Genomic DNA, 279046 nt, shown 5'->3' on the forward strand with positions numbered 1-279046 from the left:
TTTCTCATGGTTAGAAGGAGGTCATATACTGGGGGAAGAATGTCACTGAGTTGATGTGCCCTTCTCAGATCATATCAGGAGACACACACATCATATATCCCATTACCTGCCATGTTAATCTTGATCCCCTGAGAAAGGTGGTGTCTACTAGGTTTCTCCACTGTAAAGTCACTGTCTTCCCTTTATAAGCAACAATATTTGGGAAGAGACACTTTTATGCTATGCAAATATGCCATTTTCCCTTAAACCTTGATTCATTCACTTTAGCATTCATTGCCAGCAGCTGTTATTACTGTGATGTTCTAATGGAGACTTTTTATTTTCCTTATCACTTCTACATTTATTAATTGGAATTCTTTTGTACAGAAAAGTTCTCCCTTCTTCCCCACTTATTTACTTATTCGATCATTTATTTATAACAGTATTGACTCACAGATACTAATTTTTTTCTTTCACTTAAAAGTCAGTATTATTATTTATTTTCTTTCTCAAATTGTTCTATATTTTGCCATTGAGTGTTCTTTCAGGTTGACTTCTGTGTTTTTTTTCTTTCAGGGTGGAATTTGTGTATAATTTATTAATTTCAGCAGAATTTAAAATGTATAAACAGGATAATTTTGCCATGAACTTTGCCAACATATCTGCTAAAATCAATTCTCTCATTAGTTGCTTCATAAACTCATTTTTTTAATTGTGGTAAAAAATATAAAATTTACGATTTTAGCCGTTTTAATTGTATAATTCCATAGCATGAGTACATTCACACTTTTTGTACAACCATCACCACCATCCACCTCTAGGACAATTTTATCTTCCCAAACTATGTACACATTAAACAGTAACTCCCATCTTTCCCCTCCCCGCAGCCCCTGGGAACCATCATTCTACTTTCTCCATGAATGTAACTACTCTATATACCTCATATAAGTGGAATCATACAGTATTTGTCCTTTTGTGTCTGGCTTAGTTCACTTAGCATGTCTTCAAGGTTCATCCATGTTGTAGCATGTGTCAGAAATTTTTTAAGGCTGAATAACGTTTCATTGTATGTATATACCACATTTAAAAAAATTTCAGTGTCTCTTTGACATGCTTTATTTATTTATTTATTTAGGAGCTTTGGCATCACAGGTTGCTCCAGGTGCATCTTATATATTGCCTGCCCCAACACTAGGATCAACTCCTTCTCCAAGGAGCTCTGGTTCTTTTCATTGGATGATGGTATTGAGAAACCACGTGACTGCATTCATTATAATTAGGATATCACTGCTTCTAGGCCCTATCAGTGGACAGAATAGGAAATGTATGTATGTATACTAACCCATTTAAACATATATATCTAAGGAATTCCCTGGCAGTCAGTGGTTAGGACTTGGTGCTTTCAATGCCATGGGCCCGGGTTCAATCCCTGGTCAGGAAACTAGGATCCCACAAGCTGAGTGGCACAGCCCCCAAAAATAAAATAATAAAATAAAATAAACACACATATCTATATTTCTGTACCTATCTAACTGTATATATGCTTAAAAATAAAATAAAATGTGAATTCATACTGATACCTCCAACTCCAATCCAGCATCATGGGATGCATTCTAGCATTCCCCCTTTGCTTATTTATAACTTTTTTCTACCAGTGAGAAATCTGATTTTCATTGTCTACAATATATTTACTTATTTGTTCAAACTCAGTATACATCTCAAAGTAGTTTCAGAGTTGCTCACTAATGCCCCTATGAGAAATAAATTTACCAACTGGACTGCGGTGTTTTGGAAATTTTTTTTTTTAGCCCTACTCTATCCAGTGAAAACACTGTTTTCCAAAGCTACTTAGGTCAAGCTCCTTTCTTACCCAACCCTTTAATGTGGTCACTGATGTGTAATGCAGTAATTTGTAATGCAATTAGAGTCATTTGCCAAAACTCTGCATTTTATCTTGAGTCCCCCTCCTATATCCTGTTTTTAATTTGCACACAATAAAAAACAGTGGATTTCATATATTGTTCTGTGGGTTTTAAAAAATTCATAGTCATGTTTCTACCATCACAGTAACATGAAGACCTGTTCTATCACCTAAAAAATTCTCTTGTGCTATGCCCCTTTGTAGTTAACTCTCACCATCCCCAACTCCTGGCAACTACTTATCAGTTATCTGTACCTATAGTTTGCCTTTTCCAGAATGTCATAAAAATGGAATCATACAAAATATAGCCTCTTAGATCTGACTTCTTTCACTTAGCAATAACTATGTAAGGTCCACTGACATTGTTGTATGAATCAATAGTTCATTCCTTTTTATTGCTGAACAGTATTCCATTGTAGGGACATAGCACAATTTTTTATCCATTCACTGATTGAAAGGTGTCTGGGTTATTTCTGGTTATTGGTTATTATTAATAAAGCTTCTATAAACATTTGTATACAGGTTTCGAGTGGCAAAATTTTTAATTTACTTGTGTAAATACCGTGGGATTGCTGGGGCACATGGTAAATGTATGTTTAACTTTATAAGAAACAGCCAAACTGTTTTCAATGTAGCTATAACATTTTGCATTCCCACCAGCAATATATGGCAACACTTTGTCAACACTTGCTATTTACTGTGTTTTAATTTCAGCCCCTCTAAAGGTACTGTATTCAGTGGTAGATCATTGTGGTTTTCATTTGCCTTTCCCTAATAACTAAAAATATTTAGCATCTTTATATATGCTTATTTGACATGTATCTCTTCTTTGGTAAAGTGTCTGTTTAGATCCTTTGCCCATTTTTATTGGGTTGTTTGTATTCTTATTGTTGGCTTTTGAGGGTTCCTTATATATTCTGGATACAAGTTGCCTACAAGATATGTGAATTGCAAATGTTACTCTAGGTTCATGGCTTGTCTTTCATTCTCTTAACAACGCGTTTTTGCAGGGCAAAGATGTTTCATTTTCATAAAATCAAACTTATCAACTTTTTTATTTTATAGGTTATATTTTTGATGTCATATCTAAAAACCTTTGCCAAATCAATAAAATTAAAGGTTGGTTCTTTGAAAAGATCAATAAAATTGTTAAACTTCTAGCCAGATTGAGCAGGTTATAAAGAGAGAATATAGGAGTTCCCTGGCAGTCCAGTGGTTAGGACTTGGCGCTTTCACTGCTGTGGCCTGGGTTCAATCCCTGGTCAGGGAACTAAGACCCCACAAGGTGGGTGGCCCAGCCAGAAAAAAAAAAAAAAAGAGAGAGAGAGAGAGAAAGAGAAAATATACAAATTACCAGTACAAAGAGAGAGAGAGAGGGCAGGAGGGAAGGAGGGAAAAAGAGAGACAGAGAGAGAGAGGATCACTACCAATCCTATTAAAAGGATAAGAAGAAAATGTTATGAATAATTACATGCTAATAATTTGTCAACTTTGATGAAATACACAAATTCCTTTGAACATAAACTATGGAAGCTACTTCAATAGAAATAGATAACATGAATAGCCAAGTATCTATTAAAGAAACTGAATTTGTAGTTTAAGACTTTTCCACAGTGAAAACTCTAGACCTAGGTGTCTTCATTGGTAAGTTCTACCAAACATTTAATAACACCACTTCTATACAAACACTTCCAGAGACTGAAGAGGAGGGAACTCTTCCCAGCTCAATTTATGAGGCCAGCATTACTCTGATCCCCAAACCAGACAAAGATATTAAAAGAAGAGAAAACTACAGACCAATATCCCTAGCATGGGTGCAAAAATTCTTAATGAAATTTTAGCAAACTGAATCCAGCAATATATTAAAAACTGTAGTACACCATGACCCACTGGAATTTATGTCAGAAAGGTAAGGTTGGTTCAATACTTAAAATTTAACCAATATAATTCATTATACCAACATAATAAAAAGGAAACATGATTATCTCAATAGCTACAGAACAAATATTTGACAAAATCCAATGTCTATTCAACATTGCACTAGAAGTTCTATTTAATGCAATAAGGCAAATAAATAAATAAATAAAAAGCATCCAGATTGGAAAAGGAAAAAAGTAAAACTGCCTTTATTCACAGATTACATGGTTGTCTATGTGGAAAATTCTAAACAATTTATGATAAAAGCTGCTAGAAAAAATAGAACTAATAAGTGAACTATCAAGTTTGCAGGATACAGAAATCAATTTAAAAATCAATTGTATCTCTCTGAACAAGCAGTGAAAAGCAAGCAATTCAAATTTATAAGACATTACCATTTACATGACATCAAAAATATAAAATACTTATTTTTGACCTATTAAAAACTTTTAGTTAAAAAACTCTTTCATGTTAAAAATTACAAAACATTACTGAGAGATATTAAAGAAAGCCTAAATAAATGGAAGTGATCCACCATAATACTGGACTACAAGGCTCAGTATTGTTAAAATGTCAATTCTCCCCTAATCTACAGATTAAACACAATCCCAGTCAAAAAATCTCAGGAGGCTTTTTGTAGGAATTGACAAACAGATTCTAAAACTTACATAGAAATGCAAAGGATCTAGCATGCAGACCAACGTTGAAAAAGAACAAAAGGGTGTACACCATCCAATTGCAACACTTATATAAGCCTATGGTAATCAAGACACTGTGGTATTGGTATAAAGACAGATATAGAGACCAACTGAACAGAATGGAGAGTCCAGAAATAAACTCACACACCTATACAACTGATTTTCAACAAAGCTACCAAGGCAAATCAGTAGAGAAAGAATAATCTTTTCAACATAGGTGCTGGAACAACTGGATCTCCATATTTAAAAAGTGAAACTTGGGGCTTCCCTGGTAGCACAGTGGTTGAGAATCTGCTTGCCAATGAAGGGGACACGGGTTTGAGCCCTGGTCCGGGAAGATCCCACATGCCGTGGAGCAACTAAGCCCATGTGCCACAACTACTGAGCACATGCGCCACAACTACTGAGCCCACACGACACAACGACTGAAGCCCACGTGCCTAGAACACGTGCTCCACAACAAGAGAAGCCACCGCAATGAGAAGCCCACGCACCACAACGAAGAGTAGCCCCTGCTCGCCGCAACTAGAGAAAGCCTGCACTCAGCAATGAAGATCCAACTCAGCCAAATAATAAATAAATAACATAAATAAATTTATTTTTTTTAAATGGACAAAAGATTTCAAAAGACACTTTACCAAAGAAAGTATATCAATGGCAAATAAGCCCATGAAAAGATGGCCAGCATCATTAGTCATTATAGCAATGTTTTCAACTGGGTGCAATTTTGCTCCTATACCCCAGAGACATTTGGTAATATCTGGAGACATTTTTGATTGCCACAACTGAGGTGGAGAGTACTACTGGCATGTAGTGAGTAGATGCCAGGGATGCACATAAACTTCCTACAAAGAATAGAACAGCCGCACACATAAAGAATTATTTGGTCCAAAATGTCATTCGTAATAAGGTTGAAAAATCCTGCATTAGAGAAATGCAAATAAAAAACACCAGTACACATGTAGTTGAATAGGTAAATAAGTAAGTAACGACAACAACAAACAAAAACAAAAACGAGCATACCAACTGTTGTAGAGAATGTGGAGCAACTGGAACCTCATACAAAGCTGGTGGGATTATAAAATCATTATAATACTTTGGAAAATAATTTGGCAGTTTCTTAAAAAGTCAATCATAAACTTACCCCCAGCTATTCCACTCCTAGGTATTTCACCAAGAGGAATTAAGGTGCATGTTCACATAAAGTCTTATACATGAATATACACAGCAGCTTTATTTGTAATAGCCAAGAACTGGAAACAGCCTAAATGTCCATCGAATTGTGAATGGATAAACAAATTGTGGTTTTTGCATCCAATGCAATACTACTCAGCAATTAAAAGAAACAAACTACTAATACATACATTAACGAATATATAAACACACATGGATGAATATCAAAAATAATTATCTTGAGTGAAAGAAGCCAGACACCCTCCTGCAAAAAAAGAGTCCAGTATAATTCCATTTACAAAACTCTTAAAAATGCAAACAGATTTATAGGAACTGAAAGCAGATGGCTGGCTGCGTGGGAATGGAGGTGGCTGGGGAAGGAAGAGGAGAGACGGGATAATTATAAAGGAGTGTAAGGAAATTTTGGCGGATGATGGATATGTTTATTACCTTGATTGTCGTGATGGTTTCAAGAGTAGTTTATAAAAACTTATCAAATTATACACTTTAAATATGTGCAGCTTATTGTATGTCAATTATCACTCAGCAAAGCTGGGGAGGCATGGAGGTTGCAGCTCATGTTCTGTGTCAGTGAGTGAAATCACCCCTTCCCTCCCGGACCACATCTTATTCATAAGCCAAACACAACTCTGCAGTACTGGACTGAAAGGCAGTCAGTAACTCAGAGTATTCTTGCCTTAAAACTCTGCCTAGTAGGAGTTCCCCTTTATTGGATGCTACCAAAGGACGCAAGATATTGTATAGCAAATTAGTAAATTTCCCTCCCTTGCTATGTAAAGTTACTGTTTATTTTTATAATAAACTCTCATTACTAAGGAAAACCCATGCATGTTAAGGAGCCCGAAAAGTACACCCACTTACACCCATCTTCCACATGCTTGCTGAAGCATTCTTCCAGAACTTATAATCAATGCAATAAGAAAATAAAAGGTTGGTTATACATGTTAGAAAGGAAGAAATAAAATCATAATGTTTATGCCATTTGATTGTATACCTGGAAAGTTTGGGAGAATCAAACTGAAGAATTATTAGAATTAATAATAGGTTTATGTAATATGACAAGGTACAAAATTAATATACAGAATTCAGTATTTCCCAAATATCACTTAAAATACCAGCAATGTAGGATGGGGAAAAAAATGACTCCATTCAGACAAGAAAGTCTTCACTATCCTGGTCACTTCCTCTGAATATTTTCTAATTCTTCTGTATCCTTTTTAAAGTGTTATCTTGGGAATCAACTAAAATGTATTTATGGTCATTATGCCTTTCTGGAGAAGCTACCACTGTAGTATCCAAAGTGTCATCATTTCCCCTTGATTCAGTGTAATGCCTTGGTTTCCACTTCATTCAGTGTTCTGCCCTCCACAAGCCATGGCAGGATCCATCTTACCATTTTGTTGTCTGGGAATTTGAGTTGATTTACACAAAGTGTAAATACTGGATATTTTTTATACTGGACATTTTTCTATATGATGATAGACTCATTTAATTCAGGAGAGCTGTGTAGGTAAAACAACATATTTGTAATTATAGATTTAAGTTAAATAAACAAGAAAGCAAATATTTGTGTACTCAGCAACTTGTACAAATAGAATTTAAAACTTGCTGTATGGTATTTTTAAATATATCTCAAAATAAAAGTATGAAACAATTAAAATATTTTTGATTATTTAAAGCCAAATACTGTTTATTATTATAAACATCACAACTGTTTACTGTGGGACCCTGAGTCCTGAGGGCACTGAGTTCCCTCACTGTGTGTAGATTACTGAAACTTTCTAGATATGAGAGTCTCTTTTATAAAATTAATGAACTGAGAATTGGTTATCTTTGGCCTCTTTAGCTAAAAATTTTTGTAATTGCATGTAATCTGTACATCTCAAGTGTTTTCATCTTCTTCTTCCTTTTAAATAGTATGCAGTAAATGTTTCCCTTTAAAGCCAAAAGCCCTGTGCTTTTCCTGTGTGTTGGTATTGTTGAAAATTTGTTTGTAATATCAATATTCTTCTATGTAACCTATTTTTAAAATGTTATTACACGGCACACAGAGAATGTAAAAAGAACCATAATTCTATCTATCTTCACTCAACTAGATTCAAAGTCGAGTCTCTAGTAAATTAATATTGCCAAAATAAAATAGGGATGATGTTTATATCCTTAAATACCAGGTTATTATTTTTATCATTGATGATATGTAAGTAATTAAAGATCAATAATTTAGCAATTATTCAAGTAATATTTATTAGGCACTCAAAGTTCTGGTAAAGTCCTTATTGAAATGGAATGATACAGATCATAGAAAGAACAGGCCATGATATTAAGAATCTGGCAGTCTCAACAGAGAAGAAAATCCATTTACAGCATATTTCAAGAGTGTATGTCACAGTTGACCCTTGAACAGCATAAGTTTGGACTGTTTATGCAGGATCATGCTAATGCAGGACATTCCCAAAGGTAGCTATTACCCTCTTTTCGAAGATTAGGTTCCCAGGGAAGCAGACTCTGAGATATCCATAAGTTGGGACCACTATTTGTGGGAGGGAGGAGAAGAAAAGGGGTGGGGGGGTAGAGAGGAAAAGGAGGCAAGGGAAGGAAACATGATTGGGCAGAGGTAGAAGTTGGGCTAAATTACAATCTCAACAAAGTCTTCAGCTAACTCTGCAGAGAGCTCTGAAGCTGGCATAGCTCTACAGAGTTCTCCGAAATTGGGGTGAGGGCCTTTATACCCAGCCCAACAGTTAGAGATACAGTCTCAGTCCAGGCAGCCCTCTTCAGCTGAGGCACTTCCTAAGAAGACCATTCCTGAAGGGGGATCTTGATGGCACATTCCACGAGTTCTGCTTGGTTTTGAATATTATATAAATGTTATCATATAGTATATACTTTTTGGGTGTTGCTTCTTTCATTCAACATTATGTATGTGAGATTAATACATGTTGTTTCATTCCATTTCTTTGTACCATAAAATATTTACTCATTCTACTGTAGTTGAACATTTGCTTAGTTTTCAGGTCTTGGCTATTATGAATACTGTTGATATGGATATTCTTGCACACGTCTTTTGATGTATATTTGCATGCCTTTCTGTTGGGTATATACCTAGAAAAGGGTCATAGAATAAGTATATGTTTAGCTTTATTAAGTATTGCCAAATATTTTCTAAGGTAGTCATACAAATTATACTCCCACCAATGAGTATATGTAAGAGATTTAGTTGTTCCAAATTCTCACTAATACTTAACACTGATTATTAAGTTTTAGTTATTCTGGCGCATGTAGTGGCTCTATGGTGTTGTAATGCATTTTCCTGATGATTAGTTATGTTTACAATTTTTCACATGCTTATTGGCCATTTAAATACTCTCTTTTGTAAAGGGGTCTTGTGGCCATTTTTTAAATTGGGCTTTCTGTCTTTTTCTTGCTGATTTATAGGTGTCCTTTATATCCTTGGGATACAGGTCCTTTGCTTGATATATATTACAAATATCTCTCCCACTCTGTGGCTCATGTTTTCATTCTTTTATGCACAGAAGGAAAACAACTCTAGGAAAGTTGACTAAGATGTCAACAGTAGTCTTGTCTGGATGTTGTTTTTTCCTTCTTTTTACTTTTTCATATTTTCTAGTTCTTTAAGAAGCATGTAATGAGGAGATAATTTAAAACACAGTAAAAGGAATGAGTTGCCTAAGAAAAATGGCATATTTAAAACATGATGATGTAGCTTAAAGGCGACCCATTGGAAATGGTTAGCAAAGACAAGAACTTTGCTACAATTTTCCTTCACTGTTACCTATGTGCCTACACAAATCTGCTAGAGACACCTGGTGGAGAGTGTTGAGAAGTTTACAGCAAATGTTCGAATATGCTGAAATGTGCTTAGAATGTTATAGCATAAAAGGCCAGCTTACTTACCATGTGAGAAATGTATGTAAAACACACTCTGGTTCTCTTATCACCTCAGTTTCCAAATAACTGGAAAGACCCTTCAACTCCCAGATAGGGGTAGACCTAGTTCACCAGTGGGCTGGGTTTGACCTTGACCAGCAAACATGACAAAAATTCAGAGAGAACAAAAGACAGTGAGGTTAGGAGTAGAAATGGGACCAATTCAGGGCTGGCTACATAGTTGGTAGCACCTGGGCAAGATGAAAATATGTAGCCCCCTGTACAGAAAACAGGAGAAAGGCTTCCATTAAAGATATTAAAGTAAAAAGATGTTCCTTCCTTCTACCATCTCTCTCTCTCGACCTGTTGTGATATTGTTTATTTGCTATTTAATGTCATTCTGGGTAAAGAAAAAATTTTAATTTAAATTATTACTGTGAATTTTACCATTCATATTTATATTGCACAATGCCAGGTTTCAGTGTAAGTATAAGAGTATTTAACTCTTATGTGGAATCACCAAATTACACAATTCATTTTTTACAGCTCATACACAGATACATATCTTACTCTTACCAGAAGAGTGGAAAGAGTGCACAAAAGTAACTCAACTGGGTTTTTTTTTAAACATCTTTATTGGGGTATAATTGCTTTACAGTGTTCGCCATGGTTTACAGCTTTTGCCATGGTTCTCTGCTAAACACATTCTCTCCTTCAGTTCTAAGGAAAATGTACATGGAATGCCTTTTTGCCCCTATAATTCTAGATACATAAATGAAATATTAAAATAACTGTCTGTGAAGTAGTCAAACAGGATTTTAAGTGTAGGATTTCTTACAGGTTAGTCACAGGTGTTCTTTTTTTTAACATCCTTATTGGAGTATAATTGCTTTACAATGTTGTGTTAATTTCTGCTGTATAATAAAGTGAATCAGCTATATGTATACATATATCCCCATATTCCCTCCCTCTTGAGCCTCCCTCCCACCCTGCCTATCCCACCCCTCTAGGTGGTCACAAAGCACCGAGCTGATCTCCCTGTGCTATGCGGCTGCTTCCCACTAGCTATCTGTTTTACATTTTGTAGTGTATATATGTCAATGCTACTCTCTCACTTCGTCCCAGCTTACCCTTCCCCCTCCCCGTGTCCTCAAGTCCATTCTCTACGTCTGCATCTTTATTCCTATCCTGCTCCTAGGTTCATCAGAACGATTTTTTTTTTAAGCTTCCATATATAAGTGTTAGCATACAGTATTGCTAACACTTATATTTCACTTCTCGACATCACACATCCTGCCAATCCTCTCTACCTTCAGCTTTCTGGCAAGGAAGGACAGGAAGAGAAGGAACTATGGGTGGCCCTATCTTTCCCTTTCTTTCCATGCCATCATTTTCAGCCTATGCGATTTGCTGTAATTATACAGGAAAAAAGCCAAACAAACACAAATAAGAAAGGGCATGATAGATTTCGTTGGACCTTTATGTTTCTTTGAATGCCATTGTCATCTATTGGCATTCCAAGGAAATCCTGGTTCTTGGGGGCTGTCATCCCCCTCCCAGTTAGTCATAAATGTAATACACTTACCTTGTGCTTGCTTTAAGTCTCATTGAACCCCCATACATCATGAGTCCACAGGAATTCTGTGCTCACTGGGCACCGTGAACACTATGTGAGTGGAATGGCGCTGCAGGGAAAGAGGGTGAATACATGTTGTACGTCGTACCTCTGTTCACACGTGTGCTTCACTGTCCTTTCAACTTAACTTACAAGTTCAAAGATAAAATTTTTGAGAATTTCAAGATGGCAATAGCAGAACCAAGCATGGTGCCCTTCTGAGTGAGAAGCCTTCCGCACCTGCAGAAGTCACAAGCCCATGAAGCCAGCCTAAGAATGGTTCTTTTCTCTTTTTCGTTTTAATAGGTAAGAAATTAAGAAAGCTCTTAATCCTATATGATCATGGCTCCTTCAGGATCAGGAGCATTGAAAATACAGCTTAGAAAAGAAAGATCACATTTAGAATTGCAGGCATTTTGTACAGAGTCAGAATATAAAACATTTTAAGAAAGATGTCAATGCTAAAAACAGCTACTTCCCCTGGTCGAGTTTCAAAGATCTTTTTGTGTACATACCAGGCTTTAATTGAGTCCCCTGCCACGGAGGGGGCATGCACAGTTCTTTAGGCTTGCTTTATGAACATGTGTTACCACCTAAGTACCAAGCCAGGTACAATTAAAGTGTTAACTATGGATGTGAAAGGTTATAACTTACTGTTTCTACTCTGTCTTTGCATTTAGCACTTACAGAAAAAATAAAAATAAGAACAAAAACAAAACTGGGGGACAAGAAGGAAACTGTTGGAAAATTTTGTTTGCTTTTTCCCCCTTTTGGGAAAACAGCAGATGTGTGCAAATGTGTGGAGTGGGCTCTTGTCCGGTAGCTGTGTTTAAGGCTGATGACGGTAACATGCTCTGGGCTATGGATACAGGACGAGGGGTTACGAGCAGCTGCTGTGTACTGGGCTGAGCGGACTCTTTCAGTGGATGGCTAAGCAACGTATTGAAAGTTGAAAGCAGAGACCTGACAAAGCTTGTCTGCATGCTGAGCACTCAACAGAGGCAGAAGGTGTGGTCTGATAAGAGGGGGCTGTAGGCTTCTAGGCAAAGTGCCAGGATCAAGAATCCCAGAGATTTCTCACAGGTCTTAAGACAAGAATAACTGTGTTTATGTTTGTCTTATATTTTCATCCGTGCTTTTACTGGCAGAAAGTTCCCTTTCTTTATCATCTTGATGAATGTATGTATTTATGGCACTTTTCATTCTTTGGGGGATGAAGTAGATAAGTACATCGTAAGTAGATAAGTGAGTGTAGCTAAGGGTTGGAAAAATCTGGCTATAAATGTCATGAGACCTTAGTAAATAGAACGAGAGATGTGTGATCAGAGGTCAGATGACGGCAGAAGCCTGGACAGCTCATTTGGACTGGGCAATAGAGATTGCTAGATATCCTCTAATACCTGTTTCCCATCTTCCAGGGTGATAAAATGCCTGTTCTTCAGCTGCGTACACGGTTGCCCAAAATGGAGACTATACGTGTAGTCATGTGACTAGGTTCTGGTCAATGATGTGAAAAATCACCTACCCTTCCCTTCTCCTTTTGCCTTCTCCTCTATCTTGCTGCCCAAAATGCAGATCCTGTTGTCCTAGACCTAAGAAGAAGGGCCGTGGTCTGGGGCTGGGGGAGCAGCGAGATGGAGGGAGTGTGACTCCTTGAGGCCTTTGGGGTCGAGCCTCCTTTCAGCTCTGGACTGCACACCAAACAGCTTTTATCTTATTTAAGCCATTGTTATTTTGGCATTTTGCCAATCAGGGTTAAACCTAATGCTACTGATACAAAGTATTACTGCAAAGTTATCCCGGCTGCACTTCCTCCAGACAGAAGGGCTATCTTATGGACTTTACACACAGGTGCAAAGTTCTGTTTTTTCGTATTCCCATCATTATAACATAGCAGAAAGCCCTTTATAGAATACTTATCCCTTGGCACGTCAAAATCTCATGCAGGGAGCCTATAACTAGGGAGTCAGAAGCCAGGGCAAAAGATTGGCAACAAACAAAGGGCATTAAAAGGCAGGACCCTACTCAACATGGGTGCCAATCCTTAGGAACAGTTGGATTGAGACTGAGGTGACGGTAAGTGGAAGCACGTGGCTGGCGTACAGAGTATCAGGTAAAAGGAATCTGTAGAAAATGTTTTAAAAAACAGATCTTGAAAAATTATTTTATTAATTAATTTAGATTTTTTTTTAATGCAAGCAAAACATGTAGTCAGGAGGAAAAGACAGTGTTATGCCATGGCAGCTGGGAATACACAAATTTTACTCATTAAATAAATTAATGCAAGTAAGTATCTAACACAGTGCTTGGAGTACCGTGCTCAGTATATGTTAGCTGTTACATGATATTATGTTATTATATTACAGTATAAGAATTAAGCCTATTAACAAATTGTCTGAATGACTGACTGAATAAAGTGAAGTCTCTCTTTTAACTTATTTTGTCATGGTTTTGTTCCCCGATGATGTTTAGGTTGACTACGTTATACGTGAATAATAAAAGTATTAGTAGCTATGTTTCATTGAGCATCTACTATGTAAGAGATGTTTTACACACACTATTTCATTTCCTTCTTACAGTAGTCCTGAGAGATGACATAAGTCATTTACCAGATGAAGAAACTGGGATTCAAAGAGGTTACATGGCTTAGTACCTAACTTAAGATCACATTGTAGGTGGCATTGAACCCAGGTGTGTTAATCCAAAACCCATGCTCTTTCCCTAATACCAATTCTTACTCTTTCCTTGGTAGTAAGGTATGTGTCAAGTTTCACTTGTGGTTCACTTTGGACTATTGAAACAAAATGGTGGATCAGAATTTTTCCATAGTCATGTTATTTTTAACAGATTTTAAATCAGTGAAGATACAGTACTATATGATTGCATGAGAGGAGGAATACATCAGCAGTTATAACATGGGAAATATGAGAAAGAAAACAAAATGTAAATTAGTAACACAGATAGGACCTAGAGACTCAGTTCTGACACTGTCTACCTGAGTTAGTGGCTCAGTCCCACAAGACTGCTGCTCCACTGCAGATGCCAGTCACACGTCAGGTTGTCACCAGTGCTCTGACCAACTGACCATAAATCAGAGGTTCGCACAGCCCCTTTTCAGGTTTGATTAATTTGCTAGAGTGGCTCACAGAACTCAGGGAAGCTCATAGTTTACCAGTTTATTAAAGGATATGATAAAGGATACAAGAGAACAGCCAGATGAAGCGATACATAGGGCAATGTCTGGGAGGGTACTGAGCTCAGGAGCTTCTGTCCCCGTGGAGTTGTGGTGCATCACCCTCCTAGTAGGTGGATGTGTTCACCCACCTGGAAGCTCTCCAAACCTCCCACTATTGGGATTTTATGGAGGCTTCCTCACATAGGCATGATCAATTATTAACTGCATTTCTAGTCCCTCTAGCCTCTCTAGAAAAGTTGGGGGCAGGGAGGTGGGGGAATCAGGGCTGAAAATTCCAAGCTCCTGATTACAGCTTGATCCTTCTGGTGACGTCCCCACCTAGAAGCCATCCAGGAGGCTACCCATTAGAACAAAATATGCTCCTAGCGCTCTTATCGCTTAGGAGATTACAAGGGCTTTAGGAGCTCTGTGCCAGATCCATACATATTTTTTTCTTTTTTTTTTTCTATTATCTCACATAGGCTGTGCAAGGACTTTGGCTTTTACCCTGAGAGAGTTGAAAAACCATTGGAGGAGGTTCCTTTAAAAACTAAAAGTAGAACTACCATAGAACTGAGAAAACCATAACTCAAAGAGAGACATGTACCACAATGTTCACTGCAGCTCTATTTACAATAGCCAGGACACAGAAGCAACCTAAGTGTCCATTGACAGATGAATTGGTAAAGAAGATATGGCACATATATACAATGGAATATTACTCAGCCATAAAAAAACAAAACTGAGTTATTTGTAGTGAGGTGGATGGACCTAGAGACTGTCATACAGAGTGAAGTAAGTCAGAAAGAGGAAAACAAATACCTTATGCTAACACATATATATGGAATCTAAAAAAAAGAGAAAATGGTTCTGAAGAACCTAGGGGCAGGACAGGAATAAAGACACAGACATAGAGAATGGACCTGAGGACACAGGGAAGGGGAAGGGGAAGCTGGGACGAAGTGAGAGAGTGGCATGGACTTATATACACTAACAAATGTAAAATAGATAGCTAGTGGGAAGCAGCCACAAAGCAAAGGGAGATCAGCTTGGTGCTTTATGTCCACCTAGAGGGGTGGGATAGGGAGGGTGGGAGGGAGATGCAAGAGGGAGGGGATATGGGGATATATGTATACCTATAGCTGATTCACTTTGTTATACAGCAGAAACTAACACACCATTGTAAAGCAGTTTTACTCCAATAAAGATGTTTAAAAAAAAAAGAAAAACTATTGGAGGGTTTTTTCTTTTTTAACATCTTTATTGGAGTATAATTGCTTTACACATTGGAGGGTTTTGAACAGAGACATGATTTGATAGATGTTGAAAAAGGATCACTCTGGCTTCTGTGTTGTGAATAGACGGTATGGAGGCAAGTTAGTTTATTGCAATAATCCAGGTGAGACATAAAGAGGGCTTGACACAGGGTAAGGGTAGCAGAGTGATGAGGAATGGTTGAATTCTGGATATATTTCAAAGGTGGAGCCAAGAGGGCTTCCTGAGTGATTGGATGTGGATTGTAGGAGCAAGAGAGGAACCAACGTTGACTTGGCTTCCCAGAGACCGCTCTTACTGATGTGCGGGGGGGGGGCTCTCTTTTTATCACCTCCATCTAAGCGACCTGGCAGATTCACCTCTCTGCCAGTCTCCTGCAAAACACACTGGCTGATGCACAAGACACTTGATCTTCATGACCAACAGGCTACTCTCTGGAACACCCCTCCATCACAATCCCAACTCCCATTCCCATGAACTGAGGTGTATGTTTACTTGGAGTGGTTGGCTTCTTTCCAAAACTGTATATTCCAATTGTACTTTTAATAACAGATTAAATACAATGTAAAATGAGTTTTAAAACAGAGAACTGAAGACTTCAGAAACTAATGATGAGTCTTAAAAATTTACTGAGTATGAGACAATTGTAAAAATGGAGAGAAAAAATTTAAATCCAGAACAATTATGTTCTCAGATTACATGGCAAATATTTAAAAATTCTTCCTCTAAAGAAATCAGAAACAGAGATTATATTCCCATGGGTGTGGTTTATGCAAGAAAAACAGTGCAGACCAATCAGCACACACATGCTTAAGGAAGGGCCTTAGCTTTCCGGCAAAGATTGACAATGGATGTGTATAATAGATGTTCACAGAATATATTGGATTCTCTGTTCTATCCAATTTTCACCCCAATAAATTGACAAACTTCTTGTTCAGATCACATTGAAGATGACTTTTCACTGCATGTTACTGATCAGTTACATTCTAAAAATGTTTATGTGGACAGCAAATGCTTTTTCTTGAACCATATTCTATTTCTCCATTCTGATGACTATCAGGCAGCAGGACTAGTTTCTGGGTTTTGATTTTTAATGTGTTTTGTGAAGAATGAACTCACTTTGACTTAAAAATCAACCTTTAAAATTAGACTGTTAGTGGTAGGAATAAACTGCTTGAGGACCCACAATCACAAAGCACGTGAGGACTTTAAAAACTATAACCCTGTCACTAAATAAGTCACTGAATCTGCTGTGTGCAATGAAATACGATTAAAAAGAGTTTGATTTACTTTCATTTGTTTGTAATTGTAGAAAAACAGGATGCTCCAGAACATACCCTTTGGCCCCCAGAGGGCGCAAGGCCGAAAGAAGGCAGAGGTGAGAGTTTAATCCCTCCAGATGGTGGCGCTACCTCCTCACCAGGGCTGCTAAACAGGATGGGAAAAGTGGTCCCACCCACCTCAGAGGACCTTCAACATGGGATTCTAGTAGTCCAAGGACTGTATATATTTAACTCTACCTCTGGTTTTTGAAGTGCAGTAAATATGCAAAAATTACAGAAACCTCTTACCCTATCCCCTGCTGTCTTACCAACAGAAATGGAGTGTGTATGTGAGAGTATTAGAGAGAATTATTAGGGACAGGATTAGAATTTGAATGAGATGGCACATGAGATTATGAATTTGAGAGAGAATATTAGAATGTGTGAGTATCAGACGGTATGTGAGTAGGAAGGAGCCCACAGTGCTCCAGGCTTTAATTCTTCTAAGAAACATAATACTGTTGAAAGTACACGAACATGGCTAAATTCACAGTTCTAAATGTTTTGCCAAAGGCTAAAGCTGCAGATTTTTCCTCCAGAAGGGAAACAAAACTAAGCTCAACCCCCTCTTTGCTCTCCCTAATACTTCAGTGACATTAACTTATCCCTTAGATATTTAGAAGTGGTTTACTAATTGAGCAGGAATTTTTCCTGTCTTCAATATTTTATTGAAGTGTTTCAAGCAACATTAATAGCACAAAATCCACTATTAAGAATCTCGCACAGGGGTTTCCCTGGTGGCGCAGTGGTTGAGAGTCCGCCTGCCGATGCAGGGGACGCGGGTTCGTGTCCGGGTCTGGGAAGATCCCACATGCCGCGGAGCGGCTGGGCCCGTGAGCCATGGCCGCTGAGCCTGCACATCCGGAGCCTGTGCTCCGCAACGGGAGAGGCCACAACAGTGCGAGGCCCGCGTACCGCAAGAAAAAAAAAAGAATCTCGCACATTTAACTGCGGCACGAATATCAGTCATTTATTGACATTAACATTATGAACACACTTCCTCAAAAGAGAAGGTGAACTTTGACTGTCAACAGGACAAAGCTGTCTTCAAAAGACAGAGAGGTGGAAACTAGGTTCACAGTTGGGTTTCGAGTCCGTGAGGATGGAGCCCGTCTATGTATGTGCATCCACAGGGGCAAGGTGTCGGAGGAGGAGGCTCAGGAATGTCTCCAGCCGCTCCTTTGATCTGTAAGCGATTAGTCCCCCCTTGTTGGCCCACTGGTCCACTCCAGCGGCGCCTCTGTTCCCCACGTGGTACACCAACTGTGGCAAGTCAAGCCCCGAGCTGGGGTTTCTTTCCAAGCACTCTTTTAAGTCCACCATTCCCCCACCCATGGCCCTGAGGATGGCGTGAGCAGCACAAGAGTCCCACTTGAACGTGGTATCTTCTGAGAAGATGTAAATGTCAACAAGGCCGAGGACAACACAGAGGCTCTTGTAACCAGCCCCGGCCGCCCGGAATACGCGCTCGCCACACACACGTGACAGTGCGGCCTTGACGGTCTCCTTTTCACTTGTACTAATGACAGCGGAGAACGGGTGGGAGCATTCCGCCTCAGAGCTGGGGTTTTGAGTCACCTGGCTCTGCGTCTCACTGCTGTTTCTTGTAGAGACGGGAGGCAGAAATGAATGGATATTGGTCCCCATGTAAGAAAGGCCCCAGTAGCACTGTCCTTTCCACCTGTGGAAGAGAACATTCAGGTTGTGGCCGTAGGTTATCCCATTCGATTTTCATTGCTCATATGGCTTCCCAACTTGATGACATGAAAAATATATAACATAATGGGTCTCAATGTCCTTAAGCTTAGAAATGGATACCAAGTAGCTAATTCATTTCTAAAAGTTACTCCCGGGCTTCCCTGGTGGCGCAGTGGTTGAGAGTCCGCCTGCCGATGCAGGGGACACGGGTTCCTGCCCCGGTCTGGGAAGATCCCACATGCCGCGGAGCGGCTGGGCCCGTGAGCCATGGCCGCTGAGCCTGCGCGTCCGGAGCCTGTGCTCCGCAACGGGAGAGGCCACAACAGTGAGAGGCCCGCGTACCGCAAAAAAAAAAAAAAGTTACTCCCTGTGCTGTTGCAGGTTAGGAATGCTTTCAGTTTCTCTGTATTATCACACCCATCTAGGACAATGCTAAAATATTTGCTCTGTCCTGGAGGCCAGAAATCCCGCAAAGTTTCACTGCCACTTTTGGCATTTGAAGTTTAATGGGGGGAAAGATGAACAGATAAATAATCTTTTCAATCTGCAAATCTTTCACAATCCTTAAGTTCTTCTTCAGTTGGTAACGCCTTTTCATTCTTTAATTCACAAGCTCCACTTTGGTTTTGACACCATGAAAGATGGACTCATTATTTTTGGCAACAACGAAAATAGCACCTATCATCTCTCAGTGTTTAACTTACTGTATATGCTGGATAGTTTATTTACAGAGACGGAAACTGAGGCTTAGAGAATGTAAGTGAAAGAATGTAAATCAGTGATAGAATCTGCATTCAAACCCAGGAAGTCTCACTCTAGGATCTATGCCACTAGCTACTTTGTCAACCATTTCTAGGTCATGATTATGCCAGCATCCAGTCCCACTTATTTTTAACTTCTTAACGACCCTTTAAAGACAACAAACACTTTCAGTTTGGAAGAAGGCAGGGTTAGAAGAAAACTATCAAAATTCCATAGGTGTAGTTTATAACTATTAAAGAACAAACAATTCTTAGTTGCTTAAGGCAAGTCAAAGTTCAATACAAATATGTAGTTCTAGGACTTCCCGGGTGGCACAGTGGTTAAGAATCCGCCTGCCAGTGCAGGGGACACGGGTTTGAACCCTGGTCCAGGAAGATCACACATGCCACGGAGCAACTAAGCCTGTGCGCCACAACTACTGAGCCTGCACGCCACAACTACTGAGCCCACGTGCCACAACTACTGAGCCTGCGCGCTGCAACTACCGAATCCTGTGCACCTAGAGCCCGTGCGCCTAGAGCCCATGCTCCGCAACAAGAGAAGCCACCGCAATGAGAAGCCCGCTCACTGCAACCAGAGGAAGCCCGCGCCTAGCAACGAAGACCCAACGCAGCCAAAAAAAGAATAATAATAAATAAATTTATCAAAAAAAATATGCAGTTCTATACAAGTAGAAAAAAATATTATCTATTTCAATACAAAACTGAAATCATAGGAGAAAAGCTGCTTCTTCTTGGCTTCTGCCATGCCCTGGAGCCCTGCAAGCATGGGCCATGGATCAGAGCAACTGTGCCCTGCACAGGAGTCCAGGGGAGCCTGAGGAGGGAGGAGGCAGAAAAGGAAGTGATGCTGGCAGCCCTACCGGGAGAGCACCCCAGAGCCAGGTCCTAACCCTGGCCGTACCTACTCAGCTTTTCATTAGATCGTTGTCACATTTTGCTGCGAGACCCAGGGCTGAGAGTAAAAAGAACGTTAATTCAAACATGCAGATTTTTAGTAGGAATACCAAATCTACTGAGTCATGGGAATGTCACGCGGAGAGATCATCTTGACAATAAGCAAAGCTGAGGTTGTAAATTCTAAAAAACATAATATACCCCAAATTTTCATCTTTTACCTGAGGGTGTTTAGGTCTTGTGATACAAAAGGTTGGTTGATGACTCCCATCAGGGGCACTCCTGTCTGTATGTCATAGACACCAATTAAAATAGTGACACACTGAAGTCCACTGGGGAAGATTCCTTGGTTGGATTTAATGTCAGCAGAACCTTTTATATACTGATAAGTTGAATCTGAAAAATGAAGCAAATTTGTTAGGATTATTTGAAATGATTATTTAGAAGACGATGATGAATACATCTGCAAACCCTGTACTATATCGTTTCTCTCTTCTAATTTGGTAACTGCTATTGTCTGAATGTTTATGTCCCCCCAACATTCTTACCCCCAAAAGTTGATGGTATTAGTAAGTGGGGCCTTTGGGAGGTACTTAAGTCCTCAGTGTGGAACCCTTATGAATGGAATTAGTGTCTTACAAAAGAGGCTCCAGAGAGATCTTTAGTCTCTTCCAGAATGTGAGGACACAGTGAAAAGGTACCAATTATGAATCAGGAAGAAGGACCTCACCTAATCATGCTGGCACCTCGATATTGGACTTCCCAGCCTCTGGAACTGTGAGAAATAAATTTGTTGTTTAAAAGCTACCTAGTCCATGGTATCTTGTTATAGCAGCCCAAACTGACTAAGATAGTAACCAATCAGTTTTTACCTTTGGGTGCCACTTATATTGAATTATTTTTTGACCTCTTGTACTTCACTTTTAAGCTGCTTGTGTTTCATTTTCCCAACTATATAGTCTTGGAGAGAAAGGACGTGTCTATAGTTCCTATGGCAGCTAGCATAGCACCTTGCAAATAACAAGCACTCAAATATCCATCACATGTCAAAATCATTTAAAAGCTAATAGCTCAGGATAACCAAGGGGATTCCTTAGAGCTCTTACTAATCAGAGGACAAGTCCAAGGTGGATGGGAAAGCCTCCTTCCAGGAATCTGTCAGGGGTGGAATTACCTTTTTGTTTGTTTGTTTTTGTCCCTCAAATTAGGAGGAAGGAGACAATGATGGTAGTAGAAGAGGAAGAAATTGATGGTAGTTCTGAGAAAAAGAAGCCAAGTAGCTAGGTTTCTTCTTTTTTTTTTTTTTTTTTTTTTTTTTCGGTACACGGGCCTCTCACTGTTGTGGCCTCTCCTGTTGTGGAGCACAGGCTCCGGATGCGCAGGCTCAGCGGCCATGGCTCACGGGCCCAGCCTCTCTGCTGCATGTGGGATCTTCCTGGACCAGGGCACGAACCCGTGTCCCCTGCATCGGCAGGCAGACTCTCAACAACTGCGCCACCTGGGAAGCCCGCTAGGTTTCTTCTTAAAAGACTGTACATGCCAGCAGCTGACTGCCAACATCTAAGGAGTTAATGCCCAGTTAAGGATGTGCCAGGCACAAGATCCAGAGAGCTAGCTAACAGAATCAATTCAGGATAGAACAAGAATACAAAGTTTCTGTCCCTCAAAAACCTTAACTGAGGCTGATTTACCTTCAAGCAATAAAAGATTCTGGAAAACATTCTTAGTTTGCATATACAATCCATAGGCTGAATATTCTCTAATTCTCTGATGACTAAAGGCATTTCTATCATTATTAATGTGCTTGTAGGATGGGGAGGGTGGGGGGAGTTTGCCTGTTCAGCATGATTGGTTGCAGTTGTACTGAGTAGAATATGCCAGGAAGGTTAGGGGAAAAAGGGGGACTTCCGAAGGTTAATACCTAGGGCATTACATTAGTAGCATCATTGAGAGAGGCCTACACTTTTTACACAATGAGCTATACATTATGGTTCTACCATAATCATGACCACAAAATTAATGGTGAGGTTTACACAGGACTCACAAACTGACTGCTGAGTCACATTTAGCTGTGTTTTGCTTGGCCTGTATAGGGGTCTTGATTGTTTGCTTGTTTAACTGAATTAGTAGCCAGTGGTTAAATTGTGAGATCTCACATAAAAACCTGGATTTTGATTTTTTGTTTAAAATCTGATGAGCTGGACAGTATTCCCAGATGGCAATAATCTGCTGGTGCTGAACGTTCTTAAAATGGCATGTGTGCTCAATTAGTTATAGCTGCTATCACTTCATTCTTCTCTCATATTTAGCAGTCTGGCCCCTGAGGTCTTTCAAAAATGAGTTAATTCAGCTTTGTATATGTGCCTTTGTGTGTGTGTGTGTGTGTGTGTGTATGTGTGTACACACACACATGTGTTATAGATATATGTCATAGATATAAGTATATAACACACACCTCGGCTCTTCGTTTCTTTTTTTTTGGCTGCACCGCACGGCTTGTGGGATCTCAGTTCCCTGACCAGGGATTGATCCCGGGCCATGGCAGTGAAAGTCATTTATCATTTTAAAAATTCAAAACTTTTAAAACTCCTAGGAGAGTTAAACCATGCCCTCAATTTTTATTTTTCTAACCCCCCACCAAAAAAAAAAAAAAAAAAAAAGGATTACTAATGAAAGCAAATAAACAAAAGCAAACACTCTCTCTACTTACCTATAGGATCCACCCAAACTCCCAAAGTGTCCTGTGGAATGTTGATCTCTATCGTATCCAGAGCTGGGTCGCTAAAGACAACATCCTGATGTACAACCTTGGCTAATGCTTCAGATGCCAACTTGTTGCCGTTAAGAACTTTGTTGAGAAGATCTACTGTTTCTTCCTCTGTTGGACACAGTCTCATGATAATCTTTTCCCCTAGAGTAAAGACAAACTAAAGACCATTGCATCTCAAGTTTCAGGGGAGAAAGAACAACAGAGGGGTGGGAAGAAACAAAAGCTGTGAGGGCACCTCAGACTAGGTGAGGGCAATATATCCATACCAGTGTTTCCTAACCGGGCTGATTGCCAGAATCACCCAGTGGCCTTCATAAAGTCATAGCTGCTCAGTGGTCAGTCATGCACCTAACAGTACGGAATGAATTACAGGTGTCAAAGGACATACTCTCCAGAAAAATGTCCACATGGGCACATGCACACAGTTTTTTGTATCTAGTTTAAGGGAGCTCATGGACCAGTTAAGAACCCTGAGTCCTTGATAATCAATCTTTTATATTTTTTGCCTTTTGCCTTTTAATATACTGTGGGTCACCCTATTCACATTTGAGTATGTTATTGAAAAGAATGGAGTTCTTATCAGTACAAAGAAGGGCTTCTACCTCCCTAAATTGTTTATGCTCAGTAAAGTAACATAAGATGAAGTACATTAATCTTTAAATGTGGTAAAGCTGTAGGACTCTAAATGACATACATAGAATAGCTCTCTGTGAAACCACTGGAAATCAGGATGTAAGCAAATCTGCTTCTGCAGTTGAAATCCCAAGTTACCGAGTCCAGGTGCTTTACCATCACTTTAAAGACACTTCTTAGACCCTTGCTTAATCTGGTTTCCAGCCCCCGCAAAAGTAAGAAAAGAGGCTGGCAAAAACAGGCAAGTTAATAGCAAGAGAAAGTCACAGCAACGCAGAATATAAATTTTTTAAAAATTAAGAAAACATGGCACTTTGGAGATTTTGTGGTATATAGACAAATACTCCTAGCTAACCTAGCCATTCCAAGAACAGCGGCATTTGTGTCACCTGAGAACTTGTTAGAAATTCAGAACTGCAGTCCCCATCCCAGACCTACTGAGTTCTAACAAGATCCCCAGGTGATTTATGTGATCCTTAGTTTGGGAAGCACAGTGTGAGTCTATTACAATGATGATTCTGAAACAGCAAGAAACAGTCAATTACATGTAGTTCAATTCAATTAAATGAGACTGTTAAAGTTGGGGAATAATAATGCTAATCACTGCCACTTGCTGAGCACCTACACTAGACTCAGTAAAAGTCATGGGATCATTCAAGGGAGCAAATCATATCACATTACTCCTCTGCTTAAAATTTGCCACTGAAGGGCTTCCCTGGTGGTGCAGTGGTTGAGAGTCCGCCTGCCGATGCAGGGGACATGGGTTCATGCCCCGGTCCGGGAAGATCCCACATGCCACGGAGCGGCTGGGCCCGTGCACCATGGCCACTGAGCCTGCGCGTCCGGAGCCTGTGCTCCGCAACAGGAGAGGCCACAACAGTGAGAGGCCCGCATACCGCAAAAAAAAAAAAAAAAAAAACAAAATTTGCCACTGAATTCCGATCATGCTTAGAGGAAAATCCAAACTCCTTCCTTTGAACTTCAACGGTCTCACCTCACCTCATCCACCAGTCCCTCCCCTTCGCCATGGTTCTCTGCTAAACCCATTCTCTCCTTCAGTTCTAAGGAAAATGTACATGGAATGCCTTTTTGCCCCTATAATTCTAGATACATAAATGAAATATTAAAATAACTGTTTATGAAGTAGTCAAACAGGATTTTAAGTGTAGGATTTCTTACGGGTTACTCACAGGTGTTTTGGTTTTTTTTCTTAACACCTTTATTGGAGTGTAATTGCTTTACAAGATCGTGTTAGTTTCTGCTGTATAACAAAGTGAATCAGCTATATGTATACATATATCCCCAAATCCCCTCCCTCTTGCGTCTCCCTCCCACCCTGCCTATCCCACCCCTCTAGGTGGTCACAAAGCACCGAACTGATCTCCCTGTGCTATACGGCTGCTTCCCACTAGCTATCTGTTTTACATTTGGTAGTGTAGATATGTCAGTGCTACTTTCTCACTTCATCCCAGCTTACCCTTCCCCCTCTCCATGTCCTCAAGTCCATTCTCTACAACTGACTCTTTATTCCTGTACAGGTGGTTTTTTTAATCTTAAGTTTAAATGAGATTTTTCTTTCTTCTTACTGAGTGTCATAGAATTAAGTGCATTTTAATACACTGCCCATGAAGGAGACAAATTTTTCTCAGAGTTAATCCGGAAATTAGTTTTCTTTGTAAACATGCCTCTAGATGTTTAACTATTTGTCACATGAGCAGTGTTTAAAGTTCACTATTTTAATCTTCTACCATTAAACAAACAAAAACCCAGACAACTAAAAACAGTTTGCTTCTCTAAAAAGGATCAGCGATTTGATATTTTCCTCTCTATCACAAGGGAACTGGTGGTCCATCAAAGGAGAATTTGGTCCACAGGTAACTAATTAAATAAGAGTTAAAACTTGGTGGTAAAAGGAACCTTTTTGTTTGTCCAACTCCCTTTACAGAGGTTCTGAGACCAGAGAAGCCATGAGGTGATTTCAGGGACAGGGCCTCCTCTACATTCTCAGCCAAGGTCTATGGACTCCCTAGGAGGTCCACAAATGGGTTTACTTGGACTTGAAATTGCCTGCAAAACTGTGTAGATGTGCATCTTTCTGGGGGCATCTATAACTTCCATCAGATTCCCAAAGGGCCAGGCAACTTTCCCAAAGGTTAAATCATACGTTATTCAAATGCTACAGATTTATATCTAGAATAATACATGTGGACTTGCTAATAATCCTAAGATGCCACATCTCCCTGTCGTAAATGGCATGATATTCTGAAGTATTGAATGAAGCTTAACATTCAAATATGTATTTACATGAAAGGCCTCCAAACATCCATTTACTTCATGTAAGTTGAAAATAGGGGCTTCCCTGGTGGCGCAGTGGTTGAGAATCTGCCTGCTAATGCAGGGGACACGGGTTCGAGCCCTGGTCTGGGAGGATCCCACATGCCGCAGAGCAACTAGGCCCGTGAGCCACGACTACTGAGCCTGCGCGTCTGGAGCCTGTGCTCCGCAACAAGAGGCCGCGATAGTGAGAGGCCCACGCACCGCGATGAAGAGTGGCCCCCGCTTGCCACAACTAGAGAAAGCCCTCACGCAGAAATGAAGACGCAACACAGCAAAAATAAATAAATTAATTAATAAAAACTCCTACCCCCAACATCTTAAAAAAAAAAAGAAAATAAAAATACCATATGATAATTAAGTTATAAAAATACATTAAGACTTTTATACTTACCCAAATCATTTGTAAACTCATTGGATTCTTCTCCAAAAACTTTTTTTCCCAAGCCTGGAAACTGAATGATTCAGAGTATGACAAAAATACAACAATAAAGAAAACAAAAATCCCACATTTACGTTCAATTCTGAACAGATTTTCATTTTATACTTCAAATTAAATAGCACAATTAGATCTGAAATTTACAATTCCAGAAATTAATCCAAGTATAACAAGTATAAAAAGTGACGTCAACTTGGTTCAGTACTTAGTTTTCTAATATTTTCCAGATCCTTTGCCCCTTTAGAAAGTCCAAATCATGGTAGAAGTCTGGTTTCCTTATGTTCTGTTGAGTCTGCAGAAGTACTTCTAGAAACCTCATCCTTCTAGTTAAGGGCCATAGAGCTAGAATGTTTACAAAGGAGATGTTTTACTCTTGCTCCTAAACAGTACCTAAGTACCTTATACAAGTTAATGTTATTGACCAAGTACCTGAAATGATTACTTGAGACTGGATAGAAGGTATCAGAGGATAACATTTGATTTTGTTTTCATTTTTAGGTGTGTTTTCTGTACCTGTTGGAAGTATCATTAGCCATCAGGCTAGGAAGGTGATATAGCAAAAAAGGGGAAATATTTTATTTGCCAACAATTTATGTGCCAATATAGAATTAAAAAAAAAAAAGCTAAATAGAAATTTTCTCTCATCTCTGTATGACCAGGAAGCTTTCAGACACATTTTGCTTCAGATTTTCTCTGCAGTAAAGATAATTTCTCTCAAAATATGTGCTGAATTATGATATGAGTACAGTTCTCAAGCAATAAAAGCAAGGAAATGCTTCAAATATTTGAGCTCAGTTATTCACAGATGGCCAGTAGCTTTAATAATGCCCACAACTACTGGTTATTTTTAACTCTTTTAAAGAACAATGCAAGTCGGGACTTCCCTGGAGGTGCAGTGGTTAAGAATCCGCCTGCCAGTGCAGGGGACATGGGTTCGAGCCCTGGTCCGGGAAGATCCCACATGCCTCGGAGCAACGAAGCCCGTGTGCCACAGCTACTGAGCCTGCGCTCTACAGCCCACGTGCCACAACTACTGAAGCCCGCGAGCCTAGAGCCCGTGCTCCACAACAAGAGAAGCCACTGCAACGAGAAGCCCACGCACTGCAATGAAGAGTAGCCCCCATTCACTGCAACTAGAGAAAAGCCTGTGCACAGCAATGAAGACCCAACGCAGCCAAAAATTAAAAAAAAAAAAAAAAAAAAAGAACAATGCAAATCAACACGGGCTGGCACTGAGCCGATTCACCAATTCATCCAGGGCTGAAGCTTCAGTTTCCCACAACCTGCCTAGAAACCCTTTCTGAGGCTACAGTATAGGAGAGTCATGAAACTATTTTATACAAGCCAAAAGTGAATATCATTTATGTGTTCATAAGTCCTGGCATATACTTCATGAATGAACAACTGCCTGAACTCGTTATAATGCTCTGGGGCAAATATTAGCCCACAGAACTTAACGTTGATACATTTCTAATCCAGTTGCTCAACCATCCCTTCCACCCAGCTCTTGATCAGTAACAAGAATAAATTTGCTTCCTTTTTAGTTTATTGGAGCCGGATATTATAGGACATGAAAAAGTACAGTTTATAGAAATTTCAAGGGGTCAATTTATTCTCTCTTCCTGCCTATGGTCAAGAATTCACTTAGGGGCTTCCCTGGTGGCGCAGTGGTTAAGAATCTGCCTGCCAATGCAGGGCACACGGGTTCGTGCCGCGGTCCGGGAGGATCCCACATGCCGTGGAGCGGCTGGGCCCATGCGCCATGGTCGCTGAGCCTGCGCGTCCGGAGCCTGTGCTTCGCAACGGGAGAGGCCACAACAGTGAGAGGCCCGCGTACCGCAAAAAAAAAAAAAAAAAAAAAAAAAAAAGAATTCCCTTAAATGATTCTAAGTGATTCCTAATATTTTGAGAATTTCATAGAAACAATTCTAATATTTTGTAGGGCTTTCTGACATAAAATTCTATCCTCCCAAACCTAAAAGAAAAGAAATTATTAGATTACCATAAAAAGGCAATATAGTATTGCAAAGAGCACAGACTCGGTCAGCCTGGGTTCAAAAACCAGCCCTGCCATTCACTTGCTGTGCCACCTTAGGCAAGTTATTTAACCTCTCTGTGTCTCCCTTTTCTCATCCATTACAATGAAATAATTGTTCTTACCTCATAAAATTGTTATGATTAAATTAATATATTTAAAGCCCTTAGCACAGTACCTGGCTCACAGTAAGCATTTATAAGTGTCTGCTAATGTTATTGTTTGTTATTACTACTTATGAATATAATTTCTTTTCCCCAGTCAGCTTAAAAGACCTAGAATTACAATCATTGTTAGTTACAAACAATGTTTTCCTACTCAAATAAAGGGAGACTTTAAGTCTCCAGGACTCTATGAACCCATAACTGAGGCAACCATTAGATAAATGATTATGTCAAAAGGTGGGACTTCAGATATCAAGTTAAAATAAAGTTATAAAACAGTATGTTCTCATTTCTTTTGAAATAAATTGTATGTGCCATGTACACACACAGAAGGAAAATATTCTAACAATATTTAGCAAAACAGCTGTGGTTTTCTCTAGTGTTAGGATTAAGAGGATTCTTATTTTTCTATATTTAAAATTTTTTTCTGCAGCACACATTTTGGTAATATTGTAGTCAAAACAAGGGGAAAAACCCAAGTTGTTTATTAGAATCCAAGGTGTTAGTAATGGGGGTAGGGGTGGTGAGGAGAAAGGATGCTATTCTATAGAGGGGAAAAACCACAGGGGCAAATATTTTGCAATTACCTTGGCTGGGACCTTTCTTACCTTGTTCTCCATATTCTGTTTTATAACTTCCTGTACCAGTACATCAGCCAGGGTCTTGAAATCAACTGCAAACTTCTTGTTCTTTTCTCCCTCTTTCTTTTCTTCTATCAGCAGCTGGAAGAGGGCTTCCTGTTGCCTGCATGCCCGGGCAATGTTGGCAGCTTTCTCAGAGACACAGAGCAGCTCCCGGAGGATACCTGACATTTCTGAACCTGGCTTTTCAGTTGCAGCGTCTGGTGGAATCGGCACCCACCCTCTGGGCCGTCAGCTGGAAAAGTACAAGAATGTGAAAGAGAAAGCAGTTCAGAGAGTGATGTCAGGGTGCCTCGGCACTGCTAACAACCCATCTGGCAGTCAACCGGTCAGCATGGCTGAACAGCTACTATATAGATCACAGTCGCATCCTCCAGGTGGAAGACTAGATATCATCTAAAATTTGAAACTTATTTTTAAAGATCAAAAGATTTATAGTCTCAAATCCATTATGCAAAGAACTGACTTCTCAGTGAAAGAAAGAATTTGAATGAGAATCTACATTATATTTACAAAACCCTAGACCAATAGGCAGGTGGATACACGAGCACAATGTTAAGTTAAAGGAAAAGCCAAGTTCACGTAATGACCTTCGAATGAGCACAAAAGCTTAGCAACAACATTATTAAAATAGTGCTCTTTCTTTCACCCTTTTCCCCAAAGGAAGAAGGAAGAAGTGAAAGCCCATTTATCCCATCAGTTTGGGGGCAACTTTCTCTAAGGTACCAAGCACCACACCAGCAAGCATCTTTGTGCCCTGCAGGACTCTGGGTCACACTGGGCTAGCAATCCAGGTGATCTCCCAACTCCAATCACCTTTTTTTTTTTTCTATTAAAAAAGTCCCACTAGCTGTGCTGCTCTTCTAGCAAGTTTAAATAATAAAGTGAATTCAAACATGCAACTTGTTGGGACTTGAAAAGTTCTGGCTTCTAAGAGGCATGCTACCACACCTTGACATACCTATCAGGTAATTAGGAGAGAAACATTTCTCAGTTTCAATAGTAGCTGCACTTTACTGAATGCTTTAATAATTCCTATCTATCTCAGCATTGTGAGAATTAGTGTGAGGATTATCAGCCCTGCTTTACAGTCAAGGAAACTGAAGCTTAGAGAAGTTAAGCAACTTGTTTAGGGTTACACAAGACTAACCGGCAGGGCTCACCCAGAAGCTCAGGCTTTTCCTTATCATAACAAATACTCTACTTCTTTAAAAAAAAAAAAAAAAGTTCCTTTAATGGACTCTGGGAGGCTGAGAATTAGTACAACAATGAAGATGTCAATGCAATGGAGTTAACTGCGAATTGTCATAGCCGTTTTGTCTTAATCAGGTCTGCTTTAAAAAATATATGCTATTTACTTAAGATTATGGGTCAGCCACCCTAAGAAAATATGTCCAACCTCAACAGTAATAAAAGGAAAGTGAATAAGAACAATGAGACATGCTACCTCACTATTAGATGGGCAAAACTGTTTTTAAAGTTAATTTTCATTCTTGCAGGTGTGGTGAAACAGGTGCTGATACTCTGCTAATGGGCGTGCAAACTAGTGGGTTTCCACAGGGCAATTTGAGAAAAATGTATCAAGATCCTCAGATATGTTATTACCTTTAGCCAGTAACTCCAGTCTGGCCCTATTTTGTGTTAAGTCACAGTTGTGTTAAAATATTTCCACAGAAGAAGGATTAGTATTATTGACAGTAGCAAAAAGTTAAAAATAATCTTAAACATTGGTGCAATGTAAGATAGACTACAATGTAGTTCTTAAAATATTTTTGAAGAATATTTAATAGGGATATATGTTAATGTTATAATATTAAGTGTATATATAGTATCATAGTATGTTCCTAATTTGTGTTTATACACACATGCACTCTGTATATACATGTAGAGAGAGTTTGAAAGGCTAGTAGGTGATGTTTTCATGATAAACGGAGGTTTAGTGGTAATTATCACTGGGTACTAGAATTGTGGAGGATTTTTTTCATTATGCTTTTCTATAATTTTCAAATATTCTACAATAAATATATACTGCTTTTCTAATAAGAAATGACATTTTAAAATATCTTGGAACAATTAAGCACAAAGGACAAGAATTCCTCAATTCCTAGAGATAACTGTCCAAACAAAGTGGTACTGTAGTGACAACAGAAACATCAGGTAGTAGAGATGATAGAGTAGTTAAAAATTAAACAAAAACACCTGCCTACCTAAATGCCTTTTCCCCCCAAGGATTGAATAATATGTTAAAAAAATTCACTTTGGTTGACTTAAACCTCAACATTAAGAAAAACGGTTATATTAATACAGCTGAGGCACTTTGACTTAGAAACAATTTATGGTATCTTTATGCTCTAAATTATAAGTTATATATAATGTATACACACATGGATACATACATATCAGTAGGATACAGAAGCTCCAAGTGTATAAATTCAATAACTTTGATTATTTTGATACCTTGGTACATGTTATGAGGTTATTGTAAGTAAAGGAAAAAGAATCAATGAACTAACAGTACCTAAGCAGCTTTTTATCTTAAAAGCAGCATGAAGATTTTAAGGAGTCCAGTTTGAAAACTTTCTAAATTAACAATACCAGTATTGTCTATTCTACTTAACTTTGTTAAAGTCAATTTTTTTTTTTTTTTTTTTTTTTTTTGGTAAAAGAAACAGCGTACCACCACACCATTGGATAACCAAGAATCTCTCCCTATGACGCCCTCAGAACACTCAGGTGAGTTACTCACACAGGCCACAATCTCCAGGCACCACCACCACCTTTCTCCTCACATGGAAAACTCACCAACTTAGTCCTGATAAGTTTCTATACAGCTGCCCAGAGATCTGTAGTTTCTCACCTTTGAACCTGACCTTGATTTCCTCAATAATGACCATTCTCACTTCACCTGAGCACAGCAACTTGACCAATGGGGGAAAAAATAGCAGCTCTAAACTTTAGTCCTGTAATTAACAGGTGCACAGATTTTAAGAATTCATCATGACACAGTAAATCAGATTTTTCAATTCCAAAGTTATCCCAGCACTCAACCTTAATCACCTTTCACCTTTCTGAACCTAGAAAACACTACGGTGTCTTGTCCAGCTCCAGGTTGAACTCGCAGTTTCAGCTTAGGACTTAGGCTTTTCCAGCCATCCTATAGAACCATCCTATAGAACCCAGAACTTCTTTAGCTCCAGGGTCCTAACGCCCTAAAAAAAAATCTCTCACAGCTATCAACATGTACATGCAAGACTTTCTAACTAATTTGCATAGCTAGCCTGCTACTTTCTGGCTGAATGGACTATTTCCTCCAAATGAATGAGCCACGGTCCTCTGTGCTTCTCTCTGCAAGCTGCTTCCGTATCTCTCTCTCCATCTGTCCTCAATTCAATTCACTCAGCCAGGCCACAACACTCAGGGGCATAATGGACAATTTGCCCTCACTTTGAAGGACTCAACTTGAGAGAAACTGAGGGCTACATCCAATACAGAATTTCTTCGAGTTTATTAATAGCTTGTATTAACACTCGTGGAAATTATCATTCAGATGATTTTTAAAAGCAAATTTATATATGCGTTATTGGGCTTCCCTGGTGGCGCAGTGGTTAAGAATCCGCCTGCCAATGCAGGGGACATGGGTTCGAGCCCTGGTCCGGGAAGATACCACATGCGGGGGAGCAACTAAGCCCGTGAGCCACAACTACTGAGCCTGCACTCTAGAGCCCACGCACCACATCTACTGAAGCCCGTGTGCTCTAGAGCCTGTACTCCGCAACGAGAGAAGCCACCGCAATGAGAAGCCCACACTCACTGCAACTAGAGAAAGCCGTGCACAACAGTGAAGATCCAACAGCCAAAAATAATAATAAATAAATAAAAATAAATAAATTTAAAAAAAGTTTATATATGGGTTATTGACCTAAGTTGGCTTTATTTAAACATTTCAAATACTTTAAATGAAAATTATTATAGATACATGATTAGTAAGTTATGACATTTACCATAATTTAATAGCTTTGAATATAGAAGAAATTCCTTTAGATTAGTATTTAATGGGTATTCTGGCAACCACGTGTTAGAATTACCTAAGGCGCCTATTAAAAAGACAGATTTCTGGGGCTCCATTCCAACTTAGTGAATCAGAATCGCTGGGGACAGGGTCCAGGAATCTAGTTTTGTCAGCCTCCTAGATGATGCTAAACACTGAGATTTAATAGCTACTGTTCTTCAGGCTGTTCATTCACCTTTAATACTATGCTGGTAATTTCAGGGGGGCTGGCACCTGGTGGCCAGATATCTTGGTGAAACCATGTGCTAACAGTTATTCATATGCAGAGAAAAAGCCCAAGTTAAAATAATAATCGCTAACATTTATTAGGTACTAACTATATGGCAGGCATCCTTCCAAGCACTTTACATATGTTTTTACATATGTTAATTCGTTTAATTCTCACACAACCCTACGGAGAAGGTACTATTATCTCTATTTTACTGATAAAGAAACTGAGGCACAGGAGGGTAAATAATTTGCCCAAAATCACACAGCTAGGAAGCGGCTGGGACAAGATTTAAGCCCAGGTGAAACGGCAGAAACCCAGTTTTATTGACTAGAGCACACTGTTAGCCAGTGCTCTAGCCAATAAAATCCTTTCATGAATTGTTAGCTGTTAACTAAGGGAAGAAATGAGCAATCACTGGATAAATAATCGCAAGAATATTATTATTATAAGGTATCTTATATAGCAAAAAGGAGAGAAACACACACACCTCCCTGATAGCTGTCAGTAGTTTGATCATTAAAAAATCACTATTTGAAACTCACTTTCCTTCTGCTCTCAGAAAAACCTTTCCCCTAGCTGATCCTTAGTCTCAGTGTAAACCATCTTTGCTGGATAGTAAAAGCTCATCTATGTTCTACTGATACCTCTCTTAACTGGCTGTCTTGGCATGAGGGGCGGGGAGGGGGTCAGCTCATGCCGAATATCTAATTCCTCTTGTATTTGTTTGCTAGGGCTGCCATAACTAAGTGCCACAGTCTGGGTGGCTTAAACAACAAATTTATTTTCTCACAGTTCTGGAGACTGGAAGTCCAAGACCAAGGTGTCAGCAGGGTTGGTTTCTCCTTGGCTTGCAGACAGACTTTCCTCTGTGGACAAGCATCTGTGGGCGTCTCTCCCTCCTTTATAAAGACTCCATTCAGATTGGATTAGGGCCCACTCATATGACCTCACTTAACCTTGAACTGAGTTAAGTTAAAGGCCCTATCTCCAAATACAGTCACATTATGAGGTACAGGAGAGTTAGGGCTTCAACATACAAATTTAGAGAGAATACAATTTAGCCCAAAGAGACCTTGACAATCTTAGCAAATGCCAACCCAATCTATTCCTTTGTCTTCTTTTTTCTGGCCAAACAGGGAACTGGGGTAGGGTTCTCTTTCCTGTTTATGTGGTCAATAGGTTTAATTCTGTAAGACAAACTTTCCCACTAGGAGCTACTCACTTTAACAGCCAAATCATTAATGATCAGTGAACACTGAAATACTCTTATAAGCCTTATTTTGTGACAATCCATTTCAAGTCACATTTGAGCAGAACAGGTTTAAAGAAGTTACATTCCTCACCATCTCAGACCAAATGTATATGTACATGTTTACATAAGATCGTGTCACAGTGTCAGATAGAAACAGTCTCTTTAGCTTTTAGGGAATTTTCACATCTATTAGAGAAACATTGAGTAAACTGAAGTAGGCCAACTAGAAAAAAAAAAAGCTCTTAAGACTTTTCCTGGAAGCCCAAATCTCTCTACAAAGACAAAACTCAATTTTAATTTCTGACCATCTTATCATCTCATCAGAACACCAGATATTAAAAATCATATCTGAATAATATACACATATTTCAGACGTGATAAACAGTAAAATGGGAAAGGCATAGGCTTCAGAATCAGATAGACCTGGGTTGAAAACCAGGGCTCTGCCATCAACTAGCTGTGTGGCATCAGGTAATTTACCTACCCTCTCTGAGCCTCTCTCTTTGTCTGTAATATGAAGATAATACATGTCTTGCAGGGACATTGTGAAGATCAAAAGAGGTATTTCTGGAAAAGTACCAAGCACAGAGCCTTGCGTATAGTAGATGACTAATGACAATTATGACTATTAAATACAACTTCACAGAACCCACAATCACAGTCCTTACTTGAAAAATAAGAAGTTGGCAACTTTATAGGGGTCACTGAAATCTTTTCTGAAAATTTACTACTCCATTAAATCTAAAAGGCTGGAAACTACTCGTAATTCGTTGAGTGACCCAGAAAAAAGTTCCTTTATGCAGGCCAGATCTGATTGCTTCAGTTTCTGGGTGTCTGGGTGGAAACTTTGGCTCCCGGAGGCTGAAGACTACTCTGGCTTCATGGTAGACCATCTACAGATGGCTCAGGAGGGTCACTATTCTGTCAAGGGGGATATTCTGTCGGGAAATTTGTGAAGATTCTAGAGCCAAGGGTGTCTGTTTTTGTGTGATGAGCCTGCTTGTACCAGAACCTGTCCATGCCCTTGTGTTGCTCACGGTGACAGAAATGTGACAACATAGATAAGGGCCCTCAACAAAACAGAACTGCTCACTAATGAATAGGCAAGTAGGTCAAAACATTTCTGTTGACATTCATTGCTTCCTGCAGATAACCTACTACTTTTACAGAGCCCACATTTTTGCCCATTAGACAATGACTCCACCCCATCCCCACAATTCATAAACTGAATTCAGTCTGTCACTCATCCTCTGAAGACTGGCAATTTGAAATTACTGTGTGGTGGCCCTGCCTGACTGCTATTACTGTTGGGGAAGAATGTCCGACCTCCATGAAATACCTGGGTGCTTTACAAGAAGTGTTTTTGGTGACCTCTCTCAAAGGGGTGCAGCTGGCCAGGACTCTCCCTAGGTGGGCACATGCTGAGGGGCTGGCCAAGGCTCTAAATTAGCTCACATTGCTCTTGTAGGGGAAACAGAGACCTTGTTCCTCTTCCCCTTCCAGGTTAGGGCTGCTTTAGGGAGTAGTTTAAAGAATGGAAGCTTCCAGAAAGGATGGGGAACAGAAGTGGGCCCACACAAAGTATGTAATGGGCTCAACTGGAGTAACCAGCAATGGCTAAAGTGCAACTTGCTAACAATAGCCTCCCCTGACATCCCTAGGAGACGCTCATCTACCCACCTGGTTACCTAGGCCAGAAGGAAAACTGTACCACAAGCATTCACAGGCATTTACAAACACTACCTTTTAGGTCATCGGAAACTGAATTGTCCTTCCAGTGTATGAGCTTTGCTCAACTTTCAGATATTTGATCATCACACATTTCTCAGAATCCACTAAGTAGTACAGCATGGGACTGCCTCTACTTCTTTAGTGTTGTTTCACTTTGATCTCTGTGATGTTGATGTCATCCCTTCATAGTCTCTGATTCAGTTTAGCATTTTAGTGGCTGATTTCCCACCATCTGTCCATTTACTCCCATGCTCTGGGCAGATCATTAATTTGCACAGGCTGTTCCCTCTGGCTGACATGCCCTTCCTCCTGCCTCATGCCTAATGTCTACTCACCTTCTCAGAATCAGTTCAAGGGCAAGAAACTTGAACAGATACTTCATAAAAGATGTTCAAATGGCCAATAAATATATGGAAAGATAGTGTAGCTTGTTAATAATCAGGAAAATGCAACTTAAAAGTCACAACAGGGTATCACTGCATGTCCAACCGAATAGCTAAAAGTAAAGACTGAAAATGTCAAGGTTTGATGAGGATGTAGAGCAATGAGACTCATACTGCTGGTGTGAATGAAACTGGTACAGCCATGTTGGAAAACTGTTTATAATTTGTTGAATATAAGCATAACCTACGACCTAGCAATTTCTCTTATAGACTTGTACTCAACAGAAGTTCCTGCACATATACATTAAAAGACATGTACAAGAATATTTATGATCAGCATAATTTGTTGCAGTAACCTCACACTAGAAATAACCCAAGTGACCATCAACACTAAAATGAAATAAACTGTGGCATATTTGCAAAAGAAAATACTATATAGCAGTGAGAATTAATGAATTATTGCTATAGGCAATAACGTGTATGCATCTCACAAAAACACTCCTGAGCGAAAGAAGTCAGACACAAAAAATATACGTGGAGCAATTTAATTTAGTTGAAGTTCAAAAAAAGGAAAACTAACTTACGGTGTGAGAGCTGCAGTGGTGGATACCCTTGGAGAAGGAGGAGGGGTTATTGATGGGGGTAAATGATGGGGCTTTTAGGCACTGGGAATGTTCTAGATCTGAGTGATGGTTACATGGGTGGGCTGACTTTGTGTACATTCATCAAGCTACACCCTTAGGACTTGCATACTTTTCTGTATGTATTTCTATTTAGATAGAAAGTTTTTTAAAGGGTGTGTGTGTGGAGAGAGAGTTGGCTCCTCCAGGAGCCATGCCTGACCCTCCATCTTGGGTACCTGGATCACAGGAGAACAGAGGCAGGACAAATCTCTATCTCAGCTCTCCAACACACTGTACATTGGTTTGCTTATCTATGCCCTTGTCTGGCAGGAGATTTAAACGTGCATGGTTTCTTATGACTCTTAGCACATACCTCAGGGGTGTTCAATAAATGTTGGCTTATGAATTTTCTCTTAGCTTTGTAAATACAGAATTCATCTTTGTCATATTGTTTACTATACTTGTATTTTATCAGCATTACCCAGGTGTTATTAGGCACATGGGCCCATATTTATTTATATCAAAGCCTACATATATTCTACATTCATTTACAAAAAAAACCAAAGCTGTATCTGGATGACTAGCAACTGAACCACATTTTTGAGCACCAAATCGGAATCTGATATTATGCTCTGACATCTGGAGGTGACCTATCTTGATTAAATAGACAAAAATGGTAAGTTTAATTTGGTTTTGTTAGAGAAGACATTAAATATGGGATATGTAAATCCATCTATTTAACCTTCACATTTCTCCCTCCCTTCTTCCCATCTTCAAATAACGTTGACATAACACACCCATTTCTAAGCTGATCAAGTCTACCTCACTCTAGGTCTAGTAAGGCTACTGTTGGACCACAGTAGCCTGCATTTTTGCTCACTGCTGCTGCTCAAAGCAATAGACCACAAAGAAGTCCTCTATCCTCAAATGTTGTTCTGGTAGCTTGTAAATGGGAGCTTGTGCTAAAGTAGTGTCTCCCAAATTAGTAAGATCAAGAATCAATTGAAACACTCATTAAAAATACAGATTTTTAGACTTCTCCCCTGGAGATATTGATCCAGTAAATCTGGGTTGAGGACAGGCAATGTCACTCATCTAATTTTTATTTGACAATTTAAGGGAACACCAGGTGCAACAGTCAGCTCTGTTTCTCACTAGTTATTCAGGAGCAGAACAGGGAAAGCTATAGCTACTGTGACTAAAAATAATGGCATTGGTCGGCTAAGGGTCAACTATATTGTCTTTTTTGTAACAAAAATTAAATGCTGGAAAAAAATGCAAGTTGACCTACATAATAAGTATTCCACATTAGCATAATACTTGCCTAAAGTATACATTTCAATGTCTTCCCAGAATGCATTTGAAAAGTATGAAAAAATATTCCATTTAGAAATACTTTTAAATTTGTTAGTGACCCTATTTTATCTTTTCTCCGGAGTGAGAAACACTTTCACTAAATAGAAACTCTTTTCTTTCTGCTGTCTTCCAACTATATGTTTAAACTTTTACATGCTAAGAGATGTTTTTAGCATACAACCGAGGTGTCACAAATGAAACCTGAAATCACATAGAATATAAAAAAATGGAAGTAGATTCAGTGTAGCTATCTTAACTGTGGGAAAGAATAAATATTTTTAAAAATACAAATTTAATGCCTAATTCAAGGCAAAAAGAAAGATGTATGGCTTATAGAAACTTTCCCAGCAGAATATTATTTATAGCTTTGATAATTGTTAATCTTATCATTAATCGTATTAATCCTCAAATCCATTTTGAAGGTTTCCTTTTGCATGTAACGTTTTTCAGTCATTTTATGTTTTCTTTTGAACTTTTGCAACACTTACTTTCCGTACCAACTCATTTAACACTTGCCTTTTATGGTCTATGTGGGCCACCCGTGGGTGTGTGGTAGAAAGAGCCTTGTTTAGGCCACAGGGGAGCTGGTTCTTAGGCTCTGCTTGGCCTTTAACCAACCAGGTGTAAAACCCTGGCCACATGTGTAAGCTCTCAGGGACTTGTTTTCCTCATTTCTGTAAACATAAAAAAGGAAAAGAAAGAAGGGACAGAGAGGTTGGAGGGAATGATTTCTATGGTCTGTTCCAGTTCAAAACTTCTCTATTTTTTTATATCCACTTTCCATATAAAAGAGGTTGGACTATTATTCAGCCTTAAAAAGGAATGAGATTCTGGTACATGCCTCAACATGGATGAACCTTGGAAACATTATGCTAAGTGAAAGAAGCCAGACTTAAAAGAACAAGTATTGTATGATTCCACTTATATTTGACCAGAATAGTCAAATTCATAGAGACAGAAAGTAGGACGGTAGTTACCAGGGCGGGGAGGAGCAGGTAATGGGGAATTACTGTTTAATGGATCCAGAGTTTCAGTTTGGGATGATAAAAAAGCTCTGGAGGGCTTCCCTGGTGGCGCAGTGGTTGAGAGTCCGCCTGCCGATGCAGGGGACATGGGTTCGTGCCCCGGACCGGGAAGATACCACATTCCGCGGAGCGGCTGGGCCCGTGAGCCATGGCCGCTGAGCCTGCGCGTCCGGAGCCTGTGCTCTGCAGCGGGAGAGGCCACAACAGTGAGAGGCCCACGTACCGCCAAAAAAAAAAAAAAAAAAAAAAAGCTCTGTAGATGGATAGTGGTGATGGTTGCATAACAATGGTAACTCACTTAATGCAAGTGAATTGCACACTTGGAAATGGTCAAAATGGTAAATTTTATGTCATATATATATTTTACTACAATTTTTTAAAGAGTAAAATACAAATAAAATTACAGGCTTAAAAAATGTACATTTTTAAGGCTTTTAATGTTTATCATCTACCTAATAAGGGCATAATAAATATTTGTTGGTTGAATGAAAAAAAAAGGTTGGGGCGGGGTCATGAAAATTAAGTTGAAAGAGGGCACTAGGCTCTTTGCCTTGTAGTTGATTTTGCACTGCAATCACGCTGGTTTTTATACTTAATGTGTGTTTATATGCTACAGCGGTTTGGGTTGGGTTAATGAACATTATTAGGAAGGCCTAAGCCCCACACCCCCATGCCTGCCCTTGGGGCACCATTGTTCTCTCTCTAATTGGCTGTAGGTTCCTTTCGAGCAGGATACACACTTTTTCCATCTCCTCATGATACACAGTGGGAGTTCTGTAATTTAATTGACTGATTTTCATTCCATTAAACATGTTTAAAAGGATTTTCTTGCACTAAAATTAATCTGTAAGGGATTATTCATTATGCAAATTTTAGGATGATAACTGTTAGGAAACATGATTCAAACGAGTTCTTTACAGAACTTCTTAGAAGATGGTTATTATTATTTATTTCTGCAATGATAAATTACATGACCTAAAATATATTCTCTGAATATTATAGCAAGAAAGTAAAGGTCAGCGATCACATTGTGTATCATTTTGGCAGGCTGGGTTTATGGCAGCATATCTCTTATCATTCTACTTCCATTTTGTAGAGGTAAATGTTTATTTTTAACAGATATTGAGAGATGTTGAATACAACAATACATAATACTGAATGTAACATATGCCTTCAAAAGAATATAAAATGATAGAAGAATATTTATAGTACCTTTTACTTGAAAAGGTCTAAGTACTAAAATGATATAAGTGGCTCATTAAAGCCACTCCAATATACAAATATACTCAATGCTCTTGCATTCTTGCTAATGCTTCAACCAAAGATAAATGTCTAAGCTAGTTAATATTTACTTTTTGTTCTGAGCTTTCATTTCTATTTCCCCCATTCTTTGCTATACATGAAGCTTACAATCAACCATATTTTTATTTTTTTAATTTATTTTTTATTTTTTTGCGGTATGCAGGCCTCTCACTGTTGCAGCCTCTCCCATTGCAGAGCACAGGCTCCGGACGCGCAGGCTCAGCGGCCATGGCTCACGGGCCCAGCCGCTCGGCGGCATGTGGGATCTTCCCAGACCGGGGCACGAACCCGTGTGCCCTGCATCGACAGGCAGACTCTCAACCACTGCGCCACCAGGGGAGCCCACATCCATATTTTTAAAACAGACCTTTCATGATTCCCAGATCAAACTGGGATTATATGTGGTTATATGTGATTCTTGCAAATTCTCAGGAATTAACTAGAGGCGTTTTCTAGAACTTGGAAGATAAGATCCTATTTTTAAAACTACTGATGATAAAAAAAATCTTTTTTAAGTACATTAGGATTACCTTAAACAATATTAAATAACATTTTCCTTTGGTCATTTGAATTTAATCCTGTGCAATTTGTTACAACTCTCATTCGCATCGAGGGAAACCTAACCATCATCACTCTGTAAAGAAAAGGACAAATTTAAGTATCTATTGAAAAAGTTAGCAAATATTTACATTAATTTAAACTTGGATAATTAAGTTAAAAGATTTTTAACATTTAGTTGATTAAAAATAAAAACAAGAAAGCAAAACAACCCTCCTCCACCCCTAAAACAAAAGAAAAGAAAAAAAAAGAAAAGCAAAATAAAAGAGAAAGAAAGAAAAGGAATGGAGAAAGAAACTGATATTTTCCATTGTGGTAATTCATCTTAATGAATTATTTTATAGATTAATACTTTATTTTGTCAATTTGTTTTTATATATAATTGACCACATTTTATACTGAAATAAAGTTTTTTCTTTTTTAGATGGTGTTGGGTCATTTTAATAAAAGTTATAAATAAGTTACTAAAATTTACATGCTGGTCTTCCCTGATTAGGAACACAGAAAAAGTAACAAATAAGTCTGTTATATGAAAGAGAAATGATCAGGCACAATATTTTGCTGTAGATTACTATCACAGTAATCTGCACTAAAAATCCATTAATAAAATGCTCTTATAACATTAAAGGACTTGAATTAAGATTGCCTACCACAAAAAAGAGACTGAACATGTAAAAATGTGTGCTGGGCTTCCCTGATGGTGCAGTGGTTGAGAATCCACCTGCTAATGCAGGGGACATACATGGGTTTGAGCCCTGGTCTGGGAAGATCCCACACACTGCGGAGCAACTAAGCCCGCGCACCACAACTACTGAGCCTGTGCACTAGAGCCCTTGAGCCACAACTACTGAGCCCGCGAGCCACAACTACTGAAGCCGGCACGCCCAGAGCCCATGCTCCGCAACAAGAGAAGCCACGGCAATGAGAAGCCAGCACACCGCAACGAAGAGTAGCCCTCGCTCGCCACAACTAGAGAAAAGCCCGTGCACAGCAACGAAGACCCAATGCAGCCACAAAAAAAAGCAGAAGTAAATAGATAATGAATAACTTTATAACTTTTGTTTCACAGGCCTTATATGTCAAATAAGACATGATCTTTTTTTTCAGAACTACCACAAGTATAGCTGTAATTTAAATCTGTAATAAGATATTCCACATTAAATGGCATGAGTCCAAGCTGCAGTTTCCAACCAAGTGGTGATTTTAGTCCAATAACTTGAAAAGAAACGGTAGCTTTCTCTATGAAAAAGTAAAATGTAACTTTATGCCTTTTACATAATTTTCTTCATGACTAAGAGTAGTATAAAAATCCACAAAAGCTTAAAAATAAAGTAGATTCTAAAAACGAATGCAAACAAATATCTGCCTTGAAAAAATGAACTCTTCTATTGCCCCTTTTCCCCCCTTCTATAACCTATTTTAAAAGGTAAAAACTGAGGTCACTTAGCTAACTCATCAGTCAATAGTAGTAGTTCGGTGGATTATTTTCATTATTAGACTATTATCAGGCTGAGCAGGGCTGATCCTTACCAACTTCTTTGGTTTCAAAGCTAGGAATCACAGCAAAACGGACAAAAAATGTTTTATTCAACATGTGGGATGCACTCAAGTGGTCTATCCACACAGCCTTAACCCACTGTTCTTTTGAAGTGAACGCCATTCACACAGTGGGCAAACTTCTGCTTATTCAATGCCTTAAAATTTGCTTTAAAACAGAAAATCTCCAAAGTACACACCTTGATTGTTTATATGTATTCTTCATGAATGTACTAAATAATCTAGGGATTTTTTTCAGGCTCTTCGTGTCTAACGGTATACACGATTCGGCCAAACCCATGTTAAATATCCGCATCCCCCCGCCCCACTACTCTACTCTGGCCACACCAACTAACTCTGCACGTCTCACCAGACCGCCTTTCAAAATGCAGTGAATTAAAAGCAAGGAGGCAAAGACTTTTCCAAATATAGTCCCTTCATGTTATTTTACGCTCATCTAGTAGGTCACTAGTAGGTCACTAGTGGCAGCCAGCAGCAATGGACACTAACAAGCATCTCTCAAAGCAAAACCAAGGGGCGCTTGACAGCTACGCCATCTACACTTTGAAGCCGGGCCACTGCTCTCGACAACTGTCAGATCAGCTTCTTCGACCTAAAAATGCTGATCGAATTAAAAAAAAAAAAAGTGTTTGCCAATCTTTCTTCCCACCGTCTACTTCTTTCGGGTCGTTTCTGCGGAGCCCAGGGAGCCGCAGGACTCGAGAGCTCCTCCGCCCGGCTGGTTGCAGCAACGATGTGGGCCGGGCCGGGTGGCAGCCTCGCTTCAGCGGACAGAGGTCATCACAGGCCGGGCGGAGAGGCAAGGAGCCCTGCTGGCCCAGATTTACTCACCTACCTTCCGGAGAGGCGATGGGTGCGTGCTGGTCGCCCAGCCCGGGGACCCGGATCCGAGCAGGAAGGGAGGGTGTGGCGCCGAGGCGAGGGGGGCGTAAAGAGGAAAGTGTATTACCTAAGCCGGGATGCCGAGCCCAGAAGGAGGCTGCAGCCTTTCCCTCCAGAAAACGGAAGTGGCGGGGGAGGAGGAGGAGGAAAAGGCGGAGGAGGAGGTGGCCGGGCGTCGGAGGCTAGCCGAGGGGCGCCAGGCGTCTGGCCGCAGGCTCAGCCAGAGGGCGAGGGGCTGGGAGCAGGGGCGGTGGTCATCGGAGGGCGAGGCGCATCCGGGCGGCGCGCGGCCACGCTCTCCCGGGATCGCAGACCGCAGCATGCGCCAGGCCGCCGCCCTCTTGTTTCCCCACGGACCACTGCGTGGAAACGCGCGGTGACGCCTCGAGGCTCCCGGGGCGAACGGGGGGCATCCCACGCCTGCCTGCAGGAGCCCGGAGTCTGCAGCGTCGCAAGTGGAGCGTGATGATTCAGAGGGGAGTGCCAGGAAGCAAAGGGTTCCAGGGTCACCTCATCCACTGTTTTTGTTTTCTTATTGTAGCCGCCCGCAAATTCGCTTTTAATATCTTCCTCCTCCATTCTTCTGTACTCTTTTTTGAGGATTATGGTTTTGATACACGGGTTGGCAGCTGTGAAGGTGGACTTCCTGCCGGTGGCAATCAGGTCCCATTGTTCTAATAGAAATGTCAAGCGTGTTGGTTGTGCTGCAAACCCCAGCACTGTCTCCTGGGCGCTTGACTTACAAGGTGTGGGCCTAGGGCCACCTTGACCGCGGAAGCACACCGTGGGTAGTGCTTCAACCCTCTAAACTGTGGGATTCAGTGTGCCTTAAAGATGGCTTTGAATGGTGGGTAGTGATAGGAATGGGTAATGATGGGGGGAAAGGTAGACATTTTTAAAGGGCAACAGAGTGTTGAACAGAAGGGGTCTGGCCGGTGGCCCGGCAGGCTGGATGTTGTTTGTGAGCACACCGGGCCTTCTAAAGTCCTTCACACATCCTTTCACTTCATGGCACACCTAGGAAATAATCTTGTCTGCAGGACCCCAAGTGGGGCAAACAGAGGAGGCTGCTCATGCAGGAGGGACTGGGCCCTTCCACCTTGGAGGGCAGAGGAGACCACTATGTACATATCTATAACTCATTCCGTGGTATGAAATTAGGAAGCTCTGTTTTAATGTTCTAGCTAGCAGGTTTTCTTATCTACATTTCCCCAAACCTCCTGAGTTGTCAAGTCTTGGTCTTCAGAGCAGTGGGGAACCACCAGGACAGGGGCCTGGGGCTAATACTCAACTTGTCATAGTCCAGGAAATGGTGCTTAAAACTTTGCATCTCCCGGGCGGAACTCATCTGCTTCTATGGTCTCTGACTGAGACAACGCCTCCTTCGCATCCCCCCCACCACCCCATTATCGGGCTTTCACGCACTAGCAAGTCCAGTTGATCCATTCTGTCTTCTCTCTCAGATTCATTTTTTAGGTCCATCCCCTGTATTATTGTTTATTAATCAGTCTAATAATTGTATCTAGTCTCATTTCTATCTATGACGGAAAGATCAAGAAATAGTTTGAACATAATCAACTCTACTCCAATATAAAATTAAAAAGTTAAAAAAATAAATCAAAACAAAACAAACAAACATAAAGAAACAGTTTGATATTTGGAAGTAAAGAGATAGCAGATACCAGAAGAGTTAGAACGCACAAAGAATTTGCCCCTAGGGAGCAGGAATTGGGCGAGAGGGGGGTGGCACAGGAGACTGCTGTTTTTGTGACACAGCAATATGCCTCTTCGAGCTAAATCTAGTCCACTTTCCACTTTGCTGCCACGGAGATGATCCTACATCACACCTCTCAATAGGTTGCTTGCTTAAAAGCTTTCACTAGCTCCCTGGTCCTATCAAAAGCAAGCTCCTGGGCATGGCTTTCAAGGCCTCTCTCCCCCTCGCATCTGTCAGTCCTGCCCTATCACACTTGACGTGCCATTTTACCACACCACATCTAGTTTCCTAAATGCACAAACTAGTTTCATTCCTTTGTGCCTTTATACATGTTATTTCTTTTGCCTGGAGTATTCTCATGCTGCTGTGATGATAGCTAATGGCACGAGGCTAAGTGCTTTTTGTGTTTTATAGCTGTTCATTCTCATATCAACCCTGTGGTAGGATTACTGTTATCTCAATAAAGAATAAAACTGTGACTTAGAGAGGTTAAGTAATTTACTCAAATATGTAGCGTATGGTGAGGCCAAATTTGAACCCAGCTATATGACTCCAGGACTCACGTTATTTTACCTGTTCATACTTTAAAAACTTTTCTCAGACACTAAATTTGAGCAGGATTTAAATTGTAAAACGTTTTAGAAGTCTTCAAAGTACAAGGAGAAAATATAAGTGAATTGCTTTTCATCTCAGAGTAAGCATGGAACAAAGAACAAAATTACAAAGGAAAAGTGACAGATTTGACTCTAGAATTTTTAACTTCTTTCATCAAAAAGGCCCATAGAGTAAAATTAAAAGACAAGTAAAAATTATCCCAAAATGTGCAATATATATGAAAGATAAGAGAGTAACATTCTCATTTAATAAAAAAGTCTTCCAAAGAAAATATAAATAACTTGTTTTTAAAAATGGGCAAAAATGTAAATTAGTTAAATCATGAAAGTAGAATGCAAATGGCCAAACATATTTTTAAGGGAAGTGAAAATGTAAAATGATAATGCACCTTCAAGTTGACTGAGAATAAAAGAATAGAGCTAGTGATTTGGGCCAGCGACCCTTGAGGCAGGAAGTATGGCAGATGAGCAAGCTCAGTGCTGAGAAGGGCATAAATTGCTTCAGTGTTTCTGGAGGGCAATTTGGCAGAATGCAGTAAAAGCCTCAAAAATGCTCACACCCTTTGACTCAAAAATTACATTTCTGGGAATTCATAATTCAGGGATTGACCAATACTTTCTATAAAAGTCCAGATAGTAAATACTTCAGGCTTTGCAGGCCACATATGTCTTTCTTGCTTTTCTTCTTTGTGTGTGTGCTTTTTTTCTTTAACCCTGAAAAATTGTGAAAGCTACTAGCTTGAGGGCTGTAGAAAAACTGGTTGTGGCCTGAAATTGGCCTGAGGTCAGTAACGTGTGCAATGTTGACTGCAAGAAAGTTCATCACAGTGGACTTGGTAATAGCCAAAAGGATAAAGCAACTAAATGTCTGAGGATAGAAATTAGTTACAACCAGGTGTGAAACAAGTTTTTTTAAGTTTAAAAAATTTTCAGAATGATATTTATTGCATGAGATTGTATTCATGATTTGTTAAGTGGAAAAATACAGTTTACCAAAGAATATCTATGTTATCCCAAATACAACATAATCATGTGTATATATGCATAGAAGAAGAACTGGAAAGATATAAACACCCTAAGATGTTGATAGTGGTCTTGGGGTGGGGGTGAGATTGTAGATATTTGGTTTTTTTGGTTGTATGTATGTGTTTCCAATAGTGAATATGTATTGTTTTTGTAATAAGTAAAAATAGAAGAAACGTTGCTTGGGCAGCAACAAGGCCCTTAGTTGTCAGTTTGAGAAAATCTTCCCCAAATTCACTTGCCCTCTCTCTGTGTGCTCCCTGAACACGTCATGATCTTTTTTATTTTTCCTAACAAAATGATTCTTTTATTGCTGTTTTTTTTCATAATGATCTTTTTTTTTTTTTTTTTTTTTTCTTTTTGCGGTATGCGGGCCTCTCACTGTTGTGGCCTCTCCCGTTGCGGAGCACAGGCTCCGGATGCGCAGGCCCAGCGGCCATGGCTCACGGGCCCAGCCGCTCCGCGGCATATGGGATCCTCCCAGACCGGGGCACGAACCCGTATCCCCTGCATCGGCAGGCGGACTCTCAACCACTGCGCCACCAGGGAGGCCCCATAATGATCTTTTGACTACCATTATTTACTTAATTGAAGAATGGTTAATACCTTCGTTTAGTTATGCATTCCTCTATTATTGGACATCTGGGTTCCCAGTATTTCACTGTTGTAAGTATGCTGGTTATTTTCTACTTGCTGTCTGCCAGATCCATTTTCCTTCCTTCTCTGCCGGACTCTGTGCCTCAGAAGGCAGAACTTTCATAGACTATTTTCTCTGGGTTCTCTTGCCGGCTGGCTTCCTGTTAGGATTGACCAGTGGGTGATACCAAAAGCAGGTTGGAGAGTGGAAAATGGAAAAAGGTTGGGGTATTTCTTCCCACCTCTTTTGCTGCTTTGGGCCTCTAAGGCTCCTGTAAGGCAGCACCTACCGCTTTGCTAATTTGATCTCCTCCCCTTATCCCTCAGTCCTAGCAGTGGTAACAGCTTCTTACTGTTGCAAGAGGCTGGGTACCTTCACATCGAATTGTTTCCCTTCACCCAACCCTAAACCTAACCCAAAACTTACGAAAATAGTCAGTTCAATAAAATCTCTTCCGTCGAAACACCTCAGTGGAAGTTGGCTCCTGTTAGGACAGACTGGTGTATTAAAGAACGCTGGTGAGGGACTCCCTGGTGGTCCAGTGATAAAGAGTCCGCCTCCCAGTGCAGGGGACGCAGGTCCCATCTCTGACTGGGGAACTAAGATCCCACATGCAGCGGGGCAACTAAGCCCCCTGTGCCTCAACTAGAGAGTCCGAGTGCTACAAACTGCAGAGCCCACGTGCTCTGGAGCCTGTGTGCCACAACTAGAGAGAGAAAACCCGCACCAACTAGAGAGCTCGCGTGCCACAACGAAAGATCCTGCATGCCGCAACGAAGACCCAATGCAGGCAAAAAAAAAAAAAAGAACGCTGGTGAACATCATGGATCACAAATCTTTTATTTCTTATGCAACAGGCCCTGTATTCTCACATTTTACATCTGAGCTTTTGACTATTGGCAAGGTAATTATAGAATGATTTACACATTTCCTGAAGCAGGAATTTGAATTACTGTGAGGCCAGTGTTTGGGAATGTAACATTTTGACTATTGTTCTCCACTTCTCGAGACACTTTTTGAGAAGTAAGACTCCATTGCATTTTATTGAAGAAATCATATACTACAATATAGTGGTGTTCAAATTTTGATGTTTTCAGTGGAATCCATAAGAAAATATTCATAAATATCAAGCCTAACATATAAATGAGATAAAAGTCACATACAGATTTGGGGGAACCTTCTTTTTCATCTTTGAGGCAGACTTAGGACATCCCTGCAGAATTCCCAGGCCCCTTGGAACACATTTTGAAAATACAGATTGGGAGAGTCCAAGAGTCTGGAAGATATATCCTTCATAAATATCAAGTGTCTATTATATTTCTCTAGGTTAGATTCCTAGAATTACATGGTCAACCATGTGACTTTGCCAATTGCCCTTCAAAACACTCTTCACTGTGAATGATGTTGCTTTCCTCATTACTGCATCTATTATCAAATACACACAAACAAAAAACATTTCCTAATTTCTCATCATAGTTTTAATTGCATTTTTATTATTTTTGAGAGTTTTTTTTTCCTTGTCTATTTGTCATTTGTATTTCCTTTTCTCCTCTTCCTTCCCACCTTTTTTTAGCTGCCTTTTCATGTTCGACCATTTCTCTATTCATTCAATACATATTAATTCCTTATATCTGGCTATTACGCTAATGAATTTAAATGACAAACAATACAGTTATGCCTGTGCCCTCACGGAGCTCACAAACTAGCAATATTTGAGTCTTACTATTTATCTTGTTTAATTCAATTAACAATATAGTAGTATGGCAACCCTTTGTCACTTTTGTTATGAATAATTTTCTTAGTTTGCCTTTTATTGAAGGGTGTTTATTATTTACAAATTTAAAATTTTTTAACGTAGTCAAATCTATGGATCTTGGTTTTTATGCCTGGAAAATCCTTTTAAAACCAAAGATCAGATCAATATTCACTTATATTTCTCCTGATATTTTTTACTATTTGAATTTATAGATTTAAGTCTTTAATAATCTGGAAGTTGTTTTGAGAAGCTCTAAATTGATTTCCCCCCACCCAAATATCTAATTTTTTTTCTAATATCCAAATAGCCAATTTTCCTGACATCATTACTGAACAGATATCCTTTTCCCACTAATCTCTGATGACAAATACATCATGTATTAAGCTCTTTTATACCCTAGGCTATATTGGGTCCTCTATTTTCTTTCATTCATCTGCCTTTGGATTACTGTGCCAATGGCAAAGTTTTTAATAGCAAATGGGTAATTCTCCACCAAAATTCACTCTTTCCAAATATTCAAAATATTTATGTTTTCAGATGAAATTTATTAACTAACTTCTTATTATAAAAGTAATGCATTATGAAGACAAGTTGTGGAAACTTTGAGAAAACATGAAAAAATATAAAGAATGAAACAAAACCCATACCAAATTCTATGACCATTAACATTTTGCAGTATAACTTCCCATCTTCTCTGTGTGTTTATGTATATATTATTTCTACAAATGTTACTAAGCATACGGTTTTGTAAACTGCTGTTTAATCATCATATATGAGCATTTCACCATGTCATTAAATATGCCTTTGAAATATGATTTTTAATGACACATTAGCCGAGGCCTCTAGCATAAGGGTCGATAGCAGAGTGTCAGCAGGTAGCTCTCACAGCCTCCTAGACTCAGTCATATCCTTTACTCAGTCATAGCAAACTAGCACTGAGGTCACCAATTGCTGCCACATGGATCAACATGGCATGCCTGCCACTGTCATACCTCACAGCTTGAAATCAGCTGTTGGAAACTTGAAATTGGTTTTGACTGTAATTCACTGGATTATAATGAGTTTTGGAGCATTTGCCACCTATAGCTCATCTGTTAGGCATGTGTAAAAATGACTCAGCCATAAGATATTAGGTAGCTAACAGATAGGCAAAAATGTAGGTTACTCACACAAGAACTAAATTTGAATTGATTTAGTTGTAAGAGATTCCTAGCACCATATTGCACAATCTTATTTTTGTGTTCCTTTAAAAATCATTAACTAGGGCTTCCCCGGTGGCGCAGTGGTTAAGAACCTGCCTGCCAACTCAGGGGACACAAGTTCGAGCCCTCGTCCGGGAAGATCCCACATGCTGCGGAGCAACTAAGCCCGTGCGCCACAGCTACTGAGCCCGCATGCCCTAGAGCCCGTGCTCTGCAAAAAGAGAAGCTACCACAATAAACGCGTGCACCGCAACGAAGAGTAGCCCCCGCTTGACACAACTAGAGAAACCCTGCGCGCAGCAACAAAGACCCAATGCAGCCAAAAATAAATAAATAAATAAAACAAATAAATTTTAAAAAACCATTAACAAATATAACTCGTTTATACTTTCCTTAGAAAAGGCTGAACAACTCGCATGAAAACAAAGCATATCCATGATTTTCTTAAGGATTTGGGGGAAGAATCCTTAACATTCGTGATAGAATATTTAAAACTCCTTGAGTTTTTCTTAAATTGCAGTGCAAGTTTACTAAACTATATAAACTAGGGGGCTTTGAGTGTGGTATTGAGGGCTACATGTAGCTGAGATCCTAAGAAAGCAAAGGGTAAATTTCTAGAACAAGTCATGCAGATATATTTATAAGCACTTTCCAATGTATGGGAACATAGGCTTATCTCTAACAAAGTTTCACCAGGCCTGAGTGTTTATCTTTACTCTCCCACACCCTATACACACAAACACATACACACGTAGTATATATACTTAAAACTTCATAAAATAGGAATTATCTTTTTTTTTCACTTACCTTTCCACAGAAGTGTTGCTTACTGAATTCCAAGATGTAAAATATAATAAATGCCAAAGCCTTGAAGTATATGGTTACTTAGGATCTGAGTTTCCCTCTGTCTCAAGGGAATTAAAAGCTGGAATCTGAGAGCAAAAAGCTCAAGGAAGCGACTCTGGATGGCCTTCCCTTGTGCTTCATCTGAACACTTTTTTAGTAAACTGCCCAGCCCAGCCCGTACTGATTAGGTGTAGAATTCTCTGCCATTTAGTACAAAGTTTTTCCTCTGGAACAAGCATATTATCAATGAGTCATTTCCTCCAATTGTTAGATTTTCCTGAATATTTTCTTGTTTACTTAAGCCATCCATGGAAGACCCTAAAATCAATTTATGTTGGAGACTCCCTGATACTCTTTAGTTTGCAAAACAATTTCCTGCTTATTTTGTTACCTTGAATATTTATATCCTCTTTGCTTATTCCTTTTGTGTATTTTGCTTTGGAATACATTGGCCTAGCTTTTTTTTAGAACTGCTAATTTTGTAATCTATCTTTTGGATATTACATGGTAAGTGTGAATATGACATTCATTTCATGGGGGAAAGTGCATTAAAATTCTTTAAACTTCTTAGGCATTCAAAAATAGAACTTTAAGAAGCTTGTTTAAAACATATAATATGTAGAATCAAATCCTTTCCCAAAACCACACCCTCCATACCTCATGTTACCAAATTATTCTGGTAAAAACTTAAGCCAGGGCTTCCCTGGTGGTGCAGTGGTTAGGAATCTCCTGCCAATGCAGGGGACACGGGTTCAAGCCCTGGTCGGGGAAGATCCCACATGCCGTGGAGCAACTAAGCCTGGGCGCCACAACTACTGAGCCTGCGTTCTAGAGCCCACGTGCCACAACTACTGAAGCCCGCGTGCCTAGAGTCCATGCTCTGCAACAAGAGAAGCCACCACAATGAGAAACCCGCACACTGAAATGAAGAGTAGCCCCTGCTCGCCACAACTAGAGAAAGCCCACGCGCAGCAATAAAGATCCAACGCAGTCAAAAATAAGTAAATAAAATAAATAAATTTATTAAAAAAACCACAAAACTTAGGCTAGCAAGAGACTGGAAAGGCAAGAGGAGACAAGAAGTAGATCTCTCATATGCAAATTATACTGTGTTTTTATTTTGTTAAGTAACTTCCTTCTATGATACATAAAGTTCATCATTATTTAGGTAATATTAGGAGACAAACATATTTTGCCAATGGGATTGTATTATTACTCCTAACACCTTACAACTTAAAAATAATTTTAGCTTTCATAATGTCTTCACAGATATTGAACTTTTTTTTTTTGATATTGAACTTTTGATCCTAAATGCTTTTCACAAGTTTTTTCTTACAGAATGTACTGACACTGAAATGTTTACTGAAATGTTTGCTTATTGTGATTAATTTTGAGTTTCCACAAATGAAATGTTATGAATGGGAAGAAAATATTGGAAAATTAGAAAGAACATATACTTGTCTCCTGTTTTTGTTGTTGTTGTTCACATAGTTCTTTTATTTTTTAAACACTTAAAAAAATACATATTTATTTATTTATTTTGGCTGCCCGGGTCTTCATTGTGGCATGCGGACTTCTTAATTTCGGCATGCTTGCAGGATCTAGTTCCCTGACCATGGATCGAACCCGGGTCCCCTGCATTGGGAGTGAGGAGTCTTACCTACTGAACCACCAGGGTAGTCCCAATTCTTTTCGTCATAGATATTTTTCCTCTCCTTTTTTCACAAGAAAAGTTAAATATATTACCTGACATATACAGTTAAATTTTATCTTGGAAATAACAACAAATTTGGTTCAGCTGATGCTTCTGTGAGGACCAATGAGTTAAATGAAAGTTGCAGACTAGTGCTTGACACCAAGATGAGGAAAAGGATGCTAATTCCCAGTCACCATGCACTTCTCCACTGCCATTTCTGGTCTCCTGCCCACCATCCCTTTAGATAGTCTTATCTCCCGGGTGATTACGGAGGTTTTGTCCGCAACATACTCCAGGGTCTAGGAGGAGATGAGTGTACAGCAGCAGCTGTCTCTCATTTGTGTTGTTGAAGTCACAACTTAAAACTTGAAAAAAAGCAATCTTTGATGTTACCATTTACCATAATTTTTTCGTCAGCTGCATATTATTTCCTACCTCATCCCTGAATCTTAGAAACACATATGAAACATTGTTGTCTTGCCTTGCACTGTCTTTTCGTTTTAAGTGAGTATTTTGCTTCTAAATATAGGCAGAAATTTTACAAATTTTGATTGATCTTACCACTAATAACATAGGATGTGTTGTTTTGGTTTTTTAATTTAGGCTTTGGAGGCTAGAGCCTCAAAGGAGGGTTTCTGAGCATTGCAGCTGCACAGAACACTGATATTCACAATTTTCTCTTTCCTTACCGTCTATCTTTATCTTCCATTGGGAAAGTGAATATAGCGTTAAGAATAGTAGCAAGCCTCACCAACCAAGCACCAGGACAATACAAAAGTGACTCTGAAAAGGACTCAAAGTCTTCCCATATGAGTGGAAAAGCATACTATTTAGACAGTCACTTGATTTTATTTCTCCTCCTCCAAAGAAATATCTAATATTAAGAAATCCAGTGTTCATAAGAGGGAAGTATATGAATACTTTAAGGCAAATTTTAATCTACTTACGTATTATTATTGCTGTGTATAGATACATACAATTCTAGGGAATTGTAGGGAAACCTAGAAGAGTTTAAAGGCTATAATTATTACAAAAGATTTTCCTGATTACATAGGTCCCGGTTGGACTTGCTAACATCACAGTATTTGTAACTCTACTTACCAAACTTGGTAGGACAGGTTAATTTACTCATTTACTCACTGGGGGATGTTTTAGTGGTAATTTAAAATATTTATTGCTAAACTGAGCTCCTCAAGACTGTATCGATATAATATCCATATTTTAAAATAATGAAGATAATTAGGCATTGTATATTAGAAATATGTGAATTATTAGAAATATGCAAATAGACATTTGTACTACTATTATGTACCAAGGTTTACGTTTTTTGAAAATACAGAGCTTTATAATATCAGTGTTATATCTTATGTTGTGTATGTAAGAGTTAGGCATGTATTTTAATTTTAATTATTAAGGACACAGTTTTGCATGCAAAATCAAGCAATGTATGAAAGTTTTTTTGTAAGAAATCTGTTTTGGAGACACTACCTTATGGAAAAACGTAAGCCTTTCAAACTTCTTTGATGTGATACATTCATCACCTGGTGGCAACTTACTAGAAACCCAGTGCATGTAGTAAAGAAAAAACTCATCCCAAAAGTATTTTGGGAATTACCTATAAAGAAAAATGTGGTAGGTTTTGCGTAATTTTTTAAAAATAAATTTATTTATTTTATTTATTTATTTTTGGCTGTGTTGGGTCTTTGTTGCTGCACATGGGCTTTCTCTAGTTGTGGCGAGTGGGGGCTACTCTTCTTTGCAGTACACGGGCTTCTCATTGCGGTGGCTTCCCTTGCTGCGGAGCACAGGCTCTAGGCGCGTGGGCTTCAGTAGTTGTGGTGCAGGGGCTTAGTTGCTCTGCAGCATGTGAGGTCTTCCCAGACCAGGGATTGAACCCATGCCCCTGCATTGGCAGGCAGAGTCTTACCCAATGCGCCACCAGGGAAGTCCCAGGAGAGCTGTCTTTTCAATCCATCATCCATCTAAAAAATAGGGCTATTTGCAGTTTTTTATTATTGAGTTGTAATTGTTCTTTACATATTGTAGATACTGGCTCCTTATTAAATATATCATGTGCAAATTTGTTTTCCATTCTGTGGATTGTCTGCAACTAGAATTCTTAGTCCAAAATAATACAAACACTTTTGAGAAAGGTCCTGGGTTACATAATTTGCCCAAATTCACTAAACTATTCACTAAACTAGCACACTAAACTAGTGTGCTAAAGGCAGGTCAGGACTGACATAATTTGTGGGGCTTAGTGCAAAATGAAAATGCAGAGTCCCTAGTTCAAAATTTATTACAAGCAGAGCATTAAACCAAAGGCAGATTCCTTCTAAGCATGGGGCCTTGTGAGACACAGGTTACAAACACATGAAGTTAGGGGGACAGGGAAGATTTGAATCTTGGGCTTGCAGGAAAGCCCTTGGTCTTTCCAGTAAACCATACTGATGATTGTTCATTTTTTGTGCACGCTGGATGAGGGTGATGTCAAAAAGCAATTTCCCACAGCAGGTTAAAAACTGAATTGTAGGTCAGGAGTTCTTTCTGTGATGCCTGTTTGCCCTCTGTTCAATGGGTATTTGGTAATTATATTTGACTAGGTAGAAAGGTAATTTTTGACCAAAGGCTTCACAGTATATTCTCAGATGTCAACTTGCTAAGACTAACTCCTTTAAATTCCCTCTCTCTGAAATTCTTCCCTCAATTCCTCCTTCCTGATAAATGTGTCAGTAGTTCAGTGGTGATGAAATGTTTGCTGCTGGACATCTGGGTGTATCTGGACGCAGAGGAACATTCTTCTGTATCTACATAATAGTTGATACTAGTGGTTGAGTTAAATTTTAGTTTCATTCAAGAGTAGGCTACTTTCTAGATGCAATTTTATGCTTTTGCTGATAACAGTAACTTTTAGTTTAGTTGAAGAGATATATATCACCTCTTAAGGAGACAATTCTTGTCTGTCATTACGGAAGATTGGGGAACTATAACTTTTCCAAAAAACCGGAAATATCTCAATCCTAATATGAAAGAAATTCTGCTATGTTAGGCTAGGAATAAATTACAGTAAATGTTCCCCTCTTATCACGTGTATTTCATCTGCTTGATTCTCATAATAGAATACTAATCTTAGGGACTTCCCTGATGGTCCAGTGGTTCGATCCCTGGTTGGGGAACTAAGATCCCGCAAACCGCACAGCACAGCCAAAAGAAAAAAAAAAAAAAAGAATACTAAGTTTACTTTTTAAATGTTTTTTGGCCGCGCCGTAGGTCATGTGGGATCTTAGTTCCTCAACCAGGGATGCAACCCCTGCCCCTTTCAGTGGAAGAGCGGAGTCTTAACCACTGGACCGCCAGGGAAGTCCCAAGTTTACATTTTTAGTTTTAAAAAATCTTAAGATTCCAGAAAAGTCTTTCCTGTCAGTCTCTGCTAGTTAAACTAAGCTGGCTAGGTCACTTGGGTTTTTCCCAGGAGAGCCCCAAGCGAGCAAACTCTTCCCTCCAGTTCAGCCCGCCTCTGCTCTCTGACCTCTCCTTCAGCCCTGCCCCGCCTCGCCGACCGCCTGCACCCCGGCCCCGCCCCTCCCCAGGCCACGCCCCTTCCCACATCCATCTCCCTTAACCATTTCCTCAGTCGGTGGTTCTCGCCCCGCCCCTCAGCGCCGCGCCGCGTTAAAGTCCTGCCCTAGGCCTCTCTGGCCCTCTGGAGGACTTGCCGTCTGTGTCCGGCGGCGCCGGGCGGCGGTGGGCGGGTCTGACGTGTGGCGTGAAGAGCCAAGCGAGTGGGCTGCCGTGTCGGGGCTTTTTCGGCTCCAGTGTTTTGGCGATGGGGCTTCGGGAGATGTGGAGACTCATGTCGAGGTGAGTGAGCGAGCGGCCTAGGGCAGGTTCATCGGCTGCGCTCGCCCGGGTGGAAAAGGTCGGGGGGGTGGGGACTGCCTGGCCTTGACGTTTCGAGTCGCCCTTGGAGGCGCAGCTCTCAGACCCGACTCCCGACCCGCCTGGACCACCCTCAGCCGTCTTCTGGGTCTCGCTGTCACTCCTTCTAGCACCTTCTTTGCAGCATCACCTTCGTTTTCTGCCTCTCTGGCTCTTAATGCAGCCTTGACCCCCGTTTCTTTCCTTTTTCAAAGTTGAGTAAGTTTGGGGGACACGCAGGGTTTCACTTGGGGGAATTTTGTGGCATGTTTTGTGCTGCTAACAAACGCTCGTGCTTTGCCAGTTGTTATCTGTGCTCGTGGTGTGATTGTTGTTCAGCTCTGTCGCGTAGTTCCAGCGTTAGTGCAGCTGTCGGGAACTTTGAGGCGAGTGCTGCGCCGCACAGCTTGGCTTGGGGGAGTATGTGTGCAAACGTGTTTAACTTTTTTTTTTTAAAATATGGAACGCTTCACGAATTTGCGTGTCATCCTTACGCAGGGGCCATGCTAATCTCTGTATCGTTGCAATTTTAGTATATGTGCTGCCGAAGCGAGCACCGTGTTTAACTTCTGTAAGTGCTACTCAATGCAGCTTGCACTCAGCTGAGGAAATCTGGTAGCAATCACTGTAGGAAGTTAGGCTGCAGCAGTCTTGAGGCCTACCGCCTGCCCCCATGCATTACCAGGTATCAGCTCAGGCTGCTTGAAGGGAGAACCGGCTAATTTCCTCGACAGCTGAAATTCCTAGGGGTTTTTAGTCTTGGATTTCGCTTTAGGGCAAAGGGATGGGAGTGGTTTTTGATTTAAGAATACTTTCAGCTTTAGGGAAATGTGTCTAGTCGTTTTAACTTTGTATCCATGCACCTGGTATTCAGTATTTGAAGAAAAATCTAAGAGTTGCTTTCCTTCTTCGTTGTTTTTTTTTTTTAATACCTTGAAATTAGTTGTCTCTGTGCCTCTAACCAGCTCACAGAAGGAACTTGGCAGATATAAAGAAAATCGGTACATATAATCACAGCTGATGCTTTTTTGAAGCTGTGAGCAAATACCGAATTAATGGAGAAACAAATTGGGAACACATGTTTGTTAACAAAATTAACTGACTTGGGAAAGAATCTGTCATTCCCAGAGTTCAGATTGGCTTTGTTGCACGCCCAACTGCAAGGTGCAGACTGATTAGGCGAGTCCTGGACTGGTTTGGGGGCTTTGGTCAGAGATGCCTTTTCCAGGGCCAGCCCTGGAGTGGGTATTACCCTGGCAAAGCAGAGACCTGAGGCCAGTATCATCCAGTCTTAACAGCCTAATTACAAATGTACTAAGGAATAGGGTGCCACCGTTTTCTGAGAGGAACTAGGGTCCCTGTGCTGTGGTTGACATTGTTGGGCAGTCCTTGAACCCTGGCTTCCCTTGGCTTTTATGGCACTGTCTTGCTTTCCTACTACCACTCTCCACTACTTATCTTGCCCTAGTGCCAATACAGCCCTTGGAATTTTCTGTTATTGTAGTTCCCCAGTAAAGTACCTCTCTCTGAAGATAGCTCTCAAATTTGTATGTCTAACCTTGATTTATCCTGAGCTCTAGTACTAGTCACAACCACCTGAATGTCTCTTTTGCACCTCAGATATACATTGGCACGTAAGTGCAACCCTTATGCCTCCTCTGCACTTTCAACTTCATAGCACTATCTATTCTTCTAGATTCCTAAAGTTATCTCAGTTCTCCCGCACTCCCAATCCTTCTCTCTTCCAGCTGATTCGAATTTGAACAATCCTCTCATTTATCACTTGTTCTTTTTGCAGAAACTTGATTAATGGACTTATCTCTTCCCAATTTGAATAGGTTCTGCACATGACTGCTAGACTAATCTTGCTGTAGTTTACTTCAGTGCCTTCCATTCCTCTGCTCAAAAGCTCTTAGAGGTGTCCTCCTACCTATGGAATTAAATAAAAAGTTCCCAGCGTGGGTTTCAAAGATTAGGCCCCAGTTTGTAGGCTCAAGCAGCCTTCAGGCCATGGTTTTCAGCTGTAGCTTTCTCACTTATTCCTCATAGAGAGCTTAGAGGTTCTTAGGCCTCAGTGATTGTCTACACATGTGACTTCCTGAAATGTCTTTAGTTCTAACATTTCTTTCAAACTCCAGTCTTTCTTCTCCACTCACTGTTGAATATTTCTCCTTAGGTCATTACAACCTCAAATTCAAAATGGAATTCATATTTCATCCTACAAACCAGCTAGTTTCCTTCCCAAGCTTTTCAGTACCTATTTCTCCTAGCTCTCTTGGCGTGAAATCTTGTAGTCGTTTTTGGCATAATTCTTTTTCTTTTCCATTGAGTTTTTACTTCATAATAACTCAGTAAATCATTGCCTTGTTTCCACAGCTGGTGTTCATCAGTTCATGCCTGAGTTACTTGGCCTTGGACTTGATTTTCTGTTCTATTCACATTCTACCATGCCTAGTTCTGCTGTAATAATCTTCATTAAGTACTATTTTTATTATATCGTCATCTTAAACAGTTTCATGAAAAGTTAATTTTGTAAGCCCATGTGTGCTTTATTGGATAATCAAAAATCTTCTAAACGATAAGGTCCTCATCCTTCTAAGACAGTCGTTTTTAACTTTAGCATGTATGAGGATCACCTGGAGGGTTTGTTAAAAATAGATTTAGGAGCCTTACTCCACAGTGTCTGATTCAGTAGGTGTGGAATGGGGCGAAGCATTTGCATTTCTGACAGGTTCCCAGGTAAACTGATTGTGTAGGTCCAGGAACCACACTTTCAGAACAACTGCTGCTAGCAGCCAAGTTGACCATCACTTGAAGGAAATAAGCCTGATAAAGTGAATTAGTAAATTAGTAGTAGCTGGAATGTGCATGTCTCTTCCCTTCCACCAGATGGCACTTTGGGAGTCAAAAGGAAGGAAAGAGACCATAAATTCAGAATTACTTGGAGACTCTGAACATGCAAATACATTTCTGAGATATAAAAGTTAATACCAGATTTTAAATAATAGCTGAGTATAAATTGGAACATATAGAAGTAATATGATTGTATAGAATCTGGCAGGGAACTTAGCTGTACTTAGGTTTGTTTTCTATTTTGCTTTATAGTAACTGGTCCAGAGATTTTTTTTTGACCTGTAAATGCCATACACAGTGGTTCAAACTTGCATTTGGTAGGTTTACATTAACTTTCTCTGAGTGAAATAGAATTCTATCTCGTATATAAAACTGGGACTTGAAGCCAGGCCTTGTGTTTCTCTTTGTTTATTCTTTATGCTGCAGGTGGTACTTAAACTGTTAAATAAAACCTGCCAATCTGGCAGCATCCTCATTAGCCTTGAACTGGCATTTGGGTATTGGCCATTAAGGAATTCAAAGTTATTCTGGATCTAAAGAAATTAGTGCTTAAGTTTTTTGATACTTAATTTTTCTTTTTGGAAATTTTTTGAGTTAAGTTGAAAAAAATTTGAGAAGTGGTGCTTTAGGGTAAGTATAGTTCAGATTTTAGAAGTCTATATGAAATCTCTATTTTAAAAATACCCCTAAATAAGGATCTGTCACTTCAGGTTAATTTTTTTTTTTGAAGTGGACCATTTTTAAAGTCTTTATTGAATTTGTTACAGTATTGCTTCCGTTTTATGTTTTGGTTTTTTGGCCGAGAAGCATGTGGGATCTTAGCTCCCTGACCAAGGATTGAACCCACACCCGCTGCTTTGGAAGGCGAAGCCTTAACCACTGGACCACCAGGGAAGCCCCCCAGGTTAATTTTTATAAAGTATTGATTTTAATGACAACTTGTCTGAACTTTGGAATCTTTTGGGGAGCTTCAAACAAAATATCTATGTCTGTGTTCCATCTCCAGAGTTTGATAATTGGTCTTGGATGTGACTGGGGCTTTGGAATGTTTACAGTAGTCCCAAGTGATTGTACTGTGCTGACTAGTTGTGGAATTACTGGCTTAGGATAAGAATATTTTACTTGTGGTAAGGCAAATTCAAAATACGCTAGTCCAGGAATGTGAAGTGTGACTGACTTAAATTAGTGATTTTCCTCTTTTTTTGTAGTAGTATTCAATTTGAATGTAATAGAAAATGAAAGTAATACAAATTCTGAAAAGTAAGTTAGATTACAAATATTTTTATGAATTCAGTCAACTAGAATGTGGTTACAAGTGGTAACAATGGTCATATTGCCCTTTTTCTTAATGTCTCAGCTGAACTTTTGCCCTTCAAATAATCTCAAGGTATCCTTGAAAAATTAATAAATTGGCAATTTATCAAGTCCATCAGATAGTATCTGTGTCTTTGCATATGCACAGCTCCTGTCAGGCTGCTGCTGCTACTACTGATCTCAGCTTTGACCTCTCCATATATCTTTTTTTTTTTTTTTTTTTTTTGCGGTACGCGGGCGTCTCAGTGTTGTGGCCTCTCCTGTTGCGGAGCACAGGCTTGGGGCGCTCAGGCTCAGCGGCCGTGGCTCACGGGCCTAGCCGCTCCGTGGCATGTGGGATCTTCCCGGATCGGGGCACGAACCCGTGTCCTGTGCATCGGCAGGCGGACTCTCAACCACTGTGCCACCAGGGAAGCCCTCTCCATATATCTTAAATCTCACTTCTTGTATCCCAGTACAGGTTTCCCCTGCTTTCCGAAAGTAGAGCATTTCTGTGAAACCTCGCATAAGCCAAAATGGTGTAAAGTAAAGAAGCAGTTATCTTATGACACATCTTGCTAATAGATGTACAAAACAAATTGAGATAAAGCACAGAGGCTCCCACAGTTCAAGTCTTTGGTCACTTGGTACTGAGAGGCAGAATGCAGTTCCTGCGGAAGGAGCTCAGTGGTGCCACTCTCACTGCTCGGGGTGCATGCTGCCTCTATAACATCTCGCTTCAGAACAAACACTGAACGCTCTTTTTGCTCTTCACCTGTTTTCATAAAAGTGATAATCCTCTTTGGATTTCTTTGGATTAGTGAAAACAGGTGCCAATGTAGGTCTTTGGAAAAAGCAAAGTGGTGTAAAGCAAACTTTTTTTTTTTTTTTTGCGGTACACGGGCTTCTCACTGTTGTGGCCTCTCCCGTTGCGGAGCACAGGCTCCAGACGCACAGACTCAGCGGCCATGGCTCACGGGCCCAGCCGCTCCGCGGCATATGGGATCTTCCTGGACTGGGGCACGAACCCGTGTCCCCTGCATCGGCAGGCGGACTCTCAACCACTGCACCACCAGGGAAGCCCAAGCGAACTTTTGAAAAGCAGGAGATGCTTGTATCTTCCTAATTATGGTATTTTTATATGCATCTCTCTCACTAAACTTTTGAGTTTCTCAAAGGCAAGAACGATGACTTTTGGGGGACTTTTTAAAAGACCCAAAGACAATTTGATGGATTTTCATGAACATACTCATTTCAGTGGCACCTGGATCAAGAAACAAGATAGTACCAGCATCCAGGAGCCCTCTTTATGCCCTCTCCAGTCACTACCCTCCCCCATGTTGCTTTGCTTTTACTTTTAATTAGAAAGTATCAATACACGAAGTACTTAAATGTACTATATTCTGAAGTCTATAGCAAACTTTTATATATGTGAACAGTCCTGTAACCATCATGATAGAGACAACTTCCAACACTCCATGTTTCCTCATGCCCCTTCCCAGTTTCCCCCACCCTCCACCATTCTTACTTCTGTTATTATTGATCACTTTTGCTAAGTTGTATCTTATGCTTTGTATTCCTAGCCTAGCAAACACTTTTAAAATAACAGACTTAGAGTTGTATTGTATTTGTTTTGTAGCCAGTTTTCTTTTTTTTTTTTTTTTTGCGGTACGCGGGCCTCTCACTGTTGTGGCCTCTCCCGTTGGGGAGCACAGGCTCCGGACGCGCAGGCCCAGCGGCCATGGCTCACGGGACCAGCCGCTCCGCGGTATGTGGGATCTTCCCGGACTGGGGCACGAACCTGTGTCCCCTGCATCGGCAGGCGGACTCTCAACCACTGTGCCACCAGGGAAGCCCGCCAGTTTTCTTTTCGTAACTTCTGTCATGACTGTTTTTCTATGTCATAACTACTATTTAAATATTTTTAAATACATATTTTTCTTGGCTATGTAATGGTTTTGTAGAGATGACAGTTTTAAAAATATTACTATATTGTTAGATACTTTGTTTCCAGTTTTTTCCTTATGTAAATAATTGTTGCAGACATCTTTGTAAATCAAACTTTGATGGTGTCTGAGGTTTCCTTAATACAAATGCCTGTGAAATTACTAGGTCTGTGGGTATGATCATTTTAAAGGTTGTGGGTCTGTATTTCCAGCTTGCCTACTGGAAAGGCAATACCAATTTATATGTCTCACAGCAATGTCTGAGAATGCCTGTTGCATCCTTATCAAACTTTTTTTAAATTAGCAGTTTTCTTTAACTTTTTTTATTTTTATTTTTTTAAATAAATTTATTTTATTTTTGGCTGCGTTGGGTCTTCGTTGCTCCACGTGGGCTTTCTCTACTTGAGGTGAGCAGGGGCTACTCTTCGTTGTGGTGCGCGGGCTTCTCATTGCGGTGGCTTCTCTTGTTGTGGAGCACAGGCTCTAGGTGCACAGGTTTCAGTAGTTGTGGCTTACAGGTTCTAGAGCGCAGGCTCAGTTTTTGTGGCACACGGGCTTAGTTGCTCTGCGGAATGTGAGATCTTCCTGGACCAGGGCTTGAACCCATGTCTCCTACATTGGCAGGTGGATTCTTAACCACTGTGCCACCAGGGAAGCCCTTAACTCTTTTTAAAAAAGCAGTTTTAGGTTTACAGAGAAAATTAGCAGAAAATTTTGACAAATGTATAATGACAAGTCTCTACCATTATGACCATACAGACTAGTTTCACTGCCCTAAATATCCCATGTGCTCCACTTGTTCTTTCCTTTCTTCCTCCCGCCCCTAAACCTGTGATATCCACTGATCTTTTTACTGTCTCCATAGTTTTCTGAATGTTCTGTGGTTGGAATCATACAGTATATAGCCTTTTCAGATGGACTGTTTTGCTTAGCAGTGTGCATTTAAGGTTCCTCTTTTTTTTTTATTGTGGAAAGATAGCTTATTTCTTTTTATTGCTGAGTAATATTTCATTGTATAGATACATTTTACACCACAGTTTGTTTATCCATTCAGCTATTGAAGGACCTCTTGGTTACTTCCACATTTTGGCTATTATGAATAAAGCTACCATAAACATTCATGTGTAGGTGGACATAAGTTTTCAACTACTTTGGGTAAATACCAAGGAGTGCAATTGCTGGGTCATACGGTAAAAGAGTATGTTTAGTTTTGTAAGAAACTGCCAAATTTTCTTTCAAAGTGTCTGTACCATTTTGTGTTCCTACCACAATGAATGAGAATTAAACTTTAAAAAAAATACTTTTTGTTTTAATAACTTTTCAAAGAAGCTAAAGCAAACAAAAGGGAATGTAGTATTTATACATTGAAACATGGCTACCCACATTACTGTGTTCATTGTATTCTACATTTGTTTCAGGTTTAATTCATCCAAAAGGACTAATATCATACTGCAGCATTTGGTAAGTTTGGACTTCGTTTTGCTGGCATTATTAGATTATAATGTGCAATTTAAAATGTTGTTGTTAGGGAAGTAGAGAAATACCGGCAGATTTCATTGATCTTGGCACACTTTGGTTTCCAATTTTATAGTGTCAAAACTTGACTCATATAACTTGTTGGAGGTGGCATAAGGTTATGGATAAGAGGATGGATCTTCAAGTCAGAATGCCTGGGTTTAAATAATGGGTCCGCTACTTAATCTTGGGCAGATTACTTGGTCTCTTTCAGCCTCCTTTTTTGACATATAAAAAATGGGGGGGGCTTCCCTGGTGGCGCAGTGGTTGGGAGTCCGCCTGCCGGTGCAGGGGACACGGGTTCGTGCCCCGGTCCGGGGGGATCCCACGTGCGGTGGAGCGGCTGGGCCCGTGAGCCATGGCCGCTGAGCCTTCGCGTCCGGAGCCTGTGCTCCGCAGCGGGAGGGGCCACAACAGTGAGAGGCCCGCGTACCACAAAAAAAAAAAAAAAAAAAAAAAAGGGGGATAATGGTATCCATCTTAGAGTGCTTATGAATAGTAAATAATTCATTAAAAAATCTAGCGTAGTGCTTGGCATATAATAATCATTTTATACATGTTAGCTGCTATTGTACTAGTAGTACCGTTCCAAAGCTTAGATGGTATTAGTTTATCACACTGCAAGGAAGAAACGATTTTTATTCATTTTTCTATACCTTTGCTATAGACTGAATGTGTCCCCCTGAAATTCATATGTTGAAATCTAATTGCCAGTGTGTTGATATTTGGAGGTGGGGCCTTTAAGAGGTGATTAGGTCAGGAAGGCAGAGCTCTCATGAGTGGGATCAGTGCCTTTATAAAAGAGACACCAGAGCCGGGGCTTCCCTGGTGGTGCAGTGGTTGAGAGTCTGCCTGCTAATGCAGGGGACACAGGTTCGAGCCCTGGTCTGGGAGGATCCCACGTGCCGCGGAGCGACTAGGCCCGTGAGCCACAACTACTGAGCCTGCGCGTCTGGAGCCTGTGCTCCTCAACGGGAGAGGCCGCGATAGTGAGAGGCCCACGCACCGCGATGAAGAGTGGCCCCCACTTGCCACAACTAGAGAAAGCCCTCACACAGAAACGAAGACCCAACACAGCAAAAATAAATAAATTAATTAATAAACTCCTACCCCCAACATCTTCTAAAAAAAAAAGAGACACCAGAGAGATCCCTCACCTTTTCTGCCTTCTGAGGGAGGTTGCAGCGAGTAGACAGCCATCTATGAACTGGAAAATTGGACTTAACCAGACACTGAATCTGCAGACGTCTTGATCTTGACTTCCCAGCCTCCAGAATTGTGAGAATTAAATGTTGTATAAGATACCCAGTCTATGGTATTTTTGTTATAGCTGCCTGAACAGACTAAGACACCCTCATCTATGCAGTAGGTCCTTATTACTTATCTAGTTTATATATAGTGGTGTATATGTGTTAATCCCAATCTCCCAATCTGTCCCTCCCCCCCTTACCCCCCGGTAACCATAAGTTTGCCAAACAACTTACTTTTATTTCAACAACTTCAGTAATGTCAGAGCAAAATATTAACGTAAAGTCTAAAAGTTTTCATTCCTATGGTCAGAAAAATTGTATTTTACCCATAAATGGTGATAATGTCAGTAATGGCATAAGTCTCTCTGTGTCTCTTCTTACATATTTTAGGATTCAAGTCTACAATACAAAAAATTTGTAAACATTTACCTGCATCTCTTACTCCCTGGACAAATTTCTGAGACAGTAGACTTAAAGTCTGATACTGAGATGTGAACGTGGTCCCTAAAGGATTAGAACAATGGCCTGGATATCATTATAGAATATGTTATTATACGATAATTCAGAAATTTCTTGGTTCAGCATTTCTCAACAGTGTTTCTGTTAAGTGCTTTCAATAAAAGAGTTGTATAGTCAAAAAAAAGACACCCTCATGCAGCCTGACAAGTACCTTGCATGTAAAAAGGACAAGTCACTCTGATACAGCACTTATGGTATTATGCCAGGTGCTATTCTGAGTATTAGCTCAGTTGATTCTCGTAGTCTTACGGAGCAGATACTACAGGTCCTTTATCTGCAATTCTGAAACCTCAAAATCATAAGTTTGTGTTTGGTTTGGGGTTAGTTTGTGGTAAATGCATTTGATGGCAAAATATGATCTGAACATACTTTTGAAACTCTTTTTGTCCATATCCTAACTAGTGTTTAATACTCATGGTTTGGTGCAGAAGTAGTAAAGCATTTGGTTACAGTGTACTGAACCAGACTCCACTTAGGATGTTTTATATACTATATAATAAGTACTATGTTACCTTTCCGAAATCTAGAAAATTTTCTGAATTCTGAAATGCATCTCGACCCAAGGGGTTTGGGTAAAGGGATTATGGTCTTATCCCTATTTAATGGATCGGAATTTAAGGGACAGAGAGGCTAAGTAGTATGCCCCAGTGTCACACATCTGGTAAACAGGAGATGGGATTTGAATCCAGGTTATCTGGCTCCATAGACTACCTACTGCACTCTACAGCCTGTGGCAGAGTGAACACTAAGTAACTATTGCGTAGTGTTTCTCAGTTCAGCCTACACGGAGATGGGCATATGAAAACTGGACTATCTTACCCTTATTTATTTTAGCCAGCTGATACACATGGGAGCTGAGGAATTTCCTGGAAAAAGAACTTAGAACAATGTTACTGCTCATATTTAGATTCATATTTAGATATGTGCACAAGTGGAATAGAAAGACGTGACAGTCCAGATTCCATGGGGCTCTGTGACCTGGGGCATAAACCACATTGAAGAAAGGAAGGTAAACTGGATTCTCATCAGGGCCTGAAGACTGAATGGTTCTAGCTCCCAATGTTGGCTTTTACATGTGCTTCAGAGATCGAGAAGCTGTACCCCAAGAATTCCTCCTGTGACCCTTCTAAGAGAGCTAATAGAGCAAGAGCCTCTTTTACTTCATAGTGGAGTGATGGGAATATGCCATTGATGGCGGAACTGTAGGCAGCGTTGTGAGAAATGGATAGGACTGACTTGTAATAATAGTGTGACATTCCTTGTGACCCTTCAAAGATATTAGATGGACCTGAACCTGGAAAGGAGGCAAAGGTTCTGCATTTCTGCAGATAGTTTGTCAAGCTAATGCAAGCTAGTAGGACCTATTAATGAGGTCTCCTTTATATTCATAGGCTGATTTGGACATATTTTTACAACAAAAATATTCATAGAAAAAAATTTTTTTCTTTTTTCCATAATGTTTAAAACTCTTACACAGCATTTAATTTAATATGCAGAAGCTCATTTTTTCCATATAATTTTGACCTGGACATGGAGAAGATTTTTTCCATCAGAAAGTAGTTCTTTTCAGTATGAAGGTATACTGGTTGGACTGCATGAACTGAAACTGCACATGTCATTTCACGACAGCAATCATGTTCATATTCTGTATGTGCAGATGATCTAGAATCAGTATCAACCAATTTATAATCTATGCCTTTTGAACAGACATACATTAAGTGCTTGCTTTGTATATGCAAAGAACTTGACTGATGTCGACTTTGTAACCAGTGAAAGCTTACTGGAGCACCGTCATTTATTTGATCTGGGCCTTGAAGCATGATTAGGGTTTCAATAGGTAGAGATGGGAAGTAGTGAGAGTTCATATAGTAGCACTAAGTGGGATTCTATTATCTCCATTTTGTAAACACAGAAGTTGAGGCTCTGAGACCAGCTTGTCTGAGGGTGTGTAGTAGTGAGTGGCAAAACTAATGTTTGAGTCCATCTGACTCCAAAATCTGTTTTCTTTCTATTATGCAATATGTTTATTCCTGTGGCAAGAACTGTGAGATAGGAGCATGGAGGCTACCCTCGGCTTTCTGAGTCTCCATTGTAAGGAGTGCTGTGCAGTGGTGGATCTGGAGAGTTTACCTGGGATCAGACGTGGAGAGACTTGAAGGCCATGTCAAGTAAAGTTGGATGTTTTTGAAATTAATGGCGAGTCATGGAACATTTTTGAATGGCATTAACAAGATTAGAATTGGGCTTTAGCAAAATTTCTCTGAACACAGTGTGAAGGATAGACCATCTGGCAAAAATTCTGGAAATCTGCCAAAAAGGAAAATTATAATAATGCCGTATGGCTAGGGCAGTGAGAGTAGAAAGTAATGGATAGAATCATTTTAGAACTAGTTTCTCTGGTATTTGGTAACTACTTCAAGTTGTTGGCAGAGAGGGGAGGAGAACAGTTAGGAATCAACACCAACATTTTGTGCTTGGTTGACTGAGAAAATGGTGATACCATTACCTGATATAGGGAACAGAGGAGGAGAGACAGATTTGTTGGAGAGAAATTTCTTGGTAAATTCGTTTTTTTTTTTTTTTTTTTTAGATGTTGGGGGTAGGAGTTTAGTAATTAATTAATTTATTTTTGCTGTGTTGGGTCTTCGTTTCTGTGCGAGGGCTTTCTCTAGTTGTGGCAAGCGGGGGCCACTCTTCATCGCGGTGCGCGGGCCTCTCACTATCGCGGCCTCTCTTGTTGCGGAGCACAGGCTCCAGACACGCAGGCTCAGTAGTTGTGGCTCACGGGCCTAGTTGCTCCACGGCATGTGGGATCCTCCCAGACCAGGGCTCGAACCCATGTCCCCTGTATTGGCCGGCAGATTCTCAACCGCTGCGCCACCAGGGAAGCCCGTAAATTTGGTTTTTAACAAGTTGAGTTTGGGGTGCCACGTAGGTACTCCTGTAATTGTAGCAGGCATTTGGAATAAGGACCTGGACCTCTGGAAAAGTAAAGGTACAGATGCAGGTTTGAGCCAGCTGTTTAGAGGTGATAATTGAAGATGGGAAGTAGATGATATCACAGAAGGTGAGAGCTAGAGCACAGCTAAGGACAGTTTGAGAGACTCTCTATAAACCATTTCCATATGGAGGAATTCACTGACCCAATTTGAAGTCAGGAAGGATTGAGTGAAGCTTGAGTAATCAGCATTTATTAAATGTTTTTTGATTCTATGAATCGTACTTGTATTGTGCTTTGGTGTCATATTTGTGTTATAATAATTTAAATTTAATGACATTCTTTAATATTGGCTGGAAATGGATGACATGTCAAAATAAATCATATTCTGCAAAAGGTAGGATATTTCCCTGGGTATGTCTTTCAGCTGTAACTTAGTTCAGTGGCAGAGAATGTTGCATATAGTGAAAGGTATGTGCTTGAGATTGGGATTTGGGTATCCACAGTGTGAAGCTTATCTTAGGCTTGTGTTACTCAGGACTGCATTAGTAGAATGAAGGATTATTCATTCAGCTTATTAAACATTTTTTGGATACCTGCTATGTGTCACGCACTTGATTTTCCTCAAAGGAAAGGCTCATTTCTCTCAATGTTTGTGAAGTCTCTGACAGTGTTTTCCAAAATGTAACCTGAATAATACAAGCCCCAAGAGATAGCTGTTCCATGAAAAGTAAAAAGTTCTTTAATCAAGTGAGAACTATGCTGCTCATTGTATTTTAAAAGTTTACATTGCGTATTTGCCTATTAAAGACTGAAAAGTCTTATAGGAATTAAACTTTATATTGGTTTAAGTTTTTCCCAAGCTTATTTGACCATGGGCCATTTTCTCCTTCAACATAGCTGCAATAAACATCTCTTTGCACACTTTAGGAAATATTGCTACTATGGATTTTGCCAGAATAGTTCCATGTTCCAGCAGAGTGGATGTTCTAAGTTATTTTATTTATTTATTTTTAAAATTTATTTATTTTTGGCTGCGTTGGGTCTTCCTTGCTGTGCGTGGGCTTTCTCTAGTTGCGGTGAGCGGGGGCTACTCTTCGTTGCAGTGTGTGGGCTTCTCATTGCGGTGGCTTCTGTTGCAGAACACGGGCCCTAGAGTGTGTGGGCTTCAGTAGTTGTGGCTCGCAGGCTCAGTAGTTGTGGCTCATGGGGTCTAGAGGGCAGGCTCAGTAGTTGTGGCTCATGGGGTCTAGAGGGCAGGCTCAGTAGTTGTGGCTTATGGGGTCTAGAGGGCAGGCTCAGTAGTTGTGGCGCATGGGCTTAGTTGCTCTGTGGCATGTGGGATCTTTCCAGATCAGGGCTCAAACCCGTGTCCCCTGCACTGGCAGGTGGATTCTTAACCACTGCACCACCAGGGAAGTCCTCTAAGTTATTTTTGTCTCAGGGATATTATTTTGGCAGACTTCATGCATTCAATTCAGCACAGGGCTGTGTGTTGATGGTGTCCGTGCATTTTAGCAAGTTTCCTTCACATATATCCATTGAATGGCTGTTCTCCTTACCCCTTCTATCCCACCCCCCCACCCCCAAATTTGGATTGTATGAGAAGTTCATTTCTGACTCTAGTCTCTGTAATCTTTCCTAATATGAGAAATTTCTCTTCATAGAAGCCTTTTCTAGGTTTTAACTAAAAGTTAGTGATATTTTTGGAAAAGAGATTTTTTTCTGCAGAATTAATTAACATACATAAATGACACTAATACTGCAGACTTCATCTTTTTCCCTTCTGCTCTTTTGCGTGAGTGTTTTTGATTAATGCACCGATAGTTGTTTTCAGGTTTTAAGAAGGTCATGAACTTTTCAGGTGGGGGAAAAAAGATCCTTTGTTCATTAATTTTACCATTCTAGTGGCTTTTTTTTTTGGCCGTGCTGGGCGGCATGAGGGGTCCTAGTTCCCCACCAGGGATGGAAGCCGCGCCCCTTGCAGTGGAAGCGCGGCATCTTAACCACTGGACCGCCGGGGTAGTCCCTCTAGTGGCTTTTAACAGAAGATTCTGTAATATTCTTTGCTCAAAGTGTGACCCTCTGTAAATGTCCTGCAAAAATACTTCATCTAAGTGCTGGAAAGTCGATGCTTAAAAGATATTCCTGCATCCATTGTAATAGCAAAATTTGTAAATTACCCAGTGCTAATCAGTAGGGGACTGATTAAATTGATATCTAAGGATGAACAGCTGTTAAAAATAAGTGGGTAGCATGAGTGTGCAATCGGCAAAATCCGTACTAGGAAATTCTATAGGTTAAAAGGCCTGGTTTTTTTCAACAAATTGTGAAGAAAAGAAAGGAATGGAGGCAGAACCTGTAGATGTTAAAAGACTTGAAAGATATATCCATTTTTAAAAAAATGAGTAGATGATGTTTATGGATGTACACTTTGTGTTTATCATAAAAACCAAGACAGTTGTTACTTTTGAAGGGAGGGTGAGGGCTATGGTCGGAATGGGGCAAGTGGAGGGCTTTTGGTCTGGCTAGACAACGTTGGGTCTGGGATAGGATTTTACCCCAATAACAAGTTAGTAGTTAGCTTGTTACTATTCTATGGATGCTGGCAAAAGATACGCAACTCTTGAGTTAGAGACAAAGGACGTCATTATTAGTGACCCAATTAGCAGCATTGAGCTTCAGGTTTGTATTGGTTCCCTTGCTCCCCAAGTCCCACAGGGGTGACAGAAGGCCCAAATGAATGCGTTCATATGCAGTGGGTTGCATTACAGGACAGCAGTACTGAATTTGGGGAACCTGCCAGTTTGTAACACACTGTAAGCAAGCCTGCTCTCTGTCCCGGGGGGAGACTTTACATTTTCTTCAGTGTTTCTCGTGGCAAATACAGTCCTGAAAAATGACCCAGGTGAAGAGCATTCAGGCCCTTAGATCCATGAAATACACAGCAGTAAAGTGCAGGGAAGCCTCAGGACCCATGGTAGATGGTTTCTCCCTACAGCCAGTCAGCTCATTGCAGATGTAATTAGTTAAGATGAGGTCGTGCTGAAGTAGGAATTACTGGGGTAATTCAATATAATTTATCCTTATATAAAGGGAAAATTTGGAGACATATATACACAGAGAATGCCGTGTGAATATTGGAGTTATGCTGCAACAAGCCAAGGAATTATCAGAAGCCAGGAGAGAGGCCTGGAACAGAACCCTCCCCTAGCGCCTTCAGACAGAGTGTGGTCCTGCTGACACCTTGACCTCAGACTTCTAGCTTCCAGAACTGAGACAATAACTTTCTGTTTAAGCCTAAACGTAGTTTGTGATACTTTGTTATGATAGCCCTAGCAAAGAAACACAGTTATCATGTTACATTTGTCAAAATTAAGAACATTGCTATATTAGTATTAACTTTATACTTTTTGGATTTCACCAGTTTTCCCATCAATTTTCTGTTCCAAAATCCAATCCAGGATACCACATGGCATTTCTTTGTCATGTCTTCTTAGTTTCTTCTGGTCTCTGACAGTTTATCAGTCTTTCCTTATTTTTCATGACCGTGGCAGTTTGGAGGAACACTGGCCAAGTAGCCTGTAGAATAGCCTCTAATCTGGGCTTGTGTCTGTTTTTTGTTGTTGTTCTTTCTTTTTTCTTTTTTTTTTTTTGATGACTAGCCTGTAGTTAAAAGGTTTCTGGAGAGAATATCACAAAGGAAAAGCCCCTTCTCATCACATATCAGGGAGTATCTGTGGGTTTTGACATATGCCTTAGGGAGTACATGACATCCTCATGACACAGCTGGTGATGCTGACCTTTATCACGTGGTTAAGGTGGTGGTTGTTGGGTTTCTCCTGTCTAAAGTTACCATTTTCCTCTTTTCTACTCTGTTCTTTGGAAACATGTCAGTAAGTTCAGCCCACAGTCAGACGGTGAGGGCGCTAAGCTTTACCTCCTGGAAGGGGGATTTCTACATAAATTATTTTGAATTCTTTTGTGGGTAAGATCATCTCATCTCCCCCATTGATTTATTCAGTTATATATATCAGTGTGGACTCGTGGATATTTATTTTATTCTTTGGGTTATAATCTAACAGCACATTATTTATTCTGTTACTCACATTGTTTCAACTTTGGCCACTAGGAATTCCTTCATTTTGGTTTCTTGTGTCCCTTTGATATGACCTTTTCCTTTTAATTTTCAATTTTTTAAAAACACCTCGCTACTTTCTGATACTGGAAGATGTTCTCTGGCTCTAGAATCAGCCATTTCTCCAAGGAGCTCTGGTTGCCTTTATTGGAAAATTGCATTTAGAAATCAAGATCTGAGTCTGGGAATGCCCCTTGCTACTGGGGTGTCAGGGTTTTCTCTTGGGGATAGAACTAGAGTAACGTATATATCTGTAGTAGAATACATATGCTGTATACTGTTTACTGTCCCATGTATACATAAATAGCAATAAGTGTTTCTGTGTTTATCCTCTGTTATATTAATATATAACCTCTTAATATATATTCAGAAAGCATGTTCATACTGCTGTCTCTGACTTTAATCCAGTACCACACGGCAGGCTTCATTCTAGCCTTCCCTTCTTGCTTGTCTCTGACTCTCCTCCTGACCAGTGAGAGCCTGGTTCTCACCACCCTCCATTGCTTGTTTTTTTGTTTTTTAATTTTTAAAATACAGTATGTACCTTTTTTTAAAAAAATTATTTATTTTTGGCCGTGTTGGGTCTTCATTGCTGCGCGTGGGCTTTCTCTAGCTGCGGCGAGTGGGGGCTACTCTTTGTTGTGGTGCATGGGCTTCTCATTGTGGTGGCTTCTCGTTGTGGAGCACAGGGTTCTAGGTGCATGGGCTTCGGTAGTTGCAGCACACGGGCTCAGTAGTTGCGGCATGTGGGCCCTAGAGGGCATGGGCTTAAGTAGTTGCGGAGCGTGGGCTCAGTAGTTGTGGTGCGTGGGCTCTAGGGTGCACAGGCTTCAGTAGTTGTGGCACGCGGGCATCAGTAGCTGTGGCTCGTGGGCTCTAGACCACAGGCTCAGTAGTTGTGGCGCACAGGCTTAGTTGCTCCGCAGCATGTGGGATCTTCCCAGACCAGGGCTCGAACCTGTGCCCCTGCATTGGCAGGCGGATTCTTAACCACTAGACCACCAGGGAAGTCCCCATTACTTGCTTAACGTCAGTATACACGCAAAGCAGTTTTGAACAAATTTACTAACTAGAGCATAGGTTGACATACAGGGTTTTTTATATATTTCCTTACAGCTTGCAGTCAAATGACTGTTTTCTAAAGTTACTTAGGTCAGCTTTCCTGCCACCATCCTCAGGATCTCACTTCAGTGTGCTTGTCATACGTGTGTGGTTTGGTTACATTTATTTGCCACAGTCTACATTCCATGTTGGAATCCCCTGACACTGGGTGATTTTTAAAATATAAATATAGTTTGTATACATTCAAGTTCACTCTCTGTACATTTCTTTGGGTTTTGACAGATGCATAAATCATGCATTCATCACCCAAAGTCCATGCAGAACAGCCCCATCCCCCTAAAACTTCTGCTGTACTTCCCCTCTGTAGGCAGTCACTTCTCCCGCTCCCCATCACTGACCTGTGTTATGCCCCTATAGTTTTGTTTTCTACAGAACATCATATGAATGGAATCACACAATATATAGCCTTTTGCGTCTGCATTCTTTCACTTGGCAAAACGCATTTAAGATTCATCTGTGTTGTTGCATGAACTGATAACGTAGTCCTTCTTATCACTGAATAGTATTCCATTGTTTGGATATACCACAGTTTGTTTATTCATTTCCCTGTTGAAGAGCATCTTGGTTGCCTTCAGGTTTTAGTGAGTAAGAATAAAACTGCTACACCTGTTTGTGTACAGGTTTTTGTGTGAACATAAGTTTTTAATTCATTTGGGTAAATATCTAGGGCTATGATAGCTGGGTTTTATGGTAAGTCCATGTGTAACTTTATACAAGTTTGCCAAATTATCTTCTATAGTGGCTGTACCATTTTTCAATTCCACCAACAATGAACAAGTGTTCCTATTGTTCTGCATCCTTGGCAACACGTTATTGTCTGTTTTTGGATTTTAGCCATTTTAATATGTGTGTAGTGGTAGCTCATTGTGGTTTTAATTTGCATTTTCCTAATGAGAAATGATGTTGAGCATTTCATGTGTTTTTTTGCCATCCCTATATTTTCCTTGAAGCTCTTCAGATTTTTTTTGCCCATTTTAATATCGGGTTGTTTGCTTTCTTATTGAGTTTTAAGAGTTTTTTATACAGTTGACCTTTGAGCAAGGTGGGGGCTAGGGTCACTGATTCTCTGTGCAGTCGAAAAATCCAAGTATAATTTTACAGTCAGCCTCTACAACCGAGGTTCCTTCTCTGCACCTGTGGGTTCAACCAGCTGGGGATCATGTAGTCCTATAGTATTTACGATTGAAAAACATTTGAGTGTAAGTGGACCTGCCCAGTTCAAATCCGTGTTGTTCAAGGGTCAGCTGTATATTTTGTATGCAAATTCTTTATCAGATATGTGATAGGCAAGTATTTTCTTCTAATTTTGGTTTGTCTTTTTGTTCACTTTATCTTTCGCAGAGCAGAAGTTTTAAATTTGATGAAATTCAGTTTATCAATGTTTTCTATTGTGGATCATGCTTTTGGTGTTGTATCCCATTAGTCCTTAATGTTTGGAAGGCACTGTGAACCAGAGTCCAGGGGTGTGGCCCTCCTAAGTGTTCCTGTCCCTTCTCTGGGGGTGGGCTGCCTTTTTCCCCCCTTTTCCTTTGTCCCCTGTTCCTTTTACCCAGCTGTGATTGGTAAACACTAAGGTCAGTAGGCTATGGTTTTGAAGTGCTTCTCCCTTGGGATTAAGGGTCTTATTTTATAGGCCCCCATCCCATTTCCCCACTGTGGTGGGCCTCCACCAGAACCCTGGGCTACCAGCTTTGAAGGCTCTCTCTCCCTTGAAGATTTAGCCTTTTGTTCTGTGTGGAAGATGAGGGGAAAGGATTTAGTTGTGCCTGCTGTTTCCCTCCCCCAGCCAGCACCACACGGGGGAGCTTTCTCCAGTCTTCCCTGGGAGAACCTGCTTGGGTTCCAGGAGGAAAAGCCAGCAAGAATGGGAGCTCCCCCCGTGACTGTGACACCCGCCACCCCCGGGAGCTCCATACTATCACACTTGACCTCTAGCAAGTCATTAAAAATTCTAGTTAATCTTCCTTAGGGCTTCTGCCTGAGCTAAGCAAATATACTGGTCCTGCATCTCCCTGAAGGCACCTGTCTCTCCAGATTTTATTACGGGGCTGTTTGCCCTGTGACCTCCTGTCTCTGACTGAGTTCACCAAAGCCACTAATTTTCAGTCTGTTCACCTTTTTTTCTTGTTACAAGGTCAGGAGACGCATCTTTTCAGCTCTCAACATCTCTGAGCTGAAACCAAATAATAGAGATTTAAAGGATTGTCTCTGATATTGGGTGATAATTTATGTAAAGTTGTTCAGTGGAAACAGTCATGAAACTTTTTTTGTTTTTTTTTTGGGGGGGGTGCTGGCAAATCTGACTTGGTTCAAGCAAAAAAGAAATTTAGTATGGAGAGAGATGAAAGTTTATGAATACTTGTGTGTAACATGTTTGTATAATATGAAATCTGTTTTACTTTAAAATTTAGAATGATGTAGGTATCTGAAAAGTACAGCTTTTTAGTCTATCATCTGACTTTTCATATGAGTAAGGGTTTAATCAAGGAAGTAGAACCACTGAGTATTGAAGGGGAGCAAAATAAGCCACTCCAAAATGTGCCACTTGCCTCACTCACCATGGTGCATGAGGCCCTAAGAACTGTATAGACAATTTCTTCACAAGTATATGCTTTCGTAAGCTCATTCTATAATCTGGCCTTAAACTACTTGTTCTGCCTACTTTCCTATCACTCATTTTCTCAGTCAGCCTTTATTCCACTCATGTTTAACATCTTAATATTTCCAAATATTCGCTGTTCATGTTTTAGAATGTGTTACTCTCCAGGATTTTCACCCCTCTTTTTCTTGGCATATATCAAGGCCTAGCTCAAATATCACCTTTTTTCCCCCAAGTTGTTGGTAACTACTGTAGTCAGAATTATTTGCCCTCTCTATTCATCTTTGATTTCCAAGTACCTAACATATTGCTTGGTATACAGTAATAAAGATTTAAGAGTATTTCATAGTCCAAGAAATTCTAGGACTGGGCTCTATTTTATTTTTATTTTTTTAGGAACAAATTTTTAAATTAATTAATTAATTAATTTTTGGCTGTGTTGGGTCTTCGTTGCTGTGCAAGGGCCTTCTCTAGTTGTGGCGAGCGGGGCCTACTCTTCGTTGCGGTGTGCGGGCTTCTCATTGCGGTGGCTTCACTTGTAGAAGAGCATGGGTTATAGGCACGCCCGGGCTTCAGGAATTGTGGCACACAGGCTCAGTAGTTGTGGCATACGGGCTTAGTTGCTCCGTGGCATGCGGGATCTTCCCAGGCCAGGGATCGAACCCATGTCCCCTGCATTGGCAGATGGATTCTGAACCACTGTGCCACCAGGGAGGTCCCATGGACTGGGTTCTATTTTAAATCAGTTGACTAAATTCACTCAGAAATAAAAATTAAGAGATTTAAGAGGTATATGTAGTTTGCTTTGGAATTGTCTATCTACAGAGTCCAAATAACTTTAGAAAACTTTGTCAGATGTACTGAGTTATCCATTCGATTAGCTAACCTTAAGATTAACCTTAAGATTTGCATTTAATGTATGTTTTGATGTTGACTTGTGACAAAAACTTAATGAGTTTTATCCTAAAGTTATTCTTTGTTTACACAGAGAATGTCTAAGCACACAGATGCAGCAGCAGAAGTCCTATTGGAAAGAAAAGGTTGTGCAGGAGTGATAACACTAAACAGACCAAAGTTCCTAAATGCACTGAATCTTAGTATGATTCGGCAGATTTATCCACAGCTAAAGGTTTGTAATTTTCTTAAAGCAATCATATGGATCCTTCTGAAAGTATATCCTTAGAGAATATTTCTGATATTCTCTCCCATAGAATCACTTGACTGTCTGGGATCAGTGCCAAAGCCCCATGGCTTCTAGAGTCCTCAGCACTTTCCTAAGTGGTTTTCCTGGAGCACCCCTACTGACAGGGAGTTCATTGCCCCAGAAGACAGCCTCTTCCACTTTCACAAGGCTCCAAGTTTCTTCTTGTGTTCTGCCCCTCTTTATTTTATTTTTCCAACCTGATGATATATTAGGCCCGTATTTTTTCACCTTGGTCTCAGAGTTGTCGTGGCAAAGATTTCATTTGCCATCATCAAACTTGGATCATAAAATGCACTCATCTAGCAACTTTGTTGGGATAGCCTCTAATTTATGTCAGAAAAGAAAATGAAGTTGGGATCCATTCTTCTGGATATGTTTTATAAAGCCTATGCTTTGTATATATCCACATATGTCTGTATATACACATGTGTTTATGTGCATATGGATATATCATTAAGGAGTTTGTATTTATGATATGCTTATACCATCTTCTTTTACATTTGGATAGAAGTGGGAACAAGATCCAGAAACTTTCCTGATCATCATAAAGGGAGCTGGTGGAAAGGCTTTCTGTGCTGGAGGTGATATCAGAGGTAAAAACTTCTTTCCCTTCTCATCTAAATGCTTTTTTCCCCCAATAAAACTGATAAGGTATTAGCAAATTTTTGTGGTACTTTGTAACTTGCTTTACTTTCTAGAATTGTTTTTTGTTAAACAGTTAATACATTTTTAGTGTGGTTAACTTAGAAAAAGAAAACATTTAAAGACTTACCTCTTGTAGTTAATAGAAAAATGAGAATAGCAGCTGTTTTTTTTTTTTTTTTAACTACATACGTGCCCTTCAGGTATCTTGTCTCTTTCCCTGAATCATCCTGAACAAAATGTCCAGTTATGGTATGTGATTCTGCTTTTTATTTTAGAATAGCTGTTATTAAGCAATTCAGTTTATCACATAAGCCTGACAGCCTGGCCATGTTGAGTGACTTGCCATTCTCCAAACATGACATGCTCTCACATATTTCCATGACTTTGTCCTTTCCCATTGTTCATGATCCCAAAGCAAGAATGCACTTAATTGTAGTATTTATCCTATTATATTATCAGTATTTTTTTGTGTTTAAATTAACATGCTGAGATAAATAAAAAGGTTAATTCTCCTTATCTTTCTAGTTATTTAGGTCAATCTGTACATATTTAACTGTTAAAGACAAAAGAGAGAAGAAATGTTATTACCACTGGTTGTCAGTATTTTATATATACTGAAAACATTTTGAGTTTTATTTCTTATGGAATTGGTAGGTTCCTGGGATGGTTTTTTTCTTTGTGTTTTATTTTTTTATATTTTTTGTATTGTGTTAAGATGATAATGTTCATGTTGATCTATTTACCATATTTATAATCTTATGTAAACCATTACATTTGAAATAGGAAGAAACAAGCTTGATTCAGGACATAATTTCAAATATCTATTAAATTTAAAATAACTGAGTCTTAAAATTTCACTTTAAAATTTTCAGTTGCTTCGACTGACTGGTTAACGGAATCATTTTTGAATTTGTTTTGCCCACTACTTAAATATTCTTAAAACATTGTTTTTCAGCCTGGAATTCATCTTTCCTCAAGAGCTGGGCTTTTAATCTTGTCAGTTTACAGATGGGCAGAGCCTTATGTATTGATTTTAGCTTCTTCTGACTGTGAGCTATTTTTGCATATAGGCCTAACTTTACATTGCTGTTTGGAAATACCGTTAAAAATTCTAGAATTATTCTAGTTCACATGTATAAGCAACAGATTTCAATTCTAGGCAATTTAGTTTCTTTTAAACATCATAGTCCAAGACAGTAAGTGGGCACTCTGAAAAATAAAATTTTTTTTGTAATTCATTTATTTTATTTTTGGCTGTCTTGGGTCTTCAGTGCTGCCCACGGACTTTCTCTAGTTGTGGTGAGCGGGGGGCTACTCTTCGTTGCAGTGCGTGGGCTCCTCATTGTGGTGGCTTCCCTTGTTGCAGAGTACAGGCTCTAGGCTCACGGGCTTCAGTAATTGTGGCTCACGGGCTCTATAGCGCAGGCTCAGTAGTTGTGGCACATGGGATTACCTGCTCTGAGGCATGTGGGATCTTCTTAGACCAGGGCCCAAACTCATGTCCCCTTCATTGCCAGGTGGATTCCCAACCACTGTGCCACTAGGGAAGCCCTGACAAAAAAATTTTAAATGATGTTACTAAACATTTAATTTATATAGAACTGATTGGTTAGAATAAGATTGGAAGGAAATCTCAGAAGATTTCTGAGGTAAAAGAGCTTTATTCCACAGGCAATGCAATTTACACTCTTTTTCATTTAGTATTGGGGAGAAATGATGAAAGATAATAGATGAGGGTTTTAGGGGTTTTATTGGTGAAAGCCTCAGAATGACAAAACTAGATATCAAACCTTTTTTTATTTTTAAAATATTTATTTATTTATTTATTTGGCCACCCCATGTGGCTTGCAGGATCTTAGTTCCCCAACCAGGGCCTGAACCTGGGCCACGGCAGTGAAAGCACTGAGTCCTAACCACCAGACCACCTGGGAATTCCCCAAACCTTTTTTTTTTTAAGAACCAAGAAAAAAAGTCAATATTTGGTTGGAACATTTTGAAGGAAGCTGTATCAGAGTTCTGAAGTTAGTCTAAAAATCTATTAATAGTCAACAATTTTTATGTAACTCTTTCCCATAAAAGAAGTAAATGTATATATTATATTTAATTTGTATTTTAGTAGGTAATTCTCATAGGACTTAGACAGGAAAAGCATATGAGCTTGAAGTGTATGGAAGAGAGGTTTGATGGTGGTTTTGACATTGACTATAGTAGCAGTATAGTAGATTGGACTATGGAACTCTGGATAATAGAAACTTGCAATAGAAATGAAACCATTTAATTGTTATATATTATTAAGATATTTACTGAGCACCTGCTTATTAAGACAGGCATTTGTATGCTGTAGCAATATCTTTGAGAGGTTATATTTCCATTGATATTAATAAATAAGGATATTACTATCTCATTTACCTTCTTAGCCTCACCTTTTACCATTCTCCTTTAGTCTTTTAAAACTACTTATTTCTTGATTTTATTCTTTCTTGCCTGTGTGCCTTTGTAGGTACTCCTTTTTCTACTCAGAACTTTTAACTTTTCAGAACTTTTCATTTTTAGGAAATCCTTACCTGTTGTTCACATTTGGCTCAGAGTTCTCTCTTCTGGGAAGCCTTCTTTTATTTTTTAAAAAAATTACTTTTTTGGGGGGTGCATCATGTGCCATGCAGGATCTTAGTCCCTGACCAGAGATCGAACCTGTGGCCCCTGCAGTGGAAGCATAGAGTCCTAACCACTGGACTGCCAGGGAAGTCCCTGGGAAGGCTTCTTTTAATTACATCTCTTATGCTCATATTCCCACGGCACCCCAACCTTAGAGTGGGCATGACACAAGGAGTGTAGCTCAGTAGTCTGTCTTACTAGTCTGAACTCCAGGGCAGCCGTCTTATATTGCTGTCTTGTTATGTACAGCACTGAAAACAGTGCGTGGTACCTGGTAGATGCTCAGCAAATGTTCCATGGTGAAATGAATGTGGCAGAAGTATTTAACTAGATGGAATATATACTGTGTGTGTGTGCATGCACATGTGCATATATTTCTTTGTGTGTATATGTATAATGTACTTTGTGTTAAGATACTTATTACCAAAGGAAACATGTATCCAGCAAACATTCGTTTAGGTGCTACAGAAAATAGTCAAAAGAAAATGCATTTTGTACCAATATATAACTTATAATTTAAGTATAACACTTTGTAAGAAGTGCTGAATAAGAATTTTTGCCTTGAAGTTTTGACATTGGACTATGGATTTGGGGCTAACTATAGTGTGTCCGTGGCATGGGTGACTTCAGAACCTTAACAAACCATTCTAGACTTTCCCCCTGGTACTTACTATCACATTATTTAAAATTTTTCTATTTGACTATATTGACTGGAAAACACTTTCTTTGATTTGTAATCCTTTTTTCTTTTTTCATTGTAGTGATATCAGAAGCTAGAAAGGCAAATCAGAAGATAGCTCAAGATTTCTTCAGAGAAGAATATATGCTGAACAATGCTATTGGTATGTGTGCTCTGCTGAGAGCTTTGAAAATTGAATCAAGACATAAGCTGCACTGTATGAATTGTTAAAATGTAATCAACAGACACTCTTGTTTAATCTTTTATATACTTTGTGCCAGGAATAAACTTGATTAAAGTAGTCTGACTGCTCATTCCAGAACAATTCATACTTGATTATTAAATAGGGTATACTTAACTACTATTTGCCATATAATCAATATGGAAACATGGATTCTGATCATATGGTTGGCTTTCTTGGAAAACAAAAAACTTGGGTGCCAGTTTTCTCTATAAAATGAAGTGTCATTTCTGAATTCTTGAGGAACTCTGGGATGAAATTTCTTTATAGTCATCATTCCAGATTTCGTTGGAAGTGACACAGTAGTTACATTTATCAGGCATGTGTTTCAAATGTTAAATTACAGGGAATAATATAATAAATACTTGTGTACCCACCAGCCCAGAATGAATAGACCACTACATTTTATTTTTGCTTGATGTTTTGAAATTTATTTAAATTAAATAGAATATTATGAGTTTTTAAATTACTGTTCAGTCTACTTCATTGCTTGCTTCAGTGCCATTTCTTTCTCTCTCCAGAAGCAACCAGTATCCCTCCTCAGAAGCAACCATTGTCATTAGTTTTTAGCACATCCAGTTAGACTGTACCTTATATTTTTACTACATATTTATGAACAAAAGTAGTATTACTTTGTGTTTTTGAAATTTGCATAAGTACTTTCTTACTGTGTATACCATTCCATAAGTTTTTAATAACATGGAATGTAACTGTTCTTATATTATTCACTTACCCCATATTACTTAATCTGTTCTATATTAGTGGTTATTTTAGATTATTTCAGCTTTTTACTAATACAGATTGTTACACCCTTATATGTACACCCTTAGTGCCCATGTGCAAAAATTTCTAGAAATAATAGAAGTCAAATGGATGGATCATAGAGTTTACGTATCTTCAGTGTGTTTCCAAATTCTTCTCTAAAGTATAAGACTTTATTTTCTACATGTCCTTTCTATCATTTTTTGTTTTTAAACTTTGCATGCTTGATATCTTATTGTGGTTTTAATTTGTACTTCATTGGACGCAGGTAAAGTAGAAGGTGTTTATGTTAATCATTTAGATTTTCTTTTCAGTTTCATCCTTTGTTTATCTTTCTTTTGGATTGTCTTTTTCTTACTGATTTTATAGGTCTTTATGTATTCTGATTCTTCACTTTTGTAGATCATATATATTATAAATACACTTCTCTCAGTCTGCTACTTTATCTTTTGGTATATACAAGTTTTTGTTTGAGATGAAATGTATTCATTCTTTTCCTTTATGATTTCTGCTATTTGCATTTAAAAAACGCTTAATAACATGGAAGTTTTTAAGATGTTCTTTTATATTTTCTTTTTTTTTTTTTTTTTTTTTTTTTTGCGGTATGCGGGCCTCTCACTGTTGTGGCCTCCCCCGTTGCGGAGCACAGGCTCCGGATGCGCAGGCCCAGCGGCCATGGCTCACGGGCCCAGCCGCTCCGCGGCATATGGGATCCTCCCAGACCGGGGCACGAACCCGTATCCCCTGCATCGGCAGGCGGACTCTCAACCACTGCGCCACCAGGGAGGCCCTACATTTTCTTTTAATAGTTTGTTTCTTTATACTCTAAGTCTTTAAAGTGCTTGGAATTTTTTTGCATGTGACATCATCTAACTTTTACTTTTCAACTAGAAAGCCAGAAGTTGTAATGCCTTTGATTGAATAGTCCTTGTTTTCCTCACTGGTTTTAATGATACTTCTATCATATATCAAGTTCTTATATGTGACCAGGTCTGTTTCTGGGCAACTTTGTTCATTGGCCTATTTGTCTGTACATATGGTAAAACTACAGTGTCGAGATTATTATAGCTTTAAGATATGTCTCTCTCTGGTAGGACAAGTTACCCTTGTTTTCTTTCAAGATTTTCTTGGCTACTCTTGGACTTTTGATTTTTCAAATGAATTTTTTTTTGGTTTTTAAAAATTCAAATGAATTTTAAAATTATTTTGATATTTAATAAGCTTATGCAGTCATCGCCATTAATCAGTTTTAGAACATTTTCATCAGATTGACTTTCATGTCCTTTCATAATGTTTTATAATTTTCTCCATAAAGAAAAAAAAAGATTTTTAAAGTGTTATTTTTAGACAGCTTTTTTTTGTTACTACATTTAATAGTAATTTTTCTTATTACATTTTCTAATTGACTATTTCTAGCATGTAGAAATGCTTTTGATTTTAGTATTTTGTTCTTAACATCCAGCAACCCTGCTGAAATTTATTATCAGTTCTAATGATGTTTCTTTAGGTTCTCTTGGCTTTTCTACATTGGTAATTCTACCATCTACGCATAATTTTTTTCATCTCTTTCCAGTCTGTATACTTATGACTTTTCTTGTTATATTTTGGCTAGGACCTCTATTATAATGCTGAATGATTGTGGTGTTGTCTTATTTCCGATGTCCATGGGAAAGCTTTTAAAATTTCATTCTTTAGTATATAATCATTTTATAGACACTTTTTACCAAGTTACAGATGTTACTTCTATTCCAAATTTGTTAGGGGTATTTTTCTTTTGTTTGTTCAGTTGTAGTGGTCTAGTGCCTGAGCATCCACTTTTCTGACTTTTTCTCTTCCTCTCATGGGCAGGAGCTTACTGAGTTTTAGGATCAGCAGATAGAGTTTTTCTAGCTATGTTTTACAAATCGTATAGCTCTTCCTACCGTGAGGCTTTATGCAGGTATTAACTCATAGCACGTTATGTGTGGCCCATGTTATTCCTGACTCAGAACAGATACACACACACACACACACACACACTCATAATCTTTGGCTGTAGCTTCCACACAGCTATTAGCTTTGAGTTTATTTGTTTCTGGCACCTGAGGATTTCCCTTGTTTGGCTTTGAGCTTGGATATACACTGAAAACAAAATTTTTTTCTAGAATTTTTGTCTTTGAGGTAGGAGTGGGGAGACGAGGCTGTTTCCCAATTTAACTCAGTGAGCCACATTGAATGGAGAGCTCTCATTTCTTTGAGTCTATAATTCTACAGATCAGGTTTTACTTAGGATGTTTTATTCATTCTAAAAATTCATACCAGCGCTGTCCAATAGTACTTTCTGTAATGATAAAAGTATTCTGTTTCTGTGCTGTGCAATATGATCACTACTAGCCACACATGGCTGATGAGCACTTGAAATGGTGCTACTGTGATCAGTAAACTGAATTTTACCTTTGTTTAATTGTAATTAATTATAATCTAAATAACTACATTTGGCTATTGGCTACTATATTAGACAGTGCAGTTCTATACTAAATAAAAGGAGAGGGGAGAAAACCTCTAAGCAGTTGGACAAGAGTTTAGTAAAATGTTAATATACAGAGAGAAAGCCTTCCAGATATAATTTCTATACATTGTAATGACATATTTTAGTCGTTAAGGAATTTGACAGATTCTGGCCTTGTGTTCCTGCATCAATTAGCTTCTGATATTTCATATCTAAAATATATGTACCTGTAGCTGAAATGGGATATTTGTATGCATGTCCACTCCAATCAGTAGAGATATTTGTTTCCACTGTTTCTAGGGAATTATAGTTAAAAATTGAGGGCTGTGGAAGTCCTTGTGAATGTTAAATTAGAATTGTACTTCAGTGGCTCATTTGGCAGATTGGGAATATTTATAGAATTGCTAGATGGATCAAAACTGCACTTTTATATTGGTCTTTGGTAAGGAAGTTACATTGGCAACAAGCTGTAATAGAAGTACAGTGATTTATATTATGTTGTGCGCAACTTCCTCTTCAGAGGGAAAGGAACAGAGTAAAAGTTTACAGGATTTTTGAGCTGGAAGGAACTTCTGAGGCAAGTCTCATCATTTAATAGAGAGGGAAACTTATCTATATATTATATACATGATATACACATGTATGATAGGCATATATATGTATAACTTACATGCATATATGTGTATACACATATATATATATATATTGAATTGCCAGTATATAAGTATCTAATGCCAGTATATATATTAAATATAGTTGAATTGCCAGTTAATGACAAAGCTGAGACTAAAATTTGGGTCTTTTATCTCCCAGTCCTTGCTTTTTCCTGTATGCTGCACTTCTCTTTGTATCCAGATACTTCTTTAGATGTATAGAAGACAAATTATGTTCTTTAAAATACACCTGTGTTACATAAACATCAGTGGCTTATAAGGCAAATATTGTTCTTCTCAATAGCTGAGTTATATAGGCTTTCATTTGTTTCAAATTGAGGTGTTGAGTTTTTCATAATAATGAATAGATCAGGATTGTGTATGGACTGATGTTTTAAAAAGAACATATTTTATAAGCCATATGTTTAGTCTACTTTGATATTTCTTGCAAAAATTTCTTAGGGAAAATACTCAGAGTTCATGTAACATGTGATTTTTGGAAAAATAAAATGTATTTTCAGCATTATAACTAATTACAGCTCTGTTTCTTTTAGATTCTTGCCAGAAACCATATATTGCACTTATTCATGGAATTACAATGGGTGGGGTAAGTAGACTGTTTACTCTTATCATTGTTATGTGAGCTATATTAAAAATAAGTTAATTATTAAACAGAAGTGAGACAATGAATGTAATACAATAGAAGTTGAAACAAATCATGTTTGGAGCTTTGCAGGTTTGGGATATAATATTTGCTTCACCCCAAAAAATACGTTCTTAATTATGTTCTATGGTATTTCAGCTTCTTGAATTAGTAAGCTTTCTTAACTAACAAAATTGATTATTTTTTTTCTTATGTAGAGCCCTTTTTCTACTTATAAGTAAACTGATTGCTTTCAACAGCTTCAGGAAAGAAACTGGAATGTTGAGGGTTTTTTAGACTCTGAATAGTGAAGATGGGGTTCCTAAGTTATATCTACTGCACAAAATCTCACCTTAGTGAAAGTGTTTGGATATTTTTTGAAGTTCTCTGAAAGTGCATTTCTATCAGTTGACAAATCTTTGTAATAGCACAGATGCAAAAGAAATAAATTTTAGATTTCATTGGCTTTGAATAATTTTATAGGGAGTTGGAGAGAACATGAAATAATTACAGAAAAAGTGTTCTAATGTGTGGCACTGGCTACAACAAAAGACAAGCCTTTAAAGAAGTGAGAGGTCAGATAGGTCTTCATGGCAGGAAAAGGTAGGATTGAAGAAGGTAGTAGGAAGCTGAAGGGTGGAATTTCAAAGATTGAACTTGTTAAGTATTTCAAACATTTAGTCATTGGGAGATGTCCCCCTCTTTTTAGGAAAACCACACACTAGATGAAGTCTCTTGGGCACTTGGAATTGCTTAGATCTTTCTTTTTGAATTTGTTTTATTGAAGTATAGTTGATTTACAATATTGTGTTAATTTCTGCTATACAGCGAAGTGATTCAGTTATACATATATATACATTCTTTTTCATATTCTTTTCCCTTACAGTTTATGACAGGATATTGAATACAGTTCCCTGTGCTATACAGTAGGGCCTTGTTGTTTATCCATTCTGCACATAATAGTTTGTATCTGTTAATCCCACACACCCTATCCATCAGAACTGCTTAGATCCTGCACGTCGTTTTGGGAAAGGGCTTCCATTAACCTGTCGTTAGGAGCAGGATCAAGGGCAGTCTATACCTCTCAGCTTGTGGCAGGTACTGAGCGTGAGTTGATTGTGCTGTCTTTGTCAATGAAGTGCTAAGATGGGAAAAATAAGAGCTCCCTGAAAAAATTCTGCAGAACAAAAGGAAGGAACATAATCTGAAGCTTTGAAGGAAGAGCCCCCTGTGAATGTGAAAGGAACCAGAAAAAAATGAAAACAAACAAAAAAACACTGGGCATGCTTAATAACATGTAAAATGATGTGGCTCCAATGAAATAGGAAAGACAGCCATAAGCAGACAACAAGCTTAGATGAAAGGGCAGCAGGTTACAAGGGGGAACAGGCAACATAGGAAGGATGACTGGAAACTAAAATGCAATAGCAGAACCTGACATTCCACTTTGAAGGTCATAGATAAGAAGGAGTTGAATTTCATATTACAGATAATGAACTTGTGTCTGTGGAGGACAAACTTGAGAAGCTCTCACCAAAAAAGGACAAGGATAAAAATGATGAGAACAGGGGCTTCCCTGGTGGCGCAGTGGTTGAGAGTCCGCCTGCCGAGGCAGGGGACATGGGTTCGTGCCCCAGTCTGGGAAGATCCCACATGCCGCGGAGCGGCTGGGCCCGTGAGCCATGGCCGCTGAGCCTGTGCGTCCAGAGCCTGTGCTCCGCAACGGGAGAGGCCACAGCAGTGAGAGGCCCGCGTACCACAAAAAAAAAAAAAAAAAAAAAAAAAATGATGAGAACAAACATTAGTCAAACTCTAAGGGTGGAGCCCAGTAGTATGTGTTTTAATAAGTCCTCCAAGTGATTGAGTCATGTTAAGTGGGAACTAGTGCCCAAGACATCGATTGTATGTAATGAATTAACTGCATTCATATTTCTGCCCTGTGATTCTAGAATGGTACCAGTTATATACCATGCTTGGAAAAACTGAGAAAATAGTTAAGTCTTTTGCAGTGATCTCTGATTCAGAGGAGGAACCCCTCAGTGAGAAAGGTTCTTTTATATTACATATTGTCAGCCCTGCCCCTAAAAAAAAAAAAAAAAAAAAAACCTATGTGTCTTTTCTTCTGTCAGGTCTGCCACCTACAATGCCCCATATGTACTCTACATCTAATTCATCTTTAAAGACTGAAAGTTCTACCCTATATTTTTTTAACAGTCTTAAATACCACTATGATTAGATGTGATTTTTTTTCCTTCATTGACTCAGTGCATTCAATCGTTACTCCAAATTTGGCATTTATTCTTTTTCTTTTTCTTTTTTTTTTTTTGCGGTACGTGGGCCTCTCACTGTTGTGGCCTCTCCCGTTGCAGAGCACAGGCTTCGGACGCGCAGGCCTAGCGGCCATGGTTCACTGGCCCAGCCGCTCCGCGGCATGTGGAATCTTCCCGGACCAGGGCACGAACCCGTGTCCTCTGCATCGGCAGGCGGACTCTCAACCACTGCGCCACCAGGGAAGCCTGGCATTTATTCTTTATTGTCAGTTATTATGAAATATGCCCAAGTATATTAGATGGTCTATAAAGGTGAGGACTACTTTTTTTTTTAGCATGCTCATAACAACTAGGGAATGCACAGTATATATTTAATAAATTGTTTATTTAAAAAATTCTGCTTTAAAAAACATCTTTGTAGACTTTGAAAGAGTAAAATTTACAGACTGGAAGTGAATCAGTTCTTCTTTCTTGTAATGGGATTTTATATGTATCTTGGGTTTTTTTTTTTAAATTAATTAATTAATTAATTTTTATATTTATTTTTGGCTGTGTTGAGTCCTTGTTTCTGTGCCAGGGCTTTCTCTAGTTGTGGCAATTGGGGGCCACTCTTCATCGCGGTGCGCGGGCCCCTCACTACCGCGGCCTCTCTTGTTGCGGAGCACAGGCTCCGGACGCGCAGGCTCAGCAGTTGTGGCTCACGGGCCCAGTTGCTCCGCAGCATGTGGGATCCTCCCAGACCAGGGCTCGAACCTGCGTCCCCTGCATTGGCAGGCAGACTCTCAACCACTGCGCCACCAGGGAAGCCCTGTATCTTGGTTTTGAAGGCTAACTTTTCATGTCTCATTTACAAACGTTGCTTAATATAAGACTCAGTGAACTCTAGCTTTTGAAAATGTAATCCTCTAGATCTTTGGCTCTCAACCTTGGCTGCATTTTAGAATCACTTGAGAATCTTTCAGAAGTCCTGGTGCCCAGGCTTTACTTACCTCCTGAACCATTAATCACATATTGGAGCAGGACTCGGGTATTTTTAAAGCTCCCTTATAATCCCAATGTGAAACTAAGGTTAGGAACTGCTGAACTACTAGCGATTCCCAACTAGTGTGTAGTTCAGTGTTAGCTGTGGACCTTTTTCAAAAAGGCAGTGGTTCTCACAGGTTAGCTCATATCAAAATCCAAGGGCTGGAAGGCAGTGGTTCTCACAGGTTAGTTTGTATCAGAATCCAAGAGCTTGTTAAAAGGCAGACTTGGGACTTCCCTGGTGGTGCAGTGGTTAAGAACCCGCTTGCTAATGCTGGGGACACGGGTTTGATCCCTGGTCCGGGAAGATCCCACATGCCGCAGAGCAACTAAGCCTGTGCGCCACAACTATGGAGCCTGCTCTCTAGAGCCCACGTGCTGCAACTACTGAAGCCTGTGTGCTCTACGACTCACGTGCCACAACTGCTGAGCCCACGTGCTGCAACTACTGAAGCCCGTGTGCCTAGAACCCATGCTCCACAACAAGAGAAGACACTTCAATGAGAACCCCGCACACCACAATGAAGAGTAGCTCTCACTCGCTGCAACTAGAGAAAGCCTGCGCGCAGCAACAAAGACCCAAAGCAGCCCAAAATAAAATATTATAAAAAAATAAATAAATAAAGATGGACTTAAAAAAAAAAAAAAAAGGCTGACTCCTCTCACCCCCCCCAGTTCCAGTTTAGTCAGTTTGAAGTGTGGCCTAAGAATTTGCATTTCTAAAAGTTCCCAGTTGATGTCGATGATGCTCGTGATAGTGGGGGTGCCTCACTTTAGGAACCACTGCCATAAAGTGTTGAGAACTTGCAGTTTGTTAATTCAAAAGGACTTTATTTTCAGAATTTTTAGTAGAATTTTAGTATTATAGGTAATTGTTTTATGGATACATTTTAAATCCTAATATAAAAGTATGAGACTAAGATAGGGCAAATATAGCTTATGAAAAGGTAGCCAAATAGTTTTGTCTCTGTCTTTATCTTGATTCTGATCAATGAATTGTTTCTTATAAGAAAGAATTATAAGAAAACTTGAACAATCCAAAAGATGGTGCCATAGAGCTTGATTTTTATGTAATCTTATTTTTTCTTTTTTACTATAGAAAAAAATATTTTTCCAGCAATGAAAATGACAGTTTTACTGTCTCTTGTTGTGTACCATGAAGAGTAACACAGCACTTTGTAGAGGGGATGACTAAATTCTATTATGTTTCAGATTTCAGAAATTCAAATGTTTACTTGATATTTTGATATACAGTAAAATAAAAATGTTTCTGAGTGGTTCTCCACTTGGTTAATTAAAAGTATGTAAGATTATGTCATTACGATGTTTTTGAAAGAGATGAAAAATTATTTGAATAGCAATTTGAAAGAATAATTCATTGTTTCCTAAGAAGGAAGAATTTTAGTTTCCTTTACCCTTTATTTTAGAAATCTAGTCATATTTTCTCAAGTTAATATATAACGGAAAGGCAAATTTGCTTTAAAAGTTAAAATTAATTTTAAGTAGATACAGAACAGAAAAAAATCTTATTTTTATTCTGTATGTGTAGTACTGCCTACATTTCCCTCCCAACTGAATTGGATTTTAAAAACTTTTAAGTTTCTTTCCTTTTCCTTCTTCCCTTTCTTTGTCCTTTCCTCTCTCCCTTCCTCCCTTTTCTCTTCCCACCAATGCATTTTACAGTAGAAACAAAATTAGCTCCCCCAAGCCAACTCAGAATATGTTTACAATATGGTATTGTTTTTGTGTTTCTCAAAGTGTCCTAAAAATGCTGCAAGCAAAAGGGTTTTGTGATCAATGTAATGGAAAATTAAAAGTTTTAAGGCATACTTTAGAAGGGGTATACTCTAATGAATAGAGAAGGAGTGGGAACTGGATTGGAAACAGTGAGCATATACAATCTCCAAAAGACTTTTTGGGACACAAACCAGCCACGTGGAAAACTGACTAGTGCTCAGTTAAATGGGAGCTACTGAATCAGATTGAGTTTAGCTACAATTAATGTCACTGAGACATGTTCTTATGAGAAGAATTACTACAAAATGATGTAGTATTTGCATATAACCTATGCGTATCCTCGTATATACTTTAAATCATCTCTAGGTTACTTATACTGTGTAAATGCTGTGAAAATACAATGTAAATAGTTGCTGTTGCGCAGCAAAATTCAAATCTTTTCGGAACTTTCTGGAGTTTTTTTCTCAATATTTTGAATTCACAGTTGGTTAAATCTGCGGGTATGGAAGGCTGAGTGTATTTTGGATATTAACCCCTGATCAGTTATATGGTTTGCAGATATTTTCTCCCATGTCATAGGTTGCCTTTTCATTTGTTGGTGATTTCCTTTGCTGTGTAGAAGCTTCTATCTGATGCAGTTCACGTTTATTTTTGCTTTTTTGCCTTTGCGTTTGGTGTCAATCCCCCAAATCTTTGCCAAGACCAGTATGAAGGAGCTTATTCCTTATGTTTTCTTCTAGGAGTTTTATGATTTCAGGTCTTACATTCAAGTCTAATCCATTTTGAGCTGATTTTTGTGTATAGAGTGAGGTCTAGTTTCATTTTTTTCCATGTGGATATCTGGTTTTCCCAACACCATTTATTGAAGAGATAGTCCTTTCCCCATTGTATATTCTTGACTCCTTTGTTGAAAATTAATTGACCATATTGTGTGGTTTTATTTGGGGGCGCATTCTCTCTCTCTCTCTATTATTATTATTATTATTTTTTGGTTCCACTGGTCTGTGTGTCTGTTTTTATGCCAATACCATAGTGTTTTGATGACTGTAGCTTTATAATATGATTTGGAGTCAGGAAGTGTGATGCTTCCAGCTTTGTTTTTCTTTCTCAAGGTTTCTTTGGCTATTTGAGGTCTTGATTATTCTGTATCTGTGAAAAATGCCATTGAAATTTTGACAGAGATTACATTGAGTTTGTAGATTGCTTTGGGTAGTATGGACATTTAAACAATATTCATCCGATCAGTGAGCACAGAATATCTTTCCATAATATGTGTCTTCTTCAGTTTCTTTCATCAATGTCTTAGAGTTGTGAGTGTATAGCTCTTTCACCTCCTTGGTTAAATTTATTCTTAGGTATTTTATTCTTTTTGATCCAATTGTAAATGGGATCGTTTTCTTAATTTCTCTCTCTGAAAGTTATTTGTGTACAGAAACACAACTGATTTTTGTGTATTAATTTTGTATCCTGCAACTTTACTGAATTTGTTTACTAGTTTTAACATTTTTTATGGCATCTTTAGGGTTTCCTATATATAATATCATGTCATCTTCAGATATTTTTACTTCCTTTCTGATTTAGATCCTTTTATTTATTCTTCTTGCCGAATTGCTCTGGCTAGGACTTTCTGTGGTGAATAAAAGTGGTGAGAGTGGGCATCCTTGTCTTATTCCTGATCATAGAGGAAAAGCATTCAGCTTTTCACTGTTGAGTATGATGTTAGCTGTGGGCTTGTCATGTATGGACTTTATTATGTTGAGGTACATTCCATCTATACCTAATTTGTTGAGGGTTTTTATCATAAAAGAATGTTGAATTTCATCAAATGCTTTTTCTGCATCTATTGAGATGGTCATATGATTTTTATCCTTCATTTTGTTAATGTGGTGCATCACATTGATTTCACATATGTTGAACCATTCTTGCATCTCAGGAGTAAATCCTACTTGATCATGGTATATGATCCTTTTAATGTATTGTTGAATTTAGTTTCCTGATATTTTGTTAAGGATTTTTCCATCTGTGTTCATCAGGAATATTGTCCTGTAATTTTCTTTCCTTACAGCGTTTTTGTCTAATAAGAACGGTAGACATTCTTATTGCTAAGGCTGCTTGTGTAGATCAAGGTTACTTGATTTCAGATACATGAATATGAGACAGGTATGCATTGAACTCTGATTCTTATTTGTCCTTTGTCGGTTTAGGGTGGAAGCAGCCAGTTGTTAACTGTGATGAAACTAGACCTGAAGCAAATGTACAAAGATAAAGGATGATCAGTCAGGGACTTCCCTAGCAGTCTAGTGATTAAGAATTTGCCTTCCAATGCAGGGGGTGCGGGTTTGATCCCTGGTCAGGGAGCTAAGATCCCACATGCCACCCGGTCAAAAAACCAAAACATAAAACAGAAGCAATATTGCAACAAATTCAATGAAGACTTTAAAAATGGCCCACATTGGGCTTCCCTGGTGGCGCAGTGGTTGAGAATCTGCCTGCTGAAGCAGGAGACATAGGTTCGTGCCCCAGTCCAGGAAGATCCCACATGCCGCGGAGCGGATAGGCCTGTGAGCCATGGCCGCTGAGCCTGCGCGTCCGGAGCCTGTGCTCTGCAGCGGGAGAGGCCACAACAGTGAGAGGCCCGCGTACCACACACACAAAAAAAGGTCCACATCAAAAAAATCTTTAAAAAAACCCAAAAGGATGATCAGTCAGAGACTAAAGCAAGGTACTGCAGTGCAGTTGCCCTGGGAACTAAAAATAAAAGGACTATACTGACAGGCAAAGTTGTGTTGTGGAGAAAGCAATAAAATATATTAAGAGAGGAAGAATAATCAGACAAAAAAGGATATGGGAAATTCCCTGGTGGTACAGTGGTTAGGACTCGGCGCTTTCACTGCCAGGGTCCAGGTTAGATCCCTGGTCAGGGAACTAAGATCCCGTGGCATGGCCAAAAAATAAGAGCCTCCTTTAAGACTGAAGATTAATAACACGGCAGGATCTGTGAAAGGAAGAATAGAGAAGAAATTTCCCTTGGATTTCTAAGTGTTCAGAATATGTACTTATGTGCATTCATTTTCATTTGTGTCACTGTTGGCATTTCTCCAAGCCTGGATGGAGATCTTTTTCTTGATAGAGAAGGGTAGGTGCCTCCCTTTCTCCCATGGGATTCTCTCTACTTAGATTTCCTTCTGCTTTATTAGGGGAGAGTAAGGGTTGCTTTTAGTTGCACAATTTCTCATAATAGATTTTTAGGGTTATTTAGTTTCTCAGTGAGCCTTTTTCATAGGTAAGCATTGGGTTCTATTTTTCAATACACAATGGATTACCCTCTAACAAATGTTCCTATGCTGTTTAACTCCATCTCATCCCTTGTCTGTCTTATTAGATAGAGCCCTTTATTCTCTCCTTGCCTCTACTCTTTTCACCCTGGCTTTTAGCCCAAACATATCTAAGTAGAGAATCGGAAAGTGCTTCCATTTACTAACTAGGAACTTGGCTTTACTGCCTGCCCCTGCCCCATCTCCATCCCCATTTTAAGGTATTGATTTCTGGGAAGTAGAACTTTTACTTTCCAGGAGTGTGGGTATTCTTGGCAACTTTCACAGATTTGCAGATTCTCAGATCTACAGGGAGTTCTTTTCCATTTCCTTGACCACTTCGTGTGGGCATATTGGTTAGGTTTTTGGTTCATTTCCTTTTTAAATATGAAAGCACCCTAGGTTCTTGGTCAAGTGGCAGGCACCTTTCCTCTGTGCCCTTCTCATCCTGTCTCCATTTTATCCCCACTATGTTGGGTTGGATGATTTGTGGTCTAGAGAGCTCTGTCTCTTATTGAGGAGGCATCAGATTATTTCACAGAGAAGAAAGGGGAAGAGGAGCTCCTTTTGCCCATAAAATGAGCTCATTCTCCTAAGGATATATGGAAGTAGGAGATCTAAGACTAAGTAGAGGTTCATTATGATTTTAGCAATAATATGAGGTTGTTCTCAGCTATTTCACCCAACCAGCAAAAATTTCTAGATGTCTGCTATGTACTAGATACTGGTTAGGCTCTAGGGATAGAATAGTGAGCAAGATAGATATATTTTCTTTCCTTATGCAGCTTACTGTCTTGTGAGGCAGGTACAGAGTCGTCTGGGAATACATAAGAGTACTGGCCTCAACTGTGTGTGTATGTCTGAGTACTTTAGTGATGGAGATGGTGTAGGGAAAGCACCCTGGAGGAAATTTTATTTAAGCTGAGACTTAAAGAGGAATCAGCCAGGGACAAACAAGGTGGGCTAGTGGAGGAATGCGCTATGGTTGGTACAAGCGTGTTAAGGGGTTGATGCAGTGTAGAAGAATAGTGTGTGAGTGAGAAGATAATAGTATATGTGAAGATGAGAGAATTCATGTTTGGGAAATTTAAGTGTGCCTAGATTTGGGAGTATGAAGGAGATAGTGGTTCAGTTCTGAGGTTAGAGAGGTAAGCAAGAAGCCAGATCAGTCCTCTTAGATATAAGTTGTTCATCCTGAGATCAAGAGGGAGAGCCATTTTAAAGTGCTTTTAGCCAGGAAAATGGCTTGAATGGTGCATTTTAGACAGAGAACTCTCTTGTGGGAGGAACAGGTTGTAGGGAGGTTAGGATTGGTTGTAAAGAGATGATTCAGGAAGCTCTTGCAGGGATCCAGCTGGGAGATTATGGTGATTTTGAACTAGCATGGAGATAATGAAGGGAGGTGGATATTAGATAGATTTAAGGGAGATACTTAGGAGGAGACTTGGTGGGATTTGATGATGTATTGGAAGTGAGAGAGAAAGGGGAGAAGGAGGCAAGGATGACTTCCAGGTTTCTAGACTGGGCAGTGGGATGAATGGTGGACTGTTTACTTAAGATTCGGGAGAAAGTGTGGCTGGGGAGTGGGTTGGGGGGAGAGAAGGGAGATGAGTTTAATTTGTTAGGTGTGAAGTACCTGTGGGCTTATCCACGTGGGAGTGTTCTGTCTGAACAAAAGTGTTTTGTTGGTTATGCACATCTGGAACTCAGAGTGCTGCTTGGGCAGGGAGTATAACTTTAGGACTTACAGAGGCACAGTATGCTCCAAAGTGTGTGCTTCTACAACATGAATTAGCTCATAAGTGATTGGTAAATGGGAAAATGATGTTAGGATAATGCAAAAATTCTATTGATTCATATGCAGTTTTTTCTAGGCAAGGGGAGATAGGATAGTGGCAGTAGATATATAATCATCTAGACAGGAAAAGAGTGCTTAATTACCTCAGTTGCTGTACTGTGAATAGGCATTCTCTTGTCTGTGTTTTAAGAAAATTAAAAAAAAAAACCCACACAAACAAATGCCTGTTTCTGGGTGGACCTGCACCGTAAGGTGAACCCTCAACTCTTGGCACTTGGTGTTTAATGGCGGTCCCACTGGCTTATAGCTGCACTTACACTGCTTTGTCTCAGCATGTGCCAGTCCTGCTCTGATTAAAGTATTGCCGTTCTTTCCACTTTGTTTTTGTGCATTTTAAATATCTGCTGTGGCAGTCTCTGTTCGTATTGAGCTGGTGGTCCTAATCAAGTCCCTGGCCTGCGACCATTTATACTTTCTGTTAGCACTCAGATTACAAAGTTGCATAGGTTTTGAGCGGACTGCTGAAACTCTATTTTTCTTATAAGCTCTGTGCAGTTTTGTAGAGCCTGAGGATTTTTTTCAGTAACTCATCGTGTTATAGCAGAGAAACTTGTATTGAAAATTTGTCAGTAGAAAAGATAATGCAAGGAAATGTGACAGAAATAAAGTGACAACCAAAGTAAGTCCAGAATGGAATACAAAAAAAATGTTTATTGGCCAGAGGCAAAACAAGGAGCCTATAAAAGACACTAAAAAAGGGGGGCCCAGAGAGGCAAACCAGAAGAGTGGACTTGTCATGGGAACCTTCAAGTTGGCTTCTGTGCCCCAGAAATCTTTGAGAGTTTCTTTGCTTTGTGGTAAAGAACCATATTCCAGGTTTGTTTTGTACATCTTATTCACCAGACCTAAAATCGGGTGTTTTTCCAAGGCAGCCCTGGTTACTTTTAGTAGGAAATGATGGTTAGCAATAATAATCTGGGCACTAGTTAAGTTGGTAATTGTTTCTAGGCCTTTTTGAAGAGAACTAAGAATATGTGTTTTATTTTTAAGAGAAAATAGGTCCTAGATCCTGAGTTCAGTACTTCCTATTCAAATTTAGATTCTTACTTCTTTGATATTTATAACTTTCTTCTCATGTATGTTGAAAATCTTTATTTAAAAAAAAATAACATTAAGATTGTGACAAATTTGCTTTGTCCTAATGTGTATAATAGTTTCAGAATAACAATAAATGTTATTATGAAGGATAGTCACTTGAAATAATTACTGTCTTTGCCCTATACCAAAATCGTTTAGTAACTTAGCTTTTTCATACTTTTCCAGAGTATTCAACTTGGTTCTCACGAAATAACTCTTTATTTGTGACTGACGTTTGGTAAACTCTGAACTCAACGATCAGAGAAGTATCAGGTATATCAGAAAGTAGCCAGAGGGCTTCCCTGGTGGCACAGTGGTTGAGAATCCACCTGCCAATGCAGGGGACACGGGTTTGAGCCCTGGTCCAGGAGGATCCCACATGTCATGCAGAGTGACTAAGCCCGTGTGCCACAACTACTGAGCCTGCACTCTAGAGCCCATGCTCTGCAACAAGAGAAGCCACTGCAATGAGAAGCCCACGGGCACCGCAACGAAGAGTAGCCCCTGCTTGCCCGAAGACCCAATGCAGCCAAAAATAAAATAAATAAGTTTATATATTTAAAAAAAAGTAGCCAGAGAGTAGCTTTCAGGATGCTAGTTAATATAGATATTAGTTTTACAGAGTTAAGGGAAATTGTTGGTAAATCTGAGGTTGATTAAGAGCACTCCTGTTATAATAGTTCTTCTTGTTTGAATATATGATATGAGGTAGTGGTTTCTTAGAGCTTCTCTTTTTTTTTTTTTTTTTTTTTTTGGGCGGTATGCGGGCCTCTCACTGTTGTGGCCCCTCCCGTTGTGGAGCACAGGCTCCGGACGCACAGGCTCAGCGGCCATGGCTCACGGGCCCAGCCGCTCCGCGGCATGTGGGATCTTCCCAGACCGCGGCACGAACCCGTGTGCCCTGCATTGTCAGGCAGACTCTCAACCACTGTGCCACCAGGGAAGCCCAGAGCTTCTCTTTTTAAACATCTATTAAATATGATTGGGATTGACATATGCACACTAATATGTATAAAATAGGTAACTAATAAGAACCTACTGTATAAAAAATAAAATTCAAAAAAATAAATATAATAGACATTTAAATATAATATGTGGTATGTTATAATATATTGGGGGAATGTGCTTATTTAGGCAAAAACCTTGAGCAGCAATCCAGGAGATACGTAAGAGTTATTTCTAATTTATGTTTTGTTTTTTAAATTAATTAATTAATTAATTAATTTATGGCTGCATTCGGGCTGTGTTGGGTCTTTGTTGCCGCGCGGGCTACTCGTTGTGGTTCACTGGCTACTTATTGTGGTGGCTTCTTTGTTGTGGAGCACGGGCTCTAGGCATGTGGGCTCAGTAGTTGCAGTGTGTGGGCTTCAGTACTTGTGCCTTGCGGGCTCTAGAGCGCAGGCTCAGTAGTTGTGGTGCACGGGCTTTGTTGCTCTGCAGCATGTGGGATCTTCCTGGACCAGGGCTCGAACCCCTGTCCCCTGCATTGGTGCCACCAGGGAATCCCTCTAATTTATGTTTTAATGTATGATGTACCAGAATTATATTTCTGCTCACTGGCTTTTTAAAAAATTGAGGTATAATTGACATATAATGTTTTAGGTGACAGCATAATGATTTGATGTATGTATATGTTGTGAAACCATAAGTTAACACTCATCACCACACATAATTGAAAAAAAAATTTTTTCATATAAACTTTAAGATTTACTCTCAGCAATTTTCAAATGTCTCTCTGATATTTCTGTTTAAAGTAAAACTGTACCTCCAAGGATGGTAGACTGTTAATTCATAAATAAATTAAATATTTCTACCGCAATTATTTGTTTCTGCTGAATATATTTTTTGTCCAAAAATAACATGAATTATATGCATCCAAAGCAGGATAATGTAAATGCTCTCTGTAGTCTATCAAAATACATTAATATTATGTAATCGGTATGTTAATACTATTATGCAATATTAGCCTGTTAATATTAATGTGAGAAGCATAATAAAAATATCTTTGTTTTTACTGTGTAGACTGCTAATCTAAGGCATGTGGTCCCATAGATACATTATGAAACTTATTTTATGATTATGATATTAACTTTTATACCATAGTGACATAATGTGTGATGAAAATCTATTTGAATTTCTAACAGAAATATATACCTAATTTCAAAGAACCATTTATAATCTTGAATGATGGTGAGAGAAGACTCTCATGTACTCACTGATACTGAGATGCAGTGTTCATTCTGGACAGGAGCTTACTCATTCTCTCTGATTAGAATTTAAATTCATGACTCTGTGTGAGCATTTGTCACATCACCCCATTGTATGCCTTTCTGAGTTTGTTGTTTTCTTTACTGTGGTTGTTGGCGCTGGTTACTCTGGCACATTTATTTTTATTTTTATTTTCATTTGGATCAAAAAGACTATTGTGAAACAATTTCAATTAGTAATATAGTACAGAGAACTCCAGTGTATCCTTCATCCACATTCCCTATTATTTCCGCATTTGTTTTATTTTCTCTCCCACATGTGTCTGTGAATAATTTTTTTCTGAACCATTTGAAAGTTGAATACATGATAATTCTTTATTGCTAAAATTTTCAGTGTGTATTGCTTAAGAATAAGACACCAAAATCAGGGAATTTAACACTGATGTATTATTATCTGGAACATTTCTTTTTCAGGCACCAAATTAAATTGTTCTACATGTGTTTTTGTTTTTGTGTTGGGGGATTAATCTTGCCATTAGTATAAATCATGGAGTAATTGACTATATATTAAATTAACTTTAAATATCTATAATTATCAATTTTTAAAAATGTGCTTTTTGTCTAGAATAGTAATATTATCTGGAAATATAGAAGTGATACTCATTTCTAGTTACTGATAAGCATATTTGCATTTTGAAGGATTTAATTGTGCTTTTTAAGTAATTATAATGAGATCTTCTTTAAAAGCCGTAAAGCTATACCAGCCTTTTTCCTCTGTTGAACAGTGAAAGCTCATCTAGCTCGTCTCTTAATTAAAAAAAAAAAGTCTTAGATCGCCTAAGTTTTGCATTTAAGAATGCCAAGCTTTAAACAAGTAGGGTACGAGTTTGACTACATTCATATGTTCAGTTATTTATGCTTATCCATATTAATATTCTCTGTACTAGATTATAAATATGAATCAGATTCATTTTACGTTATCTTCACAGTGTCAGTACAGTACTGCAATGAAGATTGTTTAATAATAATCCAAGTAAAAAACAAAGAATGTCAGAATGCTTGAGACACCATAAATATAAGGCACAGAAGGGTTAAATGTAAAATAATAGAAAAAGTGTTTACCAACACTAAAATAAAGCTGATACAGCTGTTTTAATATCAAATAAGGTACATTTTATGGCAAAAGCTTTTACTTGATATAGGACATTTCATAGTTATAATAAACAGGTATGACAAATCTAAATTTGTATGTCCTGTGAATCTTTCTATTGTGTATTTTTTCTCTTAGGCTTTAGTCATGTGGTCTTATGTCAGATTATTTCTAATTGAATGCTGGTTATTTCTAATGGAGTTATTTCTACTTGAGTATTATTTGAGCCCTGATATAGCATAATCTTCCTACCATCATTTCTAGTAGGAATCTAGGCTAAGGGCACTAGCAATCCCAGATCATCTCAATCCCGTCAGGAATGGGAGTATTTGAAGCTGAGCATTTGAATCCAGGCCACCCTAACTTCTAATGTGTAACATTTTGGGGCCCAGTTCAGCAAGCCCTCAATTTCAGTTCTTATTCTCTTAGCAGATAGGGCTTAGTTCAGTCTGTTGAAAGCTATTCAGCTTTTCACCTTCTTAAGTTCAGTGTAGTCAGATTCTGAAAGTAATTTTATTGACTCTAATCAACTATAGAAAGATATTTTATAAATACTTGTCTAAAACTCTCAATTTATAGCAACATGAAGCTGAACAGAATTGCTTAATGAGTTTCATAATGTACAGTATGACACTGAGAAACAATGGGAACAAACCTCTGCCTCTGTGAAATAACTCTACTGGTGTGATATTTTCAAACATTTAAAAATGTTTAATCTTGCAAAAAAAATAGAAAGCCCTTAAAGGGGAAATAGACAAAACCACAATCCTAGGAGAAGATTTGAACATACTTCTTTCAATGACAGATGAAGCAGAGACATAAACAGTATATGTACATATATACACATACAATTTACATGCATGCACACTATTTGAACATGATCCAATAAACAATCCAATTAACATGGACTCAGTAACTGTAGATTTCATGTTCAATTCATGTGTGCATGGAACATTTACAAAAATTGGCCATAGAGTTAGTCTCAGCATATTCCAAAGGATTAATCTTACAGACTGTTCTCTGGCCCCAATGGAATTCAGCTAGTAATCAATAATAGACAGAAAATCCTGAATGTTTGGAACATGTTTCTGCTACGCTTTGAGGGTATGGGAGGATTACTTAAATGGATTACACTAAATGTACCATAAACAAAAATAACAAATTCGATTGTGCTAAAATTAAGAAGCTCTATTCATTCCAAGACATCATTAAGAGAGTGAAAAGGCAAGCCACAGACTGGAAAATAGGTATTTGGAATACAGTCCCTTGTTCTCAGCAGGGGATTGGTTCCAGGACCCCCATCCAATGCTAAAACCCAAGGATGCTCAAGTCCATTGTATAAAATAGCATAGTATTTGCATGTAACATATGCACATCCTCCCATATATTTTAAATCATCCCTAGATTACTTACAATACCTAACACAGTGTAAATGCTATGTAAGTAGTTGTAAACGGTGTAAATGCTATGTAAATAGGTGCTGGTATGCAGCAAATTCCAGTTTTGGTTTTTTGGAACTTTTTGTTGGAATTTTTTAGAAAATATTTTTGGTCTGTGGTTAGTTGAATCTGCAGATGAGGAGCCGTGAATATGGAGGGCTGACTATACATATATTTGACAAGAAATCATATGAAGGATGTAGAAAGAATTTCTACCAATCAATAAGAAAATCCAATGGAAAAATGAGCAATAGATTAGACATTTCATAAAGAGAATATGCAGATGACCAAAACATGACAAAGCACTCAATTGCATTAATCAGCAAGAAAAGGAAGACTGAAACCACAATGAAATACTAACATATACTCACTAGAATGGCTAAAATATTTTCTATGTGAGTCTGTTTCTGTTTTGTAAATAAATTTATTTGTATTATTTTTTTAGATTTCATATGTAAGTGATGTATGATATTTGTCTTTCTCTGTCTGACTTCACTTAGTATGATAACCTCTAGGTCCATCCATGCTGCTGTAAATGGCATTTCATTCTTTTTTATGGCTGGGTAGTATTCTATTGTATATATATACCACATCTTTATCCATTCATCTGTTGATGGACATTTAGGTTGCTACCATGTCTTGGCTATTGTAAACAATGCTGCTTTGAACATTGGGGTGTATGTACCTTTTTGAATTAGAGTTTTTTTCTTTTCCGGATATATGCCCAGAAGTGGAATTGCTGGATCATATGGTAACTCTATTTTTAGTTTTCTAAGGAACCTCCATACTGTTCTCCATAGTGTTTGAACCAATTTACATTCCCACCAACAGTTTATAAGTGTTCCGTTTTCTCCACACCCTCTCCAGCATTTATTATTCGTAGACTTTTTCATGATGGCCATTCTGACTGGTGTGAGGTGATATACCTCATGGTAGTTTTGATTTACATTTCTCTAATAGTGATGTTGAGCATATTTTCATGTGCCTGCTGGCCGTCTGTATAGAATGGCTAAAATGTGAAAGAAAATTTCAAGCATTGGTGAGGATATGGAATACAGACTCATATTGCTGCTGGAGTAGAAATTGGTACTACTGCTTTGGAAAATTGTTTGATCTCGTCTTTTAAAGTTGATTGAATTAATACTCTGATGCAACAGTTTTACAACCCAACCAAAATGTATGTACTTATGCCCCAAAAGACATGTGTAAGAATGGTCATTGAATCGTTATTTGCAGTAGCCCCAAACTGAAAAACCTAACTAGCTATTCACAGTAGAATGAAAATAGTTTATTCATACAAAGGAATGCTGTACAATGAAAGAAATTATTGCTACACACAACATGAATAAATCTTGCAAACATAACATTGACTGAAGTCAAATAAATAATACTCTATGGCTCTATTTATATCAAGATCAAAACCTGAAAAAGTTAATCTCATTTTGTTAGAAGTCAGGATAGTAGTTACCTGAAGGATGGGGAGGGAGTAGTGCCTGACAGGGTGCATAAAACAATTTCTGCTAATTTTTATCTGGGTTTTGGTTACAAGGATGTGTTCATTTTGGGATAATTCACTGGACCTGTGTGCTAGCTGTTTGTACTATTTGTGTACTTTCGATTGTATATTATATGTCAATTAAGAGGGAAAAAAAAGCCAGTGTGGCTGACGAGTGAAAGTGAGGAAAGTGGAGAATGGTAGACCATAAGATCAGGGAGATAGAAAGGGACCAGATCATGTAGGGCCTTATCAGCCAGGATGAGGAGTTTCAGTAATATTTTAATGTGATGGGGAGTCACTGGAGAGTTTTGGGCAGGAGAATGACATGAACTGAGTTACATTTAGTAAGTTTACTTGGCTGCTGTGCAGAGGATGGGTTGTGGCAAAAACAGAAGCAAGAGAGACTAACCCAGGCAAGAGATGATAGTGACTTCACCTAGGGTTGCAACAGTGGCGATGCAGTGGCCCAATCCAAGATATATTTTGAAGTTAGTGCTATCAAGACAGGTTCATAGATTAGATTGTAAGATCAGAAAGAAAGGATGATGCTGAAATTTTTGGCCTGAGCAGCTGGGTGAATGGTGATCCTATTTGCTGTGATGGAAAAGACTGAGGGAGCAGCATGTTCAAAGAGAAATCAAGAGGTTTACTTCTGATGCATGAACATTGAGATACATATTAGATGTTTAGGTGGAGATGTTAAGTAAACAGCTAGATATAAAATTCTAGAGAACTGGGGGTGGGAAAATAATTTGTCATTAATGTTACAGTGCTTAAAATCTTGGGGGTCTTGGAAGAGATCACCTGGGGAATGAATAGAAAGAACAGAGTACAGGTGAAGTGGAGTAGCGGGATGATATCTGATCATTGGGGCAGATCAACATTTTGATGTCAGGGAGAAGAGAAAGAACAACTAATGAGTTAGAAGGAAAACCAGGAGAGTGTAGTGTCTCAAAGCCAAGTCAGGTGTTTTCCTGAAGTAGAGAGTGAGCCACTGTCAAATGCTACAGAGATATATAATTATGTGATAAATGAAATTTGACTACTGGGTTGGGTAGGATGCAGGGAGAGTTAGGAATTGGAATAAATTTTACATTTGGGGAATGAATCTGTATAACCAGTTGTTGATATAATAAAACTTGAAGACTGAAGCCTTTTTAGTCTAGCAAAGGAGTATCTGCTAAGATTAATAGTTAATAGTATGTAATGGTAAATTTTGGAAATTTCAAGGGGGATTTAATATAAGCAACCTATAATGGATTCTTTTATATAAGATACAAAAACTAGATATGAATCTGCCATGAGAGTGCTACACCCCTTTCAACGTGGATCAGTATTATGTCCTTAGTATCTCCATGTCAGGTGGCTTGAATTTTCCCGGTCTTCATTTCATCTTAATTGAAAGGCATTTTAAATTGGCTCCTAATGGTACTTGTGTCAATGACCTCTTATTTGGAAAGCTTTTCATTAATAACTTCTTACTAAAATTTTGAAGTCTTTGACTTTGTTCATTATTTTATCAGCCATGGCTGAAACAAAACAACTGAATCAATGAATATGGGATTATAGCTTCTACATGAAAGAGTACAGGGCTTATAAATTTCTTTCTTTCTTGAATTTAGGGGTAGGGAGGGCCCTCTGTAGAGAATTTGGGCTGTTAGTGGTTCTTTTGCAAACGAATGAGTGTTCCAGAAGATATAATGGGAATGACTATCAGGAAGAGCAGTGTTAGGAAAAAGCACACAGCAGTCTTGGGATGAATTTATTAGAGGCCAGAGGCCTAAGACAGCTATTGTGTGATGCTGAATCATGACAGAATCTGGGTCTGGTTCTAACTGAAAATGTGGTGAAGAGACTTTTTTAACTGAAAAGAACAGAAACTCACCCAAACAGATCCAGAAAAGAGAAGGGAGCAGTTAAGAGACAAGTGCAGGGAACAAATGGGAATCCAAAGACAAAAACGCAGCATAGCTTGTCTTCCTGAAAATTGAACTGCAAGTGTGGGCTTAAGGCAAGTTTGAGTAGTGCATTTGCCTGTTTTTCTCTCTCCAGCTATTTCTGTTTGCTTTGTTCTCTGTGTTGTACAGGCTACATGCCGCTTCTCAGTTTTTTCTTCGTCACCCCATATAATTTCAGCTTTCACTTGGCTGTCATGTCTTCTTCAGCTCAAATTTCAAATGACCTTTAAGCTTCTTTGGCTGTCATCAACTCACAGCTGCCCACTGTGTTTTAGGTTAAATACCAAAGAGTGAAAATCTTGTCTAATACACTTTTCTTCCTCCTTTGCTCCCTGGGCCTTAGAATTCTAGTTAGCCTCCATTGACTGTCCTTGGGTCCACTGCCAGTCTCTAGTTCAGCCACTGCTGGCGAGAGGGCAAAGTCTGTGGGCAGAGCAGATTCCTGCAGAGAAGGGGCAATGACGGGATGGGCAGTGGCCTACTGTAGTAGGTCCTCCTCACTTGAAAATTCCATGATTAATTGAAATTGTAAAGGCTTGGAACTTGGTAGAAGTGGCATGAAGGCCCTGTGGCTAGTGGAGTGAGCATGGAAAGAGTGGTGGGAGATGAAGTCAGAGAGGTAGGCTCCTGGGCCATATTATGTAGAGCCTTGCAGGCCATGGAATAGAGTTTGAAGTATGTGTGTATCTCACATAAATATCCACATCTGTTCAAATATGTATTAGAGATACATAGGGAAGAATCTGAAGGGTTACATACCAAATTAATAACTGTGTCTTTGAGGAGGGAGAGGGCCGACTGGGATTAGGGTTGTGGTTGACTTTATATATGTTTTATGAAGAGGGATATAGTCATGTGCTGTTTGTGGAATTCAGAGTTAATTAGAAGAGTCAGGGTGCAGTAACTAGAGGAGTAAGGTTAAGGCAGGATCAGTCAGTAAGGCCTGGAGATCTACCTGCTGTGCGGACCCAGACAGGACCTAGTTCTTCTGAGCCCTAGGACTGAAAACATACTCTGAAAACTGCGAGTTCAGGCCAACGCTCTAAGTTCTTAGCAAGACAGTCCTGAACACTAATAAGCTTTCAGCTACATTGTGTTAAACTAAAGCAGAGAATAGAATATGAGGCAAGGGTTCTTAAAATAATATAAGAAATTATTAATAAAACTAGTAATGTTTTACTTTTATTAAAATTTATAAGATTTTATAATCTTGAAGTGGATAGTCTAATTTGGGTTAATGTTATCAGATGATTTTGTCATAATAGAATACTTATAACATGATATTGACTTGTACAAAGAGTATCAAACATTGTAGATTTAACTTATAAATGTTAACTCCAAAGGATGTAGCTAGTGCCTGAAGAATTTTATTGATTTCCATGCTTATTTATATGGTCTTTTAAAATTTAAGCTTAGCATACAGTACATAAAATTTATAAGAAATTGCATGTGTTTTTGAGTATTTTCTTAAGGTTTAAAAGTGTCAACAACTTTTAAATGGTTGAACTGAGTATGAAAACACTTGAAAGGCTTGAGGAAATTGTAATGAAAAATTAGAAGAGTCAAACAGAGATAAGGCCTTTTCTATTTAGCTTATACTTACTTACTCTTATTAGGTGACTGACATTGTTCCAAATATTTTACGTGTTTTAACTTGTTTAACTCTGTGATGTTAAAGATAGACTACACTAGTTAAAAAGGAATAAGAATGAGTAGAACTAAACAATCTAATAGAAGTTCTGAATAATGTGAAAAACATAACATAGGAAATGTATGTCACAATGTGAGCACTGACAAACTTGGATACTTTGTAATCACATGTATACCTCTTATTTTATTCAAATATATCTGTTGATTCAGAGATGACTGTTAAGTTTGTCATTTTCAGTGACATTCAACAAGTCAGAAATAGACTTCAGCCAAATCTTTTTATTTTGTAAAACTTGTGTTTAGTAATGGATTTTTAAGAGTTAAATAGTTACTAAGTGTTGTATCTGAGAAAAATGATGTTGCTAATTTTATTTGATGAACTATGTGAATAAATAAAATGTGTTAATATTCTATTTAAGGCTACTGAAATTTGCTAGAATAGCTTGGTTATGCTTTTTTGATGATTGGTTCCACTAAGAATACTCAGTGGTTCTGGGAAGAGTCAGTATTCTATAATGCTGCATCTAGTTTGAAATAAGAGGGAATTGGGGAAGAGGACATGAAGCATAACATAGGATACTAATTGAAAACATTTTAGCTAAAACAAATCTGTTCCAGGTATCAGGGATACCCATGTACTTTTCACCCAGAAAGTTCTTCTGAAATTGTGTGGTTTAGGGTTTGCCTCCCATCTATCTCCTGAAATTCCTTTAAAGAAATTCTTTATGAAGAATTATATATAATATATATTATGTATATCTTTGTATATGATATAATTTACTTGGTTTATAATGTTTGTGAATGTGAGGTTTTTTTTTTAACCCCCACAGTATTTTAAAAACAATTTTTTGCCTTTTCCCTAGGGAGTTGGTCTCTCAGTTCATGGGCAATTCCGAGTGGCTACTGAAAAGTCTCTTTTTGCAATGCCAGAAACAGCAATAGGTAAAAAAAAAAAAAAAAAAAAAAAAAAAATTTTCATAATTACTTTTACAATTATCATCTTTTGATACATTTCAGATTACAGTTATTGAAGGAATTGATGGAATCTTGTATGAAAGAACTTTTAAAAAGAAATTATAATAGGAAGATACCTAAAAGTTTATATTAGCTCATACTTGTATCTGAAAACACAAAGGCAAACATATTTAAACTGGAGACGCTAGCGCACTGTAGTCGATTTTATTTATTTATTCTTATTGAAGTATAGTTGATTTACAATGTTGTGTTAATTTCTGCTGTACATGTCTTTAATTTTAGATGAAAGATTATTAGAGGAAATATCTTGCATTCAGATCTATGCTCCATTTTGAGTTAACTTTTGTATGTGGTGAGAGGTATGGATCAAAGGTATAGATCAAAGTTTATTATTTTGCATAGGGAGATAAAATCATTCCCACATCATTTTTTGGAAAAAGCTACTATTTCTCCACTCATTGCCTTTGCACCTTTGTATGTGCTGATCTTGGTGCCAACATCACACTGTCTTGATTACTGTTGCTTTATAAGTAAGTCTTGATCAAGTAATGATAATCCTCTAATTTTGTTCTTTTTTTTTCTTTCAAGTTGTTTTGGCTCTATAGATCCTTTGTATTTCTATGTGAATTTTAAAGTGATTTTGTAAGTTTCAACAAAAAGCCCTGTTAGAATTTTTATTTGGATTGTCTAGGATCTATCAATTTAGGGAGAATTGATATCTTAACAATGTTGAGTCTTCAGACCTGTGAGCAAGGTATATCTTTCCATTTATTTAGGTCTTCTTTAATTTCCCTAAGCCATGTTTTGTAGTTTTCAGTTTCTTATACATCTTTTGTCAGATATTTCCTTAAGTATTTCATATTATTCAATGATATTATAAATGATATTTTAAAAATCTAGTTCTGATGTTAGTTATCAATATATAGAAATATAATTGAGTTTTGTACTTTGTATCCTGCAAACTTGATAAACTCATTTATTAGTTCTAGTAGATTTTTTGTAGATTGAATTGGATTTTCTAAATAGATAATTATGTTGTTTACAAATAAAGTACATTTTACTTTTTTCTTTCCCATCTGGATACTTTTTATTTTTATTTTTTCTTGCCTTATTCCACTGGGTAGAACCTCCAATACAATGTTGAACAGATACGTTGAGAGTGGGCCTTCTTGCCTTGTTCGGGATCTTAGGGGGAAAACATTCAGTCCTTCACCAATTAAGTACAATATTAGGTATAAGTTTTTCATAGGTGCCCCTTATCAGGATGAGGAACTTTCCTTATGTTCCTAGATTTCTGAGGGGTTTTATTAGGAATGGACTTTAGATTTTGTAATTTTTTTCAGCGTGTGTTGAGATGATCATTGGTTTTTCTTTTTTAGTTTGTTAAGGGTGGATTACTTTGATTGGTTTTTTTTTTTTTTTTTTTTTTTTTTTGCGGTATGCGGGCCTCTCACTGTTGTGGCCTCCCCCGTTGCGGAGCACAGGCTCCGGACGCGCAGGCCCAGCGGCCATGGCTCACGGGCCCAGCCGCTCCGCGGCATGTGGGATCCTCCCAGACCGGGGCACGAACCCGTATCCCCTGCATCGGCAGGCGGACTCTCAACCACTGCGCCACCAGGGAGGCCCTGGTTTTTAAACATTAAAGTAACCCTGCTTTGCTGGAATAAATCTCACTCTAGTATGATGTGTCCTACTTTTATTATGTTGTTGGGTTTGATACACAAAAATTTTATTTGGAATTTTTGCATCTATGTTCATGAGGGATATTGGTCTGTAGTTTTCTGGTAACATCATTTTGGTATCATTTTGCTTGCTTCATTTTGGTATCAGGGTAACGCTGGGTTCATTTCTGGAAAAGTTCAGGTAGAACTGATTCTTTTTTTTCTTTTTTCTTTTTTTTCATGTGTTTGGTAGAATTCACCAGCAAAGCCATCTAGGCCTAGAGTTTTCTTTGTGGAGAGGTTTTTAACTACATATTCAAAGTCTTTAATAGATGTAGGCCATTCAAGTTATCTTTTTTTTTTCCCACAAACTTTAGTAATTTGGGTCTTTTAAGGAGTTTGTCCATTTATTAGCATAAAGTTCTTTTCCTTATTATCTTTTTAGTATCTGTAGAATATATAGTAATACCTGGCTCTCTCATCCTTTTTTTTTTTTTGGTCATACCATGCAGCATTTGGGATCTTAGTTCCCTGGCCAGGGAATAAACCTGTGCCCCCTGCATTGGGAGTGTGGAGTTTTAACCACTGGACTGCCAGGGAAGTCCCTCTCTCATTCTTGATATTAGTAATTTGTCTTCTCTTTTTTTTTCTGATCACTCTAATTAGAGGTTTATTAATTTTATTGATCTCAAAAGAAGTTTTTTGGTTTTCTGTTTTATTGATTTCTGCTCTGATACTTATTACTTCCTTCTACTTACTTGAAGTTTTATCTCCTTACTCTAGTCTCCTAAGGTGAAACCTGAGGTCATTGATATGAGACCCAGGTATAGAATTCTATTCTGATGTTTAAATGTCAGTACTTTAAAGATTTTGCTACACCATCTTCTCATTTATGTTGTTTTCCATGAGAAATCTGCTCTTTCCTTATCTTCGTTCCTCTGTAAATAAGTGTCTTTTTTTTTTCTTTTTTACTTTCTCTGGCTGCTCTTAAGATCTTCTGCTGATCACTTGTTTTGGTGTGCCTTGATCCTTTGATTATGACGTACCTTTTTGTAGCTTTCTTCCTGTTTCTTATGATTGTGTTTATTGGGCTAGTTAGGTTTATAGTTTTTGTCAGATTTGGAAATTTTGACATTATTTCTTCAAATATTTTTCTGTCCCCCCCCCCATTTCCTTTTCAGGAACTCCATTTAAACTTTTGTTAAGCTCACTCATGTATTGTTGATTTTTTTTTAATTTCTTTTTTTAGTTTTAGATATTTGCTATTCATATGTTTTCAAGTTCACTAATCCTTTCTTTTGCAAAGTCAAAACTGCCCTTAATCTCATTCAGGTATTTTTTAGCTTATACATTCATCTTAGTTTTCATCTATAGTAGTATCATTTGGGTCTTTTTAAAAAAATATATTATTTGTTTTTTCTTTTTCAAAATTTATTTTTGGCTGTGCTTGGGTCTTTGTTGCTGCGCGTCGGCTTTCTCTAGTTGCTGAGAGTGGAGGCTACTCTTCATTGCGGTGCGTGGGCTTCTCATTGCAGTGGCTTCTCTTGTTGTGGAGCACGGGCTCTAGGCACATGGGCTTCAGTAGTTGTGGCATGTGGGCTCAGAATTTGTGGCTTGTGGGCTTTAGAGTGCAGGCTCAGTAGTTGTTGCTCACGGGGTTAGTTGCTCCGCGGCATGTGGATCTTCCCAGGCCAGGGCTCAAACTTGTGTCCCCTGCATCGGCAGGCAGATTCTTAACCACTGTGCCACCAGGGAAACCCCTCTTATTTGCTTTTATTTAACTTTTTGAACATATGGTATATGTTTATTATAACTGTGTTGATGTCCTTGTTTGCTAATTCTTATGTTTATGTCAGTTCTGGGTCGGTTTTTCTCGTTTTGTTTTATTTGTCTTTATAGATAATGTTACAACATTTCAAACTTTATTCAAACACACCAGTGGTGGCAAAGAGCACAAACAAGTGACAGGCACAATTGCTAACGCCAGGATCAAAGGCCAGGAAGGAGCTTGAGAGAGCCTGTCGGTCCCTGCCTTCCCCACAACTTGCTGTCACTTTTCTTTTTTTCTTTTTTCTTTTTTTTTTTTTTTTTACTGGCGTATAGTTGCTTTACACTGCTGTGTCAATTTCTGCTGTACAGCAAAGTGAGTCTGCCATATGTATACATATGTCCCTTCTTGTTTGGATTTCCTGCCTATTTTGGTCACCACAGAGCACTGAGTAGAGTTCCCTGTGCTATACAGTAGGTTCTCATTAGTTATTTATTTTATACATAGTAGTGTATATGTGTCAATCCCAATCTCCCAATTCATCCCCCCAACCTTTCCCCCCTTGGTGTCCATATGTTTGTTCTCTACATCTGTGTCTCTATTTCTGCTTTGCAAGTAAGATCATCTATACCATTTTTCTAGATTCCACATATATGCGTTGATATACGATATTTGTTTTTCTCTTTCTGACTTACTTTACTCCGTATGACAGTCTCTAGGTCTTTCCACGTCTCTGCAACAGTTCTGGATCAATTTTGATTAATTGTTTTATCATGTCATCATGGGTGGCAATTTCTTGCTGTTTTAGATTCCTGGTAATTTTTGACTGGATTCTAGACATTGTAAGCTTTACTTTGTTGAGTGCTGGATATTTTTGTATAGATGGTTCCCAGCTTATGGTGGTCTGACTTACAATTTTTTGATTTTACAATTTTACAGTGGTGCAAAAGCAATATACATGTAGTAGAAACTGTACTTTGAATTTTGAATTTTGACCCTTTCTTTGGCTGGCCATATCCAGTACCATACTCTCATGTGATGCTGGGCAGTGGCAGTGAGCCATAGCTCCTAGGCAGCCACACAATCACAAGGATAAATAACTGATACTTAGAACCTTTTTGTTTTTCACTTTTAGCATAACAGTCAATAAATTATATGAGATATTCAACACTTTATTATAAAATAGGCCTTGTGTTAGATGATCTTGCCCAACTTTAGGCTAATGTAAGTGTTCTGAGCACATTTAAGGTAGGCTAGGCTAAGCTATGATGTTTGGAAGTTAGGTGTATTAAATGCATTTTTGTCTTATGGTATTTTCAACTTATGATTTGTGATGGATTTATCAGGATGTAACCCCAATGTAAATTGAGGAAGACCTATATTCTTATAAATATTCTTGAGCTTGCTTCTGGGATGAGGTTATGTTACTTGGAAACAGTTTGTTCCTTTCAGGTCTTTTAGTTTTTTTTAAAATTTATTATTATTATTTTTTTTAGATGCAAGGTTGAAGCAGTGCTCAGGCTAGGGCTAATTATTTCCTACTACTGAAATGAGACCCTTCTTTGCATTCTACTCAGTGCCCCCACGAATCCTGAGTTCTCATAGTCTGATTGGTGGGAGCAGGCACTATTCTCAGCCCTATGTAGGTTCCCAGTACTGTTCTCGATAATCCTTTCCTGTGGTTCTTTCCATAACCTCAGGCAGTTGCTTCATACACATGTGCTGATCAGTACCAAGCTGAGGACTTAAGGGAGACACTCTGCAGATCTCCAGAGTTTTCTCTCTGTGCACTTTTCTCTCCTCTCTGGTACTCTGTTCTGGGAATTCTGTCTGCCTCAGTCTCCCTGGATTCTTAGCTTTATTCCCCTCAAATCAAGGGCTGTTCTGGGCCTGGACATTCTCTCAAGGAATTAAGCTGGAGCTTTTGTAGAGTTTACCTCACTTGTTTTCAGATATTCAGAAATCACTTACCTTTATTGCCTGACGGTCCAGTTTGTTGAAAACTGATATTTCGTATATTGCATTTGTTTTTCTATAGTTATTTCAAGTAGGAGAGTAAATTTAGTCCCTCTTACTCCATCTTATCCAAAGTGTAATTCTCCTGGATGGCTACTTCAGATTAGATGGTTAAAGAGGTTTTCCAAGGAGATGTCCTTTAAGCTGAGATTTGAATGACAAGAGGGAAGCAGTTACATTAATGTCTTAGAACAGAATACTGTGGTGTTAAGAAGTTAGTCTAAAGCAAGAATAAGGCTTTACCTATTCAAGAAACCAAATAGAGTCAACTGTCTGAATCAAGGGCAGGAGTGTTATACTGTGCTCTTCAAGAGGTCCACAGGGACCCCTGGTGAAGAGTTTGGATTTAAACCTAAACATTATGGGAAACTGTGGGAGAGTTTAAAGCAGGGAGTGGCATGGTCTGGTTTACATTTTTTTTTTTTTTTGCGGTACATGGGCCTCTCACTGTTGTGGCCTCTCCCATTGCAGAGCACAGGCTCCAGACGCGCAGGCCTAGCAGCCATGGCTCACGGGCCCAGCCGCTCTGTGGCATGTGGGATCTTCCCGGACCGAGGCACGAACCCGCATCCCCTGCATCGGCAGGCGGACTCTCAACCACTGCGCCACCAGGGCAGCCCTGGTTTACATTTTAATACCATCATTCTGGCTGCTTTAAGGATAATGGATTGTAGGGGGTGCAAGAGTAGAGAGGCTTATTAGGAGGTCATTATATTAATCTAGAGCTCTGCTGTCTGATACTGTAGCCACTAACCACAGATGGCTATTTAATACAAATTAAATTTAAATAAATTCAGTTCCTCAGTTGCAAAGTGTTTAATAGCCACATCTGGTTAGTGGCAGCATAGATTATAGAACATTTTCATCATCATAGAAAATTCTATTGGATAGCACAGTTCTAGAGAGAGAGAATTTTAAGCTTGGAGTAATATGGAGCTATAGAGTTGGAATAGAGTGGATAGATTTAGAAAATGTTTTGGAGTTAACTTGCTTGCTGATATAATGAATCACGAATAACTCCTAGGTGTTTAGGTAGTGCTACTAGATGGATGAGGCCAATTAGGGAAGGAACAGTATGGTTGGAGGGATGAGAATCAGTAGTTGTGTTTTTGCCATGTTATATCTGGGATGCTTATTATCTATGTGGTTAAATCTAGAATGCAGATTTGAGAGTTTGTATTCAAGGGAAAAAGGCATAACTAGATAGACAGATTTGGGACTGTATTGGTCTGCTAGGGCTGCCATAGCAAAATACCAAGACTGGGTAGCTTAAACAACATTTATTTTTCCCAGTCCTGGAGGCTGGAAGTCCAACATCAAGGTATTGGCAGGTTTGGTTTCACCCAAGGCGCCTGTCCTTGGCTTGTAGACAGCTGCCTTCTCTCTGTCCTCACGTGGCCTTTCCTCTGTGTGTGCCCTCAGTGTCTCTTCCTCTTACAAGGACACCAGTCCTATTAGATAAGGCCCCCACTCTTATAACCTCACTTAACCTTAATTACCTCTTTAGAGGTCCTTTTCTCCAAATTGTCACATTGTGGGGTTAGGACTTCAGCTTAAGAATTTGGGGACACCATATGGGACACAGTTCCATCCCTAACAGGGACTGATCCGCATATAGGTATTATCTAAAGCTATAAGAGCTAAGGAAATGCGTGTGTGGGGTATCGGAGAGCCTCAGATGAGGCCTAGGCACAGCAGTGGGCACAGGTCCAGCAAGGGAGGTGGAGCCAGTAAGGGGAACTGGAAAGAAGCAGCCATTGAGGCAAAGGGCAAAGAGGGAGAATGTGGTGCCCTGGAACAGACAGAAGTGTTTTCACTTGGGCAGAGTGCTCCTGAGGTTCAGCGGCAAGTAGGAATGAATATTGAGGAACAGAGAGACGACCAGAGTGGCTGGAGTATAGTGAGTGAGTAGTAAGAGATGTAATTGAAAAAGTGGTCAGGGGCCTTGAAGACTGATAAAGTTATTATTATTATTTTTTTGTTTGTTTGTTTATTTTTATTTTTGGCTGCCTTAGGTCTTTGTTGCTGCGCGCGGGCTTTCTCTAGTTGCGGCGAGCGGGGGCTACTCTTCGTTGCGGTTTGCGGGCTTCTCATTGGGTGGCTTCTCTTGTTGCAGAGCACGGGCTTTAGGTGCGTGGCTTCTGTAGTTGTGGCACTCGGGCTCAGTAGTTGTGGCTCGCAGGCTCTAGAGCACAGGCTCTGTAGTTGTGGCGCACGGGCTTAGTTGCTCCGCGGCATGTGGGATCGTCCCGGACCAGGGCTTGAACCCGTGTCCCCTGTACTGGCAGGTGGATTCTTAACCACTGCACCACCAGGGAAGCCCCAAGGTGTTAGTTTTAATCTAAGAAAAATAGGCAGTCATGGAAGAGTTTTAAGCAGTAGAATGCAAGACTCTTATCAAGATTTGTGTTATTAAAATAATTTGAAAAAATAGAATTCAATCAGACATAGAAAAGAACATAGAAAAAAGATTTGTGTTATTAAAAAGTTCACTCTGTTGTGTAGAGAGCTGTTTAGAGGAGGAAGCAAGAGAACATAGTCATTGATGGAGGGTTAAGGGGTGGTCAGAAGAAGGTTTGAGTTGGGACGGCTATATCCTTTATTGGGGTGAGTGATACTGGAAGGGGGATGATTGCGGGGGGTGTGGTTATGAATTTAACTTTTGACCTATCTTGTTTGAGATGCTAAAGGTATTTCTGTTTACAGTAGCATGGCACTGATTCTTTCAAGTCTAGGAACTTTTTTTTAAATAAATTTATTTATTTTATTTATTTTTGGCTGCTTTGTTTCTTCATTGCTGTGCGCGGCTTTCTCTAGTTGTGGCGAGCAGGGGCTACTCTTCGTTGCAGTGCGCGGGCTTCCCATTGTGGTGGCTTCTATTGTTGTGGAACACAGGCTCTAGGCACACAGGCTTCAGTAGTTGTGGCACGCGGGCTCTAGAGCGCAGGCTCAGTAGTTATGGCTCACAGGCTTAGTTGCTCCGCGGCATGTGGGATCTTCCTGGGCCAGGGCTTGAACCTGCGTCCCCTGCATTGACAGGTGGATTCTTAACCACTGTGCCACCAGGGAAGCCCTAGGAATTTTTTTTTTTTTTTTTTTTTTGCGGTACGTGGGCCTCTCACTGCTGTGGCCTCTCCCGTTGCGGAGCACAGGCTCCGGACGCGCAGGCTCAGCGGCCATGGCTCACAGGCCCAGCCGCTCCGCAGCATGTGGGATCTTCCTGGACCGGGGCACTAACCTGCGTCCCCTGCATCGGCAGGCGGACTCTCAACCACTGCGCCACGAGGGAAGCCCCCTAGGAACTTTTTAACACGTAGAACTGGGAAGAATTTGAATGCTTGTATTTTTATCTGAATTAATTGAAGCAATTTTCAAATAGATAGGTGGATTATAAACCTAGAGGGTCACAATTGTTTAAGGAGCTCTTAAACACCAAAAAGTAGTGTACTGGCAAGTATTTGCATATATGCTATTTTTAGTTGTTGCCAGTAGAGAGAATAAGGGAATTTAAAAAATACTCATGGTTAAGAAAAGAGTAAGTGCAAGTGATTTAATTAGGTATAAACTTGTTCATTTAGTAGGACTAATGGTTATCACATCACTTTAAGTATCTTGAATATTAGATAATTGACTGTTTGGACATTGATTAAATGGTAATAATAATTTATCACCTAATACCCTTAGATTACATATATTTTTTCCTGTGCTTATCATTTGGAAAGAAAATATTTTTTCATTCTTTACCTACATTGAAGACTCTTAAAAAGTAGTAGTAGAGATGAGAAATTTAAGTAATATTTATCAAGTAGTTATATCCAGAACATTGTGCCGTCAAATCCTTTATTGACTTCTATAGAAATGAAACATGAAAAATTTGAAAAGTACCCCTTAATTAAGTTAGCACAATTTATAGCAAGTCTTTTGTGACATTGATTGCATTGTATATAGTATGTTGTAGTAGTGTGGTATAGTAATAATATTTTTACTGTAGATTCAGACTCCAGAGAAAAATGGCTCTTTGATCTCAAGTAAAGAGAGCTGAATTTATCTTTTTCCTTTGAATCATTGTCTCTTTTTGTTTTTAATTACAGGGTTATTCCCTGATGTGGGTGGAGGTTATTTCTTGCCACGACTTCAAGGAAAACTTGGGTGCTTCCTTGCATTAACAGGATTCAGGCTGAAAGGAAGAGATGTGTATGCAGCAGGAATTGCTACACACTTTGTAGATTCTGAAAAGGTAATTACTTGGATGATTGCATTTTGTGTTGTTTGGAATAGCTCATGGGGAGGCAGTATGAGTGGTTGAGATTACAGGCTTTGGCCTACATGGGTGTGAACCCTACATGTACCCTTAAAGCTGTGTGACCCTGGGGAAGGTGCTTAAGCTCTCCAATCCTCATTTCCTCATATGCAAAATGGAAATAATTATATCTGGATCTAGGGCTGTTTTGCCTGGTACCTTCAGTGAATATTTTTTAATGAATAATTATAGTCTGTGTAAAAAAAAAGTAATATTTTAAGAAAGTCTAATATATAAAAATCTGAATTTATGTATAAAAAGATAGGCTTTTATAAAGATATTTTTGAAAGATTCTTTTGTTTGTTAGTTTCCCTAGTGCATTTAAAAGTTTGTAAAATATGGTCTTAAAAACTCTTCTGAAGGGTATCTGTTGTGAGGGACACATATTACTTACCTTGGCCTTAAAACATTTTTCTTAAACAGCACGGTCAGTTTTCTTAGCCCAGGATAGCACAGTGGCAAAGGATGTGCAGATGGACAGCCTGGTTTTAAATCTTAGCTTGAATTTATCCTCTTTAGCCCCAGTTTTCCCATCTCCACAGTGAGGACGGCAGTTTTATCATAGCAGTTGAAAGTCATTGTGTTAAATGTAACAGAAGGCCCAGTTCAAGGCGGTTTTGCCTCAGAACTCCCAGCAAGAGATTTGGGATTTTTCTGCTTCAGCTGGCTTAGCTCAGTCTTATTGGACTGGCTTGTGCCTGAACCACATGGGTGGGTGGAAACACTGGCTAATCTATCCTAGCTAATGTGCTCCATCCCTGGAACTGTGGGGTAAAGTCAGTTTCCCAGGAAACCCATGGATTTCTGATCTTGAGGGAGGGGTGTTATGGGATAGGGGAAGGAATGCTTTTAAAATGTATGAAGTATACAAAGTTGAAAGTTGTCCCCTTACACTGTTACGAGGGCCTTCCATCACATTTGCCTGAATTTTCAGATCTTTCTCTTTTTTAGATCTTTATGGGCATCCTTGGTCACATTGAGTAGGTGGCTGTCTCATTCTTCCCTTGAGCTGTAACAGGAAGCAGACACGGGTACTCCATTATTTGCTCTGTAGGGACACCCTTGATTATAGTGGAATTTGGTTAAGGATGGGGGAGAGAGCTGATCCACAGCCCTTTCCTCTCTTAGTCAGATTGCCCAGTAATATATGCAGTGCGTAGCCTACCATTTACAGGGCCTGTAGTGGATAACAGAAATGAATAATACACATTGGGAATGGGGCTAGAGGTGGGTACAAAAGATTAAAAACCATCTGTATCATCTGACAGAGTAAAGTATGGTAAGTGTACAAACAGAATACAAAGAAAGGATTCAACGGATTGAATCCATTGAAGGAAGAGCTTACTCATAAGAAAGGACTGGAAGTTTTCTCATAGAGGTTGCAGTTCAGCTGGGCCTTGAGATAAGTATTGTCAGAAGTTTTTCTGGATAGAGGAGACTTTAATGAGCAAGCCCCATAGGGGTAGGAAAGCATTAGCTGTGTTTTAGAAACAGTAAAAAGTCCATTTGGCTGAGTGTAGGAGAGGTATATGAGGGATATGGGGGAAAGCTGTTGGAGGACAGAGGGAACGAAAAGTACCCACCGAACTGAGAAGGTATCTTGAGACCAAAAAATGAGGCAGGCGGCTCCATATAATCAGTGGATCAATTTGTTAGAGGGGAACTTATGCTCGGGGTGGCATTGGGCGGACAGTGATCTGGCAGCATTCACAACTGCACTCTGCACTGCTGAGGGGCCACTGGGATAGTTTTATAGTCGACCTTCGGGTATGGGGATGTGTGCTTGGAAACAGGACATGCATTCCTAAATTGGGATTTATGAATGGGTAACTCGTCTCTTGGGCACTGGGAATACATACATCAGTGAGAGTCTTCATCATTGTTTGGGGACTAACAGAGCATGGAGGCCACTTGGTCCTAATGATTATTAGCCGATGTCTATTAACTATTGATACAAAGCCCTTGATGACAGAGAAGTGATTTACCACACAGTACAGTCCTGGGTAGGGTCAGTGGAAGGACAGGAGGAACTGTATGGGCCCAAGATGGTGTCAGTTATGTTAATAGCCATACAAGAGTTAAGTGTGTCTATATTATAGACCTGTGCATTGACTATAGTAGCCATTAGTCACGTGTGGCAATTTTCGTTAAAATTAATTAAAATAAAATTTATAATTGGGATCTTTAGTTGCAACACTACGTTTCAAGTGCTCAATAGCTAGAGGGAAACAAAGATGAATGTCTCTATTTCTCCTCTTCAGTTTCTTTCGTCTTAATCCATTCCTTTCGAGGCAGCATTTACTTTGTGGGAATGTGTGTGCCTTCAACTTCAGTGAAAATTGCCTTCATTGACTCAGCTGAAGGGAGAGCATCATAATTTTAAGAGAAGGATTTTTAAAAAGAATATAAGATTTCTAAAGAAAAAAAATTCTGTGTTGCTGTGGTGTTTTAAATGTTTTCCTTTTCCCCCCCGCTGTAGTTGGGCATGTTAGAAGAAGATTTGTTAGCCCTGAAATCTCCTTCAAAAGAAAATATCGCAGGTGTCTTAGAAACTTACCATGCAAAGGTAATCTTGTCAGTATTCTAACCACAGATTTTAATTCATGGGGAAAGGGAAGTGACTGAAAAATAAGCAGTTGGTGAATATTATAGTTTGTGGATATAAATAAATGTACTGGGATTTATTTACTTTAAAGCTTGTTGGGAGTATCAGTGCTTCACAGTCATTAGGATGGCCATCTGAGAAGATGACTTCTTTACATGCAACTGCACAGCTTGTTTTCTCATTGCTGGTGAGTTTCAGCGCATAGCCTTGTGATTGGCCCTTGCAAGGCCTTTTACAACACACTGTGATGTTTGTGTAATGGAAGTGCAGTGTTGACGCTATTTGTGGAGCTGCTAAAGTGAAACTCCGGTCTATATGGAAATAGAATAATAACATACATTGCAGTGTTTTCTTTTAATTCCTTTTGTTGTCTAACTTCAATTCTCTTTTAAGAGCCAAGAATCTATAAAAATGCTACATGACTTCTAGTTAAACACGATAGATGCCATATATGCTCCCTCCTGAAACCCCACTAAAATTGTAGCAAAGGAATAAGAAAGGCAGGAATCCACAAAGAGAAATAGAACAGAAAAGGAGACAGTGGCAGGCATGAGATGTCAGGATTTTGGAAGCTTGAAAGTGGAATGATGAGGGCCACTACTTTAGACCTGAGAACACTGAACTCAGTGGGGGAAGCCAATAAGAAGTAAGCCAGTTCTTTCTGTAGACTCTTTGTAGGGTACCAGCTCCCTCTGACAGGCCTCGCTGGCTAAGGGCAGGGATAGGTGAGGTGCTCTACTGAAAAGAGGCAGAACATATTAAATGGGAAGAATTCTGGCCTCTTTTCCTAGTTGGTTTCCAGAACTCTTACGTACCATCTATCTAAGTTTGGGCAGCCATAACAAAAATACCGTAGACTTGGTGGCTTAAACAACAGAAATTTCTCACGGTTCTGGAGGCTGGAAGGTCCAAGATCAAGGTGCCCGCCTATTAGGTTCCTGGTGAGGGACCTCTTCCTGTTTTGCAGATGAATGCCTTCCTGCTGTATCCTCACACAGCAGAGAGAGAAAGTGAGCTCTCTCAGGTCTCTGCTTATAAGGGTGCTAGTCCCATCCTGAGGGCTCCATCCTTTTGACTTAATTACCTCCCAAAGGCCTCACCCTCAGATACTATCACATTGGGATTAAGATTTCAACATGAATTTTGTGGGGACACAAACATTTAGTCAGTAGCACCATCCCACTCCCAAGCAGTTCATTAGAAGCAAAAGAAAACCTGTAGCTATTGACATTCGAGCACCCCTCTAATGAAAAAAACATCCAGGCCTGATCACCTCATAATGCATCAGACAATTGACAGTCCCATAACTGCAACTGACATTACACACAAAGCTTCCTAATTTTAGTGCTTCACGTAGAATAACAAGAATTGCCAGGCATTAAAAACCGGAGATTGGCTAAAATAAAAAATGTACTTGAAGGAAGTAGGCAATGCAAGAAGAAGAAGGAACCCTAATAATTATAGGTTTGGTTTTTTTTTTTATCTTCATATAAGAGGAAAATATTTCATCTGTGAAATAAGAACAGATGTTACGAAGAGAAATAGTTAAAGAATAAAAAGAAATTTAAAATGTGACAGCGAAATGGGGGAAAACCTCACAACAGATTAGATTAAAATTGATGGATGAGGAAGACTCTAAGAGGATAATAAGGTGGAAAATGGAGAGAAAAGAAAATTAGGTATTATTCCAGGAGGTCCAAACCTGTTAGGAATTTGTAACAAAGGAGAGGAAATATTTAGAGAAATGGTACCCCACCCCCGCCCCAAATCACCCAGAACTGAAGAACATGAGTACAGATTCGTGGGCCCTGAATAGTTAGTGTATGAATATGAATACAGAGCATGTGAGCGTTTCATCATATTTTGTCAAAGCATCTGACAGTCTCTTACGTTGTCAAATTGGGTAAACGTGGGATGGATTCTAGCATGTGGGGGGTTGAAGCGCCTTCCCAAGGAGTTCTGTTAAATGTTTGGGTATTAGGCTGTAAGTGAAGCCGTCTTGGCCTTCTCTTAGTCAGTGTTTTCCTCAGTGATTTGGATGAGAATGTTGATGGTGTTTTGATCAAACTGATTTGAAACTAAGAAACTAAGTTAAATTAGGTAAACATGTTTGTGAAAAAAAAAACCACTTCAAGTTCAGAGTGATCTGTTTAATAGTAAAAATGTGAAATTTGATAGATGTGTGGGGAAACCCTCCATGTGTTTTCCTTTCCTTCTCACTACTACCACATTCACAACACTCCTGACTCCAGACGTGTTGGTTTTCCACACATCAGGCAATTCTCCACGACACAAGCTGGGTGTCTTATGATTCCTTTCAATGCTGACACTGTCTACCTGAGGTTCACATCAGATCCCACAACTTAACGGGCCCAGTCCCACAAGATGGACTCTACTTTACACGCCAGTCACAAATCCCAGGTTGTCACCTGTACTTCTCACTGACTGGCAATAAATTGGGGTTCTCATGACCCCCTCCTTGGGTTTGATAATATGCTAGAATGACTCACAGATCTCAGGAAAACACTTAACATTTGTTGGTTTATTATGAAGGATATGAATGCACAGCTTGATGAAGAGATACATAGGGTGAGGTCCAGAGGGGCCTCAAGCCCAGGAGCTTCTGTACCCATGAAGTTGGGGTGAACCACTCACTCTCCCTGCATGTTTATCAACCTAGAAACTCTCCAAACCCCATCCTCTGGAGTTTTTATGACAGCTTCATTATATAGGCATGATTGATTAAATCACTGACATTGGTGATCGAACCCAATCTCCAGCCCTTTTCCCTTCACTGGAGGTGGAGACGGGGGAGGTGTGGGATTAGATAGTGGAGTATGGTACTGCAACTTCCCTTGGTTGGTTGCCCTGGCAACCAGCCCCCATCCTTAGGGCTTTCCTATAGTTACCTCAGTAACATAAACGAAGGTGTGATTGAAAGGGGCTTGTTGTGAATAACAAAAGACAACCATTTCACCTTTATTTCAGGAACCGAAGACAAAAGACTAAATATTATAACAAAAGGTGATCTACTTAGGGATTTTCATGGGTTTTTGGGAGCTGTGAGCCTGGAACAAAAGGCCAAATATATGGACGAAGACCAAATACATATTTTTTATTTTAAATCACAGTATCACAGTAGAGATAATTGTATTTCAGTCCAAGGTGCCAAATTCATAAGTACAGGATGGGAGAAATGTAGCCTACAATGGCACCATTTTTTAAAAAAAGTTTTAACTGCCCAGTGTAAATCACAGCATAATAGGACTGCCCCAAAACTAACCTAGAGTTAGTCCTGTTATTTAAAGCATTGTATCCAAAACAAGGGTATGCGGAACCTTGTTGTACTTTGCTATGATTCAGCCACATCTGCAGCTAAGGTACATGTACCACACTTTAAGAATGACCTTGATAAACTGGAATTTGTACATAAGAAGGACCTGGATTGTGAGGGGACTCAAAACTGCACTGTGTGAGAAAAGATTAACTCAAGGGGGATTAACTAGAACTATAAACACGAGAGGGCTGATTTTTGGTTCAAAAAAAAATTTTTTTTAATCCTAATTATAGTTGTTCGAGCACTTATGAGTTCTTTTCTGAGGTAGTGTTTTTTTTCCCCTGGAGGTCAGTGCTGCGGGGATATTGGGGATGTGGTAGGGATTTCTATATCAGATAGAAATTGGGGCAGGATGACTTCTCAGGTCCCTTGAAATCCTTAAATTCATTGACACACTTTAATGATAACATAATCATATATAATGGCATACAAATAAAAATACAAGAACATTTTTTGCTGTTGATAGTTTTAAGAGCTAGTCTTGAGTAATACATAGTGTCTGAATTTTGAACATATGGTAGTAGTTATTTATGAGACTGGATGTAATTTGAGTGAAAGTTGCAATCTGCCACAAAATATATCATTAAATATGGTGAAAATTTTAAGAATTTTTAAGATTTGAGTTGCTTCAAATTAATTAAAGATTTTTATTTTCAAACAGTCCAAGATTGATCAAGACAAGTCTTTTATACTTGAGGAACACATGGACAAAATAAACAGGTACTTAAAGAGAGGTGTCAATTATATCTGTTCCTTTGGAAAGACTATATTAAAATTAATTTACTAACTGTAATTGTGCTGTGTTTGATAATGCACCAAATTCTGAGATCAGATAACGCAATGTTTTTTTTTAGTTACCTTTGAAAGTAGCTTCCTGCCCACTCCTTCAGGGGGAAATAAACTCATTATATTTAAGTTATCTATCATATTGGTTCATTTTAGTGCAAAACATTTCTTTAATGGGGAAGAGAGTCTAGAAAATAACAATTGAATTAACTTATCTTTTATCATTGTAAAGTCATCTTCTCTGAAGGTCTTATCAAGCTGATCAGCAAAACGTTTTGTGCAATGATTTGAGAGACGACTGACAGACTGACTTAAACACAAGAGGAGGAAAACTGTTGGAAAATAAGGCAACTATCATTACGTTTTAGAAGTATCAGTTTTTGACAGTTAAGACATCATTTACTTATGTATGATAGATGCAAGAAAGCAGAAGAGAAAATGTAGGCTTTATTTCCCATTAATGAAGGTAGACTGCAAATACCCAGAGAAACAATGTTCTATTTCATCATCCTGTAATATAGGTTGGAAATTTTTTCATTATTGAAATAGGGTTTAGGGGAAGCCTGTGTTTAGGCTCATTGCTATCATGGAAAGAAGAAATCGCTTACACATTGTTGAAATCTTATGTTTCCCTTTTTTTCATAGTTGGTTCTCAGCCAATACTGTGGAACAGATTATTGAAAATTTACAGCAAGATGGTTCATCTTTTGCCCTAGAGCAGTTGAAGGTAATGTATAGATTGTTTCCGCCATGAGAGTGGTGAATTCTCGTGGTAGGGAAGCCTCTGAGGGGTGTCAGAGCTCCGTGATGGTGACATAGCTCACTGCACAGTTTTTTTTCTGAACTCAGTTGAGCTCCAGAAAGTAGTTCCACAAAACCTTTACCTAAACCCAAATGCCTTGTCTACCTGCTGGATATTGATAACAAAGCTAAGCTGTTTTTAGGTCTTTTGACTATAACAGAGAAGGACTTCATAAGCATGCTTCATCTCCAGTAGTCCTCCTTGTCTTGAGGGAGAAATGTTCAGGGATGTTTTTATTAGAAGGGTTGGATCAATGGAGAACAGTCACCTTATAATATATTGCAGTTGTGACATTAGTCTGTACGTTCTATTTAATGTGCAACACATCAGTATATGGTCTTTTTAGCAGTAGGTTTAATAAGAAAGTGATCCTTTCTAAACTAACAAGAGGCTCCATCTACAGCCATAGCCAAGTCCTAAGCAGTGTTCCTCAGTGTTAGGTACACTTTGATCTTTCTTCAACATGACTCAATGGGTAACAGCAGAACAAAAGCTGTTTTTGTGTAAATGAGTGCATATTGAATACTGACATTCATGGAACTATCATGTGACTGTGAAGCTTGGGGTACTTTAGACTTCTAGACAAAGGAAAGAAAATGTGTTTCCTTTTACTAGAAGGAGAAGGTGGTTTCTCTTTATCTGATAGTATTTTTCAATTTACAGGTATAGTTATAGCATTTCAGTTGTCAGGTAACTTACTGACAAAAAATTTAAATTAAATCTTACCTGTGAAGATGAAAATATTTCCTCATTCTTAAGGGAATATTAATTTGTCTCTTAGGATCTTATTTAGTATTGGAATTCTATTAACTTTCAAGGATAGGCATAAATTAGAGTAAGTAGACCAGCCATATATTTCCTTAACTCACAAAAGTAGTGTTACTGTTAACATCTTTCAGGAATGTTTGCATAAATGTAGATAACCATATTATATTTCAAGGATTCTGACTTGAAAGTTGGTTCTCTTGTTTTCAGAGCAATATAGAAACCAGCATTCCTGTTTGTTTGTTTGTTTGTTTTTTCAGCAATAGGGTTAAGTATGCACTTAGCAATTTCATTTGAAAATAGTCATGCAGCACATTACCTCATAGGCTACATATTGAATAGTATAAAAGCAGTACAGATAAGCAACTAACCATATTATTTTAAAACCACTGGCCTACCCCAAAACTGAGGGATAGGACTCAGATGGTCTTCCAGTTTTCCTCCCATTTCTCTGGCGATATGTTTATTCTGCATTCAGAAGAGGGTACTTGGCAAGCCACCCATCACAGCTAGGATCAGCATAAGCACCCTCACTGGAAGGACCGATTTTCATTTTTATTCAGTTGACCTGCTCTGTTGAATGAATGTGGCTCCACAGTATCAGCATCTGCTGGGAGTAACATGATGTGGGGATCAGAAATTCCCACTGAAGCTTCCCTGCCAGAGACTTAGAAACAGGGCTTCTTTTAATTATGTTAGCCAGAAACACACACCAAGAAACAACCCTGAAGGAGAAGACAGTTAGTGCTTCAGTGACAGGTTTGCAGATCACATGTTTGAACAACTTTTAAAGAAGATTCTAACACTTGTGTCAGTAAACCTCAAGGATTGCTCCTGACCCTGTGGACTCTTCAGGGATTCCTGTATTCCTTCTGCAGGTCCCAATGATCTAGTCTGTATTGATGTTTGAAGTTGCAACCATCTACTCCATGTCTTAGGGGTTCCTTTCTCTCTAGGATTGTCCGTCGGGAAGGACATAATCTTTTTTTTAAGAAGATGTTGGGGGTAGGAGTTTATTAATTTATTTATTTTTGCTGTGTTGGGTCTTCGTTTCTGTGCGAGGGCTTTCTCTAGTTGTGGCAAGCGGGGCCCACTCTTCATCGCAGCGCGTGGGCCTCTCACTATCGCGGCCTCTCTCGTTGCGGAGCACAGGCTCCAGATGCACAGGCTCAGTAGTTGTGGCTCATGGGCCTAGTTGCTCCGCGGCATGTGGGATCCTCCCAGACCAGGGCTCGAACCTGTGTCCCCTTGCATTAGCAGGCAGATTCTCAACCACTGCGCCACCAGGGAAGCCCAGGACATAATCTTTTCAACATACTTGCTTATCATTAAATAAAAACATACAGTTTTTATTTAATCCTTCAGATTTTTAACTGCCAGTCACTATAGGATAACATACGGGCTAAAAAAACTGAAAAATATGGGGAAGTTGTAAAGAAGTTCCGTCTTTACAACTGATGGAAAGTACCTTATTTTATGGCTTCTAATGTCCTTTCTTAGATTTTCCTCCTAAGTTCCAATACACTTTTTTTTTCTTTTTCTTTTTCTTTTTTTTTTTTGCGGTACGCGGGCCTCTCACTGTTGTGGCCTTTCTCATTGCGGAGCACAGGCTCCAGACGTGCAGGCTCAGTGGCCATGGCTCACGGGCCCAGGCGCTCTGCGGCATGTGGGATCTTCCCGGACTGGGGCACGAACCCACGTCCCCTGCACCGGCAGGCGGACTCTCAACCACTGCGCCACCAGGGAAGCCCCTTTTTTCTTTTTTTAAATAATGCTGTGGGTTGGAATTCATCAAATCTCCTTTTAATCATTCTTTTGGTGTAGGTTGTTCATGGTGCCAAGCAATCCATGTAAGCTAATGGGATATTTAAATGCCCTGATGGGTAGCTTATATTAGAGAAACCTTAACCAAAGACTCCCATTGCGGTATTCTCGTGTGTGTGTGTGTGTGTGTGTGTGTAGTTGTGGTCAAATACATGTAACGTAAAACTTAACATCCAAACCATTTTAAAGTGTATAGTTCAGTATTGTTAAGTATATTCACGTTGTTGTGCAATCAATCTCCAGAATATTTTCAACTTGCATAACTGAAACTTTATACCCATTAAGCAGTAACTCCCCATTTCCTTTTCCTCCCAGTCTCTGGCAACCACCATTCTGCTTTCCTTTTCTATGGATTTGACTACAATGGACAGCTTGCATAGGTGGAATCATACAGCATTTTTCCTATTGTGACTAGCTTATTTCACTTAACCATGACATTTCAGGTTTCACCCATGTTGTAGCAGGTACCAGAATTTCATTCCTTTTTTAAGGCTCAATAATATTCCATTGTATGTTTATGCCACATTTTATTTATGCATCTGTCTGTTCATGGGCATTTGGGTTGCTTCTACCTTTTAGGTCTTGTTAATATCGCTGCTATGAACATGGGTTTACAAATATCTGCTTTTAATTCTTTGAATACATACTCAGAATTGGAATTGCTACATCACATGGTAATTCTATTTTTAATGTGTTGAGGACTTCCACACTCTTTTCCATAGCAGATGCACCATTTTATGTTCCCACTGACAGCAGTGCACAGAGGTTCCAGTTTTTCTGCATCCTTGCCAACACTTGTTATTTTCTTTTCTTTTCTTTTTTTTAAATAGCCATCCTAATGGCTGGGGGGTGATAGCTCATTGTGGTTTGTTTTTGTTTTTTGGTCACGCCACACGGCTTGCGGGATCTTAGTTCCCTTACCAGAGATTGAACCCGTGCCCTTGGCAGTGAAAGTGGAGTCCTAATCACTGGACCACCAGGGAATTCCCTCATTGTGGTTTTAATTTTCATTTCCCTAATGGTTGGTATATTAAACATCGTTTCATATGCTGATTGGCCCTTTATATTTTCTTTGGAGTTATGTTTAAGTTCTTTGCTCATTTTTTAATTGAGTTTTGTTGTTATTGTTGTTGACTTGTAGGAAGTGCTCTCCTGTTTCAACCTCCCTTTTCTGGTAATGAGACTAGCAAGCTTGCCAAAGTAAAGAAGGTTCTTCAGGGCCAATGAGAGAAGTATTTCTTTTCCAGAATTACAAGTGATGTCAGTAATCAAAGGAATCATGGCTAGAAGCGGTTGAGACGACCTCCCTTGCCTCAACTCTCGGCAAGGATACTAATCCAAGGAAGGAATTTAAATGGGTCACCAGTCCTTAGGAGGGCTGGGGAATGAAGTCCACAGCCAAGAGAGGCAGAGAGGCAGAGAAACAAGAGCAGAGAGCAGTGAGTCAAATTAGTGTCCAGGAAGGTGGTCCTGAGCAAATGTCCAGGGAAACCAGCGTTGCTTTTGACTTGTCTTTTAGGTGTTTTCTTGCTATTGATGTAGGATATCCTGTTGTGTTAAAGGCTTAGAGAGAGGGCATATACTTTCCTTTTCCAGTACTAGAAAACTCTTACTAGGTTTTTTGGGATTTCTTCTTTCTAATCACTAATGTGAGATTTATGTATTTTTTTAATTTTAAAATGCTCATTTCATGAAGAGTAAATTAAACTCAGTTTTTACTTGAAGAAGTTAACATACAAGAATATGACAGGCCTCTATAAAGAATTCATGCACTGAAAAATTGGAGGAAGAATAGGAAAACTAAGAAAGATAACCAGGGCATAGATTTTAAGAAAGAGGAGCAGCAAAGTATTAAAATGAGAAATTAAACTTAAAAGATTACTAATCTTTCTGTAAGCTTTGAGAATTACCCGTATACTGTACTATTTAAAAATAAAGTGACCGATATTCAAGAAAATTGCTACAGGAATTGTTCTGCTGTAAACAACTAGAAAACTGGACAAAACGTATGAAACAAGTATTTGTAGACGTTGGACAATGCAGGCAGCACATGTGATTCCTGAGAGAAGGGAAACAAACAAGAGAGCCCTAAGATTGACTCAGCTTTCTTCCTGCAGGAGTTTCCAGAATATTGATCTGTACGTGTTATGGGTAAAACTCCACAAGAGCAGGGAAAGAGTCACAGGAAAGCAACAGTCTGAACAGTTGGCAAGTCTCACACAGGTCTGGGAAGTGTTCATGTTCCCATCAGCCAGAAGACTTACATTTTAGTAGTGGGCGTAAATTAATACTAGAGTAATACTTGCTCTGAACTCCCAAGGTAATTCAGTGGGGAAAAGATAGTCTTTTCAACAAATGGTTCTGGAACAATTGGATATCCATATGCAAGGAAAAAAAAAAGTTTTTGACTCTTACCTTGCCCTTGTAGGGAAGGAAAAAATTCTCTATCCTCTTAGGTCCTCTCGCTGGGCCTAAGAATCAAACTGACATAGACCGATTAACAGGAGAAGAGTGTACAGATTTTATTACATTTTTACGTGTACATGGGTGTCTGTACAAGAGAATGAAGACCTCAGGAATGACCAGAGCAGGAAGCTTGTATACCTTTTAGACAAAGAAACAATAAATTTGTGAAGAATTGACAAGGCAAATAACTTCTGGCTAGGAGTAGTAAATGGTGAAGAAGTAACTAGGAAGATAAGGGTTAATTTAAGAAGGTTCGTTTGTACAGATTTCTTGGCCCCAAATTCCCTACCTCTGGTGATCAGAATGGCTTCCTTCCTCCTGGCACAGGGAGGGTACCTTTCACATGGGGGTTGTATCTCCTGCTTTCAGGAAGAAAAGGAGGGTCAGAGTGCCCTTCTTACACCTATTGTTTCCCAGGTGCCTTTAACTCAAAATAATCAATATGACAACATGGCGTTATCTTGGGGTGACATGCTTTGAGCTCCTTCACACTATATGCGATTCAAAATGTATTATGAACTTAAATGTAAGCACTAAAACTATACCACTCTAAAGGAAAACATAGGAGAAAATCTTGGTAACCTTGGGCTAGCTAAGATTTTCTTTTTAATGCAAAAAGCTGGAACTGCAGAAGAAAAAAATGGATAAATCTTTATTATAATAAAACACTTTTCCTCTTTGAAAGACACTATCAGAAAAATGAGGAAGCAACAGATTGGGAGGAAGTATTTGTAAAACATGTATCTGATAACAGGACTTTAATCCACCACATATACAATATAAGAATGTAAACAGCACAACTAAAAATGGGAAATCTGGACATGTCACCAAAGAAGATACATGAATGGCCAGGAAGCACATGAAAAAATGCTCAAGGTCTTTAATCTTTAGGAAAAGGCAAATTAAAACCACAGTGAGATGTTGCTGTGCATCCATTAGAGTGGCTAAGATTTAAAAGGTTGACAGTACCAACACCAAATGTTGGTAAAGATGTGGAGCACTTACAACTTGCATATTGCTGGCAGGAGAGCAGTTTGGCAGTTTCTTATAAAGTTAAATGTACACTTACTGTAAGATCCAGCAATCCCACTTCTAGGGATTTACCCAAGAAAAATGTAAACTTTTGTCCACACGGGTGCTTGTACTCACATGTCCATAGTAACTTTATAATAGCCCCAAACTGGAAACAATCCAATCCCTATTAAGTATTGAATGAGTAAACAGATTGTGATATATTCATACAGTAGAATATTATACTCAACTGTAAGAAGGGATGAGCTGATACATTAAACAGCTTGGATGAATCTCAGAAGCATTATGCCAAATGAAAGAAGGCAGACACAAGGACTACCTACTGTGTGATTTTATTTTTATGAAATTCTGGAAAAGGCAAAAACCTGTAGGCCCAGAAAACAAATCAGCTGCCTGGGGATAGAACTGAGGGAAGTAGAACTCTTTGGGGTGATGGAAATGTTCTATATCTTGATTGTGGGGTAGTTGTACAACTGTATACATCTATCAAAATGTATGGACCTATGCACTTAAAATGAGTGAATTTTATCATATGTAAATTACATCTCAGTAAAGCTAATTATTTAAAAAATAAAATGATATGCCAAATTATGTTTAAAAAACAGTTTGACCTATAGAAGTGGGCATTATATTTGCTGAAGGTACCTATTACACTGTGCAGTTAATTGCTATTAATAAGAGTAACTGAATGGCAGTGTTGATGGATGCATTGTTCCTTTGGGAAAGAGTACAATAAACCTTAAGGGGAAAATGCATCAATTTATGTAGACAGGAAGAGAAAACAGTTTCCAGTCCACTGATGGAGCTTAGTGACCCTTAAGTGCTATCATGAGCATTTAGGATATCATCAAACAGGAGTACCTGCATCTTTAGATACTGTCTTTTCTTTTTTTTTGATTGTTAATGCTTTTAAGAAATTACCGGAAAAATCTTAAGGTTGCAAAAAACACTCTTCTTGGACTGGTTCTAAGCCTTTTATGAGAGGAATGAAATATTAGTGCCCATTTCTTTAAAACAATATGACCCTCCAGAATGGTGAAAAAATATTTAAAAACAAAAATATGTGTGTGAAGCTGCAGTATTCGGTGAAGTAGACCAACTTGTTTAGGTATTTTGTGTTTCTATTGTTTTTTTGGTCAATCTGAACATTTCTGGAAAAGATTTATAGATATAAGTACATAATGTATAAGATGATTATTTAGAAAAATATTCACAATTCATAGCAAAACATAACTCTTAACTACAGTTGATATAAACTAGTTAAAAAAATCAAAGACCTGTTTAACAGACAGGATATAACAGGGGCTTATGCCGCTTGGTTTTAAAATAACAGATGATGTGATTTACTGTGGCTTAAATTCTACCTTCTACTTAATTTTATTCAATCCCAAGGACAAATGCTAAGAAATATTTCCCTTTTAAGCCTTAAAACAGCACAACAAAGCTTCACATATTTAGTGGCAGTGTTGAACACCATAGAAATGACAGTGTTATTCCATAAAGACCTCTACCTGCTTGTCCCTGTCCCTATTATGTGTCCTTTTCTCTCTACTGCTCCTGTCTTTTTGCTTTATTGAGTGCCATCTATAGCAGACTATAAGCTGCTGAGAAGCTTGCTTACTCCTGTATTTCCAGACACCTGTCACAGAGCATTTCACATGGTAGGTATGATGAATGAATGGGTAAGATGCTGTGCTGCCACTGAGTTTCAAAAATGAAAATTCAGTACCTGTTCTCAGAGGGAGTTCACAATCCAGTGGAATAGACACATAAACAAAATACGGTAAGTGCTACTAAGCTAGAGTCTTGCACAAATTATTGTGGGTGTCCAGAAAATGGTGGAAGGAGTCTTAAAGGCTTCACAGAGGAGACCTCTGAGCAGAGAATAAAAGATGGGAATGAGTTGTCAAGTGGCAAAGGGTATATCAGACAGAACAAAGCACATACTCAAAGGACAAATGTTAGGAGAATTCAGAGCTGGGAACAAGGAGTAAAGTGTCAGAAAATACAGCCAAAAAGATGATTGGAACCAGACTGTGAGGAGCCTTATGTTAAACTAAAGAGCTTGAATTCAGTGAATTTTTTCTGAATGTGTATGTATTTTAAGAATTCATTTTTTTTGAAGTACAGGAAAGTTATAATGTATAGCTGAAAAATTTTTACAACATAAACATAATGAACACCCAGAATAAATTAGGCACTCGATATGTCTTATTGAGTCCCATCCCAGTCACTACCTCTCCCTAGGCTAACTATATACTGATTTTTAACACCATAGATTTTGTTTTTGAGTTATATATAAAATCATATAGTTTTCTGTCTTTTTCTCAGCATTGTATTTGTGAGGTTCACCAATGTTGTACGTAACAGTGGTTTGTTTTCATTGCTTTAAGTTTCCATTGTGTGATATATCACATTTTATTTATTTATTTCTACTGTTCGTGGACATTTGGGGTTGTTTGTAGGTCTTTACTGTTAGAAATAATGCTGCTATGAACAATTTTGTCTGTGTCTTTTGTTAACAAAGATATGCATTTCGGTATATACCCAGGAGTAGTACCACAAAGTCATCACATGTTGTTAAAAGATACACTAAAGCATATTAAGAATTTTGATAGTTTTTTTGAGCAAAAATTGATCTAAATCAGGCAGCACCAAAGCAGAAGTGGTAAGAAAAGCTCTACTGATATGAGCTTAGGGGAAGCCTTTTATGCAGAGGAGGTGGAAGCAAAGCAAGGAAATATTGATTGGCTGTAGCTTAAGCAGTTGCTTTAGTTGGGAAAGGCTTTGGCTATTTATGATCGGCTGTCCTTAGGTTTCGATTTTTAACCTTGAGGCATTACAGGCTTAGATTTTGGTTTGCTTACAGTCTACTAAAGCATTAAGGGCACCTCAGTTAGATGGCCTCTGTTTAATTTAAAGCATGTACATTTATCTTAGTAGTTACTGTCAAAAAGTTTTCCAATATGGTTGTACCAATTTACATTGGATACTAAGTTGCTCTACATTCTCACCAACACTTGATGTTATTTGTCTTTTTCATATTCGTCATTCTGGTGTATGTAAAATAGCATTGCATAGTGGTTTTAATTTGCATCCATGATGACTAATGGGGTTGAGCATCAGTTCATACCTTTATTGGCTGTGGTATCCTTCCTTGCGAAGTGCCTATTGAATCTTTTTTATTATTACTGTTAATTTGTAGGAATTATTTCTATCTTCTGCTAATTAAGTCCTTTATCCAGTACAGGTACTACATATATCTTCCTCCTGTTACTTGCCTTTTTTCTATCTTAATCGTGGCATTTATTGAACAGAAATTTTCTGTTCAAAATTTGGAGGAGGTTTCCTGAAGATTTGGGGCAGATCCATAATGGTCCATAAATGAGAGATTTCATTACAAACTCTTTACATTAACCAACTATAATGTAGAACAGGAGTTTGTTATTTTGGGGTTTTGAGATCTGTTGTTTTAACTATGTTTATGTTCTTATGGCCTTTTAAAAAAGTGATTGGATATACTATTTTAGATTTTTCTTAAGTTAAAAATCCAACTATATAAAGTGTTTCTAATTATAGTATTCCTTAGTTTTTTATTTTCTAAGTGTCATTTGCCCTCGTAGAAAACATTGTTTCTACTCAAAATGTTTTCTGTATGCTTTCAAATAATTTGTTTTGACCTGTTTTGCACTGATTTATTTCTCTTGTGCCTTGCAAGTATTTTAAAGTATCAGCTATTCAAATTAAATAATTTTCTATAGTATAATATGAGCAAATGATTTATCCTTCTCCTCTGACCTCTATAATGTACATTGAACACTTCTTAAGTGGTTACTGTCTGTGGCTTATTTAAACTTTTATCTTGATGGCATTTTTAACGGTTCAATGAAAGTTTTTACAAGTAGTGAATTTGGTTTTTTAATGGAATGATTAGAAAGTTCATCTCATAATATATTAATAGATTGGAAATATGCTGTAGCCATTTTTCAGAGGAGAGCAAAATTACACCCATTTGTATTTTTCCTATACCTTTATGTATTCTTTTGAGTTAGATGAAGAATAAGCTAATTTGTTGCCTTTAATTAACTTCTTAAGCTTTCATTTCCTGTTCATTGTCTTTACCCTGTATGTAATGTAAGTCAGTATCAGCTCTATTTTTTAATGCATTTTTAAAAAGTAAAATGGGGCTTCCCTAGTGGTGCAGTGGTTGAGAGTCCGCCTGCCAATGCAGGGGACACAGGTTCGTGCCCACAGGTCCGGGAAGATCCCACATGCCGCAGAGCAGCTGGGCCCATGAGCCATGGCCACTGAGCCTGCGCATCCGGAACCTGTGCTCCGCAACGGGTGAGATTAAAACTGGCAGAGCCTAGACTTTTAAAGAGTGTTATACATGATATCCTTTTTTATAAAGGAAAGAACTCCAGAGATCATTTTCTAAGATCACTTAGTGAATCAGAGAAATAGTTGTTATAGCCCTTGAGTCAACTCTGAGTCCTACTTGGTAGAAATTTTCTAATTGTAATCAGTAGGCTTGTTGAATACTGTTTTTCTCTTGATAATTCATGTCAGACTATATATTATTGAGTGTTCTGGTAGACTCAGAGGCATTATCCTGAGTTTTCCTTTTGTGGTAAATTTCATAGGACTTACTAAATAAAACTTAACCAAAAGAAGGGTTCCTAGGATTCTTACCCAAAAGGCAGTGATTATAGTGCTCATAATGCTTTGAGTGCAGGACCGTGTGCTGTTGATTATTGTCTCTCCTGAAGTGTCTAATGCATAATAAATGCTCAGTAATATTGTTGAATTGAGATGAGAATGTGAATCATTTGATAAAAATAAAGGAAAAAAGAAGTTGGCTATTTGATATACAGGAGACAGCTAATCTTTAAAGGGTCAGATAAATTGGTTAGAACACTGACCAGTGTTCCTCTAATACGCAGAAATGTGTCCATTCAGTTAGTTGTATGGGTGGGCGCAGGGTTGTATCCATACACATTTCTGGCTTAGCTGAAGATCCAAGGTCCTAATCATTATCAAAATTTCCAAAACAGTCTGTGTTCCCTTTATCATGAATGAAGCTGTGTTAGCTCCTTTAATGCTCTTCTATCATCCCTTCTTTGATTCCTCTAACACGGGGGTCCCAAAGCCCTGGGCCGCAGACTGGTACCAGTCCTCGGCCTGTTAGGAACCGCACAGCAGGAGGTGAGCGGCGGGCGAGCCAGCGAAGCTTCATCTGCCACCTTCCGTCGCCCCCCATCCCTGGCGTTACCTCCTGAACATCCCCCCAACCCCGTCGTGGAAAAATTGTCTTCCACGAAACCAGTCCCTGGTGCCAAAAGGGTTGGGGACCACTGCTCTAATATGTCCCACTTCCTTGTCAAGGGAAACGTCCCCATCTGTGGTCTTATTTCATCCTTTTCTGCCTACTCTAGGAACTAATTGCATCAGCCATCTCCCTCTTTCAGTATCTTCAATTTTACCTTGAGTTAGTGGCATATTTTCTTCTATCATTTTCAAAGCTTTCCTACCCTTACAAAAAAGCCTTCCCTTGACTCTGTTTTTCCTCAAGCTACTCTCCTGACTTTGTCTTCCTCTTTGCCATTGAAATTACACAAACAAGTTTTTCTTTAAATAAATAAATTTATTTATTTATTTTTTATTTATTTTTGGCTGCATTGGGTCTTCGCTGCTGCGCGGGCTTTCTCTAGTTGCTGAGAGCGGGGGCTCCTCTTTGTTGCAGTGGCTTCTCCTGTTGCGGAGCATGGGCTCTAGGCGCGTGGGCTTCAGTAGTTGTGGCTCGTGGGCTTCAGTAGTTGTGGCTCGCGGGCTCTAGAGTGCAGGCTTAGCAGTTGTGGCTCACGGGCTTAGTTGCTCCGCAGCATGTGGGATCTTCCCGGACCAGGGCTCGAACCCATGTCCCCTGCATTGGCAGGAAGATTCTTAACCACTGCGCCACCAGGGAAGTCCCCACAAACAAGTTTTTATTCACTTCTTCACCTGACACAATGTCCTCTCCTCCATCTTTGTTCTTTTTGACGTTTATTCAGCCTTTGACCTTCTTGACTACTTTTATAGCCTCATATAGTATGAGGAAGTAGGCTTTGGAGTTGGCTGGCTTAGGTTTGGATTCCTGCTCTGTGTGACCTTGGACAAATTCATGAGTCTGGTTTCCTCATTTGTAAAATGTGCATATGTGTGAACATACTTGCCTGAGAGCTAAGGAAGATGTGCTCAATAAATGTTCCTTCCCTTCTCTGATTTGCTTGCTTTCTGACACATTGCACTATCCTGTATTGCCATGCTATTTATGAGGTGGGTAATGTTTATTATCTTCATTTCACAAATGAGGAAGCTAAGGTCAATCATGTAGGAGGTAGTGGAGCTGAGATTCCACCTCAGAGCTGTCTCACTCTAGAGTCCAAAACCTTAGCCTCTGTGCTGAAGTGCCAGCATATTGAGTGGTTGGAGACTACAGTTTCTTCTTCTATTATATCTGTCTTATGAAAACATCTTTTAATATTTCATGAAATGTCTGAACCAATGGAGCTTTTTATTTTTTTTATTTTTTAAATTTTTTATTATTTATTTATTTATTTTTGCGGTACGCGGGCCTTTCACTGTTGTGGCCTCTCCCGTTGCGGAGCACAGGCTCCAGACGTGCAGGCTCAGCGGCCATGGCTCACGGGCCCAGATGCTCCGTGGCATATGGGATCTTCCTGGACCGGGGCACGAACCTGCGTCCCCTGCATTGGCAGGCGGACTCTCAACCACTGCGCCACCAGGGAAGCCCGGAGCTTTTTAAATGAAATTTTCTTCCCATTTTTTTTTTCTAGTTTGTGTATATGGCACAAGCACAGACAACTGGGGACCTTAAGTGGCCTTTCTTATGAAATTAATTGGTAGCCAGGTGAGGAAGTATAGCGAGAGACAGAGTTTTGTGTCTAGATGGCACATAAAGTACCAAACTAAGAATTGAGGACATAGGCAGTTAATCATGACAATAGTCCTGAGTGAGGTACATAATTGTGAGCTTGCACACCGCAGCCCTGTTGGAAAGGGAATTGTAGCTTCATTGTTTTTGCAGACTAGAAAAGATAGAAGGTAGCTGTGTCCCTCCCTTAAGTACACCTTGTAGCATTGTGAATGAAGTCCTTCTAGATCTTCATTGTGATAACATGAGCATTGCTCTGACCAGAGAAAACTACTGGGTTTGGCAATAAAATGGACCCATTACCTACTTGCCTATGGAAAGGATGGGCCCCCAGTACAGTATGCGGACTGCTGCAGGGTGCCATCATCCTTGTGGCCTGCAGCCAGAAGGGTGAGAACATGGGGCATTGAATGGGATCATGTCCATACAGCACTGAGGGCAGAAGCATGAGTTCCTGCGAATATGAACTAGATTCATAAAAGACTTAATTGTTTCTCTCTCCTTCTCATCTTCTCTTCAGCATTGTGGCTGTAGGTAGGGTACTAATCTTCCCTCAACTTTTCCTGTACAGTAGTCATCTATTTAAGCTCTGGCAACTGCTTGGTAAGATATTGCCCTACCCACTCAGTCTGTTCTCTGAATCTGTTGCCCGATTTGAGGATGATACAAAGAACCTGGAATCTTGATGTGGGGAGTTCTTTGAACTCAAAAAGTGAAATTCATGCCTTTGAGACAGTCGCTCAACAACATGCCTGAAAACTATATATTGCAATTATAAAGGAAAGGGCAAAAAAAAAAAAAAAGGAAAGGGCAAGCCTCAGATTTATACGCATGTAATGGGACCTCCTGCAGCAGCTGTTGTATTCACAGCCATACACATGTATTGGAATATCAGTAATAGCATCTTTAAATCCAGAAGGAAGTGGCGTAGCATTGTAGCCAAGGAGTCAGGCCTATATTTCTTATTTTATCAAATATTTAAGTACTAGAGAAGACCACGTCACAATACCTTGAATTATTGTCTCTCTCTTTACTTCCAAGGTAAGTGGATTTATTTTTACGTGAAGACTATAGTTCAGTTAAGACACTTTTCTAGAGTTACAAAGTGGGAAGGAGGAGCTACTGTATTTCTGCTCTTTCACTTTCTTTATATTATAAAGTGAAATGTCTGTCCTCTGATACATTAGTGCTTTGTGAGATGTGTATTAGTTTTATTTAGGCATAATCACTGCTTGCTTATTACATAGTCGAGATGATAATTTATGTCAGGCAGGCTACAAAATGTAGATGTACTTTATTACTTCAGTTATGGGTATAGGATTTATTCCACTTGTAGAATGATCTGTTTTGTTGTACTGGATTAGAAATTTTTGTTTGGTGCTTTGGCAGGATTAGGCTAAGGCATAATTTTATTTTTATGGGACTTTGTTGTATGAAAGTATTGTTAAGGAGCAAATTTTAATATGATTATATCAAAACTCAGCTAGTTTATTATAAGCAGTAAAGGAACTATTGGGCTAAAACTAGTAAATTTTTTCTCTAATAGGTAATTAATAAAATGTCTCCAACATCCCTAAAGATCACACTAAGGCAACTCATGGAGGGGTCTTCCAAGACCTTGCCGGAAGTATTAACTATGGAATATCGGCTGAGTCAAGCTTGTATGGTAAGAATTTTTCTTTCAAGTATTGTCATTTTCTAGTTATGAAAGTCATATATGTTCATTGTAGAACATGTAAAATATAGAAAATTTATAAACAAGAAAATGGAAACTATCTATAAATCTACTCTATGAAAATACAACAGGCCAGTTAGCTTAAGGCACATGGGAATATTGGTCACAGATTGTTAATAAGCCTTTATGAAACAGCCGTTACCTTTGCATGTAATTGTAAGAAGGACTCTAACCTCAAGTGAAATTCAGAATAGAAATTTTAACCATTTTTCAGGCATAGTCTCTGACCTTGGGCAAGAAGCATAAATTCTCTAAATCTAAATGCACAAAGGGAAGTTATTAGTCTATTATATGTTTTAATTAATAGATTAGCATTGAAAATACCATTATAGATACACTTAAAATAGGCAATAATCACATGGAATATTATTGATTTCATGACATATTTCAGAGTCATAGTAATTTATTCTTCCAGATAAACCCTTTTTTTTTTTTTTTTTTTTTTTGCGGTACGCGGGCCTCTCACTGCTGTGGCCTCTCCCGTTGCGGAGCACAGGCTCCGGATGTGCAGGCTCAGCAGCCATGGCTCACGGGCCCAGCCGCTCTGCGGCACGTGGGATCCTTCTGGACCAGGGCACGAACCCCCGTCCCCTGCATCAGCAGGCGGACTCTCAACCACTGTGCCACCAGGGAAGCCCCCACAGATAAACTCTTAAGAAAATTTTTTTTTAATTAATTAATTTATTTAGGCTGTGCCGGGTCTTTGTTGTGGCATGTGGGATCTTTTAGTTGCGGCATGCAGACTTATTAGTTGCAGCATGTGGACTCTCAGTTGTGGCATGCAAACTCTTCAGTTGCAGCATGCACGTGGGATCTAGTTCCCTCACTAGGGATCAGACACAGGCCCCCTGCGTTGGGAGCGCGGAGTCTTACCCGGTGGACAACCAGGGGAGTCCCCAGATAAACTCTTTTAAAGCAGAATTATTTCTTTTGTGTTATGTGTAGAGGATCCTTAGATTAATACGCTCATGGCCTAAAGGAAATATTATGTTTACTAACTAGAAAGCAGACATAGCTAACGGTCTTCGATGTCCTGAAATAGTGAAGATATTCAAAATAGTTCATCCAACCATAAATTAAGCTCTATTAGTCATATATTGAGGTCACTCCATAGGATGTAAATGGCAGCTGAGGTCTTCTGTTTATTATGAGTAGGTACTATGCTAGGCACTTTACGTGCATTCTCTCAGTTAAATATTACACTATCTGTAGAAGGCAGGAACTATTATTGCTTCCACTTTACAGATGAGGAAACAGTGGCATAGAAGAGTAACCTGCCTAAGGTGGTGCAGCTGTTAAGTGGCAGAGACATGGCGTGTGAAACCAGATGGTCACGCTCCTGACCCCTACCCGGTACACTTCACCCAGTCCCTGTTTTTCACTGTACATTTAGTGTACTGCCTGGATTGATTGAGTCCCTCCTTCCTTCATTCTCTCAGCAAATATGTTTAGCTATGTGCCAGGCACTGTGCTAAGTATTATGCTGTTGTATGTCCTTGTTCTCATGGGATTTATAGCCTCCTGAGACTATAAAGAACAAGTAAACAAAATAAGTAAAAGAATTACAAATTGTGGTAAGTGCTCCAGAGGAAAACCTACAGGGTTGGTGATAGAATGATGTGAGGACAAGAGGGAATGGGGGAAGCAAAGGGAAACCTTTAAATAAGTAGGTCCAGGAAGACATCTTTGAGATGTCAGCTCATCAGTGACCTGAAGGGTGAGAAATGGGAATGTTGAAAGCCTCCTGGGTTTCAGCAGGGGGTGATTTGGTTTTAGGAAGGTAATTATTGCTACTGAATGATCATGGGGTTGGGGAGGGGATTCAGAGTGGATGTAGAGATCAGACATGAGTTTACTGCGGTAATCCAGGTGCAGAATAGTAGTGGCGTAGACTAGAGTGGCAGTGGAGAGAAGTAAATGGATTTCAGACAAATGTAGGTGATAGAATTGATAGGCCTTGATGGATATGAAGTAAAGAACACATTTAGGAGCTGGAGCTTAGAGGTGTGGGTTAGAGATTTAAGTCTGAGAGACACTACATCAAGTAAAAAGAACACTTTGGAGGTTTATTTATTTACTTAACAAATAAGAGTGCTTACCATGTGCTAGGCACTAATACATAGGTAAACAAAACAGAGACATCCCTGCCCTCCTGGAACTTACTTTATAGTGGGGGAGATAGACTATAAACAGATAAATTTGTAAAATATGTATGTAGTATATTATTACAGGTGCTAAGGAGTACAAGTAAATCGGGAAGGAGGGTATGGAATACAGGGGGATAGGAGTTGAACTTGTAGATACGAAGACCAGAGAAGACCTCACTGAGATGATGTGCTTTGAGTGAAAACCTGAAAGAAGTGTGGGAGCGAGCCATGCACCTATCTGGAGGGCCCCTGACGTACAGAGCTCTGAGGTGAGGGGTGGCCTTTCTGTTCTAGGAACTGCAGGGGGGCCTTGCTGATGGAGTGGGACAGGGGTGGTCAGTGAGTGAGAGAGAAAGGAGGTCAGAGCGGACAGCGTAGGGAAGGGCTGTGCAGAGCATACATGGCCGTGGAGGTCTTTATAAGACTTTGGCTTTTGTTCTGAGTAAAATGGGAAGGCACTGGATGTTTTTTGAGCAGAGGAGGGACAGGATCTTATTTTTAACAGAACTGATCACTCAGGCACTGATGTGTTGAGTTTAGAGTGGATAAGATCATATAGGAGAATGAGCAGTGGAAGAGAAAATGGACAGAGGTGGGAGAACCAGGAGAGCGTGGTGTCATGAAAGCAGGAGAGGAGTGTTTCAAGGAGGAGGGAACACTGCCACAGCCTCTAGCAGACGAGGATGAAGGCATGCTTTGCGTTTGGCAATACTGAAGTTACAGGTGATTTTGGCAAGCCATCTCGGGTGTGTTGAGGCAGAAGTTGCAGTGTGGTAAGCTGGAGGGGAAGTGAGTAAATGGGATGTGAAGAATTGAAGACTGTGTTCACAATGCTTTCTTCTTGAAACAGAAATAGGGTAGAAGCTGGGACTGTGGAATTAAGTGAGATTTCCTTTGGAAGATACTAGAACATGTTTGTAAATGATTGGGAATGAGCCAATTGGGAAAAAGGATTATGTCGATGATACTAATAATAGTTAACATTTACTGAACACTTACTATTGTCAGATGCTGTGCTGGAATGTGGATTAAGATAATCTTAGGATAGATGTGTTGATATTACCATTTCATATAAGGAAACTGGGAGTTAGAGAAATGACTAGCCCAAGGTCACATAGTTACTGTGTAGTAGAGCCAGGAGGTGAACCCAGGACATTTGAACTGCATGCACTCAACCACTAAGTTATACTGCCTACATTGATGATGGCAGGAAAAGAGAGACAGGTGACCTTCTCAGGCTTAGTCCTTGAGAAGAGGGCATATGAATGGGAAGGCAGGGGAGGATTGGCCTTTGGCAGGGGTGGGTCCCTTCCTCCTTAGATGGGAAAGGGAAGGCATGTGCAGATGGCTGTAGTTGGGCTGCAGATGTTTTAGTGGGAAGAAGAGAATGTTCTGTCTTAGGGCGTCTTTTTTTCTTTTTTTAAAATAAAGTAGAAGGTTAACTCATTAGCTGGAGAACATAGTGTAAAGAGTAGAACTTGCTAGGGGGAGAGGTTGAGGGGACAGAAGACAGTTGAAGTCATTACCTTGCAGTGGGGGAGAGAACATGGATCGTGAGGCAGTTTTCCATGCCTGTTTGAGATTTGTGATCATGAATTTTAAACGAAGCCAGTCACAGTAGTATGATTTTTCTGCAGTAAGATTTTAGCTGCTCGAACACAGGCAGAGGTAAATAGTAGGGTTCAGCTGGTGCTGAGATTTTGCCAAGATAGAATAAAGGGCCAGGGGAAAGGCTTGAGGGAGATAAGGGCATTTTCAAGAAAAAAAAAATGACCGCATTAATGAACTGGGGAAACTGGGCTGGATGAAGAGCAGAGTGAAGCCAGAACAAATGGTGAGAAAGTCACATAGATCAGCGGAGCTCAGTTAAATCAGGGATTTGTAGCAGTGGAGATATTTGAACAAATAAGAATAGGAGGAGGTGATCAGAGTGGGTTCTCAGAGGTGGTCCAGTCTCTGAATGTCGTGGCTCAGGGTGTGGCCACGGAGTGGGGGCTAAAGTGGCTGGAAGAGAGGAGATGATCAGGAATGAAGATGCCCAGAAATTCCACATTTAATCTTGATTTTCTTTCAGAGAGGCCATGACTTTCATGAAGGTGTTAGGGCAGGTAAGTGACAGTTGTTTCCTTCCTGGCTATTATGGAAATAGGATTTTTGAGCAGATACTGTTAAAAAAAAAAAGATGATGGTTGTTTGATTAGTGAAAATCAAACTTTTATAAAAATTGCAAAGTTTGTATTTTTAAAAAATATTACCAACTGGCATATGAGGGAAGACCAGTCTTTGAAACCAGTATTGTTTAAAAAATTCCAATAATGTGGCCACCGCTCCCTAATGTATATATAAGAGGTAATCCTGCTCCTACAGTCACATGGACTCCCTCTGCTAAGTGCAGCGTGAGTTTGTAAATTCATTCTGCTGTTGAAGCCTTTGCAAGGTACGTTTATTCTCCTGCAGAAAGGCCTGAAGTCCCCTCTAAAATCCCAGCTGTGTTGGACCCTACCATCCACCTTTTTGCCTGAACCTAGCAGTTAAACAGTGACATTGAGAAAAAAACATATGGCATAATTAGTAACATCTGCTACTATTATTAATTTCTATTTTTGCTTATAATCTTCAAAGTAAGAATATTAAGAAAAAGCAAGTGAAGTAGTTGATTTTTTTTGTTCCTAGCAAATCTGCAACCATTTCTTTTTATGTATAAGTCCATATGCCTATAAATAGTAGCTGTCATTTATGTTGTTTAAAATGAGTTCACTCTGCTTGTATTTTACATATCTAATTTTCTTATGTTTTTATTTATCACTTTAATATAGTACAGACTCTAGATATACTTTATCTGAATAAAAGGTTATGCTCTCTGAGCTGTAAGCTTCAATAAACACTGGTCACTGGTAGAATTCTCTTCATTTCTGGCATGATATAAGAAAGAAACAAATCCTTTTAGAGGACATGTGGAGTTGAGTCAGAGGAAATGGCTATATGTTTTATAGAAAACATGCATTCATCCTACTAATTCCTTGCAAATTCTTTCTGCATGTGGATCAGAGCTTAGACCTCTGATTTTAGGAGGACCTGGGTGCTACTTGGATTATGTTGCTAAAGTATTCATTCATTATATGTTATAGCAGCCCTTCTTAAACTTAGAAAAGAAAGGTATTGTTTTTTAGATATACTGTCAATTATTTTAAGGAAAAAGAGCTGAAACCAAGCAGCATCAAAGTTCTGATTCATAGCCCAGGTGCTTATCAAGCTACTTTTTAATGAAGAGAAAGTATGTAACCTCATCTTTCAGCATAACCTCTTTATTCAGAAAGCAGTATCTATTCTGGGTAAAACTGTTAAGATGTTCTTACATAACCAAATGTTTGCTACAATTTGCTAATTATAAAGTATGTTACTAAATTAGATGAAATAACTATCAAATTAGGGGAATGGCTGTAAAAAAATTCTTACTTTTAACATCTGGAATAAACTTCTTCCTTTAGAAGAATTTACAGAAAAACATTTTTTAAAGGATTATCTCAGAAGAGCTAGAGAGCTACCGACTGGAATTTGAGTGGGTGCCTCATGAAACCTGAAAAACCTGAGTTGTCTGCATGGCAAGAACTTGTTTTATCTATGCTAGAATAAAAATTTTGTTAGTTTGAAATTAAATAACATGCAAATTTGATTAATATTCTCTTCCATTTGACCTTCAGTGTACTGTCAAGGAGGTAGATAGCATTGACCCAGAGGGCTTTTAGGGAAGAGATTCTTGTAGAAAGAATGCTCCAGGATTGTTTTTATTTACTCTGTCCAGGGAATGTAAAACTTTCAAACTGGCAGGGATCATAACATCAGTGTTCAGTATCACCACTGATCTGACACTGGAATCCTAGAGTTAGGCAGCCAAACCTTGAAATCTCCAGTATCCACACTTACTTATGCATAAAGCCCCCTTCCCTCTACCTTCTGAGGCAGCCTACTGCCTTTGGTTCCCAGATTGCTTCTTTTAACTATTTCGCCTTTTAGTGATTAACTCATTTTTTAAGGTTCACTGTAGACTTTGTATGTTTAAATACTTTAAGTCCCCACAAGAATTACGCACATTTTAAGCATGGCTGAAATTCCTTACCACAACCAGACTAGGTACAGCCCTGTTCTCTTTTTTGTTTTTAATTTTTTGAGATAATTGTAGATTCAAAAGAAGTGTAAAAAATAATATGGAGAGATCCTGCATACCCTCCACCCAGTTTCCCAAATGGTAACATTTGTATAACTGTAGTGTACTATCACAACCAGGAAATTGACATTCTCCTCCCTTTTTAACGGAGGTTATGGATTGATTGCCTCATACTTAAAATCCTGTGGGGATACTATGTGGCTACACCAAGTGATGACTACACTGAAATAAGAGAAGCAGAGCTTCTCATGATAACCTGCAGGTGGTCTGGTATTTTAATTCAGTGTGAGCTAGAAGATTCAGCAAAACAGTTGTATCCACATTTAATTATGCATAAAGTCCCTTTCCTTGTACCTCAAGTAATTTTCCTCTCAGTTCAATGTGGAGGAGGTTAGAAGACAGATCTGGGCCCTCCCCCCTCTCCTGCCTTCCCTTTAAGCCGCACCAACTGTGGTTTTAGCTCTTTTATAAAGAGCTAAAGAGAGATTTCATTTATGATATTATTAGAAAAAGAAAAAAAAGTTCTAAGGCTTAAACCACTGGATTAGTTCAGCAGACTGTATTCAAGCTAGAGACATCAGGCTTCGCAGGTGAGGTCATCATCCAGTTCTGTGAGGGCTTAATTTAAGGGGAAAAAGAAAAAGGAACACATACAAAAATTTCAACTTTGCAGAAAAAGATGTGCTATAGAAAAATATGCCTAGTCCAAGGTAGTTTGTGTCAATTCAGTAATTAAAATCTGGTAATACCAAAGAGAATACTAATGTTTCCTATGTCTTTACTTGACAGTTTTAATAGATAAAGACCAGAGTCCGAAGTGGAAACCAGCTGATCTAAAAGAAGTTACTGATGAAGCTTTGAATAATCACTTCAAATCTCTGGGAAGTAATGATTTGAAATTTTGAAGAAACTGGATTTTTAAAGTATTATTTTGGAGCAGAGTTGGCAAACTATGGCACATGGGCCAAAGCCAACATGCTGCCTTTTTTTTTTTTTTTTTCATATATCCCTCAGCTAAGAATGGTTTCTGCATTTTTAAATGGTTGGAGAAAGAAATCAAAGACCAATATTGCATGGCATGTGAAAATTACATGAAATTCAGATATCATTGTCCATAAATAAAACTTTATTGGAACATGGCTTTACTCATCTGTTGACATATCTGTGGCTGCTTTGAGTAGTTGCAGTAGAGATTGTAAGGCCTGCAAAGCCTAAAATATTTACTGTCTGGTCCTTTTCCGAAAAATTTTGCCAGCCCTATTTTAAAAGATGGGAAAATTTGAAGGTCTTTAGAGATTCTTGAGTTAGTATATCTAATTGAAATGGGAACTTTATGTTTTGGCTTAGGGTATTGGTTTTTAATGTTGATTAAGTAAACTTATGTATAGGTTATAAAAAATAAAAACTGAAATTTTTTTGGATACTGTGTTAACACTTCATAGAATTTTCTCCATATATAAATCTATTTTAAAATAATTATGAGTTTCTGTAGCTGAAGTGTTCCTTTTATAATGACAGAAATCTCAGGCAAAGAGAAAAGGTTATTATGAGGTTGTCTTTCCAGTATTATCAACTCAGCCTTGGCTTTTTCTGAAGTTAACCAGAATCTCTTCCTATGGGGAAAGTAAAAGCATTATTTCTTGTTGTTTAGAGTATTTGCTAATCTGGCAGGATGAAGCATTAGAAAACTCTAATCTCTAAGATAGAGACACTCTGCCTTCTGCAATTTACATCAGACTTTTGTGTGATAACAGTAATTTGTTCTTACACAGTTCAAATCAGGAGAAAGGACTTGAAAACAAGAGGATTTTTGTTCAAAATAGAAGTACCTTCAGTAATTGGTACTGTTGACAAAATAAGTTTTTTTTTAAGGTACACAACTGTGGATGTTTCAGACTTGGAACATTAATGTCTAGGTAAGAATTATTTTTAAATTAAAGATCAGCTTATGATTTACTTTATAGCTTGGTATAATTTTTCCTTCATTCCAAACCCCTCTGAAACTAAGAGAACTTTAGTTTTGTGAAAGAATGAAAAGGAGGCAGAACCGAAAAAGACATCAAAGATTATATCCTGCACCCTTCTCATAGATGAGGAAATTGCAGTCCAGAAGGAATTGCTTTAAATTTTCTGTTCTCAATATACTTAACATGAAGCATTTTTCTTCCCCCCAAAATTAGGAACATATTTGGAAAAAAGATGCCATGATAATGAACATGTTTACATTTATATTCTTAAAGCTTCTAAATGTGGATATGAATGATCTAAGAAAATACTTGTGTAAATGGACTTTTATTTTCTTTGTATTTGCTAGAACTGCAGAAAATGTTAATAAGTCCTTTATGTTAAAAAATTTGAAATCACACAATGGTGAAAAGCATTTGCTTGCTTCAATTAAATAAGGACACATAACTAGATAATTGCAACTAGACTTTTATTGAACAGTTAGGAAAAATGTCTTCACAAAAATATTTGGGAAAAAATATACCATTTCATAGCTAAGTCTTACAGTGAAGAGAATTTGCTAACAAAAGTTGAGTTTTGCCAAGTAAGATGTAGGGAATACATCTGAGCCTGTGCCCACTGCTCCAAGGAAGACATGTCCAGTTTGGTCACACAAATACTGGATGGGGGCATTATGATTAAGCAAACAATTTATTTGTTAGAACTTTGTTTTTAAATTACTGTTCCTTGAGATTATTTATAATTTGTCTCTAACTTTTGATTTCTCAAACTATATAACAACAAAAGTATAGTTCCCCCATCTCATACAATGCCAGTGATACTGAGTAGGATATATGAGTGTCATGCTACTTCATTCGTTCAACATGTCTCTTTTTAATACTTATAAGGCAGTTTGACACAAATGATTCCTTTGGGACTAAGATAATTTTTATCCCCTTCAAAATTGTGCTTTAAGTGCTAATAACCATAGGTAGTTTGCAAAGAACTGATAAGGCAATGGAAAGTGGAGAACTGCCAGGTCAAAGGCCTGTGCCTGAAAGGTAATAACTAGCCCTCAAAAGACACTGAACTGGGAAGGGAGCAGTGAAGCACGTGTGTGGGGTTATGTGAGTTTTCTTAAATGAGGAATCGGCACATTTCTCTCTGCTAATCTGCTGCTTCCAGAGTTGCCCCCTGCAGGTTCTTTGTCATGCTGGTGGCACTCATCTGCCCCTCTACTGGATGTTCTTGAGGGAGAAGATTCAGTGTTTGGGCACGTGTGAGTGTGGTAAAGAACGGAACGGAACTTGGCTACTGTGTCCTTCCCCTCAGATGAAAACATTGGAAACTTGTTTTTGGAGCCTGACGTGAGTTTCTTGGGCCCTCTTTTCCCCATTTTCTTTTCCCTTATAATTTGGCCACTATTCTTATTTCTTCTGTGTTTGTGATCTAAGTTGGAACAAATGTTTCCCATTCCAGTAGCTAATAATGCTTTCAGTCTTCTGTTTTATATGTCTCCTTCCTTCTCAAGCAGCCCTTCTACTCTTTGTTCATGAAAGACCTTCAAAATGAAGTAAATCCAATATTTAAAGATGAAGGTATGTAAGAAGTTGAATTATCGTATCAAAGATGTTCTCATTTATCTTGTCATCTAGGCCAAACTATATCTTGATAACAATCATACGCAGTATATTTGTTGATCCAGCTCTTTCCTGCCTGCCCCCAACTTGGTTTATCCACTCACTCACTGATTATGCAAGCCTTTGTAGTTCCGTGTCCATGGTTTGACATATTATACAGCATACATCTCCGTAAGTCTCCGTATGTCACAAGATACTATACTGTTAAAGTGAGTCAGGGGCAAGGGGGTGGTGCTCAATGACAAAACCCTATTGCCATAGTATCAGAGAGGGTGGCAACAGAGGTCAGACTTCCAGCTAGATACGGGTCTGGCAGGCCTGCCTGTATTACACCCCTAGGAAATAGAGGCCCAGGGCAAAGGAGGAACCTGAGATCAAAATATTTAGATATAATCAAAGCCTACTAGTCTATGTCCCTATGTATGCTGAAAAATTTAGTGTGATGCGCTGCTTTTATATGGCTTTGTGTTCTCACCATAATATGTATTATCTTATATACTTAATTATATCATTTAAACAGCAGTGATCTTGCAGCAAAAGTATCTGATGTAAAATATAAAATGAATGAAAAACGGCAACATCTAGGCTTTTGTCTGAGTCATTAGTATAAGCACTCATAAACTTAAATATTTCTTCATGAGCTGGAAATACGTTTTGCACTTTTTGGAAACTTTTTGTTCTTAGCCTTGTAACTTCAGATCTTTGTATAAACAGGGGTGGTGGTTTTTCTATTTTGTAAAGTTGCTAGATTATAAGTACAACAGGACAGTACAAACCCTGGGATTAGGTGAAAGTTAAATGACCAGTTGTCCAAAGGCAACTGAAAAATGGCACACCACTCACTTCAAAAGAATTTTCTTTGCCAATTTACCTTGGAGAATTCAGTCTATTTGATTGTGGGTTTCAGAGTATAACTGCTAAAATCAGAGGTAGCAATTCTGCCTGCTTATAAGGTCATACACATTTATGTCATTAGAGGTCACAAGCCTTTTCTGCCTTTCTTTAGATTTCAATGACAAGGGTCTGTTGTAGTTTAATAAACGGATCTAATTGCACGGGCTTAAATAATTCCTAGTCCAGTTAAACTCAATGTGTGGCAAATCTTGATGAAAAGATACTTCTAAAGACTCAGTCTCAATTTTCTTGCAAGTTACATCTTCTAGTATCTTCTTCCCCCTTTCTTGATTTTTCTGTTACCACTGATCTTAAACAGTAATTAAAAAAAAAAAAGGCTTCCCAAAAAAGTAGCCAAATTTATGAAAATAGTATAGTATATGGCTGTAAATGCCCCATGGGCTTTGTTACCATTAAAAATATCCATGAGTATTCCCCTTGGAAGAGTATTTGATCTTTTGTAATAACTATAAATTCTCATGCATAATCTGGTCCCATAGTAATCTGAATGGTGATTGCCCATGTACCAGCCCCTTGCATCTGTGAGACAGTAAAGCTTAACATACACGCAGCACTGAGACCAGGTTCTTCTTTCCACCTTGCCAACTAGGGCTTCTGTTACTTTACAGTTTTCTGGATTGCTGTTTATAAAAGCTACCCCTGCTTGTTTTCTTATATAGTAATATCACTGGGCTACCTAATTCAATGCAATAAACATTGTCATGACTTTTGTAAATTGTATATTGTTAAGATGCTTATATGCAAAGTCTGGGTCATGCAGTAACAGGTGTGATTAGTTAGGGCCCTGAGGTTCAAGGTGATTGATAGTTATGCTTTTCATCTACAAAAGTAAGTATCTTATTAAGGACATGGTTCATGGTGGACCTCTTCTACATGGGTTGCTTTCTAATGCTTGGTCATTTGTGTTAAGAAGGGGAGGGATCCTTGACTCAAAAGATTTTGGCAAACAAGACCCACTGTTAACAGCTATGGCTTGAGTGCCCGGGCAATTCCCTTGCCCAGGCATTTCAAGAAAATCCTTTTCATATCTTGTTTTTTTTGGTATAAATTGACAAATAGTTATTTTAAAGGAATGCCTTTAAAATGACCATTTTGAAAACAGGGGTTGTAAATAAATTTAAATTCTTAAATAATTTTTTTTTAATTTTAAAGAATTTTAAAAATTCTTATTTCTTTGGTGATGGCATTGTTACCTCTGGAAGTGGTGTGACACAGCTGATTACTGTGGCACCAGAGGACTTACATTTAACCCTTTAATGACTAAAATCCAAGACCAAGCAGATAGAAATTGCTGTTAATGTAGAACTGCTTAAAACACTTCATTTAGGTATCCTTAGACTCTTGATGGCTACCGAAATATTTTTCTTTACACCCAGATGGAGTTATTTGTATTTATTCACACCAGTTTTTGCTGCTGTTTCATGTATTTAAACTAGCACCAACTTTATCCAGTTTGAGAAAGTGTCATCATCCTACACACAGCGTCAAGGCCCCTCACTCTCAATATATGGGATGTCATAGTACTTGAGGTGGTTGCCAGCCCACTGCTGCAAGGCATCACTCAAGATCTCCTGGGACAGGCGGTGTGCAAATTCAAAGACCACAATTTCAGGCCCTAGGGGTTCCTTCACTTCCTCTTTGATGTTAACTAGAGAAGGCATCCTGAGTAGAAATCCCTCTTCAGGCGTAAAGTTTTCTTCACTCTCATGCCTCTTCTCACTCTCGAGTGTGGTGGGAAGTGGGAAAGTTTGCTTTGATTTCATGCAGCCCATGTTATGAAGAGCTTTGACTGAGTGAAGGAAAGCAGTAGCAAAGACTACTTCAACAGCATCTTTGGAAAACACCAAGCTTTGTCCACTTGATATTGAGCAGTGCTTTTCCTCTCCAGGATACTTCAGAAATCAATGTTCCCTTTCACTAGTCTTCACATATAGTGTTTATCTGTCAAGAGAAGGGAAGTTTCATTTTGAAGTCACAGAATGCAAACTACTGTACAATTAGGTAGCAAGTAGAAACAAATCTTTACCACTTTCATCACTTGGAGGAAATGTAAGGTAACAACAGCTTTATCTTAATGGAAAGAAAAGATAATCATTCAAAAATGGCATTTAGAAATAGGAAAATGTCTTTTCAAGATCAGGCAAATTTTATAAAACTGACAACAAACTTTTGCTACCTTTATTTATGTACACCAGGGCTCAGCAAACTATAGCCTTCGGGCCAAATTCTAGCTGCCTGTTTTTTCAAATATAGTTTATTTGAACATAGGCGTGCTCATTTGTTACGTATTGTCTATGGCTACTTTCATGCTTTATTGGCAGAGTTTAGTTGTGACAGGGACTGGTTTGCAAGCCTAAAATATTTACTCTGGCCCTTTGGAGTAAATATCTTCTGACTGACTGACTCTGATCTATACTGTTGAGGGAAACAAGCATATCAAAATGTGCTCCTGCCTCAAACATCATGAGCCTGCACATCTTGGGCTGTGTCAGACTTTGTTGCTTGGTCACACGTTTACAACTCAAAGAGTAGGACAGAATGACGGTCTTTCTTTATATTAGGGCCAACTCTAAACAACACAAGTTAGACATGGCAAAGCCACCTATTTTTCCTTCTGAATTAGATATTATGAAATTATGAAGCAAGGACAAGATGGTGGAGTAGAACGACGTGAGCTCACCTCATCTCACAAAAACAAACACCAAAATCACAATTGCTGAATGACCATCAACAGAAAAACACTGGAAGCTACCAAAAAAGATATCCTACACACAAAAACGAAGAAGCCACAATGAGATGGTAGGAAGGGCACACGTGCAATAAAACCAACTCCCATATCTGCCAGGTGGGTGACCCACAAACTAGACAATAATTATCTTGCAGAGGTTCTCCCTCAGGAGTGAAAGTTCTGAGCCCTACACCAGAATCCCCAGCCTGGGGGTCTGGCATCAGGAGGAGGAGCCCCCAGAGCATCTGGCTTTGAAGGCCATCGGCGTGTGATCACAGGAATTCAACAGGACAGGCAGAAAAAGAAACTCCACTCTTGGAGGGTGCACACAAGGTCTCATATGCACCAGGATCCAGTGGAAAAAGCAGTGACCTCATAAAATCCTGGGCCAGACCTACCTGCTGGTATTGGAGGGTCTCCTGTGGAGGCAAGGGGGGTGGCTGTGGCTCACTGTGGGGACAAAGACACTGGTGGTGGTAGTTCTGGGGAGTACTCGTTGGTGTGAGCCCTCCTGGAGGCCCCCACTTTCTCACCAAGACCTGGTCCCACTCAGCAGACTGCAGGCTCCACTACAGGGAAGCCTCAGGCCACACAACCAACAGGATGGGAAGACAGCCCCACCCATCAGCAGATGGGCTGCCTAAAGTCTTCCTGAGCCCATAGCTGCCTGCTAGACACACCCCTTGATATGGCCCTGCCCACCAGAGGGATAAGACCCAGTTCCTCCCACCAGGAAGCCTGCACAAGCCTCTTAGACCAGCCTTATCCACCAGGGGGCAGACAGCAGGAACAAGAGGAACTACAACCCTGCAGCTTGTGGAGTGGAAACTGCAATCACAGAAAGACACAACGACAGAGGAATATGTCCCAGACAAAGGAACAAGAAAAAAGCCCAGAAGAACAACTAAAGGAAGTGAAGATAGGCGATCTACCCAAACAAAGAATTCAGAGTAATGATAGTAAAGATGATCCAAAGTCTTGGCAAAAGAATAGAGGCACAGAACAAGAAGATACAAGAAATGTATAATAAAGAGCTAGAAGATCTACTAAAGAGCAAAGAGAGATGAACAATACAATAACTGAGAGGAAAAATACACTAGAAGAAATCTGTAGCAGAATGAGGCAGAAGAATGGATAAGTGAGCTAGAAGACAGAATGGTGGAAATCAAAGACAGAAAATATTGAAACAAGTGAAAAGCAACAAATAACATACAAGGCAATACCCATAAGGCTATAAGCTGATTTAACAGCAGAAACTCTGCAGGACAGAAGGGAATGGCATGATTATATTCTAACTGATTAAAGGGAAGAACCTACAACCAAGAACACCCAGCAAGGCTCTCATTCAGATTTGACAGAGAAGTCGAAAGCTTTACAGACAAGCAAAAGCTAAGAGAATTCAGCACTGTCAGACCAGCTTTGCAACAAATGCTAAAGTAACTTGTCTAGGCAGAAAAGAAAAAAAAGACTACAACTAGAAATAAGAAAACTACAAATGGAAAAGCTCACCGGTAAAGGCAAACACACAGTAAAGGTAGGAAATCATCCAACACAAATATGATATCAAAACCAGCAATTGTGAGAAGAGTACAAATGCAGGATATTAAAAATGCATTTGAAATTAAAAGACCAGCAACTCAAAACAATCTTATTTATATATAGAGTGCTATATCAAAACCTCATGGTAACCACAAACCAAAAATCTATGATAGATACACACACAGAAAAAGAAAAAGGGATCCAAACACAACGTTAAAGATAGTCACCAAATCACGAGAACAAAAGAAGGGGAGAAAAAAAGACCTACAAAAACAAATCCAACACAATTAACAAAATAGCCATAAGAACATACATATCGATAATTACCTTAAATGTAAACATTAAATGCTCCAACCAAAAGACACAGACTGGCTGAATGGATACAAAAACAAGAACTGTATATAAGCTGTCTACGAGAGACCCACTTCAGACCTAGGGACACATACAGACTGAAAGTGAGGAGATGGAAAAAGGTATTCTATGCATATGGAAATCAAAAGAAAGCTGGAGTAGCAATACTCAGACAAAATAGACTTTAAAGACTGTTACAAGAGATAAGGACACTACATAATGATCAAGGGATCAATCCAAGAAGATATAACAAGTGTAAATATATATGCACCCAACATAGGAGCACCTCAGTATATAAGGCAAATACGAACAGCCATAAAAGAAGAAAGTGACAGTAACATAATAATAGTGGGGGAATTTTAACACCCCACTGTCATCAACGGACAGATCAGACAGAAAATCAATAAGGAAACAAATGCCTTAAATAACACATTAGACCAGATAGACTTCATTGATATTTATAGAGCATTCCACCCAGAAGTAGCAGGATACACATTCTTTCCAAGTGTACATGGAACATTCTCCAGGACTGATCCATGCTGGGCCACAAAGCAAACCTCAGTAAATTTAAGAAAACTGAAATATCAAGCATCCTTTCCAACCACAATGCTATTAGATTAGAACTAAACTACAAGAAAAAACCTTAAAAAACACAATCACATGGAGGCTAAACAATATGCTACTAAACAATCAATGGATCAGTGAAGAAATCAAAGAGAAAATCAAAAAATACCTAGAGACAAATTAAAGTGAAAGCACAACGATCCAAAACCTATGGAACACAGCAAAAGCAGTTCTAAGAGGGAAGTTTATAGCAATACAGTCTTACGTCAGGAAACAAATAAACCACCTAACCTTACACATAAAGCAACTAGAGAAGAACAAAACCCGAAGTTAGTAGAAATAAATAAATAAAAATCAGAGCAGAAATAAATAGAAACAAAGAAAACAATGAAAAGATCAATGAAACTAAAAGCTGGTTCTCTGAAAAGATAAAATTGATAAACCTTTAGCCAGATTCACTAAGACTAAAAGGGAGAGAGCTCAAATCAATAAAATTAGAAATGAAAAAGGAGAGGTTACAACGGACACCACAGATATACAATGGATAATAAGTGACTGCTACAAGCAACTATATGCTAATAAAATGGACAGTCTAGAAGAACTGGACAAATTTTTTCTCTCTTTTTAAAAAAGTTTTGGCCATGCCCCACAGCATGTGGGCTCTTAGTTCCCTGACCAGGGATCGAACCTGTACCCTCCTGCATTGGAAGCATGGAGTCTTAACCACTGGACCACCAGGGAAGTTCCCTGGGCAAATTCTTAAAAAGGTACAATCTTCTAAGACTGAACCAGGAAGAAACAGAAAATATGAGTAGACCAATCACAAGTACTGAAATTGAAACTGTGATTGAAAAACTCCCAACAATCAAAAAAGTCCAGAACCAGATGGCTTTACAGGTGAATTCTATCAAACATTTAGAGAAGAGTTAACACCTATCCTTCTGTAACTCTTCCAAAAAATTGCAGAGGAAGGAACACTCCCAAGCTCATTCTACTTGGCCACCATCACCCTGATACCAAAACCAGACAAAGATACCACACAAAAAAAGAAAATTACAGGTGAATATCACTGATGAACATAGATGCAAAAATCTGCAACAAAATACTAGCAAACAGAATCCAACAACACATTAAAAGGATCATATACACCATAAGCAAGTGGGATTTGTCCCAGGGATGCAAGGATTCTTCAATATATATAAATCAATCAGTGTGATACACCATATTAACAAACTGAAGAATAAAAACCATATGATCATCTCAACAGATGCAGAAAAAGCTTTTGACAAAATTCAAAACCCAGTTATGATAAAAACTCTCCAGAAAGTGGGCATAGAGGGAATGTACCTCAACATGATAAAGGCCATATATGACAAACCTACAGCTAACATCATACTCAATCATGAGAAGCTGAAAGCATTTCCTCTAAGATCAGGAACAAGACAAGGATGTCTACTCTGGCCACTTCTATTCAACATAGTTTTTTTGGAAGTCCCAGCCACAGCAATCAGAGAAGGAAAAGAAATAAAAGGAATACAAATTGGAAAAGAAGAAATAAAACTGTCACTGTTAGCCTATGACATGATACTATACATAAAAAATCCTAAAGATGCTACCAGAAGACTACGAGAGCTCATCAATGAATCTGGTAAAATTGCAGGTTACAAAGTTAATACACAGAAATCTCTTGCATTCCTATACACTAACAACAAAAGACAAGAAAGAGAAATTAAGGAAACAATCCCATTGGCCATTGCATCAAAAGAATAAAATACCTAGGAGTAAACCTACCTAAGGAGGCAGAAGACCTGTACTCAGAAAACTGTAAGACACTAATGAAAGAAATAGAAGATAACACAAACAGATGGACCATGTTTTTGGATTGGAAGAATCAATATTGTCAAAATGACTATACTTCCCAAGGCAATCTACAGATTTAGTGCAATCCATATCAAATTGCCAATGGCATTTTTCACAGAACCAGATCAAATAATTTTACAATTTGTATGGGACACAAAAGACCCCGAATAGCCAAAGCAATTGAGAAAGAAAAACGGAGCTGGAGGAAAATCAGGCTCCCTGACTTCAGACTATCCTACAAAGCTACAGTCATCAAAACAGTATGGTACTGGCAGAAAAACAGAAATATAGATCAATGGAACAAGATAGAAAGCCCAGAAATAAACCCATGCACCTATGGTCAATCAATCTACAACAAAGGAGGCAAGACTATACAGTGGAGAAAAGACATCCTCTTCAATAAGTGGTGCTGGGAAGACTGGACAGTTACATGTAGAAGAATGAAATTAGAACATTCTTTAACACCATACACAAAAATAAATTTAAAATGGATTAAAGACCTAAATGTAAGACCTGATAATATAAAACTCTTAGAGGAAAACATAGGCAGAACAGTCTTTGACATAAATCAAAGCAAGATCTTTTTTGATGTGTCTCCTAGAATAACAGAAATAAAACCAAAAATAAGCAAATGGGACCTAATTAAACTCAAGCTTTTGCACAGCAAAGGAAACCATAAACAAAACGAAAAGACAACCCTCAGAATGGGAGAAAATATTTGCAAACAATGCAGCTGACAAGGGATTACTCTCCAAAATATACAAACTGCTCATGCAGCTCAATGTCAAAAGAAACAGACAACCCAGTCAAAAAATGGGCATAAGACCTAAATAGACATTTCTCCAAAGAAGACATACAGATGGCTAAGAGGCATATGAAAAGATGGTCCACATAGCTAATTATTAGAGAAATGCAAATCAAAACTATAATGAGATGTCTCTCACACCAGTCAGAATGGCCATCACCAAAAAGTCTACAAATAACAGATGCTGGAGAGAGTGTGGAGAAAAAGGAACACTCCTACACTGTTGGTGGGAATGTAAATTGGTGCAGACACTACAGAGAACAGTATGGCATTTCTTTAAAAAACTAAAAACAGAGCTACCATGTGATCCAGCAATCCCACTCCTGGGCATATATCTGGAGAAAAACATGGTTCCAAAGGATACATGCACCCCAGTGTTCACTACAGCTCTGTTTACAATAGCCAAGACATGGAAGCAACCTAAATGTTCATCGACAGATGAATGGATAAAAAAGATGTGGTACATATATACAATGGAATATTACTCAGCCATTGAAAAGAATGAAATAATGCCATTTGCAGCAACATGAATGGACCTGGAGATTATCATACTAAGTGAGGTAAGTCAGACAGAGAAAGACAAACATATGACATCACTTATATGTGGAATCTAAAAAAAAATGATACAAATGAACTTATTTACAAAACAGAAACAAACTCACAGAAAACAAACTTATGGTTACCAAAAGGGAAAGGTGGTGGGGGAGGGATAAATTGGGAGTTTGGGATTGACATATACACACTACTATATATAAAATAGATAACCAACCAAATATTATGAAAAGCTTAGATTAATTTGAAATTAGCTTAAAAGTTTCTCCCCCTAAATATCTTACTGTTTGATGTTTGGACAGTCAATAAGGTACAATGCTTGTGATGTACCTTCCAAACTTCCCAGTGGAATGTTGTCACTGAATGAACTTATCTAATATAAGACTTAAGGGTAACTAAAACAGTACAGACTTCACTGGAGGGAGGCCTAGCCATAAGAAAGTGCAGGCAAAGACTATAAATGAGGTTGTGATCCCTGACTATATCGTAGTTTTTGGACCAAAAACAGCTGTAAAAATTCATGAAATGAAACTCCATTGATTATTTCTGAAACTACTGATCTTAAGGTAAAAACTAGCATGCATTTAATTTACTTCTTAATAGTTTATAAGAAGTCCAAAAAAGGTGACCTTTGCCCAAGTCAGTACTAAATATTTTTTAGATTTCTTTTAAGTTTTATCCAATTTCTCCCATAATATACCCCACCTCTACCACTTTTAAGGGTGATATGGAGGGTTGGAAAGGAAATCTAGCTCTCTGCTTCTGATTACCTTTAGTTCTATATGCCTTGCTATATGCTCCAGAGATGCATTTCAAAAAGGGCATAAGGGATGTGTGTGATGTATCTGGTTTACTAGACTGAACTCCTAGAAGACAGGAACTGGCCTGGTTGTGCACCTCTAACATGTAATGACTTAACGTAGTATCTGTTTTGTACTATGAGGGATTGTTAAGGGAACTGGACTTAGTTAACCTGAAAATGATTAGAATGCAATGAATGTCAGACAAATAAAAGTCCACGAGAAGAATCATGAGAACATTCTGTGTTTTCTAAGATCTTTGGTTTTGCAAAAGCAGCTTTATCTTACCATGACAAAAGTAGTTCCAGATTTGCCCTCACACCAAAAATAACTTTAAACCTGGACAGAATATATGTGGGCGGCTATTTTCAGACACTGAACAACAGCACAGGATTCTGATCCCCAAAAGAAGGGAAACACATGATGTTAAACCCCACAATTGATCACCTTGAGATTCTGCCTAAGAATCTGATTCAAGCAGAGGGGCAATTCTGCTGTGCTACAGAGGCAGAGGCTGAGATACTGAAGCAGGTGAAATTACAAGAGAGTTCAAGAGTAAAAGGAGCTGAGAGGGAGGCAGAGATTTCCATGGGGTCTCACTGAAGCCGAGCAGGACCCTGCAGGGCCTTCCTAGGGACAGACCCGTGTGTCCTCAGCCTCTAGTTTATAGAAAAGCTTTAGCCTCCGAGGCCTTCCCCGAGTGCCAAAGAGCAAATGCAGAAACAAAGGAAAACAGTCAAGCAAGACAAAATAATAACAGCTTAGCCATGAAACAAAGTCAAGGACCTTTAGTTCCTCCTCAAGGGATATAGATATATGTATAACTGAATAGATACATGTATATGTATAACTGAATCACTCTGCTGTACACCTGAAACTAATACAACATTGTTAGTTAACTATACTCCAATATAAAATAAAAACTTTAAAAAAAGACAAAATATCCAACAACAAAGAAGAAATTTGAGACCACTTTAGGAGTGAACTTTAGAGCAGAGGTTTGACAAAACTTTTGTTAATGGGCTAGCTAATATATAATTTAGGTTTGTGACCCATATGGTCTATGTTATACTACTCAGGTCTGTTGTTGTAGTGCAGAGCCAGCCATAGCTAATATGTAAACAAATGGGCAATGGTTTTTATGTTCCAATAAAACCTAATTTACGAAAACAGGCAGCCAGCCCACAGGCCATACTGGGCTAAGTTCAAACAAACAGTTCCATTCTAACGAATAAAATTCAATACCATTCAAAGGAAGATGGCATAATCCAAATTCCTATGGGAAGTAATATCCACAATGTCTGTCATACAATAAAAAATTACTAATAATGCAAAGAAGCAGGAAAATGTGCCCCAAGTTCAAGAAAAAAAAAAGTTACTAGAAACAGATCCCCAAATGACCTAGCACTTGGTAGTTAAGAGAACTCAGTAGAACTGTAAAGCAGCTATTTAAATAAGTTCAAGGACATAAAGGAAAAATGATCATAGAGTGAACAAATAGAGAATCTCAGCAGAGAAATGGAAATTGTAACAAAACACACAAAAAGTAAATTCAAGAACTAAAATGAAAAACTCACAGTGTGGGCTATTGGGCATTGGAGAAGAAAGATTAATGAGCTTGATCATCTATAGACACATAGCCAATCTGAAAAAGGGGGAAAATGATTTTAAAAAACGTAACAGAGAAACAACTAAAAAGATAATGTAAGTATGGCTTTAAAACAATGAGGCATTAGATACATTTAACCCAGAAGGCGGCAGGAAAGGATGAACATAGGAAGGAAAAAAAATGGGACAATTAGAAATCTGCAAAGTGGCTGACTTAAACCCACAGATATCAAAAATTACTTGAAAAAAAATGGACTAGAAATTTCAATTAAAAGGCAGACTTACCGCAAAAAAAAAAAAAAAAAAAAAGCAGACTAGTTAAATAAGCTCCAACCCACACAAATGCAGTCAACTGATCTTTGACAAAGGAGCAAAGATAATACAATGGAGTAAAGACAGCCTTTTCAATATGTGCTGGATCAACTGGACATTCACATGTTAAAAAAAAAAAAAAAAAATCTAGACCTAACACCTTTCCCAGAAATTAAAGTGAATCATAGACCTAAATATAAAGCAAACTATAAGACTCTTAGAAGATAACACCCAGGAGTTAAATCTAGAGAAATCTAAATGACCTTGGGTTTGGCAATGACCTTTTAGATACAACATCAAAGGCATGATTCATGAAAGAAATAAATGATAAATTGGACTTTATCAAAATTAAAAACTTCTGCTCTGTGTAAGACACTGCCCAGAAAATGAAAAGACAAGCCACAGACTGGGAGGCAGACTGGGAAAAGATATTTGCAAAAGTGTATCTGATAAAGGATTGTTTATTCAAAATATACAAAGTAGTCTTTAAAACAACAATAAGAAAACAACCTGATTAAAAAATGGACACCAGATCTGAACAAACACCTCACCAGAGAAGACATACTGATGGCAAATAAGCATGTGAAAAAAATATTTAATATCATATATCATTAGGGAGTTGCATTTTTAAATGACATTGCGATACCACTACAACCTATATGAATGGCAAAAATCCAAAACACTGACAACACAAAATGCTAATGAGGACGCGGAGCAACAGAACTCATTCATTACTGGTGGGAATGCAAAATTGTACAGTCACTGTGGGAGACAGTTTGGCAGTTTCTTACAAAACTAAACATACTCCTACCATATGATCCAGCAATCACACTCCTTGGTATTTACCCAAATGAGTTGAAAAACTATGTTCACACAAAAACTTATATATGGATGTTTATGGCAGTTTTATTCATAATTGCAGAAATTGGAAGGAACCAAGATGTCCTTCAGGAGGTGAATGGGTGAACAGTGGTCTGTCCAGACAATGGAATATTATTCAGTGCTAAAAAGAAATGAGTTATCAAGCCATGAAAAGAAAAGGAAGAACCGTAAATGCATATTACTAAGCCAGAGAAGCCAAGCTTTCCAACTGTATGACATTCTGGAAAAGTCAAAACTATGGAGACAGTAAAAAGCCCAGGGGTTACCAGGGGTTAGAGAGGAGGGCAGGTTGAATAGGTGGACACAGAGAATTTTTAGGGTGGTGAACTACTCTGTATTATACTATAATGGTGGATACGTGCCATTATACAATTGTCAAAACCCACAGGATGTACATCACCAAGAATGAACCCTAATGTAAACTACAGACTTGGAGTGATCATATGTCAGTGTAGGTTCACTGACTGTAACACTCTGGAGTGGGATGTTGATAGTGGGTGAGGCTTGTGTGTTGGAGGGGGCGAGGGGGGTGGGAAGGGGGTAACTGTACTCCCTGCTCAGTTTTGCTGTGAATCTAAAACTGCTCTAAAAAAGAAAGTCTATTAAAAAAATCCAGCTATATGCTACCTATAAGAGATATACTTTAAATACAGATATACAGGTTGCAAACAAGAGGGTTGGAAAAGACATACAATGCAAACAAGAAGTATAAAAAGCTGCTGTTGCCGTATGACTATCAGACAAAGCAGACTTCAGAGACCATTCGTATTACCAGAAATAGGGACATTTTATGTGTCAGTCAGGAGAAGACATGATAATCATAAATGTATACGTAACTAATAACAGAGCTTCAAAATACATTAAGGAAAAACTGACAGAATTAAAGGCAGAAATAAACATTACTCTCTCAGCAACTGATAGAATATTCAAAGGAAAAAATAAGGAATGCAAGTTTTGAACAACACTATCATGCCACTTGAGGTAACTGACATTTATAGAAGACTATTCCCAACAACTGTAGGATACATATTCTTATAAAATGCATATAGAACATTCACCAAGATAGACTGACTACACGATGATCTCAACAGATTTCAAAAGCTTGGAATCTTATATTTTCCAACCACCACAGAATTAAATAAAAAATAATAAAATATCCAGGAAACCCCCAAATACTTGGAAACTAGATATCACATCTCTAAATAACCCATGGGGCAAAGAAGAAATCACAAGGAAATTAACATATATTTTCAACCAAACAATAGAAACCACAACATATCAAAAATTTTTAAATGTATTGTTAAAGTTTAGAGGGAGATTGATAGATTTAAATTCTTGTGACAGAAAAGAAGGATTAAATCAGTGATCTAAGCTTTCACCTTAAAAAGCTAGAAAAAGAAAAGTAAATTAAACCCAAAGTAGAAGGAAGGGAATAATGTAGATGAGAGCAGAAAACAAAGCAAAGGAAAAGGGCCAATAATGGAGAAAAATCAATGGAACCAATGGTGGTTCCTTAAAAAGATCTAATAAAACAGATAAGTATCTAGTCTGATCAAGAAAAATGAGAGGACACACAGAACCAAGATGTGTGTAGGAAAAAGGACATTACTACAGATTCCATACACATTAAAAGACTAAGAAGGGAATATTATGAACAACTTTATACATACCAAATTACCAAAACTGGCACAAGAGAAAATAGAAAGTCTGATAGCTGTATATCAATGAAAGAAATTGGATTTGTACCTTAAACCTTTCCAAGAAGAAAACTCCAGGCTCAAATGGCAACTCTAAAGCTCTAAATTCTTTCAAACGTTTCAGAAAGAAATAATACCAATCTTACCCAAACTCCAGAAAATAGAGGAAGAGGATTCCAAATTCATTCTATATGAAGTCAGGATTCCCCTGTTACTACAAGCAAAGACAGTTCAAGAAAAGAACACTCTACGAGCCAATATCCCTCGTGAACACAGACCCAGATATCATTTTTTAAAATGGCAAATTGAATCTGGCATATATAAAATGGTTACTACATCATGACCAAGTGGGATTTATACCAGAATGCAATGTAAATTTTGAATGTAACATTCAAAACTCAATACATATAATTCACTGTGTTAATATAAAAAAGAACACCAGATGATCATCTCAATAGATGCAAAAAAAATTTGATAAAACAACCATTCATGATAAAAATTCTCAGCAAACTAGCAATAGGAGAGACTTCCTCAAACTAATGTTAAGTGTAATGGTGAAAGACTGAACAACTTTTTCTATGATAGGAACTAGGCAACAATGTTTATTCTCACAATTTCTATTTATTTATTTCACAATTTTTATTTAATATTGTACTAGAGGGAAGAAAGAAATACAAAGCATAAAGGTCATCAGAAAAAAAAAACCTGCCTTTACTTGCAGATGACAAGATGACAAGTATATGTAAAAATTCCTAAGGATTATATATGAAAAAATTACTAGAACTAATAATTTTAGCAAGGTCTCATGATACAAAATTAATATATAAAAATCAACTGTACTTCTGTATACTTAGATAGTGAGTAATTGAAAGATGAAATTAGTGCCATTTGCAATAGTATAAAAAATATGAATACTTCAGGGATACCTTTAATAAAATGTATGAAAGAAAACTACATTGTATGTTGTATATGCAGTATGTAAATAATACAAATTGTTACTGAGACAAAGAAACTAAATAAACAGATAGTGTTTATGATCTCGAAGATAATATTGTTAAGATGTCAATTCTCCCCCAATTTTTATATATATATGTATGTATATATAAGCATATGTGTATATATATACATGAGCACAATCCCAGGAGGCTTTTTTATAGACACTGACAAACTGATTCTAAAATTCCATTCAAAATCCCAGCAGGATTTGTTATAAACATGCTGATTCTAAACTATATATGGAAATGTAAAGAAATCAGAATAGCCAAAACAATTTTGAGAAAGATCAAAGTTGGAAGACTCACATTATCCACTTTTAAGAATGATTAAAAGCTACAGTAACCAAGACAGTGCTATATTGGCGAAAGGCCAGACACACAAATCTATGGAATAGAAGAGTCCAGAAACAGACCCACAAAAATATGGTCGATTTTTTTTTTTTTTTTTTTTTTTGCAGCATGCAGGCCTCTCACTGTTGTGGCCTCTCCTGTTGCGGAGCACAGGCTCCAGATGCGCAGGCTCAGCGGCCATGGCTCACGGGCCTAGCTGCTCCGCGGCATGTGGGATCTTCCCAGACCGTGGCACAAACCCGTGTCCCCTGCATCAGCAGGCGGACTCTCAACCACTGCGCCACAGGGAAGCCCGGTAAATTGATTTTTGACAAATGTGCAAAAATAATTCAATGCAAAAAAGGTAATTTTTTCAACAAATGGAACTAGAACAACTGGACAGCCATATGCCCCCCCCAAAGACCTATACCTTACCCGTTATACAAAAAATTAACTCAAAAGGAGTCATAGATCTAAATGTAAAATATAAGACTTTTACAAGACGTTACAGAAAATATTCATGATCTTGGATTTGGCAAAGAGTTTCTAGATACAACACCAAAAGCATAAACCATAAAAAAAAATAGATATCCCTGACTAAATCAAAATTGAGAACTTTTGCTCTGAGAAGAACACAGTTAAGGAAATAAAAAGATGAGCCCCAGATGGGGAGAAAAATATTTGCAAATCGTTTGCCCAAAAAATGACTTCAATCTAGAATAGATAAATAACTATCAAAAGTCAACAGTGAGAAAGCAACCCAGTTTTTAAAATGGGCAAAAGACTTGTACAGACTTTTCACTCAAGACATCATCTATGGATGGCAAGTAAGTACATGAAAAGATGCTCAACATACTGGCCTTAGAAAAATGCAAAGTAAAACCATGATATGATACATCTGTACATCTATTAAAATGGGTAAAATTAAAAAAATATATAATACCAAGTGCTGGTAAGTATGCAGAGCAACTGGAGCTTTCTTTCATACATTGCTAGTGGGAATGCAAAATGAGCTACTCTGGAAAACAGCTTAGCATTTTCTTATAAAGTTGGAACATCCACTTACCATATAACCCAACCCACCTAGGTATTTAGAGAAATGAAACTTGTGTTCACATAAAAAGCTTTATGCAGATATTTATCACAGTTTTATTCATAATTGCCAAAAGTTGAAAGCAACAAAGATACTGATACCAACATCGATGACACTTAAAGGTGTTATGCTGATTGAAAGATGCCAGTCTTAAAAGGTTTCATGTTGCATGATTCTATGTATTGCATAATGCATGATTCTGGAAAAGGCAAAACTATAGGGACAGATAACATGTGGCTTTTAAGGGTTAGGGTAAGAGGAGAATGTGACTACAAAGAGGCAGCAAAAGGGAATTTTTTGGGGTGGTAGAACCATTATATATCCTTATTGTCATAGTGGCTATACGAATCTATACATATATCAAAACTCATAGAATTAGTCACCAAAATAAAGTCAGTTTTACTGTATGTAAATTAAAAATTAAAAAGGTATTTTCTTTTTTTTTTTTTTTTTTGTGGTACGCGGGCCTCACTGTTGTGGCCTCTCCCGTTGCGGAGCACAGGCTCCGGACACGCAGGCCCAGCGGCCATGGCTCGCAGGCCCAGCTGCCCCGCAGCATGTGGGATCTTCCCACACTGGGGCATGAACCCATGTCCCCTGCATCGGCAGGCGGACTCTCAACCACTGCGCCACCAGGGAAGCCCAAAAAGGTATTTTCAAAACAACAATACCAGGACTTCCCTGGTGGCACAGTGGTTAAGAATCCGCCTGCCAATGCAGGGGACACGGGTTCGATCCCTGGTCTGGGAAGATCCCACATGCCACGGAGCAACTAAGCCTGTGCTCCACAACTACTGAGCCTGTGCTCTAGAGCAGCGGTCCTCAACCTTTTTGGCACCAGGGACCAGTTTCATGGAAGGCAGTTTTTCCACGGACGGGGCGGAGGGAGAAGGTTCAGGCGGTAACGTGAGCACTGGGGAGCGATGGGGAGTGGCAGATGAAGCTTTGCTCGCTCGCCTGCCGCTCACCTTCTGCTGTGCGGCCCAGGGGTTGGGGACGCCTGCTCTAGAGCCCGCAAGTCACAACTACTGAGCCTGTGCACTGCAACTACTGAGCCCACGCACCACAACTGCTGAAGCCCATGTGCTCTAGGGCCCGCATGCCACAACTACTGAGCCCACATGCTGCAACTATTGAAGCCCACGTGCCTAGAGCCCGTGCTCCGCAACAAGAGAAGCCACTACAATGAGAAGCCCACACACCGCAACAAAGAGTAGCCCCTGCTTGCTGCAACTAAAGGAAAGCCTGCGCACAGCAACGAAGACCCAACACAGCCAAAAAAAAAAAACCAAAAAAACACAACAATACCATTATACATTCATTAGGATTGCTAAACTTAAAAAGCCCAACAATGCCTAGTGTTGGTGAGGATGTGGAATGCATATATTGCTGGTGTGAGTGGAAAACAGTACAACCACTTTAAAGAACTGAACCCACCATTTTATTTCTATGTATTTATTTAAGACAAATGCAAACATGTCTGCAAAAAACTGGTATACCAATGTCCAGAGCGGCTTTACTCCCAACAGCCAAAGCTGGAAACAACTCAAATGTCTATCAGTAGGTGAAAGGACAAGCAAATGGGGGATATATCCATAAAAGTGAGCATGGAGCTCCCATTCCTAATTCAGTGTTCTTCTGGGAATAACAGTTGCTCTAATAATACTTTATCCGATCATGGCTTATAGTATTTAAGTGTTAAACATCCTCCCTCTCTTGAATTTATAGAACCTCCCTCCCCACTTCTAGTTTTGATGTTAATTCTGGCAAACAAAGACCAGTGTAGCTCCTTCCCAGGGTCTCTTGTTACTCTCTGCTCATTGTCCCAGTCCTTGACCTGGTCTCCATCAGCAGGCACATTATGGCTTGGAGCTTCCCAGGCTCCCAGAGACCACTACCTAGGACTAGCTGTCAACTCTGGCCTTCAGGTCCTATCTTGGATAAAACAACACTGATACATTCATGCCATTATGTAATCAACTGGTCCAGTAACTCTCTAATGGAATTACTCATCATCACATGCTTAGAAAAGATGCAGTTGCCCTGACAGAACAGGATTGGTAACCCATATTTTTGTTAATCAGATTTTAATTCTGTGATTTCTGTTCTACAGAAGCCTCTTGAGATTTATCATGAGTAAGTAAGAGTGATCCTGAAAGGAAAGTCAGGGACAAAAACAAAAAGTTTATGCTACTACTGTTCATGGTAGCAGCTATTCAAACACTTGACAGACATCTTAAAAGGCAATGATAGGGAGTTCCCTGGTGGCCTAGTGTTTAGGATTCAGTGCTTTCACTGCTGTGGCCCAGGTTCAATCCCTGGTCGGGAAACTGAGATCCTGCCAGCCGTGTGGCGTGGCCATAAATAAGTAAGTAAGGAAATAATAAATCAATAAATAAAATTATAGATGTGAATTAATAAAGAAATGTGAATAAAATGACCTTTAAAAAAAGGCAATGATAATCCCAACCTGTATAGCACTGAAGAATAAGCTTTATATAATTTCATTCTCCCCTAATAAGATACTTGATTCAAAATGAAGAAATAAAGTTTCAACAATGTTAGCTAGTAATGCAAGTCAATAGTTGAGCAGATTATATAATTGGTCTTCTTAGGACAGCATGTGGGATGAGCTCTTCTAAGTTAATTTTTAGACTGTATTATTCATCAGTCAGGTTGGAAAGTTACCATGGCTATCAGTTGAAGGTATGATACATTTAATGCTGGATATTAGCCAAAAAAATTATTTTGGCTCTCTTGTCAATGTAACTAGCTGATACAGAAGTATAAAATATTTTTTAAAATACACTTTTGAAAAATACTGAAAATCAATTTCTTTTATACTATAGTTTAAAATCTTAAGATACATAAAGAGCTGTCAGTGAGAACGTTCCTTAACCATCTAGCCAGTATTTATTGAGTCTATACTATGTGTTCAGCACCAATATCCATCAGTATAAGTGCTTTCAAAATTTATTTAACAAAATAAAATCAATGGGAGATAGAGTGAGAATGAGATGACAATTTATTCAGGCTATAATTAGTGCAGATGCCCGGCAAGGATCCTTAGTTTTACCCTTGTCCTAATACGTGAAGTGGCCATTTGTTCATGCCACTGCCAGCAAAAATAAAATATAAAGATGCCTTTTCTCCCATCACTCCCTCCCCCAAATCCCAACACACATACATGTATACATACACATCAGAGTCATACGTAAAGAAAAGAAAACCCCATTTACTTGGTTCCCTCAATGTTACTCTGAAGCCTCAAAGCACTGAGTATATAAAGTGTGTCAGGCCATAGCCCTGGCGCTTCCCTCAGGAATGGGTCTAGCCACTACAGGGTCTTCTATTAGATCTTTCAAACAGAAGATGCAGTTTACTGCAGTCCATAGTTCATCTTGGAGCTGTGGTCCCCCGTCCTGCATACAGTGTCATCAGATTGAGCCTGGTGAGTAAGCTCCCTGGGAATATGCCAGGGAAGGTGCCACAAAAAAAGCCAAAACTTGAATATGAGTGGGGGCCAGACCATACAGTTCTAGCAAAAAAAAAGTAACTTCCAAAATCTGCTCTGGAAATGAACAGGCTGCTAAATCCCTGAAAGTCTTTCTTAAATATTAGATTAACAGAAATGCTTATTACTGTTGTTCTACTTCAGATAATCTTCTAAGCCTTTAAACAGGTTTTAAGACATTTTATATCTCAAGTTATACCTTAAAATGGGCCCTAGCCCTGAATTAATGCAAATATCTATATAATATCAATAAAAACCACATTATAGTCTTTAAAAGCATAATGAATATACTGTCTTTCAAATTTCAATGTAGATGCAATTAATTAAAATGCAAATTCATTAAAAATATAACAGAGTTCATTTAAAAACAATAATGAAGTTCCTAACAGAAGGTTTGTCATTATTTGTTCTCTAATATTGGATACTAAGAGTATATTTTCCTTCTTGTAGGGGTCCATGAAAATTGGACAGTAAACAGAGGACTTTGTACTGGTAATACTGACAGTCACTGACCTAGACTATAAATTCATAACAGGATCAAATGACACCAGTTAAACTGGCAAATGGAAATGAACTCAAATTTAATACTCAGAAAAAAGTAAAAGCTAGAAAATACAGCAAATGTGATTTTGGTCTATCTGAAGGTCACCTCAGGGGCACTGCTGTACAGTCTCTGGAAACTTAGTAGCTGCTTTCGTCCTCAGGCACACACAACACATGCTGTGTGCAGCTGCTCAACACCAGGGCAGTCACAGGAGGCTCTTCATGAAGTCACATTTGGGGCCAAGTTTTCTCAATGGAGAGGCAGAGAAAATAACATTGATAAATGAAAGGACGATGTAAGAGATTCTAATAAACCTGAGCAGAGCTGTGTGGTATGACTTCATCCATAAACTGGGAATCTACCTCAGACGTTCATCATCAAAATTGTGAGCTTCGACACGTAAAGCATCTAGAACCGCCTTGGAACATGGAAGGTGTTCAAGTGTTCAGTTAAGTAGTATTTCCTTTCCTTCTCTCTCTTAGATTGTCCCCTAAACCTACTAACATCAAATTATTATTTTAAGTGCTTTAGTTATTATGTTGTAGGATTATAATTAAGGAAAGAGAATTATAACCTAAGAATGCTGACGGTCATTTGGGAATTAAAGAGTTAGAATTGGGTGCCAGATCTAAGTCAGGGGTCAGTGCTTCATCTCATTTACCAGGTCCTCCGGGTAGAGAAGGGAAACAAACAGGCTTAACTCTGGGTACAAGTCTGGCTTCACCTGACCACTCCTATTTATGACTACAGACACTGAATTCAGTCTGCAGTAGTTCCTCCAGCCCTGTAATCTAAATACTTGCAGGAAATGTAAAGTAGCTTCTGACGAACTAGTTGAAGAAAACCTGATCTAGATCACCACTAAGACTGTAAAACATTTAAACTTTATATTCTGTACTAATTTCTCAGTCATGTCATGTCCTAACTAAATGACACAACTGCACTCATGACACATGAATTAAGCTCTGTAAAATTCTGAAGGCAGTTCCTTACGCAACTGTTGTTAAATGGAGGTGAGGGGTGGAGGGAACAGGGTAACAGTGTCAGAATATTGCCTTTAGTTTGTTACAACTGGACTATTCTTTAGATCCTGTAGCTGAAACTAGGTTATCTGAGCCCAAATCAGAACATGAAACTAATAAAACATAAAAGATAAAAATGAATGCTCAGTTCTCAATTCATTATAATTGGAAAATCATGATCCACTCATCCTTATATACTAAGCCAATTACTTACTCCATAAACTCCTACATCACATTTGTAAAATGCTTTCTCTTTCAAAAGGGCTTTCTTATTTTTTCCCTCCTTACCCACACAGATATCTTCTCTTTAGAAACTGACCCACTCTTAAGTGTCGACCTCAAGTACACTTCTGTGTAAAGGCCTTCCCACTACCTCGTAGCACTCTGTCCCTCTCTTGGGTTTCCATAACATATTTATCTCCATCACAGTACTTTTCTCATTCTGCTTGTTTACAAGTCTGTGCCTAGACTCTCAAAGGCAGGAATATGGCCATAGCACTTAAACTCTTTCTGAAAGAAGATGGGTAATAAGTAATTGTTTATCTTTGTATCTCACTTCTATATGCCTAGCATAATGAAGGGCCTCAGTAAATGTTAATTGATTTAAATAATTTAAGTCTAGATATTTTAAATAAAATTCCAGTCCTCTTAGAGAGCAACAGAGTGTGTACAGCCCTAAGTTACAAATGATAACCAAGTGTCTGGAGCTTTTCAGAGTAAATTATCCATCTACCTCTGTTTCTGTTGAGCATATCTCATTTGCATTTTCCCTTTTCCTCTTTCCCTGGTGTCTTATAATTAATTTATACAACAGAAAGGGATTATTTTTCATTTTACAAAATACATTGATGTATAACTCTGTATGTAAGCAGGTTAAGCATCCTGCCTGGGGAAGCATGTGACCTTGATGACACTGTATGAGAGACCAAATGCACTGCCTGTTCTAAAATCCATATCTTTTGATTCTAGTTTCAGGGATCTTGCTGCTGTATCACAGTGCCTTCCTTTCACATTTCATGACATGTGCTAATTCAAGTAAACTGCCTAATTCTGGAACAATTTATTTTACAAACCCATTCTTCAAAAAAATTGTCTTAAAGTGGATGTGGTGCAATGGACACTCAAATACAGATGTTAGTAGTGCAAACTGGTTCAACAGTAGCATAACAATTCATGTTAAAAGCCCTAACCCAAATACCGCACTTTGAGAAATCTATCCTAAAGAAACGATCAGAGTTGTAGACAAATATTTATACATAAAAATTTTCATGAAAGCCCTTTTATAATAAGAAAAGTTGAAAATAACCTAAATGTCCAACAATAAGAGGTTTGTTATCATATGTCTATATCCTGGAATATTATGGAACTATTAATAACTACAGCAGACAGTCTCTAAAATGGCCTTCAACAATCCCTGCCTGCTGGAATTCCCATGCCTTGTATAATCCCCTCCCCTTAAATACAGGACTAATGACTCACTTCTACCAAGAATATAGCAAATGCTGTGGGATGTCACTTCCAAGACTGGGTTTCAAAGAAACCATGACTTCTGTCTTGCATTCACTCTCTCACTCTAATGGAAGCCAACTGCTGTGCTGTGAGCAGCCCTACAGAGAGGCCCATAAAGCAAGAAATTGAAGGAAATCTCTCTATGGCAGTGTGCAAGGAAGGGATTGTCCCCCAGTTAAGCCTTCAGATAAAGACTATAGCCCCACCTGACAATATGATTGTGAAAGACTTTGAAGCAGAGGTACTCAGCTAAGCCGTACCCAGATTCCTGATCCACAGGAACTGTGAAATAATTGTTTGTTATTTTAAGTAATTAAGTTTTAGGGTAGTTCATTATATAAAAATAAATAATAACTTAAAAAATATTTAGTAACATGAGGAAATGTTCACGTTAACTTCTAAAATTACTGATCAAATGGTTTATTTACCCATAGCAAAACAATTTAAAAACTCAGCCTGGGGCTTCCCTGGTGGCGCAGTGGTTGAGAGTCCGCCTGTCGATGCAGGGGACATCGGTTCATGCCTCGGTCCGGGAGGATCCCACATGCTGCGAAGCGGCTAGGCCCGTGAGCCATGGCCGCTGAGCCTGCGCGTCCAGAGCCTGTGCTCCACAATGGGAGAGGCCACAGCAGTGAGAGGCCCGCGTACCGCAAAAAAAAGAAAAAAAAAAAGTGAGAGGCCCGCGTACCGCAAAACAAACAAACAAAAAACTCAGCCTGTTAATAACAAAAATATTGTTTAAAAACAGACTGTGTACTCACTATTTGCTATTCGAACTAATAATTTCCTACAACATTTCCATTCATTGAAAATATTTTCAAGACTGTTACAAGCCTGCCTTGTAATATCATACAATTTTAAGTATAATTATCATTAGCTAAAGAAATGACACCAAACATTGACGATATTACAATCTGCCTCCTAAAATATAGTAGAAAAGTTTACAAAGATTAGATTCTTCCAAGTCTTCAGAATTTATAGTTAATGTTTAAAAGCATAAGACTATAATATACATGTATGATTCCAATTTTTAAAATATGGTTGAAAAAGAACAGAAAACAGGAAAACATCAACAGTGTTTCTCTTTGGATGGTGGGATTATAGGTAATTAAAATTTTTCTTTATGCTCTTCTCTGTTTCCCAATTTTTTTCAAATGCATATATTATTTTTTATCATCAGAAATATCTTTTACAAAAAAGTCAAACTAATAATTTGATATAATACTTTTTGTGTGTGTGTGTGGTACACGGGCCTCTCACTGCTGTGGCCTCTCCCGTTGCGGAGCACAGGCTCCGGACGCGCAGTCTCAGCGGCCATGGCTCACGGGCCCAGCTGCTCCGCGGCATGTGGGACCTTCCCAGACCGGGGCACGAACCCACGTCCCCTGCATCGGCAGGAGGACTCTCAACCACTGCGCCACCAGGGAAGCCCGATATGATACATTTTACTACTTCAAACCAAGATTTAATGCTAATAAGAGACTCAACCATTTTGCAAAGAGACAGAATAGCACTGGACCCATAACAAGATCTAGGCGATAGCACTCAATTAGCAAGTAAAAGTCAATAAAACTATAGTATATCTAATTCTTTTTTTTTTAAAAGAAGAAGGCTTCATGCTGAGTCAGATGAGAGTTAAATTAATGCAGGATTCAGAAGCAAGAACAAGTTTGTGAGGGGATATGATAGATGTGCTCCATAGCACTGGTTCCTGAAGGTCAGTGTTTACAAATAAATTAGAATATTAAAAAGCTGTGCAACTCCTGTATCTCCCATAAACTCAATATTTATCATCTGTGATCTACCTAAACATGCTTGAACCTTACATTCTAGCCCATATCAACTTTGGGGGCCATGTTTTTCTATATACAGTATAAAGTATGCTTTTTATTAAAGCTATATGTACGGGAAGAAGGGAAAAGTTGTTTCAGATTTTAGGATTTGGTAAACAAAATTGTTTTTTGTCAAGCCATTTCATTTCTCTGAGTGCAGACAGGTCATTCATCCAAGATCCTGACGAGGTTCTTTTAAAAAAAGACACCTTGATATTACAAAATACCAAACTTAAAAGGTTCCACTAAACAAAATGACTTTATACTCAAAATCAACACATAAAATCTTTTTCTCATAGGGTTTTCTTTGAACTTCACTGGGTTTAAGGAGAGAAATTTATCATGTAGAGCAAACTTGTGTCATTTTGAGCTCAGAAAAGTCAGAAAAACCAACAGATTCTACCCAGAGTTCTTCACATAACTTTTGTCTAAAAAAGGGTAGAGGAATTTAATTAGCTATGAGACCACAGGAGTTTTTCTTTGCTTCTTTGAGACTCTGCTTCCTCATCTCTAAACTGAGGGTAATAATGCCTGCCCCAAATTCCTTGTGAATAGTGATAAAGGAAAAACATAAAGCACCATAGAAATGCAGCAGCTATTCTGCTACTATTATTACTAAACTGATAATGAGGTAAGAGGAAGGAAGAAAACACTGTGAAAAGGAAGGAAAAGATGACATTTGAGTAGATTATTCTGGGTAATTCACACTCCCTGGTTCTGAACAGTTCTTCCAATCCCCTCCACAAAAGTCCACCCACAAGAAACACATCAGATACCCCGATCTCAAAACTTCCCTTAAAGGTGGAAACCATATACTCCAAAACAATCCTAAAAACTGCAGATCCTTGTGGAATTACAATTTAGTATGAATGCATATCCCATTCCACTGGAAGGGACGATGTATCTGTCAGTCTCTCTCACAAGCCCATGAATTCACGGAGGGTAGACATTTTGCCTCACTCGAAGCCTGAACTTTAATAAGTAGTTTCTAATTCGAGGTTGGTCCAAAATACCTAAATCTTGCTCATTTTAATTGATCAAACAATCTTAACTGACATTTTTCTGAGCCACTAAATTTTATTTATCTCAATCGTCATTAAGGAATTTGAGAGGGATCACAGTTTGTCACAACAATGCATAAGGCTTGTTTTGAGCCAAAGGCAATTAGCTCTCTGCCCTCCACCTTTTTTGTCCAAAAGCAGGGCATAAATTTCCCTTTGTAAATGTGTCTCCGTCTCCTATACCAAGAAGAGAACCACTCTGGAGACAATTCTTATCTGCAAAACAAACAACCCTTATTTATCATACATTTCCTAGCCACCCTCTCAGAACTCACTGTCATGCCAGAAGCCCAACCGCCTTTCCTTAGTCTAGCCCCTTTCCACACTGTATCACCCTTTGTTAAGATGATACAGAAGTCCGCAATTCTAACCATTTCCTTGAATCACATTTCTTTGTGAACTCCCATGCATACATAGGTAATTAATTTTTTTCTCCTGCTAATCTATTATCAGTTTGATCTTCAGGCCCAGCCAATGACCCTAAGAGAGGAGAGGAAGATGATTTTTTTTCCTTCCCTACATATTCAAGATTAGTTAGTCTTTACGTTATGTAGTGGAACCACCTCAAATATTTTAGAACAAGTAGGAGGCATAAATATTAAAAGTGTTAAGTGCTATGCACCAAATTAAATTCCAGACAGTCGTACACGTAATTTTGAACACTTAAAAGAACCATTATTGTAATGGAGACATGGAAAAACATGGTATCCAAACCCACTTGGGCTCTGGGTCAAAGGACCAAGAATTTTGAAAGTTTTGCTATTTAAATTTTGGTAATTTTTTTCATGATACATATACCACACTCCTAAGGAGTCATTATAGAGTTTCTACTCTCTGTAGCTGATGGTATATTTCAGGGTGGGGAGTGGACGTAAGGTGGGGCGGAGGTACATTTAATTTAAACCAAAAAGAGAGATATGTGTATACATATTGCTGATTCACTTTGCTGTACAGTAGAAGCTAACACAACGTTGTAAAGCAACTATACTCCAATAAAAATTAAAAAAAATTAAAAAATAAAGAAAGTAAATAAGAACCCCACCCCAATTTTTTTTTTTTAAAAACCCTTTTTACCTATTGGATATAATTTCTCACTAATCCAAGGAAACTTCCTCCCCCCTCAAGCTATTATCCTTACCACACACACCCATGCTCATTTTCTCCTTCTGGCCTTCCCTTAGGTTGAAAAATACCACCTGCCCCATATCTCCACCCAGCATCCTTTCCCCTCTTCCCTGCGTAAACCAAATCTGTGCCATCTTCAAGGCTAGGGGAATCCCTGTCTCCTTCAGGCAGACTTCCTGGAATTCCTCAAACCTTTATCCAGAATTCTTCTTGAACTCCTATCCAGCCTATTTAGTTTATAAGTGCTGCCTCCCCAAATGAGATTAAAGATTCCTCAAGGGCAGTAGCCATTTCTCCTTTTGCTATTTTGCACAGAACAGTTCTCCACATAGAGGCACTTAGTGAATGCTAAATAAAGTCTGGCTATTTATCAAATATCCATGTGCTTCAAAGTGTGTTAGATGCTGGGGATAAAACAGTGACCTATACGTAGTTCTACCTCTTTCAGGGCACTTACAACAAGCAAAAGCCACAAACTCCCAGTAGTGTTAGGGCCAGTGTTTCATTTGGCCAGTGTAATGTTCCAACTGCTCTGAATTAGAATAGTTCTAAGCTGGGCATTCACTCTCCAGTTCACAGGACTCTGTACGCTCCCTTGTGTCTGGCACCCATACAGCTTCACTAATTTATGTTATCTTCAGCCCCTTGTGAAACATCCTTTATTTCACAACTCTTAATTTATAAGGAATAAATTAATTCTTAAAGTACAGACTCTTCCTATATCAGATACTGACTAGTTATTTATTACTCCCCAAACTTTCAACATTAGAATGCCATTCTATTCATATCACTCTTACTATGGAAAACAGGCTCCAGTTAAAAAAATCCAAATCCAAGGCAGATGGTATATTAATTAATTAGAGAAAGAAAACAGAACTGCTCAGCAACTGTTTTGCTTTCTTAAAAGCAAATGATCTTTAAGCTGGAAAGGACAGAAGAAACCTCATTAAGAGAGAACCAAGGTACAAGCAGAAGAAGTCACTTTAAAAGAATTCAAGTCTTCAAAATCTGGTGAATTATATTCCAGGGCGCATCGGCAGATATAAGCACAGAAGTGTTCTGACAACCTCAGAACAACACGGAGAAGGAGGGAAGTCTCGAGAGGCTAGAGACTCAAATACACTTTTCCCCCCTAATTTTTTAAAAATTCAAAACTGAAGGAAAAACAGAATTCCTAGGCATTACAAACCAGTTAATTTGATACCAATCTGGCAAAATTCAAGATTTAATCAGAAAACGGGGAATATTTAGGGGGAAAAATACCGGGGATTTCAAGGAACTAGGAGTTTACTAAGAATCAGTAATTTTTAAACTAACATCACTTACTTTTGTGGTAGACCAGAGAATATTCAAGATCTTTAATTTAAGCAAAGCATTTGATTAAAATTATTCCCATAATGTCCTTATGAAGAAGACTGACCTATGGGTTAGAAGAGTTTAATCTGAAGGACAGCGCTAGCTGAGTTCAGCTGATTAATTAATTTGTCTCGGCAATATCTACTGAGGGCCAAGTAGATTCCCAACCAGTACTGTACTTGGCACTTTCAGTACAGTACTTTGAACTCTAACAATTACCTGAAAGGCAGATGTTCCTAACCTCATTTTATTGATATGGAAAAGAAGTTTCTCAAGGTCACAAAGCTAGTAGCCAGGCTCCAGAAGTCCAGGACTTTCTATGTGCCACGGGCTTCTAGATGTGCCACCATGGCAAAAAGACCTGTCCTATGTATTATCAATGACTCAAATGTCTGGTGAACAGACTCACCACACGTGCAGTTGACACAAAATCAGAAGGCAGAGTTAACATGATGAATGCCACAATCAAGATTAAAACACATCTAACAAACTGGAAACTGGAGAGAGGCTTAAAGTAATAGAAGACAAGAAAAAAAAATGCTCATATTCAAGAAATTTTTAACTGCATAATTAAAGAATGAATAAAGCCTACCTTGACAGCAAAGTGTGTGTGGGGTCGTGGTGGTGAGTTTTTCAGTCAACTTTGGTGTATTTACTACAAAAGCCAATTAAAAATTAGATGATTTTCGATAGCTAGTGGGAAGCAGCCACGTAGCACAGGGAGATCAGCTCGGTGCTTTGTGACCACTTAGAGGGGTGGGATAGGGAGGGTGGGAGGGAGACGCAAGAGGGAGGGGATATGGGGATATATGTATACGTATAGCTGATTCATTTTGTTATACAGCAGAAACTAACACAACATTGTAAAGCAATTATACTCCAATAAAGATGATAAAATTAATTAAACCAAAAAAAAGTAAGAACATCAAAAAAAATTACATGATTTTGTTTGAAGATAGGAACTCATTGCACTCTGCACTGTTCAGACTAGACTGAATTAATGCATTCAATTTTGGGCTAAGGATCTTTAGCACAGAGAAAGGTCTTAGGTAAGGAAGGAAACATTAAAGTGATATTATTTGGTGAAGATAACTAACATTTACTGACTTCTGGGCAATTATGCTAAGTATTATGAACATTATCTCATTTGATTCTCACAACAACCCTACAGGTAGATAGAGTATATCATTATTCCCATTTTACAGATGAGGAAGCCAAAGCTCAGGGATCTGAAAGGCTGTCAAGTAAAGGAGATGAAAGTCTTACTCTGTACCACCTAGACTTTTCATTTCTTAACAGTTTTTTGGTCACAGACCCTTTCAGATGGATGAAAGTTATAGATCTTCTCTGCTCAAAAATTCTACATATAATTTCACGAGTTGGAGGGCTACTGGCAAAAGTAGGATTAATGAGAAACAGGTCCAAGGAAGCAGTTGTCAGTTCAGTGTAAACAAGGCCTTGCTAACAATAACAGAAGGGAGGGATACCTCACAATGCAGTGAGCTCCCTGTCACTGAGGTGCTCCCTCTCAAAGTGTCGCTGGTCTGTTGGGAGTGCAACAGAGGGAATGTTAAAATGGATTTTGGAGGTTGGTCTGTGATTTTAAAGTACCCTGTTGTTATAAGACTGTGGGCCTAGTAAGTAATTTTTGTTTGATGGCAAAACAAAGAAGTTAAAAACTGAAGTTACTGTTTTAACAGAACATTCTGCTGAATACATCAGGCAGAATACCTAAATGTTATTTCCCATCTATATATATGGTACCTATATCAGGTACTTGAAAACAGCCTCATCCAAAAATTAAAGGTATATTCAACTGTTGATCTTGATGTGAATTATACTTTGTCATAATCAAAGTAGACTCCTTATTCCTCTGAACTCCTAACTAAAATGTGCCCTAAGATAAATACCATAAATACCAGATCCTAAAACGATGGGGTCTTTGATGAGAACGTTTACTAGTTTATAATTTTTGTTAACCTATTTCCATAAAGGATGGGGAGGGGGCAGACGGGAAACATAAGAGAAACAAACTCCGATTGTTCTGCTCTGCTTCTCAGATCCCTTCGCTAACAGCTGAAGGATCTTACCGTCAACTCTGCTTTATTTCCCATGTGCATCATAATTAACCTCCAGATTCAGGCTCACGCCGCTCAAAAAGGAGCTCACACTTTGCTCCTGACATGCCATTCAGAGCACAAGCTTGACAGCTTGGCGTACAAATTAAGTGTTCATAGGCAAATCTTCTACCTGAAAATCTTTACTATTCAGGCAGGAAGGATCAGGTGGAAGGTGAAACTGCCAACTCGTAAAGCAAAACCTTGAATTTGAGGGCTCAGAACAAGGTGGAAGGAGCGGGGGGCTAAGTTCTTTAACTAGGAGCCGGAGGCACGAGGCTCTAGCCGAGGCAGCTGGCCGAGAAAGGTCCGGTTTAATCAAAGCCTCCTGTAACCCACAGGTTTCTGCCACTGAAAATCAAAAAAAGGCAAAACTGACGAGCAGAGACCTACGGACACACACGGGTCGCCCACCTCCCAGGTGTTCACTTACTCGACACGTCGGCGGGCAGCTGCGCGCCCCTCGGGCGTCTGGACGGCGGCGGGGACCGAGCAGGCATCCGGCGCTCCTGCAACTCCCGGGCCGGCGCTGCCCCGCGGTGGGTCGGCGTCTGGGCGGGCGGCGAGCTGAGGCCCGGGACAAAGCGGAGTGCGGTCCAGCTGCAAAGGGCAGCGGCGCCGCCTTCTCACCAGCGGCCGGCTCAGTCAAGTGGCAGCATTTGGAGGACGGGGTGTCCTTCGGACGCGCTCCGGGCTCCTCCTCCCGCCGCCGCGCCCGCCGCGCGCTCCTGGCGGGTTCGCGCCCCGCACCCGGCCCCGCAGGTGGCGGCCGAGGGCGCTCGGCTCCAGGGCGCGCCCTCCGCGGGCCGCACTCGAGTAACGGGTGGCAGGGGCAGCCACGGTCACGTCCGCAAGCGCCGGTCCGGGGCAGGGGCGGAGCTGGCCCGTGAAGCTGCTGGGTCCGGCCACCGCCCTCACGGCCACCCTAAATACACTACCCAGACTGCGGTCATTCCCCAGCCCGGCAGGAATTAGACCCCCAAATTTCTAAGAAAACAAGCGAGCAAGTCACTTCACTTCCCTGGCCCCTGACGGAGCCCCCTGGGCTGCTAACCGTCCTGGGCTCTGCCCAGGTGAGAGGAGGGGCTGGTGTCTGGGCGGGGGCCTGCCGTGGGGAGAACCGGTGCTCGTGGCCCCCGCATGGAGCCCATGTGCAGGAGAACTCGCGGCAGCCTCACCGAGGCCTTCCCATCTAGGGGTTCTGGCGCCCGGGGCCACGCTTAGCAGCCAAACCCGCTTTGACCTAAAACTCCACGCGGTTCAGGCGTAGGTCAGGGACTCTGTCCGTCCTAACTAGCTTGCACCCTGAGTATGCAGAGCAAAAGCGCTTGATGTAATTTTAAAAGGACACATTCATTTGGTACTTCTCTATCCAGAAATACTGAAGGACATTTTCCAAGCATGTTTCTCCTTAAAACACCACTAACAAAACATCCTTTTCTCGCTTTTTTTTTGGCACTGAAGTCTCTATCTCAAAACATGGCCATTATTCAGTTGTGTTTCCTTTCACATTCCATGTGATGCCTGTACCTTTCCAGCATGATTCCTAACAATAGTAAAAGCCCCAAGAGAACTACAAAAGAACCATTATTTTAGTTGTGTTCTACAATGGATTAGTCATGCAAAATTCACGCTTGAAGAGACTTTGGTGATAACTTCACCTGACTCCTTTACATTACAAGTGAGGGCACTGAAGCCCAGAGTCCAGTGGCAAAACTAAATGTGAAAAAGAAAGACTGGAACCTACACAGCTCAGTCTGTAGATTAACATGAGGGTTAGCCCTCTAAAGGTATAACTAGTAAAGAATATGCCTAGATTGCAGAGGGATTGAGAAGCATAAATTATACAAAATCTAGTTCAGATATTTTTAGACTTTAAATGAATCAAACATTCCTATTTATTACTATGTTTAAATTAACTAAGGCAACTTTTATGTACAGACAGTAGCTCAGAAATGTAATTTTGCTTCATGATAATATTAATGGATTGGAGTAGGCACATTCTGACAATCATAGAATGTGAATATACTTATATTAACTGTTTTGTCTGATCAGTATCAATTTCTAATGTACTCCAGTTGACTATACTAAGATAAGCAAGTATTTAGTTCTGTATATTTCAGGCATATCATGCTAAATAATTATGACCAAATGCAAGGTTCCACCTTTAGGCCTAATTCTTCACTGAAGGTATTACTGCTTTCCCTCTCCCTTCGCACTTTAAGCTTTTACCAACCTAGTACTGCAGTGATCCATAAGAGACCTCTGGGCTCCACACTGAGAGATCAGTGTCAGTCTATGATGTGCTCAAGGTGAGAAAAGAGAAACTTAAAAATTTGTACTTTTACTTCCCAGTCATCAGAGCAGTAAAGGGCGAAGAATGAGTCTCTGGCGTCCACCAGAAAAGAAAGACCTTTTGAACACGTTCATTCCTGTGTCTCACACAGTTCAGAGATAGGCTGTATCATCTTTACCAAGTATTAGTTCCCCGCGTCGGCCAGACTCAGGCCAGGCCATCCCTCCACCATCCCGGGTCTGGCCAGGTCGGAGAAAAACCCAGGAGCAGCCCTCTCCTCTCTCTGCGGGTCTTCCCGGGCCGGTCCCTCACTAGGACCCCGGGTCTGGGGCGGTGCTCAAAGCCTGCGCCGCGAAAGGCAAGGCTTCGCTGGGGCTCCTGGGCAGCCGGGTGGGCTTACCAGGCACTTCGGATGAACTTGGCCACAGAAGATGCTTCTCCAAGCTCCTCCAAGAGACGGCCTGCTTCCAGCCTTAGGACATCAAAAGGTGACCGGGGCCTCGGCCTCTCCTCAGGACTCTAGGCCGTGCTTCCGGTCAAGATGGTACTGCCTGTTAAGCCCCGAGGGAAGATGCCTCGGAGAAACGTGGCGCCCTCTGCTGCCGGAGCCCAAAAATTCTGGCTTTCCTCTCAGGCACCCAGCCAGGAGCTGGGAGTCAGGGCCCCATCGTTTCTGCCCTCCTGTTATCCTCTTACCCTGGCGGAGGAGGTGGGTACAACAGAGCTCCTCAAACCGATGGTGGCAGAGACCGACTGCAGGGTTTTGAAAGTGTGCGGAAACACCTTTTAAAAAGCTGGAGAGCAAAGCGACAGAGAGGAGGAAGGACCCTGAAGAGGGCCTGACGCGAACGTGGTTAAGGTGAGGGTGCCTGCGCGATAGCGGTGTTTAATGTATTTTCCTTTTACCAGAAGAGCATGGAAAATAAAAATCATAAAACCAGTGATGAGAAAATACTAGAATTTGAACACAAGTGATCTGACACCACAGCCCATGCTGTTGACAGGGACGAGGTATATTGAGCTGGATTGAGGACTGCATGCCAATAGTAAACCTGCAATTAATAGGATTAAATCCAGGCGCCCCCCCGCCCCATACACTCTCCCTCCTAAAGAAATCCCATTTCCACTCCCAGAGCCCTAAAACTTCCACTTCCACTCCAGACAGGTCAGAGAGAGGGAGGTAGCTGACCCCCGCCACTGGTTTTCCTACTTAAACACTGAGAACCTCAGACTTCCATTTCTGCTTCAGGAGGACCCGTCAAAGCATACACCTCTGGGAGAAGCATGGAGGGCGTGCCAGCCAGGTGGAGGGAACCTCCTCTTGAAAAGAGCTCTAAGTAGTGAAATGATGAGACTCCGTCAGAAGGGATCTGGGCCCTGGGACTCACCTCTCTGCCACTAGGGCTCTTCCTAGCATATCAGTCAAATGCCATCTGTCTTCTGATAGTGAAGTGATGAGGACAGGATAGGTGGATGGAAGAATCTGGGAGAGTTCATGTGGATGCAAGAGGATGCATGTATGTAAGAGAGTTATGAAGGTCACAGGAAAAATTTATAAAGAATAGAAAAACGACTGAGGAGATAGAAAAAATATATCATTATGATATACCATTATGGGGTATGAACCCTGATAGAATAGCACATGGGTATGATCTATGAGAAAACTCATTTTAACATTTTGACTTTCATAATGATAAGCCTCTGCTACGATAAAGAAATTAATAATTTTGTTTTCCACATATAAAATTTGAAATTCTACCTCCTTTTTTCTCATACAGTGGTCTACTACTATTAGTGAGTTTTAGGTGGTTGTGAGTGGAAATAGGATTTCTTTTCAAGGGGAAGCATACAGGGTGGTTTGACTTAATTCTACTAATTGCAACTTTACTATTTGGTAATCCAGCTCAATATTTCTCTCCTGTCTACTATAGGAAAAAAAACAAAACAAAACACTTTTAGTGTTTACTGGGAAGCAGAGCTATTTCCTACATATATTTTTCACTGATCCAGGTTTTATGTGCTATTTTTTATATGTTCAGGCTAAAATGGTTTCTCCAAAACAGTGCACTTATCTTGTATGTGCTAAGATTTTATCTCGATTACGCAGAGAGACCCAGATATCTCCTCTGAGTAGGTGACAAACACATTTTCATGTCACACCCTAGACTAGGGTTTTAGGATGCAAAGCTTTAAAAATTCAGCAGCAGAAATGGCATATTGATTCTTTAACACTTTCTGTAGCCCAAGATATATGAACATGTTTCTTGATGAAGAACTAGCTGTAGATACGAAAATGGTGTCATCCTGGACCTTTTCCTGCACCCTCTGTACTACTCACAGTTGTTTCTATGCCAGAGCAGCCTTCACAATCTTGCTGTAAACCTTAATCACACTGTTGTGAAAGACCTCTGTCTGTTTAACATTTGCCCAGAATCAAGGAACAAATCATCAGATTACCTGACCAGCTAAACAGGTAAAAATGTAAACCTGTGAGAGTTTCCTATTTTGATATTTTAATATATATATCATGATATGTTTGAAAGTTCATATGCCCAAAATAAACGTTCACAGCTGTACTTTAGGCCCTTCTGACCTTACTCATTACGTCACTGAAATGAGAAATGATTAACATTATCTTCCTCATATGGAAGACAGTCAAATCATCCCCTTGTACCTTCTCTTTCCTTGAGGGAAGGAAGTGTATTTAACTTTTTCTCATAAGATTTCCTTTACTCACCTTTGCCAGGCTTTTCTAGACCTAATCTGGTTCTCCAAATGCAATTATATGCCTGGCAACCCAAATTAAGGGAACATTCCAAATAAGAGTTTAACAATGCTGAGCATTAGAGTATTACAGAACAATATTTCCCTACCTTGTATTGTATAATCCAATTCTGTTCATTATATTAACAAGTATTTAGGTTGACAACCATGCCATAAGTCTATTTCTTTTTCCCACTTGTCTTGTTTTTCCTTAAGGTTTTTCTGCGTTCTGAGTTTTGGCCTTTAAGTTTACTGATGTGCATTTGTCAGTAAATAAGCTTCAGAGTAACCTATACAAGATCTGTCTGAAGATCTTTACACTAAGCTTAATTAAATGCATTTTGGAGTCTTTAAATCACCATCAACATTCTCTATATATCTCTTGTAAAAGTAGATTTAACAGTCCCCAAAGAGGGAGAAATGTGTTGGAAATAAATGAACACCTTATTTTTTTTTATTGTTGTTGTTTTTATGGTTATCTATATTTGTTTTCCCCTCTAGATTCTGAGTATCATGAGGACAGGAACCATGTACTTTATGTATTTTATGTGCTACTTATTTCTAGCACCTGGCATATGGAAGGCATTAAATCTTGTTGAATTAAATGTTATTTTTCTGCTTTGGTGCTTTCTATAGTTCCATCCCATTTCAAACAGAGAAAACATTACTGCTTAGACCCATGAATCCAAGCTTCTGTAAGTCTTCTTTACCTACCTTTATTCTAACAGTAAGATAGGGCCAACTTCTCTTGAAAGTGTAGATATAAGGCATTGTTAAAAATCTGATAAATACTGCAGTAATCATTGCTCCAAAATTTATTATTTCAAATGTCATACTGTAGTGCATGTTTTATTTTTTTACTTAGGGCATATGTGCCTTTCAATATGAATCACTTTCTATTGTCTCAATACCCTGGTTTGTTAAAAACAATCTGTTGGGGACTTCCCTCATGGTGCAGTGGTAAAGAATCCGCCTTATAATGCAGGGGATGTGGGTTCGATCCCTGGTCAGGGAACTAAGATCCCACAGGCACACGGGACAACTAAGCCCGCAGGCCACAACTACTGAGCTCACATGCCTCAGCTAGAGCCCGTGTGCCACAAACTGCAGAGCCCATGTGCTCTGGAACCCATGTGCCACAACTACAGAGCCCACGTGCCCTGGAGCATGCTGCCACAACTAGAGAAGAGAAAACCCACAGGCCACAACTAGAGAGAAGCCCGTGCACCACAACGAAGAGCCCAGGTGCTGCAACGAAAGATCCTGCATGCCTCAACGAAGATCCTGCATGTCACAACTAAGACCCGACGCAGCCAAAAATAAATAAATCTTTAAAACAAACAAACAAACAACAACAAAAAACCAATCTGTCCAAATTTGATTAAAATAGTTCAGTTTCCCCTGGAATTCTGGATTTTCACATATTTGTTTATTAGCTCATAATTTTAAAATTAAAGCCAAATATTTGATAAATATACCTTGAAAATAGGCATAGCTACATAAAGACAGTAGGATGTTTATTCTGGAGAAGCTAGGGGAATTAGAATAGATATCTAAGGGGTATTCAAATGGAAGAGGGGCTATACTTAATCTACATTGCTCTCTGGACATTACTAGAACCACTAGGAAGAAGTCATGGCAGGCATATTTGGATTTGATTAAGAAAGGACTGTCTATTGGTTAGAGCTTACAACAGAACGGACTGTTTAGCGAAAGAGTGAGCTTCCCCTTAAACCAGAAGTTACATGATCTATCTGGAATGTTATAATGGATATTTCTAACAAAAATAGCAAAATTCCATATCCTCTAAGAAAATCTCTCCAAAGCCAAGATTCTGTAATCTTAGGAGTCGTTCTGCAGTACGAATACATGTGAACTTGGCCTTTGGACTGCATCCAATCCAGCACTAGAGCCATTATCTTGATGTCTTACTGTTTGTGCCATCTACAGGGACAGAGAGACAGACCCCTGATGTGTCCTTGGCTAAGGAGGCAGTTTAGCGTCTTTTAGAGATTCTTCCTTAAAAGCAAATCAACCACCAAATGCTGTATAAATTGGTACTCAAAGAATTTGAGCTAATTCAACATAAGAAACTGTCTATCTACAAAGGGATATTTTATGGCTTGTGATATTTCACTTAACAGCTAACCTCATTTGTTGGAGTGCAGACCTACTATAACTTAGAGATAATAATGATAATTACTATTTATTGAGCACCTACTATGTACTGGGACCCACAATAGCCATCCACATGCTATCTCATTTAATCCTCACAATAAGATAAGGTAACTGTTAATATATGGTAGAAGTTGAATTTGAACCCAGGCCTAAGTCCAAAGCCAGTGTTCCTTCTATTATTCTATATTGCTTTCCAACTTCTCAGTTGTCCACATAATGGCCTGTTAAATCTGGCCATAGTTCCACACAGCAGTCCTCCTATCCAGCTCTTAATCCCTAAACTCTGATGGGCAGTATCTATTACTAAGGTAGTGAGATTTGGAAAGAAGATGGGCTGTTACCAAAACTGATGAACTTGTGGTCATAGAATATCTGGCTTGAATATGTTGATAGAGCATGCATTCTGAACAACTATATTTTCCATGGCCTCTATATTTCTGAGCAAGGATCTATCCCATGGACTCTGTGTTTCATACCACACATGCAATACCTACATAAAGTCAGCTGTAGAGATAAGATAGTCATGAAATAACTAAAGAATAGCTATAACCAAACCAACCAGTAAATACATACTAGTGGATAGAGGACAGAATATACTGTAAAATGTAAATCATAAGAGGTCAGTGAAAAGTGGGTGGGTTTTGGCTAGGGTCATGAGACAAGCATAGAATTTTAATTGTTGAAAGAAGAGGATGGGTGTTCAGTTGATGCTATATCCACAGGGGTGGCAATGAGCCTGGAACACATATGAATGGGAAGAAAATGAATCTTTGAGAAACAGCTAGCAAGGCATGGGGCCCACTGATGTCAAGCTAGGGTGATTTGTTTAGACAAATAACAGACAGCCACTGAGAGTTCTTAAATTGTAAAGTGATATAATAAAAATTGTCCTTGAATAGAATAGATTTAGGATTAATGTGGCAACTCTGAGCAAGTAGAGATTAGTAGCAGAAGCCAATCATGTAGCACTTACCATAATGCCTGAGAGAATGAAAAAGCGTTCATAAAAGATGTTTTGTTTTTCCCAAAGACTTATTTTTCCTTCATAAACTTAGTCTATCTGTGGTTATTCTTGCCACCAACTACCAAGATCTGAAACTCTTAAAGCTTAATGGAATCACTGTACATTGAGTTTAAGTATTTCAAGTAATAGGAAATTTGCTTGGGAAAAAAAAAGTATCTACCAATTATATATTTATAGACTGGAATTGAGGAAAAACTGAATCACTCAGTTTGCTCAGTAAAAATAAGACAAAGTTTTTAGCTGAGTCTGAAAGAACTGGGAATTTAAGAAGAGAAAGTCTTTTGTTTTTAGAACTTTAAACTTTTTTACAATGAACATTGATTACATTTGGAATCAGAAAAAAATCCAATAAAACAATTTTCATTTTGAAAAGAAAAGTTAAATAGAATAGTTTTGGGATACCTCTAAGAAACCATGATCATGTTAAGGGGTCCTTGTTTAGGAATTAGGTACTAGTACAGTTTTACCACCTCTTTTAGCTTCATTTTCAGGCCTTGCTTGACTTTCAGTAAAATATTTTAGACAGTAGAGAGTTTCATTGTTTACCTTTTTAAAAAAATTTTGTTTGCATGTTGTAATAGAGAATTAGAATTATTGGTGCAAGAGGCAATTTATGGATAATCTATGACCTAAACCAAAGGAGATAGGTGCTTTAAACCATTTCATTGCCTTCCGAGAGGTCCTCCTAATGTACTGCTTGCTATTGAGCTAAACTGACCATCTCGATTTAAGGGATTAGCTTCCAATTAAAAACAGTTACTGGGGGTCCATCAGATATTTAAATTAAAATTCTTTCCCAGGAGAATGCTTAGCTCAGTTCCAGAAAGAGTTCAGTTACTGGGACATTACTACTTTATCAGATCTAGGATTACCCAGTCTTCATGTACAAGGAAGTTCAACACACATAATTTTCAGTCAACATCCCAGATTCCTAACCAGCCTGATCTAAGAACTGAGATTGACTCTACAAGTCTAATTTAAATAAAGAGACCAGAAAAGAGTGACTCTACCTAGGGTGAAGTACCATGGAGCATCTGTACGACAATTGCATCATCCCAGTTTTAGGCATGGATCTCAGCTCCCATTTCCTCCCATGCATAAGGCCAAGAACACCCCTCCTGTCACTGTGAGTGAATTACAACCTAAGCTGCTAGGCTTTAGGGTCTATTTCTGGGTGTGATGAACCCTGCCCTTCTTGCCGCACTTATACCCACCCCCCCTCTTGATGTCAGCTTCTATGCATACGACTCTAGTTTTCAGTTGCTGCTTTTTTGGGAGGTACTGGGAATTTGTTCCTTTTTTGTGAGGCCACTATACATTTAAATTTGTTATTTGCATTTAGTATGTCTGCATGTTTAGAGAGTAATGAGTGGTGTTCAGTCCTCATTTTGTAGGACTGGAGGTCCCCATTTGCTCCAGTCTAGCTTCTACCCCCACCACTCTAAGATGCCTGTTCCTGTCAAAGTCACCAATGTTTTCTGTATCATCAAAATCAACAGACATTTCTTAGTCTGTATCTTAATCTTTAGTGCATTCATAAGAGCTGACCAGTCCCTTCTTCCTGAAACACTTTTAGCTTATGCAACGCTGGTTTCCTTCCTGTGTCTCTAGCTGCTCCTACTCTTCTGATTAATCTCTAAATATTGTTGTCCCTCAGGGCCTGCTGTAGATTCTCTTCTCTTCTTTCTCTGCAATATTTCTTCAAGGGAGTTTATCTGTTTGCATTGCTTTAATATCATCCTTATGCCAGTAACTCCCAAATTTACATGTCCTGCTTTGGATGCCTAACAGGCACCTCAAATTTAACATATCAAAAACAGAACTCTTGGGCTTCCCTGGTGGCGCAGTGGTTGAGAGTCCGCCTGCTGATGCAGGGGAAACGGGTTCGTGCCCCGGTCTGGGAAGATCCCACATGCCGCGGAGCGGCTGGGCCCGTGAGCCATGGCCACTGGGCCTGCGCGTCCGGAGCCTGTGCTCCGCAATGGAAGAGGCCACGAGAGGACCGCGTATCGCAACAAACAAACAAACAAACAAACAAACAAACAAAAAACCAGAACTCTTGATACCCGTTCTCCAAATATGGTCCTCCTCTGGTCTTCTCCAACTCAATAAGTGGTAACTAGTGGCTAAAATCAAACCTAGGAGTCATTTTCAGTTTTCCTACTTGTATTTCCCCTCCTCCCATTATATACAGTTCATTACCTGTTACCTGGACTATCTCCTCCTCAATCTTATCCATACAACTGGTTCCCTCTCTCACTAAGTCCTAGCCACACTTGTCTCTTTCTCCACCTCAGGGCCTTCACACCTTCCATTTCCTCTGTTTTTCCTACTTTTTCACTTGGCTTCACTTCACTTCTCCTTCACATCTTTCACATCTCAGTTCAAATGTCACCTCTTTGGAGAAGACTTTCTTGACTAGTCTGTCTTAAGGCAGCCTTCTCTCTATAACCAGCTACTCTCTTACACATCACACTGTTTATTTCCTTCATAGTCTTTATCACTACTTGAAATTACCTTATTTGTTTTTATCTGCCTTCTCTAGAACATGAGATCCATGAAAAGAGTAACTTTTAATAGTATTTAAACATTATCTACCAGTGCCTAGAATAATAGTAGCTGGCATACAGTAGGCACTAAAAATACTTCTTGAGCAAATAAAAACAAGATACTTCCACTTCCAATTATAGCATACTAGTTTACATTATACCAACTCTCTCCATGAGAACAACTATAAAATTTGGATAGAACATAAAAAAAAATCAAGACTGAAAGTATCCAAAAACTATCAAGGCAGCCAAGCCTCAAGGAGCCAAGATCCTGATTTGAATAGAAATGCTGAGAAATGAGCCTGTTTTTTTTTTTTTTTTTTTTTTTTTGCGGTACGCAGGCCCCTCACTGTTGTGGCCTCTCCCGTTGCAGAGCACAGGCTCTGGACACGCAGGCCCAGCAGCCATTGGCTCATGGGCCTAGCCGCTCCGTGGCATGTGGGATCTTCCCAGACTGGGGCACATACCCGTATCCCCTGCGTCGGCAAGCGGACCCTCAACCACTGCGCCACCAGGGAAGCCCTGAGCCTCGTATTTTTGATGCCTTTACAATTTGTAAGCAACAGCCTAGAGGCTGAGAATCTTTCATTCACCTCACGGAGTTTGGGAGTTGGAAATGCTGAAGAGGTACACTCCAGGAATAACCAGAATAAACCAGGAATAAAGTGAAAGTAAATCAGCTCTCACAAACTCAGCAAGTCCAGTCTTGATTAGCTCAATACATTATGTAGTCTTTCCTAGTCTAACAGACTGCAAAAGCATCATCCAGAGTCTCAAATTATTCCTAAAATTTTCAAATCACAATGTCTGACATTCAATTAAATATTACCACACATATTCTGAAGACAAAGACCAAAGCAAAGACTAAGAGAAAAATGGGAAAAATAAGTAGATCTACAAGCATTCCAAACACAGATTATAAAATAACTATGATTAATAAGGTCAAAAATAGAAGCCCACATAGAATCATTGTTTTAAATCAGATAGAAACTTTAGAACAGAAAAAGGCAATAACTAAAATTAAGAACTCAGGGACTTCCCTGGTGGTCCAGTGGTTAAGACTCCGCACTTCCAATGCAGGGGACGTGGGTTCGATCTCTGGTCAGGGAACTAAGATACCACATGCCGCGTGGTGCGGGAAATAATTAAATAAAAAGTATAAAATTCAGAACTCAAACAGATAGATTGAATGCAGATTAGATGCAACTAAGAAGAGGAATAATGAAGAGGAAGACTGGACAGCAGAAAATATCCAGACTCAATCTTCAAATATTAAAAAGATAAAAAATGATGAAAAAGTATAAGAGAATTATGAGACAAGATGAAAATATGTATCATAGGTGAAATTAGAGTCCTAGGAGAGGATAGAGAGAATAGGGCATAAGTGATATTTGAATAGTAATGGGAAAGCATTTTCCAAAACTGATGAAAGATATCAAGCCACAGATTCAAGATCCTCCATGAGCACCAAGCAGGATAAAGTCCAATAAAATCACATCTAAGCACATAATAGTAAAACTGCTGAAAAACAAAGACAAACAGAAGATCTCAGAGGAGCAAAGGAAAAGATACATCAGCAACAATAGTGTTTACAGCTGGCTTTGAATAGAACTGATGAAAGCTAAAAGACAATAGAATGACAACATCAAAGTATTGAAAAAAACCTGCCAACATATTAGTAATTTTTCATCACCTTGGGTAGGCAAATATTTCTTAAACAGAATACAAAAAGCATACCCATAAAGAAAAGATTGATAAATAGTATCAAACTAAAGAACTTCTTTTCATGAAATGATACCATTAAGAATGAATATGCATACCATATCATAGGAAAAGATATTTGCAATAAAGGTATCTTATACAGGACTCATGTATAAAATAAAAAGAACTGCAAGAAGAAGACAGATAACCCAATTTTTAAAATGGGCTAAAAACTTCAATGGGTACTTTACAAAAGAGGATGTCTAAATGGCCAACAAACATAAGAAAATGTGCTCAACATTATTAGTCACTATGAACTGCAAATTAAGACCAAAATAAGATACCACTAGACACCCATCAGAATCAAGAAAACACCAAATGTTGGTTAGGATGATAAGCAACTGGAACTCTCATATACTGCAAATGGGAGGAAAATTGGTACAATCACTTTGGATGATGTTCGGCATTATTACCTAAAGAAAAATATATGCCTATCATATGATTTGGAAATTACATTTCTAATAAAATGCATGCACATGTGCACCAAGAGACAAGAATATTCACAACATCATTATTTATGATGCTCCAAAACTAGAAACCCTCATCACTATTAGAAACACATCTGGCAACTATTGTGCACTCAATGAATCTAAGTTTTATTACTATTCTTTTTAGCCTGTGAAAGTCTTTCCATATTTTGTAGATTCCAAAAAATCTGCCCAGCTGAGAACCAAAAACATCTACTCAGAAATATCTAATTAAATATCATAATTGCCTAAATATAAATTTATTAAATATAATAAATGCCTGAATAAAATAATTATTACCTCAAGGATTGTTAAAAATTTATGGTAGGTTTAATCACTGAGTTTTTTTTCTTCCAAGTAGCAGAATTCTAACATTAGGCATAAATTAGATTCAAGTTTATTTTTAAGAGGCATAAAGACTCTTCTCCCTATTGAACTGTAGAAATAAGTTTTTCAAATAAATATCTTGCAAAGAGAAGAAAAGTTTTTTGTTTGTCATTTCACTATGAATCACCGATTAACATCTTCTGTTTCACAGACAAAAGTTGGAAAAAATAACTTGAAGTTATCAGGTTCACAAAACTATCATAAGTCTCCTTCAGCAGTTGTGAGCCCAACTGAATGGTTTCTGCATAGATCTTAGAGCCTTGCTTTTTCAAAGCCTCTCATGCTCCCTTTCTAAATGATGGATGAAAAAGATTTAATAGATGCAGTCTTAATCCTAAGAAGCACTGGTTTAAAAAATGTATACACACACAATGCAAACTGCAACTTAGCATAATGTAATTGGTTAAAATTCTTACATATTCTCACTGAAAATGGGGAAACAAGGATCCACAGTTAGTGGCAAAGGAACTAGTCATAATCTAAATGATTGATTTAGGAGTTCTTTTCCCTATCCTTCCATTACATTTTATATATGTGTCCGTAACAAGAAATACTTAATTGTAAAGAATGGTTTGTGTTTATGTATCCTCACTCAAATGGCAGAGATGATGTCTTTTCATTAGTATGTCCAATTCCTAGTTGAGTGCCTGGCATCTAGTAGGAACTTAAGATATGTCACATAGATGAAAACTAAAGGAAGCTATAAATACATTAGGGAGAACTGTGAATTCCAAGCCAAGATCTCAGATTTGTAAATCACAGGGCAAGACAAAATTTTGTAGGACTTGATATCCCCTGGATGACCTAATAGAAATCAAATCCTAAAACTGTAAAGTCAAAAACACACCAGTTGGATGATGTCTACCTTAAGATGATCCAGTAATCTGTTTCAACCCTGGAACAGGCTTGCTCATATTTACCATAATGTGCTCTTCTGCTTACTTTCTAACAGTATTTCCTTGTAAAATAACTTTTATTCTTTTCTTTCTAGTGGAATAAAAAAATAAATTTGCTCTCAAATATCCAGACAAAGAGGTAAATACTTAAAATGATAAATTTACCATCACTGTTTTCGAGACTAGAAATATCTTCATTAAAATGCTTCCTTAAAATTTGCTCCCATGTGCCCAACATCTTTTTTTTTTTTTTTTTTTTTTTTTTTGCTGTATGCGGGCCTCTCACTGTTGTGGCCTCCCCCGTTGCGGAGCACAGGCTCCGGATGCGCAGGCCCAGCGGCCATGGCTCATGGGCCCAGCCGCTCCGCGGCATATGGGATCCTCCCAGACCGGGGCACGAACCCGTATCCCCTGCATCGGCAGGCGGACTCTCAACCACTGCGCCACCAGGGAGGCCCGTGCCCAACATCTTAAGCAAGAAAAATCCAAAGGAATCCTCTGATATGTCTATCAGAACTTAAGTTTGGGTTGTGTTTATTATCAATAAACCTTACACAAGACTCTTAGTCATCTTAGTTATTTTCCTGGTATTTCGTTAAGTAAGCATGGGGATATTATCATTCCAATTTTACTGATGGAGGAATCAGAAGGCATAAAGCCCTCCTGCCTTACCTCTGCAGTCATAAATGTGGTAGAAATTACAGTCCAACTTGTTTCTCTCAGGTGTTGCCTTTGTGGCTCTATTAGCAATTCAGCAATTCTATTTTCTTTTCCAAAGCTTCTTTTCATAGAATTCTAATTATACATTTCACTTCTGTATATGTTCCACATTTATGGCTTCTTTTCCTTCCAAAGATTTTCACTCCATTTTTTCCCAACTACTTCATTGCCTAGGGTGATTGAGAAGAATATTCTTCTTAAACAGAAAGTTGTCATAGAACCACTATATGCATAACCAATTTTTTAAAAAGTTATTGTATTAGAACAAAAATTTTACTTATATTACTACTCAGATTTTCAAAGAAAATAACTTCTCTATTTCCTGCAACCTATCCTGTCCTAATTAATCTCCACTCCAACAGGGAGCAGTCTGAAGGCAAGGGTGGGATTTTGGGAAGTAACCATATGTGATCCAGAGGAGTCTCTGGGTTTAAATCTCATGTCCTCTGCACCAGAAGGGAGCATCCTAGGTAGCAATGCGCTTGAAGAAACTTGATTAACAGGGCTGTCGACTACCAACTAGGTTAATAACCTTAATTTTGGAATTGTTGATCTGAAGCCATTTTCTTTTTTTCTGGCAGAGATTAGAGAGTAGAACCAATAGTCTTCTAAGGTCAGTCTTTCTTCCTGAGAACAAACTCATATCCTCTGATTAGAGGTCTTTTCTTTTTGGAGGCTGAGAGAAAAAAACACGCAACCTGTTTAACCAAAAGTAAGTTTGGAACCCACTCCTATTTTAATGCACTCGCAAATATTTTCTTACGCAACAAGGGAACACTTCCACTGCTCAGCCCCTGCTTCTGCACAAGCATCTGTAACAGGGAAAGTCTATATTGAGCTGCTGCATTTTTTTATCTCATAATTGATTCCTGCCCCCGGAGTCAAAGGCAAAAATAAAAACTAATAATCTGTTTTAGAGTGAGTCTATCAGAGTTCTCCACAAGACAACACGACAATAGTAAAGAATGGAATGGTTATGTCTAGAGTCCACTGCTACTTGTTTAGAATGTAGGCCTGAGAAACCCAGATGTGTTGTTTATTGAAAATAAATCTAGTATAATTTTAGATGGAATGTCTATTAAATTAATAGGTTGCCACTTGGTTAGAGTAAAGAAATGCATTTTAAATGCTGTTATAAACTACATTCTGGATTCAACCATATTGGACCACCCCTGTGGGGCTGATTTAAGGCAAACAAAATGACTAGTTAATATGTCACCATAGGAAGTGTTATTGATCTTTTCAGGCAAGGATTTCTGGAGGTAAGGTCTTCTTCAAGCACCAGCACCATCACTGAAATTAGTGGGAGCCTCTTCTAAAGAGCAGCTAAAATTTGGTTTCTTCTCTACAGCTGGCCCCCTCCTGTTACAGCAGCTGACAACACGGGCAGACAGCCTTGGATATCTGGCTATTCCCGCAACTTTAGCAAGAATGAGAAAAGCAAGGCACGAGTCCTATTTTAGAATTATCCTCAGTTCTAAGCAGTAGCATCAGAAAATTACCCTCATTATAAACTGAAGATGGTTTGAGAAATCAGAAAACCATTGACAATTGATTAAATTGTTTTCTCCTCTCATATTTGCCTGCACTTTTCCATTTTTTTGGCAGATGGAACAATATAACAACAATTCTATATGCCAGTCAAGCAGCTTCAACAATCAACATTTTACCAATTAAGTTTTGGTTTTTTCTAGTGTATTTCAAAGCATATTATAGATATCATATGACTTCATGCATAGACCCAAAGAAGTTATTTCCTCCGCACATACACTACTGTACCATAAACTATAATAAATAGGGCTTGAAAAAAACATAACCAAAATACCATCATTATAGCTCACAAAAACTACAATTATTCCCTAATGCCACATGGAAATATCCATGTCCAATGTACCTGTTTGACCTAAATCTCTCTCTTAAATTTGATTTGTTCTTATTAGGATCCAAACAAGTATCTTACATAGCACTAGCTGAAATATAATTTAATCCTCTTTTTTAGCTATAACATCCCCTCCTCCTTTTTTTCTTTGTTATTCCTTTGATGAAAAGATTGGATTATCTGTCCTGTATTCTGTATTTGTCTGTATGCATCCTATCCTGAACACACCATGTATATTTTTAAGAAAAAAGTTTAATTTAATTATAAATGTAATTATCAAGAGAACTGATGTCACACAACTACTGGGAAACTGGGTCAATTAGAGTGGGGTCAGAATGCAGTCAAGACTTTCCAGTCTAGGAAGAATAGAAACAATACGTAAAATCTGAAAATTGCCTCTACGTGAATCAAGTCCAATGGCAATTTCTTAAACTGAAGATATCACTGAATTTCAGCCATCCCTAGACTAGCAATAGCATAGGAATTGATTTTAATTCATTCTCCCGACAAGTAAATATGAGAACTTAGTTATATCACTTATCCTTTCACTATCTCCCCATAAAATAAAGCTAAAAGGATATGCACTCAAAGTAACTACCAGGCTGTGAAAAATGGGATAATCAGAACATATTTACCTCAGCCATATTAAGCATGATAAATTATTTCTTGACTATAATGATGATATATGTAGCACACTGCTTTCCTTGGAATAAAGGTGTCATGAATCTTCAAAAAAAAAAAAAAAAAGAGAACTGAATTAAAGTCCTGGTTTTGTCCCTAAATAATTGGGAAACTTCAAACATTTTTAAGTCTCTTAGAGACTATTTGCTCTATAGGATTTTCTAATGGCTCATCTAAGAGCAAATGAAAGTGACATTTTAGCATTCTTCATATGCCAGTATTTTATTAACTTTACTTTCACTTAAGAGAACAAGTGACTGGGACTTCTCTGGTGGTGCTGTGATTAAGAATCCACCTGCCAAGGCAGGGGACACAGGTTCGAGCCCTGGTCCAGAAGATCCCACATGCCACGGAGCAACTAAGCCCGTGCGCCACAACCACTGAAGCCCGTGCGACTAGAGCCCATGCTCTGCAACAAGACAAGCCACCGCAATGAGAAGCGGGTGCACTGTAACAAAGAGGACCCCCCCGCTCGCAGCAACTAGAGAAAGCCCGCACGTAGCAACGAAGACTCAATGCAGCCCCCAAATAAAAAAGAGTACAAGTGATTGACCAGAAATTAAACTAATTCTATCAGTTCTTTTAAGATTAAGCAGAAAAAAAATCAGTATTTCTTTCAAAGATGAAACCTTTTAATATTTTGATATATTTCCTTTCAATCTCATATATTTTATAGTAAATGTCTATATGCATATTCCATACAGTAGTTCTTATACATATGTAGTTCCATAATATGAATTTTATTTCACATAACATTAAATAGGATTGACTTTTCTACAATTACTGACTATAAATTTATAGAATTTAACTGAATGAAACTACATTTTCATTTAGGGAAACAATCTGGAATATGATATATTTCTTTCCGATTTAAAGCAAGTATAACTAGACTTTTATGTAACTGCAAATGGACATGGGGCATCATTAGGAAATGTTACTGTTATATTAAGAAATAAAAGTTAGTTATCCATGGGATTAATATACTTTATCTGTCTTGGAATCTTTCAAGCATTTATCATCCCTCATGCTGAAATCTTTTGTGGTTATTATTTATTACCTACCTTTAATTTTCAAAGCCTAATCCTCTTAAAAATATCCCAAATGAATAAATAGAGCTAATTACATAAAACACTTTGTCTTAATGTCACTTTACCTAGTCAGTGAAGGTCAAACACAAAGTCTAGTCATGTTTGCATTAAATGAGAAAGAAGTATATCCTAAAATTCCAATTTGTTTCCCATTCCATGAGTCAACACACTAGTTTCATTTAATCATATTTTATAAATATCATGGGAGAAAACACACTTCAAAATATACCCTTTCGGCATAGGACATGGGAAGCTATGCAATTTTCACACAAACTGTAAATAAAAGGTCAGGAAACTAATATTTAAGGATTGGTATTTTGAAGTGGGAGATCCCCAAAGAGGAACATGGACTGATAAGTCTAGGACCATGGATTAAAAAAACTTCTTCTAGGACTACTGCCATCAAGGCAGGTAGGAAAAACTGGAGTATAGCATGGGTATAATAGAACGATGTCCAAGGGCAGTTCGTGAATGAACTGGGTTCATCAACTCACTCCGAGGCTTTGAATATGCAGTTGTTTTCAAAGCAACTTAATTTAAGAAACAGAAGCCAAAAAGATCAAAGTAACTTGAGATTGAAAGTCATATCAAAACTTGATCCATGAAAAGATCAACTGGTTCCTGATTGTCCTTCTTAAAAAGTTCGTAACTTTGAAAATGAACCTCCACTGTCAGAGTAACTGCCTGGATCTAAAGAAATATCTCAACTCTTGGGGCTTCCCTGGTGGTGCAGTGGTTGGGCATCTGCCTGCCAATGTGGGGGACACGGGTTTGATCCCTCGTCTGGGAGGATCCCACATGCTGTGGAGTGGCTGAGCCCGTGCACCGCAACTGCTGAGCCTGTGCTCTGGGGCCCGCGAGCCACAACTACTGAGCCTGTGAGCCACAACTACTGAAGTCTGTGTGCCTGGAGATACTTTCCCCTCCTGTGCAAGGCAAAAGTCTGGTTTTGCGAGTCACTGAATTCAGCCTTTTCTTTTTTTAAAAAAAAACAATTAATTAATTAATTAATTTTTGGCTGTGTTGGGTCTTCGTTGCTGTGCGCAGACTTTTCATTGCAGTGGCTTCACTTGTTGCGGATCACAGGCTCTAGGCATGCGGGCTTCAGTAGTTGTGGCTCGCTGGCTTCAGTAGTTGTGGCTTGCGGGCTCTAGAGCGCAGACTCAGTAGTTGTGGGACACGGGCTTAGTTGCTCCGTGGCACGTGGGATCTTCCCAGACCAGGGCTCGAACCCGTGTCCCCTGCATTAGCAGGCAGATTCTTAACCACTGCGCCACCAGGGAAGCCCCTTCAGCCTTTTTTCTTAAAGTGATCTCTCAGTCTGAGATACTGAATGTTACTGGCAAGTTCTATTACTTTACGTCATGTTGGCTAGAAGAATGTGCTAACAAAGCAGTCCTCAGCCAAGGACCTTAGGGACAAGAGAACTTGGAACAGCAAGCTTCACAATACAAAGGGAGCTCCAAGAAATGAGTTCTACTCACAGCCAAATATGACAGAACTGTGACACGCTAGCAGCTCTACTTCACAAATCAAAATAGGCCATGCCCTGAATTTGATGAAAAAAACCCCAAGCATCTCCAGAAATTGAGTCCAAATAGTTCAGCTCATAACCAAAGAGTGAATATTTTATACTCACAAAAATACGATTGTTAGATTGAAAGTGAGAACACAACAGCTCAGCAAAACAGTATTCATCAACCTACAACTCCCATGAACCTCCTTGGAGGTCCTGCCCTGCAGCTCCACCACTGTCTCCAGGCCCATATGAAAAAACTCCCGAGACAAGTCAGACTGCCTGGGACCCTTAGGCAGTTACAACACCAACAGAATTTGTACTAAACTGGGTGAAGGCCAATCACTGCTGATCATAACTCTCAAGCAGAGAGGGAGAGAGGCAAGTGCTCAATCCCAGCTAAAACCACCTACCTTCTCTAGTTCTTTTATTCCTGTCCTCTGTCTTCTCAGCCTGGTAAATCCCACCATCATCCTTCATCTCAGCCCCTTTCACTGCAGCCGTTGGAATCCTAATCCCCGTCTAGTCAACCTCCTACATCCTCATGTTATCACAGGAGTCTCTCTACCTCCAGGCCCTAAGGGACACCTGGTCCTCCTCTGACGACAGCCCTTCTCCTGCAGCCCTCCCTCCAAAACAGATATAAGATTCTCTGCCCACACATGTCTCCACAAGAGCATTTTCCCCGCTTCTTGAGGCTTCTGCCGTGGGATCATACTCTCTGCTATGCTTCATCGCCCTTATTTTATTTCTTTTCTTTTTTTTTTTTTTTTTCTTTTTGCGGTATGCGGGCCTCTCACTGTTGTGGCCTCTCCCGTTGCGGAGCACAGGCTCCGGACGCGCAGGCCCAGCGGCCATGGCTCACAGGCCCAGCCGCTCCGCGGCATATGGGATCCTCCCAGACCGGGGCACGAACCCGTATCCCCTGCATCGGCAGGCGGACTCTCAACCACTGCGCCACCAGGGAGGCCCTATTTATTTTCTTAAAAATTAGTTTATTTATTTATTTTTTGGTCACATCTCTCAGCTTGTGGGATCTCAGCTCCCTGACCGGGGATTGAACCCAGGCCACAACAGTGAAAGCCCAGAATTCTAACCCCTAGGCCATCAGGGAACTTCCTCCATCACCCTTTTAGATCAGCCTCTTACACACTTTCCCTTGTTCAGTGGGAGCTTTGGGGCTTGGTTTCACCCTTCTTCTCCACCCCAGTGTCTGCATAATGCTAGAGATGATGTTATCCATGCAGAACAGAATTAAGAAAAAGATAAACTTCTTCAGTGATATTGTAAGACTGTGGAGCTCCTCAGGAGTTTATCATTTAATCAATAAATTAAAAATAACATTACAGTTCGTGTATAACAAAATTCATTTAAAATATGTAAATATTTATACAGGAATGTCAAAAGATTCTCACTGGTTCCTACTCAATAAGTGAAACACATTTTAATTTGCTTCAAATTAATTAATGTAAGAAATGGTATGTCAGCACATTTAAGTGAAATTTAAGACCCCTGCTTGTCGAGGGGTCTGCATACATATTAAAATAAAGATTAAATTTAACTTCTGCTAAAAACACCTTTGCTTTCATGACCTGATGTTTACAGTCTTACATATTAAGTCTTAAATATCATCACCATACCTTCTCGTTAGCATTAATTTTTTTTTTTTTTTTTGCCGTATGCAGGCCTCTCACTGTTGTGGCCTCTCCCGTTGCAGAGCACAGGCTCCGGACGCGCAGGCTCAGCGGCCATGGCTCACGGGCCCAGCCGCTCCGCGGCATGTGGGATCTTCCCGGACCGGGGCACGAACCCGTGTCCCCCAAGGCAGACTCTCAACCACTGCGCCACCAGGGAAGCCCTAGCATTAACTTTTTAAGTTCTAGAGACACAGGGGAAATAATTTTGAGGTGGTTTTAGAGAAATATTATCATTGTTATGTCCCCATTAACTTATTTTTTCCCCACAATGGATATCATTTTTCTTTCCCTCAATCCTGCATGCTTATTTAAAAAATAATGCAATTAAAAACCAAGGTAAAGGGCTTCCCTGGTGGCGCAGTGGTTGAGAGTCCACCTGCTGATGCAGGGGACACGGGTTCGTGTCCCGGTCTGGGAAGATCCCACATACCGCGGAGCTGCTGGGCCCGTGAGCCATGGCCGCTGAGCCTGCACGTCCGGAGCCTGTGCTCCGCAATGGGAGAGGCCACAACAGTGAGAGGCCCACATACTGCAAAAAACAAACAAACAAACAAACAAAACCAAGGTAAAAATAAAAATCACAAAGAATCCACTCTTCTCAGATAATCATTCTTTCATAAATAGCTGTATGGGATTAGAGGGTACATAATATTTTTTTTTTACCATGAATAGTAAATTTACTTCTTCCATTAGAAATAGTTACTTCATGTGTAACCCTCCATACTTTTATGGTATACAAACATATTCTAGATATATAGCATGCTATGGAGGTTGTGTGTATCTGGGAACAAAGTTTAGGGGGTCATTTGTTTTTATAATAATGTGATCTTATTATATAAAATTCTATATATTAAGATTTTCATACTGAACAGTATTGTGAAAATCTCTCCAAGTCAACTGGCATAAAGGAGAAAATACAATGATTTTGAATATAATTCTATGAGGCCTTGGACAACTTCTTAAAAACTCTGTGTGTTTTAGTTTCATTACCTGTAACATTATTACCACCTACTTCATCAGGTTGTTTTAAGGATCATATGACTGCCTAGCTCAGGGGACATGCTTCATAGGAACCTAATTTATTTCTTTCAATGGCTGCGTAATACCTGATATGGGTGTGCCATAAATACTTAGTCATTCACTTCCTGAGGGGCATTCACTTTGTTTTCAGTCTTTGACTAGTGCAATGTACAATAAACATAAGCATATACATACCTAATAAACATATATATACCTAATCTAGGAGTGATTTTATTCTCATGGAATATATTCCTAAAAGTATTATTAATTTCAATAGCTAATAGCGCATTTCTTTTCAAAATGGCTGAAACAATGACCATTTCCATATGTATGAGAGTACGCTTCTCCCCAAATTTCTTCAATAGTAGGTATTTTCACTCTCAGCTTTTGCTAATCTAATGGCTTTGAGAGGCTGTGTCATTGTTACTTTATTTCCCTAACTCCTAGCAAGGTTGAGCATAAATTCACGTTTACTGGCCACTTGGAATTGCTTTCTCCAAATCTCATGTCCCCATTTTTCTTTTTGGTCATTTATTTTTTTTCTCCATTAGTGAACACTTTTGTATAGTTTAGATCTTCTCTATCATGTATATCAAATAATTTCCCCTAAGTTATTATTTCCTTTTTTAAAGTAAAGTTTTTATTGAAGCACAACATTCATTTCTTTCTGGTTTACATTTAATCTTTTGTAAATTGATTAAATTTTAAAATGTGTGTCTTCTCCTTTACAGCTTCATGGCCCTGTCTTGGTTACTCAACAACTTGAGGGATATTTGTGTGTATATAAAACCTATTATTTCTTCTTTCTTTTCTTTAGTCAATCTGGAAGTTATCTGATATACTTTTTCCCAGATGAGTAGGTTGTTGGGTTAGCACTGTTTTAAAAATAACCCATTTTTTCCCTTTCAACTGAAATATCATTTTTGTTATACATCAAATATCTGCGTGTACTGGGATCTATTTTTGAGCTCTCTAATCTGTTCTCTGACTTGTCTCTTTCTAAGCCCAAACCAAAGCCAATAAGGAGGTCATGATATGCTTCAATCATATGAAGCAAGTCATTCTTTACTGGTCTTCTTATTTACATTTATAATTCCAATAACCTTTAAGATCACTTTATCCACCCCCCATCTTATTCACATTTAAATTAGAATTGTATTACATTTGCTTAATTTGGGGAGAATTCATGTTTTTATGATATTAAATCTTTCTATCTAAAAACAGATATTGTTTAATGTCTTTGTATAAAAATGTTCAGATGATCCATTGTTATCTTTTTCTCTTTAATAACTTGTTGCTAGTACAGAAAAAAGTAATTTATTTTTATCTCTCTACCTTAGGTCAAATTCGACTTTAGTATTTCAATGTAATTCTAAACCTTCCTCACTGTTCCAGCTGTCCTCGCTCTCACCAGACATCCTTATTTCCTACTTCATTAAAAAAACGGAGGTTATCAGCTTTCCAGACTCCTCTGTGCACAATCACCTATGTTCATACCCATTCTTAACACCTTTCCTCCGTTTTTTAAAAAAAATTTATTTATTATTATTTTTGCTGCATTGGGTCTTCATTGCTGTGGGTGGGCTTTCTCTAGTTGCCGTGAGCGGGGGCTACTCTTCGTTGTGGTGCGTGGGCTTCTCATTGCTGTGGCTTCTCTTGTTGTGGAGCACAGGCTCTAGGTGCACAGGCTTCAGTAGTTGTGGCTCACGGGCTCTACAACGTACGCTCACTAGCTGTGGCACATGGGCTTAGTTGCTCCGAGGCATCTAAGAATTGTGGGATCTTCCCAGACCAGGGATTGAACCCATGTCCCCTGCATTGGCAGGTGGATTCTTAACCACTGGGCCACCAGGGAAGTCCCGTTTCCTCCGTTTTTGAAGGATGAAATTTGTTCCCTCCTCTTCAAATCCAGGCTTTGTTGACTCCAATTCTTTCAACTTCCTTGAGGACCCTGCTCCATTAGTTATGCCCCCTTCTCTCCTGCATCTTCCACCTCTGCTTCTTATTTCTTTTCTTCAGTCTCTGTACTCTCTTAAATTCTCCTTTTCTGTTGTGGAGAGGCTACTTTAATTCTCTTGGCCAGATTGTACAGCCATTCAGCCATTCCCAACCATCAGAAATACATTATTCTGATTGTTAGCTTTTCTCCTATACTCTCTTAACTTAGGCTAAAGCTATGGCTCTATCAGCTTAGAGTGAGAAGAAAGGGCAAGGGTCTGGCTTCCAGCACCTCCAAGTCCTCTCTCTCGCTTTTCTGTATTTGGGGCAAAGTGCAGAAGGAGGGGAGAGAAAAATATCTCCTTCCTTGACTGGGGAAAACTGCAGTTCTGTGTGTTGGGTGTCCCTGCTTCTGTGGCCAACACCGAATGGCCATCAGTATTCTCTGGGGAGCACATGTTCAAATGCTGGCTTTCTCTTCTACTGCATGCATGCTTGCCATCTGGTTCTATAAGAATGAAGTCACTAGCCACTGCAGTCACTGACCTTCAACACACCCTGAAAAGAGTTCAGGGTGGAGAACCGGGATGAGGCACTCTGTGTTCTGGGAAAAACTGGCAGAACAAGGCCTTCAGATAAATATTTTCAGGAGAAAATTTTATGAACCCAATTTCTTGTATCTTCTCATGCCTAGAAAAGCACCAAATCATTAACTAAGATATCTGTACCTTGTGACTTACAGCAACCTTCTACTGAGATGTGTGCTTGATTGCATGTACCCCCTTCACTAAAATCATATGTATACTGACTTCCCCCCTACTTTTTTAGAGCAGTTCCTCAGAGCTATCTGAGAGACTGTCTCCTGGGCTACAGTCCTCAGTAAGCCTCAAATAAAACTGAACTCATAGCTCTCACATTATGTTTTTTTTTTTTTTTTCCAGTCGACACATGGATTCTTAAGTAAGGCTTGGAAAAGCATCTCTCTACTGCATAGTTTCTTCACGGGGCAGATCTGCCTACAGGCATATATCTCTTCTCCATGAAGTTTGCTTTGGCCAGTGGAACATAAGAAAATGTGACTTTTGGGTTTTGTGTGCATGATACGGGTCATACTTCTATTGTAAAGCAAAACCAAGCCCTATACTGTAAACAAGACACACTCCAGAGGCAATGCAATTCAGTAAAGATAAAACTAAAAGGATGAACAAATACAAACAAAAAGAAAGCATGGGCAGTGATTTTGATATCAGTGAGTACAGAACTGAAATCAAAAAGCAACTTTAAAAGACTTTTTTTTTTTTAATGCTAGGAGTAAGAATTCACAAGGTATATAAGATATGAATACCTATTACCAAATAACTTAGCAGTAACTTTCATGAAGTAAAAACCTATAGACTATACAAGGAGAAACAGAAATGCACTACAAATAGGACATTTTAATTTACTTTCCAATCCAAAATATATCAGTCACCAAAAAATATATGAAAAGATGGAAATAATCACAAAAACAAAAGGGATTATAAAGCTACTTTGCACAACTCTATGAAAAATAAATTAAAAAATGGATAATTTTCCAGGAAAAAGTAATCTACCAAAACTTACCCCAGCAGATTTAGGAATTCTACTGAGCTTGATTTCCACTGAAATTGATAAATTATTTTGTAGTAGCCTGAGCATAGTAAACAGTATCAAGGTTAAACATTGGAAGATAATACTAAAGTTGTATATTGGAACTGAGGGAAATCCTAAAGAAGTGGTTGCAAACCAGTTTAATTGTTGTTATATGTACTGCAAATATCTACTCCACCCCCCAGAAAGTACCATCATCTAGTCTAACAGAGGAATCTTTAGAGAGTAGGTAATTCTAATGCTATTTAAACTGTCCCAGATCTCAGAAAAATGAAAACTTCCCAATTATTTTATAAATTACAACATTGATACTAAAACCTGATAGACTGCAAAAAGATGATGAATTATACTTATGAATATCATTTCAAAAAGACAAAATATTGATAAACAGCACTTTAAGAGAATAATCTGTCATAATCAAATTAGGTTCCTCCCTACCTCCTGTACAAGAACATCAGAATAGTTCAATAGTACAAAATTTAGTCATGTATTTTAGCATATTAATAAATCCATGGAAAAAATTACATTTATATATATAGTCATAGAAAAGGAAGTTGACAAAAATCAAATCTACCCTTGATTTAAAAAAAAACACACTCAAAATAAGAGTGGATGAAAACTTCATTTATATGATTATACATATTATATCTCAGCCCTAAGGCTAACATACTTCCTAATGGAGAAACACTGAAGATATTCCTCCTAAAGTCAGGAACTAGACAAAGAGGCCCACAATGATCACTACTATTTTACACTAATTAATTGCCTAATATTTCCAAAACCATAGAAAATTAAAGGTACAAAAATTGGAAAAAATTTAAATTATCTCCATATTTGCAGATGGTATGATTGTACACCTGAAAAATCCAGAGATAGCAAATGAAAATGACTACTAAAGAGAATTCATCAAGGTAGTAAGATATAAAATGGTTAATATACAGAAGTTAATCAATCAATTAAAATAACAAACAATGACAGAAATAATGAGATAAGTAGACCCTCTTTCAATAACAACAAAAGACAAAATACTCAGGACTTAAGAACTATCCAGAACCTAAAGGAGAATCTTTCTAATATAAAGAATATACAAGTTAACTTGGGAGGATATGGAGAAAAAAGAACACTTGCGCACTGTTGGTGGGAATGTAAACTGGTACAGCCGCTATGGAAAACAGTAGGGAGGTTCATCAAAAACTTAAAAATAGAACTACCATATGGTTCAGCAATCCCACTCCTAGACATACATCTGGAGAAAACCATAATTCAAAAAGTTAACATGCACCCCAGCGTTCACTGCAGCACTATTTATAATAGCCAGGACACGGAAACAAGCTAAATGTCCATTGACAGAGGAGTAGATAAAGATGTGGTACATACATACAATGGAATATTACTCAGCCATAAAAAAGAATGAAATGTCATTTGCAGCAACATGGATGGACCTAGAGATTATCATACTAAGTGAAGTCAGACAGAGAAAGACAAATATATGATATCACTTATATGTGGACTCTAAAAAAATGCTACAAATGAACTTATTTACAAAAAAGAAACAGACTCACAGTCTTCGAAAACAAATTTATCATTACCAAAGGGGAAATGCAGAGGAGGAGGGATAAATTAGGAGTTTGGGATTAACAATACATGTTACTATATATAAAATAATCAACAAGGATCTACTGTATAGCACAGGGAACTCTACTCAATAGTCTATTATAACCTAAATGGGAAAAGAACCTGAAAAAGAATAGATATATGTATATGTATAACTGAATCACTTTGCTGTACACCTGAAACTAACACAGCACTGTAAATCAACTATACTCCAATATAAAATAAAATTTAAAAAAAACTTAAAAATAGAACTACTATATGATCCAGCAATTCCACTTGTGGGTATTTTTCTGAAGGAAACAAAAACACTAACTTGAAAAGATACCCCCATGTTTACTGCAGCATTATTCACAAGAGCCAAGATATGGAAGAAACCTAAGTGTCCATTGATGGATGAATGGACAAAGCAGATGTTGAATAAATATTTTTATTTTTATTTTTACTTATAATTCAGCCATAAAAATAAGGAAATCCTGCCATTTGGACCTTGAGAGCATTATGCTGAGTGAAATAACTTGGAGAAAGACAAATATTGTATGATCTTACTTATATGTGGAACCAAAACCAAAACCAAAACAAAAAAACCCTGAACTCATAGATACAGAGAACAGATTGGTGGTTGCCAGAGGTAGAGGGTGAGGTGGGCAAAATGGGTGAAGGGGTCAAAAAGTACAAACTTCCAGTTATAAAATAAATAAGTTCTGGGAATGTGATGTACAGCACGGTGACTATAATTAATACTGCATTGTATATTTGAAAGTAAGAAAGTAGATCTTAAAAGTTCTTATCACTAGAAAAAAAAGTGTAACTCTGTAGTGATGGATGTTAACTAGATTTATTGTGACCTCATTTCACAATACATACATCTATTGAATCTTTATGTTGTACACCTGAAACTAATAACTAAACGTTACATTTCAATTATACTGCAATAAAAAATTCTAAGTTAACTTGGATTAATGTAAAGATGTACTGTGTTCTTTAATGGAAGACTTAATATCATAAAGCAGTGTGTCATTTTTATAAATTATCAAGGAACAAACATAATAAGAATACAGATTATTTTCTGGAGCTAGATAAATCAATTTTAAAGTGCACTGGAAAAAAAAAAGTGAACAAAGAACAGCCTGGAAAATTCTGATAAAGAGCAATAAGGGTACTACCCCTACCAGATATGTAAACATACTATAATGCATCAATAATTAAAAGTGTAGGATTGGCTCATGAAAAGACCAATCAAACAGAATAGAAAGTCCAGAGATAGACTTGAATACCTATGGGAATTTAGTGCACAATGAAGATTGCAGATCAAATCAAACAGTAAAGATAGACTTTTTTTTTTAAAGATAGACTTTTTAATAAATAGTGTTGGGAAAACTAGGTAGCAATTTGGAAAAAATAAAGCAGATTCCATACTGATGCAATGTACCAAGTTAAACAAATAGGTCCAAATGGATCAAAGTTTAAATGTAAAAAAAAAAAAGAAATTATAGAAGTATTAGAAAACAACATAGGTGGTTTTTATTATATCCTTGGGAAAGTATTTTATCATAACCATTTAACTATGACTCAAATTTTGGAAAGGCTAACAGTTAAAAGTAAACACAAATAAACACTTGTGCATGTCAGAAATACACCATTAGCAAAGTTAAAACAAATATAACAAAATAGGAAAGACATTTGCAACTCATAGCACATACTGAATGCTTACATTCTCAACAGACATTAAAAACTTTTAGGAATAGAGAAGAAAAAGACCAACTTTTTAGAAAAGTTAAGTAAAAGATATGAACGGAAAGGTCACAGAAATAAAACCAATAGCATAGCCACTAAACATATGAGATGGTGCTAACTTCACTAGTAAAAATGCAAATTAATATTACCCTGAGCTATAATTCCTCAACTATCAGATTGGCAAAATCCAAAAGTCTTATAACACACTGTTGGAGAGGCTATGGGGAAATGGACACTTTCAAACATTGCTGGAAGGTGTAGAAAATGGAATAACCATCAGGAAGGAATTTCTGGAATTATCTACCAAAATTTCAGATGAATTTATTCTTGATGTAATGATCTAATTTCCAGGAATCTCATACATATGTGCATGTATGTGTATATATATATGTGTGTATATATATATATATACAGGCAGATATAGATATCATATATAACACACATACATACATGTATATACATGTGCGTGCCTATCTATATATCTGTGCTAATTTGAAATGACAGTTGTGCTAGGTAATCCTTTGCAGAATTGTTTGTAAAAGCAAAAGACTAGAACAGAGCATCCAGCAGTAGGGGACTGGCTGAATAAATCATGGTATATAAAAAACTGTGCATCCACAAGGAAGATTAAGGAAGAGCTCTATCAACTACTGACTTGGAGACATATCTAGAATAAATTTTCATATTAAAAAAAGCAACAAATAAAAGAGTGTATATTTTAGGCTATCTTTTTTATAAGAATACATTCATATTTGCTTGTTTTTGCATAAAGAAATACTGAAAGGACAATAAATAAACTAATAAAAATGGTAATCTATAGTGGCTAGAGGAAAAAGGGTGAAAAGGCACAGGCAGGAATGAGACTTCTATAAATTCTTTTTTTAAAAAATTTATTTATTTAATTTATTTATTTTTGGCTGTGTTTGGGTCTTTGCTGCTGCACGCGGGCTTCCTCTAGTTGCGGCGAGCGGAGGCTACTCTTCCTTGCAGTGCGCGGGCTTCTCACTGCGGTGGCTTCTCTTGTTGTGGAGCCAGGGCTCTAGACGCACGGGCTTCAGTAGTTGTGGCATGTGGGCTCAGTAGTTGTGGCTCGTGGGCTCTAGAGGGAGGGAGGCCCTATAAACTCTTTTTATATATTTTGATATTTGAATCAAAAAATTAAAACTGATAAAAATATAAACTTTTCTTAAAATGTGGTGCCGGACTTCCCTGGTGGTGCAGTGGTTAAGAATCTGCCTGCCAACGCAGGGGACATGGGTTTGAGCCCTGGTCCAGGAAGATCCCACATGCTGAGGAGCAACTAAGCCCATGCGCCACAACTACTGATCCTGCGCTCTAGAGCCCACGAGCCACAACTACTGAGCCCATGTGCCACAACTACTGAAGCCCACATGCCTAGAGCCCATGCTCAGCAACAAGAGAAGCCACCACGATGAGAAGCCCACGCACCGCAATGAAGACCCAATGCAGCCAAAAATAAACAAATACATTTATTAAAAAAAACGACTCTGGTGCCAACTTTAAGAGCAAAGATATCTGGGTAAACTTTAGCAAAGTAACACAGTTTTAGATGATTACATGAGGAAATTACCAATCTTTACTTCCAATTTGCCAAACTTTTATTAGGGTATTTTACCTTTTAGTGGAAGCTGAGAACTTAAAAAACTTGACGAAATCAAATTTGAATGAAATCCTTTATGTCAGGTACTGAGGTTACAATAAGAATACAAGTTCTTGCTCTCAAGGTGTTCAGACTTACAGGGGAGGCCAAACATAAGCATGGGATGGTACAGCATAAGAGCACCAAGAGCTCTACACAACAGGTAACACGCTTAACTACCTTCTTTGCTAAGGCAGTCTTCCTAGCAGAGACAAGAGACAAGCCAGACTCTAAAGGATGACTAGGAGCTTGAAGGGGATCCCGGGAAGTGGGGGCGTTTCAAGCACAGGCAACAGTAAGTGCCACCATCAGTGCTGCTTTCCTAGTCTTACAGGATAAATTTCAAGTTCATTAGCATCAAAGCAACCTTTCACAACCTGGCTCTTGCCTATCTTTCCATCCTCATATTCTACCACGCTGGAGGCCTGGACATGTGTAGGTGTGGTAGGGATTAGAAAGAAATTGTGGTCAGAGGAGTTTATTGGCATATGAGATGTCTCACGTAGGGTGGCCCCTGGAGTTGTGGATGTCAGGAGCTCTGAAGGAGTTGCGGAAGCTGAGCTAATCAACAGGAGATAGCAGGAGTCTGGGGTAGAGAGAAAAACTGTGACCCGGGGGACTACACTCAATAAATATTGCAGAGCAAGGCCTACGTGAATGTAACTTCAATTACCGAGTAAGTACTGTGTTCCAAATGCTGTCCTCAGAGAGGTCTTTTAAATGCATAAGTAGTGTTACACCCTTGCTTAAAGTCATTGCTTCTCATTGCATTTAAAATGAAAACCTCTTCATCTGGACTTCACATTCAGGCCCCACAAATCCTGTCCCCAGCCTACATCTCTAACCACACTCTGCCTCTCACAAAGCCCTCTGCAGTCCCCTCTGTCTGCAATTCCCTCTCCATCCTTCGCTCCATTGTCTAAATCCTACCTATCATGCTGTTCTCACTTTAAATGTCACCTCCTAAGGCCTTGCCTCCTGACCACCTCTCTACCATCTAAATTACACCTCTAAAAACCTTTGTTACAACACCCTATATTTTCTTTCATATTAGATTTTGTAATTATGTATATATATTCGACTTTCTTGTCTCATGAAACCACAAGCTTCACGAGAGAAGGAACTGTTTTGTTCAGTACTTAGAAAACTGCCTGGCACATGGTAATCAGCAAAGGTTTGTGAAAAGAATTAAGCTTAATCTCCATAGCCTTGTAAAAATGATCCCTCTTTTTCAGATGTGGAAATTGAGGCTCAGAAATGTTGGGTGATCTAACCAACATCTCAAAATATGGGTCCAAATCCAAATGTTGTCTCCCAAATGAAGAAGTCTTCTCATGAAAATAAGAAAGGTCTGGAAGTGGCCTAGGTGGCTAAAGTGTATGACAACCTGTCTCCTGGCTCTGGTTTATGAGATTATGGTATAGACAAAGAGCAGGCTCTGTTTGAGGGGTTTGAAAATGAATAAGGTCCAAAATAAAGATGCGATGGAATATTCTGTAAATAGGTTGAGGGAGGTGGGTTTGCAAAGGAATAGGGCTTTCAGAGGATCCTGTGGAATTGACTTAAGAGACTGGACGGCAGTAAGAAAACGAGCAAGGAGAGAGGGTGAGACTTCCAAGCAGCCACGGGGATCAAAGAATGAATGGATGGTTGACTGAATGCCGTGAATACTTTGGGAAGTATCTGGGGACTCTGGAAATAAGCAGCTTGGACAATTAGAGGGGCTGAACCATGAGGAGTATCCGGAAGTACTCAGCCAGTGTGAGGCTACACTACCGACTACATGCCTTCTCCCTGGAGAGACTTCTCCACTAATATGGCCTGTCTGCCCCTCATCAAGTTCTGGCATAACCCCTGGTTCCTCTGGAAACTCCTGCTTCACTGCTACTAGCTGAGCTGTATCCTGCTGCAAGGGCCAGGGGCAAGAAAATAAATCTCAATCAGTAGTGGAAGTAGAAAAGGTGACTACACTAGAAGGCCAGGGATAGGTTTTTCAGGAGAAAAGTTAAAATATGAAAGTTTCTGGGTCATGTTTAACACCACATCCTACGCTCTTAGAAGCGGCTGTAAATGTGGGTATAGTCCTAGACCACTCGAGAATGTGTCAGGTCTAAAAGGAACAGAAAGGAATGTTTTTAAAAATCACCAAAGCTCCTGACTTCATACATACTCCACTGTAGTTTAAAAATCTATATATTTATGTTATATTCAGAGATGGATAAAAAGTAATATTAGGTTTATTGTGTCGATCACTAAAAAGCAAAATATCTAATATTAGAAGTTGTTAAGAAAAACTCTACCTTAAAACTGGAATCCAAATAATCCCAAACAGATATCCTATGAGGTGTGTAGAAATAGGTGAAGGCTCCTGAAAGGCAGCAGCAGCTGGCTCCCAACCACCCTTTGCCTAGAGACAGTTGCTAGGCAATACTAGATTTGCTCACAAATGCACTTTTTACCCAAGGATAAGTATTATGATAACACACACACTGCCTCCCAATCAATTTTTCTGCTCCTGTTTCATTAAAGGCAAGAGACTCTGGTAAACACTATTGATGATGGCTAATAGTCTCCTGGACGCTGAATTGTGCTGGGCTCTTTCCTGGACAAAAACTTTATTTTTGCCTTCTAGGTCTAGGGGGATTTAGAAAAGCCTGAAAACCAAATATTTCATTTGTTCTCAATTTCTCTGAGTGCAAATGCTGTCCAGGGAGCAGAAAGATGGAATAATGGATCTGAGACTCATTTTCTTTCAAGTTCTTTTGTTGACTCATAAAAAAACTAATACTGCCACTCAATGTAAACTCACTTTAAAAATATTTAGTAGACAGAGAATTTGAAATATGTAAAGAAAACAAAGATGTGATCATTCTAGAATTTTAAGGTTTTACCTTTGTTTTGTATTGATGCTAGTGTAACACAACAGTAACACAACAATAAAAGGTGAAAGTATGATTGGCCTTGTTCTGAATGGTGCTCTTTCTACAAATCATTTATTGGATGTATTCCCATCACCTGCACTCAACACTTCTAAAACATATCTTTTCCTCAAAGCAGTTATGCTTCTAATATTCTCATTTTTGCTAAAAGCACCATCACATTTCTGGTCCTTCAGACTAAAAATCTTAGAGCTATAATTGCCTCCTCCCCATGTATTCTTCATGTCTAATGACCAAATCTTGCTTCTTTATTCCTTTTGCCCTCTCTTCTACTGAGCCATCCTGTCTATGAATGATTTCCTTTATCACTTTATTCCATTTTCCTCCACAAATATGTATATATATTCTCTGTTCTTCACAGTTAAAGCTAACATTTTTTAGTCTATAATTAAGAGGAACCGATCTTAGCCCTTCAACTGTCCAACAAGCCTCTGCTCTAGTCACCCCATGCCTTCCTCAAAGTTCCTGAAACTTAGGAGACATGATCCCTGCTTTCCTCTGTCCCTCTCCAAATGTTTACCACTGCCTGTAAGTCTATTTTACCTGGAATACTCTTAATGCTTTTATCTCTAATCATTCCCCAATTTAGTTATCCCATAAAACTATTCTAAATTCCCATTTCTTCCATAAAGCTTTCCTCAATTCTCCACACTCATACTGATAGAATGCCCTCACTAGTAACTTCCTTAAAAAAAAGATTTTTTTTAATTGAAGCATAGTTGATTTACAATGTTGTGTTAGTTTCTGGTGTATAGCAAAATGATTCAATTATACATATATATTTATATACATATATATTTATATTCTTTTTCCTATTCTCTCCCATTATGGTTTATCACAGGACATTGAATATAGTTCCCTGTGCTATACAGTAGGACCTTATTGTTTATCCATCCTATATATAATAGTTTACATCTGCTAACCCCAAACTCCCACCCCCGACCGTGGCAACCACGTCTGTTCTCTATGCCTGTGATTCTGTTTCTGTTTCGTAGATAAGTTCATTTGTCTCATATTTTAGATTCTACATATACTCACTAGCAACCTTCAAGTCAGTCAGTTGGCATCTCCATACATTCTAGAATGTTATCAGTCAAGAATCTTAACTCATAATAAGAGTTGATACTTACATAGTGCTTATTCTGTATCAAGCACTAATCTAAATACATATAATAAATTCAATTATTCATATCAACTTTATGAAGTAGAAATTATTATAATTCCTATTTTTGAATGAGGAAATTGGGGCACAGAGAGGCTATATAATCTGCCCACTTAGTAAGTGGCAGAGTTGGGAATCAAACCCAGACACAATGGTTCCATAGTCCACATGCTCTAAACCACTAATCCTTACTCTAGTTCAAAAATTCCTACATATTATCTAGAGCTGCCTCACAATTTGACCAAAGAGAAACCAAGGAGGAGAGATATTCAGTTACAAAAAGTTACACAAAGCAGCGTTTTTCAAAATTTAATGTGAGTCACCTGGGGGTCTTTAAAATGCAGATTCTAATTCCGTAGATATAGGATGAAGACTGAGATTCTACATTTTTAACAAGTCCCCATGTGTTACTGATTTGACTGGTCCATGTACCTCACACTGAGTGACAAGAACAAAGAGGAATGCAAGCTGAGACTGGAACTCAGTTTTGACTTATTCCATCCACTGTTATCCCAAACATTATGCTAATAGGCAAGGAGGGAGAAAAATGTACCTGAAAGAATTTACTTGGAAATTTACTGGGAAATTTTGAATCACCTTGCAATCATGAATGGCAAATAAATTTTATGATGCTTTTTTTTCACATATATTTTAATTTTGTAGTAGTATACAAAGCATTGAGCTTGTCCAAGATTTATCATCCATAAATTCATTATTCACTTCTCTACAGCCCATTGGTTTATTGCTCTGGGTAGTGACATGGGGATATGGGATTGAAGGAGGAAGGACTATGTGGTAGGAAAACAGGCTTTTCCAAGACCCAGAAAAACTGGGGTCAGGATACCACTCATGAATATTTGGGCATTCATTCTGTTTTTTCCTCTGAATGAGCTTGCCACTGAGTTAGACTAGAAAACCAGAGGACCAGATGTCAATTTTTTTTCCAATAGGGGCATATATTTCCTAAGGGCTTCCTAAATAGTAATATATATGCCCCTGGTATGAAAAGTACAAGACAAAATTAAGCTTCCCAGATCTGGAAGGACTTACCTTGTGCAGCTAGTGTTAACAGTGGTAAGTCCCTCTTCTGGGGGCTCTGGTGGCCAAGGGAAGCTGCACTAAGAAATGCCGGGAAATGTGGCCATTAAGACTTGCATTAAGTCTGTGTGACCTTGGCCAAATACACAAATACCTCAGAAACTTGAGGACGGTGAGTGTGTATGTTCTCTTTCTAGCCATCTATCATCTATTTAAACCCATAAAGTGAAAAAAAAAAGGGAGCATGCCAATTCTTTTGATGTCATTTATATATATTATGTCCATCATTTAAGTAAAAACTACCTACTTTCCCCCTCTTTTTCCTACCACTCTTACCCTCCCCAAATCTGTGTTTCTGTGTGTCAAAATCTGTCTGCTTTGTCTTCCCTTATCTAAAGTCCTAATTCTGTAACTTATTCTAATGTATCCTTAAACAATTCTGTATCCGGGAGCTTTTCCTGTAGATCTAAAGTAATAACCTTAAGCACTAACGGAAGATCTTGTGGTTAGAGAAGGACATAAAACAGAACATACTCCTTCCATTGATTTTAGATACACTTAGAATGCCAGATAAAACAGCCCTTTGAGAGCTGAAAAATAAACCTTGTAGACTTCCCTCATACATGAGGACCAAGGCATTATTCAAGGATAAGCTTTTTTTAAAGGACACTATTAAGATGCTTTCAGATCACTGCAGTAGTTTATACATATTTACACAATATGATTTTTTGTTAATAAAATGTTAACTATAGAATGATACTTTCCAGTGTACAATGTACCCTCATTTTTCATACATTACTTCTGGAGCACTTAATAAACCTGAATTATTGAAGACATTATTGTTTTAAAAAAGATTTTAAGGGTCGTCAAAAGTATCTCATATCATATATTTTACATAGCTTTAAGTAATCCATTGAAAATCAATAGCTTTGAGACCTGCCATGTTGTTTTATTAATTTGCTTCCTACTTCCAAAATATAATTAAGTGTATTGGGGAAGGGAGATTTATTTTGTTTCCCTAACAGTATTACACTAATTAATTTATAGAAAGGCACTTTTCCCCATGAACTTTTTTTTTTTAATTGCAGTACGGTTGATTTACAATACTATATTAGTTTCAGGTGTACAACATAACTGATTCAAAATTTTTATAGATTATACTCCATTTATATTTAGTATAAAATATTGGCTATATTTCCTGTGCTGTACAATATATCCTTGTAGCTTATTTAGTTTGTGCTTCTTAATCCCCTACCCCTATCTTGCTCCTTCCCTCTTCCCTCTCCCCACTGGGAACCACTAGTTTGTTCTTTATATCTGTGAGTCTGTTTCTTTTTGTTATATTCTCTAGTTTATTTTTCAGATTCCATATTAAGTGATAACATACAGTATTGGTCTTTCTCTGTCTGACTTATTTCACTAAGCATAATACCCTCTGGGTCCATCCATGTTGTTGCAAGTCCCATGAACTTTTATTTTAGTAGAAATTGCCTTTAGAGTGCCATGTCAGTCACCATGATCTATGTGTGACAGATTTCTCAACATACATCCCAAAAGAGTGGTAGAAAAAGAGAAAGCTCTCACAGATAACTCATTATTCCAGCATTGATTTCTGCATTGATTAGAGTGGCTAATTTCTTTGCTCACCCCATTTAAGTCAGGTCCTTATTTGTCCTTTGTAGAAAGCTGTTTTAAAGAGCACAAGAGAATCTAAAACCATTTCATTAGGGTGACATCGGAGACAAAAAAATCCTAGGAATTATGTAAAGGACATGATTTCACTGACTGAGATGGGCTTCATGCAGTCAACCCACTTCAGTAAGTCTTCTAATCAAGAGCTATCTGCTTGTGGCAACGCTATACAGTCATATACTCCAAACTTAGGAGCATATATATTTGAAAGAATTAGGACATTTTCTGAAAATGTATTTGAATTAAATGTGGAAGAGTTGAGGTGAAGAAAGAATTTAAAAGCTAATGATATTATCTCTTGATAACCCTTATGAAAGCACAAGACTGATTTTATCACATATGGAATAAGCAGACTTCACATTCAAATACCAAGCTTTGCCAGAAAAAGAAACAAAGAAAAAAAATCACAGGTAAAGTTTTGCAAGTAAAATAAAGCTATATAAAAGGAAAGTTAAGGAGGGCTTCCCTGGTGGCGCAGTGGTTGAGAGTCCGCCTGCGGATGCAGGGGACATGGGTTCGTGCCCCGGTCTGGGGGGATCCCGCGTGCCGCGGAGCGGCTGGGCCCCTGGGCCATGGCTGCTGGGCCTGCGCGCCCAGGGCCTGTGCTCCGCGGCGGGAGGGGCCACGGCAGTGAGAGGCCCGCATACCGCAAAAAAAAAAAAAAAAAAAAAGGAAAGTTAAGGGATTTCTCTGAGGGTCCAGTGGTTAAGACTCCATGCTTCCACTGCAGGGGGCATGGGTTCGATCCCTGGTCAGGGAACTAAGATCCTGTATGCCGCGGGTGTGGCCAAAAAAAACCCAGTTAATATAATCTAACAGAATTAGAGTGCTAGGGAACAAGGATGATCTGATAATGAAAATCAAGGAAAAATAATTGAACTATTAATAATTTTAAGTATATGATTGAAGAGATTGATGAGAAATGAGGAAAATTGAGATAAGACTCAAGCAGACTTTTAAAATGAGATTAAGATATACAGTAATTAAAAGATTCAAATTGTCATACACAGATATTTCCTGGATATTCTATATTTTGTGTAAGAAAAGTGATCATAGCAAGAATAAAGCCTCAGCATGATTGTGTCAATAAATTTTTCCATATTAGTGCAAACTAATATGAAATAGTAATTGATACAACTAGTAATAAGCATTTCTAAGAAATAAAAGCTACATCAAACTGTAAAAAACCAGTGGAATTCCCTGGTGGTCCAGTGGTTAGGGCTCTGCACTTCCACTGCGGTGGGCCTGGGTCCATCCCTGCTTGGGCAACTAAGATCTCACAAACCAAACAAAACAAGAATCTACAACTGTAAAAAGCTGAACATTATAATGAGAATGATATTTAGAATCATGTTACATGCAAAATTTAATTAATTTGGATTACAGAATAGTGTGATTTGAATTGCTTCAATCACAAAAATAAAAGCAACTAAAAGTCTGCCCTAAAATAGAACTGATTAAACAAGCAAATAAGGGAAATTAGTCCAACTAGTGTGAGAAGATAAGATACACTGGTCCCATCAAGGTCTTACTGCACCTTTTTTTTTTTTGATTTTTTAAATTAAAAAAAATAAAATTTTTTTAAGATTTTCTTTTTTTAAATTTATTTTTTATATTGGAGTATATTTGATTTATAATGTTGTGTTACTGCATCTTTAAAGAGAAACTAAGAGATGTGATCAGAGTGTCAGACAAGGTAGAAAATGCTACATCAGATGAACAGCTTCAGGAATCTGATTAAGTCATCCTTTCTTCGTTTCTAGCCCACTTAACAACATGATTTGAAGGACGGTCTACACAAGAAGGGCACCAGCACACTTGTCTATGCGTTCATTCCCACTTTGAATTCAAATGCAGCATTCATCAATGGCCCAGCCACTTTTTTTTCAATAACAAACTCACCACTAGGTTGCAGTCTTAGCTCAACAGCTCCTTTAAGAACAAACTACTATGTATAAAATAAATAAGTTACAAGGATATATTGTAAAACACAGGTAATATAGTCAATATTTTATAATAAATATAAATGGAATATAACCTTTAAAAGTTGTGAATCACTATGTTGTACACCTAAAACATATAATACTGTACAGCAATTATACCTAAAAAAAAAAAAAAATCCATTCACAAGCAGTTAACCATTTAGTGGTTAAACACATAATACTTCTCTCTTGTGACAAGAGCTGATGCAAGCCACATTCAGTTTACCAACCAGTTCACTGGCCAATCTAGATTCCGTGAAGATACATTGTTTTTCAAGAGCATCAAAACTCACAAATTGCCTGTCAAAATGTTCTCACTCATCAGCAGGCAGCCTCCTTAAGAGCTTTCTTCCATTACAAGTGCATAATCATGCAGCCAAAAAAATCATTCTTTGGGTATTTTAAGCCTCCAGTTTCAACATAGGACAAATGGTTAAATAACAATATATAATTATCTTTCTCTTTGTTTCCATTGCTTGTATTGGGGCCTGAGACCTCCATGTAAGAGTCAGCCTTGCTGTGCTGACTCCTTTGAAAAGTCCACCTGTCTGTAACCATTGTCAGCACTTCCACTAGTAGTTTCTCAAACAAACTTCAGGAAATAATCATTCTTTAAACTATAAATGCAAGGAGAAATAAATATTACAGAAAATTTATCATATATCCTATTTAAATAACTATAATAGGCCATAGTCAAGGTAAAAGAGCGATGAGTCCAGGAGCAGGCAGTGAGATATGTGTGAATGAGTAAAACACTGAGTACTTTATTATTGTTTAAACCCTCAATTACTGCAAATAAACCCACTTGATCAATATGAATCTGGAATTTAAATGCTAAATGATACAAATAGATATATGTCAAAGTGTGTTAAGAACGAGTTAAGGTTATTGGTTTCTTTGGGGAAAAGATTGAAATACTGATAAACTTTAGGTAATGCCCTTGGTTCAGTAAGTTAGGGGTAACCACCAGAAGAATAAAAGTAGAATGAGTAACTTTCCAAACAGCAGAAGCACATTTGATTATACAATAAATGGTAGGAAAGGAGAAAAAGAAACAAAACTCAGGAAGAAAGCATGGTGTCTTTTACTAGCTTCCCTCAAAGAACAGAGCCTGAATCAAGGTCTTGTATGCAGGCAGTTTACTTTGGAAAAGAATCCCAAGGAACAGATATAAGGGACTGACAAGAGTGAAACTGAGAAGGAGGGCAAGTCTATTTAAGAGTGCATTACCAATAGGAACATACATATCGATAATTACCTTAAACGTAAATGGATTAAATGCTTCCGCCAAAAGACACAGACTGGCTGAATGGATACAAAAACAAGACCCATATATATGCTGTCTACAAGAGACCCACTTCAGACCTAGAGACACATACAGACTGAAAGTGAGGGGATGGAAAAAGATATTCCATGCAAATGGAAACCAAAAGAAAGCTGGAGTAGCAATTCTCGTATCAGACAAAATAGACTTTAAAATAAAGATTATTAGAAGAGACAAAGAAGGACACTACATAATGATAAAGGGAGCGATCCAAGAAGAAGATATAACAATTGTAAATATTTATGCACCCAACATAGGAGCACCTCAATACATAAGGCAAATACTAACAGCCATAGTAGGGGAAATCGACAGTAACACATTCATAGTAGGGGACTTTAACACCTCACTTTCACCAATGGACAGATCATCCAAAATGAAAATAAATAAGGAAACACAAGCTTTAAATGATACATTAAAAAAGATGGACTTAATTGATATTTATAGGACATTCCATCCATAAACAACAGAATACATATTTTTCTCAAGTGCTCATGGAACATTCTCCAGGATAGATCATATCTTGGGTCACAAATCAAGCCTTGGTAAATTTAAGAAAATTGAAATTGTATCAAGTATCTTTTCTGACCACAATGTTATGAGACTAGATATCAATTACAGGGAAAGATCTGTAAAAATACAAACACATGGAGGCTAAACAATACACTACTTAATAACAAAGTGATCACTGAAGAAATCAAAGAGGAAATCAAAAAATACCTAGAAACAAATGATAATGGAGACACGACGACCCAAAACCTATGGGATCCAGCAGCAAAAGCAGTTCTAAGAGGGAAGTTTATAGCAATACAATCTTACCTTAAGAAACAGGAAACATCTCGAATAAACAACCTAACCTTGCACCTAAAGCAATTAGAGAAAGAAGAACAAAAAAACTCCAAAGTTAGCAGAAGGAAAGAAATCATAAAGATCAGATCAGAAATAAATGAAAAAGAAAAGAAGGAAACAATAGCAAAGATCAATAAAACTAAAAGCTGGTTCTTTACGAAGATAAACAAAATTGATAAACCGTTAGCCAGACTCATCAAGAAGAAAAGGGAGAGGACTCAAATCAATAGAATTAGAAATGAAAAAGGAGAAGTAACAACTGACACTGCAGAAATACAAAGGATCATGAGAGATTACTACAAGCAACTCTATGCCAATAAAATGGACAACCTGGAAGAAATGGACAAATTCTTAGAAAAGCACAACCTGCCAAGACTGAATCAGGAAGAAATAGAAAAGATGAACAGACCAATCACAAGCACTGAAATTGAAACTGTGATTAAAAATCTTCCAACAAACAAAAGCCCAGGACCAGATGGCTTCACAGGCAAATTCTATCAAACATTTAGAGAAGAGCTAACACCTATCCTTCTCAAACTCTTCCAAAATATAGCAGAGGGAGGAACACTCCCAAACTCATTCTACGAGGCCACCATCACCTTGATACCAAAACCAGACAAGGATGTCACAAAGAAAGAAAACTACAGGCCAATATCACTGATGAACATAGATGCAAAAATCCTCAACAAAATACTAGCAAACAGAATCCAACAGCACATTAAAAGGATCATACACCATGATCAAGTGGGGTTTATTCCAGGAATGCAAGGATTCTTCAATATATGCAAATCAATCAATGTGATACACCATATTAACAAACTGAAGGAGAAAAACCATATGATCATCTCAATAGATGCAGAGAAAGCTTTCGACAAAATTCAACACCCATTTAGGATAACAACCATGCAGAAAGTAGGCATAGAGGGAACTTTCCTCAACATAATAAAGGCCATATATGACAAACCCACAGCAACATTGTCCTCAATGGTGAAAAACTGAAAGCATTTCCACTAAGATCAGGAACAAGATAAAGTTGCCCACTCTCACCACTCTTACTCAACACAGTTTGGGAAGTTTTAGCCACAGGATTTCAGAGAAGAAAAGGAAATAAAAGGAATCCAAATCGGAAAAGAAGAAGTAAAGCTGTCACTGTTTGCAGATGACATGATACTATACATAGAGAATCCTAAAGATGCTACCAGAAAACTACTAGAGCTAATCAATGAATTTGGTAAAGTAGGAGGATACAAAATTAATGCACAGAAATCTCTGGCATTCCTATACACTAATGATGAAAAATCTGAAAGTGAAATCAAGAAAACACTCCCATTTACCATTGCAACAAAAAGAATAAAATATCTAGGAATAAACCTACCTAAGGAGACAAAAGACCTGTATGCAGAAAATTATAAGACACTGATGAAAGAAATTAAAGATGATACAAAGAGATGGAGAGATATACCATGTTCCTGGATTGGAAGAATCAATATTGTGAAAATGACTCTACTACCCAAAGCAATCTACAGATTCAATGCAATCCCTATGAAACTACCACTGGCATTTTCCACAGAACTAGAACACAAAATTTCACAATTTGTATGGAAACACAAAAGACCCCAAATAGTCAAAGCAATCTTGAGAACAAAAAACGGAGCTGGAGGAATCAGGCTCCCTGACTTCAGACTATACTACAAAGCTACAGTAATCAAGACAGTATGCTACTGGCACAAAAACAGAAATATAGGTCAATGGAACAGGATAGAAAGCCCAGAGATAAACCCACGCACATATGATCACCTTATCTTTGATAAAGGAGGCAGGAATGTACAGTGGAGAAAGGACAGCCTCTTCAATAAGTGGTGCAGGGAAAACTGGACAGGTACATGTAAAAGTATGAGATTAGAACACTCCCTAACACCATACACAAAAATAAGCTCAGGGCTTCCCTGGTGGCGCAGTGGTTGAGAGTCCGCCTGCCGATGCAGGGAACATGGGTTCGTGCCCCGGTCCGGGATGATCCCACATGCCGCAGAGCGGCGGGGCCCGTGAGCCATGGCCGCTGAGCCTGAGTGTCCGGAGCCTGTGCTCCGCAACGGGAGAGGCCACTACAGTGAGAGGCCCGCGTACCACACACACACACACAAAAAAAAGCTCAAAATGGATTAAAGACCTAAATGTTAAGGCCAGAAACTATCAAACTCTTAGAGGAAAACATAGGCAGAATACTCTATGACATAAATCACAGCAAGATCCTTTTTGACCCACCTCCCAGAGAAATGGAAATAAAAATAAACAAATGGGACCTAATGAAACTTAAAAGCTTTTTGCACAGCAAAGGAAACCATAAACAAGACCAAAAGACAACCCAAAGAATGGGAGAAAATATTTGCAAATGAAGCAACTGACAAAGGATTAATCTCCAAAATTTACAAGCAGCTCATGCAGCTCAATAACAAAAAAAAAACAACGCAATCCAAAAATGGGCAGAAGACCTTAATAGACAGTTCTCCAAAGAAGATATACAGACTGCCAACAAACACATGAAAGAATGCTCAACATCATTAATCATTAGAGAAATGCAAATCAAAACTACAATGAGATATCATCTCACACCAGTCAGAATGGCCATCATCCAAAAATCTACAAACAATAAATGCTGGAGAGGGTGTGGAGAAAAGGGAACACTCTTGCACTGCTGGTGGGAATGTGAATTGGTACAGCCACTATGGAGAACAGTATGGAGGTTCCTTAAAAAACTACAAATAGAACTACCATATGACCCAGCAATCCCACTACTGGGCATATACCTTGAGAAAACCATAATTCAAAAAGAGTCACGTACCAAAATGTTCATTGCAGCTCTATTTACAATAGCCAGGAGATGGAAACAACCTAAGTGTCCATCATCGGATGAATGGATAAAGAAGATGTGGCACATATATACAATGGAATATTACACAGCCATAAAAAGAAACGAAATTGAGCTATTTGTAATGAGGTGGATGGACCTAGAGTCTGTCATACAGAGTGAACTAAGTCAGAAAGAGAAAGACAAATACCGTATGCTAACACATGTATATGGAATTTAAGAAAAAAAAGTGTCATGAAGAACCTAGGGGTAAGGCAGGAATAAAGACACAGACCTACTAGAGAACAGACTTGAGGATATGGAGAGGGGGAAGGGTAAACTGTGATAAAGTGAGAGAGTGGCATGGACATATATACACTACCAAACGTAAAATAGATAGCTAGTGGGAAGCAGCTGCATAGCACAGGGAGATCAGCTCAGTGCTTTGTGACCACCTAGAGGGGTGGGATAGGGAGGGTGGGAGGGAGGGAGATGCAAGAGGGTAGAGAGATGGGAACATATGTATATGTATAACTGATTCACTTTGTTATAAAGCAGAAATTAGCACACCATTGTAAAGCAATTATATTCCAATAAAGATTTAAAAAAAAAAAAAGAGTTCATTACCGAGTTGATCAGCATGGGGCTCAATCCACTAGGGTCTTCTGAGGAGCCGCGTAGAATGCACTTCAGAATTATATACCCAAGGGGTAGAAGAGAGGAACATTTATTCTCCAGCTCATCTGCTTCATTGATCAAGGGTTACTCACAGTTTTTGACTCATCTGAAATTCTTGGTTTGCCCATGTCACAGTGGTGAGAGGTTCTTGCAGGTGTCCCACGCAGTGGTGGTAGAGAAGGCCAAGAGTAGAAAGCAGGAGATCCATAGTACAGCTGAGACAGCATGCTGTCAAGTTATACCTCAATGCAGGTGGTGGCTTCAACAATGACTGAAGTAAAAAGATGAGGCAAAAGATGTCAGCAATAATTGTAATGATAATCATTGCAAATGGGTTCAACTCATTAGGTTAAAGAAATGCAGTACTATGTTATTTAAACTTCAAAGTATATATACCAAAATATTAATATACTCTGCCTCCAAAGACTTGACACTATCTATATTTTCTGACTCGAATGTAGCAAAATTAGAATGGAAAAATATTCACAATATTCACAAGGTTGTTCTCCTCCTTTTTTGGTTATAGCAAAGTACATTACTGGATGAGTCCTTCTCTTAAAAAAACTAAATATACTGGATAAATAATTTTTGAAAATCTTCTTAAAATTAATGAAGAGCTGACAAGATTGTAAGAAATTAGCAGGCAAAGCCTGAAGGGGACGGAGGAACATAAGGAGGTAAGCCAATACAGAGGCCTCTTCTGGCCTGAAGGTGTTTGCCAATCCCAGTAAATTTGAACTTTCATGATGACAACTTCATTTGAATGGGAAGATCAGAAAAAAAAAGCAGCTCAGTGTCAGACAAGGTGAGGAATCTAGTAATAGACACTTCCCACAATGAGCTGGGATCTCAAAGACTTACACTCTGAGACTAAGGGTTAACTAGAAACAAACCAGCACATATGTGGTATTACAGTATACATTTCCATCATTGAGGTAGACCAAGGGACTTGATTCAAGGTGGCCCTGTTATGGTGATATAATTAATGTTCCTAGGTATCTGGCAGAAGCCAATTCAAAACCTCTCTGGAAAAAATAACTTTATTCTAGATCTCAGACTTTTCTGTAATAATTTTTAAGTACAATGGCTACAAGGCAGCCAAAGATAACCAAGTTAGTAAACAAAATACTGCAAACAAGAACTGGGAAAAACCACACACAAAAGAAACAGATTTATAAACATTCAGATACCAGAATTATCAGCCAAAGGCTATAAAACAACTATGCTTAAATAAATAGAAGACAAATTTTGGGGGAAAAGTCTAGCACTGAAAAATACAATGTCCCAAATTAAGAACTCAGTGGATAGGTTAAATAGTAGATTACAAACAGCTGAAGAGAGAACTGGTATAAGATAAGGAAGAATAAAATACACAGAATGCAGCCCTGGGAGATAAAAAGATAGGATATATAAAAGAAAAGGTAACATATTTAAAGGATAGAATAGAAGGTCTAACATAATCAACTGGAGTCTCAGACAGAAAGAAGAGAGAGACCAATATTTTAAAATATAACTGAGAATTTTACAGAATTTATAAAAGGCACCATTCTATATATTCAAGAAACCCAAATAACCAACAGGCAAACTTATAGCTGACTTGTACAGCAACAATGGAAGCCAAAAGGAAGTGGAATGGTATCTCTGTTACACTGAAAAATAATAGTCTAACTAGATTCAGCAACAATATTTTTCAAGAATAAAGGCAAAATAGTCATTTTGTGACAAAAATGAAAGTATGTATCATCAATATACTCATAATAAAGAAAAGTCTAAAGCATCTATAGAAGGATGAAGAATGAAGAAAATGATAAATATGTAGGTAAACCTATATAAACAATGAGTGATATAAAACAACAGTAATAATGTCTTGCAAGGTTTAAAAATTACGTATTTTTCCTGTAATGGTGAACCTGGTAATTCCAATCAATGAGAACAACTAGAAAAGCCGGTATCAGGGAGGCTGTGAAGAATTACAGGGCCAAGGTCCAGGAAAAGAAGAAAACACAAATAGGAAGCCTGCTATTTGGAATATCTATTAATTTCTGAAGAATCAGCTAATAGGCTAAAAGCTGAAATGAATTTTTCATAGACTCATAGGGTTAGCAGCATAAAGACAAGTTCAACAAATTAAGTGGTAATATGGCGCTAGTAACACCCCCAGCTTCAGGTGGCATCCCCAAATGCTACGCTCTAGGAGTAAGTGAACTAAAATAGAAGAGCCAGTTTCAAATCACCTTAATAACTGACTGAATTAAAATAATCTGAGATCACTAGTACCTCTGGACACTTGCCTGCAAGGGCAAATCCTCTTTAGAAGAAAAATAGTATCATTCTGGCCCTCAAAATTTTCTACAATTTTTCATAATCAATTCCAGCACTCAATCTAAAAAACAAGGCATACTAGGAAACATGCTAAAATAGTAAGAGAAATAATAGATAAATAGAAAGAGATACAGAGGATACAGATATTATCAGCTATGGGTACTTAAAATAACATTTAATATTTTCAAGGAACTACAAAAAAGATTTAGAATTTTGACTGGGAACTAAAAACTATACAAAAGAGCTGAATAGAAATTCTAGAACTGAGAAGTACAGTAACAAAGAAATGGATTGTTTTCAAGGCAGATTAGGCACAGCTTAAGAAAGAATTAATGAACTAGAATACAGACCACAAGAAAATATCCAAACTGAAGGATGGAGAGAAAAAAGGAATGAAAAGTAGAGAAAACAGTGTGAAAGACAGAAATTACAGTGGAATAGTTTGTTATACATGTAATTGGAGAGGAGAGGAGAGAAAAAATGGGTCAGAAACAACATTTGAAGAGATGATGGCTGATAATTTTTCAAAAACAAGAACAAGCCACAGATTGAAAAGAATGATGAACTGAAAGCAGAATCAACATAAAGGAAACACAATAAGGCATATAATTGTAAAACTGCTAAAACAAGGGCAAAGAGAAAAAAAATCTTAAAAGCAGACTACCCCCCCACACACAACAATACAATTCACAGCTGTCTTCACAACAGGAAAGAAAAACAAAAAACAGAAGAGGGACTTCCCTGGCAGTCCAGTGGTTAAGGCTCTGAGCTTCCACTGCAGAGGGTGTGGTTCGATCCCTGGTCAGGGAACTAAGATCCCACAAGACACACGCCAAAAAAAAAAAAAGCCAGATTATTTTCCCCCCACTCTGGCTGGTCACAGAAGATGAAGTCAGGGATACAAAGTATAAGGAAGATTTGATTTGCTGTTTCTGAACTGAAGATGAAGAAGACTGCATGACAAGGAATGTGGGCAGCCTCTAGGAGATAAGAGTGGTTCTGGTTGAAAGCAAGCAAGGAAATAGGACTTCAAGCCTACCACAGCAAGAAGAGAGGGCAGACAGCAGAAGCAAGAAGAACTACAATCCTGCAGCCTGTGGAACACAAACCACATTCACAGAAAGATAGACAAGATGAAAAGGCAGAGGGCTATGTACCAGATGAAGGAACCAGATGAAGGAAAAAGATAAAACCCCAGAAAAACAACTAAATGAAGTGGAGATAGGCACCTTCCAGAAAAAGAATTCAGGATACTGAGAGTGAAGATGATCCAGGACCTCGGAAAAAGAATGGAGGCAAAGAAATGTTTAAAAAAGACTTAGAAGAATTAAATAACAAACAAACAGAGATGAACAATACAATAACTGAAATGAAAACTACACTAGAAGGAATCAATAGCAGAATAACTGTGGCAGAAGAACGGATAAGTGACCTGGAAGACAGAATGGTGGAATTCACTGCTGCGGAACAGAATAAAGAAAAAAGAATGAAAAGAAATGAAGACAGCCTAAGAGACCTCTGGGACAATATTAAATGCAACAACATTTGCTTTATAGGGGTCCCAGAAGGAGATGAGAGAGAGAAAGGACCTGAGAAAATGTTTGAAGAGATTATAGTCAAAAACTTCCTTAACACAGGAAAGGAAATAGCCACCCAAGTCCAGGAAGTGCAGAGAGTCCCACACAGGATAAACCCAAGGAGAAAAACGCCGAGACACACAGTAATCATATTGGCAAAAACTAAAGACAAGGAAAAATTATTGAAAGCAGCAAGGGAAAAACGACAAAGAGCATACAAGGGAACTCCCATAAGGTTAACAGCTGATTTCTCAGCAGAAACTCTACAAGCCAGAAGTGAGTGGCATGACATATTTAAAGTGATGAAAGGGAAGAACCTACAACCAAGATTACTCTACCCGGTAAGGATCTCATTCAGATTCGATGGAGAAATCAAAAACTTTACAGACAAACAAAAGCTAAGAGACATCAGCACCATCAAACCAGCTCTACAACAAATACTAAAGGAACTTCTCTAAGTGGGAAACACAAGAGAAGAAAAGGGCCTACAAAAACAAACCCAAAACAATTAAGAAAATGGTCACAGGAACATACATATCGATAATTACCTGAATGGATTAAATGCTCCAACCAAAAGACACAGACTGGCTGAACAGATACAAAAACAAGACCCGTATATACGCTCTCTACAAGATACCCACTTCAGACCTAGGGACACATACACACTGAAAGTGAGGGGATGGAAAAAGATATTCCATGCAAATGGAAATCAAAAGAAAGCTGGAGTAGCAATACTCATATCAGATAAAATAGACTTTAAAATAAAGAATGTTACAAGACACAAGGAAGGACACTACATAATCATCAAGGGATCAATCCAACAAGAAGATATAACAATTATAAATATATATGCACCCAACATAGGAGCACTTCAATACATAAGGCAACTGCTGACAGCTATAAAAGAGGAAATCAACAGTAACACAATAATAGTGGGAGACTTTAACACCTCACTTACAGCAACAGACAGATCATCCAAACAGAAAATTACTGAGGAAACACAAGCTTTATTTTTTTTTTTTTTTTTTTTTTTTTTTGGCGGTATGCGGGCCTCTCACTGTTGTGGCCTCCCCCGTTGCGGAGCACAGGCTCCGGATGCGCAGGCCCAGCGGCCATGGCTCACGGGCCCAGCCGCTCCGCGGCATATGGGATCCTCCCAGACCGGGGCACGAACCCGTATCCCCTGCATCGGCAGGCGGACTCTCAACCACTGCGCCACCAGGGAGGCCCGAAACACAAGCTTTAAATGACACAATAGACCAGATAGATTTAATTGATATTTATAGGACATTCCATCCAAAACCAGCAGATTACACTTTCTTCTCAAGTGCTCACAGAACATTCTCCAGGATAGATCATATCTTGGGTCACAAATCAAGCCTCAGTAATTTAAGAAAACTGAAATCATATCAAACATCTTTTCTGACCACAATGCTATGAGATTAGAAATCATTACAGGGGGAAAAAATGTAAAAAACACAAACACATGGAGGCTAAACAATACATTACTAAGTAACCAAGAGGTCACTGAAGAAATCAAAGAGGAAATCAAAAAATACCTAGAGACAAATGACAATGAAAACATGACGATCCAAAATCTATGGGATGCATCAAAAGCAGTTCTAAGAAGGAAGTTTATAGCTATACAAGCCTACCTCAAGAAATGGGCTACCCTAGTGGCGCAGTGGTTGAGAGTCCGCCTGCTGATACAGGGGATGCGTGTTCGTGCCCCGGTCTGGGAAGATCCCACATATCGCGGAGCGGCTGGGCCCGTGAGCCATGGCCGCTGAGCCTGTGCATCCGGACCCTGTGCTCACAACAGTGAGAGGCCCGCGTACCACAAAAAAAAAAAAAAAAAAGAAAGAAAGAAACAAGAAAAATCTCAAACTAACAATCTAACCTTACACCTAAAGGAACTAGAGAAAGAAGAACAAAGAAAACCCAGAGTTAGCAGAAGGAAAGAAATCATAAAGATCAGAGCAGAAATAAATGAAATAGAAACAAAGAAAACAACAGCAAAGATCAATAAAACTAAAAGCTGGTTCTTTGAGAAGATAAACAACATTGATAAACCATTAGCCAAACTCATCAAGAAAAAGAAGGAGAGGACTCAAATCAATAAAATTAGAAATGAAAAAGGAGAAGTTACAACAGACACTGCAGAAATACAAAGCATCCTAAGAGACTATTACAAGCAACTCTATGCCAATAAAACGGACAACCTGGAAGAAATGGACACATTCTTAGAAAGGTACAACCTTCCAAGACTGAACCAGGAAGAAATAGAAAATATAAACAGACCAATCACAAGTAATGAAATTGAAACTGTGATTAAAAATCTAACAACAGGGCCTCCCTGGTGGCGGCGCAGTGGTTGAGAGTCCGCCTGCCGATGCAGGGGATACGGGTTTGTGCCCCGGTCCGGGAGGATCCCATATGCCGTGGAGCGGCTGGGCCCGTGAGCCATGGCCGCTGAGCCTGCGCGTCCGGAGCCTGTGCTCCGCAACGGGAGAGGCCACAACGGTAAGAGGCCCGCATACCGCAAAAAAAAAAAAAAAAAAAAATCTAACAACAAACAGGGGCTTCCCTGGTGGCGCAGTGGTTGAGAGTCCACCTGCCAATGCAGTGGACACGGGTTCATGCCCTGGTCTGGGAAGATCCCACATGCCATGCAGTGGCTGGGCCCGTGAACCATGGCTGCTGAGCCTGTGCATCCGGAGCCTGTGCTCCACAACGGGAGAGGCCACAACAGTGAGAGGCCCGTGTACCGCAAAAAAAAATAATAGTAATAAATAAATAAATAAATCTACTAACGAACAAAAGTCCAGTACCAGATGGTTTCACAGGTGAATTCTATCAAACATTTAGAGAAGAGCTAACACCCATCCTTCTCAAACTCTTCCAAAAAATTGCAGAGGACGGAACACTCCTAAACTCATTTTATGAGGCCATGATCACCCTGATACCAAAACCAGACAAAGATACTACAAAAAAAAGACAACTACTGATCAATATCACTGATGAATATAGGTGCAAAAATCCTCAACAAAATACTAGCAAATAGAATCCAACAATACATTGAAAGGATCATACACCATGATCAAGTGGGATTCACCCCAGGGATGCAAGAATTCTTCAATATACGGATATCAATGTGATATACCATATTAACAAATTGAAGAATAAAAACCATATGATCATCTCAATAGATGCAGAAAAAGCTTTTTGACAAAATTCAACACCCATTTATGATAAAAACTCTCCAGAAAGTGGGCATAGAGGGAACCTACCTCAACATAATAAAGGTCATATACGACAAACCCACAGAAAACATCATTCTCAATGGTGAAAAACTGAAAGCATTTCCACTAAGATCAGGAACAAGACAAGGATGTCCACTCTCACCACTATTATTTAACATAGTTTTGGAAGTCCTAGCCACGGCAATCAGAGAAGAAAAAAAATAAAAGGAATACAAATTGGAAAAAAAGAAGTAAAACTGTCACTGTTGGCAGATGACATACTATACATAGAGAATCCTGAAGATGCAACCAGAAAACTACTAGAGCTAATCAATGAATTTGGTTAAGTAGCAGGATACAAAATTAATGCACAGAAATCTCTGGCATTCCTATACACCAATGATGAAAAATCTGAAAGTGATATTAAGGAAACACTCCCATTTACTACTGCAACAAAAAGAACAAAATACCTAGGAATTAACCTACCTAAGGAGACAAAAGACCTGTATGCAGAAAACTATAAGACACTGATGAAAGAAATGAAAGGTGATACAAAGAGATGGAGAGAAATACCATGTTCTTCGATTGGAAGAATCAATATTGTGAAAATGACTATACTATCCAAAGCAATCTACAGACTCAATGCAATCCCTATCAAATTACCAATGGCATTTTTTACGGAACTAGAAGAAAAAATCTTAAAATTTGCATGGAGACACAAAAGACCCCGAATAGTCAAAACAGTCCTGAGGGGAAAAAAAGGAGTAGGAGGAATCAGACTCCCTGACTTCAGTCTATACTACAAAGCTACATTAATCAAGACAATATGGTACTGGCACAAAAACAGAAATATAGATCAATGGAACAGGATAGAAAGCCCAGAGATAAACCCACGCACCTGTGGTCAGCTAATCTATGACAAAGGAGGCAAGGATATACAATGGAGAAAGGACAGTCTCTTCAGTAAGTGGTGCTGGGAAAACTGGACAGCTGCATGTAAAAGAATGAAATTAGAACACTCCCTAACACCATACACAAAAATGAACTCAAAATGGATTAGAGACCTAAATGTAAGACCAGACACTATAAAACTCTTAGAGGAAAACATAGGAAGAACACTCTGACATAAATCACAGCAAGATCTTTTTTGATCCACCTCCTAGAGTAATGGAAATAAAAACAAAAATAAACAAATGGGACCTAATGAAACTTAAAAGCTTTTGCACAGCAAAGGAAACCATTAACAAGACAAAAAGACAACCCTCAGAATGGGAGAAAATATTTGCAAACGAATTCAACAGACAAAGGATTAATCTCCAAAGTATATAAACAGCTCATGCAGCTCAATATTAAAAAAACAAACAACCCAATTCAAAAATGAGCAGAAGACCTAAATAGACATTTCTCCAAAGAAGACATAAAGATGGCCAAGAAGCACACGAAAAGATGCTCAACATCGCTAATTATTAGAGAAATGCAAATCAAAACTACAATGAGGTATCACCTCACACCAGTTAGAATGGGCATCATCAAGAAATCTAGAAACAATAAATGTTGGAGAAGGTGTGGAGAAAAGGGAACCCTCTGGCACTGTTGGTGGGAATGTAAATTGATACAGTCACTATGGAGAACGGTATGGAGGTTCCTTAAAAAACTAAAAATAGAATTGCCATATGAACCAGCAATCCCACTACTGGGCATATACTGAGAGAAAACCATAATTCAAAAAGACACATGCACCCCAATGTGCACTGAAGCACTATTTATAATAGCCAGGTTATGGAAGCAACTTAAATGGCCATCGACAGATGAATGGATAAAGAAGATGTGGTACATATATACAATGGAATATTACTCAGCCATAAAAAGGAATGAAATTAGGTCATTTGTAGAGACGTGGATGAATCTAGAGACTCTCCTACAGAGTGAAGTAAGTCAGAAAGAGAAAATCAAATATTGTATATTAACGCATATATGTGGAACCTAGAAAAATGGTACAGATGAAGCAGTTTGCAGGGCAGAAATTGAGGCACAAAAGTAGAGAACAAATGTATGGACACCAAGTGGGGAGAGCCGCAGGGTGGTGGTGGTGGTGGTGGGATGAATTGGAGATTGGGAATGACATGTATACACTAATATGTATAAAATGGATAACTAATAAGAACCTGCTGTATAAAAAAATAAATAAAATTAAATTAAAAAAATAGCTTTGAAGGGCTGGGAAAAAATCCCATAACCAACTAAAATGTCTCAAAAATAAACATTAAATAAGGACATTTTCAGAGAAATAAAGCTGAGAGAACCAGTCACCAAAAGACCCTTTCTAAATGCAGAAGAAAAATGACACCATATGCAGGCTTGGGGATGTAGGAGAGAATGAAGAGTGAACAATAAAATATATGGGTAAATTAAATAAATTATAAATAAAATTGACTGCATACACACAACTTCTTTGGAATAGAAAAGTGTGCGTATACATAATCTCCATACATATATGTCTGTATATGTATACATGCATGCTTATCTATATATGCGTGTAATGCATACACATATACACACATATATGCATGTATACTATGTTGAGTGTCTTTTAGTGAGACTCTTGTCCATTCTATTGAGTTGTCCCTCTCTCAATAACTGATATAAACAAATTAAAGGGAACATCATGAGGAAAATTTCAAAATATTAGAACTGAAAGGCTTATTAAGAGAAAAAGGGAGGGAGATGTAAACAGCAATATACAGAACAAAAAAGTTAAAGTAGACAAAAGAATAACAGATTTTTTAAATTCTGAAGGAACACCATAAATGAATTAGTGATTTTGAAAAGTTGATGAAATGAAAACAAATATTGGAAAAAGATAAAGTTTCAAAATTACCCAAGTAAAAGAAAACTTGAATAGACCAAGAGGCTCTAAGAAAATATAATCAATTATTTTAAAAAAACTTTAAAAATTGGCTAAGTCTAGACTGTTTTACAGGTAAGATCCACAAGAAACCCATAATCTCCAATTAGTAGAAAATCTCTACAATTAATTTTATAATACTAGTATACTCTTCATACAAAATCTAAGGATAAGAGAAGAAAATGAAATTATGGGCAATTTCACATATAAACACTGATGCAATGTTTAAATAAAATATCGAGTAACAGAAACCAGTGTGCTATAAATAACAACGACAACAATAGCAACAAAACGTCACGATCAAGTAGGCTTCACACCAGGAAGGTAAAGTCTAAAGGAGGGAAGGCATATGTCCAACTCAATCGATGTAGAAAAAAAAGTTCATGAAGTCCAGAAGCTCTTAACAGGGCTTCCCCGGTGGCGCAGTGCTTGAGAGTCCGCCTGCCGATGCAGGGGACACGGGTTCGTGTCCCGGTCCGGGAAGATCCCACATGCCGCGGAGCGGCTGGGCCCGTGAGCCATGGCCGCTGGGCCTGCGCGTCCGGAGCCTGTGCTCCGCAACGGGAGAGGCCGCAACAGTGAGAGGCCCGCGTACCGCCAAAAAAAAACCAAACAAACAAAAAACCTCTTAACAAAACTAGAAATAGGAAGGAATTCCCTTGCTTTGATAAAGTTATCTATCAAAAACCTACAGCAAGAATCACATTCATGGAAAAACTTAAAAAGCATTCCCTTTACATTCAGGAACAAGATGAAGATCCTCCTTATTGATACAGAACACTGTAGGTCCTGGCCAATAAAAGACAAAGCCAAAAATAAATAAATAAAAAGAAATAAGAGGTAGGGTAGGAAATTAGCATATCAAAATTTGTGGCGTTCCACTTTCCAACAATTAGAAAATAAGATATCACAACAGTAACAAAAACACTAGTGTCTCTACATAAATCAACAACGAATACATAAGGAAAATCTATTCTTTAAAATTCTCTAAAGGTTAAACATAAGGTTACAAGATTTTATTAAAATTTACAAGTAAGGCCTGAATAATTGGAGGGATGTATTATGTTTATGACTGGAATTACGACTCAGGCAGAAGTGAGAAGGAAAAATGTTATTCTAAATATAGGAACGTGAAATCTAAAAACATAATGTTGAGTGAAAAAATAAACAGAAGTGAATTTTGTTCAATATATGTAAAATTTATAAACAGAAAGACTATACTATGTATTTTAAAGTATACATGCTCATTTCCACACACACACACACACACACACACACACACACACACACATTCCTAGTATGAACTCTATTTCTTGATCATGAGGTGTTTTTTATACATACTCATATATACTTTTTTTTTTTTTTTTTGCGGTACGCGGGCCTCTCACTGTTGTGGCCTCTCCTGTTGTGGAGCACAGGCTCCGGATGCACAGGCCCAGCGGCCATGGCTCATGGGCCCAGCCGCTCCACGGCACGCAGGATCCTCCCGGACCGGGGCACGAACCCGCATCCCCTGCATCAGCAGGCGGACTCTCAACCACTGTGCCACCAGGGAGGCCCATTCTTTCTATTTTAAGGACAAACATTAAAGACCAAGGGAGGCAGAGGTGCCTTAAATGGTGACCTAGTCTGGTCCTGAAAGACTTAATCTCTCTAAATACCTAGCTTAGTTTACCTAGGGTTGAAAGAGATGATGCTGGCACACTCACAAAGTTAGAATGATAATAAAAATCCTCCAAATGCATTTACAGTGTAATATCATACCTCTGCTTCTGTTTATTAATGCACTACCACGTGATGGCTAATGGACAAGGGGCACGCTGAGGCTCAGTCTCCTATTTGCGATGATGTCCTACTCAGTAATCTGATTACCAGGAATGGGACACAGCCATGAGAAGGAATCTGATTTCATTTCTGGGGTGGAAAGAAGCAAAGTAACAGACAGATTCCAACACAGGTTGTGTTTTGTTTTCAAGGTACGCATTTTGACGAGGTATCTGGGTCACCTGCCAGCTCCCATGCATCCCTCAATTTGTAATCTCCTTGCTGTGTCCACACACAGATCAGACCTTTTCCTGTGCTCTGAGGGCTTCTCTATTCTCCTAGACATCTAAATCACCTGCCCTTACCATAGAATCAGAATCAATGTTTCCCAGTTCTTGACCAATTATCTTTAGAAAGATTAGGAGTCATAAAGAAATTGTTCTGATCTTGCATCCTGTCTTTGAGCTTCTAAGTGCTCTGCGAGTTAGACCCTGGGACACAGTGGAAGCCCCCTGCTTCAACTGGTGTGCCCCATATTCTTTTTTTTTTAACAGCTTTATTGGAGTATAATTGCTTTACAATGTTGTGTTAGTTTCTGCTGTATAACAAAATGAATCAGCTATACGTATACATATATCCCCATATCCCCTCCCTCTTGCGTCTCCCTCCCACCCTCCCTATCCCACCCCTCTAGGTGGTCACAAAGCACCGAGCTGATCTCCTTGTGCTATGCAGCTGCTTCCCACTAGCTAGCTATTTTACATTTGGTAGTGTATATATGTCCATGCCACTCTCTCCTGGGTCAACAGCATTAGTATGACATGAGAACTTGTGAAAATGCAAATTCTCGGGCCTACACCAGACCTACTGGATCAGGAACTCTGGAGTTGGGGGTCCAGCAATCTCTGTTTTAAGAGAAACCCCAGGTAATCCTGATGCTTGCTGAAGTTGGAAAGCCACTGCCCTAGGTCAATTATACCCTCAATATGTAGCATCCATGGCAGCACAAGGGAGGGCTAAATGAACCAAATTTTCTGATGCTGGGCTACTGCATTTTGTTATCAAATTTCCTGGGGCTCAGAAGGCAAGTCCACATCTTGAAGTTACAGTTTCATTAGAAGAAAATGGACAGTCTTACTTCGAAAACTCTGGAAGAGGCAGATCCTGGGATAGGTAATAGGGACTTAGGAGGACACCCTAGTTTGTAGATGAGTGGGATTATTTTCTCCTCTCTAGCCTGGTGATTATGTGGGCCTTGGGGAGTGGAGGGAAATGTCTGTTCCTCTTAGGACAGAGTGGCCAGGTGAAGAAGAGTGCCCTGCCCAGTGGATGGGATGTGGTGGAGCCACATCCCAGGAGAGGATTGGCTGGAAATGCAACTGTCCACCCCATGCAGAGGGATATCGTGAGACTACCGTCAGCAGAGGTGATAGCATGGTGGTCTATTGAGGAAGGAGCCTGTGTGATGGTTTTTGGGATACTGTCAGAAAAAAACCTGAGAAAATAGTATACAGGCTAAAGGCAGGTTGGCTGCTGCAGGCAATGTAACAATGTAATGTTGGAAAAGCAAATGAAGGTTATACCCACAGGCTGGGGAAACCTGGACACACATTCACACCTGCTGCATGGCCTCGATACCACAAACTCCTTCACCTCTTGTTTGCTGACCTCTGATTCTAACACTGACTGCCTGCTTTTTCTGTATCTCACAATACACCTACCTTTTCCCCTCAGCCCTGGCATTATAATATATACAAATCAATGAGATTTGAAAGACAGGAAATACAATTTCACAGTTAATTCAAAGGTATTACAAAAATACATCTTATTAATACAGATTATTCCTCCATGTCTCCTACAGTATTATAAACCAGCAACTATGAAGTAATCAGAAACTAAAGAAAGCAGAAATCCCACATAAGAATTTTGAGAGAGCTAGCTAGGCTTTGCCCTTTTCCAGTAAGAATTTGAGAAAGTGAGGCAAATTTCAGAGTCCCAGCCAACCTGTTAGGTCTCTTTGACTTTTGTTTGAGAGTCTGAATTTTATGTTTAAAATTTTTTAGAAGAAACTATTTTCTTCTCCTTTATCTTGAAATGAGGCCTTTGTGGAATTGTATTGAGAATCCTAAGGAGTTGAGAAGAAAAACAAACAAACATGGATGGGCAACATAGTATCTACTACCTGCTCCATCACTTGCTTTCTATTCTCTCTAAACATCTTAATCCTCCATTCTCTTTCTGATCCCAACAGACCACTCCTACACGTCTTATGGGTTTTATATCTAGGCTGCCAAGGGAAACATCTTGCCTGAGATCTTCCCTGACTTGTGCCCCCTGAATCCAGTAATTTCAACGACCTCAGCATTCCTTCAGAGGATGTACACATTCTACAGGGAGGGGTTGCCATACAGGCACCAAGAATAATTCCCAGCTAAATCACAGGGAATTGCATGTGGTCTTTCCAAACGTTTCTATAGGAAAGTTTTTTATAATGACAAATTTACCTTTATGTAACTGGAATTAATTACGTTGGTTAATGTATCTTTTTGAGCGTAAAATTTGGACTTCTCTATTTCGACATGAGGCAGAAACTGTATCACCAGAAGAGTTTAGTGGCAAACGTACTAGAGTATCAGTAACTTGGGCAAGTTACTTAACTTCTCCAGGCCCTCATTTCTTCATCCATAAAGTGAAGGAATTGGACTCTGATCTTTAACAATATTTCATACTCATTAAGGTCAAGTCCAGACATAAATATTTTTGATGCTGTAAAATTCAATTTGATCTGTTCTTTTGTATCACCTCATGTTGTCTAGTTGAGTTTCTTTGCACAGAATACTAATAAGTGTTACTGGGTGACTTCTTAGACCATGTTTCCAAAACTGTGTCCTGGCATTGCTTTTTTGAGACACCCATGCCTGACTTTGTATCACTCTACTCTTTCAGCAATGTGCTTCTGGAACAAGCAGTACTCAGGCTGGTGAAGGATGAGGCTGGACATCATCCTGAAATCAAATAGACTCATCTAAATAGCCTACTCCTACTGGCAAACCAGCCCAATTCCGTATTTCTCAAACTGAAATAAAAACCCACTTCACTTCCTTCTCCAGCTTGAAGTCCTGAGACCAAGTACATGTGGATAAATAATAAGACAAAAAACAATAACAGAACAAGTTTAATGAAAACTTGTTTTAAATAATTGCCTGTTTCATGCCAGATGTTCAGTCAGATACTTTAAATATCTTTTTTATTTACTATATTAACAACCCAGTGAAGTAAATATTATTCTTCCCATTTTACAGATGAAGACATGGTCTCAGAGGAATTTGGTGACTTGTCAAAGGTCCCACAATAATAAAGGTGGAATCAATTAGAACCCAAGTCAGTTTGAATGCTCTTCCCACTACATCACGCTGCCTCTCATGTTTCAGATATTGACTAATAAACATGTAATAGCCTAGACATTTGAGTAAAAAGAACTTTATTCCACATAAATATGGCCTTTTTCTTCAGTACACCTAGCTGTGGCCCACACAGTTGCCAAAGATTACTTAGCAGTCTCTAATTTCAACTCTTCTCTCTCCAGCTTATGTTTCTTGTTGGCAGAATAGTAGGATCTAGGAATAGAATCTCCTCTGTTGGGTGAATTTAAGCTGTTTCTCAGTGATGGTCACCACTTAACATTACCACAACAAAAAACATACCTCCTGAGTTGCTAGACAATTGTTTACCCTAAATCCTAATGAGATAACATATTTTGGTGAACTATTAGTACTTTTTTTTGGAGACTGAGATAAAGAATATAGTCACCCAAAAGCATTTGGTTGAACTGGTTGCATTTCTTGGATATTCAGGATGATGCTGATTGCTATAAGGTACCTTATTTGGACTGTGATTAGGATTTGCTCAGATAAGAATTAATCTGGATCCAAGAGGTAAAGACCTTATGGCTGCCAAATTCAGAATCATCCATGAGTGTAGAAAATAGGTGATAAGGAGAGAGGCTAGAAAATTTTAAAACTATCAAAGTTCAAGAGCTAGACAACAATTAGGAACAGAGAAGTCAACAGAAGTAGGACAGGACAAACAGGTATTGGAATCAGAATAAGGATTAGGATAAGTACTTCCAGATAATGGCACAGATGGTTGGACATGGAAGAAGGAGATTTTCCTAGGGTAGGAATGACAGCAATTCAGTAAAACTGAATACATTTTATAAGAGTGAGAGTGTATTTGGAATATATAAACTGGCAACCTCCAGTGACAAAAGTTTCAGATATCCTTGGATCTCAGTGCCATTTGGCTCCCCAGGCCAGATACTACAGAGGCATAGAAGGCCAGTTAGATGTAAGCATAAAAATACAAGTAAATCCTAGTATGATGTTTCTATAGTTTTAATTTTTATGATATTTCCTATTACATACCTTATAAATAAGAAACATAATACACTCTTAAAATTTTTTATTAAAATATAGTTGATTTACAATGTTGTGTTAGTTTCAAGTGTATGGTAAAGTCATTCAGAGATAGATACATATATATATATATTTAGATTCTTTTCCATTATAGGTTATTATAAGATATTGGTATAGTTCCCTGTGTTATACAGTAGGTCCTTATTGTTTATCTATTTTATACATAGTAGTGTATATATGTTAATCCCAAACTCCTAATTTTCCCCCCTTTTCCCCTTTGGTAACCATAAGGTTTTCTATGTCTGTGGATCTATTTCTGTTTTGTAAATAAGTTCCCTTGTATCATTTTTTTAGATTCCACATATAAGCAATATCATATGATATTTGTCTTTCTCTGTCTGACTTACTTCACGTAGTATGAGAACCTCTAGGTCCGTCCGTGTTGCTGCAAATGAAGAAACATAATATACTCTTGCCTCTTTTGCTATAGCTTAAAAAGTTCATAAGTTAGGTGCTAATCTTGTCATACCATATGAATACTGCAATTAAGTTCCACTGTTCCTACTTATGCTCTTGCATGAGTTCTTTGTCATTCATTCCAGTCCTCATTCATTCATTGTTCAAGCACTTATTTCTGGCACTTACTCTGTGCCAGGAAATCTGCTAGATGCTAGAGGAAGAGATGAGTAAGAGAGGAAGAGATGCTAGAGTAAGAGATGAGTAACTCCCCATCGCCAAGGAGTACTCTTCACTGGGATAACCAGATTCACAAACACATAACTCCAATACAGTGTGACAATGCTAGGGCAGAGATACACCTGCAGTTTGCCAGGATTTTAGAGACAGGAGTAGCAATGGCAACATTACTAGGAAGCCTTGAGGGTCCACTGAGAATGGAGACTGAATTTGCAGTGGCACCAACTCACTCTGCTGCTAGAGAAAAATCACAAAATACATCAGTCAAAAAAGCAAAGAAGGGCTTCCCTGGTGGTGCAGTGGTTGAGAGTCCGCCTGCCGATGCAGGGGACGCGGGTTCGTGCCCCGGTCTGGGAGGATCCCACGTGCTGCGGAGCAGCTGGGCCCGTGAGCCATGGCCGCTGAGCCTGCGCGTCCGGAGCCTGTGCTCCGCAACGGGAGAGGCCACAACAGTGAGAGGCCCACATACCGCAAAAAAAAAAAAAAAAAAAAAAAGCAAAGAAACCAAGTGGATTTACAAGAGACCTAGAGATTTGCAAGGGATGTAGGTCAGGAAAAAAAGGGATCAAAAAATATGGGGTACTTTTCATGAAAGAGCTCAGTCTAAAGTAGCTAGGCAAGAAAGCAAGCTAAAAGAGGTCAGGGGAGTTTGCAGATCAGAAGAAAAGAAGAAGGATCAAAGAAACCAGAGGTCTCAATGAGATTTTAAGGGTCAGAACAGAGGGAGACAGTGAATTAGGAATTTTGGTTCAATAAATCAATCAGCCCATAATCAGGGTATTCATAAAACTTATTACTCTAACAGTAAAAGGAAGTGAAAGAAATTATTAATCATTACTCCAGGCAGCAGGTGTAAACTGGAATGACCCTAGGATTCCCAGTTGTGTCCTGTCAATAATCCATATGCTAGACACTGTGCTAGGTACTGGGAGTAAGGTGGAAAACAAGGCAGAAATTGTGCCTATCATCATGGAGTTTATAGTCATATAGGAATGATAAACATTGAACAAGACATTATTACTGGGATGAATGTTGCTGAAAAGAGAGGTGAAGAAGCCATGAGAGTTTATTACAGAGGAAACCAATGTCTTCCCAGAGGTCAGCAAAGGGTTGCTGAGATTGCAAAGATGAGTAGGAGTTTGAAGGTGGAGAAGTGAGGTATGAGTGCACAGGCAGAGGGAAGAACGTTTACTAAGGCCTTGGGATGGAAGAGAACATTACATTTGATTTCTAAATTCTAATAGATTTGTAAAAATCCTTATCATCTTTTTGCTTATTGTTTTCTTATGTTTTATTCTCCTTCCTTCCTTGCTTTGAACATTTTAAAAATACTTTGTGGGCTTCCCTGGTGGCGCAGTGGTTGAGAGTCCGCCTGCCGATGCAGGGGACACGGGTTCGTGCCCCGGTCCTGGAAGATCCCACACGCCGCAGAGCGGCTGGGCCTGTGAGCCATGGCCGCTGAGCCTGCGCGTCCGGAGCCTGTGCTCCGCAAGGGGAGAGGCCACAACAGTGAGAGGCCCGCGTACCGCAAAAAAAACCCCAAAAAAACAAACAAAAAAAAACATACTTTGTAAACATTTCCTTCAGGTTGTTCTACTCTTTCAAGCTTTGGCTCCTGTTTCTTTCATCTGCTGCCTCTCATGGATAGCTGTTTGTTTGATGGTATGATTTATCATTTGTGACTATGATGTCATCAGAAGAGAGTTCTCTATGGGGAAGCAGTCTACAGGGCGCTATTCTTCTGTCTCAACTTGAGCAAAAGAATCAGATTTCTTTGCAGGTTGATTTCCCAGATTCAGGTCCCTTCACACAGGGAATGTGATTTAGACTCTCCATCTGTGTGTGGCAAAGACCTGGGGTTTTGATTTCTTGCAGGTGAGGTTTTCTCTTTTGTGATCCTGGGATATTATAAACGTTCTTGTTTATATGGGCTAATGGGAAGAGTTCCCTTAGTCTTCATTTCAAAGTCAGCACAACCCTTTGTGACTCCCAGATTTATCTAAATAGCCCAGTTCAAGCTTTCCTCCTAGGGCCTGAAGCACAGACCCTCCCTCCACAGCAGTTAGCTGTTGGAACCAGTTCCAGCATGTAAGGCCTGTATCTGGTTCCAACAATTCTATAAGCTGTTTGGGCATAAGAGTCTGCTTAGCACCCTGACTTGAATTTTCCTCTTTAATTCGGACATTTGGGGGACTCTCTTGGTTTCAAGCTGAGCCACGTACTTAAAGAAGTTTTAGCCATATTTATTCTGTTTAGAGCAGAAGAGTAAAGAATTACTTTGCATCAGCTCATGTTATAATATGGTGAATCTGAGAAGCTGTTTTAAAAAAGCATTCATTCATCCAAAAAATATTTATGGAGTACCTACGATGTTCTAAGGATTACAGGACTGAAAGGTAGAAAGTGAAGGAAGAGGGGCGTGAGACAAAGAATGAGAGTTGTGAAAACTATGTTAAGAATCTGGATTTTTCTTGAGAGCAAAAGGGCAGCTATTGAAAGATTTTAAAGTAAGTTTGCATGTTTAAAATGCAGAGTGGAGAATGGATTGGAGCCCAAAAGAATAGATGTGGGAGGAAGTGTTCAGTAGTCCAGTGAGTGATGACAGTGGCTTGAACTGGACAGTGAGGACAGACAAAAGTGAATGGACTTAAGAGATATTCAGGTAATTGATTTAGTAATACTTGCTTATGGACTTAATTGGGAAAGGGAGAGAGATGAGTCAAATATCAATCCCAGGTGCTTGGCTTGAGTGTCTGAGTGGTTGTTAATGGCATTTAATGAGTTAGAGAGTACAAGGATAAGGAACAAATTTGATGGAAAATATCTCAAGTTCAGTTTGGGGGATGTTGAGTTTAAGGCACCAGACAGCCCAGTGGTGATATCAAGTAAGAAGCAGGCTACTTGGGTTGGGGCCTCAGAGCATAAGTCTGAGCTGGAAATGAAAAGAAAACTGAATTTTGTGGAGTAGATGAGGTTCCCTGAAGAGGGAGGGTAGAGTGATCCTAAAATTCACATGGAACCACAAAAGACCCCGAATTCCCAAAGCAATTTGGAGAAAAAAGAACAAAGCTAGTGGTATCACCCTCCCAGATTTCAGACAATACTAACTGTCATCAAAACAGTATGATACTGGCACAAAAACAGACATACAGATCAATGGAATAGGAGAGAAAGCCCAGAAATAAACCCACACACCTATGATCAATTAATCTACGACAAGCAGGCAAGGATATACAGTGGAGAAAAGACATCCTCTTCAACAAGTGGTGCTGGGAAAACTGGACAGGTACATGTAAAAACAGTGATAGAACATTTCCTCACACCAAATACAAAAATAAACTCAAAATGGATTAAAAATCTAAGTGTAAGACCAGAAACAATACAACTCCCAGAAGAGAACATAGGCAGAACACTCTTTGACATAAACCGTAGCAATATTTTTTGGATCTTGTTCCTAAGGCAAAAGAAATAAAAGCAAAAATAAATAAACAAATGGGACCTAATTAAACTTAAAAGCTTTTTCATAGCAAAGGAAACCACTGACAAAAGGAAAAGACAAGCTACGGAACAGGAGAAAATATTTGTACATGATATGACCAAAAGGGTTAATATCCTAACTATATAAACAGTTCCTATAACTCAGTATCAAAAAACAAACAACCCAGTCAAAAAAAATGGGCAGAAGACCTGAATAGTCATTTTTTCCAAAGAAGACTTACAGATGGTTAACAGGCACATAAAAAGAAGCTCAACGTTGTTAATTATTAGAGAAATGCAAATCAAAACCACAATGAGATATCACTTCACACCTGTCATAATGGTTGTCATCAAAAAGTGTCCAAATAACAAATGTTGGCGAGGATGTAGAGAAAAGGGAACTCTTTTTTTTTTGGCTGCACCATGCGGCTTGTGGGATCTTCCCTGACCGGAGATTGAACACATGCCCCCTGCACTGGAAGCACAGAGTCTTAACCACTGGACCACCAGGGAAGTCCGAGAAAAGGGAACTCCTGTGCGTTGTTGGTGGGAATGTAAATTGGTGTAGCTACTATGGAAAACAGTATGGAGAACCAAAAAACTAAAAATAGAACTACCATATGATCCAGCAATTCCACTCCTTGATATATATCCAAAAAAATTGAACACACTAATTTGAAAAGATACAGGCACCCCAATGTTCATAGCAGCACTATTTACAATGTTAAGATATGCGAGCAACCCAAGTTTCCATCAACAGACAAATGAATAAAAAAAGATGACATATATATATAAAATGAAATGTTAGCCATAAAAAAGAAATTTTGTCATTTGCAGCAACGTGGATGGACCTAGAGAATATTATTCTTAGTGAAATAAATCAGACAAAGATGAATACTGTATGTTATCACTTATCTGTAGAATCAAAAACTATGAATGGGGGCTTCCCTGGTGGCGCAGTGGTTGAGAATCTGCCTGCCAATGCAGGGGACACGGGTTCGTGCCCCGGTCCGGGAAGATCCCACATGCCGCGGAGCAACTAGGCCCGTGAGCCACAATTACTGAGCCTGCGCGTCTGGAGCCTGTGCTCCGCAACGAGAGGCCACGATAGTGAGAGGCCCGCGCACCGCGATGAGGAGTGGCCCCCACTTGCCGCAACTAGAGAAAGCCCTCACACAGAAACGAAGAGCCAACACAGCCATAAAAAAAAAAAAAAAAAAAAAAAAAAACTATGAATGAATATATATATTGCAAAACAGGAATAGACTCACGGATATAGAAATCTAATGGTTACCAGAGGTGAGAGATAAGGGAGGAGGGGCAAGTTAGGGGTGTGGGATTAAGTGATACAAACTACTATGTGTAAAATAGATAAGCAACAGGATATATTATATAGCACAGGGAATTATAGCCATTATCTTGTAATAACTTTTAATGGAGTATAATCTGTAAAAATACTGAATAACTATGCTGTACACCTAATATTGTAAATTAATATTGACACTAATATTGTAAATTAAATATACTCCAATAAAACAAAGAAATAAACAAAAACAAAAACAAAAAAAGAGAGAGTGTAGACTGAAAAGAGAAGAGGGTTTGTAATCCACCTTGAGGAATTCCATCACCTAATGGTTGGGTAGAAGTAAAGAAGAGCCAAGAAAAGAACAGCTGGAAGGAAATGTTATATCAAGGGTAGCTTTTTTCTCCTAAAGAAGGAATGGAGGGGCTTCCCTGGTGGTGCAGTGGTTAAGAATCCGCCTGCCAATGCAGGGGACACGGGTTCGAGCCGTGTCCCACACGCCAGGAGCAACTAAGCCCGTGTGCCACAATTACTGAGCCTGTGCTCTAGAGCCCGCAAGCCACATCTACTGAATCCACGTGCCACAACTACTGAAGCCCACGTGCCTAGAGCCGATGCTCCAGCAAGAGAAGCCACCGCAGTGAGAAGCCCGTGCACCACAACAAAGAGTAGCCCCCATTCGCCGCAACTAGAGAAAGCCCACATGCAGCAACAAAGACCCAACGGAGCTAAAAAGAAATAATTGAGAATATTTGATGATAGGAAGGACACCAAAGAGAAGACTGAAGTCACTATGAGAGGAAGGACAACCGCCAACATAAAGTTCCTGAAAAGCTGGAAGGGGATAGGAATTAAGGGCAGAGGTAAAAGGATTGGTCTTTGACAGGGGGACAGCACTGTAACAAGAGGGAAGGAAGACAGAATGGGGACAGATGCAGATAGGTTTGTAAAGTTGATTTCTGAAAGGTCGCGGTAGTTCTCTGATAGTGTGTTACTTTCTGTGTAAAGCAGAAGGTGAGTTCATCTGCTCCCTGTAAAACGGTAGGCAGAGGGCAGAAGCTTGAGGAAAGTTTAAGATTGAACTGACTATAAAGACACACTGGGGGGCTTCCCTGGTGGCGCAGTGGTTGAGAGTCCACCTGCCGATGCAGGGGACGCGGGTTCGTGCCCCGGTCCGGGAAGATCCCACATGCCGCGGAGCAGCTGGGCCTGTGAGCCATGGCCGCTGAGCCTGCGCGTCCGGAGCCTGTGCTCCGCAACGGGAGAGGCCGCAGCAGTGAGAGGCCCGCGTACTGCGCAAAAAAAAAAAAAAAAAAAAAAAGACACACTGGGCTTTCCAGGGAATGTTGACAGCTCAGAAATCTGCTAGTTTATATGATTTTTCTCTACTAGTGTTCTTCAGTCTGGGTACAAACACAGAGAAGACAGGTAGCTGTATTCATTCAGCTTGGGCTTTGTCAGCTTGGGGCTTTGACAGGTGCTACAAAAAGACAATAAAGGTAAATTAGAATATTGACAGGAAATTGGCCAAGATGATGGCTTATAGAATATCACTGGATAAGGGAGGAAACTAAATATAGGAAGGAGATGATGAGAGGAAGATAGTAGAATGGTGCTAGGGTCTGAATGTTTGTGTTCTGCCAAAATTCATATGTTGAAATTCTAACCTCCGGATGATGGTATTAGGAATTAGGGCTTTTGGGGGGGTGCTTAAGTCATGAGGATGGGATCCTCATGGATGGAATTAATGCCCTTATAAAAGAGACTCCAGAGGGTTCCCTAGCCCCTTCCACCTTGTGAGCACACAGAGAGGAGGTGCCAGCTATGAACCCAGGAGAAGACTCTCCCCAACTATGCTGGCACCCTAATCTCAGACTTCTAGCCTCTAGAACTGTGGGAAATAAATTTTTGTTGTTTATAGGTTACCTGGTCTGTGGTATTTTGTTATAGTAACACTAACAAAGACGAATGGTCACTGTAGTGAAAGTTGCAAGTGAAGTAGTGGTAGATCCAAGTGAGCAAGCCAAAAAGATGAGAGTCTATAAACTAAGAATGTGAAGTTTCTAGAAGTGGTTTCAAAGGTGGAACTTTCCAGTGATGAGCTCCAGAGTTTGAATATGGGAATGGTGGCTGTAATAGTCAGGATAATATAAGCTATTCTGCATTAAAAGACTGACTCCAATCTCAGATAAAAATCTCAAATAAAACAAAGCTTTATTTATCACTCATGCTGTTTTATTTTGAAATGCTGCCATTTCAACACATAGCTTCCAGGTTTCTATGACAGGGGATGAAAAAACTGTACTGAGTTGTTACATGCTTTGGTCTGGAAGCAAAACATGTCACTTCAGCTCACAATCCTTTGTCCAGAAGTAGTCACATGGCCCCATCTATTTGCAGTGGGGCTGGGAAATTTAAAAGAGCATATGGATATTTACTGAGCAATAAATGTCTCTCCACAGCAGCTGAGATGGATAAAGGAGGAGATGATTAAAAATAAAGTGATTACAGAATGTCATCCTTGATGATTGCTGGAGTGTGGTAGAAAGGAAAACTGAATGGGGGGCTACAGCCTTCAGTGAAGGGGGCGGGCAGTTGCAAGCTAGTAAATGACAGAAATGAGAAGAGAGTTGAATGGTGAGTCTTAAAGAAAAGTGGGATTTTTCCCTGGGTGGAGAAGCAAGTGCCAAGGAGAATGCATTTGGAAACAATAAAGAAATTTATCACTTGGGCAACAGGAATCCAGCCATTCCATTAGACCTCATGGGAGCCAGGACTATTGCTCAATAAAGTCTTATGGAGAGATAAGAATTGCCATCCAGCTGATCTTCATAAACATGGAATGTTGTTTGGGTAGTAGGACATTATTTCTGAATATTAATTGATATTTTTCCTTGTATTTCTTTCTCCCTTTTTGTGTTTGCCCCTATAAAGAGCTAGTTTGTGCTCATTGCCTCAAGGTAAGGATTGTGGCAAGGTGGAAAGCAAAGGACCTGAAACACTACTCTTAAGTTCTGGGCTACAGATAGTCTAGGCCATGACAAGAATGGAAAGGTGTGGTAGGCAGAAGAATGGCTCCCCCAAAGACGTCCATGTCCTAATCCCTGGAACCCATGAATGTGGTAGGCTACACTGCAAGGGGGAGAAAAGATTGCAGATGAATTAAGATTACTAATCAGCTGACCTTAAATTAAGGAGATTTAAATGTAATCACAAGCATCTGTGAATACGGAAGAGGGAGGCAAAAGAGTCAGTGTCAGACTTAGGCAGCATGAAAAGACTTGACTGGCCATCACTGCCTTTGGAGATGGAAGGTGGCCATGAACCAAGAACTGTGGGCCACCTTTAGAAGCTGGAAAAGGAGAAGAAGTGCCTTCTCCCCTACTGCCCTCAGAGGGCACACAGCTCTGCCCAAACCCTGATTTTAGCCCAGTGAGAGCCATTTCAGACTTCTGAACTCTAGAACTCTAAGATAAATTCATGCAGTAATATGTTACAGCTGTAGTAGGAAACTAATACAAAGGGCACAGAAAAAGTTTCGAGAGTTGGAAGTTTGAGGAGGAAATTATCTGGGAAGAGGAAAGACCAAGCAATATCAGAGCACAGGCATACATCGAACATGGAGATTAGTTAATAGCAGAAAAGCCAACATACAGGCAGGCAGCAAACTCCCTGAAACAGGGTTATGTGATCTGTGCTTCATACCCGGCAACGTGCAGGGAGACAGCAAGACCCCCATGGGGAACGGCTGTGTGCTGTTAGTCAGGCACCTTAATTAGCTTCAGGAAGAGTTCATTTTATTTTGGCCAATAGTACTTTGTCCTTTTTTCCAGTGCTATACCCATAATATTCTTTTTGTTTTGTGTGGTGATTTTGTGATGTGCTAACCTGGCTAGCTGAACTAAATTTCTTGGGTTTCCTTTCCTGTAGGTTAGCGTGGGCCCCAAGAGAAAGTCTTTTTTTTTTCTTTTTTGGCCACTGTGGCCTGTGGAATCTTACTTCTCTGACCAGGGATGAACCTCTGACCCCTGAAGTGGAAGCACGGAGTCTTATCCACTGGGCCACCAGGGAAGTCCCCCAAAGAGAGATTCTTTTTTTTTTTTTTTTTTTTTTTTTTTGCGGTACGCGGGCCTCTCACTGCCGTGGCCTCTCCCATTGCGGAGCACAGGCTCCGGACGCGCAGGCTCAGCGGCCATGGCTCACGGGCCCAGCCGCTCCGCGGCTGCCAAGAGAGATTCTTGTGGGCGATGTGGGGGTCAGAAAGAAGGAGCAGCTCAACTGCGGGGTCACTTACCTTCTGGCTCTCCTCAATGACGTGAGGCCCAGGGCGCTGCTTGAAACGGCCTCACCTCCCTCTGGCTCTTCCGCGTCTCCGAATCCTGCACCAGGTGTGGGTGTTTAGCGCCGTGAAAAAAGACCCGGCTTCCGCAGGCCACCCACCCAATCAGGGGCAGCTGCAACAAGAGCTGACGCAGGCGCATCCTGTGGGCTCCGCCTCAAGCTGTGGAGCTGTGGGTTCGGGCTGGTTCTTGCTCTCCTACATTATACCCATCTTTCCTTCCCATATGCCTGCCATGGACTTCAAGTTCCAGGTTCAGATGTGAAGACAACAGCCTTACAGAGACTGCTTAACTAGCTCCCCCATTAAGCAAGGTCAAATCCCTGTAATAAATACTTTCAATATGATATGATATAAGATAATGTATATGACAAGTGGCCAACAGGCATGTGAAAAGATGCTCAGCATCTCTAATTATTAGAGAAACGCAAATCAAAACTACAATGAGGTATCACCTCACACTGGTCAGAATGGCCATCAGCTAAAAGTCTACAAATAATAAATGCTGGAGAAAGTGTGGAGAAAAGGGAACCCTCCTACACTGTTGGTGTGAATGTAAACTGGTGCAGCCACTGTGGAAAACAGTATAGAGGTTCCTCAAAAAACTAAAAATAGAGTTGCCATATGATCCAGCAATCCCACTCCTGGGCATATATCCAGAAAAGACGAAAACTCTAATTCAAAAAGATACATGCACCCCAATGTTCATAGCAGCACTATTTATAATCACCAAGACATGGAAGCAACCAAGTGTCCATCAACAGATGAATGGATAAAGAAGTGGTACATACATACAATGGAATATTATTCAGCCATAAAATGAATGAAATACTGGCATTTGCAGCAACCTGGATGAACCTAGAGATTATCATACTGAGTGAAGTACGTCAGACAGAGAAAGGTAAATATTATATGACATCACTTACATGTGGAATCTGAAAAATAATACAAATGAATTTACTTACAAAAGAGAAACAGTCTCACAGACATAGAAACCAAACTTATGGTTACCAAAGGGGAAAGGGATGGGGGATAAATTAGGAATATAGGATTAAAAGATTCACACTACTATATAAAAAAATAAACAACAAGGATTTACTGTATAGCACAGGGAACTGTATTCAATATCTTGTAATAACCTATAATGGAAAACAACTGAAAAAATATACATAACTGAATCACTTTGCTGTACACCTGAAACTAACACAATATTGTAAATCAACTATACTTTAATAAATAAACAAGATAATGTATATGTATACAGATGCCCCGCTCCTCTGAACCCTTGAGTTTCCATCATATTTGTTTCTGATGTTAACCAAAAATTCTTTTCAACTTCTGCGATTTGTAGGAATTATATTTAGTGCCTCTCATGGATTATTACCCTGGTCATTTACTCTTTTATCCCTCACTTGCTCCGAATACTGTTTTTCTTGGACTAGCAGAATGTGAATGACTCATTCAGATAAAGTAATCATTTGTTTCCTACTTAAAGCTATCTTTAAAACGCCTCTCCTCACCTCTCCTCTAACACCCTCCCAAAAGCCTTGAAAGGATCATTCAAAATACATAACGGATATAATGCTAATAAGGAACCAGTGATCCATGAATAAATTATGAATGGTGACAGAAGGCAATGTTTATGATTCAGCTCAATAGACTTTGCTGGCAAGAAAACATCCTGTAATTAATCCTTTGATTGCTGGAAAACATGGTTCACAATAAAAAATGAAGTAATCCTGCACATACAGCCAGAAACATAAGAACAAACACTTGTAAACTCAGAACTCCACTTTCTGGGCCCCCTTTTAAACAAAATTTAAAACTGCATGGAAAGAGTGGGAGATTTGATAGTCAGATAGGCCGGGGTTGAAATCACGGTTCTGGCATTCCGTAGCTCTGGGATTTTAAGCTGATGATTTAACTTTCAGAAGCTCAGTTTTCTTATCTACAAAATGGCAGTAATAGTATCAGCCTCATAGGATTGCGGAAAAGATTAGAGATAATATGTAAAACTTCCGGCACATAAAAGGCACTAGGGGTCAGTGCCTTTTATTATTAAACACCCCAAATAACACATGCATCCCCTTTGTTAATACCTTTGAAAAATATATATCTCTGAAACTGATGTCCTAGAAAATCCCTATAGGTTCGTGCATATATACTTTCCAATTGCTTAAGCCCCTCATCTTACTTTCCAGCCGCAAGATCCACATTCACCCAAATTTCATCTACAGAATCTGAGGTCAAACTAAAGCAATGTAGGAGCTCACCCTCTTCATGGCTGGGGGAAGATGGAAGCTCTTGGCAGGAATTAGAGCTTTGGAGAAAGCAAGGCCCTCATCCTTAGTCAGAGAGCTGCTACTTAAGTAGCTGCACTGAGTGCCCGGTCACCAGACAGGGGAAGACAGAAAGAGGGCAGGCCCTTCCTGGCCCAATTGGGAGGTGAGTGGGTGAGTAGATGGCTTTCCTCTCTGACTGTCTCCAGATGTTTTCCCACCTTCTTCTGTAAGTTCCCATGGTCAGCTTGCCAAGCCAGGGAAATCCCAAAGTGAAAATACACTGACAGCTGTGTTTAGAATCTACTAACAACACAATGAGACACAGGGCCAAATCTGACCTGGAGATTACAGGAAACTTATCCCCAAAAGATTGAATGAAAATGAAGAGATCACATAAATTAAAATGACCCCCAAATAGAGTGAAATTCTGGATGAAGAAAGGAAGACATGAAAACAAAACATTATCCTGTTGAAGACAATAGTTTAAAAAAGTCTGGGGCCAAGGGTACAAACCTTTACTTCTATAACCTTAAACAAAACTCTATTTCCCCCTAACTATGCTACCAGGCATCCAAGAATATTTATTTTCTGATTGTTGCCACATGTATTATAATTACTTTAGGTTAGGATTTAATGACTTTTTAAAAGCTGTAAACATGCCCTGATATGCATATCTGTACATATATGTCTACCTATATATATATTTCTACCTATGGTTTGAGGTTTCTGTAGATGTGTGGTCCAGAAGAGCATCATCTTTATGAACAGAGACATTATTATAGTCTTAAAAATGAAAAATCGACAACAAAGCCTTTCTAGTACTTTCCTTTTCTTCTGCTTCTAGCAATGAGCCCAATATAAGTGAAATTCTATTCACAGAAGTTAGAATTAGACAACAGAACTCTGCTTTTAACAGCCAATCCTCTCCTCTGATCAGGTACAGAGCTATCTCCAGAACAAGGAGACAACATTTTTATAGATCAGACAGACAATGAGTTCTTAAAAGTCTATTACTCTGGGTTGTCAAGGATTTGGGGGACACAGCCGCTTCTGAATATTCCTGCTAGACACCTAAATCAACATACCTTTCTAAAGGATAATTTGGAAAAATGATTCCAATTCTTAAAAATGTATTTATTAAAAATATATGTGTGTATTTACAAAATGATTTACCATCAAGGATATGTTTTGAAATGCTATTATGACAGAAATTTCAACGAACCTAAATGTCTTACAGTAGATTATTGATTAAATAGTCAAATAGTAATATGACATAATACATATAGTCATTAAATACTCGTGTATAAAAATATTTAGTGACTTGGGAAAATATTCACATTGTAGTCAGTTAGTTTTAGTTATTTACTGAGTAGATAAACCAAAATGTTAACAGTAATTATTCCTGAATGAAGGAATTATGAATGGTTTTTATTTTATTATTGTACTGTCTATATTTTATAATTTTCCATGATGAATATGTTATTACTTCAAAATCATATTCTGTCATGTATTAAAAACCATTTTAGAAACCCAGAATTTTAAGCATATTTATATTTGTTTATGAAACTTATTCAAAAACACATAAGCTATAAAATAAATTATGACAATAAATTTATGGAATATATTTATATTTGCATTTATTATCAGAATGATGAAATCGCATAGATGAAAGGGATCATAGGGATAGTCTGGTACAAAAAACATTTGGCTTCTAGAATTTTAAGAGACATAGTTTACACCATCGATTAGGCTTTTGTAATCACCAATATACGTTATGGCCTCTTTAGTCCTTAAAATGGTTTCACTTGGGCCATTCGTGATTTTTTTTAATAAAAGAGGATAAACTCTACTAGTTTGATAAAAATAAATTAGCTTTTACTTTAAGAGACAGAAACAGTTTCTTACCTTGATAAATAGGTCACTTGTGGGCTTCCCTGGTGGCGCAGTGGTTGAGAGTCCGCCTGCCGATGCAGGGGACACGGGTTCATGCCCCGGTCCGGGAGGATCCCACATGCCGCGGAGCGGCTGAGCCCGTGAGCCATGGCCGCTGAGCCTGCGCGTCCGGAGCCTGTGCTCTGCAACGGGAGAGGCCACAACAGTGAGAGGCCCGTGTACCGCAAAAAAAAAAAAAAAAAAAATAGGTCACTTGTGACATATTTCAGTACAGCTTGAATAAATTCCTTTGAACTGTTATCAAAATATCACAGCATTAGGATTCCAGTGAGATAACAGACTTTCTGAAATAAATTCATATATAAGGTGTCAAACTGGAAATTCTGCTAATAATGTTTTTTTAGTCTTTTAGAACTAAACTTAAAATGAATTTCTATTTCCATCCCTGAATGCAAACGTATACCACTGAGAGGTTATCTGATCTACACATTAAAAGATTTCTTTTTAAATGCAATACATGGTTGAATTTTCATAGGCATTTTCTATACTTGGAAATACTAGGCAAAAACTCAGTTCTCAATTATGTGGATGGTTCTACCAATGTGGTAGCAACTGTACAGTAAAAATATGCAAGTCTTTTCACAGAGGATATACCTTTATGACACAATTTTATTTTTACCTACAAATTTTATTTTTATTTTTAATATGTGCCAGGTACTGTGCTAGATGCTGGGGATACATCTGCAGTAGGACAGAGTATATTCCTATGGGCTAGAGTGTATTCCTAAAATCAAGCAGGCAATGAGATTATAGTGTGCTGGGTACAAGTCTATGCTAAGGGAAGTGCTAGTGCTAGGAGAGAAGTTGGATGGGACACTGGTAGAAACCCTTTGCAGGACCTGTTCAGCTCACACACCTTTCCCTGGGAACTGCCTTCTACCTTTGCATCCCAGCCTTATCTATACTATGTACCTCCAACCCAGGCCACAGATGACTGGACAAGAGGTACACACTTGACCCAGGCTGGAACTCCTCCGCAGTGAATTTTATCAGTTAGCTGTGGCAGCTAAATAAGTATGATCACGTAAAGTCAGAACCGAGGTGGTAGTTTGAGGTTATATGCAAGTGGAGAGAAGAAGGCTGCCCTGCAGAAGTCTGGAGAGGAGAGTGGACTCAATCCACTTGGGAAGAATTGCTTCCAAGATGGCTCACTGATGTGGTCAGCAAGTTGGTACTGGCTGTTGTCAGGAGACCTCAGTTCCTCCCCACAGCGCTGCTCAAGGAATGGCAGTTGGCTTCCCCACAGTGAGCAATCCAGGAGACCCAGGTGGAAGCTGTAATGCCTTCCATGACCTTGTAGCAGAAGTCACATACCATGACTTTCAGTGTATTTGTCACCAGGTCATCCCTGATTCACTGTGGAAGGAGACTATGGAAGGCTTTCCTTACTTATTAACAGTTGGAAAGAAACACAATGATCTGCCTAGACTAGGACTTTAAAATAACAATATTGGAAATGGCAGCAGCAGCTAGTGCTGCCCCTGAGAGGGACAATGTCAATCTTTCTCAAAGAGGCAGGCAGGTAGGTATGAGAAGCGAAATGGGAGACGAGGTTAAATGTGCCTACCATACATTTGTAAGAACTATTTTGGGCTAAGCAGTGTCGTGATAAGGGTGCCACATACATCATGCCACAGGACCAGAGACACTGCGTTTCATGGTATAAAAAGTTACCTTTCCTTGGTTCCTGGTACAATGGAGCCATTGTCAGGTTTGGCACAGGCACATAGAGTTGGGGGAGAGGCCTTAGGGCAGACTCAACCCCTCTGGAGTAGTCCTAAATTGTAGCTCTAAAGAGTCCTAAGATTTAGGATTTAAGACTAAGGACTTAATCCCAAAATTTTCTGGGAGTAACACTGACATTGTTGGATGCCTGCCTTTCAGCATCACAGACTCAGTGGTTGATCTCTGACTCTCTTATATGTACGGTCACTATATTTTCAGAGCAAAAACATATGGTATAATCTGACAATGGACAGGGTACTTGAAATTAGAGCTGTCATTGAAATCCTTACCCTGCTCTTGGATACATGAACTTGTCCTTTTATGTATATAGCAAAATAACTATGGGGGAGTATAACCAATTAATAGACTTCTAGAATTCTCAGGGATGGATAGGTTCTAGAGAAGGTGAATGCATTTTCTTAGGTGTTCATAGATTTAAAAAAATAGGATTGAACTTTGTGCTTTGTTTTAGTATAATCTGATATATTTAAAGAAATATTTACTATTTTAAATTCACCACAATTTTAAGAGGTGAAAAATCTGACATAGCTCATTAAAATAAAATAAATTCTCCTGAAGGACCTCCACATCAATGGAGGTAAATGATCTCCTGTGACTGGAAAATTAAATAAATACAATGAAGGAAAAGAAACAGAAGAAGAAAACACTTGCAGTGGGTTTTCTGAATACATTTGAAGATCAGTTGAGATAATACCTGGGTGCAGAGAGGGTCTGTGTGGCCTCAAACAGAAAATCAAGACAAAGGGCAGATGTGACGTCCAGAGTAAGCTACATGAAAGAGATTCAGACTTAGGGCTCGATGGGACTATAGTGACCCCTGCTGGAGCCTATCTTTTTATTTTTAAACTCAAGAACCCAAGTCAGGGCCTGTGTAAGGATAATTACAATTTTCACAGAATAACTGAGTTTGAAAGCTGGGAGAAGGCTTAGAGAACATCTAGCATTCTCTCTTTATTTCATAACTGATGAAACAAACCTTTAGCCCACAGAGCTTAAATGACTTGTTTTAGGTCACAGAGCTGGGATTACCAGGAAATAAAGACATCTGCCCAGTTCTTGGGCCTATTTATACAAGTGGAGTTTTCTGTCACAACAAATAAAAGTATCTATAACACACAAAATGAGGAGGCCAAGCAAAACCTCAGGAACTTAAACTGGTTTTAAAATAAACTATTCACTTGATTTGGTTAGCTAAGACTCAGTTTTGCTGAAAAGAGAAATTTCTAATCCACACTAACATGACATTCATTTTTTTTTTCTTTCCTCTTTGGGCTTTATGAGCTTATACAACATCATATCAGAGTCAAATGTATTTCTGGAACGTTAGGTTGTTCTGTCCTTCACTAGATTACCTATGTTCCCCACCTCGGCTGTTTTGATACATCTGAAATATTTCTTTGGACTTGAGTATGCTTTTTATGTCCTTGCCTGTTGTTCATCTGTAAACATCTCCTGATATTACACTAAGAAAAAGGCCAAGAATGAAACCACACATATGGGCATTGTTCTTCTACCAGGGCTCTCTGGAAAGCCTGACTCTGACTCTTACCTTCGACTCGGTGCACTGGGGTCACTGGGGTCACCGGTTCCTGAGTGAAGAAGCTCTGCTTCTTCATCTTTCTCCCTTCAATCAACATCTCTCTTCCTCCACTTCATAAATCAGAGCTCCCGAGACATATCATGACCATGGGGTTTGTGCATTCATTCTCCTATCATTGTACTGGGAGGCAAGTTCCTGGTCCCTGCTTCTATTCTTAGATAGTGTGGAAACTTCGGCAAAGCCACTTTTCTCCTTCTACATTTTTAGTTCTGTGATCTTTAAATGAGTACAATATTGGCTATATTTACTTCACAGTGTTTCAGTGAGGTTCAAATAAGATAAAGTATTTGAAAGAGCTTTGAACAACAAAGAATTATGTATAGGATAGTTTCTGAGATATTATTTTAATTATTTTCTTTGTAACTTTTTTCTTCTCCAACTATTCAAGCAGATAGCCAGATTCTTCTTATTTTTTTAACTTGGGGAATTTTTTGCATGGGGAAAACTTAAGCTATCTGAGGTTTAAAAATTTCCTCTTATGTTTTATAGAAAAGATTATGCTAGGAACCCTGGAGAAGGAAGGAAGAGGAGGGATTTAAGCAACGAGAACAAGATAGAAGTTTGTTCCATTCAGACTAGAAAGGGTAGAGAGGCTTATTGCTTTCACACCGTACAGCCTGCTCTGAGGCTGCCCCTGAGAAGGTGGCAAGACCTCGAGGTAGAAGACTTCATGATGTAGATATTAAAACCTGACTGTCGGGCTTCCCTGGTGGCGCAGTGGTTGAGAGTCCGCCTGCCGCTGCAGGGGACATGGGTTTGTGCCCCGGTCTGGGAAGATACCACATGCCGTGGAGCGGCTGTGCCCGTGAGCCATGGCCGCTGAGCCTGCGCGTCCGGAGCCTGTGCTCCGCAGTGGGAGAGGCCACAACAGTGAGAGGCCCTCGTACCGCAAAAAAAAAAAAAAAAAAAAAACCTGACTGTCCACTCTGCTTGGCAGAGAGATGGACAGAAGTGGAAATCTTCATCGGCTAAGGAGTCAGGGGCTTGAAGAAACAGGATTAGGAGATTGGTTAAAAGGAAGTCTGAAGAAGAGTTATACGGATGGACCTCTCAGAGTGGGCAGTGTGAGGATATTTGTGTTGTATAAAGAAGCTTACTAAAAGGTATCCGTTGAAAAAGATCCTCAATAATCAAGTAAACAGCATGACCAATCTTGTGGGTATCAGTTACTGTCTTCCCCGGTCACCCTGGTGCTTGATGATGGGCCTGGCAAGAGTGTGGGCTCCCTCCATGCAGGCTGATCTGGCTATGACTCTCATCAACATCAGAAATCCACTCTGAGTTCCTAAAACGGTATCAATTCTAGGACTTGTCAGCCACCTAATGGCAGATGGATTACACTGAACCTCTACTGTCATGGAGGAAAGACACTACCTGGATTTGGATTTGCCTTCTTTGCCTATAGTGTTTCTGCTAGAGTAAACTGCTTTGTTTACATTCCTAGAGCCCCATAAAATATTTCTTTTGACTAAGGAACTCCATTAAAAGAATAAGAATTGGGGGCTTCCTTGGTGGCGCAGTGGTTGGGAATCCGCCTGCCAATGCAGGGGACACAGGTTCGAGCCCTGGTCCGGGAGGATCCCACATGCCACAGAGCAACTGAGCCTGTGCACCATGGCTGCTGAGCCTGCACTCTAGAGCCCGTGAGCCACGACTGCTGAGCCCACATGCCACAACTACTGGGGCCCGCGTGCCTAGAGCCCATGCTCCACAACGGGAGAGGCCACCGCAATGAGAGGCCCACGCACCACAACAGAGAGTGGCCCCCGCTTGCCGCAACTAGAGAGGGCCCGCGCCCAGCGGCGAAGACCCAACACAGCCAAAAATAAATAAATTAAAAAAAAAAAAAAAGAATAAGAATTGAAGACATGGTTTCATGTCCATAGGGAGAAGCTGCCTTGATAGAATGGTGGAATGATCTATCGACAACCCACTTATGTTACCACTTGTGGGACAGGGGAGCTGTCCCCCAAGTTATACTCAATTCTCTGAGCCAGCAACCAATATATAATGTTATTTCTCCCATAGCCAGGCTAGTTATAATATAGAATTATAATGAGTTGTGGCCCCTTCATTATAAATGCTAATGACCTAATCACATAACTTTTATCTCCAGCCCCACAATGTTATGCTCTTAGTTTCCAAGGGAGGAATACTTCTTCTAGGCAACACCAGGAGAGTTCCACTGAACGGGAGCTGAGACTGCCACATCAGCCACTTGAGTTCTTCATGTCACCGAACCAGCAAGCAAAAAAGGGGATTACTGTACTGGCTGGGGCAATTAATTCTAATTATAAAGTAGGAGAAGGGTTAGCACTACATAGCAAAGGGAGGGAGGACTATGTCTGGAAGCCCAGGGATTTTCTGGGCAACTCTTAGTACTCCCATGTCCATGGTAAAATCTACTAGATCAGAGCAACCCAAGCCAAGCAAGAACCATTAATGATTCAGCTTTTTCAGGGATGGAAGTTTAGGTCACCCTAACTGACAAACGATCACAACTAGCTAAAGTATTATCTGAAGACAAAGGGAACAGGGGAAAGGTAGTGGACGAAGGGACTTGCAAATACCAACTATGGCCCATAAACTGTGTAGAAATAAGGACTATAATCATCATGCATATATTTTTTTCTTTTCCTTTTCTTCCCTGAAGTCTTCAGTATCTGAATCTAATTATGGAATAGGCCTGGGTCTGGAAGCAATGAGAAGTGGTGGGTTTGACCTTGAGGAGATTCCTTAAACTCTGACAAATCGACTACCTCAGGTAATATTAAAACAGGTTATAAGGCAGAGAGAGACTAAGATTATCAGACAGAGGAGGAAGGATTGCTTCTATTGACAACTAAGACTCAGTGGGATTTGGCGATTCAAGGCAGCTGGATTTGTTAGAACTTATCCAAGTATTCCCATTCTCAGGATCCCATTCTCCTAATCAGTGCCTAGAAAGCCTGCATCGTGATGCATAAAGTTGCAGAATCAAACTTAGGTTCGTCTTTTACGTACCTCAGCCCCACTGGTACAAGAAATAAGACTTTCTTTAGGTAGTCGAGGAAGCTTCCTGATTCTCTGACAGTGCCCGGAATTAAAAATGTAAATTTCTGATTCTGTCATTTCCTTTAGGTAAGCTTTCCAGTGCAATCAGAACCACCCTACAGCTCTTATAATTTCCACTGTAACAGCCACGAAGTCTCCTACATTCTTCTCATTAAGAGGCACCCAATTCCAGGAAACAGTGTGATCGTTTGAGGAACATTTTGTCCCTGCAGGGTAATGGACCACCAGTGTCCTGTTTGCCACTGACAGTGAGATCACTACTGATTTCAAATCTAACCTATGTATATGTTAATGTACACTATATGCTCATATTACATGCTAGGTTGCTTGGGAGGAAACGGGATACAAATGAAGGAAAGAAATGGGCCCTGACCTGAAGTATGTTGTGATCTTATAATCAGTAGCTAAAAGAGTTCTGCTAAACTCTGGAAGGCAAACAGCATTCTTTGAGCTGCTTCGTTCCCTCTCGCTAGATGACCAGTGGGCATAATATTTGTTAAGCTGAGTTAGAGAGGAAAGAAGCAGTTTCTTGGAGTCCCAGGTAGTGACCCATATTTCTCATAGAAACAATGTGGTAAATGATGGCTATGTTCACACACTAATTCTTCAAAGTCTATTGGTCCCAAAAGGTTATTGAAATACAGTGCTATTTGTATATAAAATATAGTCTCTTTCTGGCAAAATTATGAATAAGCTTTAAGTGAATAACCAGGAAGCCTAATTACCACCCAGGCATTGTTTCTATTGTAAAATATATTTCAGATCTAATATAAAACATTAAAAATATTCTTCCCCTTTCCCTCCCACCTAAGCATACATACCATACCCTGGCATCTGAGGCTAAAAGGGAATCCTCCCTTCCTGGTCACCTCTCAACAATGCCATGTGGCCTGAATCATCCCTGCTGGCTTGGGGAGCGATTGGCCGACGGCACGGGAGGCAGAGAGGGCCTTCTCAAGGCACTGTGTGCAGACTGCCCCCCAGTACTAGGCTACCAGAGGCAGCGTTCACTCCATTTGCTCCAAGATAGAATCCTCTTCTCAAAGACACCTTTTACTTCTTTCAGAATCAGTACTTGACAAAAGGCTAAATCACTTGCCAAGGGCCACTCAGCAAGAAAGTATCAAAGCTAAGGTTCAAAGTTGGTCTCTCTTACTCCAAAGCCCACATTCCTTCCTCTGTGTTATTTAGTACTTTCTAGGAAATACACTCACTTTAAAAATAGTCCACCAGACCCATTTTCCACCAATTTACCCTGATAAATGAAAGCATGCCTTACCTCAAGCTTCCTATTCACTTTTGAGGGCTATGGTCTCAAAGCGGACAGCACATTAAAATCACCTGGGCTCTACTCAGACCAATTAAATTAGAATGGGGGGTAGGGCTTTTTTTTTAAGTTCCCTATTTTATTCCAATGCACTCCCAGGTTTGAGAACCAGTGGTGTTTGAGTATCAGACCTAGGCTTGAAGTTGAGAGCTATAATATGCTGGCTGTTTTAGCAAGGTACTTAGTGTTATATTTTTTAAAAATTCATGCATGTTAGAGAGAATGTATTTGAGCATCTCACATTGTGTCTGACAAGTAGCAGAAACACAATAAATGGTAGCATTAAAACTGGACACTGCTATAGGGAAAAGAAAGTGGGGTTGGAGTTGGATAGAACTGATTTCAAATCCAAGTGTTACTATTTTTAGTCTTTCATAAGTTAAATATTCTGTGGCTTAGTTTCTTAGTTTGTATAACAGTTATAATAATTCCTTAATAATTCCTATCTCATAGAATTGTGATAATTAAGTAAAACGTTTGTGAAACACCTGGCACATTCCTTCCATTGTCTGTGATCTATGCTAGTAAAACAGCCACTGAAAACAGTTACAGAATGTTCCTTAAATTTAGAAATATTCTGTTTTAGATGTGGAAATGCATACATTCTGTGTTTAGTACAACAAATTCAAATAACAGTGTAGATTCTATTTATTCTATACTATTCCGTACTCTGCTATGAAGAATAAAGCATCAAGATTTGATGATCGGGTATGATAAAGGGGCTTATTGAAGAGAGGGCAGGTGGAGCCCACGGGGCCAATGAGCTGGGACAGAAATGCAGGCATCTGGACTCTTCCCTCCATGCTATGAGGAAGAGCTGTTACCTGATCCAAGTACAGATCAAAGTGGCCCAGAACACAAGGGGGGAGCCAGACTAGACTGTCATGACTGCCTTCATGAAATTGGGCCTGGAACAGCCGTTAGCCGCTTACGTCACAGTGCTGTCAGTGCTGCCGTAGGGGGCTGCAATCAAGATGGAAGGTGTCAGTGGTGTTAAAACAAACATCCCTGCTCCAACTTGAGAGCAAAGTCTATAAATAGTAGATCTGGACATGGCTCACACCAGACTCTTGTGTAATTATTTGTCTTCACAGGATGTGCCTGGCACAAAGGGCTAAGAAATCTGGAACGGTGCCTGACATATACAAAGTACTCAATAATGCTTCTTGAATTGAACAGACCTGTGTCCTCTGCCTGGGACACTTTTCTGACTGGAACTAGATGTTACCATTTATTGGGTCCTACCAACTGCCTGGCCCTGTACTAGGCACTTTATATAGAGATCATCTCATTCATCTGGCAAATTCTTGCCCATCCTTCAAGATGTAGCTCAAATGTCACCTATTCTGTTAAACCTTCTTGACTCCCTGAGGCGGAGTCCTCTGTGCTTTTGCACTGACAGCTCTTTGCTCAATCTTCAGAAGAGCACTTACCACCTTCTACTTTAACATATCTGTTTACAAGTTTGTCTTCCCCACTGGAATGTGAGGTCATCAGGGGCATCGTGTCTTTATTACCTTTTTTTGTTACTGGTACTTAGCACAGCATCTGATGAAATTAATTTTCAAAACTCGCTTGCAACTCTGCTGACTAAATAATGTCATGCTGAATACATTTATTTTTAAAAAATGACATCCTTCTACACATAGAGCCAGCTAATATTTTTATATAACTGAGGAAGGACAACTTTTTATATAACTGAGGAAGAATGAATTCTGAATCACAGAATTTGAAATGGTTAAGAGTGAGATCTGAGGCCTATCTGCACACACCAGCTGTGAGAATCAGCACCTTCCTGTGAGAATCAGCACCTCACAGGAAGTGCCTGATATGCTTCCACTAGCACCTTCCTTGGGACCATATTAGTGTTCTCAGGATATCTATAGTACCTGGTAACTGTCTTCTGGCAGGACCTATGGGCTGCAACAAAGCAAGAGAAACATGAGAGGATTTATACATAAACACACTAACACATACACACCCCTCATTTTTCATTAAAGCATTATCACCTGAAATCTTAAACTCTAGTTATAAAATGGAGAAATAACACTTGCCTTATAGATGTAGTGAGGATTAATGAAATAATGTATATGAAGTATCTGATTCAGTGACTAATTTATTGCTAGCTAAAAAAAGTGGTAGCTATTTTATTATCCCTCAACCAAGAAATAGTCTATTAACCTTCCAGCTTTCTGACTCCTTTATTGCCATTGAACAGTGTGGAGCTGGGAACTTATCAAGAAAAATTCCTCAAGTCCCAGATGCTTGACATGAGCAAGTGGTTGAATGATGGTGCCATGTAGTGAAATGGAGAGGACTGGGTGGGGAGGAGAGTATTGGTAACTGGGCATGTTAAATTGGAAATTCATATTAACTATCCAAAAGGGATGTAACAGACTGTTGAATATGAGTCTGGAGCAAACATCAGCAAATATTTAATATTAAAGTCATAGGATTAGATGAAATATCTATGGAGAAAGCATACATATATTAAATGTAACTTTTCTTTTTTTCATAGTTATAAAGTCTGTTCTAAATTTTGCTTTTTCTACTTAGTATATTATATTCATCTTTCTATGTCAGTACATACACATAGATTTGCCTGGATATACTATAATTTATTTAATTTATTTCTAATTATTGGACATGTAGGGTATTTTCAACTTTTCAATATTATACACTCTACAAATATTTTTGAGAGTTTGTGCAGGTTGATCTAAGGGGAAAATCCTAGAAAACAGAATTGCTGGGTCAAAGGGCATGGCACATTTAAAATTTTGAAAGAGAATGCCAAAATGCCCTACAAAGTGGATAAAAATTAAATTTTACACTCCCACCAAAAGGGAAAGAGGGGGTTATTTTCCAATGCCATTCTAGCACTTGAATGAGAAATGGTATTTCACTGATATTTTAATGTTATTCTTACTTATGAGTGGGGCTGAACATCTTTTCATTGGTTTATTGGAAATTTGTATTTCTTTTTTGTCATTTTTCTAATGGGTTGTTAACTTTTTTCTTCTTCTTTTTTTTTTTTTTTTTTTTTTTTTTGGCGGTATGCGGGCCTCTCACTGTTGTGGCCTCTCCCGTTGCGGAGCACAGGCTCCGGACGCGCAGGCTCAGTGGCCATGGCTCACAGGCCCAGCCGCTCCATGGCATGTGGGATCTTCCCGGACTGGGGCACGAACCCGTGTCCCCTGCATCGGCAGGCGGACTCTCAACCACTGTGCCACCAGGGAAGCCCTTTTTTCTTATTCTTAAGGGCAACTGAAGGTAAGAGAAATTTAGCCTTCTTCCCCTCATAAGTGTTTCATTTCCCCCTCTTTGTAATGTTTGTCTTCCAAGGGGACTTCTACATCAGGCCACGTTTGTTATCTGGTACTGTACTTGCCTTCCTGCTGTAAACAATTAGAAAACAGGATAAAATATACAAAACAACTCTTTCAGAAACTGGACACAGACAGAATAAGACTGTGATCCCTAAGAGAAGGGAAACAAATGAATGATCCATAAAACTGCCCTGGAGGCACATTTTGGATCACAATGCAGAGAAGTGAAGCTAAGCCAAGTACAATATTCTTGCTAAGTTGGGGAAATAGAGATCAGAAATAGGGGAGGTGGAGGACGCTGGATGTTGTGGGGTGGGGTGCTGGAGAGGATGGAGCTAGTCAAGGGAAGACTCCAGAAATCTGCACAGGGTTCCCTTGAATCTGAAACAGGCTGCAAATAAATAGAGTTACACTGTATGGACCAGGCAAAGAACAACCATGGAACTGTAAGTTAAACACTTCTTCAAGGTCACAAAGGGCTCCAAGTTCTGACCAGCCAGAGTAGAAGACTTGTTGAGTATCCAGGGCATTAAATGACCTCAAATAGGTCATATGTTCCTAATTAGATTAAACTAGGCCTGGACTAAAGGCTACTGTAGACCCACCCTAGCAAACTTGAAAGTCAGCCTCAAAAACATCAAGCTGATCTACAAGTAACTTACCTGCTTGTCTAAACCAACTTCAACATTCATTAAAGAAAGACAATGATATTTAGACACTCTATAACATAGCATTTACAATTCCCTACATCCAATAAAAAATTAGCAGACATACAAATGTGCATGAAAATGTGACTCAAAATGAGGAGAAAAAAACAGTCAATATAATAGACACACAAAAAAAGACATGGATGATGGAATTTGGAGATAAGGATTTTAAAAGTCATTATAAATATGCTCAAAGTTTTAAAAGAAAACGTGAACATAATAAGGAAAGAAATGGAAGATAGAAAAAAGAACCAAATGAATTTCCTAGGGATGAAATACAATATCTGAAATGAAAATGTCATTTGAGGAGATTAATAGATGATTAGACACTGCAGAAAAAAAACATCAATGATCCAGAAAGATAGCAAATAGCTGTCAAAACTGAGGCATACAGAGAAAAAGAGAGTGAAAAATATATTAACAGAGCCTCTGTGACCTGTGGGACAACATCAAATTGTCTAATTAATATATGTGCAATTATAGTCCTAGAAAAGAATAGGGAAGAAAAAATATATGAGTAATAATGGTTAGACTTTTTCCAAAATTGAAGAAAGCTCTAAACCCCCAAATCCAGAAAAGCCAATGAACCACAAGCAGAATTAACAGAAAGAAAACCACATCAAGGCACACCATATTAAAACTGCTGAGAGGGCTTCCATGGTGGCGCAGTGGTTGACAGTCTGCCTGCCAATGCAGGGGACATGGGTTTGTGCCCCGGTCTGGGAGGATCCCACATGCTGCGGAGCGGCTGGGCCCATGGGCCATGGCCACTGGGCCTGCGCATCTGGAGCCTGTGCTCCACAGCGGGAGAGGCCACAGCGGTGAGAGGCCCGCGTACCGCAAAAAACAAACAAACAAACAAACAAAAACTGCTGAGAACCAATGATAAAGAAAAAGTCTTAAAAGCAGTCAAAGAAAAAGACATACTACATACAAGAACAATGATAAATATTACCACTGATGTCTCATCAGAAACAATGCAATGTAGAGGACAATAAAAGGACATCTTTAAAATACTTGAAGGAAAATAATGGTAACAGAGAATTTTACACCCAGTGAAAATATCCCTCAAAAATAAAAGTGAAAAATGTCTTTTTTTCAGACAAAAAAACCCTGAAAGACTGTTTCACCAACAGTCCTGAAGTAAAACAAATGTTCAAAAAATGTTTTCACACTGAAGGAAAATGATTTCATACAGAAACTTCAATCTACACCAGTCGTTCTCAACTGTTGACAGTTTTGTCCCCTGGGTAACATCTGCCAATGTCTGGAGGCAGTTTTGGTTAGCACGACTTGGGGGAGAGTTATTATTGGCATCTAATAAGTAGAGCCAGGGATGCTGCTAAACATCTTACAATGCACAGGACAGCCACCCACAGCAAAGAATTATCCAGCCCAAAGTGTTAATAGTGCTGAGTGTGAGAAATCCTGGTCTACACAAGGTAATGAAGAGTGCTGGAATTAATAAATATATGCATAGACATAAAGACTTTTTAAATAAAGTTAATTGTTAAAGGTAAAAATAGTTAACAATGTATTAGGGAATATATAACACGGGTAGAGGTAAAATGTATGACAGCAACTACACAACTGGATGGGACAGGAGAAATGGAAGTACATTGTTATGAGGTTCTTACATTATACATTAAGCAGTAAAATATAATTAATTGGAAGGTAGACTGTGATAAGTTAAAGATGCATATTATAACTCTAGAGCAACCACTACATAAATGAAACAATCAGGCATAGTGAATAAATCACTAAAAAATACTCAATATGAAAGAAGATGGAAAAAGAAGAAAAATGGAACAAAGAACAGGTGTGACAAATAGAAAACAAATAGCAACGTGCTAGACTTAAACCAAGTCATATTGATAGCTGCATTAAATGTAAATAATCTAAATATTCCCAATAGAAGGCTAAGGTTGCAAGATTAGATTTAAAAAGCAAGACCAAATTATATCTGGTCTATAAGAAACCCACTTTATTTTTGTAACGTTTTTCTTTTTCTTTTCTTTTTGGCTGCACCACATGGCTTACAGGATTTCAGTTCCCTGACCAGGGATTGAACCCAGGCCATGGCAGTGAAAGTACCAAATCCTAACCACTAGACCACCAGGGAACTCCCAAGAAACCCACTTTAAAAATAAAGATACAGATAGGTTGAAAGTAAATGGATGGGAAAAGACACACCATGCAAACACTGATCCTAAGAAACCTGGAGTAGCTATATTAATACCAGGCAAAGCAGATTTCAGGACAGGGAATATTACCAGATATAAAGAGGGACATTTCATAACCACAAAGTAAGTCAATTTAATTAATCACAAAAGCATAACAATTGTAGATATGTATTTCATCCAATTACAGAGCTTCGAAATACATGAAGCAAAAATTGACAGAACTTCAACACTCCTCTCCTAGTAATTGATAGAATAAGTAGATAGAAAATAAGTAAGGTTATACATAACTTAAACAACCCTACTTGACCTAATTGACACCTTGAACCCTATACTCAACAACAGCAGGATACACATTCTTTTCAAGTGCTCCTGAAACATTCATTGAGATAGACCATCTGCTGGGCCATAAAACCAGCTTCAAAGAATGAAAAAGGATTGCAATCATACGGAGTATGTTCTCTGACTAGAATAGAATTAAACTAGAAATCAGTAACAAAAATATATTTAGAAAATCTCCAAATATTTGGAAACTGAACAACATACTTGTAAATAATCAAGAGGTCAAAGAAATAATCACAAGAAAAATTGGAAAATATTTTGTATTGTGCATGACTTTGTTTGATGTTTTCTTTGCCATGCTGAAATTTAAACTTTTATCTGGGTACATTTACCAAGCTACAGTAGAAAAGATGAATAAATAGGCCTAGTTAATTTTAAATTTCATCATGGCAAAGAAAACCTCAAACTAATTCATGGACCTATACATACTTGGACTATATGATATCCAGTCCAAAATTTACATTATGGTATTTAAAAAACACTCACGGGCTTCCCTGGTGGCGCAGTGGTTGAGAGTCCACCTGCCGAGGGAGGGGACAAGGGTTTGTGCCCCGGTCTGGGAAGATCCCATATATCGTGGAGCAGCTGGGCCCGTGAGCCATGGCCACTGAGCCTGCGCGTCCGGAGCCTGTGCTCCGCAACAGGGGAGGCCACAACAGTGAGAGGCCCGCGTACTGCAAATAAATAAATAAAAAAAACAAAAAACAAAAAAAAACCACTCACATTTTACTCTCATACTGTTTCATTTTTGAGATTTAAATTTTTGATGAATATGAAATTGTTCCTATCTTCATGGAGATTACAATCTAGTGGCCAGGGGTCCATGTAGCTATATCTGTCCCAATGCCAATACATAATCCATCTATTTAATGGCCTAACTTAAAATGACACTTTTATCACTTAAGTAGTTTTCTTACATGCTTGTGTGTATTTCTCATTCTTTTTTTTCTGTTTCACTTCTCTTTTTATTCTTCTATAAATACCGTGCTATTTTAAATTACCAGTCCTTAAAATGTTTTCATATCCATTAGTGCTAATTCCATCTCATTCCTCTTTCTTATCAACATTTACCTAGCTATTCTGAAATATCTGTTACATTTATAAATTAACTGATGTTTTAATTGGAAATTACTTTGCATTTATAGACTAAAGAGAACAACATTTATACATCATTGAGTCTTCCTATTCAAGAATAGGGTATGTCTTTCCATTTATTATTTGAGTTTTATTATTTTCTTAATATGGAGCAGTGGTTTTTTACCCTGCTGTACATTATAATCACTTAGACAGTTTAAAAAAATACAGATGTTTAGGCCCCATCAGCAAAAGGCCTAACTGGTTTGGTGTAGAGCACAGGAGTTGTGTATTTATTAAGAGCTTAACCCCAGTCAGGGTTAAGAACTAGCAAGGAAGGGCCTGCATACTTCTGGCTGAGTTCTCTCCTTGGGTGTTTTCACTTGCTTTGGCTTAGTTTTGGCTGTTATTTTGAATGGCATCTTTTTTGTTCATTATATTTTCTAACTGATTACTTTTTGTGTAAAGAAAATCTATGATTTCAGACTGCATTAGTTTTGTAATATACCACCTTACTGAATTTAATATACATATTTTTGTCAATTATTTATATTTTATAGGCATTAAATTATACCACCTGCAAAAATAATGACAACTTTGCCTTTTCTTGTCCTATATGTATGCCTTATTCCATTATCTTGTGTATTTGTGTTGGCTAATAATTCCAGAAAAGTAACAAGTAATAGTTATGGCTGAGGGTATCTTTAACATACTTCTGATTTTAATGAGAATATGCACAGTGTTTCATCATTAGCATTAATGCTGGTTTATCACTTCAAGAAAATATCCATCTACTAGTATTTTACTGAAAGTTTTTTAATAAGGAATGGTCCTAATTAAATGACTCCTATTTAAACTCTATCAAGGGCTTTACAGGAATAAATTAAGATGATCTTGTCTTTTCCCCCTCTTTCTAAATACCTAATAATATGTTGAAAGAGATTTCAGATATTGAACCTTGTTTGCACTGCTGGAATGACTGGGCTTCATTACAGTATATTGTTCTTTCAATGTACTGCAGAATTCTACTTGCTAATATTTAATTTAAAAATTTGTGTCAGTTTTCTTTTCTTGCTTTCATAGCCAGGTGTTAGCATCTGTATTATGGTAGCTTAAATTTTTTGGTAAGCTTTCTGAATTTATTTTTACTCTTTAATTTACTAAAATTCTAGAACAGTGGCTTTCAGGGTATTTTTATTGTGACCCAGAGTAAGAAATGCATCTTTAAAAGGAGATCTGGCATAAACACATGCACTGTAACAGAAGTTTCAAATAGTAATACTTGCTCTATGAGTATGCACTCTATACTATTCTATTTCAGTAAAAAAATGCCTATCTCAAAACACTATTTTGAAAAATACTGTATGTTATTTGAAGAATCATCTATAAACTGGTGCTTTTCAGAGAGTAGCTCTCTGGTAATTATTCCATTTTCTTCCTTGTTTGTGTTTTTTTCTAGACAATCTATATATTAATTTCACACAGGTCTTCAAATTTATTTGCATAATAATTTTGCAGTATACTCTTTTAATTCTTTAATTCTCTCACAGAGTCTGTATATCATTTCTCTTTCTCCTTTCTGATTTAGAATATTTCTGCCTTCTTTGGAATTTCTAATATTGACTGGCTTAGCTAGTGTATTGGGTTTTTTTTTTTTCTCCTTAAGGAAACAGGCTATAGGTTCATATTATCAGTTCTACTGCCTTGCTGTTTCTGATTTTACCTTTTTATTTCTCTTCTGCTTTTTAAGGTTTAATCTGCAGTCTGTTTTGTAGTTCGTTTTCTACTTTTTTGAGTTAAATACTATGTTATTTTTCTTCTTTCTTGTGTTCATGTTTGAAACCAAGACTATCTGAACACAGCGGTCATATTCTACAGGTTTTGGTGTGTAATGTTTTAATTATTATTTTGAACACATTCTGTAATACCAGTTTTATTTCCTCTTTATACCAAAGGTTGTTTTAAATAGTTTTCATATTTCCAAGTAGTGGAGATGTTCATTTTTATTTTGGTCATTCATTTTTTGTTAAATTTCATGGTTTTCAGAAAATGTGGTCTGGATTATTTCTAATTTTTGGAATTAATTGAGGGGTGTGTGTGTGTGTGTGTGTATGCAGGCCAATGTATAGTCAATTTGGTAAATGTTTCATGAGCTTTAAAAAATAAGATTCATTTTCAGTTAACAGGATATCTATTTCATCTATTTCATCAACCTCACTGACTTCACTGTTCCAATACATCCTTACCAATTTTTGACAGCTTGATTCATGAAGTGAATTAAATTAGGCCACTCCTATTTTGTTTCTGATCATCTTTCTTGTAGTTCTGAAGTTTTTCTTCATGTATTTTTAGTATAATATTATTCAGTGCTTTAAGATTTACGAAAGGTATATCCTTTCCATAGACCCTTTACCATCATAACATTTCCTCCTTCATCTTGTATTATACGTTCTGCCTTAAATGTCATCCTGTCTGACTAATATCATGACCCCAGCTTTCTTTTTGTTAGCATTTGCTTGGCAGACCTCTTCACACTTTGTTCTCTCTAGTTTTCTAGTCATTTTGCTTTAGATCTTCCTCTGTGTACATCATATATACCCATCCCTCCCTTTACAAAAGTTAAATTTATAAATTTTCAATTTAAAAAATATATCTAATACAAATCAGTATTAATGATATGAATATTGTTAGGCACTACTGGTATTGTTGTTATTAGATGTTGATAAGGATTTTAATATTTAGTATTTATTAAGCACTTACTTGGCACCAGGCACTGTTCTTGGGACTTTACACTATTATCTCATGTAGTCCTCACCACCTGACTAACATTTCCGTTTTGCAGATGAGGAAATGAAGGTTTCCTAATTTGTCCAAAGTCAGAGAGTGCATAGTTACTGGCTGGCAAATGTGTTTATTTATTCATAGGTTTTGGAGAGGGGAGGTTTTATAATCTTGTTTCCAGTCTCCTATATATTCTCCACTTTGTCAGTAAGTATCCCATGTACCTACCATTCCAGCTACACCCAAGAAACGGTTGGTTTGGCCCTTAGTCCATACTCTATTCCATAACTTTGCAATTGCTCAAGTGCTGTTTATAACTATTACCCACTCCTCTCTAGGGGTAGGGCAATGTTGTACATAAATATACTCAGCGCCTACCTACAACCAACCAGTGAGTGTTAAATAAATATTTGATGAAATGAAATTCTAAGCAGAGTCTTTACCACATTTTATAAAGTATTTAAATTTCACCTGTTCTCCAAACCTATGGATAACAAGGGGGGAAAGCAGCGCGGAGGGGGGCGGGGGGGCGGGAATCGGGAGATTGGGATTGACATATATACACTAATATGTATCAAACTGATAACTAATAAGAACCTGCTGTATAGCACAGGGAACTCCACTTCGCTGTACAGTACAAACTAACACAACACTGTAAAACAACTATACCCCAATATAAATAAATAAATAAATAAATTTCACCTGTTCTCTCATTGGATTTCTCCTCTGAGTCCAAGTGAAGATGGAAAATATTAGATTTATTCATATTTAAAATTAAGGTAGAGGGCTTCCCTGGTGGCGCAGTGGTTGAGAGTCCGCCTGCCGATGCAGGGGACACGGGTTCGTGCCCTGGTCCGGGAGGATCCCACATGCTGCAGAGCAGCTGGGCCCGTGAGCCATGGCCACTGAGCCTGCACGTCCGGAGCCTGTGCTCCGCAACGGGAGAGGCCACAACAGTGAGAGGCCCGCATACCGCAAAAAAAAATAAAAATAAATAAAATAAAATAAAATTAAGGTAGAATATTTGATTGTATTACAGTGGATTTAAATTCATGGTATCATGTAAAAATGTCCAATATTTAACACAGATTTTGAGTCTTAATAATAGTAATGCCTTACTTATGGATTTTTATCAGTAAATTCTGGGATGTTATAAAAAAAAAGAGGGAAGATATATAAAACTGAATTCAAGGTTTAACCTGAAGTCCCTTAGAAAAATTGATAGTACAGGTGATGTAGTTCTTAGAGTTCCCAGCAGGGGCCAGAATGTTCATGTTTATGGACATTCACATTAAATGACAATGTTTTTACTGTAATTCAAGATTGTATCTATTTTTAAACCAATAAGAAAGTCAGATAGAACTTTTTATAGTTAAAATTACTAAAAACTTCTGACTTATTAATTTAAAAATTCAAGAATGTAAATATATAATTCAAAATAGCAAAAAATGAGTTTGACAGAAGTAGTAATGTTCTGTAACAAAAGGCTAACCCCTAATATCTGAGCAAATGGGTATACAAAGTACTTTTAGTCAGTAGACACTAAAACCCCTACACTAATTGCCAAACTCAGGTCA

At 38.9% G+C, this 279046-nt stretch overlaps 3 protein-coding genes across 6 annotated transcripts; 1 reads left to right on the forward strand and 2 right to left on the reverse strand.

Annotated features, from left to right (window-relative positions):
- Positions 1–17903: 17903 nt before the first annotated feature.
- INPP1 (inositol polyphosphate-1-phosphatase) lies at positions 17904–44632 on the reverse strand. Of its 3 annotated transcripts, none has more exons than XM_082631126.1 (6): positions 44373–44632; positions 29324–29591; positions 26472–26532; positions 23051–23251; positions 20562–20736; positions 17904–18665 (listed from the first exon to the last, which is right to left on the reverse strand). In XM_082631126.1, exons 2-6 carry the CDS (start codon positions 29525–29527, stop codon positions 18098–18100), a joined length of 1209 nt encoding a protein of 402 aa, XP_082487252.1. In that variant the 5' UTR covers positions 29528–29591; positions 44373–44632; the 3' UTR covers positions 17904–18097. The 3 variants fall into 3 exon arrangements, with proteins under 3 accessions (XP_082487252.1, XP_082487251.1, XP_082487250.1); XM_082631125.1 differs by having other exon boundaries at positions 44259–44632; XM_082631124.1 differs by having other exon boundaries at positions 44255–44632.
- A 12836-nt stretch (positions 44633–57468) lies between these two features.
- Positions 57469–149496, forward strand: HIBCH (3-hydroxyisobutyryl-CoA hydrolase). 2 transcript variants are annotated; one of them, XM_082630752.1, is made up of 14 exons: positions 57470–57657; positions 65225–65267; positions 78876–79016; positions 79600–79684; positions 83153–83233; positions 87769–87821; positions 109902–109980; positions 119550–119695; positions 122238–122324; positions 126362–126420; positions 127132–127213; positions 141856–141975; positions 146266–146299; positions 149146–149496. In XM_082630752.1, the coding sequence occupies exons 1-14, from the start codon at positions 57623–57625 to the stop codon at positions 149259–149261; spliced, it is 1161 nt and encodes a 386-aa protein (XP_082486878.1). In that variant the 5' UTR covers positions 57470–57622; the 3' UTR covers positions 149262–149496. The 2 variants fall into 2 exon arrangements, with proteins under 2 accessions (XP_082486879.1, XP_082486878.1); XM_082630753.1 differs by lacking the exon at positions 146266–146299 and having other exon boundaries at positions 57469–57657; positions 149146–149238.
- A 4739-nt stretch (positions 149497–154235) lies between these two features.
- On the reverse strand, positions 154236–154745 carry LOC309809491 (small membrane A-kinase anchor protein). Its single transcript, XM_082630612.1, has one exon. It carries the CDS (start codon positions 154625–154627, stop codon positions 154340–154342), a length of 288 nt encoding a protein of 95 aa, XP_082486738.1. The 5' UTR covers positions 154628–154745; the 3' UTR covers positions 154236–154339.
- Between the last annotated feature and the right edge of the window lie 124301 nt (positions 154746–279046).

This window comes from Mesoplodon mirus (genome assembly GCF_964341445.2).
Source record: "Mesoplodon mirus genome assembly, chromosome: 8".
NCBI classification, from domain to species: domain Eukaryota; kingdom Metazoa; phylum Chordata; class Mammalia; order Artiodactyla; family Ziphiidae; genus Mesoplodon; species Mesoplodon mirus.

Excerpts from the sequence above, each read along its gene's own strand:
- HIBCH (XM_082630752.1), top strand. The coding sequence starts at position 57,623 with ATGGGGCTTCGGGAGATGTGGAGACTCATGTCGAG. Across the intron at positions 57,658-65,224 it reads ATGTGGAGACTCATGTCGAG|GTTTAATTCATCCAAAAGGA; the intron begins GTGAGTGAGCGA and ends CATTTGTTTCAG. Across the intron at positions 87,822-109,901 it reads ATGGAATTACAATGGGTGGG|GGAGTTGGTCTCTCAGTTCA; the intron begins GTAAGTAGACTG and ends CCTTTTCCCTAG.
- LOC309809491 (XM_082630612.1), bottom strand. The coding sequence starts at position 154,627 with ATGGGCTGCATGAAATCAAAGCAAACTTTCCCACTTCCCACCACACTC.
- INPP1 (XM_082631126.1), bottom strand. The coding sequence starts at position 29,527 with ATGTCAGGTATCCTCCGGGAGCTGCTCTGTGTCTCTGAGAAAGCTGCC. Across the intron at positions 26,533-29,323 it reads AACAGAATATGGAGAACAAG|TTTCCAGGCTTGGGAAAAAA; the intron begins GTAAGAAAGGTC and ends TGAATCATTCAG. Across the intron at positions 20,737-23,050 it reads AGTTTGGGTGGATCCTATAG|ATTCAACTTATCAGTATATA; the intron begins GTAAGTAGAGAG and ends TTCATTTTTCAG.